At 39.3% G+C, this 225,124-nt stretch overlaps 15 protein-coding genes across 17 annotated transcripts; 6 read left to right on the top strand and 9 right to left on the bottom strand.

Annotated features, from left to right (window-relative positions):
• Positions 1–16,217: 16,217 nt before the first annotated feature.
• On the top strand, positions 16,218–17,465 carry slc35g2a (solute carrier family 35 member G2a). The gene has a single exon (XM_030775947.1). The coding sequence runs from the start codon at positions 16,218–16,220 to the stop codon at positions 17,463–17,465; it is 1,248 nt and encodes a 415-aa protein (XP_030631807.1).
• A 7,893-nt stretch (positions 17,466–25,358) lies between these two features.
• On the top strand, positions 25,359–34,706 carry nck1a (NCK adaptor protein 1a). Of its 2 annotated transcripts, none has more exons than XM_030775734.1 (3): positions 25,359–25,584; positions 32,867–33,576; positions 34,512–34,706. In XM_030775734.1, exons 1-3 carry the CDS (start codon positions 25,359–25,361, stop codon positions 34,704–34,706), a joined length of 1,131 nt encoding a protein of 376 aa, XP_030631594.1. The 2 variants fall into 2 exon arrangements, with proteins under 2 accessions (XP_030631594.1, XP_030631595.1); XM_030775735.1 differs by lacking the exon at positions 25,359–25,584 and adding an exon at positions 27,642–27,675.
• Positions 34,707–44,397: 9,691 nt separating this feature from the next.
• Positions 44,398–51,481, bottom strand: gyg1a (glycogenin 1a). The gene is made up of 7 exons (XM_030775215.1): positions 51,425–51,481; positions 50,188–50,323; positions 49,615–49,789; positions 49,300–49,462; positions 47,478–47,604; positions 45,971–46,190; positions 44,398–45,183 (listed from the first exon to the last, which is right to left on the bottom strand). The coding sequence occupies exons 1-7, from the start codon at positions 51,429–51,431 to the stop codon at positions 45,016–45,018; spliced, it is 996 nt and encodes a 331-aa protein (XP_030631075.1). The 5' UTR covers positions 51,432–51,481; the 3' UTR covers positions 44,398–45,015.
• Positions 51,482–52,966: 1,485 nt separating this feature from the next.
• On the bottom strand, positions 52,967–54,055 carry agtr1 (angiotensin II receptor type 1). The gene has a single exon (XM_030775673.1). The coding sequence runs from the start codon at positions 54,053–54,055 to the stop codon at positions 52,967–52,969; it is 1,089 nt and encodes a 362-aa protein (XP_030631533.1).
• A 13,356-nt stretch (positions 54,056–67,411) lies between these two features.
• rab3aa (RAB3A, member RAS oncogene family, a) lies at positions 67,412–69,312 on the bottom strand. Its single transcript, XM_030775852.1, has 4 exons — positions 69,082–69,312; positions 68,738–68,856; positions 67,981–68,105; positions 67,412–67,599 (listed from the first exon to the last, which is right to left on the bottom strand). The coding sequence occupies exons 1-4, from the start codon at positions 69,307–69,309 to the stop codon at positions 67,412–67,414; spliced, it is 660 nt and encodes a 219-aa protein (XP_030631712.1). The 5' UTR covers positions 69,310–69,312.
• A 4,828-nt stretch (positions 69,313–74,140) lies between these two features.
• On the bottom strand, positions 74,141–96,869 carry pde4ca (phosphodiesterase 4C, cAMP-specific a). Of its 2 annotated transcripts, none has more exons than XM_030775851.1 (16): positions 96,796–96,869; positions 82,356–82,547; positions 81,525–81,566; positions 80,750–80,786; positions 80,131–80,204; positions 79,975–80,024; positions 79,626–79,738; positions 76,769–76,862; positions 76,391–76,563; positions 76,128–76,226; positions 75,834–75,998; positions 75,632–75,731; positions 75,360–75,514; positions 75,147–75,269; positions 74,797–74,979; positions 74,141–74,641 (listed from the first exon to the last, which is right to left on the bottom strand). In XM_030775851.1, the coding sequence occupies exons 1-16, from the start codon at positions 96,867–96,869 to the stop codon at positions 74,141–74,143; spliced, it is 2,175 nt and encodes a 724-aa protein (XP_030631711.1). The 2 variants fall into 2 exon arrangements, with proteins under 2 accessions (XP_030631711.1, XP_030631710.1); XM_030775850.1 differs by lacking the exon at positions 96,796–96,869 and adding an exon at positions 90,635–90,762.
• Positions 96,870–107,338: 10,469 nt separating this feature from the next.
• mpv17l2 (MPV17 mitochondrial inner membrane protein like 2) lies at positions 107,339–109,452 on the bottom strand. Its single transcript, XM_030774702.1, has 5 exons — positions 109,263–109,452; positions 108,950–109,111; positions 108,680–108,756; positions 108,393–108,534; positions 107,339–107,376 (listed from the first exon to the last, which is right to left on the bottom strand). Exons 1-5 carry the CDS (start codon positions 109,450–109,452, stop codon positions 107,339–107,341), a joined length of 609 nt encoding a protein of 202 aa, XP_030630562.1.
• Positions 109,453–110,323: 871 nt separating this feature from the next.
• Positions 110,324–112,486, bottom strand: ifi30a (IFI30 lysosomal thiol reductase a). The gene is made up of 7 exons (XM_030774701.1): positions 112,349–112,486; positions 111,713–111,898; positions 111,550–111,621; positions 111,284–111,373; positions 110,916–111,068; positions 110,752–110,820; positions 110,324–110,616 (listed from the first exon to the last, which is right to left on the bottom strand). Exons 1-7 carry the CDS (start codon positions 112,484–112,486, stop codon positions 110,560–110,562), a joined length of 765 nt encoding a protein of 254 aa, XP_030630561.1. The 3' UTR covers positions 110,324–110,559.
• A 5,646-nt stretch (positions 112,487–118,132) lies between these two features.
• On the bottom strand, positions 118,133–136,640 carry pik3r2 (phosphoinositide-3-kinase, regulatory subunit 2 (beta)). The gene is made up of 16 exons (XM_030773115.1): positions 136,459–136,640; positions 132,175–132,977; positions 126,233–126,325; positions 125,633–125,704; positions 124,790–124,927; positions 124,405–124,603; positions 122,249–122,334; positions 121,904–122,006; positions 121,107–121,205; positions 120,793–120,973; positions 120,400–120,525; positions 120,169–120,311; positions 119,862–120,038; positions 119,684–119,755; positions 119,290–119,463; positions 118,133–119,152 (listed from the first exon to the last, which is right to left on the bottom strand). Exons 2-16 carry the CDS (start codon positions 132,497–132,499, stop codon positions 118,963–118,965), a joined length of 2,178 nt encoding a protein of 725 aa, XP_030628975.1. The 5' UTR covers positions 132,500–132,977; positions 136,459–136,640; the 3' UTR covers positions 118,133–118,962.
• A 3,211-nt stretch (positions 136,641–139,851) lies between these two features.
• Positions 139,852–157,295, bottom strand: mast3a (microtubule associated serine/threonine kinase 3a). Its single transcript, XM_030774700.1, has 27 exons — positions 157,257–157,295; positions 154,341–154,372; positions 152,460–152,536; positions 152,222–152,294; positions 150,857–150,932; positions 149,094–149,242; positions 148,571–148,646; positions 148,211–148,420; positions 146,743–146,844; positions 146,290–146,422; positions 146,086–146,153; positions 145,836–145,921; positions 144,576–144,784; positions 144,231–144,369; positions 143,961–144,093; positions 143,691–143,856; positions 143,475–143,576; positions 143,232–143,354; positions 143,046–143,149; positions 142,684–142,853; positions 142,349–142,470; positions 141,974–142,171; positions 141,518–141,744; positions 141,283–141,405; positions 141,057–141,196; positions 140,794–140,972; positions 139,852–140,672 (listed from the first exon to the last, which is right to left on the bottom strand). The coding sequence occupies exons 1-27, from the start codon at positions 157,293–157,295 to the stop codon at positions 139,852–139,854; spliced, it is 4,077 nt and encodes a 1,358-aa protein (XP_030630560.1).
• Positions 157,296–165,667: 8,372 nt separating this feature from the next.
• Positions 165,668–167,238, top strand: gdf15 (Growth differentiation factor-15). Its single transcript, XM_030774699.1, has 2 exons — positions 165,668–165,968; positions 166,463–167,238. Exons 1-2 carry the CDS (start codon positions 165,668–165,670, stop codon positions 167,236–167,238), a joined length of 1,077 nt encoding a protein of 358 aa, XP_030630559.1.
• A 6,630-nt stretch (positions 167,239–173,868) lies between these two features.
• Positions 173,869–183,689, top strand: crtc1a (CREB regulated transcription coactivator 1a). Its single transcript, XM_030774173.1, has 14 exons — positions 173,869–173,994; positions 175,455–175,571; positions 175,706–175,843; positions 175,997–176,058; positions 176,331–176,425; positions 177,042–177,127; positions 177,445–177,488; positions 178,003–178,220; positions 178,621–178,769; positions 178,931–179,206; positions 180,090–180,179; positions 182,021–182,107; positions 182,644–182,827; positions 182,990–183,689. The coding sequence occupies exons 1-14, from the start codon at positions 173,869–173,871 to the stop codon at positions 183,193–183,195; spliced, it is 1,878 nt and encodes a 625-aa protein (XP_030630033.1). The 3' UTR covers positions 183,196–183,689.
• A 6,741-nt stretch (positions 183,690–190,430) lies between these two features.
• On the top strand, positions 190,431–196,245 carry crsp7 (cofactor required for Sp1 transcriptional activation, subunit 7). Its single transcript, XM_030774185.1, has 3 exons — positions 190,431–190,691; positions 193,049–193,123; positions 194,156–196,245. The coding sequence occupies exons 1-3, from the start codon at positions 190,620–190,622 to the stop codon at positions 195,851–195,853; spliced, it is 1,845 nt and encodes a 614-aa protein (XP_030630045.1). The 5' UTR covers positions 190,431–190,619; the 3' UTR covers positions 195,854–196,245.
• A 3,380-nt stretch (positions 196,246–199,625) lies between these two features.
• cnn2 (calponin 2) lies at positions 199,626–203,230 on the top strand. Its single transcript, XM_030773883.1, has 7 exons — positions 199,626–199,800; positions 201,067–201,188; positions 201,359–201,425; positions 201,786–201,923; positions 202,038–202,154; positions 202,291–202,437; positions 202,841–203,230. The coding sequence occupies exons 1-7, from the start codon at positions 199,738–199,740 to the stop codon at positions 203,117–203,119; spliced, it is 933 nt and encodes a 310-aa protein (XP_030629743.1). The 5' UTR covers positions 199,626–199,737; the 3' UTR covers positions 203,120–203,230.
• An 11,801-nt stretch (positions 203,231–215,031) lies between these two features.
• Positions 215,032–221,451, bottom strand: angptl4 (angiopoietin-like 4). The gene is made up of 7 exons (XM_030773114.1): positions 220,860–221,451; positions 219,968–220,078; positions 219,766–219,856; positions 217,489–217,602; positions 217,159–217,254; positions 216,478–216,756; positions 215,032–216,337 (listed from the first exon to the last, which is right to left on the bottom strand). Exons 1-7 carry the CDS (start codon positions 221,361–221,363, stop codon positions 216,153–216,155), a joined length of 1,380 nt encoding a protein of 459 aa, XP_030628974.1. The 5' UTR covers positions 221,364–221,451; the 3' UTR covers positions 215,032–216,152.
• Between the last annotated feature and the right edge of the window lie 3,673 nt (positions 221,452–225,124).

Here is a 225,124-nt window from a genome sequence, read left to right as displayed (position 1 = left end):
TAAACGTGTGTTGCTTAAGTTACAGATAATTCACTATAAAATTCTCTGTCTTTGGGCAGCAGTGTCACACTACTGAGCAGATGGGTTTATACAAAGACCTGAATCAGTGACTACACAGGATGTTGTCTGGTCTTTCTTCACAAAACATCTGAACATTTGACCTTCTGATGCAGACAGGCAAAGTATAAATGTGTGATACTCATAAAGGTATCCAGCGCTAATTCTTCATGTTTGTGAAGTCACAGCAAACATAACCAAAACAGGTGATATTTTTTTTAATTCCAGTCAACCTGCATCCATCACAGAACTCAAAGAGTTAGAGATTTTGCTCAAAAAGACAAACTCAGCTTTAATCAATAAAGAAATAAATATACCAGGCACTCAGGACCACATGGATTTGTGTACATCGACATGTTGGGTGTCGTTGTAAAGTGTGTAGGTATGTCAGGAAATGTCATTATCGGTAGTTTGTTCTGGCCTTGTGCATCTATACTAACTCATTAAATTAGTAATTCTAGTTGACTCAAAAAAAGCGAAATTTCATTTGACATTTGTGTTATATTGCATAAATAATTAAGTTCCTGTCAATATAAACTTTTTTGGTGGTAACAAGAATTTTTTTTCATTTACATATAAAGTAAACATGATCAGATTTTTATTCAAGCATGCTGGAGGATATACAGGGCACACTGACAAGACTCTACAAGATTAGTTTGGAAAGTAGTCCAAGAAATGATGTTATGACACCTTACGAAACAAAAAAAAACCTCACTATTTTGTTTGTCACATTGCAATTCAAAAGCAATGTGTATGATCACGTTATGACATAGTGCTGAGCGATGATAATATCTGTGGTAGTTCAGCAACCCCTCCCCCAACACAGATTTACCCGCTAAATTTACCAAGTCGGATCTGAGGGCTGACAAAATTTCCAGCATTATGTGTTTTTATCTCTCTGACCTTTCAAACTGAACAATGCACATCAGTGCCTGCGCCATTCTAAATGGCCAGAACAGCCACACAGGAGAAAAATAATAATGTTGCAAGCGACTCTTAGAAACATTCCAAAGATGATATTACAACAAATCAAAATTACAAGGTTTTCAATTGCTGTCGGCGCACATGTGCCCTGTCAGTGCTTAAAAACAAAAGGATTTTGGTAAACATGCTTTAAAAAAAAAAGGTTTTGCTACAGGTCAACCTGCAACTCAGTGTTTTAAAATTAGCTCACTGCCTGCGACAGAGTACAATGCGGCTCTACCAGAAAGACATGGCATTGCATTTCTATATTTGCGTTTCTATCCACACATCAAACCTCTCCTTAAGTGATGAAGTCTTTAAATAAAATAATCGTGAAAGTGGGCTAATTAGTGTTTATCCTTAAGACAGATTCATATAACGTCAGTCATACTCTGACAACTGGCCTGACGAGAACATCTTGCAAATAGTTCGCAATATTGTAACTAGGGAAAAGAAAGCACATTCACCCCTTGAAGCCTTGATGGAGCTACCCATCCCCCACCGACTCTGCCTTTCCTCCCTATCCTCCATCTTTAATCTGAACCCCGTGTACCTTTCTCAGCCCTAAAAAGAGACTCAAACCGAAAAATACTCACCTTTGGTGGTCATTGAGGTATCGATTATTAATCCAGGGATAAAATATCTGATATAAGTTTTGATATGTGTGGATTTTTTAATTGAAATTTGGACCGAGAATGGAACCGCGCCTTTCAGTAGAGGAGCAATCCTAAACCGCCATCTGGTGGCATTTTCTTCAATCGAATGGCGCATTTAGACGCCAGAACCAGAGTGCCCTCTGGCGGACACAAACTGTAATAGCAGAGAAGCGCCCAAGGCACAGAGGAGGAGGGGTGCAGAGAAGAGGGGTGGATCATGTATGCATGAGGCGAAAAAAAAATCTTTCGGTCTATTCATTACAGTCACATATTGATAATTTTCTGATCACGTATAACTGAGAAACAAATAAATGAAAATTAAAATAACGAGATAAATGGCATCTGAATGACCAAGAAGATCATGTTTTCTGCTTTAAGTTACTTGATGGTAATTGCGAAAGCAAAAATTTCCTAGTTCAAAATCTACGTTCACATTAGATTATTGACCATGTACAAAACAAGGATTATATGTATCAGTTAGGCCAAATCTAAAGAATTTCTTTTACTGATATATATGTATTTGTTTGTTTCTAACAGACTGTTAACCTCGTAATTATTTGATTGCCCAAATTTAGGTAACAATGTAATTGCTTGCTCATTGAATCAGCTCTTCTTCTGGTGCTTGCTGATTTCTTTATAGAATACAGTTAAGCCAATCTGTTAGTAAAAGTTGTATGCAGACTCCTTCATGCAGAGTGAAAAAACATTTTTTTGTGTGTTTGTGTGTGTAGGTGTTTGTACTCTTCCCTTAATCTTTTCTGACACTGACACAGTTGACAAGCATCATAAAGATATACAGGTTGTTGTACAATGAGACCACAGGTATATGAAATTGTGTTAGTGTCTCCAGTACTCAGTAACATTCAATGTCTGTAACAACATCTCCAGAGCGCCAATGTGTCTCCAGAGACCAGGAGGAACTTTTACTTTAAGTTTAGATGACATTGACAGTTTTGTAAAAAAAAACAATTACAGATGAATATTTCTAATTGACCCATTTTGACATTTTTATCTTTAAATCTTTTACATTTTAACATATTTCCTTTTCCTTCAGACTTCCAGTTTATGCCTCTATCACCCTTTCTTTGTGTGTGTGTGTGTGTGTGTGTGTGTGTGTGTGTGTGTGTGTGCGCGCGTGCATGCGTGTGTGTGTGTGTGTGTGTGTGTGTGTGTGTGTGTGTGTGTGTGTGTGTGTGTGTTTGCGGAGGGCTGTTCTCTAAATACTGGGTAAAAAATAATTTTATGGCATGCATGCTGCCAAATCACACACACAGCATCTATAGAAACACCTATGGAAAAGAGATACATCTTCATGCACCTCAACACTGTTGCTAGGTAGGTCACATCTAGAAAAATATATGGCACAATAACACATCTGTCTTATGTGCTCTCCTACTCTAGTGTGGTGTCCTCTGGTCCTTTTGGTCTGGTTTGGCCTGGTCTGGCCATTCTCTGTGTGCAAGTTTGATGACTCATTCAAGAGTGGCAATCGAGAGTCTAAGAGGTGACGTGATCTGAGCTGCTTGTCTTCTGTATGGTACTTCTTTGTCCCTGCTGCACTGGAGGATCACGGATACACTGCCTTTGGAACGAGGAGGATAATCACTAGATGATTTTATGACTGTATTGATGTGATTTTTTGATGGTTAAATTATTGTGAACCTTTATCCAGCCATATGTGGGAGCAATTACTTACGGGGAGAGGGAAGACAGAAGTGGAGCTTTTATGCAGGATTATGTTACTATTTCATATGAAACTACCGATTAGAAAAACTCAAAAGAAAATCAAAGCCAGCAAAAGCATAATATTTACAGATACATAGTGTAGTTTTTAAACAACAATATATTCCTTATATTCCTTACTGACATCTGTTTTTAAATGTAGAGACATCATACTATTCTTCCTGTAAATTATGATGACAGGAAAATTTGGAATTGGAAAAATAGCATCTTTTATAATAAGGACATGCGATGACTGTGATATTTGTTTGCATTATAGACTCTGTTGCAAGAATAATATATTATTTTTGAAATGGTTTTTGTGAGCCTCGTACCATTCTAATCTAGTTTATCTGACTTTTCTCTTAATCCTGCACAACGTACATAAAACAAGTGAAAGCACAGAATGATGGGCTGTGTCAACTGATGAAAAATGTCATATGATGGGGATATTTTCATGGCCTGCAGAATATACAGCATGTGCCTTTCTGTCCCAATCTCCATCACACGGCACCACATCTCTCTCTAGCACTGCGCCGTATTACAGGTAACATTAAACATTAAAAGGATAATGTCTTTCCCTGGCTTCACCAGTATGCAGTGGTGGCTAGAGCAATCTCGTTCTGAATTCTCATCAGACTCTTTTTAAGATCTAGTAAAGAGCTCTGTCTCCACAGTAACGATTCTAATTTACAGCAACATTCTAATTTGTTAAAGCTCTGTATCGCAGACCCCAGCCACTGCAGTGACACCCATGTATTTGTGCAAAGACAATGCAACGTTTGGAGAACTCTTCCTTATAAATGAGAAGCTAACTCATTCACTGGTGTGCGCAGATTAATCGAAAAAGGGCTTCCTCATTTTTCTCTCCTGACTGTGCTCTATGTTATCTCTGTACTGCTGTCGCTACCAAAGCATCAGCACCACATTAGACCAATCAGAGTTCAGCTATTCATCACACATACACGTATGGGCACATACGGTCACACAGATACTCCCCCACCCCCCAATCTCCTCTTTCCTTTTAAAGTTCCTCCCCCCATTCCACAATCTCTCTCTCTCTCTCTCTCTCTCTCTCTCTCTCTCTCCGATCAGATGAGAAAAAGACATGTCCATCGCCTCTGTCTCTGCTAGCTTCACTCTCTGGCTTCCTTTGCTGTCAGCACACTGATGGATTGGAGTCACTCTAACCCAATTACAGCCTCCCTAGATTAATGAACAGAACAAAGGAAGAAGTCAGCTCTGGTCCCTTCCTTGGGGAGGCTCAAAATGGAAACGAATCCATGAGTGGAGAGAGTGAACCATTGCCAAATCGCCCATGCACAACATTAATTAGAACACAGTAACAATGATATGAGGCAGAGACGATGGCTGATCCAGCGTGTGAAGGTGGTCTCTTGCTGCTATAAGAGGGCTTGTTAAACTGCCTGCTGAGCAGGGTATCAAGGTGACTTTAGCTGTGCCTCACCACTGTATTGAGTGGTGACTCACTGTGCACAGTTCACTTCCCCCTGTTATAAATCTCAGCTGCTCCTCCTGAACCAGAGACATGGTGGCATGGTAGTGTAAAAATTTACATTTCATCTACACACTTTAAAAATGTACTCTTTAGTACACTATTACACACACACACACACACACACACACACACACACACTCACACAGACTGGGCCAAGTTCCCCAAACTGTATCCTACATATCTTGACAATATACCACATGCCTACATGAACTTGTGAATTTATGTCTGTGTGTAGAGAAACGCACGCACACACACACACACACACACACACACACACACACACACACACACACACACACAAAGAGATAAAGAAGCAGGCAATGAGTGGGTGAACACATTTCACACAGGACAAAAGCAGCAGCTCAGAATGATGATTCATCCATTCACTGTTCAGATCAACAAAACCTTGAGAATTAGTGAGAATCACTCTGAGAATACTGACACAACATTCAGCTCACGTCTTGCATATTCACAATTGTTTTTCTTGTGTGTATACAATATTCTGCTATAGTTTCTGGCCTTGTCTGATAGTCTGAGGACAATTTCAAACTCAGGTCCTTCCAGACTATCTCACTGGATATGTGTAGTGATTGCTGTTTTCCCTGCAGTCTCCATAGCAACTTGACATAAGGGATATAATTACCCCGACCGAGTGCCCTTGCAGGTTGTTTTTGCCTCCCTCCTCTTCGTCTCCCAGGACACAAAGTGTGGGAGGAAATCATAGCCTCAGGTTCCATCATTAAACCAAATACAGTCTGACTGCTTAAGCGGTCTGGTTGTGTTATTTACTTTGAATATGCAAACAGTCTTTTAAATGCTTTTGGCCATCGTAAAGCCTCCGCGGAGTGTGTGATGCAGCACTGTTGACTCCAGTATTGGCATAAAGTTTAATGCCAGAGTGAAGCTGCTCTGAGCTGAGCTGCTGAGATCATTTTCACATGTACTGTTTGGAATTCATTAGAGTTCAATCTGTGCCTTTCTCATATTAGCGGGATCATTAAACGCTTAATTTATGAGTGTCACTTTTTTTTTTTGCCAGAGGGGCTTGAGAACCACACTTGTGTTGTCACGGTAATAACTGGCTTTCGCTGTTTGTGTTTTCTCACGTTTCTCTATGGGTTTGTATTAGGATAAGTGTGAGTTTCACGATAAGATTCACTGCTTTGGAATCCATCCAGTCCCACTCTTTTGTTCTGATACTTTTACTGGCTGTGCTCACTGATGAACCTCACTATCTTCATGTGTTTATAATTTTACTTTTTTAACGGATCTTCAAATTAAGCCATTCATAAACTATTGGACAGTTGTCTCTCATTCTGGTGAGCTTGGTTATACAAATTAGAGAACATTCATGAGCCATGAGTCATGACTGTGTCTCTGCCAATAGAGTGATTCCTTCTGTAATGAATCACTCAGAGCAATTCCTCCTGTAATTAAGCTTTCATGGCGCCGATCCTGAGGGTACAGTACATCTACCTGGAGGTGCTAATGTGGTTTTTTTCACTACAGTGAAAAAAATTGTTGAAAACAACACCATGCCATCTTCTATATTTCTTAAGTTGGACGTCTTGGAGAGGGTGTTTTGGGCACAGGTCTCTAAATCAGATTATAGATTCCCTTTCATAACTGTCAAGATCGTTCTCGATTTGCGGTGTAGTCCTCAGAAAATGATTAAAACTTACTTCCCTCTGAGATGCAGGTCTTCAATGAGAATTCTCACACCTTTCCATATAGGACATTTATTACACTGTACTTTCAAATATTAGCGCACAGTTCTTTTTCTTTCTTTTTTTTTCAATTGTATAATGAGTTTTATAACCCTGAACACCCTTAGTAACCAAGGACAGAGCTGACAGTAAAGTGTCTGGAAGCTGAACTATTTTTAATGGTAAAGCACTTTGCTCTCAGCGTGTGCTGCATCAAGGCATTTTCCCCTCCTCTCGCTCGTCTCTATGAAGGCACTGAAAAATGAATGAGAGGGAAAGTGCTTTTTGCCAGGCAAGGTCATGATGGACAATCATAGGGTTATTGAACTAAATCTTAAGATCCCATCCTTCACACTGCCCCGCTGTCAACCAACGATTCTCACTCTGCCTGCAGGATGGTTGCTGTAAGCGGTATTTTCATGCATCACATCAGCTTAACCGTAGGACGGGTTTAAAAATGACGCATGTATGTTGCACCACCGCAGTTGTCTAGCACAGAGGCAGGCATGTGATCGTAGCACTATCTGAGAGTGAGAGCTGAAGAGTGAGATTATAAGGGGTGACATGAAAGGGTCAGAGAAAGAGCCGTCAGGAAATATATTCCTCCTATGTTCGGTTCACCTATACGCTTCAGTTAGATAAATGTGTTTAAATAAGTCAGCAGCGCCTGCCATGATCCATTTTATTTATTAACAGGTTTTCTGCTTTTTTTCTTCTTCTATGAATTCCATATTGGTTCGTTGCAGGGCATTATTGACAAAGGAAAATACACAGTCAAGGTAAACAGATGTATTTGTTGTCGATGAAAAGATGAATAGATGTCTGTAGGAGACATTTGTAGTGACTGCATCTAAGTTGAATTCTCCTATATGTGAAATTATATAACCTCCGTAAATGACTCACAGTGGTTCAAATAAAGATATCCATCCTGCGCTGTGTAAATATGCTGCTGAACTGTGACAGGCTGTGGTAAGTATCTGTAGCTTTGCGACACTGAGAGCCAGACTCAGTGAAAAGCTGCCAGGTCAGCTGCTCTCTCAGTCCCAGACTTATCCACCCTCACTGTGTCTGGCTGTGTGGGGGCTCGGGGACAGAGCCACCAAACTGACGAACGACTCATAAAATCAGGCTTCATCCATCATGGTTAACATCCTCAATCACGGGTGCTCGGTGGCTGTTTCACCCGCCCAAGGGCACAGGGTACGGGACTTGTACTGCAAAACAACCGCATAATTTCTTTCTTTATATTTCCTTTTTCACTGCCTTGATTTCCTCTGCAGCAGAACTGCCTGCTTTCAAATAATGGAGATCAGCGTCCGAAAAAATCGAAATCGAAAAACCGAAATCATAATTTAATTTAATCCCGGACTGCTCATAAAAAGCATGACCTTTTCTTCTAGCCACAAAATTCAATTTGGGATAAACACCCCCAAGCGATTTTGTCTATTTTAACTTTGTCTATTTTAATTTAGTGACAATGTTAACTGCATTATTCGAGACTTCTAATAGCATTCTGCAGTGAAATAGGCCTATACTGTTATTTGGGTTGTCGACTGCTGGTAGTAAATGTTCTGCAAATTAGGCACTCTCTGCATGAACTCACATTTCTGACAGGTCCATACAAGGAAAGGTTCAAAACACACCTATGAAACACCACAACACTGACACTACCTCTGCCTCAAGTGGACTTAAACAATTCTCTCTTTATGGAGAGAGCCGCTGTCAGTAAAATGCCTCATTAATCCTCGTGTTTCCAGGTCTATCACCCACAACTGCTTCTTCTAACTCTGGTAACCTCCTTTCCTACACACTTCACTGTAACTACCAGCAACAAATGTTTTCTAAAGGAAATATTTGACCCAGTAACAGAAACTATCTGTTTGTTTTTCTACATAAGTAATACAAAGACGCAACAGTGCACCGTGTTATATTAATTATTCACTGTATTATTGTTCACTCTGTCCTATTCTCTGTCCTTCTCCAGTGTATGGCTTATGTTGTTGCCATAAGCAACATCAAGGGCTATTGTATTTGTCAGTACTACATTGAAAAAAAAAGCTGATTTGTATGTTGAGTGTTTTAGATGAGTATGCTAAGTGTTTTGGATGTCCTATTTGTTCGCTTTTTCTGCATTTCAATTATTCCTGGTCTATTTATCTACGCTGAAAGAGTTATTATTATTCCTTTTTAGCTTACATACAACATCTTTTATCTAAGGGAGGCTGTCTGAATGCCCAGCACATGCTAAGAGATCTGAAGGTACCAGAAGCCAGAGGATGGAAAAAACAAACCATTAGAGGAGCAATGTATTGAGCTCTATCAAGCTGTGCCACAGTTATATGGATGTTTTGGTTTTGTTGACGTTTAGGGAAAGGGCTTTGTGACTATGTGATTAGAAAAAAAAACACTGCGGTCGGACCTTCTCCGTTATAAACAAATTTAATCTCATTTGTCACACAATTGCTGATACGGTAGGCACAGAGTTGGTTATTTAATTTTGTCTCACACACTCCCTCTCTCACTCTGCCACCCCCCCCCCCCCCCCCCCGACACACGCACATTTACACTCACACACACGCACACATGTGCACACGCAAACAAGCAGATCTCAGACATTCTCTTTTTTTGTGTGTGTCCTTCTGAATCTGACTGATGAGTCAGATACTATCTCTGTCTAAATGTTAATGAATTCAGCCAAACATACAACAGAGTCAACGGTGCAAAACAAAATCACATTTCTCATTGGTGCCCGGGCTGGTTTTACGTAATATTGTCAATGAAAAATAGAAAACAATGTTTGTTCAGAGCTTGTTGCTCATCACCATTGCAGAAATGATCTGTCATCTCTGCTCAGCAAAGGGCGCAGAACCCATCCCATTGGCATTGTCATGTCTGAGAGCTCCAGCTGCAGCCCTGGATCTCCTCTATTATTAGCTGCCAAGGAGAAACAATAATTAAACGCTATTTAGATCTCTCTCTCTCTCTCTCTCTCTCTCTTTCTCACAGAACAGGGCTAGCGTGGCAACCGACTGACTGATGTCGTCTAACCATCCAACTTCTTCCATCTTCCAGACTCTTCCATCTGCTATTGATTTCTACGTCAGACGTGTTGCTGAGTTTGGTATTACTGACATCTGTGTTAATGGTGTGATATGGTGTGTTTAAAAACTGGGAGGATTAAGGGACACAGAGGTTTAGAAAATGTGGGGTGCCTGATCACAATGGCCTCTTGTTTATTCAGTGTAAACATACTCTGAAAAGATGGATCGCTTGTTTTTGTACCATCCTTCTGCATCCACTGAGCGCAGCTCAGAAACACCTGCTCACAGCACTGTGTGTTTGATCTCTGCTGTGGTCTCTCCTCTCCACTGGAACATGCCCTTTATGTCAGAAAGCCCTGTGAGGAAACAGACCAGTGGGTCAATTAAATCCTTAAATGCATTGAGACGTCATGCTGTTTGTTGTAGGCAGCTGTTTGAAATTTGAACTCCCTTTTAGAGTCATAGCGGGGAGCAGAGGAGATCTGTCCTGCCCTGAAAAATAAATATATTCGCATTTCCCAGCATCTAATTTTATCTGCTAATGGAGCTGACTGCATGTACGAAGCAGTGATATGGTAAGTGAATACTGATAAGACGCGGACGAACGTTCAACATCTTCATTGGTGACGTTTCCTCTCGGGATTCGTAAAATGGCTTACATAATGCAGCTGTCCTTTGGAGAGAACAGACTGAGTGGGGCCTGATCATGGACTCATTCTGAATATAGGTCTATTTACTTATATTGTAAATGTGACAGTAAAAATATTTACTGCTGAGAGTGAATTCCCAACCCATTAAATACCTTTATTGATTTTTGTCCATGAAAACCTATTTTACAGCTCCATTCTATTAATCTGAATCATTTTAAAGGATTCATTTTCTCTCCCCTTTGTTTCCATGCTCTTCAAACAATCTCTCTGCCTTTCTCTGTCTGTGTGTCTCTTTACCCCACCCCCAACCCCTCATGATTACTACCCCTTTGGCAGCCGTTGTGTCCTTTGGCAGTGGCGTCTTGAAATTTTCTCGCTATGTTTCAGCCTGTCTCCCAGTTTAGAAGCGTCATTTCCTCTTTGAGGCAAAATCAATGCAACACCAGAGTTAAAAGAACACAGAGAGTTTGAAATTAACACTGAGAGCGTGTATATGACCCCAGATGGACCCAAATACACATTCACAGTGTGCTTTTAACACTGTTGTATTTGCTTTGTTGTTGTCTAAGCCTCAGAGACATCTTCTCCAAGAAAATATATTCTTCAGTATCAAGATTCTCCACAGGGTGTGAATGAAATTAAAAACTTGTGTTTGAGTAGAGCAAATTTAATTAACAGAGCCAGGGGGCATAAAAAAGATTGATGTGCTTGTAACCCCAAATCCCACACAAGATTTCAATAAACCCATACATAACAGACTAATTGTTATCATACATTTGGATGAGATTGAAAATGAAATAGTTCTCTCCTATGTTACAGGCATGTGAGTAAAAAGTAATTAGGAGTGAAGCAAGGCAAACAATTTGGTCACACAATATTTAATGGATACAAGTTTGGCTGTAAGAGGAATCTTTATTCCACTTAATTTATCACAGATTTTCTGTTTGATGAACGACGGGCAGGTAATGATGCAGAGAGAAATATGAACATTATGAGCATTTGGTGATAACAGTATGACAGAACACACACTATTTGTCACAGCTGCAACACATTGAGACATAAATGTTTAGTAACACTGGAGTTCTGAGCTGGTGTTTTCTGATTAACTGAACATTGAATATTATGGCCACTGCTTCTGTTTACCCTGCCTGCCTCAGTTCACTGCTTTAAATCTCTGAACTAACAATCTGTTCCTTTCAAATACATCTGACAATCTGGTGAATGTGTACTTAAAGCCTGAACTGTCAGTGAGCTGAAAGCATTTTTGATACAGTTGCCAGTGTTAATGACAGGATGATCCTGAGAGACACACCATAGATTCTTTTCATAGATCCAAATGTCCATTACTCCTCATCACCCCGTACACCCACAACCACACACACACACACACACACAAAAAACCCCAAAATAAAATCAAGAGATATTTGGACTTCTTAAATAACTATTCACAGGACCAGCTAAGATATTCTCTTGTCTTTATGATTTTATAGGACCTCACTTGTTTGTATTTCGAAACCTAAAATCAGTGAAGTTCCATAAAGTTTGCATAATACTTGCCAAAAGGTAAATGGCCAATATTTTAGTGAAAGTATTATGGTACACAAAAGTGCATCGCAAAGAATTATGACACACTGTAAGAGCTACAAAGGTGAGGTTGTTCCATGCTGTGAACAGTGTATTACAGTTGTAAATTTCACTTTTCGAGCAATGGTAGTGAAGAAAAAAGTGAAAGTGAAGTGAAATTCAGTATTCAGAACAATGTGGAAGATATGGTTGAATTCAGCACTTTGTGAATGGGGGATGTCAGATGGGAGCTCAGTGTAGCAAAAGAGAGAAGACTTTCACTCTTCCTTTTTTCACACTATTGATTCTGCCGCTGACCTTCCAGGAAACATGATAAAAATGTTACCTTGCTGACAGCTCCACTCCCTGTTTGTCACAGGTACATTTCAGCATCAGGCACTGTTTGTTACTTGTACCACACACACATTAGGAGACTGAGAGACTGGTAGGGCTCCAGGAACCAATCGGAGATTTTTGCACATTTCACATGTATTTCACATTTTATGTTGTTATAAAAGAAACCAAACAAGCTGGTTTTGGACCTTCATCCTTTTGGACCTTCATCAGACTCACTGGCTGACAACTACATTAAATTAATGAGCTGACATATAATCTAATGCGAAAGAGACTTTAATGCTAAAAAATCAATTCATTGCATTAATTAAACGAACGTTTTTGGTTTTATAATTATATTACACTATGTTCCCTTTCAGTTTTAATGGGAAAGGAATTTGTTTAGTTTGTTTTCTAGACCGAAAACATTCATAAGGCATTTTTTAAAGAAATTTTTATCTCTGCCTGAAATCCATTAAGAGCAACAACAGATGTGCAGCTGTGGGCTCTGCCCTCTCCTCCTGATGCGTGTGTGTTTAACCTGAGGGAACAATGTGTTGATGCATCAGGAGCGCAGTGACGTAAATGGACATCCTGCCAGAGGAAAACCTAATGAACCTGTCCAGTGATGTCATCCAGAGTCGTGCGAACGCATCCACGAAACCAAGACATGCACTCAAACCTGCTAAGAGGGTCAGGCGGGGACACGGTGAACGGTGGTAACGCTCAGCAGGGCTGCGGAAGAAAAATGATTGTCATTACCTATAAAATGAATTTAAAAATCACTCCTATTAACTGAAATGGGGAGAACAGGTATTACATCTGTTGTAAAAACTCCCGCTTAAAATCTCTGTATATCCCATATTGAAGAGACTGTGTTTTTATGGATGTCATCTGTAGTAATGGTGGTGCATGAACTGAGCAATACTGGGAAAGATGGAGTGTTAGCCTGAACCACATAGTGGACAGCAGTTCACCAGATGATGCATTAGGGTTATTAAAGCTGTAATAATATATATCAGAGCCAGAGAAACCGTTGGTCTTATCTGCTGTGAGGGTTGTAACTGCATTAGCTAAACTCACCATCGCTGTTACCATGGAAACAGGACCCTGCGTTTTTCACAGCATCCTCACGTCATAAGAAACCTGCATAAGTCATCAGTTTGAGTCTGCTTGTCTGAAATTACTTTTATCTGTGGGATTCATCTCGTTCTAACTGTTACAAAAGGGATAAGCAGAAACCCTAGCTGGTGACTGCTCAAATTAAGAAAGTTAAATATACTGTTAGGATATGTATTCTGAGACTAAAGTCCCTGTTTTAAGCTATAGGTGAAACACATCATATCAATCAAAGGCACATGACCTGGTCATGACTGACATGCACATAGACAGGTCAAGCAAGCTGCAGTGGCATACGGTTCAGCTTTTCCCCATTACAAGTATCCCCATCTTCTGACTTCTTTCCTAGTCACTAAAATATTGTGTGTAAAATGTTGTTTCAAGACTCAACACACACACACACACACACACACACACACACTCAAGTATATTTGCAAAAACATAGCGAACAAGTCTGTGTTAGCCATATATGTCAGATCCACTACTGTGCTGGAGCTAAACTGCTTGGGGCTCCCCCCAAGAATATATTAATACATACAGTTCCCAGGATACAGGGGTGCAGAAACTCCTGAATAATACATGACATGGAGCATGCCTCTGAAAATTTGCTCAATACCAGTAGACTCAGAACCAAACCTGCTGACCTACTGAGCGCTAGAATGAGGTGTCAGTAATCATGTCATTAAAACATTAAAACAACATATTTAAAGTGGTAATAATTTTATTGAACAAACTGGACTGCCTGACAAAGCAGAACCATTAGATTGTATTGAGACTGCCACATGCTACCTCGGTCAGCTCTTAATCGTCTTAATAATTAAATGCCGTTATTGTACTACGATATGGAAAGGGAAGCAGTACACATGTTGATTTCTTTTTATAACACATTGATGTGGAGCCTCAAGTGGTGTTACGTTAAACAACAGCTTCTAGGCACGTTTCACACGCTCACTGCCTGTAACATGTCTTGATACCTTTTTTGAGAGTAGCCGATTAAATACCAGCAATTAAAAAAACGGCATCCCTCTCTTTAATAGTCAAACACACACTTTATCCTCCGTGATCACGGCCGTTTTGAAGGTTTTGAATATACACATCAAAATCTTGATGGAAGACCCATCAAAAGTCTGTAATGTTGAGAGAACAATACAAAATTTATATTACGTTGGAAGAAATATACTACCAGTAATATGAATTTATGTGTCCCTCTGTTCTGAATATCTACCCTACAGTCGATCGATCTCAGGTGACCTTAGTTTTTTTTAGTTATGCCACACGCGCCCATGTGAAATACTGACTCGTACGCATGCTCAGAGCATCATCCCTTCGTCTCTCCACGCTTACCAGTCTCCAGACTTGACTACTGCCAAAGGCTCACTTGAACTAGTGACTGGAGAGCTACACATATTCGGACGTCAGTTGTCTCGTTCTGACAACCTCCTTAGTTACACTGCGGTCGTCAGTATAACTAGAGCCTAGAGAAAAAAGAGCAGTTGACTCGATCTGAAATACGTTTTGTCTCTCCTTGGCGATACTCTCTCGGTTGTAAGGACAGAAAAGCAAAAAGATATGGAATGATGGGCAATATCGAAACATTTGCAACACGAAAATTAAATATGTCATCAAGGAATTTATGAAAGTACTTCGGAATTGTCCAGAGGGATATTTAAGGAAGCAGGTGAGAACGAAGTAAAATTACCTTGTCTTCTCAGTTATTCGTTTCTGTTTAACTAGTATCTCACGCGGTTCACTGTTTTTGGCTTGCATGTCCTTGTGCAATGTCTGGAGCATGTCGAACAATAATGGGGCCAATCATAGAGGAGGTGATGTGAATCAGCGGCACTGAAGTGAGCGCACCAGTGATCGCGTGTACACTGTCTTTCATTCAGAAATTCTCAAGTATTAAATTTATGAATGCTTCATAGATCCCTTTACTAAGCACTCAGCTGACACTGTTAAACTGAGTGTCATGAATTACACAGTGTTGGGTGTATACTCAGGGTGAATTAAACATTATATCTTTGTGCGTAAATTACGTTGTGTTAAACTGAATACATAACATTATTGCATCCTAAGTAGATAATAATGATTAGCTTATAATAATAGCTTAGTCAGTGAAACGCTAAACTGTGTTATTTTTCGACAAGAAACGTCCTTCTCCTTAGCACGTTTTTTTAGGAATATATGGGTATGACGCTCTCTTAAGTTCTCTTACTGTGTGCTCCTAAGCTTTAAGACTGGGATTTTTAATATTTATGACATCTTACGTATCTCCTCCCATCTTTTCTAATATTTAATATTTAACTAACCGTTAATGTTGTTCCAAAGTATTAATTTGCATAATGATTGTTTCAATACTGAGGCAATATGTTAAGAAACGCATTGTAAATGTGTGATATTAGGAGTTAAAAATACAATAATGTGTGTACAGAAATATGATATGATGTATCTCTCAGATTGAGTTACATTTACAAATGTGTGTTGGCATATACAGTGAACAGCATTGAAACAGAATCAGAGAGCACCTGCATTGCCAGAGTGGCAAAAATTTAAATATAGGAACTGCGTCACACAATGAGCTGTGACTAGAGAGAGTGGTGATGATGGCCTGAGTGAGGATGGGAGTGGAGAGAAAGCGGAGGAGGAGGACAGAGAAAAAGAGGAGGGGGGGGGGTTCTTTGAGTGATGTTCCTTAAGATGAGGGGTGTTCTTTTAATTATATATTTATAGTACTCTTTTAATTAACACTTACAGTATAAGCAACATGCTAAAAACTTTTTTTAAAAACAGTTATATTTTATCTAGTGTTAGACAGAAATGTTGCACAAATAGAACTGGCAAATTTCAGTTTTCCATCCCTTTCAGAACTGTCAACCAAAGAGATAAAAAAAATGGATGAATCCCCAACAAAACATCTGCTTGGCTCAAAGAAAAGAGTCAAGATCCATCCCAACACAGTTACAGTCAAATATGCCACCCACTTTCCCCAGCCTGGGGACGAGGGTTATGATGACGCTCCGTCTTTTGAAGACTTTGGCTCATTTCTTGAGGAGACCTCAGACAAGAAGAGACTCACTGATGGTAAGTCGGGAAGAACTTTTTTTGGCTCGTTAGACAGCCATTCCAAACCTGCTGGAGAACAAAAGGACAAGGGGGTTGGAGAGCAGCTGCAGAGCTTTGGGGAGGCTTCAGTCTTTGCGTCACGTGTAACATGGAGCGCTCTGTTTGGAGCTGCGTTGGCCCATGGCTGCGTGGCTCTCATCACCAGACTGGCAGCAGACCGCTCTAAAGTGCCCTCTCTGGAGCTCCTCTTCATCCGCTCAGTGATCCAAGTGTTGTCCATCTCCGTGGTGTACTACTATCAGGAGCCTCCCTTTGGACCAAAGGGCTATCGACTACGCCTCTTTTTTTATGGGGTGTGCAATGTCATCTCCATTACATGTGCGTATACCTCCTTTGCGATTGTTCCGCCCAGTAATGGCACCATTATGTGGCGTGCCACCACCACTGTCTTCAGTGCTGTGCTGGCTTTCTTACTAATCGATGAACGCCTGGGTTTGACAGACATAGTCACAGTGGTGAGTAGTGTGTGTGGGCTGTGCCTGGTCATGATTCCTAACATAGTGAGTGAACACATGTCAGTGGGTTTCTGGAAGGAGGCCTTTGGATACACCATGACAGTGATGGCGGGCTTAACTGCCGCCCTGTCCATGATCATCTATAGGGCCATCAAAGAGAAGGTTAGCATGTGGACAGCGCTCTTTACCTTCGGGTGGACAGGAACCGTGTGGGGGGCCTCTACCATGTTTATCCTTCAAGAACCCATCATTCCGCTGGATGGGGAGACATGGGGGTACCTCATTGGTATCTGCATCTGTTCCACTGTTGCATTCCTGGGGGTATACTACGCCCTAAATAAGTTCCACCCGGCTCTGGTCAGCACCGTGCAGCATCTGGAGATAGTGGTGGCCATGCTCCTCCAACTCATCGTACTGCACATGATCCCGTCTGTCTATGATGTCATCGGAGGCCTCATCATCATCATCAGCGTGGTGGTGCTCACGGCCGTCAAGCTCTATTGGGTGGGGAAAAGCAAAAGACAAGAGTATGAAGAGATCCTCGATTCACCAATTAAATGAACATGTTCTGTCTCCGGCTCCTTGACCCCAAGCCACAAATCTGTAATGAAAGACTAACCTGAGTGTCAGATACAAGATCCATCTGATTTGTATTGTGTTGTTGATAAAGTGCCAGTTGTGTTGTGTGTCTGTGATGTTATGGGCTATTAAAAGAGGACGTTGATTCTCACCGGTCTCTCCACAGTGCCATTTTCATGAGCTTTTCAGGTTAAGCAGCATCCAGTTTTTCCAAAATATATGTCAACTCATGATTTTGTCCCCATTACATTTTTATTTGTTACTTGATCTGAAATGGTGTTACACAGCTTTGCTAAAATTTACCAAAACTTTGGTATATAGGATATCAAAGTGTTAATACAAATCAGAGCCATGTTACATATGCACATCGATACACTGCACTATGTAAAAACCTCACTGTAATAGGAGCTGCTTGTCTTCATATTGTCTAAGTCAAGAAATGATCCTTATATGACCCTGATTAAAAAAAAGTACTGGCACAGTTTCATACAATGAATATATTATTGGTTTCCTTACTAAGCAGATGTTAGGTTGGCAGACCCAATCAATAAAATCTAAGTAAGTATCAATATGGAAGAGTGAGAGTTTGCATGAATAGAAAGGCTTAATAGGGAACCATGAAAAGACTATACTCAATATCAGGTCTGGACAACTACCCAAGCCATGAAGAGAGAATTTTCCTCTTGTGCTCCTCTGGAGCAGTACTGTATACTGTATACTGCTTAAGAGAAAAAAGTTTCTGTAAGAAACATTATGAAAATAAAAATGTCAGAAAAAGTGCTGTTTCACTAAGCAAATGCTGGTGATTTGTCTCTGATGCTAATATGATCAGTGCCACCAAAACTTTTCAAGATAGTGATACTAAATTTACAAAGTAGGCAACATTAAATTATATACTCTAATGCTGTATCATTTACTGTATATGTTACATACCGTAATAAACCAAAGTTTATACAAACAGATGATATCAAAATGTTTAAGAGAGATGACAATGACAGTACACTCACTGGAGTCCAAATATAGCCAACACATATCAGTAATTAGGTTTATTAATGTTTTCAAAATTAAAAGAAAGAAAAATTAGAAATTGCGACAGATAGGCCACTATCATTAAACATTTAAAACTCAAATCAGCCGACTAATACTGTAATTCCGTGCATTGATAGACTACGGGTGCTGTCGATTAGAAAGTGCATCAGAGACATGATTGAGTGAAGTGTAATTATAAAGCACAGTACTCTGTATTTGATTGTGTTAAGTTGTATCACTGATGGTCCGTATCATCTATTCAGTTGTGAAAAAGAAAAAAAATATTTAAATCATATGAATCTGTCAATAATGTGAGTTAAGCATCCTCTCTCTTGTCATTCTTGTAACAAGCTTTCTGATTGTGATTTAGATAATAGCTCTCCAAAATGTGTCCACAAGGTGGCAGAAGTGAGGCAGATATTTATTTCTCTTGACAGGAGGCGAAGAAGGTATGCTAATTTACCTGATGTTTTTCTATTGTTTAAGGCACTTTGGGTGATATAAGCGTAAGCAAAATCTAACATATTAAATATTAGGCTGGACACTTTACTATGCACACTTGCTCTTTGTCTGTGCCACTGTGTTGATGGAAAGAAGTTCACACTGTTGCAGCCTCTCTCAAGGGCAAAACACCAGCAGCCAGAAGAAGGGAACACACAATAGAACCCAGAACCCTTCAGTGCTTAGTCAACAAGTGCACCGCCCAGGATTCAAACCCAAAATCCTTCACTTCTTGGTGTGGAGCCCTAACTCACAGCCACTATTGCACAACTTAAAGAAATTATGGTATGTTTGTGACTCAACTTGGCAGACATCCCTGTCGTATTTATAGTATTATAACATGACTGGCACATATGTATGTGTCACTCAGATCTATTGTGTGGCCATCAGAACACTGAGGGAGGTGTGTAATAATCAGAACACTGAGGGAGGTGTGTAATAATCAGAAGTTTTGATGCTGGTAAAGACACGCGGTAGCATGTTTCATATGTACGTGTCCAAAAAAAAAAGAAAAACACAGGATGAGTTTTGAGTTCCTACAGAACAGAGAAAATTTAAAGGAGAGGACATAGTCTCACTCATAAAAATAAAGGTAAAATGTTAAATGAGTGCCTTAAAATATGGTGCATGTTTTATTATTCAGTATGATTCATGGCTAAGATCACACCGGCACATGCAAAGAGATTAACAAGTCATAAATATATCAATAAGTTTTATCACAAACTGTATGAAATATGTATCTAGAACAAGGCAAATTAGAACTGTCTTCTTCTGAAGAAACAGTTGGATTGAACCAACCCACAGTCTGCTGAGCATATCTCTAATTTCTGTTTGACACGTGTTCCTCAAAATAAGAGGCGAGAGAGAATTACAACATGTCTACATCAATTCAGCAGTTAATATTTCACAAGGTGATTGAATCAAGGGTACTGTAACTATGAGAGAGTTATAATATCTGTGAGGTCAATGACTCTTTCTGATCACAGTCTTTTGGAGTGAGAAGACACTAATTTTAGAAGACGACTGTATTTGGTTGTGACAATGATTATTTTCTCGTAGTTTCTCCTAACTCATGTTTATTTTCCCTACATGGGGACCCTTAGTTTCCATAGCGTGAGAACTTGTAAATAAAAGTCTGCAGTCCTAGTTCACTAAAGCCCTTAGAGTTTTGTGAGATTTTTTTTTTCAGTTCAGCCAAAACCAGTGGGAAAAAAAAAACGGAAAAAGGCAATGATGGCTTAAAGTACTTGTGAGCTAATCACTGTTCGTGTTTATAATTCTGAGCATGTAAATAAAGGCAACATGCAAATAATGTTTGCAAATTTGACTTCATATTCACGAACTTTTATCTTTTTGTGTTGTAAGAACCCTGGCAAACCTTGCAATAAAATCACAGTAAATATACTTTTATTAAATAATGCCACTGCAAAACTATTTCCCTGAATAAACATCTAGATGCCTAATGTGTCATCTCCCTGCCATAAGTACCTGTCAAGGACAAGGATGTGGACAAATTATTAAAAAAAAAAAAAAAAAAAAAAAGGTGAGGGGGCCCTGTAGTAACCGGTTGGGTGAAACAGGGGAGGAGCCATGAAACAGGATAGATTTAGTTGTTTCCGAATTGTGAGGGGAGTGCAGTAGCCTAGTGTACGATGCTACGCTTGACGCTGGCTGTTAGTCATGAAAGGTTTGTGTAAACGTAGCGAAATTGTACTATTCAGCCACATCAGATAACGAAGAAACTGACGCCGAATAGAGAACTGCCCCAGGTAAGTGTATCCTCTTGACCTTTCAACCACTGAAACCCAAGCTGAGAGTTAAGGCTGTGAAAAATAAAAACTTCTTTGTGGAGTAGGCTTGTGCAAATGGTCGGTGTGTGCGATATATGCGCCGTGTGACAACATTGTTGAAGTGTGTCAGCATTTTAATTACTTTCTATTGTCTGATTTAAATATTTCACACTATTTATTTTGCGGTTTGTTTCTCGTCAACCAAATACAGTGCTAATTTCTAAGGGTATTGCTGGTGTAGATTTCGCGGACAGTACAATCATAGCAGCTCTAGCTAAAGTGTTTTTACTTATGTGATGGCAGTAAATCTGTGTTTGCTTAGTACACTCCTGTTGTATGGATTCAAAGCAGTAAGCCATGAACTGCACATCTCAACTGGACCAATAAAGTGTGATGCGAGACAGAATGGGAAGGCTGAGCGATTTTTTGCACTTTAGCGAATGACATGTCATTTTTTTGTCTGTTTTAACTCTGTATGGATAAATGTCGGTACAGCGGGACTTAACTCAAGCACCGAGATATTTAATGTTGCTTAAGTGTTGGTCATTTTAATGTCTGCGGAACCGAAACCCCCGCGCTTTGCTCCGCCTATGGTTGTGCTAACTCCAGATGTTTACGGTGCAGTGGTTAGTGTTTGCCATCTACCCTTTTTTGCCCATCTAATCGTAGCCATTGAGTCAAATTATGATTAAATCTTTTCCTCAGAAATATGTGACCATATTTTGACAAAAATGAGCTATTTCTGCACACGCGTTGTACAAAAGATTGAATCACAAACACGCAAGTGTTATTTTGCCTCTTTTCAGTCGCCGAGAATATTTCAGTTCATCTGTAAATGCAATGGGAAGGTTTTGTTGCTTACCAGGAGAGATTAGGTGCCAGGTCTGGATGAAGAACTCCACCCTATCAATCCGTTTCGTTTTTCAGCACACTCAGTGGAAACTTTGGATGTTTGATGTTTGGTTAAAATGCCACCATGTGTTAGAAATCAACACAATTTACACTGTATTGCTTTAGTGAAAAATCAGAGTATGATTTCATGGGTAACAGGTGTGTTTTTTGGCTCTCTAGACCCGCCTTTGTAGTTTCAATATCAGTCACAGTCTAACTGAATCGTGACATTAGGTTGGTTAAATTCAGTCATTGGTTGGTCAGCATCATACTGAAGCTTTATCATCCAGCTTTTTGAAATCCTCCTTGACCTTTTTGAGAAAACTGTTTGGTCCTCCAAATGATTTGGTTCATTATGTGGGGATTAGAGGTGTTGTATATGCTTGTATACACTTGAGTGCATTTAAGTGTGATCCGAAAGTGGTAACAAGGGCAATGATCTGGTCATGCCTGTAAATGAGGCCCAATTAATACATATGAATATGTATGTTTATCTATCTGTTCTTCTCTGTGAACTGATCTGGTCCTGATTATTCTTTCTACTCTCCAACTTTCACACATAATAGAGACTACTTTTTCCTTAAATGTTTATATTGTATGTATACTACTAGTTAAAGATGTGGTCAGTGTAGTCTGTGGTCTGGTAAAATTACAGAGGTATGGACATTACCGTTACTACTTGTGTGCTCCCACTGGTGCTTTGAACATTCATAAGACAGTTTTCAAAGCGATGAATATTCATTCAAGTCATGTTTAGTTAAGTGATCGTCGGTAATGATTCGACCATACATGAGACCACTGCGGCAATGAGTCTTGATCAACGTTTCTCTTTGAACAGAGAAGAGAAGGAGAGAGACTTTGCTCTGAGGATTTCAGCTGCCTGTGAGGGAACTCACTCACTCACTCACTCACTCACTCATTATCTAGCCGCTTATCCTAATTAGCCTATCCCAGCACTCATAGGGCAAAAGGCAGGGAAATACCCTGGACAGGTCACCAGTCCATTACAGGGCACACACACAGACAAACACACGCATTCATACCTAGGGGCAATTTAGTGTCTCCAATTTGCCTAACCTGCACGTCTTTGGACTGTGGGAGGAAACCGGAGCTCCCAGGCAGACACGGGGAGAACATGCAAACTCCACACGGAAAGGCTGGCCGCCCGAAAGGGGGGTCGAACCTGAGGCCGTCTTGCTGTGAGATGACAACGCTACCCACTGCGCCACTGCGCCCCCCGTGAGGGAACTACTGAACTCATTTCTGTAATGTGTGGCATAACAATGGTTGGTCCAGAGCAATGTTAGGCTTGTAGGGCTTTGGCATCTTCAGAACAGTTAGAATGGGCTGCGATGTTGGTTGAAAACAAATGGAAAAGACTGGAAACAATTTTTTATCTCACTGTTATCATTTAAATTAGTACAGTTTATTTTCTTCACCATACTGTGTGAAGGTGTATTTGATGACCTGTGCATATTTTCACTCATATCGGTCATTGCAGTCAGCTTTAAGCTTCTGCTGATGTGATCAGTGACTTTGCAGCTGTTAGCTGAGGGCCGTGGAGATTTGGTTTTTGCACTAGTTTGCTGTGAAAGTGACTGTCTGGTGTTTCTCAGATCAGGCAATACAGATGGATCCCTATTCTGGGCTTCCTCTCTCCCGAGAGATGATATAAAATGTTTTCACATAATCGACTTCAATGCAACAAAACATAAAATTCAAGGCTCAATCTGAACACTGGTCTTCTACCATCCAGTGTCATAGGATGGCATGGATGAGTCTTAAACAGGGATGGTGTGTCAGGACTTCACTGGTCCTCTTCACTGGTGTCATGGGTGTTTTTTTGTTTGTTTGTTTTTTTGTTTTTGTTTTTTTTTTCCAGTTTTCCATTTTTTTTAAAAGTCATTCCATCCTTTTATGATGCTCTGCAGCAAAAGAGGAAAGGATGAATGTGTGAAGTGAGAAAGAGGGTCATTTTGATAAGTGTCACATGTCACTCCATCTCACTCTCACACTTTTGTCCCCTCTGCTTTTTTTTTTTCACTTCTGGGACCCATTCTGCTTCAGCATCACGATTGTAAACTGGACATGGTTTTGTCCCATGACCCTTGGTTGTGTGGCCCTTGCCCCTCCCCACCCCTCGTGTGAGAAAGTCTGACTTGGAGAAGGTTCCTTTCAGAGGAAATTCCATGGCAGGAAAAAAGGGGGCCTCAGTATTCACTGAAATTGAGTCAGGGCACACATGGTTCAATAATTGGAAAATGGAAATTTCTGCTGTCATGAGATTTCGGAAGATACATGACCTGTCACATTTGGATGATTCTCTTGCCTCTCTGCACTTTATGTTTTGGAAACTTTGCTCTAATGTCTTAACCTCCTTCCTCCCATGGGTGATGTGATGATGCGACCGATCGACTGTTGAATGAAAACATTTGTCTCTCCTCACACAAAGAAATGGCCAAGTGTAGAATGCACTTGAATGCAGCAGCATTGCTGCTTTGGATGTTGTTACTAGGCTAGCGATGGTTCTGTAACCAGGCTCTAAAGTTTGCAGGTCACAAGACGACTGTTGCTCAAAACGTATTTCTTTGAATGAGGGTTTCAGCGAGGAATGTGTTAAACTTCGCTGTTTCCCTTTGAAACCCGTCCAATTAAATACCTGTCTGATTAAAAGTCACCAAGCTTTGCTTCCAGGGAATGCAAATACATTTTTTTCCTCAGAGAGAATGAAGAGGGACCACAGTCAGTTAAAGGGCTGTGTCAGGCTATCATACCTTACCCTTTAAGTTATGTTGGAAAAGGAGGGTGAAAGTGGATGTTTATCTCAAAGCTGGCATTATTATCCTGCTGTTGTTAAGTCTCTCTTAGCAGGCAAAGAAGAGATGAGTACAAATTAAAAGGATGGAAAAAGGGACTTTTTTTTTTTTTTTTCCACATTTCTCATGTTCTTCATGGCCTAGTTTTCCGCTTGACCCAGGCTATTGTGGCCCATTTAGAAAAAAGAATGTTTAAAGACTCATATTACACCCTCCCATGATTTATGCTCTGGGCCTCTTGTCTTCTGGGGCTAAAGTTAATGGGAACTGACTGAGTAGAAGTCTTGGTCAAGCTGTAGCCCATTACCGCACCCTCATTAACTCATCCTCCAAATGATACCCTGTCCTCAGTGCTTTAACATTAAAAACAACAGTACATTTCTCATCACGCAAACAGGGAAATGGGCAAAATACTGGTTTCTAATAAGCATGATGGATCTCCTACTCATCATCCAGATCAATATATAGACACAGGAAATAATGCATACACCCTGGACACAAAGCCACATGCATTTAATTATGTCAAGTTTGAATTGTTGTTATTTATGTAGCATCTCCACATTAATGCAACTGACTTCTGAGCGTGAGTGTTTATCGTGAAGCGGCTTGAATTGCATCTCTTAGGTTTGTGCACTGGTGCGGTAAGTTACTTCAGCAGTCTACTTTACAGCCGCCTTTAGTATTGCATAATTTCGGGTATCCCAAGGGTCTCCTTGAAACATTTTGTATCTTATCTCCATCTCTTGGGCTCGGTGTTGTTCGCTGTGCTGTCTCCAGTTCTGCCATGCTCAAATGCTCTCATTTAACATCTTATCTTTTTCTTTTCCTCTCTCCCATTGTTGTCAGAAATGACAGAGGAGGTGATTGTCATCGCCAAGTTTGATTACATGGCTCAGCAAGACCAGGAGCTGGACATTAAGAAGAATGAACGACTATGGCTCTTGGATGACTCCAAGTCATGGTGGCGAGTACGCAACGCTACCAATAAGACTGGTCTAGTGCCCTCCAACTATGTGGAAAGGAAGAACAGTTTCAGAAAAAGCTCTATTGTAAAGAGCCTTAAAGATACTCTGGGTAAGGACCACTGGATAAATTATGGATAAATGTTCTCTTGCTGACTTTTGTTGTGCGGTTAATTTATTGTGTATTTTAAAAAGAGCATGCTATGCTAATAATGGTCGGATCTGCAGTGACAGTAAAATACATTAGATCACTTTATGCTTTAAACATTTGGGGATGAATGATCAAAAGTACTCTGCGTTACAGCTTTAATAGGCTACGCTGCTGGCTGCAGGTTTTCACTGGCCTCCACATCAGTGGCACTTACCAACTGTATATGTTTTTGTTCAAGCCAAAATTCAAAGAAGAGCAGTGTTTATGTTCCCATGGGAAGTTTGCAAAGCCTTTTGCAAGTTAAATTGTCTATCTTTGCATAAACACAGTCGTGGATCTCTCCCTATCAATATAGTAGAGTGTTACTGCATGTTGGAGTGTCCACTTAAGACATCAACTGCGCAATTCATCTCATTTTAGCCTAGACTACATATTATTCTTGCTTCATCTGCAACAGATCATGGATGAGGAAACTGACCCCTCCCCTCCCTTTTTAGGCAGAGTGAACAACATACTTAAGTAAACTGAGGTCTGGAATAATCATGGCCTCAGGGCACAGGCAGCACAGTCAACACCGTGTTGCTGTGAAATGTTTTTTTTCTCAGGCAAACAGTCTTTGGAGTATTTGAATATGTTTGTTTTTTCATTTCACACTCTGTATAACAATGATATTTGTATTCCTTAAAGCTGTTTTTCTGGGTGTAGTTTTCTTTAAGGAATGGTTGTCCATTTTAAGATATGTCTTTTTTAGTGTCTTTCTGTAACTCTAATGACACTATAAATACATCACTATGTAAAGTGAACCAAACAGTGTATGTAGTTCAGAGAAACGGGTCAGTCAGTGTCATTGCTTTCCTCTGTGGTAACCCTGTTATTTTAGTTTGTGTTTAACATTCTGTTGATTTTCTTAGTGTTCCTTTACTTCCTTTACGGTCTCTTAAAAACCAAGTGAGTATCTCCTGAAAGCATGACGAGCAAATTCTCCATCATCTCAGAATATCCACCAGTTTCTGTGATTTGATTATAAGAATTTCAGAGTTCTGATTCTGAGCACGGAAACTTAAGAACACTGGATTAGAACCAGGTCTCTGGGAACTCATGGCTCTCTCTACAAACCAGAGGATCTGCACAGCTCAAAATGTTGTTGAAATAAATATTTTGGAGAATTTAAAATGGTGTACAGATCCTGTGTTTTTTTTTTTCTCTCTGGTTAATTCTGTTGACTACCTCTGTTTACCCACTTACAACCCCACAGGATATGCCTTCTGTTATTCAGGCAGTCTGGCATAGGAAACCTCCTAAATTACACACCTGTATACAGACCAGGTGGTTCCAGAGTTAAGACCAGTCAAATACTTCTCTGTGAGTGAGAGATCAGAATGCATCTCTTTCAAGCCTCTGTCGTTCCATTCACACATTGATGTACACTGTTTTTGTTTTCTATTTGGTGGATGCTGACTTAGATAGATTTTTATAATGTGAATTGCAGATTTATATTCTGCTTTGCGGAAATCATCACTCAAAGCACAAGTACTGATTTGTCTTTTTTTCTTTTTCTAAAATTGCGATCCATGAACCTTTAAAATAGCCCCTAGAAAATATCTTGAAAGAGAAAGATAAAGTCAGGTGATTCGTGACAGTATGGTCAAGCATGCCGGGAACTCTGTTTAAAAACGGAATCTGCACTGGCAGCTTTTGAGTCACTCTTCTTTCAACAAGGGTAACAAGTGGGCTGATACACAGTGTCTGTAATGTTGTCAGAGCAGTGACGGACATGCGGTTGCCGTGGCACTACCCAGTGTTTGACAAGTGTCCCCAGGAGGCCCACTGAGCATATGGGGCCCAACCAGCAGCTTGAGAGCTTCAAAGGAAACCCTTGGCCTCCCATTGGTTGGATTTAGTCATGTGGGTGGGGTGTGGAGCTGCTCCACTAATAACTATGGACTTTCAGGAAGTTCTCATTGAATAGCTACTCAGTTACAGAGAGAGAGGGACAGGGGCTGCTCTCACAACCCATAATGGACATGGCAAACCTTTTTAAACATTTCTTTCGTGAGTAGCTATGTTTTTTCTCTTGGAGGAAAAGTATTCTTATAACTTAACAAATATAAAGTAGGATGTTTGGGGGGGGGGGGGGGGGGGGGTGTTACCAAATGAATAGCTTAGTCAGTTTTCCTTAACATAAGGTACGGTTTGTTTTCCCAGTTATTTTGTCTATATGGACAATGAGGAAGTTTATATCTGTGTCAACAGTGTTGAGTGAAAAGTAATTTGAAGTTCTGTTTATATTCCTCCTTGTAACTGTGCTCAGATGAAAGTGGGTGGGTTAGGATTTCTGGATTCCCGGTTGAAGCATGTACTTTCTCTGTAAAGAGCAGCTAATTAGGTTTTCAAAAGGCAAGCATACTAGTAATCCACAAACAAATTCCATGTCCTTCTACCTAGTTTCAAAATTCAAGCTTGTCGGAGGTTAGTTCTCTAAATTACTGATTCATAATGGTCTCATGATAAATCCAGCAGACAGAACTGTTGTAAGCAGTGCTCGTACTGCAACTCTGCCTTATCTCTGTTTGGTTTATGGCTGACAGGGAGGTGTGACAGGCTCAGAATCAGGTGGAAAGACAAACTAATCTAGAGTTGCTGGACAAATGCATAGTTCAGAGGTCAGTTTTACCAGTGTATCTTACGTGGGGTAGAGGGAAAGTGCAGAATTGGAGCACGTTTCCTCAGGGTGATTTGGATGCTCTTTCACCAAAAAAGAAAAAAAAAATTAGGTAGGATCTTATGCTAGAGTCAAAACCTCAGAATTGTTAAGCTAGTTAGAGTTTACGCCTCCCTACACAAATGCACTGTCAACTTCTACTCCCCTAGCAAGACAAGCAGAAGAGAGTACTAATTCAATGCAGATTTCTTTCAGAGGGAAATGAAAGGATGAATCATTTGGCTCTCCACTTTCATCCCTCTTTCTCTCTCTCTTTTTTCTCTCTCTCTCTCTCCCTCTGCTTGTCTCTACATGTTTTTGTGATTTAGTTCCAGTTTGTGTAATTTCCCACTTAAACTGGAAATTGGCCACTTGGATGTTGTGATTTAGCAGAGAGAAGCGGGGGGAACTTTCAGAAGAAAAGCAGGGCTCCAGTGGACATTTTCTACAGAAAGCTTACTGTCTACTTAGGCAAATGTGCCTCTTGTGTTTGCCCTTAATGCACTTGTTTTGTTCGCTTGCTCTCATTTTGAGTACTGGAAAATCCAGATTACTGGAGTAGAGGGAAAAATGGCTCCCTTTCTTGAGGGGCTGCCAACCCCCCCACCGCCCCCCACCCTCTCTCTCGCTCTCTCTCTCTCTCTCTCTCTCTCTCTCTCCCCCTCTGCATTAGCATAGTGTAGAACTCCAAAGGAGGTTTTGTGTTCTGGAAATGAAGGGCGGCCACTCAGTCCAACACAAAAGAAAGATGTCATCTCCCTGACTGCAGTCTTTTTCATTTTGGTCCTATATCTGTTTCATATATAGACATATTTAGTGACATCTTGCCAGTAATTTTTATTAAAAGCAATTGCAATTTTGGTATAGAGTGCAGGCACACAAACACACACACACACACACACACACACACACACACTTGTAGAAAAAAAAGTCTTTGGCTTTGCATGAACTTCAGTAAATTCATATGCTGTCTTGGCACACATGCAGGGCACATTGTTGTTCTCGTCAGTTGGTGTGTAGAGTCTGGGAAGCAGGGACTGTTTGTTGAGACTATTTGCCTTATGATGTCATCACTGGAGTGACTTGAGCCCTAACAGGAACAAAGGCGGGGTGATTTGGCCATATTTGCCCGAGCCCTTTCATAGATGTGGAAATGAAAAAGCAGCTTGACAAGGGTCACAGCACATCGCTAATCTCTCCCTGCTTTCACTGAAGTCCAGATGAGAGGGGACACACACACACACACACACACACAATAGTGAAGAGTAGCTGACTGCTGTCCTGATTCTTACTTACCAAACTAGTTTTCCATCCAAGAGGAAGTAAATATTTAAAGAAGTGAACTCTTATCTGTAGGCTCAGTATGTTTCCAATATGGTTTTACCAACCCGAGATGCACCATTTCTCTTAATTCAGATGGGATATTTTTCCATTTGAGAGGCAGTGTCTAAGCGCTCTTTTTTTTTTTTCTTTTTATTTCGACACAAGCGGGAAGCAGGGAAGTGAGCTTGGGGAAGCTGAGTAACTGTTAGTCTGGTCGTCAAAGGAAATGAAACAAAAGCAGGCAGGACAGTGTGTCTCTAGTTTTGTCCTTCAGTCATGGTATGGAAAGAGAAGGGTTATTTGTGTGGACCACGCTGTTTGCCATCACTGTCATACACACACAGGGGATCCCCATCTCATTAGTCCATTGTTTTAACACTTGTTTAACTTCTGATACACTGCCTGAGAAATTTGATAACTGGGTTGGGGAGAGATATGTAGAGGAGGCTGATAATAAAATGAGTCTCTTGGATGATTCTTTAGGGCCGTAAATAACGTACTGTGCGTTTTCTAAATTGGCTTTCTCTCTTTGGATTGAGCAGGACTTTTCAATTCAGACAATATGTAGTGCCTCTCAGAAATGAGACCTTGGGCTGCTCTGTTTCCATAGTCAGTAACAATATTTCAGTCCTTTCTTATTAAAATGGTCTCAGTTTTTTGGTTAGCATAATAGTGTAAACAGCAAGTACTACTATAATTACACACATGTGATGATTTAACAAAAAAGGAGAGACTCGCCCTCTATTATTATTATCATCATTATCATTCTTGCAACAGGAAAGACCAGTACAAAGATATAATTTAAATTCTGGCATCTGACATATGCAAAACGTTCACTGTTAAGCGACTCAGGAAGTCATCTGTCAATCATGCATTATTATTTTTTTTTTTTAGCTGTAGATGACCTACTTTTAATTTGTATTCATTTATGTTGAGTGAATAGTGTGTGCATAACTGTGAACTGATGCAGTCCACTGTTGAAAGAATGATGGTTCATTCCTGAATTATTGCATTGAATAGTGCATTATTCTGTTTGTTTGTTTGTTTGTTTGTTTGTTTTCTGTGGGAAGAGAAGGACTCATGCTGTTTTGTAGATCTTTTTGTTAGTGATTACTGTCATGCATATCTGAATAAAAGGTCTGAAACTTTAACATGCCATTCGAGCTATAAATCCTGTGGTTTTCCCAGCTTAATGAGTAAAATCTATGCTGCATATAATATATGTAACAAGAACCATATGATAAACAGTTCTAACTTGAAAAGGCGTATAATGATCCATGGAGATGTGAATCACTTGAAAGAGCTTTGTTTTTTCCGACATTTTGGATGGTCTCCAAGTTTTCTCTATCATCTTTTATGTTGTCTTTCTGAGTCCTTACTGTTGTGTGTTCCATCTGGGTAGAACACGAGTCTCTCCCTATACAATAGTTTCCTTTGAACAGACCCATGCTCCATCTGTGCAGTACACAGGACTTGCATTGTGCTCTTATTTATTCTTATGGGATACACTAAGTATATTGTTGAGTCCACATCAGTGTACACATTTGACCTTTCATTTGTAAGTTTGCATCAGGGATGCAGATATCTTTATGATCAAAGGTAACGTAAAGTCAATTCCTGACGTGGTGCTTTGGTTAAATTTGCAAGTCAGATCTTCACAACTCTTGGTAGATGTGTGAGCAGGAGGACCTACCCTTCTGTATCTTTTGCTAGAGCAGATCAACACAATTAAACACACAAACGCTCTCAATCACCAAACATATTATACTTGGAACACTGGATTGCATCATCTGAGCTCTGAGTTCTAACTCCTTATGACATACTTTGCAATGTATCTCATATTGCATTCCAAGAATAGTGTCATGTATAGTTTGGGCTAATACCCTAACCTTTTTTTTTTTGGGTCATGGTTTAGGTTAAGTGTACTTAAGGGAAGCAGATTTCTGTGTGATGTTGACTATGTTCACTGTGTTGTGCATGGTTTGTCCTTGAATGGCCTGGAGAAAAGACCCACACCCAAAAGAGAGAGGACTACAAATGACTTTTTTTTTTTTTTTTTTTTTACTTTGGTCTGAATTTATGATCCCTCATCCATGCACATCTCATTAAATTCATTCTCTTTCTTCATATTGTGGTTACACTATGTTTTTCCTTCTTGATTTCATTTGGATGTAGAAATATATTTGCGGGACTCACATTACATAGAATGTCAAACTCCCTCTCATAACCGCCTCTAATGTGGATGTCATCCCTGTTAAGAACGTCAGACATAATTAGCAGTGCAATGCTTTAACATGCTCTGCTAGGCTGAAAAAAATGATAGTTGGTTTCCAATGTGATTTTCAGTTTGTGCTTCAGAGGTCATCAGTAAAATTTGTCTGTCAGCAAGATTTGTCTGGGTTTTTTTTCATTGAATCAAAGCCAGACATTCCCAAAGGATGGAGTGTGTGGCATTGGTTCTTGCGGACGGCAGTTTTTGTATACCTACGGTCATTAATACCCATCGTCACTATAACCACATGCCATATCAACTGTGATCAAATAGTGTTCCAACTGTCTGCTTCAGCAAGCACACCTGCATGTGATTTTGAGATATAACTAAATGTTTTGAATATTTGTAAACAATAATCATTAATCCGGCGTCGCTGACTTGTCTGAATTTGTAGCATTGAAAGATCACATATGGATTTCTGTTGAATTTGTGACAATAGAATGTGCACCAGATCACATTTACTTTCTAGCTCCAGAGACAATAACATTTAATAGCCCCTCAGATGTTCCAGGGGTTTATAGGCAACATTAATCACTGACTTCAGGGAGTGTGAATGAGCATGATGGAATTCTTTTACCATTTCAACAAATTCTGCATTATGGGTAGTGTATATGAGTGAATCAATCCTGCAAACATTAATCAGGCATTGTAATTTTATATGTCATTGTCTCTACAGCTAGAATGATCTTTCTGTGGTTTGTATAAGCAGTGCAACAAAAGGAATTGAATAAGCTTTAAAGCGTCATTGAAATTGCAAATTGAAATACCCACAAACTCATGTAAGTCATAGAAAGCTTCCTTTAATAAACACCCATTACTAAAACTGGTTAAGTAGAATATCATTTGGATTGGTCAAAAGGAAAATCATTTGGTTTTGGATTAGAAGTGATTTTGATGAAACGTTATCTAATTGATATCACCTACAATCACTGTTTCTTTTGCTGTAGGGTTGGGGAAGGTGAAAAGGAAAACCAGTGTGAGGGACATGGCCTCCAACATGGACACTGACAACGGGGAGCGTCTGTATGACCTCAACCTCCCTGCGCTGGTCAAGTTCAACTACGCTGCCGAACGTGAAGACGAGCTCTCCTTGGTCAAAGGCACGAGGGTCATCGTCATGGAGAAGTGCAGCGACGGCTGGTGGCGCGGCAGCTACAATGGACACTCTGGCTGGTTCCCCTCCAATTACGTTGTGGAGGATGTGGACGGGACAGTACGGGGGGACTCTGTGAACTCCCTGAAAGACAAACTGGCTTCTGTGGTGCACAGTACTAACGGTAACCGAGTTCTGCACACTGTGCAAGCGCTGTACTCTTTTAGTTCCGGCAACGATGAGGAGCTTCACTTTGAGAAGGGTGAGGTCATGGATGTGGTGGAGAAGCCCGAGAATGACCCAGAATGGTGGAAATGCCGAAAAGCAGATGGACAAGTAGGTCTAGTGCCCAAGAACTATGTTACAGAGGTACAGAACTCCCGTAATGACTGGAGAAACGCAGGCCCGCCAGCTCCAGACTGTGACTGTGTCGAGCCATCTTTCAACGGGAAGTTTGCGGGCAAACAGTGGTACTACGGCAAAGTGACACGCCATCAGGCAGAGGTCGCCTTAAACCAGAGAGGAGAGGATGGTGACTTCCTCATCAGGGACAGTGAGTCATCTGTAAGTCCTGGAAACACTACTCTTTCCTCAGCGGTGCAATGAATATATGTTTAAGAATACATTCTTTACCTTTAGATAACAGATGACATCTGAAATTCACTTAGTCATGGCATAATGCATAAGAGCATACACTGTAGCTGAACTAACCCCTTGTAAGTGGAAGGTTAAAGTGACAATATTATACAGCCGATTTGTATTGACCTTTGCCTCGCTAGTTCCCACTTGAGCATAAATCCACCTCTTACATGAATGGGTGATCTGTTTGAATGTCAACTGAATGACATCATCACTTTGTAAGCAACCTTTCATTTATGGACTGTACTACCATGAAATTTCTGGAATAACTTGATGGTGGAAGATTGGCCTCACACAGTCCATTTGTGTCAGATGCCCTTTAAGATGAGCAATGGAAACCTCACTTTTAATTGGCCAGAACTGTTTCATTCCAGCCAAAAGACATAAGGCACCTTGTGTCATGATGAGAAAAAAAGTAGTATAAATACAGAGCTATGAATGTCCTGAACATTATTTTTAAGTTCCTATTGTGTGGACCAGGGCTTGAAAACAAATGTTTTTTCCCCTCTGATTCATTATGAGCAGAATTTAAATAAGGCACATTTAGCGTATTCCAAACTGATCACTTCTCTATTTAAACAAACTGCACTCAGTTACGTAGGTGTGCTGGAACTCGATATTTTGAACTATAAGCCTTTTCTTTTTAAATTTTAGGGGGTGATTAAATTGGTATTAACTGCTCAGCCCAATTTTAACTTAACATTTTGTTTTCATTTTAGTAAAAATTACATATATTTCTGGTTTTCATTTGTTCTTCCATTTCAGTTTTTGTTTTCAAGCCCTTGTGTACACTTTTGTACTTTTTTTTTTCTTTTTTGAGATGATTCATTTACAAAACTTCTCTTCCTCTTTATCTCCAGCCAAGTGACTTCTCCATCTCCCTGAAAGCACAGTGTAGGAACAAGCACTTCAAGGTGCAGCTCAAGGATGGACTTTATTGTATTGGACAACGCAAGTTCCGCTCCATGGAAGAACTAGTGGAACACTACAAAAAGGCCCCCATTTTCACCAGTGAACAAGGTGAAAAACTGTACCTTATTAAGGCGTTGACTTGATTCTTCTGAACAGCTCCAGACTTTGAAATTCAGTCTGGATACAACCAATCATAATTGTCAAATTATACCTTGAGGGAAGACCAGAAACATTCCCTTGCATTGAACTCCCTTGTATCAAAAACACAATAGCTCAAAGTCATACATACTGTTTTGATGAAAACAGATGTGTGCTACCTTTATATTCAAAGTCATATGCATTACTTCTTTGGGTGTGTGTTATTGTATGTTCGTTTCAATATTGTTCCATTTGTCCGTATTTCAAGTGTCATTAGTGTAGAAGTAGAATTAGAGGTTAATGACAAATGTCTACACCTCACTAGTGCCAAGGCAATTCAGACTTCAATCATCAATCAATCATATTATTAAGGAAAACAGTGATATTTGGCATGTTGAGACAAGAATATGAGTAGGAGCATCATGCAAAGGCATAACATTTTTATAACACATACAAGTGAGATCTTAGTGACATATGGCATACATCTACTGATTTCACTCAGTCACTGACTTACTGTGTAAGCATCCCCATCACCATATTTGCTCCCTCATGCTCATTCAGCTTGGCATTTTGGACAAATATGTTTCAGAATCCAGAGTGGGAGTGAACATCAAAATCCTGAAATTGAAATGAAATCAATCCATATGTCGATATGCGAGATAATATTGTTGTATTTCAGCCTCTGTCTAAGTATGTTTTTGGGTGAACCTTGTGAGATAGAATGGGCAGGACCATAGATGAGCCTCTGTTAACCATGTGATTCCATTGTTTGAGAATCAACTGCTGGGGCTGGAAGACGTGTTCTGCAGAGCAGTCTTGTAACCTTGTCCATTGTGACTGAAGGAAGTATCAATGATTCATTTAGGGTTTAGTCAGTCCAACTAAGCTGTTGGCTCCAGGAATGACCTAATGGGTGGAGTAATGGGGATTTTTCCCTCATCCCGAATGTGATTGTCGAAGGGTTAGATCACTTGCTATATCTGGAATATCAGTCTAAGAAATCTTTATCAGCAAAGCGGCGCCTGATTTTGATTCTCCGTGAAAGAGAGAGACATAGGAAAGTCTTTACAGACAGTGCTGTTCAAGTGCCTGAAATAAACACAGAACCAAAGCTTTGCAGCCAGTCTGTGCACAACTGACATCCTCAGTACATGCCAACTGCATTTGCTTTTTCTGGCAAATGTCACTGCCTGTTAGTTCTGTTCTTGAAGCAAACATGCCTTTTTAACTTCTTTTAGACTGCATTGTAGTTTTAAACACAAGATTTGTGTTTAACATAAAGTTAGTGAAGTAAGAATAGATTTATATTTTATAAAACTTTTGAGAAGTGATGTTAACTTATTTTAGTTATTTTTATATTCATAAATGTATACATTCTTGTAAAATTATGTACAGTTCAAGTTTAATTGTTCCCAAACTGAGCTTTTTTCTGCGTTATTTCAGATCCAAAGCTCTTGTTTAAATGTGACACGTTCCAACTTTGTTTTGCATGTGATGTTTTGAAACTAGTTCTGTTTTGCCAATCAGTGTCTCCAACGCCAAGCCCAGCAATAAAAAGGATGGGATTCATATACTGTGAATAATGCATTACCCCATGGTTCTTTCACTTGTTTATGAGGGTGAAGTCATCTTTGCCTACATTGCTTCTGACAGTGTTTATGTAATAAAAATATAGGCCTGCTTATGAAGTTGTTCTTTCTTTTAGTGTGTGTGTGTGTGTGTGTATTTAAAAACAAAAAAACAAAAAAAAAACATATCGTGTCGCGTGAGTTCATGCAGCGTTTTCTAAAAACTGATCATGTTTTGAAGTTGTTGGGAAAACGATGATCTTAGAACTGCTACTAAAGGTAGGCGTTTTCCTCCCGCAAAACATCTATGAAACCGGCAGACGTCCTCATATTACCCACATAACTTTCAAACTAACACTCTGATCTTTCCAAATCACTTCTAAATTCTATCTCTACAAACCATTTCGATTCCTGGCTTCAACCCTTCAAAATCACTTCCACTTTTCCCGTTGACTGCTCCGTATCATTTCGACTCATTTTTGGCCTCTGTCTGTATCCGTATGCCAGGACGTCAGCCAGGTCATAAGCCTCCAGTTTGCGACTTACTGTGGGTGGAGTTCGACAGTCTTTCAAAATAAACCCGCAGCCTCTTTCCAAGAGCAAATTGTGAAAGAAAATACATTTTTGACAGTTGTGTTGTCAGAAAGAAAAAGAAACTTTTTTTAGATAATTGCTTCTAACGTCTATAAAGTCGACGTACCAACTACATTTATGGGATTTTTTTTCACAGACGTACATGTGAATTACCTAACCACTATACTTATAAAATGCCTCTACCAATAATAGAGGCAATAATGCAACAGTGTCGCAAATGTTATAAAAACAAACGAAAAGCTCAGATCCAGTGCTGATGTGGCTGAAAAGCTATTGCTTCCTTGGCTAATATTTGTATACAGATTTAGAGGCTTTGGCCGCATTATGCTGCCAAAGCTTCTAAATATGTATGGAGATGGTTTGGAAGATTGGAAGCCTATAATAAATTTTCTTGATGTTGGGCATACTGAGGACATACGGAGGTCGGCAGAAGATTCCTTGGTGGGAACGATGTTTACATACCTAGGCAACCGTACAAATTGCAACTCTGCAAAGCACTGTTGTTAGACGGCAGTACTAGGGTGGTATAAAAATTTTTAACAAGAACGTGAAACAGGTTTGTGGATTGCTGTCCCTTTTAATTCATTCTTTGTTTTCGGAAATAATTTGTTACATCAGCTGCCTCCACTTCATAGCCTATGTCTGATGTGTTTAATTCCGTACAGATATGACCTGTGATATCTCTGGTACGACAACCGCAGAATCCTTACGACAGAAAAGCAGTGATTGTTGCCAGTGTAAATGTGTGCCAGGTGGACCACATAATCAGACCGCTGGCTACCCTAACGGCTGTCATCATGAACAAAAACCCTGGCAAGGGTTTAGGGGTAGGGTCCACTTGGCAAGAGAAGTCAGTGTGCATTTCTGAGGTAAATACTGGATAAACAGGCTTAGAATTTTAAATAGCTATTCATGATATTGACACATAGGAACTCTTATCTGATTTTAAAGATGTTCGTTTAGGTTGTCCCTTTAGGACTAATAAATTCTCAATGCCTATGGACGCCAGTTTCTGGTTAGGTAAGAGAATAGAGAGGCTATATTAGCAGAATTTAAATACCATGGTTTCAAATTTGGCTTTTCAATAACAATTATGTCCTTTTATTTGAACTGTTAACTTACTCCCAAATATGGTTTCCTATTCCTTTGATACCTGAACATACATAACGCATGGCTTTGCTGTCTTAGGACAATTGCTGCTCACAAGGAAATTCCTCTGTTTAGAACAAATGAGTGTTCATCATAACTGGTTCTCAATCTGTCCCTCAGTGCCTTCCTGCCTTGCATATCACAGGTGAGCTAATCAAGGGCTTTTGACTCAGGTGTATTAGTGCAGGATGGAGGGGCCCTGGGGGACAGATTGAGAACCAGTGATGAACACTCATTTGTTCGAAGCAGAGGAATTTCCTTGTGAGCAGCAATTGTCCTAAGACAGGAAAGCCACGCGTTACGTATATACGACGGAGAGAACCACTGCTCAGCATTAGTACTTGGTTACAATCAGTGCAAGTTTATTGTATGTTTGATTTCCTCTCTAATTTGACAAGCTGACTCAGTGGAGAACAAAATTAGAGAGATTGAGCCAGCTGCAAAGAGTTGCTTGATTAATTGTGAAAGAAGACTGAGAAAGAAGCTGAAATGCTTAAATGGAAACTCAGTCATATTAGACACCTTTACTGGTTTCGAGTTGTTGGAAGGAAGGAAGCCTTATAATAGAGTAAATCTAGGGATCAAAAGCAGGCTGTCTTGTAAAGAATGGCCTGTATTTCAACATGTTAACTAACTCCAGATAGAGTCCTTGATGAGATCTTGGCTGTTTACACTAGTGGTTCTCAATGCCAGTCCTGAGGGCCCCCTGTTCTGCACGTCTTTGTTTTAACCCATCGTCACAGTTAATTGAGCTAATCAAGGGCTTGATGAGTAACTGATCATTGGAATCAGGTGTGTCCTGAGTTAAAACAAAGATGTGCAGGACAGGGGACCCTCAAAACTGGAGTTGAGAACCACTGGTTTACATGATACTGGCAAGGTAAACCATACCAATACAAAATTTAACTTTACAGCTAGCTAAATATTTAAAAGTATAACAAGTTTCTGTGCAGGACATAGCTGTGATTGGTAATATATCTTGTTTTGTTTCAGGGCAAAATCCTAACCACCATTGCTTTTATTTTATCCAGCTTTCATAATGAGAACCCTCTGCCCCTGGTAAATATGTTTCAGATAAAGGAGACTAAATACTCCACAGTCACAAGCCTTTCTTATTGTGCTAAAGTGGATAAAGAGTACATGGTCAGTGAGAATACTGGCTGATGAACTGCTTAAATCTGAAATTTTACAAGTTCATACATTTAATAGGAATCTCCAGATGTGTTAAATGTCAAGGGGTTATATTTTGTCCAGCTTGTCATTTCAAGAAGGGCCAGCTCCTAATATTAAAGTCATTTGCGATCAAAAAGAGGTCACCGGCATAAGCTCTCAAATGTCATCCTCTCATAATTTTGTCTCTTACATGTTTGAAAGTAGAGAGAATGGAAAAGATTTTTTGCATGGCAACTGGAGATGTTGGGGAGGGGAGGGGAGGGGGGATTTCATTTTAGAGAAAAGCAGATGTAGTCTTGGACCGAGAGAGTAAAATTTTACAGCACTGACTTGCTCCTGGTTTCTGTCCACGGAGAAAACTAAAAAAAATAAAAAATTCAAGCTACGAGAAGTCAGTGACAAGCTCATCTCTTATGAAAAGGTAAAAACAGACCACCATGTTTCTTTAGTATCTCATTCACATTTACATCCTGACCTGCTGTACTTTTTACTGTTGGCATTAAATAAAGAGTATCTTAAAAAAGACAGGTGTATTTCTTGTCAAAGATCACATGATGACAACGATTCAGTTTTCACCATTTAGTCTAAGGATACTGAACTGAGCACTCCACCAAAGAAAAAATGCATGCCTCCAATTCAAGGCAATTCATTCTATTTCTTTTTTTGGTATCGGCTTAAAAAACCTTGAGCTGTCTTTATCTTGGATTTTAGTTTCTGCTGAGAGAGGACAGTAGAGAAAGCAAGAAAAACTCAGCCAGCACAAAGACAGGCATGGTAACTCTGAATTTAATTTACTGATATTTGCTATGCATCCATTTTCAGTACTGTGCCTGTGGTAAACCGTGATGAGTTCTTTGAGGTTTTTTTTTTTCTGTAATATCACAAAGTATTTTTTTTTTCTGGACGATTTGAAGGAAGGAGAGAGGAGATCTAAAAGATGTGTTCCAGTGCGTTTCATACGTAGGGCAATCTGATTTTTCATGTTTATACCTTTCAAATTGCATTTATCTATTTAATGGAAGACCATAAGGAAGGACTGTTACAAATTCAGGTACTGAGAAGTTGACCTCAGGAAGTAGTGAAAATTCAGGGGTCAGAAAAACTGATCATTTGTCCTTTCTGTATCCTCAGCAGCTGACTGGTGAATGCGTCTTTAAACCAACACAAAATCCTTTTCCATTATATATTAAATCCAGTTTTAGCCAGTGCAATGATTATCAACAGTTGTATGGTTATATTTTCTATTACTGTACTTTAGAGCTTGTTTGATTTGATTGCACACCCATGCAAACATGTACCTGCATTACAGAACAGTGCAAATGCAGGCAAAACAGGATCTGGTCTTCTCCTCAGATTATGGGCTGAGCACACTTTAAATGTCAGTCTGTTCTCATTACTATCACAGTTGTTGACTCTCTGACAGTGACTTTTGCTGTGTGTGTCTTTTGTTGTTGTTGCTGCTGTAGTTCTGTTTGAATTACCTCAACTCATTATTTCTATGGAATTTTTTTTTTTTTTTTTGAATATTTCTGATATAGCATTATAAGTGAATTTTCTGCAGTGTATCAGCTACAATATCAACCAACATATTTTTGGTCTTATGCCAACAAAATGTGACATTTTCAGATGGAAAATTCTGTTTTAACAACTGCTTTGCTTCTACTGAATTCCACTGTGATGGCATCAAAAACATCACACTTCTATCCACACCAAGAATAAAGACTTTACTAGACCTGACCTCAGAGAGGAGACAGATCCTATCTAAGGCGTTGTTATTCTTTTTGCAGTTGGGGGTAAGGTGTGGGAACTGAACATACTTTAGAGAATTTTTCATCCCTTATCTGCAGGAACAGCTATTTAAGACACAACTATATTTGAATGATTTGCGGATGCTCATGTCTCTCCTCAAATTCAAGCCATTTGATATGAAGGGGTCATGAAAGCAACTCACCCACAGACCTGTCAGTCAGGGAGACACTGTTAGACTGAGATACAGGACTTGTCAGTTAGGTATCAAAAAAATAAAAAAATCAAATACAGTTTAACAATGCATACGATTACATACTGTGGCGAAGTGTTGGTGACTCTTATCTGTCGGTATCAGTACTGCAGGAGTTGAGACAAGTGAGAAAGGAAAGCATGAGTTGAAGGGAATCAAACTGGATTTGGATAGTTTCATCAAATTTAAAGTTTTTACTGCTCTTTTGTTCTCCTATGGGTTGACCACCTTGAGCTCATCCATACAGCCGATATGGGTGATCCTCTCAGTACTGTAAATGCAAAATCAGGTCTTCTCCAACCCAGCAGGAGATGGCAGCACAGCCAGTCAACTGAGAGAACATCTGATCAATAAGATAATTCTGGTGCTGAGCTCCGGTTCAGACAAGGGATGTTTTATTGACTTGGACACTGTGTCAGCTGTATGTTACACACTGTGTCTGTGTGTTCTGTAGACCCTCTATCTGTGAGGTCATTCGCTCTGACAAGGTCTGTCCTCACGCTATCGCTCATCATGGAACTATCACAGCCAGACCCAGCTAACACACACAAACCTTTGGTTTTCATTGCATGTGTACAGATTTCTCTCCTAGGAGCATACTGAGTGCCACACTGCTGTGCTCGGGATCAAAATGAAAGAGCTGAAAGAGTATCCTGGGGAATGGGAGGATGCTAGATCTGTCGAAAGAAAAGAGAAGTGGAGATCGGGTTCCAAAGTAATACTACAATCTTCACCCTATGTTCTTTCCTGTATAGCACTGGACTGCTGCCAGGCAAAGTGAATTCACATGTATCAATTTGCTGTAGCTGTTCTTTGCTATTTAAAGCTTGTGTACCGGCCGTCATGCACCTGCTGTCTCGGAAGCTTTAATCACCTCGATAATGAAATGAGTTCAACTGGTAAATTGAATGTCAGTGCATGTAATACCAGAATAAACTACTGAAGAGAGTTCTTATTGATTCTTAGTCATTTTCCATGCTCTGCATCAGCTCCTTAATGTCTGCATGCTTGGCTTGTATTCTGCCTCTTTCGGAAGTTGCTCTGGATAAAAGCATCCATTAAATGAATGAATGTAATGCAAATGTAAGCATTTATTCACTGCTTTCATTTTCCCTGATGAGCAACCTACTGCAGTAACCTAAGACACTGCAGCATCAGGTTGTCTCACAGTTCACTAAGTTTCTGACTCTTATTGAAGTCTGAGGTAGACTTTAAACAGAGACAAAGCCATTCACCGCTGCTAACATTAAATATGGTGGGGATACTGAATCTCTCATCATGTCTGTTCCTTTAACTTTAATCTCATTCTCTTTGGGTCCAGGCTGTGAGTTTGTATCTGTGTTTGGTTGCAGTAACAGCGTATGACAATGGTCCTGTCTTTGATGGGACTGTATTGAGTCATGCGGTCTTCTCTCTGCAGATTACACTGATTCAGCTTCACAGAGATGGACTGTATCATGAGTCAGTAATCAGGATAAGGGCTTTTCAGGACTTCTAGAACTGTCCTCCAGAAAGCTCCACCATCATGTTTTAGTCACTCATTTGGCCGAGTGGGACTCTCACCACTACCTCTCATGTCCTTCTCATGAATCCAGTGACCTAATGTGAAATGTTTTTCAATACTAACCCTCTGAACAGTCCATACAGAACATTTCTTACCTAATCCCATGCTAGAACAACTGATTCATCGAGCCTTTATTTAGCTTGTTCAGTCATGTAACTAAAGGGATGGGACTAAAAAAAAGCCTGTTTGGCCTGAGATTAAGAGACTCTGCAATGGTGGACAGCACGGCAGTTTAAAAGACATGTCATTTTCTCTTGTACCACCAGGTGGCAGCAGTCATGTTTTAAGGCATGCAGAGATAACTGAGTTTTTGATGTCCACTCTCCACAGGCATGGAATAGTGGTCCAGTGTGTTGACAAACATGACCGACTTGGCCAAACCAAAGATGTTGTCATAAGTAAGGTGAGTGGCCTTAATTTATTGTGTGGCAGATCCTCAGTCAGCAGCTGTGACAGGATAAAATGCAATCTTGAAATGACTGCCAATTCTGTTTTGTACCATGGTGACAAAAGTTTTTTGTCACTGGGAAAAGTAAACAGGGGAATGTTATGGTAATGAATCAAAGTTAACCATTCCAAATTGATCATTCTGTTAAGTATAAATCATCAAGCATTATTTAAATTTTCAAATGTTCATGCGTTGGAAAGTTCTGTGAAATGGAAATGATTCTCGAGATGATGTTGAGTGTACTTCATAGTTGAAAACTTGCTTGAAGAGAATGTGGTTAAGATCCCAAACAAGAAACAGGAGCTGGTACAGAGAGCTTTTGGAGCCAAAAATGCTTTGGACTGAATGCAGTTGTGCACAGAAGACATCCAAGCCTTAATAGACCTTCAGTTGGATATGGTTTGAATAAAACATTCAAACTATTCAGATATTTTTTTCCTCACTGAATTGTTGGTCTCAAGAGAATAACCCATATAGACTTATGGGTCAGAAAATATTCTTTTTTTTTTAAGTATGAAGAGCACTTTCTGTTCTTTTCCCTAATTTTTACAATTTGAAACATTAAGTGTGTTCTCATGTTCAGTTCTCAATTCTGATGTACCCCATGCGGTGGCAAAATGCATGAGGACATTTTACACAAACATTTCAGGCTGTCCCTTAAGCTTAAAACTGAAGCTCATGATATTTATGCTTTTTAAATATTTGCTTGTTTGTAGACAACTAAACCCTCACTGGAACATGTACATTAACGAACATAAAATAATGGATTTCACATCAAGATGTCTTTATTTCAGATTTTGCAGGTGTGGGCCCAAGTTCCAGGGAGATTAGATACTTCAGCAATTGTTATCACCACTAGTAACTACAGAAAAGAACAGGTCAGCAGTGCTGAGAGCCATTGGCAAGTAAAAGGAAATCTAACAGCCTTAATTTTGGTACAGGGAGTCAACTGCCCTGTAAAAAACAATGCAGAAAATGGAGTGTACCTGCTTTACACACTGTGGGTTAAGAGAGGATGAGACAGAATGAGAGAAGGAGCACACAGGGATGACTTAACACATAGGGTTGTGTTAGCAGCATACAGGGTGTATTGTAAACAAAATACCAAAGATAAGGCAGCTGGTAAAGGAAAGATACTAACTGTAGTGTGTGAATTTTGACTAGCAACTATCTTAAAGTATCACACGAGGGCCTCCAAGGCTTGGGACTTGCAATGCCTATTTAATTTTTCCTCTGAAAACAGCTGACACATACATGCTTAAAATGTACAAATAGCTATTGTAACATAGTTAAGGTAACCCAAGTATGCGCCACACAGCACAAGGTATTGTACACAATGAAATACTTGAGCTGAGTCAGCATGAATCACATGAAATGTTTAAAATGAGGTTTAAAATAAGACTAGGACTTCTGTACATTTTTTTTAAAAAAAATGTCATATTGCCTTATGTGTCCTCACTTCTGAGAAACTGGGTGTGTTTTAAGCACTGCAAGGTTACATACTATGTAATTCTAATGACCCATCTTAGTCAACTCTTGCATCACAGTGGGTGGTGAAATCAGAAAGCAGAAGGTGAAATAGCAGAGCTGCATAGTCATTCTGAACTGGTATAAAAACAGTTATGGCATCGGGTGACCAACAATACTGGTGAGCTCATAGGATTAAAACGGAAACAAGACAAAATGCATGAAAATCGTCTGAAACATGAACACTCTAAATCAAATACAGCAGTTTTTTGGATCTTGTTGCTTATTTCACCATAGACCTGGAACGCAGCTGTAAAGAACCAAACCTGATCAAACGTCCACACAGTACCCTTTACTTCAGGAAAGAATCAAGTTTTCTCTCAATGTTTTCAAAAGAGTCCATGCCCATATAGTCTGCTTGGCCCTGTTCCCACTTGCTCTTGCGCTCTTGAGAGGAGATCTGGGGGGGTGGGGGTGGGTTGGACACGTGCATCTGGGCGACACTCTCATGAATTTCAGTCTGAGAAGAAATAATGAGAATGCACACGGTTACGAATATTCAAAATTCAGAGCTAAAACACACTGACTCATCTCCAAGCCATGCAGCTTGAGCCAGTCCCTGCCACAACCACGATGGGGAACAGCAGGAACAAATGCGAGCTGCCAATACTCAGGTTATCAGTTGCGCATGAGAAAAATCGACCCCCCCCCCCCCCATTTAAAAAGCGCAGACCTGTCACAGCATGTTACTGTTGACTGTCTCAGCACTAATGTTCAGATTTGATCAGCAGTAAACGATCAGATCTGCCTCATCACATGTACAGAAAAGCTTTTTTAAAACTCATCAGATGTACAGAAAAGCAGCCTAAAACTCATCAGCTGATGGGAACAAGAGCTATGACAGAAGCTGCTCTGGATGATCACAAAGTCGCGGACTGTAGAGACGTCCGTGGGAAGATCAACTCCAGTATCCACGCTGGATGAGCGTAAATATTAGCATTAAAAAGACAGTATGCGACAGCTAAAATAATATTTGCATCTAAACCACATCATCTGTAAGAATGACACAGGAGGATGTAATATTCTTGAGAGTGGTTAGTCATTCTGGAGCTGCAATTAAGCAAACGAAGAAAGGCAGCACCAAAGCTATGGAATCCTGCATACCTTCACTTCTTTGACCTCGACCTTGACCTTGGATAGATAGCAAAGTTAGACTGAGCACTGTATGTACATGGCTAAGACGTGTAGAAATATTGATCATAGTTTCATAATTCTCTTAAATGTAGTTCATCGGTGTTACATCTTACCTCCACACAACCTGAATGGAAGGGCTGGCTACCATACTCTGTCTTCATCAGGGGCACGATTTTTGAGGAGAACAGATCCCACCACTGAAGCAGGTAGTGTGGGTGTAAGTTGGTGTCATCCTGGGAGTGTCCCTTTACCGATTTGGTCTTTGCATCATAAGTGTAGTTCCATGGCTTGACTTTACCCAGAAAGTGGACTACTTTTGCGTCTCCACCATATCTACAGAGACAAGGAATCGTTACACAGGGAATCATTGAAACAACTACAGCACTGAGAAAATACAGTATTCACTGTGATGATGATTCACTGTCATCTGCTTCTTTCTGTATACAATATACATGTACTTGCTGCAGCAAACATACTTAATATTACCTTGTTTATTACACTAAAAACACCAGCAAACAAAATTAGAAAATAGGCAGCAGTAAAACGTATTCCATGCCCTGCATCTGGATGTTAGATAAACACACAAACATTTATTACAGTCAGGTGTCTGAAGCCACAGTGTGCTATTAGCCATTAGCTGCTATTTGCCATCAAAAATGGCTGACAGTTTAAGCTGATAAAGGAACTATACTGACAGCAGTGTGTGAATATGGCTAGCAAGTATCACACGCAGGCCTCTGAGGACTAGCAATGCCCATTTAATTTTACCTCTGGAAATAGTTGTGTCACACACATGCTTATAATGCACAAATAGCAATGCTAACTTAGTTAAGGAAACCAAGTATGCTTTACACAGCACAAGGTATTATACACATTTAGAGTGAAATGCTCAAGCTGAATCAGCATTAATCACATGACCCGTTCAAAATAAGAGTAGGACATTTTAAAAAACGTCTTACTGCCTCACGTGTGTCATAACTTCTGAGAAATGGACTGTGTTTTAAGCACTACTAGGTTACATACTGTGTTTTTTTACTGACCCATCTTCAACCCTTGCACATTGTATGGTGAAATTCATGGTGAAATTCTGTTTTACATATCAATAAAATCTTAATAAGAGTGTTTCACTTGACCGAAGCCCACCAGTTCTCTTGATGGAAACTGGATTTGGGAGCCAACCCAATTTGAAAAGACCAGTTGTGTACCACGTAAAGCGCTTAAAATATGGCCTTCTATTTTAGGAGGGTGGTATCTGGATGTTGAGATGCAGGGCCAAGGACAGCTAGGAATTCTGCCACTCCTGTCGTCTCTAATTACCAAATGTCGCAGTATGACCACTCTTTCATGTGACCTCGGCTTGGCTTACTCTCAGTCTGATCCCTGATGTTGTTATTGCTAGAGCTAAAGCAGCCAGAAGCTTCAGAACCTTAGAGATATCAAATACATAACATTGAGGTGAAACATCACATCTAATGAGTAAAGAAAGACTTTGGGAAAACTTTATAAATGATCTAACAAGCACCTTTCTCACCTTGGCTGGATGTACCTAGTCCAACATGTAAGATGTGACAATTTACCACATGTCTTTGAAGGCTGCCGAAATGACAGGCAAACACTTACTGCTTGAACGCGGGCAGATAGGAATAAATGGCGATGCTGCTGAGGTTGTAGATGAAAGGAAGGTGTTTAGAAATATCTGCTGTTGCCCAGTCACTGAAAAAACTATTGAGGACTCCTTGATCCCCACCTGGGAATGGAAAAAACAGACTTGGTTAAAATTTAACAATGATATACTGACTACAGGCATTACTGGGAATGAAGGTGGGGTGGGGGGGGTGGTCACTGCTAAAAAAATTAAATATATTGCAGATTTTTTTCTTTTGCTTCTGTTTCTTTTGTCTGCTTGTTATGACAAACTAGCTTTATGGTTACATAGCTAATTCCACATACCAGTTCTGGCATACACCTTTGATCCTAAAAGTAGTTAAGTCCAGGTTTTCCGAGCAAAATTCAATTACCATTACAATTCTTTCAACTGGACTAATCTTCTTAAGCCCTGGGCCTTTTATCTCATTAAGATTTAAATGGGTTGTTGATACACCCAAAAATAAAATTCCCTTTTAATTTCTAAAGTGATTACTATAAGATGAAAAACAACAAGTTAAATCCTTCTGCCATAAGTCTAACCAAACTTCTACATCCTAGCTGCTTAAATCTGAGCATTTTGACACTTTGTAAAGGTTATAACCTAGACCTAAAAATATATAAGGAGAAAAGTTTATCAACATCAAGAGGAGCCTCAGATAAATTAAAAGTGCACCACAGTAGTAGTTTACAGGAAGTCTGTAATCACTTTGCAGGCCTGCCCATATCCTAAAAGCAGTTAAAACACACACACGCACTCACACAAATTCATAAAGGAACAGCTCTGCAGCGACGTGAACATGAGAGAGAGTGTATGGCTGCATGTACCCCGTACACAAGGTCATGTACACGGTTACACAGTTTACAGACACGTCTGTGGCAGCTCCCGTTAACCATTCATGTACATGTGTAACATATCACAACACAGCTGACAACACATTTGATACCTCTTAAACATTCTGACTTGTATGAATGGGAAGATAAGACGTATGAAGCAACAGTGGCCTTCTGAACTTTCCATAAGACACACAGGCAGGGAATTGCAAAAGTGTTATGCATCCACTGGTTACTATTTAAATCAGGAAGACTGAGGGTGCTCCTAAAGTGCAATCCATTCTCTTATATATTGCACAAGAGTTAAACACATTTCAAAGATAGCACACATACACATGGTTGAAACCTGCCTTCAGTCAACCTACAAGGCAGGGGAAAGTGTAAGTCAATGGGATAACAGAAGCAATTCACTGAAATTCACATGGGACAGGCAGTACAGGCCAGCTAACCAGAGGCTCCAGCCAAGGAGGTCTTAAGTTTACCCCATCCCACACAGGCCCCAGAAATAACCCCCAAAGGCTATGGGGTGCGTCCACAAGCACAGAGCAGCATTGTACACAGGCAGAACACCTGATAAAGACGGTACTTATGTCTGTGGTAAACATGTTAACTTTGTAAAGGCACTCCCTACCCTAACAGTATCAGTCTCACACAGCTTAAAAATCCAGACCTCAACTGAAATGGAAAGATATCATAGTTTATTACAGAAACGGCATGCATGCAAATAACCACCAACATTTTGGCAATTTAAACTTTATCTTTAAAACTGAGATGCAACATACATAAAATGGGGTATTTAAAATACCAAGCATATCCAGTCTCTTTGTGGAATGGTAAGTAATGTATTTTAAAATGCTCAGAAGCAAACTAGAATTACAAGGACTTACAATGAGAACTTGTCTCAGGGAATATGGACCTAAAATAAATATCTACACATTTTTCTCCAACCCCCTGAGAAACTCACCATCAAAGCTGCCATACTCTAAGGAGGCCGTGAGAAGTTTCCCATATGTCTCGTTAGATGGATGGAAAACAAAAACACCAGAATTGAAGCAGTCTGGCCAACCAGGATCAGGCGCAGCTGACAACTCTTCTCGGTCAAACAATTCGTCAATATTGGACAGTACCTGTGGAGCCAAGACAGAGATGCCTCTGTATCTCGTACCTTCAAATGTATCCAGAAGCTATGAGTTGTTGATTTTTTGGGCTAGAGCTTCCTTGGAAAAACAGAATAAAATGATTTGGAGATGTCTTTGTGAAGTTGCGAGCAGTTGCTTACCAGTGTGTCAGCGTCCATGAACACGCATTTGGAGTAGTGTGTGAGGGTCCAGCAGTGAAACTTTGTGAATGTAACGCCTAGGTCTGGCCTCTTCATGAGGGCAAGATGTGCTGTGTCCTGGCTGTCCAACACGTCCACCAGCCTCACTTCATCATAGATCTTACGAAGCACTTCTCTGGAGCAGGGGAAATGGAAAAATACCATGGCAAACTCAGTGATCTTACCATCCACATATCAAACTATTCTGAAAGGACACGGAGGTACATTCTGGATGGAACTGAATGTCACTAAGGCCCAAACTGAAACTTCACATATACTCAGTTTAAATAACAGATTTCATAATACATGATAGAACCCTGCTTTTAAGCACAACAGAAATCTGAAAGAGTCACAGAATTTGAGGATAAGTAAATTCCAGTTTGATTTTGAGTTGACACTGCAGTGCCATACGGGCAAGAAATTGACTGACAAACTACTCGACCATTTGTGCATACATAAAAACAGAATTAAGCCAAGACAAATACATGAATAACAGATACCACACAGGACACCCAAATGGCTGGATGAATGTACCTTGATGGTTCTGCTACGTTGGGGCCAACGAGGGCTACTAGCTTCCTTGATGTATTGTGGTTCTTCAAGGACTGCCCAAGCACCATGGCTCCTTTGGCATAATTATCATTTGTGGCAAGGGTAACATATGCCTGGTCTGCATAAAGAAAAAGCAAAACAATCTAACAACAAATAGCTAAAGAGTTAAAACAATGTTTAATGTTAATAAAATAATAGTCATAACCATTGACTCTTATTTAATTTCAGTAGAAGCTAATGCATCCTTAAAAATGTGGCAGCAGTTTATGTTCAATAGGCCATCATATTATTTTACTTTACAGCACTTTATTGAATTTTAATTTCTGGGCTGAAGCTCCTGTTTAAAGGTGCAAGTAAACCTTTTGAAGAACATGTTCCAAATATAAGAGGATACAGTAGGTTAGTGAGAGAGAGCAGAATCAACTAATAATTGACAAATAGAACAGATTTGTCGTAATTAGCTTGCGATGCTTTCAAAGCACACAGACTACTTGTAGAGAGCTAGCAACATAACAGCAAGCAAAGCCAGGACAAAATATTACATACATAGACACATGGAGAGATAGATACATATGTACATAAGTAGATACAAACATTCATATATAAAGAGATACATAGATATGACCACTGATATTAAGATATTAAGCTATAAAATAATATTTGTTTGCATACTGCATACATAAGTTAATATTTCATAGCACTATTTTAATGGTTTCATATATAGTTAGTGGGGTATACAGGTGCAGAGTTAACGACAAAGAGGCTCTTCTGTTGAACGGTCTACGGCTGGCACATACAGTGAATAAGCATAATGTTAATGCTTAAAGAACATGGCCTGAGTGCCATTAAAAGAATACGGTTCTCTTTAAATACACCCCAGTGCGCTAAAAAATATTTATATAAATTGTACATCGTGTTCTAACATGACTCTGACTAACTGCGTAGCCTACTAGGAGTTGGGCACAGTACACTGACGCTACGCTTCTCTATCCCACACCAGGTGATGCAGTTCGCGAAATGTTTTTTAAATGTTGCAAGAGATATTACAGTCCCTATTTAGTAATCGGCCTGTGCGCCAGGTGACGAGAACTGCAGCTGTATGCTACGTGCGTTGCAAATATTCTCCCAGAGAACCGTCGTTAAGTCAATAAACTACGCAGTAAATTGTCATAAAATTACTTCTAACAAAACATGACCAAGTGCCAGTCACGTAGCCTACCTGCCATGGTTCTTCTTAAGCCAGACCGTAGGCCTTTCCGTGTGACAGCTTTGGAGGAGGAAGGACTAAAATGTCCATAGAAAATGGTTTTATAGTTATAGCCGGAATAACGGGTCATGTGACCTCTGACTGTACGCACGCCCACAAACCCACAGTTTTCACTCACTTCCCTGACGGCTGCCTTTCACTTCCCTTAAATTTATCCGTGGTTTAAGTCTTTCAAATATATTGTTCGTTCCCAATACCGTAACAAAAAGCTACAATATTTTATATCCTCGGTTACATAATCTTTTATTAGGAAAAACTTCAAACTGTATGAAATATGTTATCATTTAACATCTGTGCATTCTTAGAAAGAACTGTAACATCTAAGCGTACATACTGAAGTATATAAAATGTTTCTGTCCCGAATCACCGATTGTCAAGTGAGACATTATATTGTTTTAGATTCTAGTCCTCTGGCTGAGTATTTGTCTTTAAGGCCATCTGGCGTTAAAAGGTTGAATAGCGAGAAATCCCCTGAATGGAATGAATGCGAGAAATCCCCTGAATGGTATAAATTCACTATATTGTGTATCTCCACTTTTGAGCCTTCATAGGACGCTGTTCCGTGGTTTATCCGATAAAACAAACAGCTAAATTTCATCGACTTCCCATGGCCTGGTTCTGCATAACACATCCTATGAGGTATTAATATTTAACTTTATTTACTTATGTAGATGTAGGATGGCATCACATCAGTAACTTAGAAATTGATTGAAAAGCAAAGTCTTTTCTAATGGCTAAAAAGACATTAAAACAGGACTAATCATTTCCAGGGTAAGACAGAAGGATGATCCTTATGATTTTAATCCAACATATTCAATTCACAATTATATGTGATGTGATGTGATGTGTGTGTGTGTGTGTGTGTGTGTGTACATATATATGTATATGTATATGTATATGTATATGTATATGTATATGTGGTATGTATATATATATAGAGAGAGAGAGAGAGAGAGAGAGTGAGAGAGAGAGATGTAGTGATTGATAGCTGCATAACCGCACAGCTGCAAAGTGTAAAAGATTGGACAATTATCAAAACAGGCAAATACACCGTTCTTCTAATTTAAAACTAACAAAACATTTACAAGTAATTTAATCACTTGTTATTTACAGCAGGGTAAGGAGGTCAAAAAAGAATCTTTTCCCACTGAAAAACTCATCCATTCATCCATCCAACAGCTCTGACGCATGTTAGTAAATTGAAAACCTCTCCCCACAAAGAGGTTTTGATCCCTTCGGGTAATACAGCATCCCAATTGTGACACAACTTTTCTTGGACGCTTAATGTTACAGAAATGATCATCACACTAATAATACATGATACAACAATAAATAAAACAATTGAAATCAGAGAAGTATACTTTATACAGACAGTTGAAAATGCATGATGGTAAGGGTACAGACAGAGCCATCAAGACCCTTATATTTGATCCCAGTCTCAATTTCAGTCGAAAATAATCAAGACATTACAATAAGTAACTGCATGCATGGCACTCATGTGGTTCGGGGCAAAGAGGCTGTTTTGCCCACAGTAAGGTGCACAGTCTCTGATGCGCGGTAGGAGAGGGAACTCATTTTTGTGCTGAGACTGGGGTGGGAAGCTGCAGGGGTGGGTCCCAAACATCTGAGAAGTCTCAGTAACCCCCTACGGAAGTTCTTCCCCACAAAGCTGTAGAGTATCGGGTTCATGCAGCTATTAAAGAAGGCTATGCAAATAGTAAAAGGCATGGCCGTGTCAATAACATCCATTATGTGGCAGTCATTAATCACCTTTAGCATTAGAAGCATGTCCATGAAGCTGAAGATCTGATGCGGTGCCCAGCAGAAGAAAAAACACAACACAGCTGATGCCAACATGTTAAGCACCTCATCTCCATGGGACCTGGTGCTTCTCTGGATGCCACGGGCACTGAGCAAGGCTCTGCCAATCAGACAGTAGCAAGTGAGGATGATGATCAGAGGTACCAGGAAGCCAACGATGCTCTTCATCAAGCTTAGAGCCACCAGCATATGCTGAACCCTGTTTGTCTGACTGTCGTTAGTCAGGAGGCCACAGACGGTAGTGTTGGTGTTCTTGATGTGGATGGTGTCACGGATTAGGGTTGTGGGTATGCTGAGAAGAAATGCAATGGTCCAGATTAAGACGCAGATCATGCGGGCGTAAGCCACTGTACGACATTGTCGTGATTGCACCGGATACACGATAGCCAAGTAGCGATCAATACTGAGGGCAGTGAGGAAAAATATGCTGGTGTAAAGGTTGAAGAGGGACAGGCCAGCTGTGGCTTTGCATAGAAAGCTACCAAAGGGCCAGCTGTAGCGTGTAGCGGTGCTGGTGGCCCATATGGGCAAGGTGACGAGGAAGGTGAGGTCAGATACTGCCAGGTTCAAAACAAAAATGTTGGCCACCGTCTTCAGTTTCAGGTAGTAGTGGATAACAGCTACCACCATGCTGTTTCCAACAATGCCAATGACAAAGTTGAAGCTATAGACCACAGGAATGTAGGTGAAGATGAAGTCATGATGCCCTGTCATACTGCACCTCAGTAGAATGCTTCCAGAAACATCTGATAGGTTGTTCATTTTATAGACAATTTTTAATGTTGCCTCTTGATGGGTTTAGTTCGCTATTATCCAAGGCTGTAGTTTCACAGCTTCCTATATGAAATAAACAAATGCAAAAAAAAAAAAAAGAATCGACATAAGCACAAAAGTATTTCCATCATTTTATTCTGAAAAGTAAATGTTTGAATTCTCTATTTCACCTTCAGGATTCAGGATTCAGGATTTGACATTAAATGGTCAAAAAAAGTAATGTGCGTAATTTAGTGGCTTAAACGCAGTTATCATAGATAGTTCCACCCCATTATCCAATTATGGAAACATTAATACAATCAGAATCAGATTCCAAACACAATGTCAAGCCCTTGACTCTTAGCCCTCCATACTTCACCACAATAGAGACAAATTTAGAGCGGAAAACCCCTGTCAGCCTTGCCCTTGACAAGTCAATTGTTCTTAGAGTCTTCCGTTTTCATCAAGTCACAATATTTTGTACAAATCGCAGTGTGCCTTTACTGTGCATTTTATATTGTGACATGTATATACACACTGTTATTCTTCTTGATGTTATGTTTAGAAGATGGCAGTGGCAGATAATGCGATAAACATAGACTTAGCTGTTCCTGTAAGTGCAGGGGGGGAAGAACTCTCAGGTGTAAAAGGTAGACAAAATAGCACGGACATTTGAAACGAGCTCAGCAACAGAGTTATCAGGAAAACAAATGAGTGTTGTATCTCTCTTAATGCCGTATCCGGTCATAAATTGCTCTGGAGATGAGAATTCTGTTTATCACGATCATAAAAAAATCCTGATGAATGTCCCACAGCAATACACACATTCACCGTCCAAATAACACCTGAATATGGCCAACAGATAATTTCATACACAAACAAAACTTCAAAGCACATACTCAATAACCAACAGCAGTTATATACAATGTAATTTAAAGTTTATGTACTGTAAATTTCATCTTTATAAAAGTATTTATAAAAGTACTTTATCATTCATTTTTTAAGACATTGATATCAACTTGGAGCATACTTATTTTGCAATACTCTTTACCCTTATTTCTGATAAAAACTACTAAAGAAAGCATCAACCATATACATTATAAAATATGTTTATGTGAGCATAACGTAATGTTTTCAGTGTTCTCATGTAGTTTTCACATGATATTTCAAATTTTCCAGGGTCGAAGAAGCTTACAAGTATATAAGAAGTATATAGGAGTATACAAAACTCAGTTCTTTGAAGAAGGACACAAACAACATTACACATACAAACAAATGAATAATACGCCTACCTGGATAACAAATCAACGATGAGTGCACAAAACCAGATCACGTTTTAAACACGTTTCATAAGTTTGGTAAGCCAGGACAAGAACTGACACCCGCGAGCAGATGCAGACCAAATAGAGTTGTTTTTTTTTTTTGAGGTATTTTTAGGTATTTTTAGAATAGTTATGATATCTCACAGGCTCTTTATGAAAAATGAATTCTTCCCTTAAGTCCTCACAGAATAAAGGAAACCCTATACAGCAAATTGTGGTGAGGCTCAAGTGACTGTCAGATCCACGGTGGGTCAGTCCTTGCTCCGTGTCCTCGTGGCAGAATGCCCAGTCGATGTCCCCATCACCCCTCTTATAGCTCCCTTCTCCTATCATGCTCTCCACTCTGCCTCACACTGAGGGCCTAAGAGGGGCTCCACAGGGAGAGCTGGAAAAGTCTGTGGTTGGTGGACGGTGGGGAGAGAGAGAGAGAGAGAGAGAGAGGGAGAGAGAGAGACAGAGAGAGAGAGAGTTGACTTAAAAGAGAGTTGAGAAAATGACTCAAAATGAAGGTAATCTCTTATTGCTTGGGATTATTAAATATACTGATAAAATAAAAGTGACTGAGTAATTAATTGAAATGCTAACCTTAATAATTATTTCCTAACGCAAAAATAATATCAAAATGTGCAGATTTCATTTATTCAGTCGGTCAAGTATATATTCATGACATTGACATTGTTTGTTAGGATAAGTATTGACTCTGTTATTGGTTAAAACATTTGTTAGAGCCCTTCATCGGTTATGTTAATCAGACATAGAGGATGAAAGAGAACTCATCAGCAGTATCAGTGAGACATTCTTCATAAACTCTGAAGAGAGCTGGATCCCTGAGATACAACTAGTGAGATAGCATATAGTCACTGATTGACAGTGACCACAGGTTCAATGTACAATTCTGAATTTCATCAGAATTTCTCCCTTTCTCTTAATTTCGTGCTTTCTTTTTTAAAAAATTATTGAAATGAAGTTTTGTCCCACAACATAAGGTAAACTCTTTTTCTCTCCTGAGTATGTTCCTTCCCTGTGGAATTAGATATCAGAAACATCCGACTACATTGTTCAAATCTTATCTGCTCCTATTGCTCCTATGAGAATCAGCTTTCAGACCTGGGAGTATACAAGGAGAGCACCGTTGAAAGGTTTATTTTGTGTCACATAGTTTTGTTCTATCACACTGTAAAATGCTTACAACTGGGTTTCCATGGCTCATGCCAGCTATGTAAAGTGGAGAGTGTTGTCATGACAATCAAAATATCTGATGGGGAGGGCATAAACAAAAAAGATGTTTGCCATCTTGATCTGTCAAGCCCTGACTCATTCATAAAACAGTATTCTCATCCAACATGATATTTTTGGCCATGAGGATGTAGAAATGCTTTTTTTTTTTTAATTGAACTGTGTGGAGAGTCATCTTTGTGTCATTTTGTTTATAGTGGTGGGAAACTCCACATATAAATCTGAGAAATAAAGTGTACTTTCAAGGACAATTGCATATAGTCATGGGAGAGTCACTTGGGGGTGGGGGGGGGGGGGGGCGGGGGGGCAAGACTCAAAGACCCTCAGAGGGTGTGGTCATGCGCAGGGAACAGCGTCTCTCATTATTTGTAACTCTCGTTTGTTTCACAGCTTTTCTCGTTATACATTTTGGCTAAATACACAAAAAGGCTGACTTCATTTATTACATTCTGTGTAGGTTTAGTAGGTTTCATATGTAAAAGTCTTATAATGCCCAAGTTGTTCAAGTTTTAATGTGTAATTCATTTACACAGATGTGTCTGTCATTGACAGGCAGTGTTGGGCATATGTCACAAGGTAAACGGATTACTCCCTAGGCCATCAATAGGTGGCTAATTCAATGAAGCCATGGCAAAAAGCTAATGTTGCCTTCAGGGAGGCAACTTTGATTCCCTGCTGCCATTATTAGTTTAATTTGTTACACAGCAAAATACTCAAATGGTTCAAAAAATGGTTCAATAATGTCTGTGTTTCTACTCTTCAAATTTAACAGAATGAAAACATTTAATTGGAATTGGTTTTAAGTTTGTGTACTAAGGAATCGTGCTCAAAGAGTCAGAATTTCACTTTCAGCACATACTTGTAAGGATAGTGCAAGTGTGCTTCCAACAGAACACTTAGAAAGTTCTAGAACCTGCAAGGGTTTAATTTCAGATGGATGGAGACTCTCGAAGTGTGGAACTGTGAATTGGCTTGTCAGCCCAAGACGTTTCCTGCTTTTCACAGATTGTCGGAAACCAGTGTCTTTCCAGACATATAAGATGGAAACCACAATTTCCATTCCCATGCGTTTTTACCCCAGAGAGTCTTAAAGTAGCGATCCCCAGCTAAACCAACACCGTCATCTGCAAAGACCCCAAAACACTGCAAACTCCTGTAGGAATTCAATTTATATTTATAGGCATTATTTATTTTCTGTTCTTTCATTATATTTGTATTCACATTTGTAGGTTTTGAAAAAATGTTTCTTAAATTTGTGAAATTTGTGAGATGTTTGGGCAATTTTTGTAGCTCTTTTAGTTGATTTCCTTTCAGTTGATGACTAAACGTTCCCACAGGGTTATGTTAAATGAAGTTTAGCATGTGATATTTTGGCTCAGTTGACAGGAACAAGAAGTTTGTCTCAAAGACATGTTTTTACCTCATTTCCCTGATGTGAGCTGGACCTGTTTGTGTATATAGTCACAGACGTTTGGTACAAGAGTCAGACAAGGTCACCTCTAGCCTTTCCTTCAGATGATGTCAACTGATATGAATCAAATACGAGAAAAACATCCTGAATGCCATGAACTCTTCGGCAAGGTTTGTGAAGGGCCTGGCCTAAGGGGAAAACAGTTACCTCAGACACGATGGATATATCAACGACAGATCGCCTAAATTCAAGGAAACCCACCCTTTTTGATAAGTTATACATTTTCAAGTAGACATTTTCGAATGATCAACTTGTTACCAAAGGGCTTATTGATATATATGAGACAAATATAGTGTTATATATGTCATGTGATTTGTGCTAGGCCTACATATCTTGGTTGTTCCTCTGTTTGTCCATTAAATATACGTACATTTGTATTATGTGCCTCATAACTTTATCATCCCATTGTAATGTTTCTGTCTGTGTGGCTCTGCCCTAAAAGACACCATGACCATGTCACGTAATATTAAATCATATATGGTTCTACAAATTCCCTCTTGGATTCTTTGCTGTTCCCATCATGTGGGACTGCAGTTAAGAGGGCTGTGTGTTAACTATTACATGTGTTTTTATCTCGGCGGAAATTATAACCAGCACTCAAGCCACAGTTATGAGAAAAGACAGAAATACTCCAGTGCTATCATGTATCATCTGGATATGCCCAGAATAACAGTCCTGGCCAGTTAACCACATTTTCTCTTTCACATATGTATTTCAGACTGGACTCAGCTCAGTACAAATACATGCCCAAAGGCAGCTTAAGAGCTTCATTAATGCTTTAGAAACTGTTCACATACAACTGATTATTTGAATGTTGGACATATAATAATTTCAAAACGTTAAATTTCCGAGGAAGTTCAGCATATACCTTCTGACTATAATTTATATATGGGTATATAAATTAGTATAAACAAATAAAGCAGTAAAAACAGATAAATTTTACAAATAAACAAATTCATTTTACAAACGTCTTCTTCTCAGCTCTTCCTCTTATTGGTTATGAAAATGAGTAAAGGATGGAGCTCGTTGTCATAGGAGTACACAAAAACAGAACTCAAATGATCACATGCACACCTGTCTGGAGAACATGCTAAGCTGCACACATCCACAGAGACACATTGTCCCTTATTGAATTGCATCTAAATGACATGATGAGCGAAAGAAAGACGTCATCTTTGGGACCTCAAAGACCACGGTGAAAAACAGATGAAAGTGATTCAGATGATTTGATTTGCTGTTTGTAAAAAGAGATTTGCAGAGCATTCTCCTTTCAAGTAAAATCATACAGAACTTTCTGAAACATTCACGTTTGTCATTGCACGCAGACACTGGGCCAAACAGTGGGGGTGCAGGCCAGTCCGTATCAAACTGTACGTGTGTGACTGTGTTTCAGATATATGGGACTTTCCAAGTCTAACAATTTGAGTTTCAACATTTTAGTTGAACTCTGAAGACTTAAAATCATTACCATTTTTATTTTTAGTCTTTATCGGTTTTATTTTTAAAGTCTTTATTAACAAAATTACTTTATTAACAAAAAAATTCATAATAATTTGTTACATTGTCAAAACATGTGTGTAGTGTACTAGAGTTGTGTCAAAATGTGAAACGACTGAACAACCTCAGCTGTCTAGCAGCAGCATAACTGTTTTCAGGAAGACTTTTGTCAGATTGCCTGATATCATGGATCAGCATGGTGGAACAGGGACATCATTTGACCCAACCAGCAAGTGTTTTGATCACGTACACAGATCAGTTACTTTGAGGCAAAGTGCACCGGTTCTGGATCATACCCCCGCAGTAACTGAATCAGCCCCCTAATGGATGTCCAAATAATGTTTGCATATGGAGGCCACTGCCTGGGGGATCAGACAGCATTTCAATTATCCCTCTATGGATAACTTATGGCTTATGATCATCATCGAGGCAGCTATACCACAAAGCAGAATTATATAGTCACATACTGATGTAGCGACAAACTTTCAGTTTATATATGTGCCACTATAAATGTATGCCTCATATATAGCTCACCACAAGACGACCAGCAACCAGTCGAATCATCATATGTATTTGCTGCACTTGAGGTTCTATTGATCAACATATCAATGTGCTCCGAAGTTTCAAGTTGATTTTGAATGGAATATGGTTTTGTTTGTGTAATCAAATCCCTGAATGGAGTTTACTCATTTTTAACACAGAGTAGTAGAGAGTTATTCTGTTTTTTTTTGTCATGCATCCTCCCTGCCACCATGTGGACAAAGCACATGTCTTCATTGATTTATTGCTGGTCAAGCATCTTCTATCCAACAAAAAAGTTTAGATATTGACTTAGATGTACTGTAAAATTAGAGATATCGCTATGAACAAATAAATAAATTAACTGATAACATCTCATTCAAACTGATTACATGAACTTTGGGGTATGTACATTACTTATACAAACTATTCATACAAATTGATCCAATACATTGTATATACAAATCGATTACATTGTAAATACACTGTTTACACAGTGTAGTTAAATCCATAGTTTCTTATAAGTCTAAATATCACACTGGCACAACACCACTAAAATACTTTTATGAATAGTGTGTGTAAGACTTTTTACCTTAAGTTACTTGAGCAATCAACATGAACAAAATTTAGGAAATGTTTTGTTTTGGACTTGTTTCAAAATCTCAGCATATCACTGATCACATTCATGATTTGTGTGTGTGTGTGTGTGTGTGTGTGTGTGTGTATGTGTGTGTATATATATATATTTTTCATTGTTGCTGTTGTTGTTATTGTATTGTCACAGCCAAATACTCCCTTTCCCCAGAATTCTGATGGACTTTCTCTCTCTCTCTCTCTCTCTCTCTCTCTCTCTCTCTCTCTCTCTATGTATGTATAAATGTGTCAGGTTTTGTGAGACAGTGTGAAACTTATCTGTTTATCATTTGAGAATTAACATTAAATTTCTTTTCATTCATACAACATCATCATTTCGATTAATCATTTTCTCATTGTATTAATGCAAGTTGAAAATAATAATAAATATTAATAATGTCTCTTATTATTTCAAACAGAACACATGTTAATTTACTGATGTCATGAACTGGAACCGTGTAATGAGAGGCATATTGACTCAGCATTACTCTGATGGAGACATGCAGAAGAGGATTATCATTGATTAGGGTTTCTCTGGCCATACAAATGATGACAATGATTGTGTAAAGACGATTAAATTTGCATCTAGTCATTAGGATTTAAAGGTTAACTTCTTGTGATTAACATTTCTCATTTCGAAAAACAAAACACAAAACACAACAAACAAGTAGACATTCATTACAAACAGAACCTCTGTAAAACAGAATTAATATTCTTAATTCAATTAAATAAACAGATTAATCAAATCATTGTTTTTAATCTAATTGATGATGGTAACAATGATGATGATGATGATGATGATGATGACTGTTATTGTTATTGCTATTAGTATTAACAATAGTAATAGCAGTAGTGTTAATAAATTCATTGTGGTGCCCGGGGCATGATCCTGACAAGGCTTTTTACAGGTAGTGCTCAAGTTTGTCCACACAGTTCCCCAATCTATTTCCACACTCAGGATAAAGTTCCCTGTCCCGTGCCTTCTCCACTGCCAGCATCCTGTTTGACCACTCAGTTAAAGAGTTGTATATGTGTATTAGAGCCCCACAAGAGCATTGTTTAGGATTAATTCACTCTTCCATAGACTGTTTAGGCAAAGGTGTAGCACTGAGTATCCCATATACCTTAACTGCTGATCTTAGCTTCAAGGACAGAAAGCATGAGGTACATGGCAAATCACATTCCTCCTCAGTGTCTTGGATCAAACAGTCCTGTTTTGCCAAAGACATTGCTGAAAGTTAACAACCCTCTGGAGAATTACAGGGGAAAAGTAAGTGGTTTTCTACCTGACTGAAATAAGTAGTTATTCCATAGCAGAGATGTTTGATGCCATTTAGGTATTTTATTTATCCTTTTTTCTGCTTTTTTTTCCTTACATCCAGAGAGTTAGAAATAATTCTCCCATGTCATAAATCACAGTTTCTGTACCCAATGCCTGTATATAATAAATCCTTCAGTCTGTGTGCTTTTACAAGTGTTGTCTCTATAACCCGCCTGGGGACCTCAGATTCCTGGCCTTTCTGAACATGCAGTGGTCTAATTTGAAAAGCACAGCTTGTAAAAGTTTTAAATTTGGGACAGCTGGACCACAAATAAGTTTGCTTCTTTATAGTGTGGTTAGTTTGATTCTTGTATACCTCCCCTACCTCCCCCTAAATGAACTGTGATATGGAGAACACTATTCAAACTATTCATTTTGACAGTTGTAACCCTGCCTTCTAAGGAAACACAGAGAGAGCCTCATCTCTGGAGGTCAGTCATAATTTTCTTCTTCGTGCTCAAAACATTTTCCTGAATTAGCCTTTGGAGTCATGAGCAAACCCTTATACCAAGGTATGTAAGAGATGAGTAAATAAGGATATAAACAGGTAAATGTTTTGGCAGCTGCATCTAATGGAAGAACAACTGATTTGGTCCAATTTATTTTATATCGTCATGTCTCTCTGAAAATATCAGAAAGTTTCAGGATAGTTGATAACAATGTTTGAATACAGCCGCAAACGGCAATGGCAGGCCCTCACACCTCTGACGAGATATTACCGAACTGACATAACACTACAGTTAAAAAAGTTTGTTTTTTACTAACCCTCCTGTTGGGCATGGCTAATACAATGTAACTGCAAATTTGTTCATGTTGGGGAGACCCACATGCCTACAAAATTTGGTGCATGTAGATGCCAGGCCTGAGACTCAATGTCATGTGGGGGAACTATGGAGTCCCCCGACCACATCCAGGGCCAAACCTCTGTCCCTGAGTAATTGTCAAAAGCACTGATGTGTGTACCAAATTTCGTGAGTTTTCGCCCATGGGAACCACCTCAAAAAAGGCCCAAAAAGACCCAAACAGAGTAATCTTTACAAAAACAACAGGGCCTTGCATCTCCGGTGCATGTGCCCTCTAGTGGACACCAGAGGCGCAGCACCTCCGGAGCTTGGGCCCTAAATATAGGAGAGGAAAAGAAGGAAATCTTCAACATAAAATGACAGATAAAACGTTGACTTGATATGCATCAAAAGACAACTCGTAAAGTTCACTTCTAAGTTTACTACTGTGAGAAAGGTATAGGTGATTTTACTGCACATTTTAATTTGTTCTGGAAAGTTTAACCCTAAGAGCAATCCACTTTGCTATTTTCATTATTCACTCAACCACAGAAAGGTGAGGTAAATTTTAATAAACACAAAACCATACTCTGATGACATGTGGTACCATAAGACAATAAGTTAATTTGCCCCTCATTTCCTCAATTGTCAATTGTCCTTTGTTTTAGAGCTCACCTGTATGTGTGTAGGTGCATTCCCAGTCTTTCCACTCAGAAGTAAAAGCCAAAGCAATCAATTCTCATGCATTCCAGGGTTTCAGTGTGGGGCTGATGTATGAAAACCATGTATATTTTTTGTATTTTAATGTTAAGATGAAAAATTAAGCCAAAAGACATAGCTGAATGTAACAATTCAAATCAATCAACCTATTCCCACAACTCAATTGCAAAAAGGGAATACTTCGGATACACATACAGAGCGTGTTTTCAGGTCTAAAATGCAACTACAAAAGTTGCATGTCACTCTAAATCACCAAATTCACATGCTTCTAATTATTTCATCAAAAACATGAAAAAATAGCAAGCTGGGTGAATGATATCATTTAAAAAAAGTTTCAAGTTTCAAGTTTTATTGTCATTTACTAGATAACAACGTAGACATCATTATCAGCAATGAAATTCTTGAGCTCGGGGCCAGCTCAACTTGCGAAGTGTAAACAGTTAAATAACAATAAGAACAATAAGGTAGGTAGTATAGGGGTACTATAAGGGGGGTATATATATATATATATATATATACACACATGGGCATAAATACAGTGTACAGTACAGTGTTGAGAATATAAATATAAGACATGGAGTAGGTGATAAAGTGTGTAGTGGGATAAAGTGTATAGTGGGCGAACAGTCCTGAGTGGGACAGTCTTAAAGTGCATGTGTAACAGCAACAGTAGTGCAGCAGCATAGACAGTTGTGATGTACACAGTGATGGTAATGGCTTCGGGTAGAGAACAGTGCAATATGAGTCATTAGTGCAATGTGCGGTGGAAATATTTCAAATCTCATTTGTGCTATAACTATCATTCCTGTCATATGTGTAGATGTGTGGTAGACAGCATTAAATAAAACATTGCAGTCTTATCTAATAGAATTCCAGCCTTAAATGTCCTGTAGTCATGGAATGACTTCAGAGCCTGTAAAATTAGTCTAATCATGTTCTTTCGGAAGAGCTGTCAGTAGCCTCCTGATAATACTGTACACGACATCACCAACTGAAACTGAACAAAGACCCAGAACTAATGTAGTGCACCACTGAGCATGAAGGTGAATTATTGAATCTGAACCTTAACATACCCAGCTAAACAACAGTTGTAATGATGACTCCAGGTGAGATTCCATTGGAAGGCTGGTTATCGAAATTTGCTTTTCAAAAAAAAATGAGATTTGACTTTTTTAATGTTAGCTGGATTATAATCATATGTGTTCAGGAATAACTGCAATTTTGGGAGGTATAGCCAAAAAACAGCCGAATGGCTTTTCAGAACGAGAACTTACCAAACACGATGACATCTTCACATAAGCACTATACTGCCCTGATTTTAAAACATTAACAAAGAAACAAGTGGCAGAAAGGAGAACAATCTTCAAACTGGGCATTTATTAAAATCAGCACACAGAATGCACCTGACTAACACGTTCAGAACACAATCATTCTGATTCATATTGCTTAATTTGGTGGAAAACCCTTTTACATCAGTCTAGAACACAGGTTTTGTTTGTTTTCCCCCTTTTTGTAAACTTTTATTATAGTATTACAGCACTAGTCACATAGCAGAATTGTAGGAGCACAAAAAGGAAGACAGAAATAGGAAGAGAGGAAAAGGAGAGAATTCATACTGCAACAAGGAAATTTGGTCAAGTGACATCCTATAGCTGTCACACACTTTACAAACAACACATTACATTTAGAGATGCGTCATGGCAACTAAAGTATTTCACCATGTCAATGTCATTCTTCTGTAAATGCATATTGAAGCTCAAAAAAAAAACAAAAACAAATTAAAAACAAACAAACAAACAAAAACAGGAAAAGCACCTCAAATTAGGTACGTTGTTATGGTGCTATGCTACTCTTAAAAAAATCCTTTTGCTTTTTTGCATAATTGTGATAGTCTGAATAGATATCATCAATAAATTACAACAATGCTAATTAGTGGTGCATTGAAACAAGAGGAAACTGCCTTGGCCAACTTGCTGCTACTTATTACGAAACAACACATACCAACACCTACTGTTTTCCCCAGTTACAGTCTTTCTGTTATATTTGGGACATAGTATTGGTAGAACTGATGGAACCAGTATATTTCACCCCAAATGCAAGACTGAGCACAAAGGCCTAAATCCAAACTGCCAAATCAACAGGGAAATCTGCAATTTAAATGATTCAAACAAAATGAGCGCATCAGATGAGGGCTAGGTCTTCTCATCTACCTGCTAGTGAGGTTAGTTTGGTCAATAACATGATTACGGTAATAATACAAAGCTAGTGAAAAATATTTTGGTCTGTTCATTTCCCTCGGACTTTGAAAGTTTGCATTAAGGCCCAAGTCTAGATTCATATACAATGTCTCAATTCTATTAATATCTGCATTGTGCCATTTATACCAGCTGCAATTTCTAACAACAAAAAATTCATCCAACAAAAAGTGAAAATATAAAATACATAATAAATAAATACATAGTTCACTAATACTGTCGTTTTATAAATATATTTATCAGTTTCATTTGTGCCTGAGAGAATCAAAAGTGAGTTTTAGTGTTAACATCACAAACCATATTCATGCAAACTTCATTTCCAGACATAAGCAGCTCCTCAAGCATTTGAATAAGAGCAACAATAAACATATTTCTTTGATTCTTCTAGAAGACACCGCAAATGAAAAGTAAACACAGGATGGCATTTTTGAATGATGTTTGATGTTTGTAACAGTTTGCCCTGGCTGGACTTCACTGGTTGTTCCTTGTGTGCGTAAACTATTTGGAGAGAAAATGGTGACAGTGTACTTTAACCGCACAATTATTTGATTTATCTCTCCATCTAAACATTCATTCATCCATCCAGGCAGACATACACACAAATCAGGTGAAATAAACTTGAGGAAAAAGTATGACATGCATCCTTTATGTAGTATAGACACAATTTGTTTTTAAATATACTTTTTTTGGTTATTTTAAAATTAGAAGTTATTTTAGTATTCAATAAATTCTTCTAAATCACAGTTATCTTTTTAAGTTCTTTTTATAATTCTATCTAAATCCCATCTCATGTATCACAAAAAAGTTACGAAAAAAAATAGCCTTCCGCAATTTTAAAAATACCATACTGTTTTGTGTTGAGGGGGAAAAAAAAAGTGTTTCAATGCATGCTGATAAGCACTGCAAGAGCCAACGACTGTCAAACCGGCCATGTTAAAGTGACATGTTTCACCTGATGTTGATGGAATACACTGGCCACCTCACAAATGGATTTTTCTCCTTACCTTAAGACAGCTTCACAGACATGGATTTGACAAATTCCTCTAGGCGTGAAACCTAAACTACAAGATGCTTGAAAAGGCTTCCTCACATCTCCACCACACATGTTTGTTTCCAACTATACAGGCTGACAGTTGCATCTTATAGCTATCCACTATCACAGCCAGTGAAATGCATCAAACGCCCATCTATAAAATTGTAATAAGGTAAGATCACGATGCTGTCAAGATACAAAAATGATGGACCTTTTGTTCAACAGAATTAATATAGTTTACTGCCTGATTATAAAATATTTCCTAACTACCAGAGTCACTGCGAGCATAAAGCCTACTCCAACACTAAAAGGGATTTCTGTCTGAGAAAAATCGTTAAAAGTGAAATTTACTTTTAATTGGCTTAGCCTGTCCATTTGTATAGGTTACTGTGCCTCTGTTTTTTTTAAGACAGACAAAAAAAAAAAATCCATTCAGATGTGAGATCACACAAAAAGTCTTTCACAGACTGCACTCAAGTCTTGTACAAACCCCTCTATCTTATGTTTCCCATAATCAGTGGACCTCCTCTCCAAACTGCAAGGGCAGTAGGATCTGAGACTTTGATGAGGGAACCTTTAGCAAGCACAGTCCTGGTGGCTGCGTTGAGGCTGATCTGAGAGCTGTGGCCCTTGTTTGGCTCCTGTCACAGCAGGGTCAGCATCAAGACTTTCTGACATTTTCTCACAGATGATATCCACCAACCGCTCAAATGTCTGCCTCACGTTGATGTTGTCCTTAGCGCTAGTTTCAAAGAACTCAAAGCCTGAACAGAAGTGATTAAAGTCAGCAAAAACCTACATCAGATGTCAGTAAGCTTTACATATGCCATTTGTGTAAATACAGCGTTTACAAATTCAGTTATTTACATACAATATTGTTTTCTTTTGGAGGGATTTTGGAGAAACAAGATATGCATCTGTTCATATGTATTAGTATTACGTATTTACTAATAGTTATTAATACTATTCCAATACACTGAAAGTAATCCTGCATCAGAAATATTCTACTGTTAACAGAGAAAACAGAGATGTGTTAAAGAAAAAAGAAAACTGTTGCTTAGATCCTACGACAGACAAAAGAGAAATTTGAAATGATCCTCGACACGGTGTAAGAAACAAAAGGTGTAAGGAGAGACATAACTCACCCAACTGCTCGGACAGCTGTCTTCCCCTCTCTGCAGCTACGACCCTCTCATCTTCCATATCACATTTATTTCCCACCAACAGCACCTGGGCATTGTCCCAGGAATACGTCTTGATCTGCGTGGACCTGCATGTAGAAACGTAAAACATTTTACTATTAAACAAAAATGGGTTTTTTTTCATGTTTAGAAACACGCATTCAGTTACATTTGTTTAAGTCTGAATTTTATTTCACGGTTGAGTTTTATGGCATAACTGAACATTTGAATGTGTAGGTTAAAGAGGCTGCCCAATCCCCGGTCATAGTAGAAATGGAAAACAAATTACCTTTCTCTCTTTTTTTTTTTTTTTTCAACTCCAAATGTAGAGTTACCAATTCCCTGCACTATCACATATCTCTACTATGGCACAGCACCTTTGTCAGTCTGGGATGGGAAAGACTGGCATATGCTCCCTCTGGAACATGAGCAGTCAGCTGGCTGCTACTTTTCACCCATCCAGTTTTACAAACGTCTCCATGGAAACAGGACATCTGTGGACGCCCAAGTTATTTCCTGTACATTCACTTACAACTCCATAGGTTCCCCACGGACACTAAGAGTTGCTAAAGCATGGTGATGGGGAGACTGTGATCTGTTGCATTCTTTGAGATGCCTACACTAGTCATCTCCATTACTGGGATCACAGGTTCAAAACACAGTGTTCTCAGCAATAGTATACAACAAAGCTAATAAACTAAAACGTTAAATGTGAATTTACCAGTCCTGAACAGCATTGAAAGAGTCCTCGTTCGTGATGTCATACATGAGGATGAACCCCATGGCTCCTCTGTAGTAAGCAGTGGTGATAGTCCTGTATCGCTCCTGACCAGCTGTGTCCTGAAACACAGATATACACAAACAATCCTGACTCATATACTTCTCACTCGTAACTGCTGAGACTTTTTGCACCTGTGCAGATGTCATACAGGCTGCACTCCTAATAGTTTAACACCCTGCACATGTAGTTTCAGAGCAACCCTGCAACCCAAACATAAGACTAAGCACTGCACATATATGCTGAGAATGCTGGTCGCATAATAAGAGTTGTAACAGTTTTCTCACCCATATCTGGAGTTTTATCCTCTTGTCATTCCTGTAAATTGTCTTCACTTTGAAGTCAATGCCCACAGTACTGACGAAAGCTGGCGTGAAGGAATCGTCTGCATAGCGGAACAGGAAACTCGTTTTTCCCACACTGCTATTTCCAATGATCAAGATCTTGAACATGTAGTCAAAGTTCTGTTCTGCTGAGTCCTTCTGTCCATAACGTGAATCTGTAGCCGACGCCATCTTTAAAGGAAACAACACCTTTTAGACTTTCTAGTAATAAGTCTTGATTTATAGTTCACAAAGTACAACGTAGTCTGAAGAAAGTGCAAACACTGGGGAGTCTGCAGGTAAGAACCAAAGTGAATGAGAGTCTGAATGAAAGCAGTCATTTTCTATGCAATGCTGTTGAAGAAGGTTTGTTAAATGGGGGTCAGGAGAGCGCTTACTTCACTGTTGGTATCTGGGCAGAACCCAGAGTAATTCACTCGGTGGTTTCCATACAGTTTTTGTACCTTTTGGGCAAAGCAAGGTCAGTACAAAACATCCGAATGCCTATGCTTACACTGTCCCTTTGGCGCATTGTCTGTCTGAAACTCAAGAGCTTTTAGACACATTTTGTACACAATGAGATTTAGGCTAATAATATTAAAAATTTCAGTCATCAAAGACATCTCATGAACAGAAATGTCAAGCAGTGGATCAAACTAGTGAATTAAGAAAGTAAATATGAACTACTGAGGATAGAGCAGTCTGGGAAGAACTGTCCTGTCTCAAGAACTGTTTGACTTTGACCACTGATACACTGTTAGATCATATAAAGAGAAAATAGGTTCCACATTTTGAATGGCTTCCCTGTTTCCATACACTTAAATCGCCTCGTTTTCTTAGACTGTAGAGCGCTAATTACATTGTAACGAATTCGGAACCGAGAGCTGTAAACTTAAGACATGAAGCTTCTTGCAAGGTTTTATACCGATCAATTAAACTCGTCCAGCCCATCCATGTAGGACAGGCCAGGAACAGCTTTGGAATTAGCTTCTAAATTTAGACTATGACTTTTTACTCGGCCGTTAAATCTGATTTCCATACATTTTGATAATGGAAATTGCTCGAAGTAGGCTATCACCGTAGAAGGACTATATCCTACATCGTCAGGGATTTCGAAGGTCTTGTGCTGGCTGAACCATATGCTTTAGGGCGGATGAACAGCACACTCTAAGAGCATGGCGATGTCTATGCCACAGCTTGGTTACAGTCGGGCAAGAAAGCCTCTAGCTAATTCGTTGCAGGATGAAGAGGGGGCGGGTAGCTAATCTCCTTGACAGTAGAACAACCGTAAACTGCTTGTTCTCAAATTGTTTCTGAAATGTCACACGTCCCCAGTGTTCTCGCAAAAACAAAGAAACAAAAACATCCACAACAATTTGCACAATACTCAAGCCAGGGCAGAAATACTGTCACCAGGCAAGAGAAGCATACCGTGAGGTTAAGCTAACAATTAACGCAGAGCGAATAAACTGGTGTGCTCCCTGTTGCCCTGCGCGAGAATTATCTCTGTATTCAACTGAAATATACAGTAGTTAAATGCTCCAGTTGTCTGAGGTCTATAGCCCAGGGAGTTTCCATCGCTTCTTCTCATTGACGTAAAGGACCATTCTCTCTCTCGTCTGTATGTCCCTTGTTCGAAAATCAGTTTGACGTGTTCTAAACCAGCACGGTGGGATACCAAGAGCTCAAATTAGTGATCTAGCATCGATTTAAAGAGCTGAATGTTGTGCGTCTTTGGTATTTGCAAGGTAGCGACAAATATTTTCCTCAATGTTAATCACTGGGCTCATGACACTAGCTTCGCTCATTTTAATCAGAGCGATCTCAGGGTAAATCATGAATAAAAATTTACCAAGGGAAAGGACAGCTAGCATAACGACCGTATGTTTGTGAAACGCTAACATTAGGTCTGTGAAGCATCCTATGTCAGGTGAAGGTTATTCCTCTCCGTTTTATAACGAAAGGGTGCTCTCCACCTCTTGTCACACAAATGATCTTATATAAAGTAATTGTCTTTAAAATGGTTCTTACCGTTGAAAGGTTTATCTCTATAACAGTTCTGATGTGGCTGCAGTCTAAGCACCTGCAGGAGCTCTTTCGTCACTTGATTGACAGTCAGACGCAGGGCGGGTTCACTGTGGTCTCTCGCTGAGTGACATCTCCAAGAACGAATGGAAATCATCTGCCGGTTTTAAGGCATATTTGTTCAATATGCAGGTGTTAAGACACGTGCCATGCGTGCGTAAACACGGCGTCAGAGATACATTGTTCAACATTTTTTGCGTGCTGTTTAAATTGAATTTACATGTGCGTCAGAATATTTGTTCGCAAATCTCACACACCCTTCGGGTAACTGACATTTTCTCCGGTAAAATCTCAAAGCAGTATTGTTTAAATACAAATTCAGAACTTTAAAAATATATCAGCTCACATCAAGGTCCATCCTAAACATTCTTAAAGTTAAGACATTCATGCCGAACCAAAATCCTGCAGGTATCCAACAGGTAGTTGCATGTGAAACATGTTTGTACAGAGCCGTTGAATGGAAATAACTAATGGTAAAATTTTTCGTGACTTCCCTGTGCTATTTTGTACTACGACTGATGGTTATTTTCACTTTAACCATTACTGTATGCATATCCCTAAATCTTTACCAGTAGGTTACATCTGGTGATGCTGTAGTCAGAGAACGCTGATTTTTTTTCCAATTCCCAAATCAATATTCAGCACAAAAGAACTGAGATTCTTCTCTTTATTGGCATTAAGAACAGGACAACAAATGACAGTAAAAGAAGTTACAGAGCTGTAGTGGTAAACAGTTTGGTTGGGATTGTCAAAACTTCAGAGGAATCCAGAACATAACAGTGACAATGTTTTAAAGCAAATCTGAGCCTCAGATGAAATTTATATCTGCCCATTTTGTCTTACATTAAATTTGGCCTTAAAAGGCAAATGTCTACAGTCAGTGAAATCCATGGCTAATGGTTTAAATCAGTCCCTATTTGAAAGGAACACACAGATCTGTCACCATTAGAGGATGTTAGACTTTGCTTTTAAAAAAGAATAGACACAAATGGCAGATGATGAAGACATTTACAAAGCTTAAAAACAAGTTTACAAAACTTTTTTTTTTTTTTTACTGAGCTTGATGGTGACAAAAAATGTCAACTGTATTTGCTTTACAATCAGTTTTAGGTACAGACCTATTTGTACTAAAAGTTTGACAAAAGTGATTCATATAAGAAACTGTAGAGTAAATAAACCTTTTCATTCTCAAATGTTCCACAGCTTTGAAGCAGCTATGTCACTGAATTTGAATAAAACTAAAAATCAGACTGGTGCTCAGTGGTGTATTAGCAACATTGCAGTCACTGATGGAAATTAGCCAGGGGCAAAATGGAAATTACAGTATGCATCTGTCATGCTTGCTTGGCACTTGTTTTGTCATTGGCTATGTCCCTGTGAAGAGCAGAATATCGATCTATCACCAAAAGGAGAGGAGAAAAAAGGTCTGGTGTAGAAAACTGCCTTTGGTGTTCTGCTTTTGACCATTTAAGTTATGCATGAACTATGTGTCTCACAATTATGATACCTCTAAAAAAAAACAAAAAACCTTTTTCTCATAACCTTGCTCTTAACTTTTTACAACCAGTATAACTGGAAAGATGGTCAAATGTGTTTCAATATATGCAGTGTGACCAGCACAGGAACTAAAATCTGAAAACGCATACGAAAAAGCACACACATACGCACGCACACGCTGTTACAACAAAGATTTTTTTTTTTAAGGATGTTGAACAGTTCTCAGGTGTTTAACACAGTCTGTGTCAGTCCAGGTTTCCACACAGCAGATAGCATGGATTAAAGGGTATGTACAAATGCTGGTTATCCTGCTTTTAATGGCACCGCTTTAGTCATCCTTTAGTAACAATTGGCTCCAGCCCTTTCTGATTGAGTGGATTTTGGCAATGAATAAACATCTTAAGTGCTACATACGGAAACAGACCAGGACATGATGGCAAAGAGACAGCACATAGCAGTGCCAAGACAGAAGCTCTCCTATCTTTAACATTATAATAGAAAATTAAGCAATAAATATTAAAAATAATAAGAATACCATACATTATACTAGCAGTCTTAAAAACAAGGGTGTGTCTCAGTTAAGTAACTTTTAGTTACCCATCTCCAGACAGCAAAGCGCAGTCCATGCAATGTAATGTGTTGCGTTGTATGGTGCTCAGGCATCATGGCATGAATTCCACTATGTAGCACTAGGTGGCGCCAGATACATATTCAAAAAAATCACAATCATGGTATTCACCATAAACTCTTACAGCAATGTGAGGAAGACAGCTGCTACTAAACGTACTGGAGAGCTGTTTGCTACATGTAAGCAGTCTTTTGTTCACATCCTGAGGTGGTTGTGTTATGTCAGTATAGGTCAGTATAGTGTTACTTCTCATTCAGGTGCACAGCTATTTTAAATACCCTCAGCTGTGTTATTTTCTTGTAGTGCACGTAAATTTCAGATTAAAAAAAAAAAAACACATATAACTCCCACGTATCAGTCAGTATTCTGATGACTGGTATAAAATCCTTTAGATTAATGTGATTATTATTCTAATCGTACATCACAAGTGGTCTGGGGAAGACAGTGATCAGAAATATGTTTCCTTTCCATCTTGACAGATCTTGTTGAGGCTGGTTCACAGGCTGATTTTTTTTTATGCATGGACAGCGTAAGTATAAAGCCAAAAATACAAAGGGCACCTGCACAGACGGGGGGAAAAAAAAAAAAAATCAAATAGGATATCTTATGGAACTCCCTCCAGTGCAAGGTGACTGTGTAAGTGCAGGTTTCCTGGAAGCACCTCATCATTCTGCTCTGTCGTTCTCCTATGCCATGCAGTCAAAGGAAGCCAGATACAGGAAGGAGAAGGGATGTGTAGGTAAAGGAAAAGAGTCACAGAACTCGATAAAAACGAGAACAAAAAAAAAAAAAAAAAAAAGAAAGCCACTGGTGTTATGTACCCAGCCTCAGGCACGACACATTTTTCCCTTCTTGTTTGAGTTCTCTGTCCTCATCGTCGCTGTCTGAAGGACTGCCCAGTTCAAAGGACAACATCCTGCAGCCAGGTCTACTGGAGGCCAAGCCAGAGGGAGCATGCTGCAGGTGGTGAGATGGGGAGCGTTGTCCTTCCGTATCGGTCCTGGAGGATTCCTGCCCAGAGCCGATGTATTCTTCATCCACAGGACTTTCGGCGTCTGACTCACCTTCTTCCTCCAAGGTCAATTCGAACTGGAATTTTTCTCCCGACGCCAAAGTCGCACCTCCGCCGACGGCCCCCGAAACCTCGGCAGCGTTGTCCTTTTCCTCCGGGGTGGGGGACGGACTGTGTGGGATCATGCTCTGGTACCATTCGCGGTTGTCCTCCAGTGTGTCGAGAATCATCTGAGCGTCGGGGTGAACCAGGTCTGCCCAGGTCTCCCATAATGGATGCGCAATGTAGTCAATGAAACCCACCTTTAGAAAGGGAGAAAAAAAACTGTAGCAGTAAATACTAAATGCACAAACATATCTACACATGACCATTTATGATGAAGCATGGGCTAATATGATATGGTACATTAAATGAAGTTTGATTGCATAGCTGAAAATGACTGAAACTGAAAACTGACCTGTGATTTTTCAATAGAGGCATTGTGTTTGTCACACATGGGGCTGATCTCCATGCCCTTGTCCCTCTCCCGATCACCCTGTGTGAAAAACTCCTCCATAATGCGGTCGGTCCATTGACGGTACAACTCCAGAGGTTTAGTTGGGTTGCTTAAGTCAGCACAGTGCACCATGTTCTGAAGAACCTGACCCGTTCAATTTAACAAGAATTTAGCAATTTCATTAAAGTAGAGAGGTACATCTATTCTTAAGTAACATTTAAGGTGTTTATTTGAATTCCTTTGTTGCTAACAATTCAATGTCATATGAACATGTATATAGATTTGTATTGAAACAAAAGAGTCTCTCTGACCTGGATGCGATCTGAGTAGTTGTCCAGCAGCAGCACACCAAGACTCGTCACCTTCTTGGTTTCTACCATGGTTTTCAGATCCGCCAGCAGGTTCATGTGTTTAGACATATCGGTGGCCAGGACCTGTGATCAACCAACAATACATCATGTAAATGAATATCTCCGAAATTTCAGTGAAATGCAAATGATGAGTCATTTCCTCTATTCCCTTACCATGTCAATGACCATTTTTCGGAGAGACTGTCTCTGCTTCTTGCTCAGGTTCTGGAATATGTCACAGTTTTCCTCCTGTAACAGTTTGAAGCCCACAGCCAAATGGTGGTTTTCCAGCACAGAGGCATCATTGTACATGAGGGCCAGTTCAGAATCTGAGGAAACAAGGAGAGAAGTAGTCATGAATCTTCACTGACATAATACATTATCAACCCTGACTGTTATACATGCCAGCGTCGTGTTGAAATCTTCATCCAGATGTGTAAACTCACTTGTGTTAATGAGAAACTGGTTTGACACTCCAGGATGATCCACGTCATGTATGGCACTAGCAAACAGCGCGGCCAAGATTTCGAGGTCAGTGAATACAGCCTAGAGAAAGCACCACAAGCAACGTCTTAAACTCTAGTTACACCACATGACAACCAATGACAACATGACCGCATTGTGGTAAGGTAGCAGCGCCTAATGTACCTCTAATGCAGGCGTAGAGAGGAGGACGTGGGTGGACTGGACTACGTCAGCTGCGTGGATGTTGTTGTGGTACGCCACATCTGAGTGGTAGTTTTCCTCCAGAGTCATCATGAAAGTAATGAACGTGTCTGCAGGGATCTTAAAGGACTTCAGAAGGTCTCTTTCCTGCAGACAGAATCAGAGGTCTACCATTATTTCGGAGTATGCGGATTGACAGTGTGTGTGGCAAAATATGAGCAGAAATTTGCGCTATAGGATATACAGTGTAGTAATGTGCAAGGCAGTGATGCCTACCTGGAAGATGGTGTACATTGTTACCGTCAATGGTCTGTTCCCAGAGTATTCTGATATTTTGAAAATGTCCACGCCCCATTTGTCAATATCCTCTAAAGCCTGAAGAAAGAAACCAAAACATGTAAGAACCTACGAACGTGTATGTATACACTTACGCATGTAACACATGACTGCCCGGCGGAGGTGCATTGTCGGTATGTAAGGAGAGGTACAGAGAAGATCTGATGCGTAAACAGGGCCTCTGTAAAGGTTGGAAAACCCACCTTAGCCAGCAGATCCTCCTGATCGGTGCTGACCCCAAAACGCGGGATACTGGATGGCACTACACTGGTGTTGTGGGTGGGCTTCTTCACGCCACTTATCTGGGACATTGGCCGCTTCTTCTTATCCTTCTCTTTGGTTGGTGGCGACATGATCTCCATATCATGTTGCTTCTCTGTAACACAGACACAAAGGATGAGATTTTGTTAAGTTCAGTGAGTCAACATCTGTTTAACTCAGAAGCATATGTGCAACTGGTGAATAACTATGGGATACATTTTAAAAAGTTGAAGTACAGTGAATATTTGGTTACGTACAGATTCTATAATATGGTAAAAAAAAAAAAAATTAAAAAGAGTGTTTCAGTAACGGCTCTTTACCTAGGAAAGTGTTAGAGATAAACTCTGACACCTGGTTCCCTGATTTGCTTGCTTCTGACAGCTGGGTGAGCTCTCGATTCAGCATCCTTTTAAACTACGGAGGAAATGAACACATACGTTATTTTTCTGACTGATACCTTCATGCTTTTTCTTCAACTTGGAATGTCCAGTTCCCCATGGTGTCCCCCTCACAGAACAGTCACTTATATAGAGACAGTATACACACCACAGTGTTAAGTCATCTTAGCCTCTTCCAAGAGCACTCTTCCCAAAACTTCACCTACAACTACACAGGAACTTAACCATCAGCGACTACCACTAAGTGGCAAGAGCGGGAGTGACCCTAGCCAAAACACATGCCCAAGAGAACATGGCCAGTCGCATTGCCCTGGTCCTCCGGCACAAGTCTGCAAGTGTGGCACGGCTGCAGTACGATGCACTTCTGCACTCTATGACAGTGCCCTAAATGAGTGCACCACTCAGGTGCCCATAAACATACTTTAAGACTTCTTTGTAATGTACGTATTTTTAAAAAACACAATAGAATTAGAGAAGGGAAAATGTAAGTTTTGTAATGTACTCGCTGAACAGAATTTGTGCGTTTTGACATTTCATTTCCCATGTCAATGATTTTCAAACGTGAATTTAATGCTGTTGTACGAAAAACGCTATTACAGTGTGGTGGATATGACACAGAAAAGGACATGGTGTTAGCTATCATATGAACTGACGGAGAAAAAAGAGGAAACAGTAATGTGAGAGCACAGAGTAAATGTGTTCCCTATCCACTGTCAGCTCTTCACTCAGAGCGGCCACAGGCATCTGAGATTACAGGCTGTGCTCACCAGAGGAGTGTGTTTCATCTGAGTAGTGCTATTATGTAATCATACACAAGATTTCAGAATGAAACACTTTCTACTGAAACATCAAAATCTACAGTAGTACTGCAGGTGTCACACTCACCACCCCACCCCCCTCACCATCAAAACACACACACACGCACGCACGCGCACACACATGCACGCAATCACTCTCTCTTTCCCTCTCTCCCTCTTTCTCTCTCTCACACACACACACACATGCACACACACACGCACACATGCACACAATTGCTCTCCCTCTCTCTCACTCACACATACACACACACACACACACAAGACATGATCCACACATCACTCGTAAACAGCATGCTCCCTCATGCCCCGTACCCCTACGTTAGACGAAACCAACGCTACAGTATCCTTACCAAGAAACGTATGACCATAACAACAGTATATCCACAAACAAGCTATTCATAAAACTTGCACCGCCACAAAAACAGCATTTAAGTAGCACGACATACATGTCATGTACACCCTCTTACCTGAATATACGTCCACGATACAGAGAACAAATAATTGACCTCTGGCATTTCAGCACGAAATAAAGCTTGAGCAAAACAACAGAGAGTGAACAAGAGCTTTGCTCCAGTCGGCGCACATACTAAGGACACGCTCCGTGCTCCTGTCCGGACTGTCCAAGCTCCCCAGTTTGACTGCAGCCTGACAGTCCACGCAGCGTGTGCTGACCATTTGGGAACTGCACTGTTTAGTCCTGCACCAGTTTCCCCAGCTGCCATGGGGAGAGGAAGCACCTGTAGAGGGCTGTGTGTGTCTCAGTTTGGATGGAGTAAGGTTGCATCTCTGCCTCGCTGTCTCACACACACACTCTCTCTGCCTGCTTGCTTCTCCAGTACACTGCCTGATTCATGTGTAAACACAGGCAGGAGACTCCTCCTAGCCCAGCCCCTATCTTTCTCTCTCCCTCTCTCCCTCCCAGCAGGTAGCTCCCTACCAACTGCCCACATGTAGGATGCTTTCCAGCCAATCAGCGGCGCACTGCAACAGAGGCTGGGTCAAAGGGAGCCGGCTGATTGGTTCACAGCACTACAGCATATTCAGGGGCTGGCTAGGAAGGATGCAGGGGGTTGGGGCTGCAGCATGTGCACCAAGTTTAAAGATGAACAGAATCACACAAAGGTAAAAGCTTTGCATGGTCCAAATGAATCAAGTTCAAATGCCAGCATGTATATGAATGAAACAGTGAGGGACATAATGAACCTGTCCAGTCCACCATGCCAACACAACCAAAAATAAAGGAGTAGTCATTCAAAATTCTGACTTTCTTACAATACAAAAAAAAAAAAAAACAATGTAAAAATTTAGCTTTTCATAATTATTCATAATAATATCATATACTATGTATCATCATTATTGCTATAAAAACATGTCATTGATATAAAATGTATGAATGAGCTCAGTGACGGATCATTGACAAAGTATAGGGGATGGTGGGAGAAGTCACGAGTGTGTGTGTGGTGTACATCCACGGTGCACGTGGCTTCTGTGTGGGAGGGCTAATCACACTATCCAACTGGCTATGAATCCAGCTTGCCAACCTAGTAAGAGAGAGAGAGTGGGGGAGGGGACAGGGCCATGTAGCTTCATCTTCCACTCCACTCCCATTCACATTTTTCTGCACACGACATACTAGGGGGAAGGGGGACACTCTCTTCAATGCAACTCATCCATTCAAGAATGGAAGTCAGTCTTCCATTGAAAAAAAAAAAAAAGTCAGAACAGTATGTTCTTATTATAAATATCATCAGTTGCTGATGTTTCCCTGTTTAAGTGCTTACACGTACACAGACTGTTAGAAAATAGCATTTCGATTAAAAAAAAAAAAAAAGGGAACATTAAAATTGTATTCTTGTTTGAAACGGCAGTCGCTTTTTTTTTTGTGCTTCTGTGTTGACATAAAAATAATGCAAAGACGAGGTGTGTCACTTATGAAATCCCTGTAAAATAAAGCTGTTTACCTTGTTGGAGGCCATCTCACTGACAGAGTGCCGTGTCTTAAGAGTTTCCAGCTGCTCTAGACACCAGTCTAACTCTTCCAGTGTCTCCACAGCCAGCTTCTGGAAGGGTTCCTCTGCTGAGCACAACACACATCTCACAAGACAGCTCTTTTTTTTTTCCAGTTTAGATCTTAATTTAATTCACCCTTCGTTCAGTTAGATGATTACTGACATGAATCTCAATGAAATATGTTTTTAATTACGATTCCGAATGGCCATTTCCAAACGACGGAATGCAGAAGCCGAACGGAAGTGACAGAGCTGAGTTTATCGCCGATGAGAGGGGGGGGGGGGTTCTGTTTGGACTAACCTGGTAGGCTTGTCTTGACCATGGATGGCGTGTTGCTTCCAGTGGATCTCCTGTGGGAATTTAGTGTTTTGTCACCACATGACTCGTTCTCATGCATCCATCATTTAGAGAGTATTTACACGAAGCATTGTACATCATGGCTTAAAAATTATTTACTTGGTAGCCATGCGATCTTGCTGGTGGGTCAGAACAGCGAAGTTACTCCTCACTGTCCTCAGACTGGCAAGAACCTACAGGGATGGAGCGTGTCAATAATGAAAAGGATTAGTGCAGAATGTCAGGATATATAGCTTAAGCTTTCACTTGTGGCCTCTGTCTTAGCCCTGATAATGCCTCCTATTTAGTTACTCCATACAGATAGATTTGCTAAACCTATAATATGCCCCTTCCTCTCAAACGTCAAGCGTGTCAGAGATTCTGTGGCTTTATGAATCCTTGGTGAGGACATGAAGAGTATCCATTTTCCAAACCCATTTGGATTTCTCATCTGTCAGCATCCGTATCGACAAATGTGGTATTGAATTTCTGAGCCATTTTGTAAACTGAGTGTGGTGGTGACGTAAATCCCATGTAATGTTGGGCGTGCAGTGTGGAAGGGCTCTTCCTGCGAATGCCAAAGGCTATACAAGGCTGACAAAAATGACTGTGATAATATTAAGCCTTTCAGTTTTGAAGAATAAAGAGCCAAACTGGTCTAGCTGGATATTTTTGTGGAATTTAAGTGACAGGTATTTAGACTGTTGCAAGTGTTACGATGGGTTATGTACAAACTCACCTGTGCAAATGGTGTAACAATCATGTCTTCTCCATGTCTGAAACATACACAGAGTAAATTGCAAATTAAAAAAAAAAATTGTTTTGGCAGAAAAAAAAAAAAAAAGATTTTCTCATACAGGTCCAGAGTTAAAAAGGTTCAGAGTCAAGAAGCAAATAAGCATCTAATTAGAGTTAATTATGAGACAGGGAATGAGAGGGTGAATCTGTAAATATGAAGCATACTCCTCACTGCACCATACTGTCTATTAGTACTTATATAAATAAAAATTGACATAAAATAAAAACTTAGAGCATAGGAAAGGTCTGGTATGAGTAAACTGCCGTTTAGGTTCAAGTGAATACACAACTTAAAACATAAACTGATGGCTCAGAATGATTGGATAAGCTGAGTCGAGCATGTAGTTTTCATAAACAGAGGGGCCGGGAGCTGTTAAAGAAGCCCAATAAGGGGTTGTGTTTAAATACACTCATAGTCTAAAGCCTTTTCAACTGGGTTTCACTGATTCTGACATGCAAACTTCACATGCAAATAGCACACAGCAGTAGCAGACAAAGGGGACAGCTGCAGAGAAATGACACTGTGACACACAGTCCTAAAGAAACGCGGGAGAGGCCTTCAGTTAGATTGGGCACATTCTAGTCACTGGTAATTTGGGGGTGGAAGGGGTGTTGGGGTGGGGTGGGGTGGAGGGTGTCAGCCCAAAACCTCCAGTGGGGAATGTAGGGTAGGCTCTTTGAGGACAAAGCCAATATTTTTCAATATCTCTTCTCACCGCGTCAGCCAGTTGACTTCCCAATGCTTCAAACTCTCTTCCCTTTGAAAACACAAGTTATAGTTGGTGACCCATAACCGGTTAATCAAAAACTAAGCTGTTTATATGTGGGAAAAATAGCTTTGACGTAGACTGGAAAAATAAACTCCGAAAAAAAAAGAAACAAGTGTCCCATTTTTCCAACTTAAAGTGATCCTTACAAAGCAGACCTGACATGCAAGCATGCCTGGATTGAAAGAACAGCTGGACATGGTAATAAGAACTTTTTAAATGAAGCCTTGAATTTTCCAAAGCCACATAGCAATATGATTTGATGTAATACTCTAATAAAATTGCTCTAGGGAGCCATTTTTCAGATATAATCAACCATCTGGAAAGAGTCACATATATTGTGAAACACACATTTACACTCTTGATTAACAAGACACTTAAAGCAAAGAAACAGTTTGCTTCAGATCTCTATCCAAGAGTCTTTCACACATACAAAATTTCGGTGCATAAAGACTGATACACACGAAACGAGCATCTTAAAGGGAAAAAGGCCCACTGACTAAAATGGGCATGATACGCACAAAAAGAGATAAAGAAAGCAACAAAAAATATATCATCTGTCAAGAATAGAAATTGTATTCATATATCATTTATATCTGTTAAATAAAGGCGTTAAAATGTATCTATTGTAACAAATTTCTGCCCTGTATGCTGCACTTTGCTTTCCTGTGTTTTAACAGACCTTGACATATCAAGGCCTTTAGGGAAGATATCCCCACATTTCCTGAGATATTAAGAAGGCTAGATGTCACAGAGGGAGATATCAATGGCAGCACTCACAATTCACTGGCTGTGGAGGAGTTCCGGGACATGGCTTTGGGTGACAGGTCAAAGTCAGAGTCGGAGCGGTACAGGAAAGACTCCCGTCGCTGGCTGTGGGGGAAATTGGCCTGCAGCACGAGGCCTGAGCCCGGGCTGGCCTGGGAGTCCAGAGGACTGCGGCCCACCGAAAGTCCATTCTCCACATCAAAACTAAAGACAAACAGAAAAAAAAGTGCAAAAATTAGCAACGCAGTTCAATCAGTAGCCTCATTGTGATGGGTCCCTCGGGGTAAGGTTAATATATATATTTCTCTGTTAAAAAAAAAAAAAAAACTCGGAATGCTTTTATACAACGTTACAATGGCGATGACTGAAGCCCCCCTTCATCTGTAAGATAAAGCAGGCAGAGGTCACAAAGACCTCACGATAAACACAGATACATACTAATAGCACGACAACACTCTCTCCCCCTACGTCAGCCCAAACGTAAGCAATGGCCCTGTATCAACCTCCCTTACAGCCCTCAGAAACTCCTTTAGCACTGTGCTAGTGGTGGTGAGTCATTAATGCCATACAATCATTTCAGGAATGGAACAGCATAAAAGACATGAGCAGTGCTAAGAGACAAAATTCTTACGCTGGACAAAACATCTGTTCACAACTGAGGAAAGGACATAGCACCATACGTGTGACTTAGCAATGCCGGTCGGCCGTACTGCGAAATGTCTGTGTCAGTCCGTGTCTGCAGAACGAACAGTTTGATGTGGTTTCCTTATGCTGGATAAGAGCTCCTGTGAGACAGATGCAGGGCAGCTCTGCCTAACGGTGTGAGGACTACAAGGTCGTTGGAGATGTGGGAGACACAGGTTTAAAAATAGCCCTGCCTCATTGACGTGGAGGCATGTGAGAAAGCTATAAATAGCCTTCGCTCTTCAGGTACAGAGAGGTCCTAATCAAACATGCATAATTTGAGATCACGCCAAATCATTTTTCATCAGGACCAACTGCTCCTCTCATCATTTCTCCATGCTTCACCTTGCACTGGTTTAAAATGTCAGTCATTCAGGCTACTGAGAAAATGTCAACATAGCATGGGTCACTTCTGAACACACACTGATTCTCTCCTCAGATTTTTAACTCTAATTCTGAGACTGCAAGAAAATTGCACACGAACAAAATGTGACAAATGAGAAATCACCACAAGTATAGATGATAATGTGTTTTATATACAGATTTGTTTCACTTACATAAATACTGCAATGCACATAGGTTAATGTTCACTTCATAATGTTATTTAAACTGGCTGTATAGTTGTGCAACACATGTTAGGGAATTCCAAGAGAAGGTCAAGAGATTTAGTGCCAGGGAAACAAGACTCAGAGGGCTGACGTAATGGTTGAAAAGACAAATAAAATGAACCAACCAAAAAATACTACACCTAAACCATCAAGTGGAGGCAATTTATTCAGCTGCTCTCCGGTGCTGACAGTCAATATCGCACCTGCTGTGCAGACTTACAATGTAGTGCAGTGTGGCACAGGAAAGGGTTATTACACTGGGCAGTTACAAGCGGTGGAGTTCATGTGTGACAGCTAGATACTGTACATTCATTTCAACCTTTAAATCCACCGGTTACTCCATGGACTTCACCATAAACACATAATTACTGACAAAACGCACTAAACGGTTTCCAGTACCAGCAAACCCACGAGACGTCTGCGTTAGTTTCAGTCTTTTTTTTCTTCCATCACTTCCATCTTTATTAACTCTAATATCAAAAACAGAGAATCCACTAAGGTAGACGATTGCTGGCACCATCTCTAAATGTTCGTATATTCCAGAGATGCTGTGTGAGGACGAGACAGACAGGTTTTTTTCTTCTTACTCTCTATTATATAACCAATATAGAAAACCCTCTCCATTCATGTGACAGCACACAAGAGAGTGAGAGAGAGAGAGAGAGAGAGAGAGAGAGAGCGAAAAAAAAAAGGCACCATCTGTACATAACTGAGATGCACATATTAAGGTTCTTCATTCATAGTCACACTACTGTATATTCTGGTCAAGAAGGGACAGAACATACAAACGAATGTAGTGACTGGGTGCTTGAGTCTAAAAATACCTGTGCTGGGGGCTTGTGCTGTCGCTCCCAGTTCTATTCTGCCGCCGTCTCTCATCTTAATGCTGCATCTCCTCTGGTTGTTTCTACGGCGCTTTGAGAGGGAAGCTGCCTCTGCAGAATGGCAGTGGTGCCCTGCTCCTAAAAATAGCCGCTTCTCTCGCAGGTCTAAAAATAGCCAGTCAGGTAGTGTGCAGGCACTGTGAGGCAGTGCGCTGGGAATCTTCCCCTCATTCAGAAAACATTTATGCAGGATTCTATTTGAAGCTCACGCTCGGCTATTTTTAGCCCATAGAAACATCAACCCTCACATTTCCCAGTAGCCATTTTTAGAGATCTTCAGAAAAAAAAAAAAAGAAAAAAAAAAAAAGGCACAGAAGGGGGATGTTTTGATTGCTTCATTTCACGTGGACACAGCAGTATAGCACAGTGTTCTCTCTGAGTGCAAGAAAACATCTCGGTCTGTACAGAGCGCCGACCCTTCATACAGACAAAAATCTTTTTCAGTGTGCTTCAGTGCAGGTGACTGTTTATGAAGTGGTTAATTGAAGTTGAAAGAATCGTTAAACGTGTTGTGATTCAAGAGCTATCATGACAGATGACGATCAGGAGGAACAAAAGGACTTTAGAATGGGCAGTTTTTCTGTATGTATGAAGAACCTGGCCATAGACGTTACATTCGTAATTTTTGGTCAGTGTATGAAAACTGAACAAAGTGAGACCTCCGACACCATTATCTATGGACTATTGTGCACAACAACAACAGAAATAACTGTGTGTTCAGTTTGAAAGGCCTGGCCACATGTCCAAATCTTCAAACAACATCTGTTTTTTTATTCAGCGTTTCACACTTAAGCAAAAAATCTCCCAACGGCACAAAGGAGAGAATAAGTAGGAATAAGAATCACTCATAAAAATGAATCATTCATATTGCCAGGTTAACAGATCTGACCCCTCTGTTGTGCAGTTATTGTAAAATGACACAACACAACAGCCATTTATGAATCAAAGATTGGTTTCACATGTAAAGAAGAGTACAAGCTGAACTCAGTCACAGCAGAAGAGAACAGGAAGACCTCACTACACTGTTTTGATTACTCTACGCTTCCACACACTGTTTTCCATTCATCCAGCCTAAATAAATGAGGTGAAATGATAATAAAAGTACTATACAAGCCCAGTCATCTCTAGCGTACACTTAATCTCTCTTACTTTACAAAACATGGGTTTACTGAGGTTGTTTGCTTTGCATCCAGCACTGTTAGAGAGAAAACAATCCTTTACAGAGATGCCTCTTGTGGCCTTAGAGAGAACAGCACATCAGAGAAGAATATCACGATTCCATAGCAACATGGGGGTCACCAAACAATGTGAAAACTTATCATAAAAGGACCTTGATTGCTGTGGTTTAAAAGTAGCTCAATATGTGGTTTAACATAATCAAAGTCAGGTACAATTAACTACTCGCGAGCATACAAGCCTTCTTGAGTCCAAAATCAGTGAAGGAAATACATGCTGGAATCCCTCAACACAATGAACAAATTGAAACACTGCCATTTTGCGATTCAAGAACTTAATAGTAAACATGAACTGTCTATATCTGTATTATCATAAGAAATGATTTGAATCAAAAGAAAAAAAACTGTCCTTTCACACCTCTACATGATCTATTTAAAAGGAAAGATAACCTCTCCTGGTCTCAGCTAGACAGAGCTGTTACACAACCCTCCTCAGTAGCATGATTTGTAGCATGTCAGCCGTCTGTGTCTCAACACCTGACACCGTGCATGCGTCATGACACACCAGTGCAGCGTCAGTCCTAACCCAGGCATATTACAGGGAAATACAAGCCTGCCCTCCACACAGACAGGCCCACCTTCAAACCTCTAAGAGACAGTCCTCATATTTACAGAGCAAACAACCATTCAGACCTTTTCACTACTTCATTCAAAACATCTGAGCGAGGTGGGAGACAGGCTGGTAATGAGTGATATATACAATTTCAGCGATCCATGAAGTGCTGTTTAGTCTTTGTTATTGTGAGCGAAAACCCTGCAGTCTCTCTTCACCGACTGGCAAAGAAAATATATTTATGATTGTGTTAAAGAATACTTATCCAGCGCTGTTAAATGTGCAGCAGAAGTCGAAGAGGTGGAGTCTTCAGAGTTTGGCTCATTAAAGCTTGTCACTCGAACACTCCCATTCATACTTGAATAACCAGTCTACTGGGACAAAGTTCCTGCTTCAGCTGTTTGTCCCATAATTCTCTATTGTTTTTAATCAAAGTGGTCGCAACCCCCACCCACACCCCACCCTCCCCAAATGGTAGTCAAAAGGTAACTGTGGAAACTCACTTCATTATATGTTTCGAAAAGCAAATCTAAATTTAAAGATGTTATCACCTCTTTCGTACATACAGGAGTGTAAAAACAGATCTTCGTTTTTTTTTTTTTTACATACTGTGACTAAAAAGCAAAGTTCAATGAATCAGCTGAGAGTATGAGAAAGGGGGGGCTATTACCTAAATACTAGTGATACACCCCCATATTTTTTTTTCTTTTTTTCTTTTTCTTTTTCTTTTTTTTTTTTTACATACATGAAAACACATTTTATTTTTATGTCTCACATTAACATAAGAGCATTAACAAACCAGTTTAAAGAAGCTTCTAATCATTAAGTGAATTATGGAGCTAACATACACACTTGAGCAATAGCATAGGTTCCTGATTGTTTCTATAACTAAGGGTGCTGCTGTTTTTTTTTTTTTAATCCAACAAGTGAATGAGGAACACTTGGATTTAAGGCTGTAAGGAGATTTCAGAGGTAGTTGAAGCAGAGTTCATTAGGATCTAGACTTTCCAATGACCATTTAATAGAGGCTCAGGATCAACTTTAGTTTGTTTCAGGTACAGATTGACATTTTAAAGTATGTCTGATAGTCAGCCAGCACTACGTCACAGTTATTTCCACTTCAGTTTGCCTGGAATAAAAAGTATTGGACAAAAGGCCAAATCCGCCAATGAGTGCGATGAGCGCTAGTGTGCGCTTGGAATATTTAAAAAAACGAACATCAACAAACTTTACGGTGAACTTAACACATTCTTTAACTCAGACTTAACTCAGACACATGAATCGGTACAAACTGTGCCTGGCAGGGGGGAACCTTTGACCCAATTTGTGTCCCGCATTAAAGGCTCGTCCAAAGGTGTATGATGGTACAGCTAATGATTGGTTAATGGTTATCATTACTTTTGTAGGTTCAGCAACAGCAACAAAAAAAAAAACAAAAAACACCAGTTCCCTCTGTAATGAGAGGAAAGTGGTCTCCATGTTCCCTTTAGGGACAAGCCATTAGACTTACATTACGTTTTAATTTCGCCGTGTGAGATAGTTTTTAGTGTATCGGCTGAGGGAAAAATCATCAGCGGACAATGGAGCCATAAATCATGGGACGCCATCAGTACAAACAGAGTAAATGAGGCGCGGGAGACTTTCCATGCTGGAGTCATGGTGTTGGGCCTGAACCGTGCTGTGCAAACAGGGGAGGGTCTCGCAGAGGGCAGCCTCATTCGGAGAAGTTTGTCTGTTATCCTACAGGATCATTTTGCACTCATAAGAAAACAAGAGAGCAGCACAGAAGTGCCCCAAGCCAGTGACCCTCTGTTAGGCCATGTTACAGGAGTCAGCCAACATCAGCCGTGTAATATAGAGGAATATGAGACAAATAATGCCGACCAAGGAACGCTATGGAGAGTTTAAAATCTTATCCGGGGCTTGAGAGGCATCACATACAGGTTTTAAATGATTACATTGCCAAGAAACGTAGTTTTGTAGATTTTATGTACACGCTAAAGAATTCTACCATTGATCCTTTTATTGGAAAAGTCTCGAACTTAAATAAATTTGCACTGGGAATACAGTACTTTCTTTCTTTAGGCTGAGGATGATCTCTTAGGACACATCTCTATTAGGTAAATGAAAAACAAAATTTTACTGGTTTCCCTCTGTGTTTTTAATAAATTTCATTTACTTACTTTTTTCCTTTCTTTTTTCTTATACATATGTGGACTCTATGGTAAATATCTGACGTAAAGTTGTGTGTTGATAAAAAAGCTAACAGTACTTCAGGACTCTACGGATGCTTTAGTTGAACGAGCTTGTTGCTTGTTGACGAAAGACATATTACAAAATTACAATTTTATTCCAGCCTGTTCCTTTATAAGATTTTATGAATAAAATCTAACCCAAATAAATTTTGTCATTCGGGCCGCTCCTACGGTTATGAACTGTAAGACATGGCAATGCCTCAATTTAGACACATTTTCCCTTTATTTAACAAGAGAACTAAAAAAAAAATGTGTTTTAACAGTAGTTCACAAATCCACTAAGTGACACAAAAAAAGTAAAGAGTCAGATCAAAAAAATGTTCCTGTTGAGAGGGAACCACAGAGATTCCATTCATTTTGGAATAATCTGTTTCATTTTGGAGTAAATTAGTATCAATAAAAAAGCAATGTACAGGAATCAGAGGATGTGTATGATGATGTAGCTTGATATACAAAACATGACATAGGGATTGTTTTGAGTACAGTCGAGCTCTAACAAAATCGATCAGTCCTGCCAATATGAACAGTTTCTGTGATAGATCTGTTACAAAGATCTGTGCTTTGAAGTTTACAGAGAAGGACATGCTTCTTGAAGCCATTGTGGAATTGGTGAAATATTACAATTTGAAGTGGAAAAACCTATGTGCAAAATTTTAACAATGTGTTCTTTAAACTCATTTTATTTAAATACGATGCCGTGTAGTCAAAGTACACTGGATTTGTGAACTATTTAATTTTGTTTGTTTATATATTTATGAAGCGATTTTCTTTGGAATATAACATTCACACTACCATTCATCAGAGAAGTTATGCTTGGATATAACATTACATGAATTTTCCTTGTTATAATCTTGCCTTGCAGACAAGTTATATTTTTCTTCCAACTCCCTTACTCCCAAATGTTCAGTATTATTATCTGATAAATATGCCGATAGCCTGAGAAAACAGATCGCAGTAAGAAATATAAACAAAACATACATGTCTTTATCTTTGAACCTCCAGTCACCACTGACACTTCTGATTGTATATGTATGTGTGTGTGTGTGTGTGTGTGTGTGTGTGTCCATAAGGAGCACCCTGGATCTCTCTCAGCCCACGCAGGCCTGCTGATAGAGTGGGAGGACAGAGGCCTCATGCCTGGGTTTAAATCACAGAGTGATAGTGTCAGACCAAAAGCCCAGGTCCTCAGTGCCCTATAAATCACACCCTGCTCTTACAAAACCAGAAACCCACCAACATGCTACACAGCTTGCACTTTCCCCAAGAGGCTGCTGGGCTTACAGTCTCTTCAATACAAAAAAACAAAAAAAAAAAACAGTAAGGTTATACTGCTCCACATAAATCTATCTATGGAATATATTTAACTTTGAGTGCTACAAAGACAAACAAAAATATAGTGCAACATTGATCTGATGAACACAGCACACATCCAGAGCAAAAGTTCACACTGGAGCCCTGGACGTTACCTGAGTACTTGACGAGCATCAATATACAACGATGTCTTAATATTAAATCAGTAATTTTTCGATAAATGCATAGCGGGCCACATGTTCATGTCACGAGAGAACATTTTGTACAACACAATTACCAAGAGAACCTAACTGACATACCCTTTCTTTGGATTCCTTTATTGTCCCTACATTATATTCCTTTATAATTACACCACATTTAACCTAAAAAAAATGTATTTAGACATCAAACTGTTTCAAATGTGCAAGAGATTTAAATATTGAAATGACATTTAACAGTATGTCTATATAGAGGTAAGACCTTCACTCCTTCCAGGTAGCCGAGTCAGGGGAGACAGGGTGACAAGGAGACAGTATCTCGTCACCACCTTGTCTCCTCAGAGTCAACAGAGCATTGGCTTAAAAAAAAAACTACAAAAAAAAAAAAAAAGAATAGTGCCCCATAAATGACATTCTGATATTCTCCAGACAGGCATATTTCAGCAGTATGTCATCGTCTACTGCCGGTGGTTTGTCTGCCTTTAATGAAAAAAAACCCCAAAAACAACAAACACTTTAATGATATGCATGTAGAGAATGAAATAAAGGAGAAGAATTCATTACCGCCTGCGCTTCTGTACAATGTCTATGGGCCTGTTGACTGCACAGGGTGATCCGTACATATTCCAGCTTCGTAAAGTGAGCGCCCGATCAGCGGGAAAAGAGATTCCACAATTCGTTGGCACGCTCATTTTCACTATTGCCTTTTTTTATTCGTCTCTCGAATGCGTTTGTCTTCAGCGATATGGGTTTTTTTTTCTCAGATGATCAACCTCCACTAGCCTCATAGATGTCCCATCATTTTTCTTTCTTTGATGGTCAAAGTTGGTCCTCATTGCCGCTTAAGTCATGACTATGCAATGACCAAGAAAATTGCAAAAAGGTAAGCAAACAAATCCTATACACTGTGATGTTTAACCATAGTCTATCAGTTTTCTTCTCATCTTCTGAATGATATCTATGAGGCTGGACGTGGATACGCGAATCTGTGCATGAGTGACACATCTCTCAGGACGTCAACGGCACGTAAAAAGCTCTGAAAGTGATAGTACATGATCGTGTAACAGGTAAAACCCCGCCAACCAAAAGAAAAAATAAAAAAAATAAGTAAGAATAATAATAATAAATCACATCCTCCTTGCAAGTTTCACTTCATTTTGTGCTCACAGATATCCAATTACACACCTCACAAACGTGTTTAAGTCCATAAAGTTTTCTCCTCGGGCAAGAGCAATTCAGTGCCTTTCTCCAGTCTCGCTCCCACTGAGAGCTGAACCCATGTGAAAGAGAAAGGAGAGCTCCGTACTCCGGCTCAAACACTTTGGCCCACTGTTACAAGACGGGGTGAACCAGCCTAACTGTGAGGTCACAATTTAAAAAGAGGGTGGGACTAAAGACGGCACAGTTCCCGCCTCCTCTTTAAGCTTCTCCGATTAACCCTTTTGCTGTAGTGTCTTGAGTTGATTTGTTAAGACATTTGGTAAATTCGGTTGCTGAGGCGATACAGTTGCATTTAGACAAGTACAGAGAAAAATCCTGTGAAATCAAAACCAGCACACACACATGTGTGTGGGTGTGTTTGTGTGTGTTTATGTGTGAAGTCAAATGAGCTTGGAGTGTGCTCTTTCTGTTGAGTACCCAGCTGTCCTCAGAGGTTCCCTTAACCCACCTAAACTGAACTAGCATTCCCTTTTTTAAGACTTATTGAATCTTAAAAACGGACCATGTGTCTACCAACAGATCATTTCTGGCCTTACCTCATCACAGTTATAACTAATTTGGCTTATTTGGGAACCAGTACATCTCTTGGCACAACCGAATGACTGGAATAACACACAAACCACTGTCTTTCAATGGTATTAAGGCCTAAGACACAAGTAAAGGTCTCTCTCTTTATTTTGTTGCCGGGTTTTCTCACAACTGTTTTATGTTATGATCTGTAATAAATGCAAATATATATAGAGAGAGCATAAAAACCTTCTATAGTCTAAAATAAAGTATTGATGTAATGCATATTACCATTACATTCAAAGTAGAATACATTCCAAGTGCAGGAAATGCTAAGAGAATGATAAGATCTATAAAGCAAACAGTAAGAAATTCTGTGTTATTACTGACCACATTAAGACATTCAGAAATGTGACTCTCCAAGACACTTCTATGTTAACACCAAAACAAAGCTTGGCCCTGTCTATCTATTAGATTAAGGAAAGGCTCTGATAAGGAGAACTGATATATTACTACTACTCCTGCATCTGCCAAGACATTTTTGTTGTTCCATGCAGATGAGTTGGATAACATCATGATATGAATTGATGAGGATCTTAAACTGAAAAATCTCCTTTTATGGACCTCCCAGTGAGCACTGTTTCTATATGAGTCATAATCCAGTCTAATATAAATGATCCCGGGCATATTCATAAGCAGCCTGAATTATACTGTAAAACACTGAACGGTTTCATTTGAGTCAGATAATGGGGAGGCAATAGACATAATTCAGTCAAAAGTCCTTCACTGGAAGGAAACATGGGGATATGCATTTCTGCACGCCGCTCTGTTGTCTCACAGGAGAAAATATGGGAAGGTCATACATAAAACACTCCATGACAGTTTACTGTACACTCAATTGAAATACCTTGAAAGGGCCCTGGAAAAAACAGAAACAAAGACGTATTACATCTTGCACGTAACACAACTTGCATGCAAACTACGCACGACACCTGAATAAATAAGTTAATTGAAAACCAGATTTTTTGAAATTCGCTTATTCGGTTATCTTACCTTACCCTTCTTACCCTTCCCCCTTTATTCACTTCCCTGACCTTAAGCATTCTGCATACAGTAAGAGGGTTACAAATCAGTATGGGTCACAAACAGCCTTTACTTTGACTAAGGAAGATGTGGGGGTATGTAAGGATGTTCATGGAAATGGGAGCATTATAATCCTTTTCACAGAAAGATAGATTAGATACCAGTTCTTGGTTGAGTCTCCTGAGCCTGACTGTAGAACTAATTACAGTAAGGGAAAAAGTACCTTAAGGTCAAAATCATATGTCCACGCTGTTAGCAGTGCTCTTGTTTCACAGTGAAGAGTGTTCTCCTCTTTTCATACACTAAACCAGAGTGTACTCATACAGTTCAACCCTTACGTCACTCCGCTGGAGATTAGTCAGGTCCTGAGGACAAACAGGCTGAAGTTTTTTAGGTCTGGCAAATGTCTTTTAGACAATGGCTCAAGAGTATTTACACAGTAAATGTTCTAACACATATACACATACACAGACACAGAAACACACGCACGCACTCACTCACACACACACACATCCAGAGACACGCACGCGCGCACGCACACACACACACACACACACACACACACACACACACACACACACCTCACACCTTTTCACTTAGAACAGTTAAACAAAACATTGAATTAAAGCACTCTGTCCAGGTCCTTTGCAAATGTGAAATAAGAAAGTCCATGTTAGGTTCAGAAGGAGCTGGCGTAACTGTAGCCACCTGTCAGTATGGAATAGTCCACAGTGGTCTGGCACAGTGTGCCAACAGAATGACTCAGGACCACGTCAGACATGGCTAATGCCATGGCTATGTCATACATGGCCAACAGGGCTAACAGACAAAACCTTCACTTCACAGTCCAGTAAATGAGAAGCTCTGCCAGAGGACGGGTAACACCGATGAATTAAACGTGTTCTGTGAGGAACGGCAATCCAAAAAAGTCAGTGTACATCCCAAAATTCATGCTGGTGTTTGTTTCAGTCCAAGGCAGAATTCTTGAAGTCTATAAGTGAAGAATGTTTTGTGTCTATGTACTGGATAATGTTCTGAGGATGCATATCTGAGGAAGCAAATATATCTCAATGAGGCCCAGATTTCTGGTATTTTGTTGAATAAGCCTTTTCTATGATGAATTTTAGAGAGTGATACGTAATAATTTACTCTTATTCCAGTTCATGAGTGAATGAAAACTAGATTCTACATTAACTACATACACAACACTGCCCTATGGACAATACTCTTGCACCCCCTACTGGTTCAGAGGGGTTGTCTTTTCCATCCCGAGAGTAAAATTTACTCCTAATTTCCAACAACAGGCTTCTTGTTTCTAATTTATAGAACATTAAGCAAAATGTTGTCCTCATGATGCAAAACACACACTAACATTTACCTTTATAAGGTTCCAACAGCAAAAGAAAAAAGAAAGTGTTCAAGATTTACAGCACTGTTCTATGTGAAAGGCACCATCCAAACCGCCATCCAGCCACCAGAGGTCCCTCAACCCCAATGAAACAGCGAATATTTCCAAATGAAACACAAGAATTATGATGCGGCATCATTCAATCATTCATGTTTTGCATGCTTTCTGTTTTATATTGGACCCCAGAAACAAAGCAGACAGTTTGGCAGTGGAACAGTTAGCACTGAGAGAGTCCAGCAGATCAATGTGCTCTTGGGGTGATTGGGGAAAGCAGTCATGCTGAAAATATGGAGCACTGCGCTGACGCACAAAGCAACTCCAGCCGCAGCATCAGAGGGCTATCGACTATTCTGGGCTCAGGGGGGATATTTTTGGGACCACTGGACACTGACACTGTTGTCCTGTAGTTGGGTTACCTCATTTGACTCCTTTCTCCCCCTCTTTCTCAGTTTGCAGTTTTACAGCAAAGTCCTGTTTTCTCCCTAACTGATTATGGGCCTCAGCGGACCTATCCGTGCACATTTGGTGGAACCCTTTCAGTTCAGTAGGCTGAAATGCCTGAAAAAACTAAAACACAGAGGCAAAATCCTCTGTCTTCCACTCAGCAGACTAGCTCTTTTGTGTTTGCTGCATGACATTTTTTGCTAATCTTGTCTTCCTCTGTAATAACTGACTCTGTAAGAATTCAGATGAACCCGGAAAATCACAACAATTCCAATAGCAGGGATAACAGAATGACCCTTGCATTACTCTAGTTGATAACAACATTCAGCGACACATTACTTTAGATTAGAGATTAGATTAGAGATTGACACTGTTTTATGTTTTCTCCATAGGCCTCCACAAGTTACAGCATGTCACAGTGGGCCTATCCTCTCTGTTACCAGTCCTGGGCTGCTCCGACCAGAGGTGAATGAGGAGAGAGAGAGAGAGAGAGAGAGAGATGCGTCACATTGCACAGGCAGCTCTCTTCATACTGAGCGTTCTCTGCTCTGGGCTGCCATTGTGGTGATCAACATCTGGAGAACAAGTCACAGCTTTGTCTCAGCTTTGTGGACATGGTGGTGGGGTAACAGTGTTGCGTCTAGGAGTGAAAGGGTACCCTTGTCTGCCATGTTACGTAGTGATGTGTTGTGCGGAGTAGTGACAGGTCCCTTAGAGAAGTGTAGATTGAAGAGTGACTGTGTGTCAAGAAATGAATCTACTTCTTTTTTAAGGAGGTGTTTGACTTAGATTTGAGTAGTTGATAAGATCACTGCAGACAAAAACCCTGCTTAAACAGTGTATGTTATTTAAATTAAAGGTTGTATAGCAAAAAAAAAGGCCTTTCTGCAACATGGCCTAACGCTGCTTATGTTATTCTTAACTTATTTTACTTTTAAGCACCGAAAAATTTAGAAATCACTATCTTTGTATGAATAGTAATTGTCTAAGGAGAAACAGCGCATCACAAGGAATGAACGATATCATTTTAAAAGTTTTTCAATTTATACTTTTGAACATCGAACGAATGGTGTTTCTACAGTTTTTTCATTTCGTAATTGCTGAGATGTAAGCAAATTCCTAGACTATCATGTTTCTTTTTTTTTTTTTCTCAGTTCTACCACAGTCGAGCTCCACTTTCAAAACTGTAAATAGGTGTTTGTGTGATTTGGGCTTTGGGACTGTTGGGGTTTTTGTGTGACCACAGTGTGGCTCTATCTTCAAATGCAATCGTGGCGTGTCTGATCATCGTGACTCTGCCTGGCTGCTTCCCAACAGCCCCACGGGGGCACATCAACGGACACTGGCTGTGTCATCGATTCTCCATCTCTGCTGGCCTCAGGCAGTCCAGACTTCAGATACAGCAACACAACACACACACACACAAAAAAAAAACAAATAACACCCAATGCTACAGCCACTCTCTGTTCTCTACCACTCTTTTAGATTACTTGTTCAAGACATTATAACTTTGCTACTCGTTTATGCACAACAGAGAAGCAGGAAATATCACGACTAATTCCTCCGTCCAGTCAGTCCTGTAATGGCAGTGGAGCACCAGTGGATGTCCCTGATTGCACATAGATGCATTGTGCAGTAGTTAAAAGCACCTGGTAACTTCGTCAGAAGCCTTCATCTTACACACAAAATGAGAAATAAAATACAACTACAGTCCACTTGAAGTTAAGATTCTATGTCATAGCTTCCCCGCCAGTAATAATTCACAGTTGCTATCAGTCCTCATACCAGCACAATGGGTGCCGAAACAAAAAAACAAACAAATTCAAAATAACTTTTAGATAAGAGATTTTAACCAATGCTGAACGCAGTAAAGTAAATCACTAGCAATGAGCTCAGTCTGTAACATTCACCATTTCATTTTACAGGGGAGTCTAAGAGGGTAGATAAATGTAGAAACGTACTAAAAAATAGGTAATAATTAACAAAACAAAATCATTCAAAATAGAAATTTCACAGTTTGGCATTCACATGAAAACCTGTGAGCATGGTAAGTTATACCTACCCGATACATGAATGTCTCCTGGTTGAGTAGTTGACCTGCATAGTCTTCCTGGGGAAGCGAGGATCTTTGTTCATCGTGGAACTTGCTCGCTCTTCCTTATAAACGTACCGGTTAAAATCAGAGTGTTTCTTCCTTCAGAAAGAGAGGACCCAGCAAAATGGAGTGTGCCAACTCTATAGGTTTCTCTTGTTTGTCCCCGATCCTCATTATGTCCAAGCTGGGACCTCAAGTCCAGTTTTTGGCAGTGCCTCCATTTACTACGGAAACTATTGCAGTGTTTTTGCTTCTACAACACGTTTAATAATAAAATATTGTTATATGCTCAGTCGCTGAATTGGATCAAACTAATATATTGACATAAAGTGACTGGAGAGGTTGATGACGCAATAGTTTGGATTCAGAAATTCAAGCTTAGGTGCCCTTTCCAATCATGGACAGTTTTTGGACAAGTTGATCACGACAAACTGAACAGCATCAATAACCCCAAGAGCTGGGAAGAGTGACACTTGATAAAGAACTACATCATTTGGTTTCAATACTGACAACATACTTATCTTGACCTTAGCGAGCCAGCAAATCATTTTAGTGACTGAGATAAAGTGTCAAAACCATCTCAAAAGTGCAGCTAATATCAGGAGCAAGACAGCATCAGTAGGAAATTCTGAGCTCGTTTTTCTTGGCTCCTGACCACCAAGTTGGCAAGATACTCTTTTAACTTAATCACATTCCTAAATAGGAAATGTAAAACTCAAACTTCCCAGTAACGCGTGAAGGGGAAAAAAATCCTAATCCCACCAAATTGGGTGCCAAAAGCAAAAAGTTGAAAGACTATTTAAAATCCCTCACACCAGAACAGGAGTGCAACTATTTTTTCAAAGAAATACTTGACAAACTTATCCTGTGCAGGAAAAGTGGAGCTCCAGTAGTGGAGGAAAAACATTATAGAGGGAAGAGTCTCATAATCCCATCAGGTGCTCCTTGGAGAATGCTGTCCCATCAACCTCCATCATTTTTTCTCTGAATCCAGAAAAAGCACACTAAAATCTAGCCAAAAACAATAAATTGTGTCCTGACAGAGAGAGAGAGAGAGAGAGAGAGAGAGACAAACAGGCGGGCAGACAGAGATACAGGCAAACAGACAGAGTGGCAGAACTTTGAGCAGTTAGATGGTTCGAATGTGAGGGATTTGAAGAGGTCCAGTGCAGACACAGATGGGGTAACCATTCCTCAAGCTGTGCCCAAACCCCTGCTGCGTCCACATGCCTCTCTGCTTGATGTTCCTTTTGCCATAAAAACTCAGTACAACAATTGACCTGCTTCCAAATGAGGCAGCAACTGGTCTCCGCTGCCAGCTAAATAATGACGCTGTATGTTGTCACATCCAATAGATAGGGGGAGGGACTTGGTGGGAGGGAGCATATACCACCAAAGAATTTAACACATTCTCTACATCTAAATATCCCGCACAATCCAGTTACATACAGGAGACTACAGAAATCCCTTTATGGAGTGTAACACATTTCTTTTAAAATTGCAGGATGAATATCTGTGTAACTGTTTCTTTTCCAGCAATAAATGTCATTAGGTCAGAGAACAGTAACCAGAGATGTAAAAGTGTATAGAGCCAGATCCATAAAAAATCAATGAATTTACATGAGAACATCAAACAGAAGTTAGAACGAGAAATAAAAACAGGGGCTGCAGCAACCCTGACAACAGTGCCCAAAGCTTCAGAAGAGCACAGAATCACCAGATACTTTCCATGCAACAAGTAATCCAAAGTAAATTAAAAAATAAATAAATAAATAAATAAATAAATAACCAAACAAATTCATTTAAGTTCATTTTCTCCCTCTAGTGGAGAGAACTTCAACTGCACTGCAAGCAATACAAGACTCAAAAAGTCATTCTTCAGTCTACTGCACAGGCTGCAGAGTAAAATAAACCCATGGCATTTCATTTTACCAAACAGTAAAACTAATTACCACTGGACACATACCTAATGAGTAATAAAGATGATGTCAGACCTCTCTGAAAAGGAGTGCAGCAGAAGAGCCATGGTGTGTGTTGTTAATATGGGTCAAATGAGAAGCAATACAATAATGGAAACTGCTGCTGCTCTTTGATGTAAACATTCTCCAGAGGCACATTAGCACATGACTGTAAAAACAACCCTGAAAGACCCAAGCCAAGCTGACAGCCACACTAGTCAGCTCACTTAATAGTCGGCACACAAACTTTAGCAACTGAGACAGCAAAGTGCATTACGTCTGCACAACAAAAAAAGGGTGAGACTATCAAAATAGTTTTGTCAAAAAGCAGGGTAGATAAATATCACATGACATTACTGATATAAGCACTTTTGTCATGTAAGCAGAGCACCATACAGAGGCTCCCCTGATAAAATCATAAGAGATTCTTATTTAAAAATATTTGTCATAAAAATACAGACATCAAATTACTTTTGAACAGGCCAGTTACAAAACTTTATGTTCTGACTTTAAACAAAGGATCAAATACAGCTCTCCACCAAAACTATTCTCCTGTAACTTTTGATGAAGGGAAAAAAAAAAAGGATTAATCTATGATGACACTAAAGACAAAATAATTTCTCTTGCTCTGATTTACTTTCTCTCTGTGGACATTTTTCTGAAAGAGATATGATTTGTTTAATTCTTTCACTTCCCTGACCATCCTGCTATTATTCATTTTCAACAGTCTGTTTCATTTTATTTGCTCAAAATCTTCAACATTCTGTCCCGAAAGAAACCCTCTACTCTTCAAAAGTTCAGACCCTCTCAAGATGTCCTGTGTGGACTTCCAATATTTACAGTGTAAAATAGACAGCCCAAGCTTAAATTTCCATTAGATGTGCTAGCCTGAAAGAAACCAGATAGACTGTCAAATTTACCTCACGGCCCCGGTGACATGCTTTGTGTGAACTGTTTTTTAAAAGGCCCTCTAAGTCTTCACCCCAGCAATAGCTGTCTCGCAGATATATTAACTTATAAACAACTTTAGTTTTTTATTCATCTCAGTGGAAGAACCTGGCAATCTCTAAGTTATATCACAAGACATGTTTTAAATCAATAGAACTCCATAACATGGCAACACTTCTCTCTTAAAACAATGTTTCAGGCCAACCCAGCAACCCCCAGAATATTCACATTGCTCTCTATTTCATTTTTCATAGGCAGCCTGGGTGTATTTGTCGGTGGGTGATTTACCACTCCACAGATACGCATTGCATGCATACACATCAACAGACTCAACAGATTTCAACATGCTTTGTTTGGAGACAGGAACCATTGAACGCACTCAGGATCAGTTTTTGGTTTGTTCATAGATAGATATTTAGATATTTATAGATATTTTCTCATTTCAGCTGCTTTTGGGGGTCAGACCTTAACTTGCACATGTTTTAACATTGCAATGAATAGATCAGGACCTGTTGAGCAGACGTTCTCTTCATACATTATGCAAACACATCTGATATACAGCTGCATGACTCAAAGCTTAGGCAAGATCAAAGGACTATGTCCCTAAAGCTATGCTTCATAAAATTATGCCCTCTTCTGCCTAGGCCAGATACTGGGGGTGAATGCTGAGTCAGGATAAAGCTATTGTTTAAATTAACACACAAACTTGCACAGCTTAAAGGCTTGTTTCAAAGTCCTTATATAATTCTGAAACCTCACAGAGAAAACAGCAATCATAGTAGTATTCAACTTACAGTAGACTTAATAGACCTGTGACCAGATTATTGAACTCATATCTTTCCTTTAGGGTGCAAAGATTACGCATGATTTACTGTTTTATCTATTGCTTTTATTTACTCACTGATAAGATAAAACTGTACCTGAATTGAAACCTGTATATTTCACTGTAGTCTATTATAAGCACATTATCAAAAGAATTTGGCATGAACTTAACTGCTGGTCCACTGGACATTGGACATCTCTAAACATTTTACAACTGTGGCTTGATCTTTGAAAGAGTAGGCTGGTTCCCACAGCTTGAGACAGAGAGAAACTTCAGTATCAGAACAAGTTGGAAATGCTGAGATGCTCACTTTCTGAGCACTGCAGAATGAAGAAGGAGAGACCTGAAGTTCTCAAGAGGTTTAATAAACAGGAAGTGACTACTCCTAAAAAGGCTGCTTAAGACTTCCAAATGTTACACAGGGTTCTACTCACAGAATCAACATCTCTAAGAGGAAAAAGTAAGACCAGGGTACATTTCAATGTTGATGAGTTGAACAGGCAAAGAACACCTCAGGCTAGAAGATGTTAGAGATCACTCTCTCTTAAGACAAAGAGAGTCATTTATGCTTGCAACACAGCACACAAACCACCTCCTCAAATACAATTGTTAGCTTGATATGTAACCACTGATTCAAACTTTGAATCACCTTTAAAGCAGGGCAAACGTCTTATTAACTTCAAAATTTGCCTTGTGATACGTTATGACGTAGCTAGTAGTGTCGCAGGAATCCTTAGAAACTCTGCCTGTTTTCCTCGGATCTCTAACAATAGCTTCCAGTTTAAGCTAATTTTGGTTAAAAGTTAGAAGAATTTCAGATGTCTGGAAACATGCTGTAGTCAATGAGTCCTGTCAAAAGTGGACACTACCTGGGTGTGTGTGCCAAGGTAAAGCGCCTCTGTAGGGTGATGCTCCGGTTCATCATGAGTTTACGAAAGAGCAGGGGGGAGTTACGTGGAGAGCTGCGTGGAGAATCCCGCGGAGACATCTTAGGAGATCCACCAGGAGAACCTCCCTTGGTCTTAGTATTCAGTTTGATGTGGGAGAGTCTATAACTTGTGGGTTTCTCCTCCTCTGAACTCTCAGACAGTACCTCACTCATGATCATGGAGTTCTTGCGTCTTGACACGTGTCAACCTCTGACAGAAAGTTTCAGTGTCTTGTCTTCCCTCAAGGTGTGCTCGCAACTTGTATGTCGCAATGTTTATCCAGACAACATATGTTAAGTGGGAAGTTCAATCATTCTTCGAGAACAGAGCAATATCCCCAACACTTTGCTACGACTGAAAACTCTTATCTTGCTTCAAAGATCACAATCCCAGTTAATGGACCCAGCCATCACGGCAGTGGAATACATCCCTCGTGAACTGACTTTGTTTACATAACTTGGAGGCCTTCCCTCCCACAGACTAAATATGGTTGTCTGATTTACAATGAGCGCACACTATAACAGAACAGCCTCAGTGGCCCCACCTCCTCAATGAAGAGGATTTTTTCAGTGTGCTTGACCACTTAAAACTGCTACGATATGCTGCTCTGACCCAATGTCTCACCATGTAAAAATCACACATTTCCCCACCAGGAAAACAGTCCAACAACCAGAGCTGAACAATTGTGAAGTTAAAAATTTCCTCAGAGAAATCAGTTTGTTTTTCACATGCTCTAGGTTCACCAGTATAAGTCACATGAAGAGCCCTAACTATAAAAAGAAAAGACAGATAAAGTCCAAAAAGAGCAGGGGCAGTGTCACGATGGTTCTCTATCACTAACTTGAAATGCTGCCCTGTAGGCTTTATCAAGGGGCTAAAAGGTTGAGACCTCTAAACACACAAATACACACACAACAATACACACACACACAAAACCTCAAAAGTCCAGATTCATATTATTTGTGAAATAACATACTTCACCTTGACAACGAAGATTCTATATGTACTAAGCTGTGCTCCTACAAGTATATAGTGGATGTTCCCCTTCACATGGGAATTCTTATGATGACTATTCCAGTCATGAGAATGTTGTAGGTTGTTGGAAAAGCGCGCGCACACACACACAAGGCATCCCATCGCCAACAACTAATTTTTTTCCATCTACCCCAGGAAAAATACAATATTTGTGAGGCACAGAAGCAGGTGGAAACCCGGGCTTAATCTACGCTACGTGCATACAAAAATGTCTTGTATTTAATTCACTTGATTCATAATGTGTTCATATTTCAAAAGCAATGCCAGTTTTAACAAAGTCACTTGTATTAAATTAGATTCCATGAGGTGCTCAGGTGGTGCAGCTATAAATGAAAGTGCACAACGTTGTGAGTTCGAATCTCAGTGAGTCTCTAGCTGGGCTGGGTGCTAAGCATTGACAGTGTTCTGGGAGGGTAAGCAGACAATGTACACTTCCCATCATTGTACCTCAGTGACTAATAGCATCTATGCGGGACTTGTAAAGTTGCAGTTGAATCAAGGGGAGATAAACTGGGACTCCACACATGCTACATCTTCATGGAGATGTCTGTAAACTGGGCATGTGAAAAGAAATAGTGCCTGGTTTTGCATGTTTCACCTGCGTCTTCAGTCTTCTACACTGACACGAGGGTTGTACCATGTTAGGGGTTTACAATAGCACAGGACATTGGCAAGTCCAAATTGGGGGAACAGAATTTATGATATACAACATGAGCAATACATTGTTTACAAAACCCCAAATGATCAAATAGAATAACCATTGGTGAAATGCATGATTTTACCTTTTTATGGTTTGAGGAGTTTGTCTATTCTTAATTTACTCTCTTGTACAGACAGCAGTGGGTCATGCACTTAAAAGACAAAGTAACTTCTTATTTCTCAGATCTCACTTGAATGGGGAAACTTGAGATCACAGTTACTGGCAACAGTTACAACTACTGTATCATCTGGCTCCATCTGCTGTCCCAAACATGAACAAGAATTTTTCCTGAACACTTACATCTTCTGTCTTTTGGAATGATAAATTGTCTGAAATGCATGTTTTAAATCACCTCTCTTTAATCGCATACACACACACACACACTGTGAACAGTGAGTAGTGAATTTAAGCTCTGCAGCCTCTGGTCACAAGCCCACTTCTCTAGCCATTAGGCCACTGCTGCCCCCCGTTCCCCGTTCTTTTTCTTCCTCCTCTTCTTTTTCGTCTCGTTATTATTATTGTTGTTGTTGTTTTTATTGCTACCATCTTTGTCCAAACTGGAATGGGAAATGATCTTATTTCATCTGCCGTTGTACTGACAATTCAACAGTAATATAAATCAGAGCTTGTTTTTAAAGAACAGGATAAAAGTCAAAAAGTTTTAGATCTACCTAAAGATGAACTCAAGTGTTCATATAACCTTTAAACACATTCCAGGAACAGGTCTGAGAGATGAAATCAGGTCCTAAAAACTGGACTGTCTTCGTTCTTACCACCACAAGATGATAATCTCGTTAAACACACTACAATTGTAATGCTGACTTAACATGAACTAAGGCATTAAGGTCACAGCTAAAGAAACACAGTTGAACTAAGGAACATCATATATTCCATGTCCTTAAGTATTTTATGGGGGATGTAAGAAGAATGGAGAGGTAATGTTAAAAGGACAGACTTGAAGGAAATGTTCCCCAATATTTGAAGTATTACTGTAGCTCAATGTTTGCAACACTGAGGAAAAAAAATCAATCAAGAGAGCCACCCATGCATGATGATGTCACATACTCATGCAATCTGAATTAGTTTCCTTTACACACAGCATGGCCACTCACAATGGAAACAAATTTAAATTAACATAAGAGGTTACGTTGTTATTTTCAAGACAGAACTAAGAAACTGAAATATTTCTGTAGCAGTACTAGTTTTCAGGAAGTTTAAACATCATTTCTGATATTCAGGAAGTTCAACTGTAACTATTTCAGAATTTGCCTTTTTTTTTTTTGCAGTGAGTTTTCTGATGTATTTCCTTTTTTCTTTCATTCTTTTTTTTTACAAGAAGGCCTACCAGGTATTCGTCAGACAGTCTGCTATTTTTTCCAACCCTTTGACTTCTTCAGTGCAGAAGGTTGCTTTGACTGGTTGCCTGCATAGCCAGCCTTCTTGAGCGGAGTATCGACAGGGCAGACAGGGGAGCTGCAGGATCCCTGAGAAAGATCTTTTTACAGTGCACTTTTCGCTGGGTATGAGTGGTTGCTCCAGCAAGCACTGCTTCTCAGAATCCCACTTCCGCTGGACAGACAGAAAAGATACCACATCCAGTGAAGCGGTTGATTAGATTAACTACAGTAGCAATTTCAAGCAGCTGGTAAGAAAGATAACTGATTACTGAGAGAAGCCTACAGAGTTAAAGCATTAAATATCTGGAGTAAATGAATTTAACAACTGTGTCATTTAAAAAAAAAAACCTAAAGTAAGCTTAGACAAGACAAGCCTACAAAAGCTGTTGTGGCTTGTCTTATCTAACCTCTTTATCAACAGAACAGTAGCACTGAATATTTACAAACAGGATATTACATGTTTCAGTAGTAATATGCAATATATGGTGATTAGAAGGGAAGACAAACTCCAACAATGGCCACCTATAGGGTCAATGTCCAATACTGACACTGTCCAATAGGTTGTGCAAATTTTACCTTCAAACCAGGGGTAAGAGTAGGTGGTGAAGAGTCAATCTGCTTTGAATCAGAATGAAATAAAAATTTTTGGGAGAAGATAATACATATATCCAAAAGAACTTTGGGCCTGTGTCTGATTAATGCCTTAAATCATTGAAAGTTTTATTTGTACATTAAACAGGACAATGTTTCGATCCAACTGGCCTTAATAACAAAGACACGGCTGAGTCAAAGCGCTGTCTTGTTTAGGCTGTAAATAAAACATTTCATGGTGGGGAGAATTAACAAGTGTATATATTTCCCTTCTTTCACAATAAAAGAAAATCATGAACAAAATGAAAAGGTTAAACTCTTTGTTCAGCTTCTTCTCAGGTTCATTTCAATTCAGGCACCTGTCCCTCCTTTCCACATTTTCCTGTTGTATAAATACAGTGACTTTTTAACATTCTCTCTTTGTCAACAGTGGGGTGGAAAAAACAAGTGACCCCAACATACTGAGGCAAAATTTTCCACCATCTGTAGTCATACCATCCAGTTCGCTCTGTCATTGTGAACTATACTGATCTTGCCTGATAATGAATCGCTGATGAGAATCAAGGAGAGGAACAAACAACATACTCCTCTTTTTAAAAATGTGACCAACATGAAACTAGCTAAGCACACCTGAGTGCCAAGACTCACAATTTCATCTCATCACGCAAACTGTGACCATGACAAATTATAAATACATATTTTAAGAGTATATATATATACTCTTAAAATATGTATAAATTAAAAAAAACAAACAAACAAAAGATGTCCAATGCTTATACATACAAGGCTAGAATCTGTGACACCATAAACAATGTCTGTTGATCTTATTGTTGCAAAGGCCTTATTAGGAGAACAGACTTCACTTTTCTGCAGTTAAAGATTTGAATATGGTAACATGGTAACATGTCATTTGGTATAACGCACAAAAGGAAAACCACAGTGACTCACCTCCGACGACCAGAAACTTTTCAAGGAGGAGCATTTCCTCATTTTGTTGACTTGTTGGGTATGAAATTCTGCCAAGTTTACAAAACTTTCAAAGATGTTTGAATACGCGTCTTCTTCTCTCCTCGTAATTCAAGAAATAATCACCCGCAGTCTTCACGTAAACAGACAGGTGTTATGTAGCTTGCGATCAGCACGTTTTTCCCGCCCTCGCGGTGTGAAATTTCATCGCCGATTCAAACGCGCTTAAGACGTTAATAAAACGTTGAATTAACTTATTGGTCATAGCCATATGTCTCTGACAAAGAACCTCCCTCGTCACCAGTTGTTAAAATTTGTTTGAATAATACAAAACGCTGTTTAAATGTGTTGAAAACAAATCTGAAACGTCAGTTTGATCACTATCAGCTGAACGAGACAAATGACCAGTATTAACTGGTCTGTGGTTAATACCACCTAGAGTAATGTGCAAACACGTAAAAATGAGGGACTGACGTAGAACACGTTCGCTACTGTGGAGCATCAGTCAATCTCACTTTAAGATCTCACTCATCCAGTTTCACGAGGGTGAAAAGGCTATCCACGTGCGATATGCCGCGTCTGTTATCGAAGCATTAGAAAATGTACACCCCCTTTAAACATATTTGTCTTTATTGCTTTTACTTATCTGATCATCCTATATATGTGCCTATATGTAAATATACATATTTTATTTATTTTATATTGTCTGTTTAAAGGCCCATTAAAATCTGTTCTAATTCTTATTAAAAATCCAATCCCCATAATAGATCAATAAATAAAATAAAATTAAATTAAATTAAAAAGTTAAGTCAAAGTCAAACTTAAATGGAGGAACTGTGACAGAGATGGCAACACTAAGATGAAACCATAACAAACCATAACTTAAAATACCCAGTATGTTAATTAACAAAATAACATCAAATGCACAAAAGTCCTTGTCCAAATAATACAAGACAAAATATCTTCATAACATTTCTGTATGGCAAATGTCATTTTACATCACACATTTCCACAGATAGTCTCTTGTGCCAATGAGGATTTACTTAAGTATTTAACAAACCTCATAATCTAACACTGGCAATACTTTAGTATCAATGTATGGTACGGTTTCCCATGTTTCAATGGCCAATCAAGCATTCCTTTGTGTCTGGCTCTTCATGTCTTTATTCATCATTCCCCACATGTCCCTCAACAAGGTCCCCTGAAAGAGAACAATATGGAGTGAGAATCAAGAGTGAAACATAAATCATACTTTTCCTACGTGCAAAATTAAGAAGAAAAACTCACAGACCTCATGAAGGAAAACATAAGGAAAATAATATTAATATTTCATTGAACTAGATATGGAGCCTTTACAGTTGACTTCACTGAAATGTCATAGCATTGTTTATCTAGTAGCATCTTTATCAGAGTCAATGACAGCCCTTCAAAAATTCACGATTTCATTAAAAATGTATGCATTTCATCTCTTTACAACAACTATTTACGACTAAATCTTTCAAAATATAAGACATATTAACATTCATGACTGATTCAGCCAAGTCTTTCCTCAGCACGATGAGCCAAGTCAAAGGTTATGTGGAATGAATTTAGCTGTTGCTAACACAGTACAGAAGTAATTCAATTTGTGATGATCAAGAACTTTCAGAAGAGAATGCTCCCCAGTATGTGGTCTCCTCCCTTCAAAGTCCTCATTAGTACTACTATAATTTCACTGTCACTTTAATGACTGCTACATTTACGTAAAACAATGTTTACATTTAAATGTAAAAGAGAGACTGGCAGCTTTTAGGACTTTTATACTAAAAGCTTTATGGTGCAGTCTTTTTTTTCTTTTCTGAAGTTGTGTTAAACAAGATCACAGATATGCTTAAACACCTTTTGGACATGTAAAACAGCTCTGGTTCGACTAGACAATACACTTTAATCACATCAGAATTATGACAAAGGTCAGTATACTCTGGGTTGCATCCCTAATCAAAGTAACAGCATGAACAGCTCAGTAACTGAGGAAATCATAGGCCAGGTCCCTTTTAAAGTAAGCAAAAATAAAGATGACTCTATAAAGAACTTATCCTCCTCTAGCTCCAAAGAGGACTGGTACACAACATCAACAGGTAACATACAGAAAATGCAAGTTCACATTATGAGGCAATAATTGAGACCAAAGCAGGTCAACAGACTGTTACATTTCTTACATGCCACTTTACTAAAGACTTGAGTCATTCTTACTATGTTTTAAATAAGATAAGTAGGTGTCCCATCCCAAGGTGACGATGTTCACATAGAGGACACGGAACTTAGATGGCAGGAAATAGAAGTTGATCATTTGTGCTGCAGGCCAAACACACCAGTCTGCCTAATGGAAGAGAGAGCGTGATAGTAATTAAAGCAGTAATTACACTGTCTGACACATAAAAGAGATAAGGAGATGTAAGCCTTTATAAGTCTATCACGGCATGTTTAAAAGGCCAATTAGTATGTGTCGAAGCCAGAGCAAATACCTTATAGAATTCCCAGAATTTGCCTTTGAACTCTGTCCATCCCTCAGATAAAGAATGGCCCTCTGTTACTCCCATACCTAAAATTTAGACAGACATGCAGCAGGTCTAATTAAGCATACAGAGGACATCCCACAAAGAGACGTGTGAATGCGCTTAGATTTTACATGCTCAGGGCTGTTTTCCCCCAAATATTGTTCATGGTACAATGAGGAGGAACAGTGCATTAACAGAACAACAAAAAAGAGGAATCCGTTGAACTCATTGTCTTACCGAGAAAATACCATGCTCCCATTGATGGCGAGGCAACAAGTTGATCAATAAGAACTTTCTTGGTCACACTGGGCAAAGCGTTACCAACAAAGAACTTGTCAAGCCACAAGTACCAGTAGTGCATGACAGGTCCCATTGAACACCCCACTGCAAACATGCAACCTAGAGAAGTTGTAATTGTTTCAATATTACTCATATTATATTGTCATAATATTACACATAGTGTCCGACTGTTATATTTTATCTTCATTCATATACGTGGGGTACAGTGCTTGTACAGGCTATACCATGGCCAACTAGAGCGATTATTTACCAGTTCGATACCAGTCACGTGTCCTCCCCGGTGCCCTTCTTTGCTCTCTTGTTTGTTGAATGAAATCGCCCGCAGCGAGCATACCCCCACAGCTTACGGTATTTGTGAACAAGAGAAACCTGCCTTTGAAAAAAGGTTTCCAGGAGCCCGCAATACGAACAAGAAATTCTCGACTTAGTCGAGATATCATGGCTTCCGCTGATTAAGCCACTACATTTAGCCTATTAAATGAAATGCCTGAATTGCTTGTTAGTTATTTAGTCCTCTGCATTATCGGTTCATTCATTATATAGATTGCTGTTTGTAGATTAAAGAATCATCTGAATAAATCAGTGCACGAATCAGTTGTGAGATAAGTGAAAGGAATGTGTAGATGGAGCAAACAATCCTTTCTATTTCAAATATTTTTTGAAAGTAGTGAAATTTGTTTAACGTCCACCTTTCTTGAATGAACAGAAATAGTCACATCCGTTTCTTACATTCTATGTAAATACTGTGAAATGGGGAGTCTCTGCGCCTCCCCGACGAAGCGTATACGTAGTACGGCTGTTTAGACACATCAATGCTGCTTTATATTACGCAAAATGCTCTGGCGTCCTGTAGTGGTTGACGCGAGCAATGTCTACGCGACTGTGTGCATATCTAGTTATTTTCTGAAAGCTGTTTTGTTGACATACTTATGAGGGTCAGTTTTCATGATAACGTCATAAGGCAGAGATTGTACATAAAGAGATTCCTCCATTTGTCTTTGTTCAAAAAATAACCAGCCGTTTCTCAGTTCCTCTTTTATGTGGACACAACTGTGATTTTGAAGTCAAATACAGACGTACACAGATACCCACTGTGCATCTGATCTTTACATTATGATATTTTGAAAATATATCATGCTAGTGTCACCATGTCATGGATTTCTGATACAGTGGGCTTATGTTTTGTACGCATAGCCAGGGAAAGAAGTGTACACTGTGTGTGTGTATTGACTTGTTAACTCAGGAAGCACTAGCAAGAGATGAGACAAAGCAATCGAGACAAACCAAGCAAAACCATACATGCACACCTGCTGTAACAGTGCAATTTTATTGTTTTTTAAAAAATCTATTGTGACAATGTAATGTGTCAATTACATAGGCCCATTTAAGTGTTCTTGAAAAGAAACTTGTGGTGGTTTTGGAGTGTAATTGAAAGGGTCAAGATCACATAAAATTTAAAAATCAAGATAAAAAGTGAGCACAAGACTTGAAAGACATATCAAGAGATTGTGCAGTAGAGTGTTGCACAGTGTAGACGTTGTTCTCTATCAGTAACCTATGTCCGGTTTCTTCAGTGCAAGGGAGCAAGCTTCAGGCTTTTCCCCCTACATCAAAAGTAAAACCAGTGAAATCAGCAGACCAGACATATTATTAACAACCAATCCTTTTTGTTGTCCTTCTTTTTGACCTACTGAGCCTACAGGTGATATAGTATGAAATAGGTTAAATCATTCTCTTACCTTGTACAAGCTACATACTAGGTTGAAGAGGGAGGACATGGCTTTGTTCTGAAGGTCGTCTGTGTGGTTCTATAAATGTAATTTCAGTCAATTGTCAGCAACAATAAAACAAGGTAACCAACCTCTGTGTAAAGTGAAAAAGAGGACAATAATTTTGCTCTTACCCCATTGATGGTAATCCAAGGCACATACTTATGGGGAGGCTGCAGAGCATTCGTCCTCTGTGCATTCTCATGCATAAGTTTAATCCCTTGGTCTCCCTTCACACAGGACATGATTGTCTCCCACTTGGTATCCTGAATGAAAATCTCAAAACACTGGCAAGAGAACATATTGAAAAGATGACTGAGATGCTATCCAAGTTATTTAATGATACACTTAAAAAAAACAAAACAAAACTTGGTCTTTCACATCCATTTGTGATAACAACCACAATCATTTTTACAACTGTTCCACTGTTTTTTTTACCCCACAAATTTGAGAATGTGACAACCCAGAGCATCATTTTACACAGAGTCAGAATGAGACTTACAGGCTGGGCTGACTTCAGTACATCAGGGGCAGACTCCATGCAGTTAATAACCAGAAGAGAACGACCTCTCAGAATGTTGAGCATGCATGTCTGAGGAACAATAAATTGTGCAAGATCAGTGATTAATCCTCTACCAAGCTTCAGTACTTGGCAGACCAATTTTGCTATAAAAGTACACTGAGATCTACAACACAAGCTAGATTTTTTTTCTCATCAAATTGAAAATCAAACCAAACTGAAAATAAAAGAAGTCTTTATTGTCTCACCTCAATCATGTTACCTAGACATTCCTCCTCCCCATGTTGACATCTAAACTGGTAGGTTTTGTTAAATATCTCCTGCAGTGGTGGAAATATAACTGTTTGTCTGTGTTGCATGAATTGTAACTGGAAACTGAACTGAGTGCTGAAAGACAAATAGAGAACCTACCTCCGCATTTCCATACGGGACCAGGTCAACAGACATGATATCAGCGAGCATGATGAGAGTGGGGATGAGCTGTTGTGTTAGAAACATTCTACAACCAGGGCACAGAGACTCATAGTAGAGACCGACATTTACACGGTCAGCCACCTTTTGCCTGGTGCTATTCAGGCCAGTGCACGTATCCAAAACCTATTAGAAGATACAGGAGGAAATTTTTTTTTGTAAGTGATAAATTTAACGACGGGGGAAATATGATCCCTTGGGACTGTGCTTTTTTAAAAGAAGAACCGTTTTCCTCATCGCCCACTGAGACTGTATTAATCATCACAGTTACAAAGCCTATAAAATTTGTCTTTGCCCTTCCCCAATAAAACCGTTTGATCAACCACACAGATTTTTTGCAACTTCTTTTTTTCCTTAGGCGTATTAGGTATCATTTTCACTGCTGCATTCAAGCGATACGTTTGACGAAAATCTTAGACTGATCCAGCATAATGAAAAAGCGATTACACAAAGAGAATTTAGGTATTTAAACAACGCGTTTCGACAAGACTAAGATATGTATGCGCTGTTAAATCGGTCGAAAAGGATGAAATATTCAGTTTGTACTTCAAATCCGACTTAAAGCGAAAAACTTACCCCACACTCCACTGCAATTTCTTTAGTGGAACACCACTGCCAAGGAGCATACTTGCAAGGCACGGACCTTCCATTACACACCTGTACGGCTACACAAAGACCAAAACATAATTGTAAAACCGCTTTCAAGAGATTCATTGTTGCAGACTTTACACACTACTGCAACTTCCTTATAGAGGAGTCCTACTCATACCTTCCCTTCAAATTCTCTTCCTCTTGAACGGACTAGGTTTAAGAAATATGATTGGTCGAACAGTCACATGGCTACTCGTCATAAAAATCTGGCTAAACAGTAATTTCTAAAACTGCACCTCAGCAGCGATTCTAAATTGTAACTATTAACCTGTATCACGAGTTCGATATGCGATGACATCCCAGCGGAAAGCACCCTCCTCTCTTATCTCATAACATCGAACCGCTGGGTTCCACAGAGTCTGTGAGCATAACTTCAGGACTAGAGTAACTTTAAGGCCCCGGTTCGTGATCATGTCCGTAAATATCGTTATAATTAAGAGAGGTGATTTTGAAGCTGCTCCATTGTGGCGGTAACTACAATATACAGCAAAATTAATGATATTTTGAAAGTGATGTTCATTTTACAATCGATCTAACACTTAAGTCAAGAGGAAAGTTTTAATGTTAATTATAGATGGTGTAGGAGTTATTGCCAGTTAAGTCATAAAAGACTGGTTTTGCAACGTGCACCTGACATGGCATTGATAAGAAGGTTGTTTCCCTTAGTCACATGTTTAAAGCGAGCAGATCTTGGCCTGTCGGGGTTTTTTTTTTTTGCGTCCCAGGAAAAAGTGGAGGCACACTTGCCACATATAATGTGCCATTTTTTGTTGCACTTTGCAGTATCATTAGAAATTAGTCCTGTTCTCTATGCGTTTCTATGCGTGTGAGTGTGTGTGTCTGTAATTTGTGAGGGCGGTCCCCCTCCAAAATAAACTTGACACAAAGGTTTTACTGACAATATGATGTCGTGTTCAGTATCTTATACAGGCAATAAAGAGAATTCATTTTTTGTTTTTTTGTTATTGATTGCCAGAGGGTCACAACAGCTTAGCCTTAAGGGTCATGGTATAAGAGCAGTATTAGTGAACGCATGTGTCAAAGTTCAAGTTTGAATCACATGGGAGCATCCAGACTTTCACATGAATAGTGTATTCCAACTGCTACTGAGTTTAACCATACAGAGACTCTGAATTTCAAACTCTAAGAACAGGGTTTCAGACAAAATTCAAAACACAGAACACAAAGATTCATTAGATTCATTATCTTTTTATTATCTTAAAAATAATTTCATCTACCTAATAAAGAGCCATATCTTCGTACTGCTTGTGTACCTGTCAGAGACAAACAACACTGATGCAAACTGTACACTGAACAAATGGTGCATCTGAAGACAGACTGGAAGAAAAAGGAGAGTGATCTTAAGTATGTACATAAGGATTGTGCACACATATCCAGTATACTCATACTGGGTTACAAACAGTGCTCCCTCTGTGTTTAATGGCACTTTGGTGTGGAATAGCTTCAACAGACTATTCCATACACTCGAAGAAAAGAAAGAAAGAAAGAAACAAAAAAAAAACAGGTTAAATAAAAGAAAACAGGACGGGGGGAGGGGTGGGGGTGGGGGCTTACATTGGCAAAATACTGATTAGTAGACAGAAATTTGCCACTGTAGAGGAGAGGAGAGAATGGGAAATACAGTAAAAAGAGATGTGAGAGTGCAAGAGGAAATAAAAATGGTCATTTTACGTTAACTCAAAAACCTTTTCACGTGTGTAGCAAAGTTCCAAAACATCTTATGAAGATATCTTTTTTTTTTTTTTTTTTTACTACCCAAAAATTTAGATTTATTTTTGACACCTTCTCTATTTTGGTGAACGATTGTACTTCAACACCATCCCTCCAGCTTTCTAACCACTGCCTATCTACACTGGCAAACAAAGCCAAAGCAATACTTGTTCAGTAACATGACACATAAATGGCATGGTCTGGAGTCAGCCAATTGTACATGATTTCAGCCTGTACAATTAACATGCTGAAATCCAAGAGTCAGATTTGTTCAGCAACTAAAGAGAGTACTGAATGAACAAAATGTATAAAAAAAAAGAAAAAGAAAAAAAGAAAAATAACAAAGATGCCAGTATGAAACTGCAGTGACCAAAATGTACAAATACTCTAAGTTCACTTCTAGTTCATTAATGTTGATTCCAATGACTTTGTATTTGGGTGTGCGTTTTCCAAATGCATGCCTAAATTAAGCTACACTCATCTCAAATACAAATGAACGTAATCAATTTAGATCAAGGTACTTTGTCTTTCTGTATGATGATCACCCCTTATGAGACTCAGGGCCTTGGTAGGCAAATCATTCAACAGGAAGAAACTCATCGCCTTAAGTTCCTTTTTCTCAGGAATCCCTATCATACTTTTTTTTTTTTTTTCTTCTAAACTTTGTTCTCTGAAAGAGGCAGTACCATTATTTTATAGTTTGAGGAAGCACAGTTCCTCAAGAAAATAAAGCATGAGAAATTCTTCAAGTCTGACAGAAAAGAAAACAACAGCAACAACAACAACAACAACAATCTGTCAAGGTTTCTTGGAGGACCCAACAGAAAAAAAAATGTCTGCTATTTGGTTAATTCGATATTGTAAACATTTGTATCTTTACTGAATGGAAGAAACATATTCAAGCTAGCTTATCTTAGAATCTGTATGGTTATTATGACAAGAATGAACACTCAAACATACTGACATACAATTATACAGCCTTTCTTTAAAAGAAAAAAAAAAAAGACAAAAACAAAAGGAGAAAAAAAAAAAACTGTAGAGAATTTAAAGATCTTAAAACACACCCTCTCAGGCACTATATTAAAACATGGTGCTCATTGCTTAATTTCATATCTGTTACTCGTCGGACTGTCTACTGAGATTTGTACCATAACATTTTTTTTTTTTTAAATCTTTTTTTTTCTCTCTCTCTGTTTTGCTCATCGTGGTTATCACGCTTTATAAAGTCATCTACTCATCAACCTCACACCAAGATGTGCTTCTATAGACTTACCCTACACAACTAAACCGCCTCAACACCTGCTCACAGATAGAAACCTCGGCTTAAAAACCATACCAAAATCACACATACTAGGAATCAGAACCAGTGTCTTAAAATTCCTTTTTTTGTCTTTTTTTTTTTTTTAAATAGGTGAATTGTTCGAGCAAAGCAGCTTGAGCAATCAATCACATTGGCAGATCTTCTTTTAATCAAGTAACAGACAGCCCCATGGTTCAACAGTGGCAGCTCATTAAAAACATTTGTGACTGAAAAAGATTTGTCTCAATTTATTCACATATCCGTTAAGGTTAAGCTATAAAAACTGATGATGGAAACAATTCCTTCATCACGTCAAAATGATGTCATTGATAAAATGGTGGTGAGCGTGACCGCGAACATTTCTTTCACCTGATGTGGTCTATTTAACCATACACTCCAACAGCCACTGCAAACTACCCCTCCTGTCAGTCAAACTGATGCAATTCAGCACTGCTTCTTGTCACAGATCATTCAAGGGACAGACTATGGAAACGTGAACCCATGTCAAAGGACAAGTCACTGAATAAATCATTTTATATTTTCAAACCATCATAATTTCTCTACTATTCTGAATATTGAAAATACCCCCCCCCCCCCCAAAGGAAAAAAAGAATAAAGCAATAGATCATGCACACCATCCCTTCACTTATGTCTCATTCATATAATCTGCAATTAAAAATCTTACTTTTATGTTATTGTGCGCTTCATAATAAGTCATCATTTTGGGCTGCTCATTTTGCAAAATGAGCACTAACGTCATTAAATTCTAATGTCAGGATCAGGGAAACATTCAAGCTCTCTCAAAAATAACATCTCAAAGAAACTTTGTTATTTACCTACAACTTCAACAAAAAAAAAAAACCTCTGTTTCATGAGACATTCTGTGTATCTTGGTAAAATCTTTAACAAAGCCGTGCTTTCACAGCATTCTGAGATGCCTTCCCATCTCTTTAGTCAGAATGCCTGCACCTCAATTTTGCTGAAAATCTGAAGCCCAAAATCCACAGTTAAAGTACTCCACGTCTCCAAATCAAACCCGGGCCCTTAAATCATTTAGGCTAAAGGCACTTTTTTTTTTTTTTTAAACCAACTGAACAAAACTTGCAGAACTACCATACACAATCACACTTGTTGCAGTTCTCTGGCAACTCTTAAGGCCAAGAGCTGTGCAAAGTACATCAAGCCACCACAATTCAAAAATCTGTTTGCTGTAACAAATCATGTGATTTTTTTTTTTTTGTTGTTGTTTTTGTTTACATGATGGGCCAGAACAACATCTGCCTAAAGTGCTAAAATGTTTGGGGTTCTTTTTTGAAACCAAATTTCAAATTGCCACAAAACTAAACCATTTTAAATTTGTGTGTGCGCTAGTCTTGCACTTGCCCTCTATGGGTTGCTAACAATAATGCCAGATGATTTCCTATCATGACACTAGAGGGAGCATGGCATGAAATACTCTGGAAATGCCCAAGGAAATGGTCATCAGACGACTGTCAAAAGGGATGCATGCTTTTGAGTCACCTTCTCTCAGGTTTCTCTACCTCAAAATTTTTAAAAAAGAAAAGCACATAGCGTTCCAAGATTCCATGGTCATCTCTTTTTAAATGTAAGATGCTACTTTTAAAGAAATGCGCAATTCGATCTCGTGAATTTGTAATGCAGCTATGGTTATGCTTCTAAGTACTACTATTTATGAAATAAACAGATTCCCCTCGATTATCTATATATGTTTGCGTGTGTGTATCACACACACATACAGACAGAGAGATAAAGAGATAGACAGAAACAGAAAAAAAAAGAGGGAGTTGCTCTTGTTGCTGGGAGATACACTTTGTAAACAATGTCTATCTACCTGTATTTACTATTGCACTTTGAACACTAAGTGCATGGATTATATCCAAAATAAGGACTCTTCCATGCATTGGTTTGAAAATCTCAGAACACTATGGTCATGCTGATTTTCAACAGGTCAGATTCTCTTGCTACATTTCAAAATAAAAAATGATAAATCCTTCATATGCCTGGTATTGGCCGGATAACATGCATCCCCCAAACAGAGTTCCCAAAGGGAGTAGAATTTAAAGCATTATGTTCTTTGTGTAGTTAAGCAAACAGACACCTATAAGACTGTGACCATTGCTATGCCTGTTATATATACTGTAAGACAGCGTTTCTCAAACTATGGGCCGCGGGACGGCGCCGGTCCGAGCAAGGAAACTGCCAGTCTGCAGAGCCCTGCCGCTGCGCCACTCAAATTATGCTCGGTGCTTCTGTTACTCGCCAGATGAAAACAGTAACATTTTATCCAAGATTCTAGAATGTTAAGCAAGTTGTATTGGCCAGGAAGGCTTAACATTCTAGAATCTTAACTAAAATGTTACTATTTTCAAAGCAGGAAGTTCAGTCAAGGGGGCGGGGACCTGGCAGTGTCCTCAGCGCCGGTCTGCGGCCCGTAGTTTGAGAAATGCTGCTGTAAGACACATCTACCATAGGTAGACACCTGTTATAACTTCACTGTTCTCTATAGCTCTACATCAGTTTGTCAGTCAAACAGTCCAAATCAGGATGAAGCACCATGAAGCACCACAGACTGAAACAGTACTAATCACTGATAACACACATCAAAATTCATCCACTTAACGTGGGTGTGGAAACATTAAAAAAAAAAAAAAAAAAAGGACATTAGCTATTTCTTTGATAATGACTATTAGCATACTAGCATTAAAGGAAAAGCAAATTATTAGTTGAGATAGTTGCAGTCTCTCTCAACTACTAAGGATCAAAAACTGTTATCATTCTTTCACATCTTTAAGAAGAAAGCTCACAAAAAAAGGAATCTATTCCTACTGTCTGTAGAAACAAACAAAAAACATGTAGAACAACAACCCACAGTAGTGACATAACGATGCATATAGCTATAAAGATGTTCTTTTTTTTTTTTTTTCACCAGTTACTTCCATCAACTATAGCATGACACCCTAGCTTCCAGATCCCAATCTCCTCCCCATCCACACCCAAGTTTCCTAAACCAAAATAGGCATGAAGTAGCCTCAGTCATATTTAGCATTATGGCACTAGTACAAGCTTTTTTTTTTTTTTTTATGGAATCTGCCATATTTGAAAATACTCCTCTCTAAATACAGAGGGTCTGCGACCTGGAGCTGGCTTCTTTGGTGGACAGATGACACCACTTCAGTGACTGTGTGACCTACCAGCTTTTTTTGTTTTGTTGTTTTCTTTTTTTTTTTTTTATAATGACTAATACTTAGTACTTTAGCCACAACCTTACTAAGATTATTGCTGCTGCTTCTGCGTGATATGGAAAAAAAATATATAGGCTTACTTAAAAAGCCTTACATTTATTCTCACGTATGTTCATATACTTGTGTGCTTATCTGTTTTCTACGATTAAACATAAAAGATTTGCAGTTACTATACTTTGTTCTTTATATACTGTGCTTTGCCAGGCTTTTATATAGGTCTCGTCAAGGTTTTTGTAGCTTAGGCCTCATCTGGGTTGCTGGGCAAGGACTGGGTAGGCAAGGGTTACATTCAGTGAGTCGTTGTGTTGGACCAGGGAAGTGTGTTTGTAATGAAGGACCAAGTCTTTCAGAGATCCATATAGGTTGTAGGGCTCAGCAAATCCATAACCTGTGGCTGTCTTGTAAATTACACAATGCTTTGTCTCTCCGTCCACACTGTTAAAAACACAAACTCCAGTCAGACTTTTCCAGTCAGAGAATTGAAAAAATAAATAAATAAATAAAAACAGCTGAAAACATGAGACCAATTTTGGCATTTTTAAGAAAAAAAAAAGGGTTTGGGGGATACTTACACTACAGAGCAGGCGAAGGAGCCCTTCTGAGTCTGGCTCTCACGGATGAGGAAAGTGCCGTCGCGTTTGCCTCTCAGGAGCTCCTCTGCCTTGGTGCGCACGATGTCCCCGACATACCAAGTGCACTCGTCCTGGTGAGGCTGCTCATCGTCCTCGTCCAGCAAAGAGTAGAAGCTGAAGGAGAAACGGGAGGCAGAGGGATAAAAGAAGGAAAACCGTAACTTAAAAGTCCTCACAGGAACTCCAATATTCTTGGTTCAAACGCTTGCATGACATTTGGGGTGGCCTGGGACTCAGGTGATATTAAAAGTGTGTTAACTTTTGCCCTCCAATTTTTTGTGCTTACAACATGCAGTGAGAGAAAACGCGTTTGAAAGGGAAACACAAAACGTACTCTTCTGCCTCATTCTTTATGCCGAGCCACTCGTTGATCTTCCTCTGCCTGGTGCCCTTTTGTGTCAGCCATCTAAAAAGATCGACACAAATATCTTTTAACGTGAAGGGAGCCGTAGGCGTGAGTCATTCCGAAATCATTCTGCCTGCGTTGGTTCATAAGAGCATGTTCTGCTTACACGAGATATTGGTCCCTCAGTTTCCTCAGCTGCATGAGGTCTGGTTTCAGGCTGTTCATCTTTTTGTCTATCTCTCGATTGTCAGAGGCCTGTCTCTTCAGGTCCTGCTCCAACTTCCTCTTACTGTCGTGAATCTCAGTCACCCTGGACTTAAGCTTCTCTGAGTTGCTCTGGATTCTGAATGATACAGAATAAAGGTTATTTTGGATAAGTCAGTGAACTACATACGGCACAATTTCATATAACCTCGACGATTACAAGGTTCAGGCGAGCATTTGGCGACACGGGGTGTGAGACTTTCACTCACCTCTCGATTTCCTTTTCGTTTCCTTCACGGCGAAATTTCTCGATACTCTCTCTGCTGTAGCGCTCCTGCGTCTCACATTGCTCTTCGAAGATCTTAATGGTTTCGTTGAAGGCCTCTATGGCTGTTCGTTTCATCTGGAGCTCCTGAGTAACAAGGGGCAAAGACACTTTTTCACCGAGTCTGCTCAGTGAAACAGTACACATACGCGCTGCGTCAGCGGGGAATCCATACCTGTGAAGTGCGGGTGTACTCCTCATAGAGCATATCGTACTCGCGGCTCTTCTCCTGATACTGCTCATGATACACCTTCAGCTGTTCCCCCACTGCTTCGATACTGTCCTCCTTCACCAACTGATCCTGGACAATACAACCACCACAAAAAGAGTAGCATTAGTCCAAACTCTGCTGGGACAGCGACAAACTTTCACAACGGCAACACTGGCCTAATGCTGAGCCCAAGACAAAGAAAACAAAGAGGGAGGGACACATGAGCAGATCAGTATTGTGAGGGTCATATTATTAGCCTTCCATAATGCCCCGAATCTAGCCGCTAATTTTTTTGTCGAGGCCTTCTCAATGTCGGGGAGCAGTTGAGGTTTTGTGAGTAGTGGAGGGAAGCCGCACCTGTTGGTATTTGGACACGGGAAACAGCAGGCGAGAGTCCAGTTTGGCGTTGTACTGGGCCAGTGACTCATGCCGGTAGTGGTTGATGAGCTCCACCACAGAGTGAAATGTGAGAGGCTCAGAAAAGCCGTACTTTCCTCCTCGGTGGAAAATCTTAATCAGTTTGTTATTACCTCCTTTCCTGTAACGAAATAAATCAAGTTGTCCACAGCTGCAGTAAACAGGAAAAGTATAGAATCCTTCCAATAAATTCATCTGAGCAATCATTTCAACATGTATGAGATTTGGGAAGATTAGTGAGAACTGTTCCCCACCTGAGGGTCAGTGTGTATTCTCCTTGTACTTTGCTCGATGCATCACGGACCAAGAACGTACCATCTGGTGTGTCGCGCATTTTCTCATTCACTTCCTCTCTACAATGCAGTACAAAATCTTTCATGTAGAACAAACACAATCACCACCACAGCCTAAATCATAAATGAAGAAATTAAATGGTGCTGTCAACATTGCAAAGGTTAAAACCCAAGAAATAACAAGAGCAAAGAAATAGAATTTTGACACAAACCCCCTATTATATTAATGGGTGCTACAACATGAACAGGGAAAAATAACAGTAACTTTAATAGCTTAGTAAGCAGCAGGAGACTTTTCTGTTAACATATGTTTGTGCATGTGGAATCCTGTCCCTGTGACTTCAATGGGCCGCTCAGGTTCAGTATCAATATTCCTGTAACTTAACAAGCAGTGATAGTATTTATGTAAAATACACTCTGCTGTCTATCTATCAAAATGTAAAGTGATAGCTATGCCTTTTTCAAAGTCTCCTATATACATCCAACTGAATCTGTGTGTGACTATGTTTCAGCTTTGTCAGAGGGCAAAACTGAGAGAATCAAGTAAAACAAGGACTAAAGACTTCAATCAGATAGAAAGACAAAAAAAAAAACAAAAAAAAACCCAGCCAGTTTCTTCACAAGACAGAAAATCATTACACCATAAGAAGGAGGTTAAAAAACAGCTAAACCACAGTTGTAGGCATCTTAGGCACTGGTATGTGCATTCGTATTGAGGGAGTTCAGGAGTTGTCCCTGAACTAGTCTAGATCATTTACCTTGATATATCCCCCCAGTACCACTCGGCATCACTCAGTAAGCTGTTGCCATTGCTGAGAGCCGTAGTCATGGCTTTAGCTTTCGGCGGTTTAGGTGGAAGAGCTGCGCATAAACAGGTCATTAGAAAAGAAAAATGAAGAGCCAAAACCAGCAAAGGCACCTCACATTAAATCCAAATTATGGCAAGTCAGAGGATTAAACTGTGTAAATCCTGCAGCTTCTGGGGGAAAAGGTGACATTTCAGGAAAGTACATTAGTTTCAGGGGAAGTTTATCTATGGCCTTTAGTTCTCATAAACAAGTGGCATAGTAGCACATTGTTGCTAGCTGATTGGGATTTCCCACCTGGGGGTGTTGGCTCTTGTTCCCAGATTCTCTCCAACAGAAGTCTCTCAACTGCCACTGCTGGGAAATCTTCGTCTAACTCCAACCTATCAATCAATGACAAAAGACCACAGAATCGAGTTATTAAGGATTCCAGATAGGACTATCTTAATATACAGTGAGGTCCAAAAGTCTGAGAAGTATCTTGACCAGTGGTCTATTTTACAATTGTTTCGCATGTACTACTAACTTTTTCATTACAAATCATAAAATCATCTTAATAGTTTGAGTGAAACCCTAACCCTAACCCTAAATCTTTAAAAAATGTATATGAATTTCAGAATGTCTTAGTATTTGGTATGTCCCCCTTTTGCTTTAATGACAGCATGCACTCAAGCTGGCATGGACTCCACAAGTTTGTGCAAAACCTGATGACCCATATTATCCCAGCATGATTTGACAATGCTCCAAGGAGCCTCTTGTGATGTCACAGAATGCCTGCCTTTCTCAGTCTTCAAGCGCCCCCACAAATGTTCAGTGGCGTTGAGGTCAGGTGACTGTGGACAAGGGTCCAAGACTGTCAGGACTCCTTGGTCTTCTTTGGTCTTCGAGTACTTCTTGCAAAGCTTTGAGGTGTGTTTGGGGTCCTTATCCTGCTACAGTATGAACCCTTCTCCACAAAGATGTAAAGCAGAGGTTTATGGCATGTCTCTGAAGAATGGAGTGGTACTTCTCCTTGGTCAGAGTGTAGTCAGTTCGGTGCAGGTGTCCAACTCCAGAGTAGGCAAAACACTCCCAGACTTAAATACTCCCACCACGCTTCACTGTCGGTTTGACACACTGCGGTATCATTCTCTCTCCTGTTCGTCTCCTTACACACACCCTTCTGTTACTGCCATAAATCTCAAACTTGGTTTCATGAGTAAATAGGACTTCTTCTCAGTCATCCACTGTTAAATGCTGGTACTTCTTAGCCCACCCCAAGCATTTGGCCTCGTTTCCCCTCCTGAGAAGTGGTTTAGAAACTGCTACTCGTCCTCTGAGGCCACTACAAGACAGCCTTCTTTTGACAGTACTTGTGCTGATTGGAGTCTCGCGTTGTTTTTTTAGCAAATTCTGTATCTGTGATGAACCTGCTTTTCTATCTCTCACGGAACTAAGCTTGATGTAGGCGTGGTCACTTTTGGTCTGCCTGATCATGCTTTGGATACAACTGATCCAGTTTCTCCAAAGCATTTTAGAGTTCCATGCACTGCCCCCTTAGAAACCTTTAGTCTAGCCATGATGTGACGCTGAGAAAGCTCCTGTTTGCTTAGAACAACAATTTGACTTCTGACACTTTCACTTAGTTCTGATGCTATTTTTCCCACTATCACAATGCTACTTAATAAGCAAAGATCTGCTGGAAACTTGAAGCACAGCCATATTTCTAACAGGTGAACACTGGGTGCAAGTTGAGTAACTTGAGCGAGCCTCTGAAGATCAAGTCCACTGGAGGCATGCTTCAAGGGATACAACTCAAGGAAATCTAACCTTTCATACAAAGGGGTTAAGTTGGCCAATGCCCCAGCTTTGCTTATTTGATTGCTAATGTAGAAATATTTCTTCTTCATTTTACATGACATAACTTCTCATGTTTTTTAATGTTTCTGAATCCTCAGACTTTGATTATTTCCAGATTTATGTGAAAATAGAGATTTTCAATGTGGCCTCAGACTTCTAGACCCCACTGTATGTGTCAGAAATGTATAGAGTGATTGCTTTAACACAGAATGTAAGTAACAATAGTAACACTGTTTATTACACCACCATAACCGTTAGATACAAGAATCTGAATTATGAAAACGTTTCTGAAAGAGAAAATCATCGCTGAACATTTGGGAAGTGTCAAACAAAACAAACAAAAAAGAATAAAACAAAAAAATCCCATCTGGTTCCACCACAGAACCACACAGCAATGTGAAACTAAATTTACACCACACATTTGATTTACAGACAGCAGAGAAGAGCTGGTATAGCTGCCCGTGCCGAGGAAGTATGTTGAGGAGGCATGTTGACACAACTTCCCCCGTACTTGCCTAGTTTGAGAGAACTCAAGTACCAAAAAATCCCAACCTGCTCCCCCTTACAGATGGTTTTCTCAGAGACAGGATGGACGTGAAAGCACACACACTCACCCGGTCCGAGGTGCCCTAATAAGCAGGGGCCCAAAGATCTGGCCCAGAGTGTGATGGTCGAGGTCGTTGCGTTCCGAGCACTGGCAGACCTTTTCCAGGTGTCTTAGCAGGTACTGCAAAGTCAGAAGGTTTTGCAGAGGCATACCGGGGCCCTCCAGAACCTGTAACAGCCGCTCTCTCCTCTCTATCACGGGAATGTCTACATAGAGACATAAAACAAAACCAAAAGAACATTTCCCAACAGACACAAATCATTTTATTCAGATAACAACATTTGTCTCAGGGCTTATTTAGCTTGTTTAATTCTGTTAGACTTTATACGCTTTCCTCATTCATTACGGGTAACCTTGCACGTAAGCATGGGCAAGCGAAAAGTAGCACGTACCCGCTTCTTGTTGCACTGCAGCCCGTAGGTCTGGATAAACAGAGGGGGGAATGATGGGGGCAGGAAGTTCCTGCAGGTAGCAAATCAGAGCCTCTGAGAGCACATGAATGTCCCTCTGTCCCATGTCCAGCTCCAGCTCTGCACAGTGACAAATCACCAGTCACATTAGTCAGGCCATACCCCTCAGCTATGGCAAATGAGGTCTCTGCTTGGCTAACTACGTTTGTCTGCATGGTTCTGTAATGTACTGTGGCTTATGCATATGGGCGGCATTAGTGCTACTGTTATGCTGAACTGATTAAAGCACTGATTATCAGTGTGACTTTGAAATACATTCACATGGTTTCTGATACTTGTTAATAAATGACCACAGTCACTGATAAAAGTTTGCCAGTAAGTCAGCTATTCCTGGGCTCCATAGTATAGAGTTCTGCAGTGGTAGCTCTTAAAATAAAGTTCTCAAACATCAAACAATAAACATCTGAGCAGAAGCTAAAAAAAAGTCAGAAAGCTATAATGAATGGGTGTGATATTGTAGGAGCTATTTTCTCTTTAACAATCAGTCTTACATGTGGGTGGAAGGTGTCACGCTGCTGTGACCCATTAAGGCTTTCTTTCTTTTTATTTTTTTTTTTTCCAGTGAAGTTGTATTATAACCCAAATAGTTCGCCATGACAAACTGGATTCATCCACATCACTAGGGCATGCATATATATATTGTACTATGTAAACTGGTATAAGTAAACTTATACTGATTGAGCCCATATACTGTTTAAACAATATGAAACAACTATCTACTAGGTGTGTTGAAATGCATATGTTGGCAAAGACGACCTGACTTACCATTGAGACTATGCCTTTGACTGTCAGATGCTGAAGGAGGGCCTGTCCTGTACAGTGTCTTACAGTCTAGACCTGGAGAAAATCAAGGTATTAGCTTGTTTCTTCAAAATAGTCTCTCTCTCTCTCTCTCTCTCTCACACACACCTGGATTAGCGGGACAATTATATCTAAACATTAAATGTAAAGTGCCTGAGGATATAAATACATACAGACATGCTAACTGAAGAACTGGGAAAACAGATGTAGCCAGCAGTCTGCTTTAGAGCGGCTAGCGTTAGGAACATTTCATTCAGCTTTGACAGTCAAAACTGTCCGTACATTCTCACAGTTAGAGTTGGTGCGGGAAAATCTGAGCAGGGGAGGATTTGTAAACACAAATTACAACAACAGTATGTCATTCATTCACAGTTATACAAGCCGTCTCTCTAAGAACATCAAAATGAACGAATTCAACAAACAAATAAGTCTACGTTAGCTTTGGCAAACTGCTTACGACAGCGCACTCTACAGCTCACTAAATTCAGGTCGAAGACATTTGTCTTTCCAGCAAAGAGTGTGGTCTTCATTTTATAAGTGTCGTAAATAAATCTTTAATCATACCTGTCCTTTCAATTGTCTCGACCAACTTAATGAGAAGGGGCGGAGCAATATCTGGGTGTGTCGACTGCTCAGATAATTCCACAACAGAAAAGGCTGAAAAGAAAAACAAATATATGGCATCATTTTTTCAATACTTAAAAAAAAAAAAAAAAGTTTTTAAAAGGAGGGCTTATTTCCAAGAACTGTCGTGGAGACAGAAAGAGAGGCTTCTGTGTTTTGTTTAAAGAACTGAGGTCAGATGAGGTCACTTTGTGGTATTCCTACGGTCAGGTACAGCCTCAGAATTACTAACAACATTCACTGCCTGTTTATTCTATTGCCTACACTACTGAGGTTACATAATGCCATACACAAGCCCAGAATTTATTAGATTAAATGGTGAGCATTCCAGTAAAATCTGGAGAAATCTTAAAATAGTTTTACATTAGTCTTACTTCATTGTCCAGGAAGGAAAATAATGTACTCAGGTGACTCAAAATCGAATGGGTTTTGAGGACCAATGATCTACTTTGCCAGGTGCTGCCTTTACTGCAAATACTAAATGCACAGCCTATCATTTTTTTCAAATATATTTTTTTTTGGCACAACAATACTGACTCCCGTGACTCAACTGATCTCAATACCAAAACTTCAAATGTGAATCATATTGATATCTTCTTTCAATCCTCAGCCAAGTGTGCCCCCGCCTTTATGCACTTCTAAATTTGATGGAAGCCACACCTGTCTGATTGAAGAGGTTCTGTTTCTATGACGCCTGACATGGAGTTGCTCCACAGAACCTTTTGTTATTTTACGGGATAATGGTTACAGTGGTACTGTTACCTGAGCTCCTGCAAACTATACCACTCTCCTAGAAATATTCCCCCTGCTAAAATAGTTCCTCTGCCTGCTCCTCTCTGCTTTTGAGAATGTTTCTCATCTTCCATAAGATTCCTCGCTCTTGAGTGGGATTCCTAACATTAAATGTTGTTAAACTTTGTTGTTGTTAAATGTTGACAAAACTAACATTTGTTCTTTAAGAGCTATGAAACTGTGACGACAAACTGAAATGATTACAGGCGGAGGCAGTAAGCGTTCTACAGAAATAGAGCCTAATCTCTCAGTGCTCTCAGTGAGGGGAGAGAAAACCTCCATTTCCTCCTGTCTTCCTCTGCTCCTTCAGTCGTTCTGCTGCTAGCGCTGCCTCGTTCCTTTGCGTGAGCCGAGCACAATAAAGGATTTAATAAAAAAAATCCTGAACAAGCAAAAGCCTGCTGGCAGTGTGCCAGGGCCTCCTTTTCAGGCCCACCACAAAGGGGCCAGAGTTTGGCAGCCTTCTCCTCCTGGCAGTGCAAGGCTAAACCACGTCTGATTATTAATTTTGGAGTTCAGACAAAGTGCCATGTCAGCACATTCCGCTTTTCCACTGCACGTTAAACATGGAAACTTTGCTTGCTTTTCCTCTCACACTTACTCAATCCTGCCTCTTCCGCTCAGGTTTTTTTCTTTTTCTTTTTTTTTCTCTTTTCCTTCTATTCCTGCCATGTACCCTCTCTCTAACATCATAATCGCTCTCAAACTATAACATAATCTCGCTCCATTTTGAGGCAAAGCTCTTTAACAATTTTCGCTCCTTCGACCAAGCTCTGATACTTTCCAAAACACACACTTCTGTGAATGTCGTGGATCATATCAGTCCAAGTGAAACATTTAATGCTGTAATACCTTCTTGCTCTGAATGAAAGAGAACATGTTCTTAAAATACGTTTTACTGTCCCTTTCATGAACAAATTAACCATGGCAAGATCATTTCTTTTTTTTTTTTGCTCCAGACTGCACCCCTTGCAGTCTACCAGTGACAAAAAAAGTATTAAAAACATAAAACATAAAACAATAAAGCACCTACATTGAGAGATTAAAAAAAAAAAAAAAAAATCAAGCAACATACTAGCACACACACACCCCATGGGTTTTCGTGCAAAGGAATACTGCTTTTGGAAAAACAGCTGCGGCCCTGAAGTCATTGTTGGTTTTCTGGAGAGAGAACCAATGAATCATTACCCAATTATAGCTGCCTCGGTAGTCTGCATCTTGGCTGGCCTGCGACTGAACATGCCCAGGGAAGGAACAACTAAAACAACTCATCATGTGATCAGAGCAGAACACTTCATTCAGATGGAACTGGGCTGTCTGTACAAGTTTAAGGCATTTTTTCTCATGCCAGACTGAAATGGATACATCCAAATGTCTATAAATTTGTCTTACAAAATTATCCAACAATTAATCTTGATGCACGTTAAAACAGTTTGTTGCATATAGCATTCCTCCCTGCAAAACTATATTCAGGCAGCCTGTTCACAGTGTGCTATTAAAGGTTGAGTGCACTACTCAACAGTAGGACACAAATTCTGCTTTGAGACTGTGGAAACGTAAGTATAAAGGGTGTACAGGCCATAGGATAAAAAATTAACAACCCCCCATTCAAAATTAGTTTTAAATCAGTTTTAAGGAAACACAGGCCTCACAACTGATCCACTTATTACTGTACTAAACTATGGATGCAACAATCTTTTTTGTTGCATCCAACCTAGTTAAATGTTTGGCATATTCACAATCTCAGGAGCCAGTTCTACATGTGGTCTGTTTCCCCTGCCATTTCTTGCATGTGCCCAGAAAAAAAAAATCTGTTAAAATTACGGCTGGGTTACCGGACATCAATACTTTTATGGCACCGACCGAATTGCTTAGATACTACTGAGTACTGAAAAATGCCTTGTCATTCAGCACCAAATTTCAATACCTAAGGAGTAAATCTCATCAGCACCAGTGAGCCAATAAACATGCAGCATGCTTGTACCAAGATCTAAAAATGCTGGTGATTGGCTGTCTAACGTAACGTTACACGAACACGTCATAGAGGCATGCAGGAAAAAGACTATGTTACGCCCAGAAACGGGGCTCACGTGTGTGTGTGTGTGTGTTTTTATATTTTGTGTGGGATGACTACAGTGTGCGTCGCATAGTAGGTGGAAAAATGTCTAAGGGTGTGTTCACACATAGCATCTTTTTTTTAGCGAAAAGCACTGGCCAGAGCAGTAGAAAAAAACGCTGACAGCATCTGTTCCAAAAAGCAGTTGAGCGCATCCTCTGTTGCCATAACAACAGCAGCTAACAGGCTAGTTTTGCTAACGACAAGTAGCAAACACAAACACCAAAAACTCCGTGGATCCGTCCAATTTGACTCCAAACAGCCTCTTTATGATGCGTGTTATGATACAGTTTAACTGTCATGTCGTAGAAACTACTTCTGTACCGCTACCATCTCCAATTTTGGTGGTGGTTATGGGAAACGACGGGTCTCACTACTCTACTTGTGATTGATCAGCTGTCAAAAAAGCGCATGACGTAGAACACTTTGTACTCTTCTACTTTTTGTTGGGGCGGCAGTGGTTGAGGAGGTACAGCAGTCGTCTGGTAATATGAAGGTTCCCAGTTCGATTTTCATACATTTTTATTTACTGACATTATGTCAACAGGCAACTTCGAGTTGTGGTAAATAGGTTTATTTTTTATGTTGCAAAACTGCTCTGAGTGGAAAAATGCCAAGGTGCTGAAACAGACAACTTAAGTTAAACCACACTGTGGTAAACAGGTTTATATTTTTTAACGTTGTGAAACTGTTTTGAGTGTGTAAAAATGCCAAGGAGCTGAATAATAAAACTAAAGATTTGTACCGTAATGTGTAATGTAATTTTCTTTTTGTTAAAATGGAATTTACAGCTTGCCCTACAAAACATGCTAAATACTTGACGCTGTGCCAAAAAAATCACGGAGAACTAGCCAAGCGTCCTTATATCAGCTGGACGCGTGAGGTCACAGCCTACACTGGGCTTGTATGTATTCCAAGAAAATGAATTCCAAGTAGGGACAGGCGAGGAAATTCAACAGGCCCTCTCTTCTGAGAACTGCACTGAGCGGATAGTTTATAGCTGACTGGAGACAGTATAAGAAGTGGACGCGAAACAGAGGAGGAGGAGTGGGAGGAGCCTACAGAAAAGCCAAGCCATGGTTCATATCAACAGGCTGTAAAAGTGAGGCCAGGACAAGGCGGGGGGGGGGGGGAACAAAAAAAAAAACTAAACAAACCAAAAAAACTTTTGGGTCTTACTGCTAAATTCAGTGATACAAGTGTCCCTTTATTTTATTTTTTCCTACCTTTTTTTTTTTTATAAAAAAAAAAAGCATTACACCCATTATTAAAAGTCATACCTCAGCGTAACTGCATCGACTGAAAAAATATAATTCCATTTAAACAGAATTATATGTTGCATACTGTTGAAAGTTACATGCTGAAAGTGATATTTCATATCACGTAATCACATAAGAAAGTTTATCAAAATAGAAATATACACCATATGGACAGTTTTGCAGCGTACATTTAATAATAATAATGATGATGATAATAATAATAATAATGAGAATCTAATACAATTAGTCCTTGTATATGTGTTGCAGCGGTTGATTCTGTGTCCTGGTATTGCTAAACCCTGCCATAAATTCTTAACATTGCAAACATCAGCAGTGATGCAGAAGGCGCAGACCATGCAGACCACAGACTAATCAGGCCACTGCTCAGAGCAAATGCTGCAAGCGCGGAAAAAGCGACAGCGAGGTAATCGTGATTCGTGATTTGTATGAGGAGAGGACAGCAAGCAAGTTCCGATCTAAAGATTCATTTCCAACTATGCCTTCACATTTCTTTATGACTCATGCCTCTTAAATGACCGCTTTCAGTTTGAAATTGAAAACATCGAGGAACACAGCAAAGACGTTTGTCTTAGAAAGACTCGTATGTAGGTGACATTTTAAATAAGGGTGGAACGGTTCATTGCACTGCTACTGACTGAAGGCTTCTTGACTTTAAAAATATGAAAGGCTTCCCATCAATCGGTCTCCGTTTTTACAATGCCGCTCACGTCACCACCGTTTTGCCTGGGAAGAATGACATCACATACGGCGAAGATTTAATTTTACCGCACTGGCCTGCAGCAGTGCACGGTTTAACTGTCCTAAGAAAGGGCACAAGGGAATCATTGAAGCAAAAATCACCTGACAGACCTGGAATGTGCAGCTTTAGCTGAAAACTCTACCTGATATATAATTCCATCCTCCAGATTGGCCTGGGGAGCTGCCAGGCCTGCAAACATATTCTAATTTACTGCTTCCTGAGGGCGTAAAGTGGGGGAGGTGGGAGGGTGGGCAGAGTGTGTTAAGGAACGACAGAGAAGTATTGAAGAGAAAATGAGCAAAGGACGACTAGAACTGCAGAGCGTTTCATCCATCCAACGACAGATTACCACTGTTCACAGAGGGGGAAAAAAACTAGCATGAGAAAGGACATTCACCCTGCAATTTAAATTGTCTGTGAAAATGTATAACTTTACGATAAGTAGAAGTACTTCCTTTACATAGCCAAGCACTCCCAACGACTGTCGGCGACTGCTGGTGTACCTAGCTGCCTCATGGGACAGGATCTTGCTCACACTATTAAGTACATGGCTCTTTTTGGCTACTGCACAATGCAAATGACAAGTTAACTAACATATCACCTAAAAGACATCTAGGAGCTAGTCAGAGACCAGATTCAGCTCAGCTACTGGAATAGAAACTAAAATCCAAATTTGCTAATATTTTTCCCCCAACATAAAACATGCCCAAAAAAGCTCTTGAGAAGTGCAGGGTCATTTGGTGGTCAGAGGAAAACGTGAAAACCTCAAGCTGTGCTTTAGACATTGTTGAAAAGTGCAGGTGAAATATGAAAGATACCATTCTAGATAAGAGCACACGTACACTATTAAAAATTACAGAATTTAAAAAAGGGGGTTCAAATCACATTCGAGTGACTAACCCCGTTACTTAGCCCAGGCATGCTGTCCAGCGTTTTAGTGATGTCAGAAGGTTACCTTGCAGTGAGGCAGATGGCTCTGGTCTGGGAGCAGCTGGAAGAGGTCTCTGGGAACGTGGCTGGCTGGACGGCATGGACATCTTCACAGGCCCCACGTACTGCACGTACGTCCCTGGGAAATCGCCCTTCTGCTTGGTACGCTCGTTGAAACCCAACATCCAACCGATTCGCTCTGGATGCTCTTCATCTCCCTCTTTCACGCCCAAGGCCAGCAGAGACGCCTTGTTAACGATCAAAATGTCACCAGGTTGCAGGTCAATGTCATCTTCCCAGTCTTTGTGGTAGGCGTAGAGTGAACGGTACTGGAATCCATCGGCGGCCATTTCCAGAGGATGAACGGATGCTCAGAACCCTCCCCCAAAAAATATCACGATATGAGAAAACTCAAAACAACCAACAGAAGGTGGAGATGCGAAACAAAAGAGGGTTGCAGCGTTGTAAAGTGGAACTACTGTTAAGCTTAGCTCTATGTTATTAGCCAAAGCTCAGAAGCATCTCTTAGACGAGCGAGCCTGTGCAGTTGAAAGCTGGGGTCTGGTTTTAGCGCTGGCCTGTGTTGGCGACGTGGGACACTTTCCCCAGCTTGATCCCCCAGTTCAGCCAGATGATGGAGTAAAGGGACAGGGCTGGCAACATGCTCGATCAGGCAGAGAAAAAACACGGATAGGTGGGTCCTAGACTTAAGTCTGGCTCTGCTGGTCTCTTTTTTTTTTTTTTTTTTTTTTAAATTGGTTGGCGTCGTCTGGGTGGCAGGCTTTTCGGTATTCCCTCTTTGAATGTGCAACTTCAAAATGACGATATCTGTTTGGACAAAACAAACAACAAAGGGTTAAAGGTTAGATTTCCATGTTCCGTCCCCTCTGTCCACTGCACTTGAAGTATTCCTCGTCACTGCTGGCTACATTACATCACGAAGAGAATGAGGTAATGCCATATTACATGGGAAAGCCGCCTAAATTTCTAGCCAAGGTATCAATCGCTACAGGTCTATGAGCAAGGGCTGCACAATAATTAGTCAAACATATACTAAAAATTACAGCAAACATTAAACAATAATAAGGACACCATTTAAGAACACCATGACATTTAAAATACAGGTTTCACATTCTGTTTTTGTGCAGCAAAGCTTAACCATAAAATGGCAATCTGACCCCTCTTGAGAAGAAGGCAATCTTTTGTGTGCTAGACAGGTTGGGGGAAGATAAGGAGAAGACTAAGCAATCAGTGAATATTCTTCACCATAAACTGAAATTAATTTTACCTCCTATCCGTCCACTGCCCAAATTATACCTTTTCTTTCTGTATACTAATAAAATAAAGCGACACACATTTTATTTATAGAAGCAGCAATGTACATGTACAATCTTTTTTTTCATGCGATTGCGCACCTTCCAACAAGGCGCATGCTAAGAGCAAATCCCATTCGAAAAGTACACAACACTAATTTTCGTAATAATTGTTGTAGCATTCAGTCAAACAAACAATATGCATGTAAAGAGGTTAATAATGCTGGAGGACCACACCTCAGGGTAGCACTCACCCCACTTTTGGACAGAGAGCAAACTGAAAAGGCACACCAAGCCTTCAATTTGACATCCTCAGAGTGGAAGAGAAGAGGTGCCAGCACAGACACGTGGCACAGGCATAACCAACCACAGCCCGCAATCCTCACACCACCAAAAAAAACCCCCCTCCTTCCCGCGCCGTGGAAAAACTCATCCTCTTTTCCGCTTTTTAAGCATTATTACTTATATATATACACACACACACACACACACACACACACACACCTTACACTGCTTTCCCTAACAATCCGTTTCTGAAACAAAACTCAATGCCGATGAAAAAAAAAAGAAAAAAAAAGCTGAAGCCAAAAGTACCAGAGGGGAAAAAAAAGGCATCACTGCTAATGTCTGGGAAGTATAACATGTTTCAAGACTGCAGCTGGTAAGCTAATAGTCATAGTCTTCAGCCTTCTCCCTACTTTCCTCAGTTTGAGCAGAGCACTTTGCTATCTCCAGTGGCAAAGGGAGAACACAAAATAATTAATGAATAAGGGCAGGAAACTCACTGTTGCTAGAGAAGGGAAAAGGTAATCCTCAGTTCCTATTGGGCAGCACAAGGCCATGTGCTCAAGAATCACCAGAGAAGCTGGGGCAAATCAAGGAAATGTTCTAATATTAGAAAATGTATCCAGGCAGTGATCAAAATTCTAACCCGTCAAGTCTAGCTTTTTGAAAATGACTATTTATGAAGATTACACATTTTCAAATAATCAAATTCAAATAATGTGTGTGTGTATCATCAACATCATGAAATGATTTTTTAACAAAGTATACAAGTAATAAGCTTAAAATACTCAAATGTCTTGCATTAAATTTGATGCAACAAGCAATCAAAACCTGACGTCCTGAAGCATTCAAGCATACAAGGATAAACACAATAAATGAAAAAAAATAATCATTTTACTGGGATCATCTGAATTTGTGTTCTTATTAGCACAACAGTGCCGTGGTTCAGTACTGCTAAAAAGGTCAGACTGACAGCGAGGATAAGCATTCTCTATCTTGTGATCTAAGCCTTTATCCTAAAGCTCTGGAGAGAACCACTTTATTCATATGTCCGTATTCCTACAAAGACTGAAAAAGAAAACGGAAAATCACTAATCTGTCCAGAAAACATTGCTGAGAGAAAAATGACACTTAAAATGTAGTATTTGTTTAACAGAGACTAGACAGCTAATGCAAGGTCTTTTAACAAGCCAGATAAAGATCTTTGAAACTAGAACTACAGTTCTCAAAACCAATGACTTTATGTAGGCCTAGCCTCCCTACTGTGTGATTTCCATGTCAGACCATGCATAAAAGAATGCACACTGCATAACTGCAAGATACAGCACAGAATAATATTCTTTCATATTCTTTAAATTTGACGTGTTCACTAAAAAAAAAAACGCTTTAGGCAAGTTTGAGACACATACGCCATTCACATACATACATGATTGGGGACTGTGGCTTGGGTTTACGCACATTTTAAAAAACGGGGCTGATAATACATGTGTTTTAAACTATCAGTCTTAGTTTATTGGTTCTTGGCTCCTTTAAGAAAGACTGTGCATTTGGTCTTAAACGTTTGCTCAAACAATTAGTTGGTATGTTGGTTTCCCTAAATGTGTTGTGTCATGCACCAATTTTTGAACTATGCAAAGATTTTTGGATGCAGTCATATCGCTGGCCGTTTATCCGACTGAAGAGAACAAGTCCTGACTATGAGCGTCTCTTAACTTTGAAGGATTTTTATTCACAAATGTATGGCGTTTAATCGACTGTTTCCTGGACCCGTACATTTTCTCTGATCTACAATACGGTTATATTCACTTACGTGAACAGCAGGGCCATCTGTAATTCCATTAACATAGAAAAAAACTTCGTCAATCGGAAAAATGCAAAATCATGTTATGACAGAAACGATAGATTTATTAAACATATGATAAGATATACATACAAACTTAAAATTCATACATTCTCTCAGCAGCATGCAAATGTTTGCAGCTGACCTGATATAGAAGGAGCAAACTAGTTGTGGAATCTCATTACAGCCTTACCGAAAAAAATAAATAAACGAATATATGTATATATTTTCCTTTTTTTTTCAACGTCTACATTAATAAACAATACTGCGCCTGGGTTTGGAACGACTGGTCTAAGTTTTGCGTTTGCTCTCAGATGAAGTCTAGCATCATAATTGTCTTTTTAAAAAAATCTGTGGTTGTTTGCAAGTTTGCAGGAGTGTTAAAACTAATCTTCTATGCACATTATTTCCCAGCAACTTACTTTGTGAACCTCCTCTTAAGTGTAGCTGCACGACATACAGCTGCAATGCAATTCGTGAAAAAAGCGAGCCCGTGCTGCAATGGCAGATATCACGCGCAGAGTACGGAGTTCTGCAAACGGCAAATTGCACTGTTAAGTAGCCGCTGGCTACATAGCTACCTTGCTCAAATTAGCTTCGACTCCGCGAACGGGGCAGCTAACATTAGTTTAATAGTTTTCAGATTTCAGTTACACAGTATCTTGCATATCCGCGGAGACAGTAGCAATTGATTTTCCAGAAGAAAATGCAGGACTACGCAAAATGAGACCGTTCCATGCTGGTCCTGTTGTAAAATGTGCGAGCAGCACACTTGTAGCATTTCCACCATTTTCCAAGTTTAGGGGCTAGCTAGCCAACTAGCCTCTGAAAATGCAATCGCTAACGTCGTGCAAAACTTGGAAAAACTTACCCGTGGACAGTCGTAACAAATGTTTTTGACGAATTTTCCGACTCTTTCAAAAAATAGTACTCAGTCTTCTCATGTAATGTATTTCAGACACAAAATTCCTCGTTCTTCTCCTTGTCAGCAATTCAGCATTCCTCTCGTTTTCTTTCTTTCGCTACACATAATTCTCAGCTTGCTACACTGCCATTTTCCAGCACGGCACAGAGCAGGGAGAATGCGTGCGTGAGAACCAATATGAACAGTACGGAAATTACCGAAAGAGTCGGGAAAACACGAAGTGCCGGGACAGGGAACGCTCACGAGAATGTGTGATGACATGACTCCTCGCAGTAGAGCATAGCAGCCTTATGAATGTATTAGTTATGTTATTTCGTGTTTTTTTTTTCATCAGTTGTCCTGTGACCCATTGCATGTCCAGAAACGATACAACATACACTACAACTTTGAATCAAAGCTGTCTCCAACAGGTGTGAGCGCAGGTTATCGACTAAATCCAGATGTGATTAGATCTCTCGCAAAATTGTTAATCAGTAATACGGATTATTTGCCCTGTGATGTAAGGGCAGCTTGATATCAGACCTTGAGTGTCTGCTCTGGAAATTTTTGATGCTCATGAAGCTGTTCGTTGTTTAATGGTTTATTTACAACAATCTGCAATTTGTTAGAGCTCCCTCTATACAGATGTCCTAAGCACCATTCGTTGTTCGTCATGCAGCACTACATCTCAGTATATCTGCCTGCAGGAGTCTGTATTGGGGCAACTCTGGTGTCTATTTTTCTTCTCTTTTTCTGTGCTCTGCTCCCTTACAGTATGCTGGTTTTCTTCTCTGTCTAGCATTTTTCCACATGAAAGGTTTCTTACCTACACACGTTAATACTATTTTATGATAAGATTATTATAATGCCTCATGATAAGTGGGCACAATTTTTATTTTATTTATTTATTTTACACATGCTGACATCAATATTATGTTTGACACCATGGAAGTAATGTTGACAAATAGGGGAATGCTCCTTTCATCACTCTCAGTAATAATCTGCTTTGTGACAGTACTGCATACACATAGATATTCAGGACCACATATGACAATGCTGTCATGTAACTGCTGTCTGTTTGTAACTGCAAATGAACAATGCTGTACAGATTGTAAAAGGAAAAAATGAAGATAAAAATGAACTACAAGAATTATTGGAAAAATACTAAATAAGCACCGTTCAATGTCAACAAAGTTAGTCCCTGTCAACTTGGTTACTCTACTTAGTAACCATTATGACAAGCGATAATATCGTTTTCTGTCCCACGTAAGCCCCTATTTTCAAGCTGAGGCTGCACATATTTTGGCACAAATCAGACTTTAACAAATTTGGACAGCATTACTGTAGTCAAACACAAACTCAATGATGGGAAACTTCAGCAAGAATTCAAGGAAACCACTCTCTTAATCAGCAATTACTTTATTATAATCGCTGTTAAACAACAAGAAAAAAAAAAAATTCAACCAACCACACAGACCTGCACCATAGCAGTAGTAGTGAACTGTATAAAGGCCAGCTTAAGTCAGCTTCAGCATACAGCGTGACAATGAATAAAATAAACTTCATGAAACATCTAAAAAAAAAAAATGTAATAATTAACTGTGCAGGTACGTAAAATTAAATAATAGTATGAAGATCAATATATGAGGAAATAAATGTTATTTGTCTGAAAACAGGTTTAGTTATAACATATTTAAACCCTTGTGCACTTAAGATTGTGGGATAAAAAAGAACCCTACAATTAGTGGCTGGTAAATACTGACAAACGTTAAAAAAAGGACTTACAAAATGTAATACTGGTTTCTTTTTTTTTTTTTTTTGTATTTACACCTTACAGTTAGAATTGTCCAGCACGGTGAGTTGCAAATAACATTACGGTAAGTGCAAGACACATTATCTGGAAACGTCAAACAGCCAAACTGAGGTGCACAAACATCCTGCACAAGTACCACTGAGATTTTACTACACACAATGGATCTGGCAAAATCTATTAAAGGTAAGACCATGTCTTAGAAAAGCATTAACTTGCAATGGAACCACCTAAGTAAAAATGTTTGTTAGAATTTGGCACTTAAAAGAGTTTATCAGTTCATTTCACAAGTTTTCTAATTTACATGTTTACTCATTCATGGAAAGTTGATTAATAGATAATAGATTCCTTCTGTGCCCGCAAATGTTAGAATAACTTAATATTTGTTTATTGAGCAACTAATACATTGTTCAGTTCTGAAACATAATTCACTAGTCAATATTTGTTTGACTTCTGGCTATTATAATGCAGTATAGCCACATTATCCTGATTGCATTAAGGCTTAAAATAAATAAATCCAATTAGATTATGTCAGTTTTTCAAATTTGAGTTCTATACTATGACATAACATATGTGTACAAGTTTGTTATCAAATTACCTCCTTCGCATTCAGTTATTCCCTTCTAGAAAGACAAACAACTTAAGTAAAAGTAGGCTTATATCCAGAAGACACAATGACAGATAGAATATTTAAACTTTTGTGTGAACTCAGTCAAGCATGTAACATCACTAACTTGAATACAGTCAGATTATGGTTGCCATGCCCAACTATAGAACAACTATTCTCACCTCAGGTTGTAATCTAAAAGGATGTGTGTGTGCACATGTGTGAGAGAGAGACAAAAAGTAAGAGAGAGTGAGAGAGAGGGAGAGAGAGAGAAACACAAGTCTAACATTAATTCCCACAGAAAATTTGCATAAAAATTCTGTATGCATTAATATTACACATACTGTGGGGATGGCATAAACATACTAATGTTTCTGAAACAATCCCCTCAGGTCACAGGATTACATTTTTTTTTTGTCCAAGCAGCACCCATGAAATAACCTACATCAGACCACAAAAGTCAGAACAGGGAATTATGAGTCTAAAGTGTAAATGGTTAAAATACAGAAGATACCCACCCCAAGAACTAAAGTTATATCTACACTGGCAAACACAGAGGGAGATAATTTGTTAAGTCATATGGCACGAATAAATGTCAGCAGGACTATGGTCTTAATTGTGCAAATTCTCAAGGAGGGACCTTTAAGTATTATATGGTTTTTGTTTGCATGTTGACTACAAAAGTCGTCGCCTTAAAAAAAAAAAAAAAAAGTAATAAATAATTTGAATACAGAAGGTATCTCTTAACTTACAAAGTTCCTCATGCTATGTGAATCCAAAAGTGTACAATCTGACAAGTGAATTACTTGGTGAGTGATGCATCAATCCACAATATGACCTCCCTCTCCCAACTGCAGGCTGGTTAGGTGTATCGTCACTGAAAGCCATGAGGATGGCATTGAGACCCTGTTGACATGAGCTTTTCACAGTGTTGTCTTCCCTCCTAACTCTTGGAATTTCGCTTTACATCCTCCTGCTCTTTTAGCTCCTCAGTTTGGGGTTTTCTCTCTCTAGCTTCAGAGCTTCCACCTGACTGTGCTGTACTGATCCATGCAGCTTTGAAACGAGGTGGGGTGAATGGAACAGCTGTGGTAGGTTTGGCTTCCTTCTCATCGGAATCATCAAAGCTGACCTCCTGAACTGCCTCCTGCTTCTTGAACGAGTCACGTCGCTCTGAGAGGTGTAACTTCCTCATGACCACCACTTCGTTCGGCTTCTCAGAGGTCACATCTCGAATTCGTTGACCACTTAGATATGAACCCTGTCTAGCATGATCTCCCACACACACAAATCCTGAGGCCACATCGGAGCACAAGTCTCCCAAGCTATCAACTTCACTGTGCGGTGCTTCCATGGTATGCCTGCGTGTAGAGTAGGACTTCTTGTCCCCATGGTAAGCACCAGAAAGTTTCTCAGCAGACTGAACCCTGTTTAGGAGGGGTGAACGTGGTGGCTCTGCACTACGTGGACGCACAGTGTGTCTTGCAATGGTTGGCGGGGACAAGGTCTTGCCATGGAATGAGTGGAGGGTTTTGGGAATTCCAGATAAGGAGGAAGGAGAGCACTGTGGTGACAGAGGCTGTGCAGAAGGGTTACAGGCCAGTGGAGAAGGAGGGATGCTACTGGTCGATTTGCAGCGCCCTGCCTTACTATACCGGAGGCTAAGCTTGGACCCCAGGACATGAAGGGAACTAGGGCGGCTTTGGGGGATTGGTGAGTTTGGAGAGCTTGAGCATGGAGAGGAACTCTGAGGAGAGTTGGAATCTGAAAAAAAAAAAAAGCAAGGAAATGACACCAGTCACGAAGCCATAATAATTCTACCATGTTAGGACTTAAGTGTGCAAATCTCAAACCATTGATGGAAACTACACTTCCTGAGACTTACCCCCAGACAGGTCTGGGGCAGGACTTCTGCATGGAGTGTTGGGCCCCGGTGATAAGCTTGGTGTAGGAGAGTCAGATAAGCTGTCATTAGGTGAGTGCTGGAAACCAGAGGAGAAGCTCCGACTACTTTGAATTCCAGGGCTATGTTTGGGCAACTTCTTCAAGAGGCTGCGACGCTTGCTGGAAAAGATATACATTTTTGAAGTTACACCCTAGAGAACAGGAGTTCAAAAAAATAATAGAGGTTTAAAAAAAAAGACTGACTTGTTGTCTTGGCCATCCTTCCTTTTACTCTTTTTGCTGCGCCGTGCCATCTTCCCACGATAGCTGGTCTTTCTCGCCGGCCCAATCTTTATTGAGGTGTTCTCCAGGGCAGTTGTTTGCAATGTCACTCTGCTACCACTCTACACTCCGAGAGACAGGGAAGCTTTTAATGTTCCTTCCCTGTTATAAAACTCATTTCAATTGTTAGAATCCCTGATAATCATACCTTCAGTAGAAGCTCCACCACATCAGTGTGCACCAAGCCCTGGATTGATTCACCATTTACATGAGTGATGAGGTCACCAGCTTTGAGTCCAGCTTCATGAGCGGGGCTGCCCTCTTCCACAGACTATGAGAGAGAAAAATGATACATCAACTTAAAGACCAGTCAAAGATCACATGCGTTTGGTCTAAAAATATTATACAAGCAAAATACACAATATTGTTGCTGGATCACTCACCCAGACCACATGGTGTACAGCATACACATCAGTGTCTCCCATATACACTCGAATGGCACGCAGAGTGAAACCATACTTCCTGCCGGAGCTGTGGATCACTATGGGTGGTCGAAGGCTGCTGATGTTGAGGGAGAGGTCACGGTTGGGCGAAGAGTCACGTGATGATGGGTTGGAGGACAGAGAGTGTGAAGACATGGGACTTGTCTGGAGACCACCTGTTTTGTCATCTGAATAAGAATATAAAAGGTTTGGGTTAATGACGCAGCTCTCTGGAATAAATCTGCAAGCCATCTCTAAATAAGTTCCATTACATGATACCAGAACCTCTCACACATGTTAATTCAGCAAAACTATTCTCTCTCACACAATCTTTCTTCTTCCCCCCATCAGATTCTGTGTGATTTTGCTTGTTTGTTTTTTTTTTATCTTGTTGACATTTTAACTGTGGCAGTGTACCTGGCGTGACGATGAGAGATAGGCCAGATACTGAGGCAGATTTGGGGACCTTGCATCCGAAAGGAGGTCTTTGTTTCTCTGGGGTTTCCAGCTGCTGCCCCAGGCGACGGGGGGCCCTGTGATCTCTGCGGTTAGTGGGCCTTGTTCCAGTGGAGTTACTGCGCAGACGGATTCGCTGGAGGTTTGAGACAAGCCCCTCTGAAGACATACAAAAATAGAAGAACTTGAGCAGGGCTTACAACATGCTAGCTAACATGATCCTGTTAATGGTCATAGAAAGAGTAGGTAACATTTATGGATTTCAATCAACATGCATAAAAAACATTAAAAAGTTTTAAAATGTCCACATATATGTGCCAGTGAAACCTTTCTCACCCTCATCCTCAGGAGGGAATGTGAAGTGTGGCATGGCTTCCAGACTCTTGGTACTGTTCAGTGCTAGAGGACTAGCACATCTCTCATACTGAGAGGAACTGGATGATGCCCTGGGTCTTGGGCTGGAAAAGAGAAAGCTCAGTAAATAGATGCTTTTCCAAAATGACAGAAAAAAAAGGGGTAAAACTCCTCTAAATATTAACAAGCAGCAACACAGGACAGGGACATAAAAGTCGTGTGTGAAAAAGATGCATGCTAACAGAAGTTCAGGTTTGTGCAAAATCATGCATGCTTTATGAATCTTTCAGACAGAACAAGCTTATTCTGTTACTCACCTGCCTCTAGGAACACCCTGTTTTCTCTCACTACTTGGTCCCTGCTTATGAGCATCAGCTGGAGAAAGAATAGAGTGGGCTTCCCACTCTTTCTCTTCACTGTAGCTCCGGTCTGATGAAGACAGACTCAAGTTGGAAGGAGAGACCAGCTGTTCTGAGCTACTGTACACCTGCAGCATACCAAGTAGCAGACAAGTTACAGGTTGGAACTCAAACTGCTGAATAAAGCTGACACCACATCAAAAAAATTCAAACACAACAACAATAATAACTAAAAATAAACACAACAACTTAAGCATTTTGCTTCTGATCTCTGTGGAATTGACTTTCTGATCATAAAACACAAGGCAAACTCATTTCACCTTGCTAAAGCGGTGAGAGCAGGAAGAGAACTTGATTTCCTGGTAGGATTCATCGTCATTAGTTTCATCATCCTCCTCGGAATGATGGTATCGATCTGTGCGTGCTGAGGCAGACAAACAGGTTATATGATTATACTCACAAAAGACACAAGTTAGAGTGGGTAAAAGAAAGACGGAGCCACCTACTGTCAAAGTAACTTGTATCCTCCTCAGTTTCTAGTTGAGGAACAAACTCTGCTTTCTGACGCAACAGTCCACTCCAGTCCAGGCCAAAGAAAAAAATGTGATGTTTTACTTCAGCTGCTCCCCCTGCACGTGACACATTGATAAATTGGAAAAAAAATATTGACCAAATAACCTCTCAAGGTAAGTGAGTAATAAATTTCTTTTGTCACAGGTTAAAAAATTCCTTCAACAGCGGACACCCACCACTTCCAAGGCGTTCCAGAGGACTTTGCTTCAACAGCTTGGTTATCAGGTCCTGGGCATCAGCAGGTAGTGCATCATCTCCTTTTGGCCACTCAATATCATCTGTAACATATCCATATAATGGATGAACGAAATCAGCTGTTTAAACCCAATATCTGCAATCAGGACAGAGAAACAGCATTTTTTCTTCTCCAAGTAGCACAAAAGGGTTCTCACCACTGACCACCTGTCCAAAAAGTTCTTCTGGTGTATCACCAAAAAAAGGGACGCAGCCTACTAGAAACTCATACAGGATGACACCCATGGACCACCAGTCCACAGGTTTGCCATAGCCTTGTCTAAGAATCACCTCTGGGGCAATGTACTCTGGAGTTCCACAGACCTATCCATTGATGATAAATGGCATAAAAATACATTAATAAATAATCTCAGTCTAGAGATAACAAAAACTTCTTCTTTGGGAAGACAATCGGACGGTTGACCCACCTGTTTATCGATGAACTCTCTGGTGTCCTTCTCCATATGTCCCTCATAAAGGTTTGTGGTCATATTCATCAGACCAATCTTAGACAGTCCAAAGTCAGTCAACTTAATGTGTCCCATTGATGTGATGAGTAAACTGAGTAGAGGAAATTAAGCTGTGAAAATGAGGGAAAAACAGACAGAACAAAACAGCATCTAAAAGGTGGGAGGGATTATAACAACCCCACCAATTTGTATTGATAAACTTATTAGATCTGCTGATGAAGGACTTACTTGTCAGGCTTTAGATCTCTGTGCACTATGCCATAATTATGTAGGTATTCTAAGGCCAATACAGTCTCTGCAAAGTACATTCTGGCCATGTCCACAGGTAGAGGACCCATATTCTTCAGCAAATTAGCACAATCCCCACCTGCCAACACAATTCACAGTCAGTCTAATGGGCAGCTGAGAGCTCAAACACGCTCTTAAACAATTTAACATCTTTGAATTACCTCCAGCCACATGCAGCTTGCTTTTAGCTGGCTAAGACCCAAAAGCCTTAAATGATTCATTTAACTTTAATTTTTCATGCATTCAGATTTATTGGGCTGCAAAGTATAACGTAATTCACCTCACCTTCCACATACTCCATCACCATGCAGAGATGACGGCGTGTCTCAAAGGAGCAGAACATACTGACTACAAAGGGGTTTTCCGCAAATGTCAGGATGTCCCTCTCAACAAACACTTGCTGTATCTGATTCCTCAGGATCAAGTTCTGCCGGTTGATCTTCTTCATGGCAAACCGCTGTCTAGTCCCACGGTGACGCACTAAATACACAGCCCTGAAACACGACATGGTTCCATTTAGTCCTTCTAACTTTAGAACTCTAGAATTCTAATTTTTCTATTTCACTAGAATGGAACTAGAACTACATTCTGTAGAAAACTTGTTTAAGTTCCATAGGACTGAAGTATCCATTTCAGAACTGCTTGTCACAGATGAATGTATGTGTAAACAGATGACTGTAACACAATGCATATGACATAGGACAGATGGATCAATGATGCATTATGTGTACTTCTAAACTGATCTGCAGATTGCCATCTTTATTCATGTATTACCTTTATTTTTAATAAAGTTAATTAGTTTTGAATATATTCTCTTCAAAATGGCCTGAGAAGCAGGCTTGACAGGACATCTTGTGCCAGCATTAAAGACGACAGCGTGTAGACATAGACAAAAACACCACACCACACCACACTAACGACAATTGAGCAAATACAAATGGAAAAAAGTTATTTCCACATGCAGTTATAGAAATGGATTAAAAATAGGGCTCGACTGCTGTCAAGTCTGTGAATGTAAAGAAATGTTTTATGTATAAGTTAATTCCATGTAAGATTCCAGTCTAAGGGAATTACAGATTTAAAGGTTTTGAAGGCTAAGGGAGGCCTTTGTTCTTGAGTAGAAGGCACAAGATATGAATACTAAAATTGAGGAAGTCACTGAGCCAAATGTCTAGACATTTACAATGAGGAAAGTATTCCATCAGCGGGTGATGTGTTGTGGTAAGAGGAAAAAATAGGGCTAGAGGGAACATGTTTTTATGGTGAAGCAGTATGGTTCAGTAAGGCTGTGAAAAACCTGGCAAACAAGGCTTTTCAGATAGAACTGACGGGTAAATGAGGTATGCATTCAGCTAAGCATACAATCATCATTTAGGGTTCTCACGGTGAGAGGATTAATAGAGACTGGGTGATAGTCGTAGAGATATGACATATGCTGCTTTCACGTACGATAAACCTCATTTTTCAGGACTATTGCATATGTATCTGAGCTTCTTGTTTTCATCTTGTGCAGTGGGACTTTAGTGAATATACACATATACTCACCCATAAGCCCCATTGCTGATGAGCTTAATGGTCTCAAAATCTCTCTCAAGTGGTTTTCTTCGAGATGGTGTACAACCAGGACGATTCTGTAACATAACATGGAAAAAACAGAACTTATACACAAAGCAGATGCACAGTCCATCTTATATTCAGGAGATAGTTCTTTTAGCTACAAACAAAATAAGCCCTACTCTAACCCTCTGGGAGTGAATTCTACATGGATTTCATGACAATGCCGTCGTTCACTCACCTCCACCATGTCGTCAGACTCTCCAGCTGCAGAGTTCCCTGCATTGTTTTCTTCAAGTTGGACCATGTCTGCAAGAGTAGCAAGGGATCAGCCAAACCTAGAGCAACATTAGCTTAAACGCATTTACAATGTGTCTCATAGACAATAATGACAGGATGAATAGTAACAGTAGACAATAAGAAGATCATTAGAGGCTGGTCATACTCTCCAAGGGGTCTCGTGTGAGCCCCAGCTGGCTGATAATATATCGCGGGATGTCTGTCTTTATTCCCTGTCCCACTTTAGCCTGACCCTCTGCAGCCTCCAGCCGATGATAAAACTCCTCTGGATCAAACTCCTGTCAGAGCAAAACAGCGCAAAACAATCTGTAAAGGCACTTAAAAATCAGAACAGCAACTTCAAATGTCTTCAGATCTCAAATTATGCCTGGGAGCGATAGACACATTGTTAAAATACCACCAAAAATATTCTCATTCCTTTCTGACATGTAGTTAACCACTTAATTGGCAGTATGCCTTCAAATTCTGCATCCTTTATTAAAAAATGTTTCATTCTTTGAAAAGGTCACAGTTGAATCGTTTACAAATGCAGTGGAACATCTGAAAAACATAATTTTGTGATTTTAATTGTGTGTTTTTATCAATGATAAGACCTTACCAGACACTCCAGTAATCTTGCTGGTCTGGATATAATTATGAGGATTTTCCTGACAAGTTTGGCAATGACTGTCACCTCTTCACTTTCTGAACGCTCATATGCCTAGTAGGAAAAATCAAAATCTACTTGTCAACATAATCAAAACCATCTGACAACATCCTCAAAACTCAATCCATACTATTTTCAAGCATTTAATTGTTACTGAACGTTCACCTTAAATCATAAAAGCTTCTTTCATTCAGTGACCACTCTTTAGACCAATTAAAGAAAAAAAAAAGAAGACTTAACCCTGGTAAAAATGTGGTTTTAGCTAAGAAATCGCTGTGAGTTATTCTTAAAAAGTTTTTAACATATTAAAACCTGTTTTAAAGTAGGTCAGTTTCATGTACAATATTACAGTTGATGTCTGTTGCATCATGCACAGTTTCAACATTCCTTGTTAACACATATTTCACAAGCCACTTTCCCCTTCATTTGCTCTTCATTAGCTATTGCAGAGACATGAAGCAAAAGATCCTGAGGGAGAGGACACAGTCTTGCACTTGCCCTAATTAACCAACATTTTCTTACAACTTACTCAAGACTATTCATTGAAACACAATACTGCACAGACTAACTGGAAGCTCATCTGCTTTCGGGCTTCTGTTTAGCCCTTATGCATCAACCATTTGGTATGAGGAAGAGAGGTTGGGAATTTTCAGCAACCAGGAAAAGGAAATTTTACAGTTTTTACCGTAAAAAAACCCCCCCTAAAATATATTAGCGATTTAACAATGTTAAATTAACCTATCTAAGATGTATTAGGGAAAATGAATGACAACTCTTAAATCTTACAGGATACAAATAGCAAATTTTATTCCATGCATGGGAAAAACATCTGAATCAGTCACTTATCTTTAGGTCTTATGTTTCACATCATGAGGCTCTTATTCAGTAAATACTAATAATAATGCCCTACTGAGAAGCCTGCTTGTGATTTTACAGTGGTGACGAGGAGAATAGTTGGCAGCACTTGGTTTCAGGGCTTGAGCCATAGTACTGGATGTACAGAATATTTATGCGATCTAGCAGTCTAGGATGGTTCTCACTGTGGGACAAACATCATGTGAAATTTTTCATCTTAGAGAACTCACGCATCACTAATTACCTAAACTGCTAAATTTAAAAGATAATTTCTACCTGATATATGACAGTGTAATGGATATTTTTGTAGGTATCAGAACATTTCAACTGGAAAAGACATCACACATGCCAAACCGCAAGCCCTACCAAATGAAGGGATTTTCCCCTTACAAATGACGACATATTCGATAAATCAGACAACATAGTGTTGAGTCAGTGGTGCAGTGTGTTACTATGGAATGTACAAATAATGGCAAAATTGAGTTAAATATCAGCCATTTTAACAGAAGGCTTTCTTTTTATATGTTCTGCCAAACCTTAATCTGGGAGTTTTTTTATTACCCACCTCATGCAACAGTTTCTCTAGCTTTTCCTGTAGCTCAATGAAATAGCGAGATGTGATCAAGCCTTTCTTGGATTTTTCCAGGCAGTCTCTGGCCAGCTCGACCAGCTGGTGCTGAATGAAGCCCAGCACTCCATCAGCCAGTGGCAGGGCACTGTCTGGGGAGTAGTCTGCAATGACCGCCAACAAGCGGCCCTCCATCTGAGCTGTGGCCTACATCAAGAAAAAGACGGTCATGACATCCAAACCTACTCTGGCCCATAAACTATTCCCCAAGGACCAAGTTATTTCTGAGCTCCTTTTGCATCTTGTTCTATTCCAGTCTATAAAAGTATTTTGTTTAAAATGCCCGAGTGGACCTACCTTTGGAAATCGCTCTTTGTAAACATGGTTCATCATAACTATCTCATTATCAAATGAACCACAGGTTCGTCCAGGGCTAAAGAAAAAAAGACAAAAACAAATATTTTAGTCCCACATTTCAATATACATTTGAAAGTGAGCTGCTTTAATCTTTAATTGTATGCATGCTTTAATTGCCTGAGTAGTCCCACTGGTTTTGACACTAGGTTGCTAAAACAAAGTCAGTTTTGATTTCTGACAAGAACTGAAAGAACAGTATTATGTTTAAACTGACACACCTCTTGCCACTTGTCATTGTTTGAACTAACCCAACCCTACTTTATACTGGTTTCTTTCTTTCATCTCAAGGTGCATATCATTGCCAGGAGAACGCATGAATCTGCAGTTGAATGCCTCAGCTTTGTTCTTACTCAAAACAATCACTTAAGGACACCCTATCTGCCTGTAATGGTTATGCAGAAAACACTGAAAAGAAGACAGAAGTCTTAAAAGCAGAATGATTAGATTAGAATTGGTAGTCTACCTGAGACTGCGAGACCTGGGGCGAATAGGAGAAGGCTCCTCATCTGTCACACTCTCACTACTCCTGAAATGCTTGAAGAGGAAATGGAGCTCATCTTGAGTGGGATGAGACGGCAGCTGGTGCAAAAGCTCTTGTGAGGAGGAGGAAGACTACGAAAGGACACGAGACATAATCAGCATTAGGTCAAATCTCAATGAGCACAGCTCTCAAGTGACCGTATCTGAACTCCACCTTTGTCTCATAACGCTGTCATATTTTATTCAAATGTCAAATATCATTTGAATGTATTTTCCAAAATGACATTCACAGATAAAAACGGAGATATCTCAGATATGGCTCAGTAAACAAAAATATCAAAAGAATTTACCAAATGAGTTTTTGTTTTCAGGGACATTTATGAAGGAGAAAGACCTTTCATGACAGCAGCATTTTGAAAGCAGAGGGACATGTTGATTCAAACTTTTTTTTGCTTTGTTTTGGGGGTTTTTCTTATCATACAATAACAGCTATGTTTCTGTCATATCTTCAAGAGCATGTTCTGTGATGGGTTACTATGTCAGTATCATTCAAATTTATTGAACCCCTTTTGTTAACTAGTCCACATGACTATTTATTTCTGATTGTGACCATCAAATAGGACTTTTTTGTCAAAGTAACAGTCTAATATTTTAATGATTTATAGTAACTACTGTGACCGTGCCAACATATTTTGATGCTTTGGCCAGTGTTAATCTACTGTCTACAATGCCTCATCAAGCCCTATGAATTATCACAAGGCTTCCACATTCTAAAAGAGTACTTCTGCCTCAATCGAAGTCTTGTACGAAACGTTCATCCGCTCATTTGTCAATATCTTAAATGCAGTAGTATCTTTGTGCATCTCGTGAGAGAGAGGGCTTATTTAGCATCAGAAATGGATTTTTCTAATAGAGCCTGTAGCACTACAATTACGTTTTTAACCAAATGTCTGACGCATAGTCTGCTATGTCAGGTCAAAGCTATGCCTAAAGCTCAGATTCCTCTTAAGCAGAATGTGAAGATGCGCACATGACAGGAATACTGCTGGAAGGAGGAAAACAGAGAAGCTTCCATGCTTCCCCCTCCATAAAGTCCTCACTAACACCAGCTCAATGGGACATTGTCAACAGGCGCTGACCTCATTGCATGCCCAATGCATTATGGTATTAAATTGCAGAACAGAGAGAATGGGCTGATTTGTCTGTCAATTCCCAACAACATTTCAACAAGTTATACCATATTCACAGTTGCTATTTGTACGTTTAAACTCTAAATACAACATGAAAAGAACTGTGTTTTCCTTGATGCCAACGATTCCTAGAATTTTTTTAACACTACGTGATAATTTCCCCATGAAATATGGTAGATCACAACGATATGCATTAAGTCATATCTTAAATTTGAAATACAGAAATCATGCTTCTTTTCCTCATTGCTTACATAAACACATGATGATTCACGCAGTGTTTCTTTAATTCATTTCTATTTCTGGGGCTTTTTTTCTAAAATTTATGACTTAGTTATGATTCTTCACGCAGCTTTTGACACAGGTCACTTGAGGAGCCAAACGAGATGATTTATGGATGAGATGTTTGCAGTATGATGCACTTGAATACTTCAGGATTAGAATTTTGTTCTATTCCTTTATAAACTTTTAAAAAGGTTGTAAGCTTCTGAGGAGCACATCCTTGTAAAAAGCATGACAAGTCATGACTGCCTCTGTTTTGCTGAAGGTGGAGACTCACTGAGACTGCTGAGCTGGGAGGATTAGTCCCATAGCCAGAGGACAGAGAGGCCAAAGACCACCTTCTTGCATCCGCTCTGAAAGAGTGTTAAGAAAGACAGGTGTAAGCCCCCCCCCAAAAAAAAACAGCGTACTGAGATCTACTAAAATAAGGCATTAAAGTATTTGACCTCTTCAACATGAACAATAATTTAAATTGATGTCCAGTCAGTTTGAACATGACTTTAGTTTGACCATGTTAACATGTCCAGAGTATTCTGTTAATGTTGCTTATTATTTTTGTGCTGCACTGTTTACGCATACAAGAAAATGCATGCAAACAACACGGGTATTCCAGCTGTTTTCATAATCAGAATATTCTGAAGGAGTCCTAAGGATGTGCTTGACTTTGCAAAACAGAGCTTGGGAAACATTCTGAAAGCAGTGCATACATGATGTTTAATGGCAGAAAAATTCCACGTCTTAATTTGGTCTCTCATAAACAGAACATTCCTCTTCCTTGGGTTGTGGATACTGGAACGAGGTGTTTAATTCGAGCCAGGCCATATTCAACTGCTTGAATATCAACCGGCATGTAAACATGGCCACTGGGATCAGAATTCTATTCTTGTCATAGCATTCATCATAGTAGTGTAATCTCTTTCCCGAATATTCTTACCAAAAGCAAACTGCCGATATCAGTGAAAATATACAAAATCCAGTCATGTCTATTATATAATTGCAAATGACTTGTTTTATGCGACAGATGACATGACAGATTTACAGTCAATGGTGTTCAATTGACAGAAATAAGCAAAACATGAACAACTTCATCAGTCTCTTCACTGTCTACAGCTACCACAGAAATAGGAATCTCTTCTGTATACACCCCATAATGCTCGCTGATTTGAATTGAGTTTCATGTTCCCTGTCTGCCAATGACCTCCAAATGCATACGTTCTTAGTTTACTTATAAAATTAACGAGCATAGCCCCAGACCGTGCTGAGCTGAATGGCGATGTTCTTTTTGTTCAGTGGGTTTAAGTAGGAGATGTAAGATCTGATGAGAGAGGATAAGGTCTAATCACATCATCATAGCAGCCTAAAGTAATGAAACTGCACACTCATGAGCTCAGAACTGCTCTGACAAATGCCAAAGCTCAAATGCTCAAAAGAACCTTAGGGCAAGTTTCAGTGTAAGCTTTAATTGTATAGCTACCATGGGAAACTTCCAATACATTGTTGCCTTTATGGTAAGGTCAATGGAGCTATTTGGATCCATTTGAAATATAAGTAAAATGCACATACAGTATTGCAGCACATGTGAAATACACAATTTCTGTATTACACAGTAAAATTCATTAAGAAAAACCTTCTCAGGTCTTACCTTCTTACAAAGGGGAAGTTTACAGAGGAACTTGTGGAGACATTTCTCGGGCTGTCTGAGGGACTACTGCCTGCTGAGAGAGACGGAAAATAAGGCTTATCCTCTTTCACTGCTAGAATAATTTCAGGTTTGTTAACTGAGTAAATGGCATAAAGAATCCACCTCTGTTACAAAACAAAACAGAATGCCAGCTAAAATCTGTCACATTACAAGGAAAGTAAAACAAATTTTGCCTTACCTGTGGTAAAAGAAAGAGGGGAGAGAGGCCGTGATAAAGTTGGAGAAGGAGCAAGACTCTTCCTCTTGTTTCGGCTGCTGTACAAATCATAAAAAACATAATCAAAGTAGGCCTAGAATTCATCATTTATGTCTCTCAAAGAATGCTGAATTATTTCGACTCCTGACATTTCATTGGATGAATGGGGTACAGGGATGCACCTAAAACAGTCTGACTACTGAATAAGCATCACACAAGTTCCAAAGCTGTTTCTGACATGCAGCAACTGAAACAAGCTAATCTGATCAGATATTTTGAAGTTGGCGATGAGACAATTAACGACAATACAACTAGATCAAATCAAAAGTACTCATCTGGCAGTATAAAAATCAGAAAACTCCGAAAGTACCAAGAAGAACAACTTTTCAAGATGGTCTGTGTGAAAATATTTGACCATTGTGCTATTGTATTGAAGTTACATCAGAGAACAATCCGCAGCACCGTCGTATAATTACCATACAATCTGGGTTGTAAACAGGAAACTAATTATACTTAGAATGTTTCCAAAACACACAAGCTTCAAATGACTTAGACACACGTCAACGACTCATAGAATGTTCAAATGTTAAACAATAAACCACTGACAACTCGGACCGCCGTTGGCTGCGGACAATGAGTAATAGCTCGCAGCTCTAGCCACGTTTACTTACGGAAACAAGAGCAGGGCGGATGAAAAAGGCTCACAGCCTACATAGCAAGACTAAAACGTTAACAAGTTATTTGGAAAATTACGAAAATCGTTGTTTGAGTTTACATCGCATACATTATTAGACTATATATAATTCAGTGTTCCTAATGCAACTGTGGGGTGCCCTAATTTGTTGGACAAGAAGGACACCAGATTTAGCCTAAACTTAGATGTAGCCTCTTGCCCAAGAAATCGAAGAACCGATTTTTCAAACTGGCACAATTAACTTTAGAGCTTAAATAAAATAATCAACAAAGTAAGATTACCATTTTGGTCGTTTCAGCAAACCCCCCGAAACAAACTGATTTTTATAACTTGGCAACACAGTCCAGTAATTCCGGTCAGACATAATGTCGATGTAGTTGAGCACGATGAGAGAACACAATCGTTTATGTCAACAGCTGTACTCCTCATCAAAAATGAGAGCCGTAAAAGCGGGAAAGAACGGTGACATAAAGTTGGAGTTCTAAACAAACTCCATTTCTGGACGAACACCATTCCAACAGAGACGAATAACCAGACATGAGCCTCGCTACAGCAAGTAACACTGATGCCATCATCGCGTTTTTTTAACTAATGACACATTGCTAAGATTTGGAAAATGCCATTGGTTTAAATGAAGCATGCGCTGAGACGTATCCGGATAAACTGGTGATGCTCATGCGTTTCAAAAAGTGTTAGGATTGTAACCACGGAAGGTCGAAGAGAAAGAAAGAGAGGAAAATGCTGATGGAGGGGAGGAAGTTGTCATTGAGGGATGTGACTGCCGCTTATGAAAGAGGGTCATCGAGAGGTTTGGGTTGAAGACGTCACCCCCCTAATGCCACTCAAAAGTTGGACCACGCCTCCAATGCCCAAGGACGTTCCGTACCAACTTGTATGAGTGCTGTAGCCATATGTTACAATACAATAACGAGCATTTATTAATTTTCGGAACACTTATTCATTAATGTACGAGCAGCACAAGTTTAGACTGTATCGTGAAGCAGGACGAATGAAAGGTTCAATGCTTCAAACCCTCCCAAGAGTTTGAGGGGGGAAAAAAGCTATTTAGAAGACAAGATTGATTGCTATTCTGTGTGTTCTGATGAGAGTCCGTTTAATAGACGAATGAATAAGTAAGGTACTTTGACACTGTTTTCTTAAGTACTTACATATTTCCTCTTCGTGGAAGACTTAACTCCTTCTGAAAAATGAGCATACCAGTTTTTGTAAATCACATTTACAGGACATAAACAACACAAATGATGAGATTCAGAAAATGTATGATTCACTGTAAAACAACAACCATATCACTAGATATTTAACCGATCAGTTCAGTCCATGATAGTTATAAAAATGATCTGAAACTAATATTCAGACTGAAAATGTAAATAAGCAAACAAACAAATTCATTCATTCATTAATAAGAAATTAAACCTTGCATTTGAGATTGCATTGTCCAGAACAAGATGGCTGCATATGATTTGCATTAATGTTCATGGAAAAGCATACACATTTATAAATATATAAATATGTGGAACACAATCTAACTGCAACCAGTTTCATGTTAAATCCCTTGGACATAATTTGCAGAGAAATGCTACTAACACACCCTATTGAAAAGGTAAGAGGTAATATCATAATGATCACCCTGCATTCCAAAGTTTCAGAAAGGTGCAATTTTCACAACAGGAGAAAGAATATTTCATCAGGAATTTGAAGAATATGCAAAAATATAGAGTGTCAGTCCATGAGCCTTTCTTTGCTTTTTCTCCAGCAGCCACCTCTCACACTCTAAAAGGATCTTAAGGAAGCTTCAAAGTTAGTTTTAAAGCAAGTGTCTTGCATCAATAAGAGTGATTCTGCCAATGTAAAAATCAAGTTAGAATTATAGAGGCCCCTTTTCACTTTAGTGTTTTCCACTTTTCAAGACAGTTATCAGTTTGAAAAACAAACAAATGAAACTGTCTGTGAGAGTCGCACAGCAGTGACTGGAAATTCTCATCATCTCACTCATTTTCAAAGTCTCTTATCCTAATTAGGCTCAGGGTACTGAAGCCCATACTAGTGCTCACTGGGCAAGATGTCTTTGTAAACATGCAAACAAAGAGGACCCTGGCCTGGCTAGGAATCGAACCCAGGACCCTCTTGCTGTGAGGCAACAGTGCTACCCACTGCACCACCCCTTGGTTGAAAATTCACTTAGGGGTAGTAGGACACAGGTATTGTGGCCCAACAACATACAAAGGTTTGTACAAAATACTTCCTGTGCAAGTATCACAGTTATGTTTTCTTTTGGACCAGGGTCAGAATTCCTGAGGCTTTACTTAACCACAATTGCTGTTATCATCTTTCTCTTGGTTGTGGACCTGCCCACAGATAAAGAAAATCATTCACCCAAATCACAGCAAACGTCAGAGGATGGACAGAAACACTGAGATTTGCTGAATTTCCCTATGTGTCATTCCCTTCTACACATAGATATTGCTCAATCACCAGTCCTTGATTCATAGTGTACTTACACATACACATAGTATAACAAGTCTTATCGCACAAAATTTGAGTATGGAAGCTTCAAATATATGCTGAAATCAGTTAAGCTTTGATGTTGGTTAACTCAACTCAAGTTTGACAGTAAATTAAATGGAGTGCAGCTGTATCACTAGATGGGAGCAGTCTCCTCTACACTGATTATCTAAATATATCTTATCATGTTGATCCAGTGGACATCAGTGTCAGTACATCCTGGCACTAAATATACCCCACATAGGACAGGGAACTAATTTCTAGTGCCATTGGTTTGGCTCCTAGACACAGGTATACTAGTATAATCCTATTCTATCCATCCCACAGTTCTTTTGTGGTCCTGTGCTTTTGTTGGTACCAGTTGCGGTTTAGTTTGTGATATTTTCCCAAAACACAAGTTAGACCTGTCACACATGGTAGTGTGAATACTTTCATTTGCTTAAACAATTATGTTATGGAATCCTCCAAAGGCAATTTAAACTAACAAGAGGGTATCTGCAAGAGTTTGTGTCAGAATGAATTGTGACATTTCAATCCAGCTGTCTTCTGTAAATTCTTTTTAAATATAATCTCTAAAAAGGACTGTGGACGTCAACAGCAGCAAATAATCCAGAAGACAGGACATAGTTTGAAGGTGTAGGCAGCACTGTTGCTTCGCACAAATACTGGACATATTAGTGATTAACAACATATACGAACAACATATATTTGTCACGACCCTTTACTCAGTAACTAGGTTTGTTTGTTTATTTCTTTGTCTATTGGCTAAAGAATGGGAAACACTGACATACTTAGTATGATAAGAAACAGTTCAGTTTCCATAGTAATCTAGACCAACTCTGAACGTGCACTGTTAGTCTCACATCATAAAAAGGCGAGGAAAACAAAATATGGATCGCCTCATCGTCTGCAGAACCAGCCGGCACAAATACAAGAATCACCATGGCAACTCTGGAGGAAAAAATCTGCATGCACTATACTCTTGCGAGTGCAAACCGATGCATAAGCAGTGACCTTGCTATTTACCTTATTAATGTGCATTTACTACATTCTATCGTGTTTTGCAGACGCCGTAATTTAACGCATATGATTTCTTAATTAAATCAGCACAAGGGAGCGCAGAGGAGGAAAGAAGAACGACATATACACACGCCATACACGCGCACACACTTGCTCTGCTTTGAATAACCGCCCATCGTTCTGTATCAGTTTACTGTGGAAAGATATAACCAAAGCGGAGGTTAACTACGCGTATTTATTGGCCATTCAGTGACATCCGCCACTTCTTGTCGTAAATATTAATGAAGGTAGCTGCTGAGGAGCCGGAATCGTTGATTTATTTCGTCGTAATGCACTAGTAATTTTTTTTCTGATTTTTTACAACTACTGTCTTGATGCAACAATGACTCAGTGCTGCTGTACATGAACACTAGTTTACAGATAGACAATTTAGTTTTGACTAAATAAAACATACAATGACGTTTCTGACACAGTAAGTAACTAAATCTAAACGCTGTTTTGATATGACAGAATAATCGTATAGGCTATATCAAGTTTCTTACCTGTAGTCCACGACGCCTCAATATGTTCGGCTCATCCATTCTGTTATCTCAGTCTGTTCTTAATTCAGTCCATTTGATAATCGCATATCATTGCGTTTTGAATCGTGTTAGATTTCTGCCCTGGTTTCTATCACAACGGTCTCGTTCTCGGCATATGAAAGGCGTCTTGAGTCACCTGACCTGATTTTTTTCCGTGCATTACAGCCAATCGTAAAATAGTGGATAATTTGTCCAGTAGCCCACTGATGTACCGCGAAATACCTTTCATTGAAATGGTTTCACAGTTCATTTTGATAACACATTGATGCAGGACATTTTCCACGAATTCCACAATTACAACTGAATATAACTAATGTTTTCCAACTGAAATACAGCAAGCTGTCTCCTTAGGACCTTTGTATTTCCACTGATTAGCCTGACAGACACCCGCTATTTTGTTATATGGTAGAGAAACAACTGTTTTCGATAAAACAAGAAGGGCATGATTTACGTGAGTGAAGGATGTCGGAAAAAAAATATCTTAAAGCAATGTACCATTCTGTGTCTCATATTTGGAGAGAATAAAGCCCAATATGACAATATCTGACGTAAAGCATTTCCAAGTGAGATATTTGTACTATTTGTACTTGGTATGTACAGTTTAAGAGTCTAAGAAAGATGATCTGAAAAATAAGCTGACCTCTGGACTCTCTGAGATAACTCTAACAACCAGTTTTCTGAGCATTTTCTGATTATGTTGTGCCTGCCTGACAGCTTTCACAACAATGAAGAATCTCTCTCTCCTCTCTCTCTCTCTCTCTCTCTCACACACACACACACACACACACAAACACACACACACACAGACACACACAGACATACAAAATATGGCGTTATGGTCATTGAAAAGATCACATTGTGTAATTATTGTTGTTTTCACTATGCTGAATGATTTTCAGAAACACTTTGGGACAATAGCCTTTTCACTGGGTCATGTGGAGAAATGGTCTGATTGATTATTGCTTGTCGCCAAGTGGCACCACAATGCTTTGATATAACAATGGAACATTGATTAAAACCACAACGAAATAAACCAGCAGAATGACTCCCTTTTGTCCCATTCTCCACCTCATTTTAGGTTCTGACTTTCGTACCAAACTCAGGTGGATAAGGTGCATTAACTTTCATCTATGTTCAAGGACATTTACAAAGACAAAGAGAGGGTATGAAGAGTGAAGTCTTGAAGGACAATCTTTAAACTGCTTTTGGTGAAATGCTATGCTTGAAAATGATGCTGTCCTAGTTGCCCCATTCATGTACTGACCTCATTCGGGTGAATATCTTCGAAAAAAAGCAAAAAAACAAACAAACAAACAAACAAAAAAACCAAACAAACAAAACTTTTGAAGGGTTTAATGTATATTTTTTTCTTTTTTTATATAACTCAAGTTTTCTCTTTGTATTCTGAGACCTCATGTGATATCCATAGGGCACAATGATCATTTGTGAGGAAAGTTGTGTAATTTACAGTCCACTGCCTCTGCTTTTGTCCTGTCCCTGTGTGTTGTGATCCGAGGCTGACCAAATGAAAAAAGATCTATGCTCGTTAGAGGAGTTGTTTAAGCATGAACTGAATGTAAGTGAGTCTTCTTAGTTCGTTTCCCCCATCCTACTCAAGTTCCCCATCTCTGTGCAGTATGAAACAATAGATTACTACATGTATTGGGAGGGAGACAGTGAATAAGATTGTATTAAAATGCGTCCTTTTCAAATCCAGCTCTACATTAAAACATTTCAGCTCTTTGACAAGGTTTAATCTCTACACTTAGGCAAAATAAGCATTGAAGCCTCCTCAAGTTCAGAGATTTGTCCTGTTGTTGCTTTTTGAAGCTTCTAAATTATAAAGACAATTTGACTATAATTGGACAGTTTCAAGATTGAATAACTGAGAGGGTTATATTTAATGTGGATTTGAATATTCTGTCTAAGTATTTAAAATGATTTAGAGTTAGTGCTTGCAGCCCTGCAATGGACTGGCGACCTGTCCAGGGTGTTTCCCCGCCTTACACCCAATGAATGCTGGGATAGGCTCATGCACCCCCCACGATCCCAATTAGGCTAAGCGGCTTTGAAAATGAATGAGTGAGTGTCTAGTGATTGCATCCAAAGTGCTTAATGATTCTACTAACCCACTCTCTTCACTCTTCTTACCAGGAAAAAGGAGAACATTTACCTTGTTGAAATCAAATATGTATCTTTTAAAAGGACATTGCTCCTACTGTATTATCAAGACTTAATCAATTTTGACCGCATGGTCAGGATTTTTTATCTCTTGAAAGGCAACAAGAACCTTTAAGGGTATCATTCATGCCTGCATGTCTACAGGTTTAGAGGTATTTCCTCAAATTTTAACAAATTATTGTTTCCTTTTTCAATACTATGTATGTCAGTATATGTAAACTACCATCTTACTGTACAATAGGTGAAGTGAAGCAGCCGACCAGTGGATTTTCATTACTCTAACACTTACATTTTCTGTTTTTATTTTAAATCTCCACTAGGGGGCCTCCTTGATCTATTGCGCTTTGTTGAGCAGTCTTCACAGTGTAACTCTACCAAGGTTTGCATCACACAAAAGCGCCAGCGCCACGTGCTTTCCAATAATGCTAAGGCCACACGCTATTAATCCTTCCCAAACTCTTCATGCCAAAATGTTTCTGTATTCATTGGTTACAGATGGAGGGACATGTCCTGAACAGCTGTATTAATTTTTGACATGTGCATTATTCTCTTACTATTTGAAAATGTGCAAACTGTTTCAAAGGGGAAGTGGATCAATTATCATTAACAGCATCTACAAGAACACTAGCTTCCCTCTCCAACTCTCTGGAGAATGCATTTGTTGTAAGGGCATTTCTTGGTCCATGAACAAGTTGTCTAGTCAAACTCTAGTATCCCCAGGTGAAACTGCTGGACAGTAGCTTGTCTAATAATTTGCCTTCTGAGAGAGGCAGAAGATGCTTATGGTCTGTTTCTATCATGAAAGGGAAATCCAGCAAGTAGGAGTTCAAGGTCTTGCACCCAGTACTTCCCTTTCTATTTATGTGTATTTCTGCTTTGTCTGTAGCACACATTATGGCCCACCATCTTTTTTACAGACTTGTGACAACTGTTTTATTAGTACAGAACACCTTGTCTACATGTTCCTCTTAACCTGTTAGTTCCTTAAGAGTTCTGAAGTGTGTGGGCAGTGTTTCAGGAACTTGCTTGCATGTAGAAATAAACCAAGAAGGGATCTATCCACACAGTAAACCAGAAGGTACTTTACAGTTACAAGAGTGGTGAACTCTTTGCTTTCTGGTATGCAACGTATTTGCCGTCAGGTTGACCTGGCGTCTAGTTCAGCAGACATTTTAAAGGCCTTAGGCTGAGCTATGAACAGTGCAACATTTTCTGTGTGCCGCTTCATTTTACTTTGTTAGGCTTACACAAATCCTAATTGTACCATTCAAAAATCCCAATGATCTGTACAATTGAACAGAATGTAATGAAACCCTGTCCTCTGTACTTCACAAGGTATGATGATTTTATGGCCAGTAGGAAAAAGAGTTTTGGCCAAAGAACTAAAGCAAACACTTTATGTTTGATGATCTTGGGTTTCTGTGCCATCTTGTGTTCTCTTTGCATCTTGTGTGCTCTTTGCTTGAAATCCTAGAAAAGGCTGTAGCACAGCAGTTATGCTCATACCTACATAGGAATAACATTCATGAGAAGTATTAGTCAGGATTTAGGCCTCATCATAGCACAGAGACAGCGCTGGTTAAAGTAGTAAATGACTGGTTCAAATCTTTATTGACTGATCGTTATCAGTTTGTTGATGTGAATGGTGACTTCTCCACACATACTAAGGACACTGAGCTGACTTGTATTCTAGGATGTCATAGCAGACACTGTAGGAATCATTAAATTGCTTAAATTAGGTGTTACTACCAGTAAGAGAAGCAAAGCTTGAGAAATCAGTGTAGGATTAGAGTGGATTAGTGTTCTGCAACAGGCCTTTTACTGAGGAACAGGGTAAGGTTAGTAATTGTGGTTGTGAAATGTGTTGCCAGGGCATGGTGCTTGAGGGAAAAGAGATCTGGAGCAGCTATTCTGCTTCATTCACGCTAGGTTGGGGGTGGTTCTGGATGGTGGTCTCCTCATGTTCTGGTTTGATACAGTGAAAGGGAAAGACCAAGAGAGAGATAAGGCAAGGTCATTCCAAAATCTCAGCTCTGATAAACTGGCTTGGACTTATTTAGGGGGGTGGATGTTTCCGGTTGACTTGGTAGAAGAGCTGTCCATGGTTCCCGCTCTTTTCCCACTGACAGCTGTCAGCAGGAACTTGACAGCTCACAACTGTCCATGGTCCTGGCTAATATTTACCTTGTCAGTAAAACTGCACATTGATTATAAAATACTGCTGTTGACCTATAAAGTACTAAATGGCCTTGGGCCACAATACTTGAGTGAACTACTGGCCGTTTATGATCCACCAGGCCTACTTAGATCTAAGGGTGCAGGCGATTTGCTGGTATCTCAAATTGTGAAGGCTACAGTAGAAGGCAGAGCCTTCTCTTATGAAGCCCCACAGTTATGGAACCGCCTCCCATTTAGTGTTTGGGACTCAGACACAGTCTCAATCTTTAAGTCTAGGATTAAAACTTATTTGTTTAGTCAAGCCTTTTGTTAATAGCTCTTTATTAGATAAAGGAGCAGACCTGAAGGGTTCTAAGGCATAGTGTATTTTGGTGAACTGGGATGTTTGGATGCTGTCGCCCCCCCACTCCCATGCGTTCACTCAGGTGTGTTGATGGTGGAGTGGCTGGCCGCCTTATGCCCCAGGGTGCCCTCATGTCTTATTCACCTTTTGGCTTTCCCGTTTAGTTATGCTGCCAGAGTCCATGCCCGCACTCAGCACACGACGCACATTGTCCTTAACCATTACGTGACAATGAGTATACCTAACAATCTGTCTCTCTCTCTCTCCTTCTCTCTCTCTCTTTCTCGCTCTCCCTCTCTGTCGAGCTATACTCCTGAGGTACCAGTGATCCTGACCCCTTCTGCTCTCCAGACCTGATCCATCCTGATGCCCTGCTTCTGCTTGGAGTTCTCCACACTAGGGAACCACTCGCTGCTGCTGAGGATAGCCCCATATGGACAACCCAAGAATACAGGAGGATAGGCTCCCCCTGTTGAGTCTTGGTTCCTCGCAAGGTGTTGTCTTGGGCTTGCTCACTGGGGGTTTAGGCACTGATCACTGTAAAGCTGCTTTGAGACAATTTTGATTGTGAAAAGCGCTATACAAATAAAATTGAACTGAATTGAAATTGAAGACATGCTGTGTTCTGTTATTTGGCCCTAAGAACTTTGTCTTGATAAATTTTTCGTGGACCATCTTTAAGGTAACTGTAAATTCTAATAGGGATGGAAGCAACCACTGTCTTTGTGTTGAACTTAAACAACCCAAGCTCTCTACCTCGCCTCACTGTGCCAACTAGACTGCATCTGTCTTTGAAGTGAAAATATTGTCCTTTCCCCGAAAGTTCCTCCCCGCCCGCATTGCCGGTCTCGTGCACGTTACTGGAAAAAGTATTTGTTTCCTGAATCCTCAGCAAGTTACAGCAAGCCATGGTTTTCATCAGCCTGGGGAAAGTTTGCCAGCTATTGATGCCCTACATGAGTCGTTTCCCCCATCCATTACATGCATATTTGTTCCTGTCACCTTTGGTTTCTGTTTGTGAACAATGGGTTTGTATGTCTGTCACGTGTGTGTAAAACACACATTATTTGCATTAAGGAACCATGCCTCATTAAATCTAATTGCTTTTTGATCATTTTGAACTGCCTGCTCACACCCTGAAAGGGACGTTTGCAGTCAGGTGATTCAGAGTCTTTTGTCTGCGTCTTTGCATCTTAAGCTAAAGAATTGTCATTATGAAATGCACCCTTGACAGCTGACCCTAAACTGACCCTAAAATCTTTACCTCAGACTTTCATGTCAGTATCACTTTAGCCACCGTTCCTTGTGACACATCAGCAAGTTGAGCAGTATTCATTGCTGAATCTCCTGATTGTTGTATCCAGACCCTCTGTCAAAGACACTAAGATCTTTACCTCTAGCTGTATATATCTGTCTATATATATCTGCCTGTCTATCTATCTATCTATCTATCTATCTATCTATCTATCTATCTATCTATCTATCTATCTATCTATCTATCTATCTGTCTATCTATCTATCTATCTATCTATCTATCTATGTCTCGCTCTCTCTTTCTTTATATATATATATATATATATATATATATATATATATATATTTATATAAATTTCATGGTTAACAGCTGACTTGTATTCTAGGATGTCATAGTAGACACTGTAGGAATCATTAAATTGCTTAAATTAGGTGTTACTACCAGTAAGAGAAGCAAAGCTTGAGAAATCAGTGTAGGATTAGAGTGGATTAGTGTTCTGCAACAGGCCTTTTACTGAGGAACAGGGTAAGGTTAGTAATTGTGGTTGTGAAATGTGTTGCCAGGGCATGGTGCTTGAGGGAAAAGAGATCTGGAGCAGTTATTCTGCTTCATTCACGCTAGGTTGGGGGTGGTTCTGGATGGCGGTCTCCTCATGTTCTGGTTTGATACAGTGAAAGGGAAAGACCAAGAGAGAGATAAGGCAAGGTCATTCCAAAATCTCAGCTCTGATAAACTGGCTTGGACTTATTTAGGGGGGTGGATGTTTCCAGTTGACTTGGTAGAAGAGCTGTCCATGGTTCCCGCTCTTCTCCCACTGACAGCTGTCAGCAGGAACTTGACAGCTCACCACTGTCCATGGTCCTGGCTAATATTTACCTTGTCAGTAAAACTGTGGCATTGAAGAGGGAGCTGCTTAGCCTCCAAGTGATAAGTACCCCTAATGTGACATGAACTCTCAGATCTGCAGTCATTTCTCCAAGACCTTTAGGTATCCCTATTCTCAGAGTGCTTATAAATCAAACACCCAGTCATATTGTTTATTAGCAAAACACTGCCACTGATAAGTAACCAATTTGATAAGACATATCTGTACAGCAAATTATATGTACACCAGAGCATATAAACAATGATGTAACCGATTGGTATCCATCCAGAGCATGGACTCGCATGTGTGTAATATGTTGCCTGGTTAGTAAAGCAAGTAGAGAAATCAAATGTAACCTTAAAATTGTTGGCACAACGTAATTACTTATGTAACTGCCACAAAAACAAAATATTCATAAATCACTTCACAGATCTATCTGTAAACTGTTGTAAAGTGGTGCGTAACATAACTCAGTAGCATGCACTGCCTGACATGCTGACACGTATTTAGACATGATGACACATTTCTATTTCATCTGATTTTGCAAGATAGAGCTGTGAGGGCTTGTTTGTAAAATGTAATCACCCTTTTGTTGAACCAACAAAAGGACGTTTCTCAACATGACACTGAAAAACTACATTCAAATTGAACAGGTGAATCACATCAAGAGCAGCTGTCAGACAACGGCTCGTGGAGCATACTTAGCTTTGTTGACTTTTTTTTTCATTATTATTATTATTATTTCTGCCTTACTATAAACTATGCACATATTTATTAGCAATTATTTAACCAATAGAATTTATGCAAGGTTTTCCAAAAACATACAGCTTCTTTTAAAATTTCATCAGCAGTCTTTAAAAAATGTCCACATTTGTTGATATTGCAAGTCGTTCACTTCAAACGAATGAGAGTTAACAGTGGATATCAGTTATTTCTTTGTCTGTTTACGGAAGGATTAGGAAACCCCACACATGGTTAGAAAACAAGGTCAGTTACACAGGAATCTATGATAAGATCACATAACACTGGGTGGAGTTGCCACCAAGCACTCAGAGAACTGATTCTCTGTTGATATTCTTTGTGGATGTATGACTCATCCAGTTCAGTTTTAGGTTTAAGGTTGTTTCATTAGAAAGGTCATTTATTTTGTCATTACATTTTTGCAGGACACTTTCTGTTCCATAGAGGACCATGCAGCTCATTAGTTATTGTAAAGTATTGCAAATCTCAGTTATGTACAGCCATTTCTTTTCGATAGATTGGCAGTTATATTAGGTTATGCTTATTTTATTCATGTTATAGAACATAGATACTATATGATTGATCATCAGCTTGATATGTCCATGACATTTTGATTGAGGTCATGATGACATTTTGCATTTTAGAAACAGCACGTTTGGATGTACAGTACCTTTGAGCTCACTGGATGTTCACATGATGTCACTAAGAAATGGGGAGTGGCTTGTCACCATATAAATGCAAGCATGCCTGGTATTTCATTCATAACCTTCGGTAACACAAAGAGTGATCTCCTCTAAAACGAGTCCACAATGCTGAGGTCAGTCACCCACTGCTGTCTCCTGTCCCTTGGAGCTCTCTTGTTCAGTCTGAGCCTGGTAGATTCCAGGTTCCTCCACAGGGACCTGCAGTTGGAGGCACTGAAGACAGGTATCCTGGAAAATCTGGGCATGGACAAGCCACCACAGTTCAAAGGGCCGGTGTCTTATCAGGAGCTGAGAAGAGTGTTCCGGCAATACAGGGAGATGATGCAACTTCACAGAAGCAATTTCAGCCAGGAGGTGGAACCTTGGCTTGGACAGCAATATTCTACTGTGCTCCACCCCACTACAGGTATAATGAACAGCAACTCTAAAGCTGAAAAATTTAACTTTAAGAGGATCCAGCTAGAGTTTTGAGTTAATGTGTAAATGAAATGCTTAGTCATTCATTTTTATGTCATGTGTCATGATTGGGTCAGGAAACAAAAAAAAATGTTGGAAACTTTGGAATCACGATTTTAATTCATTGTTTAAGTCTTTTGATAAAGGGATGGTGTACTATCTGGCACGGTTAAATAAAAGGATTATAGATACAGTAGACACAGTAATCTCATCTATTGTTTTCTTTGGAAGTAGGAAAGTTTAATAGTGTGGTATAATGATTATTCCTATGAAAGTAGCACTAATTCAGTGGGCTAAAAAAAAATTATTAAAAAGAAACAAAACAATCATGTCCAAACAACTAACCTAAGCAGCATCAGAACTTCCATAGCTATTGCTGAAGGGCTTTGAACATAAAGTTAAATGAAATGAAGATTACAAAGATTATCTTTCTTTTTGTTCCAGTGGCACACCTGAGGAGACACGTAGGACGACATGCCAGAGTGGATTCTCAAGTTCAGTGGTACAGGGCAGTCTTCCGCACGAGCTCAGAAGACATAAATCTGTCAGCTTTGGCCCATGCAGAGTTGAAGCTTTACAGACAGCAACAGGACAATTCACCTCCTGGCCAATCACATAATAGACAGACAATTTTTGTAAAAATACATGAAAAGGGACACATCACCCCCTCTTTCTTTCGACACATGCACACATACAAAAGTTCAAATGTTCAGAATGTTACACTGGATGTGAAAGTGCAAGTTGAGAGATGGCTCATGAAATCTGGAGTTAATCCATTAATTGTTGATGTGGGCATTGCCACAGGAGAGAAAGGGAGTCTTGAGAGTGTACCTAAGATTATGTTAGAGCTGAGCCAAAAGGGAGGAAAATCAAGAAAACCCCGGTCTGCAACAGAGGATGGCAATGACATTGAGGGCAAGTGCAGAAGGAAATCATTAGATGTTTCTTTCAAGGAGATTGGGTGGTCAGACTGGGTCATTGCTCCCACTAGTTACACCATGTACTTCTGTGATGGTACCTGCCCACACAACTATAAACCAGCAAGCATGCACACACAGGTGAAGGCCCGCGTGCATCAGATGACCAAAGGGGCCACACCCCTCCCGTGCTGTGTGCCTGCTGCCTATGAGCCCATGATCCTCATGCACTATGACAGTCAGGGAAAATTAAAAGTCACACCTTTTAATGATCTGATTGTCAGCAAATGTCACTGCGCATGAGTCATTTATGGCTGAAATAGACAAGACCCAGCTCTTTCAGGGTTTTTTTTTCTAAAATACTCCACAAAAATTTGAGAGTTATAGGGGAGATTCTTAAAATCTCAAAACTGGTTACATTTGGTTACATTTCTTCCTCTGAAAAGTTACAGAAGCAACTTCGCAGAAAACTCTTACTGACTTTAAAACTGAAAGTATATCACTGTACAGCTTTATTTCAAAGGACTAGTTTCTGAGTCCAATTCTCTAAAATGGATTAAGGTCACTATTTATTGTAACTTATTATGATTTTCTTTTGGTTTATTTTACTTGTATAAGTGAATATGTGTTGTCATTGATATATTGCAAAGGTACTCATTTTACAAGCCCTGCATTCTGACTGAATTTTACATATGTAAAACAGAGTTTTGGTTTTTTGTATTTTGATAAAGTTTATTCAGTGTAAACTCTTTTGTGAGCAATAAACTATATTTAATAAATTACTTGCCTGCGAACCTCTAACTGTGAACACAGAAATCTTAGGTGTACTTGTAATTGCTTTGAGAAAGCCTGAAAAGTAAAGGCGTCAAAGGCAAGCACATCAGAGCAATTTGACACAGAGATTTATTTACATTTCAATAAAACACATATAAATATTGTTACATAATACTACCCACGTTTTCTTTCTTGTTGCAGTACGCTTGAAAACTCTGGCCTTGACACTCAGTGACTCAATGACTCAGCGACTCGATAACTCAGTAACTTAACATCGACATGCCCTAGAGCGGCATGTCTGACTCTACAGAGATCTATACGTAACTTAGTTGACTGCCTTGTTTTAGTTGTTTATTTGTAGATGCAATGTCTTACCAAATATCATGGGAGCAAAATGTCTTCATGTAAAAAAAAAAAAAAAAATACAAAGTGTTGGTCTGCATTACACTTATTTATAAATGAATTTTCAATTAGATGTGGTTGTATATCTCACCGTTCTGACAGGCCAAAGACCATGTTTGCTTAAGGTCTGATTACTCAATTTAATATTGCTGTCTACTTAGAAGTAAACTAGTAAAAAGAGGGCGGTGAACTTCCTGCTGTTATACAACACACACACACAACCATAAAACATACTTTGGATATTTCCTTAATATAGAACTCTCTTATTTATGTTCAAAAACCTCTTACCCAACTTTGAGCATGTCTTTTAACATAAAAATTAAAAAAATGAACTTAATCACAACTTAATGCTCCGTTCCAGTTTAAAACATTTTCCACTGAGAGGATGTCACGGTTCTGTTTTCTCTTCAAACCCCATCTTTTCAATGCTTTTTCGTCACCTAAAGGTAACAAGGTCAATGCTGTAAAATGTCCAGAGTGTTGGTCAATATACTTTGGTCTATCCATAGTGTAAGTATGCTATCCAACAAAGGGTTCTCACATGATCTACTCTGTGCGATATATCACACTATCTTTAAATATAAGACAATGTCCACCTATGCACACCTGTCCACCTGTCACACCTCTGTCTCTGCCTCAACCTACCAGTGATCATCTTCAGCAGCTTATTGATAATTGGTTAATTCGACTTATTATTAGATAATCATGCACAACTGTTCAATGTTCATTTGCTCTTTAAACTGTATGGAAATAGTACAGATTCCCTCATTGTCATTCGTGAGGACTTTTGCTTCAGTGAACATACCAACTCATGTAATTCCTGGTTCCTAGTTTTCATTGTTCGTACCCTTGTCTGTTCTCTTGGTTTTGATTCCTTGCCTTGCCAGCAGTAGACCAATCTTTATGTACATAACTTTGCCTGTCTTGTGGTTTGGATCTTGGATTGTGATTAAATAAACATATTCGGCAAATGCATCTAGCTTCCCTTTCCAGTCATAACAATATCCTAATTGGAACAACCATTTAGGAACAAATTAAATAAGTCCATTCACCTTCCATTGTACTTGTTCTGTATTACAGACAGTATTTGAAATAGTATTTGCAATACTGAGCAGTATGACCGCTAACATAGAACTGTTTATTATGTTGCTGACTGCTATAAATCAAAGAAAATCTGTTTCCTGGCATGCAGAAAAAGACCTGCATGTTATACTTCTATCAGCACAAGAGCTGTGTGGATGGGACACTGTTCAGGAAGTGGTTCAACATCAACAATTGTGGATCTTTTTGCTATCCAGCAAGGATGAACTATACCTCATTTTAACAAAATTTTAATGGAATCCATACAATAGATTCAAGTCAACTCTTCAGCAGCTAACAAACAAGCAGATGTCACATTACGATACTTATCTCTCTCTTAGAAGTCTTAATTACACACTTAATTATACATCTTAATATACATTACAAAAAAATGAATCTTATGCAATATTTTAAAAAAAGCAGTTAGATATCAGGATACAACTGCAGTGAATTTGGTTTGAATCTTTGTCTGTTTACTCTGTTACTAGGTCAAAGGCAACGTGTTCTCTTTTTCACATTTTTTTTTTATTCAGACATTAGTGAAAACAGTCATAATGACAGTGGCTTAAAACTAGTTCCCTCATCATAGGCCTCAAAACAAATTGACCAAGGAACATTTCTTTGAATTAAAGTTCTTTACTGACAGTGACACAAAAATAGCAGCCATTACTTTGTACTGGACAGTTGGGTGGCACTAGAAGTTGAATTTCTTTTCCCTTTCAGTCTATTATTAACATAAATGGCTTTCCATATCTCACTGTTAGTGTGGCATGCTAGACAAAAACTGTGTTCTCAAAAGGCTGTCAACACTATGGAAACCCTGTAAGAACAAAACGCAAGTCTTTCACTTTCTTTTAATCAATCGAGAAAAGGAACTAAAATGGCCTCTCAGCAATTTTATTACCCATTAATTTTTTTTTTTTTTTAAATGTATGACTCAGGTTATACAAGTTAGTCTCAAAACATTACATGTATAGTTGTTTTTACCAAGGAAGAATATATATGTTCTGAATTTTCCCCTTAAAACTGAGTAAGTAACAATGTCTTAAATAAATAAACTAATGGTTCTTCCTGTTGTTGTCTCTCACCAAAAGTATTACTAAAATCATCATCTGTACAGGCTTCTGAGAAAAATTACTATATACATATCAAACATTTCTTTTGCCAACCAACCAACCAACCAACCAATCAACCAACCAACTCACCGGTAAACCTACAAAAAGACAAAAAGACAAGGATGTTTTCTAACCATAGCTAATGAGTAATTCAAGCATCTGGCACAATGTAGATGTCCTCTTCTGAGTGACTTGGCTCTGTAAAGTGGTTGAACGTGTGATCATTGCTGTAAATTGCATCATCTTGTGAATCACATGGCATGTACAGCTCACCGGGTACGGTGTATGACCTGTCATGGAAAAACATGGGAAACACCATTGAGTGGTTGCTAAGATATGATAGCAGTAATGTACTTTCAGGGACTGGGACAGTAATTGCTTTTTTAAACTCTGAATTTTTTATAACTTTTAACAAATTTACCTTTACTATGAATTTTAATGCTTGCATAGTATATGCGAGCAAAATAACGTTCCTTCTTCTCACAGTGAATTACTTTACAGAATTTCACAGTAGAAAATTGCTACACTGTCGTTATGCCACAGTTAGATTACACAACAGTGCAAAATGGGAAACTCTGCAATTGCCTCACATTCTGCTCTCAAAAGTATAATTCATTATCACAATAGAACAATCGGGTGAAAGAACAAGAAAATGGCCTTTTTTTTTTACATTTACATTACATTAAATGTATTCATTTAGCTTTTACCTAAGGCAACTTCCAACACAGGCAGAGTACAAACCAAGTGCATTGCCCTTAGGGAACTATCTGTTGCATAAGTGCCACCACTAGGTTCAATACTTCAGGGTACTGTATATATTTATACTGTATTATACCTGTTTCCATGCTCCTCTGACATAGCAGACTGATGAGGTGATGACAGATTGAATGGTTTGTGGTGAATATTTTCATAGACTGGGCTCTGTGGAGTTAGCTGATGACTTCCAACAAATCCAGTGTATGGAGATTCCTTTGGATTATCTTGGTTGTTATCTGTGACCTTGAATTTATCCGACTGTGTAAGCTTTACCGATTTCTTCCGCCGAAAGTATACAGTCAATACCACCGCGATCACTACCAACGCCACAAAGAGAAGAGGCAAACCAACAACAAGTCCAACAAAAGAATGGCTCTCTGTTTCGTATGTTGTAGTTGAAGTGTTTTGCTGTGGTGTAGTTGAAGACATTGCCTGTAGGTACATGTGGTAGAGAAATTCTGTTTTAGAGATTAATATTAGTCAATATTAGTTACTGCAATACCACTCTAATACAAGTATCCACTGACAGTACTATGAAAATGAAATAAAACAAACTTTGACAGATTTTATTGATCACTCACCAGGCACTATGAGTCAAATGTGTCTTCAGATTCAGTTCTACAGCAGAAAGGATCAAGCAGCTGTCCAAATCCCCAGTATACTGCAAGCATTTCTGAAGTTCTGCTTTTAACTTTCAAACTGTGCAACCTGGGAAATAAGAGTCACGCTCTTCCTGTAAACATTCCACCACTGAGTATCACTGCAACTTGTGAATAAAGTTGCAATGCTTAGGTTACAGCAGTTAATGCGATCACACTTATGTAAAAAAGAAAAAAAAAAAGGGGGAAAAAATTAGAAGTTTGTTAGCCATAGTATGGACAGCTATACAGAGAATACAGAGTTTATCTTTGTAGAAATAAAATGCATTAATAATAATATGAGGAGGGACTCTGCTGATACAGACTGTAAGAGTGTACACTTAATGTGCTAAGATCTTGTTACCTTTCAAATATGTTGAATGCAAAGCAGATTAGATATCAGTATATGTTATATTTGATTTTCATGTATGTTCACTTCCACTTTATGACATGACATAAATAAAGAGATAATTTAACATATATGTATCTCTACGTATACAAAAGGCACTATTATCATAGCATAATGAGCATTTCCTTAACAGATCACAAAATACATACATTTCACCACCCCTTATGAAACGGTGGTTTCCAAACAGCTCATTAATTTGATCTCAATTAAATCATCCAATATTTAAATAAATCTTTTCCAAAGACTTCTCATATCATAAGACTCAAAACTGATCATTTGTAAAACTCCACTGAAATATCCCGATGGCGTACAGCCTTAATGAAGAGGACAAATGTGCAGTCATTCACAATATTAATTTTAAAACTTGCTGACCTTGTTTTAATGTCTACATGACATACAAAGTTAAAAAAGAGGAACCCAGATAGGATCTTTTTGAACTTTTATCTCACTATCACAGATAATCTGCTAATGCAACAGGACGCAAACGCAAGCGTCAGACAAGGTTACCAAGAAGTCCCTGAAGCAAACAGTCTTTCTCAAAGAACTACTTAAGTCATTTGGGGCATAGTACATCTTGGAATCCGTCTTTATGGTAAATTAACAAATCCCACACCACTGTGCATGGACAGAAAAACGTGCAGTCTTAAGCAGTGCAGTAACACCACTAAGCTTCATTTGTAAACCTGAACATATGTCCCCCCCTGGTGTTGGCCTTTGACAAAGTATGACACACACAAGAGCATGGTAAAACCATTAAGACCACAGCTACCGTTGTACAACCTTATCAAATCAGAGATAGAATCGTACAAAAATGTTGATATTCAGTATAGGTCCACTTTGTGTCATTTTTACAATATCTTATTTGCATATAAGTCACGTGAAGTAGAGGCCAAATGACTGTGTTAATATAATGTTTATATTTCATAAAAATCCATTAAATGCTCAATGGACTTTTCTTGATTTGAGGTTAACAAGATACCAGGAAAAAAAAGAAAGAAAAGAAACTTGTAGACCAACATGTTGATTGTTGTATTTTCTCTGTTTTAAATAGTCTTTTCACTGACAATGAACTTCAAGGTTTCTCAAGAGCAGTCTGAAATGACAGCAAATACCACATAAAGTCCTCCAGCAGCCCAGGTATAAGATGTTTTTTCAGTGGTTACCTTGGTTACTTTACAGATAATTTATTTGAACCAGTCTGAATTGTGGATGAAACTGACTATTGTTTCATTCTGCTGCTAGTGCCTGCAGCTCAATATGCATCTTTGGCCTCAATTGTTGAAAAGATAACCTTGAGATTTTTTGTATAAAAACCTACTCATATTTTACAAATGCGATTATTTACAGTTATTATGATTTTTCCGGCTCCCACTGCTATACTGGGACCATTCAAAAACGCGACTTGTTTCAGGTACCTGAGCATCTAGCAATAGGTTAGGAATTCAGTTTTTGCAGATTATTACATTATTGGTCACTGGTCCCTGAGAGTGTGCTGTCACATTGAAGGTCAAACACATAGACTATGGAGGAAGATGTACTGGTTCAAAGTAGACAGTTAGTAAATAATAGTCAATAAAAGTATTTAGACGGACGCCACAAGACAGTACCCTCACAATTTCGTCGCTCTCTCCAGTCAAACCTGAGAGTAAAAGGAGGCAGTATGCGGGCGTTCCAGATGTGCGTGTCAACTACGCCCACGCGCACAGACGTGGGCACGCTGCGTCTCGTTGTAGGAAAGGGTAACAGGGAAGAGTTAAATATGGCGACCTCAAACAATCCTCGAAAATTTAGCGAGAAAATCGCTCTTCACAACCAAAAACAAGCCGAAGAAACTGCAGCTTTCGAGGAGGTGATGAAAGATCTCAGTATTACCAGGGCAGCGCGGGTAAGCGAGTATGTTTTTGTTTCATGACAGCAGACCTAACTAGCTTTGGTTCATATAGCAGAATCTATGCGGTTAGCTAGCAACGACGTGCACAGAGACTGATGAGGTAAACAATAACAAACACTGCACAAATCTTGCTGTAATCGTTGAAGTAGATTTTAGCAAGTGCTGTTTTAGCAGATTTGCCAAACTGTTTCATTATTAAACCGATTCCAGGACTAATCCTTGCTAAACGTGTTTTCGTATGCAACTAGATGCGTGTAAACCCCTGTTCACCCTTTGCTAGCTAAAGGATGGAGTCTGCATGTATGTTTGACAGATCGCATCCCTGCAGTTATTGTATGGATCAGGGTGCTTCAGAATACGTGGTTGGGGTAACGAAACCACACAGAAATGTGAAATAAAGCCCACTTGCGAGGTGACGCTTGTGCAACAAACGGAAACCTGTGTTGTGCAACGGACCGAAAGGTGTAGTCGTGCAATGTAGTGGACGGTTCATTCAAGATACTGAACATTTCCCAGAGTAGATCATAATAAGATTTTAACTTATGAAGCTGTTCCAAATATGGAAGTTCACGTTTACCTGCAGCCACATGATACCTAATGATAAACTGTCATCAACGTAATGTGTCTTATTGTGCGTTAAGTGGACAAACACTGCAGTAACCTCATGTCCTAAAGTATCATTTCAGTGAGGCAGGGAATTAGATCATTATTATATTAAATTAGATATTGAGAATATTAGGGTACCTTTACCTATACCTGTAGTTTTATCAGCTATGGTAAAGTTTGCTCCAAATGAACCGTAATATTCAAGATAAATAATTTAGCGTTAAGAATGATAAGAAATGAAATTTATATAAAAGCTGATTGCTTCTCCTTTTTAAAATATCGGATATAAAGTCCAATCACACAAATGACTCAAATGTTGCCATAGCTCTTTATTAAATACGTTTCTCACAGTGTAATGTTTGTTGTTATATCTCTCTCAGAAAAATTAAGAAGCAATGTGTTGGCATGTCAACAACTGCTGGTGATAAATTCACACTTAAAGGGTCTGAGCATGTAAACTGTAACATGGGATGCATAAAGACAGAAAGCTGCTGTCTGATATTAGTAACACATTTTGTATAATATAGACATTGCATTAAATGATTTGTTATATATTTGCAACAATATTTGTTATCTTGACATGTTACTGATCTATCCCATATTACTGATTTCCTTGTTTGTTATACCAGTAGTATTGTAGTATCTTTTCTCTGTTGGTGGAATATGGTGCAGTCAGTTCATCTTCATATGTCAGACTTTCTGGAGAATCAAGCCTCAAATCTCATTCCACCAGATCATACATTTGGTGTTGTAATCTTGTGAATAGAGTCCCACTGATGACAGAAAGTGGGTGTCTTTATATCTTTACTAGTCCACTTTTGACTCATTTTCCCCCCTTCAAAACAAAGTTACAGTTACAGAAGACCCAGTATTTACAGCTTGGACAAAATCGGGGCCAGTACTATGGAGGCTCACTGCCCAACGTCAATCAGATTGGAAATAGCACGGTTGACCTACCTTTCCAGGTGAGGTTAAAATCAGTTGTAGACGCTTTAACTGGTATATGATTGTATATCTTCACGGATATTTAGGTTGTGTTTGCAGGTATGGGTCATCAGTATTGTGTATCTGTAATGTTCTGTTTGTTGGTATTCGCCAGACCCCTTTTCCAAATTCAGGGATGGACACAAGCAGAACAAACCGACACCACGGCTTAGTGGACAGAGTCTACAGGGACAGGAGCCGCATAACATCACCACACCGCAGACCACTCTCTGTGGACAAACATGGCCGCCAGATATCCTTTTTGGAATGTGCCTTATTAGATATAACGTGACATGTGCACTTTGATTAACTTTATTATCTGTAATCCTCTCCATCATTGAGCCACACTGACTGTATGCAGATACGACATTAAGTTGAATTTTCAGTCCTTAACTTTTAGTTTCACATTGACAGCTGTCCATATGGCTCTGTGTATCTGTCACCACCTCCCGACACCAGCTGGAGAAGGTAAGAATCACTGGTCATTTTTCAGTCGCACACCAAAGTGTTTGTACACGCCAGCAGTTGCAAAAGCACACGACGCACACAAAAAAGGGAGAATTGATTTCAGACTAAAACACTTTTGAATCTTTTCGCGCTTCACAGATGCATATCATTTCTTTGTTATTGCACAGTATATGTATGAGTGTACATTGTAACTTCACTTTGAAACATAATATGACGTACGTATTTTTTTTGAAAAGCTGATGTTCACTTGTTGTAATGTCTCTGTGCTTCAGAACTAACTCGGACTCCGCTTTGCATCAGAGCACTTTGAACCCTGCGCCACAAGACACGTTTGCAGGAGGATCACAAGACTTACAGCCAAAACGAGGTTGATGAATTATGGATGAAACTGTCATATCTTATCTGATGATTTCAAATATTTTCTTTTGAAATATGGACCGTTTCTCGTTGCTTTGCTGTTTGACTCTTTCGTATCCCAGGCTTTGATACCACATTCTGATGTAGTTCTTACTGAGATATTAATCCGCCCCTATGCGGATGATCCGTTGTTTCAATCTAGATCTGGTACTAGAGTTGGCGGAACTGCTTTTTAGCTTACATTATTTGTAATTCAAAATCACTTTGTACTACATATAAATAGCATGGAGCAATTATTTATTAATATGGTAACCAGCTGGTAGTTTTGTTACCAATGCTAATAGATCTTGAATTGAATTGCCAGTGATCCTTCGCAGCTTTGACACTAAATATACAGTTTTAAAAGAGCAGTTATGATTCACAGTTGCCATAGGTGGTGCTCCATTTATTGATTTGTCTGTATTGGGTTTAATTAGGATCCCTTAGCACTTCTAGCACTTTCCGTCGTACACGTCTCCTAATGGCTGATTCTACCACATTGACTCTGCTGTAGAAACAGAATGATACAGTAATTAATCTAAATGGCAATTTTTACTGTTTTGTTTTCCTCACACCTCCTCTTTCAGTTCTTCTACTGACAGTGCCAGGAGCAGAGGAGACAAAATCTGACATAGATAAGGATGCTCAGAAACATATCTGGGATAACAAGAAGGTAATTAATGATTAATTTGATGAATAATGAATTTGATTTTATTTTATAATCCCATCCCACGCAGACTGACACAGACTGATTTGGCAGCAACTATTTTGTGAAAATCCGTGGCTCACTTAGCTGTTCAATTCAGTTACGACTGTAAACGAATTAAAATCAACTAACTTATGGGTCAGGTAACGTTGTATCGGAAAGGATGAATGCTGGGTCTACTTTAGTAAACCACCGAAGTGTCTTTATTGAACTAGAGGTGTGTTGACTGTTTGAATGAGGAGCTAAAGAGGTCTTGACATAAATGTATTTTCTTTGTCTCCCAGAATGTGTCATCTAGGCCTAAGTCATGTAAGGTTCCGGGAATCAAGTAAGTTCTTTAGCTTCTAAATATATCAATGTTGTGATGTGTTCAGTCTCTGTAGTAATTTAGGAGAGATTCCAAAGAAGATAAAATCATTTATGTAAGGGGATGTGTTTTACTTTCGAATTTATTCTGGGTGACACCGTGGACTGGAGATGTAGACTGAAGTGGCATAGATGTATTTTCAGTGTTTGAGCTTCAGTGAATAGTACTTTAGTACTTAAGTTCATTTGTGTCTGTATCTTACAAGCATTGGTTAAAAAATGCTGTGATATTCATCACATCCACACATACTTGCTTTAATTATAGCTCTTATCGCTGAGAGGCTGAGGATGAGACCTCATCCTTGTTGGCTGTGGACAGTCAGATCTTATACTGTAGGCAGACAGACTAAGTCAAAGCATAATCTGCTATGAGACTGAATTCCCCAAAAACAGCTCAGACATGTCCAGAGACTTCGATGGGCTGTCAGATGTTTACACTATTAATTACGAGTGATGCTTTCTTTTTTTATTCTCAGCATATTTCCATCTCCTGATCAGGAGATGACTACATCACTGATCCCAGCTACACACAACACGGGTGGCTCGCTGCCCGACCTAACAAACATCCAGTTTCCTCCACCGCTGCCCACTCCTCTGGACCCTGAAGATGCTGCCGCCTCTCTCAGTGTATCCAACAGCACTGGCAACCTGACAAACATCCACAGTCACATGGGCCTGAGCTCTGCCAGCCAAGGTAATTCCACTCTGCTAACAGAAGAGCACATCCACTTGGGTAACCGCAGTCAAGGGAGTAGCTTGAAAAGGATGTTGCGGACACATCAGACATCATGTTTTGCAAACCTGTATAAGTTTAGTTTTCGCTTATTTCCAGTTGTGTATCTTGTTTTTTTTCTTATAAAGTCTAATGTAGATCTAGTTCCAATAGATATCTGAGGCTCTGCTGCCTTATCTCAATGTGTAAAATGAAGCATCCCAACCGACACCTCATACCATTTAGTATCCCAGTTTAAACAGTTTCATTGTATGTGGTTAAAAAGACATTATTTTTCGTTAAAAACAGTATTTTTCGAATGTAATTTCCTTTAATAAGAGTGCACGGCATGAGATAACGTGCCTCTTTTGTGTCTTAGCAGGCGTCACATCCTCACAGCCCCCAGTGACAGTGACAGTCCAGCGGCGGCAAGACGGCATCGTTCCTCTCATTCTGAATGCTGATGCCCAGCAGCACCAGGCTCTCCAGCAGCTTTCCCCAACCCTGTCCCCTCCGCTCTCTCTCGCACAGGTACTGCATCCCTGTCTTGTTCAACCTTCTCCTCCCTAACACAGCAGCAGGCTCTGTCCTTCCCCTGCACATCTCTAAAACAATTAACGGGAAAAAACCAAATAGGCGAAAGCTGTGGCTGCGCTTCGCCACACTTCTCACGTTGAATCGTTCTTTGTCAGGCCGTGACGATCGATGCCATGACGTTAGAACAGCAGCTAGCTCAGTATGCCTTCTTCAGCCAGCCGCCCGCTCAGACACAAACAGTCGGCGGTGTCCAGCTGCAGCAGACACCCCAGGAGCAGCAGCACCAGCAGCAGCAGCAGCAGCAACAGCAACAAGGTGCCGGATTGGCCAGACTGGTCCAGCTGCCTCCGCTATCCATCACCACAGCCTCCACACTGCCTCAGTCAACCCCAGCGAGCCAGACACAGACATCTGGCATTAACATTTACTCAGTAAGTAACTACCACAATCCAATTCAGAATTTTTTTTTTTAAACTTTGGGTACTTGTGCATTGTAGTTTCATGTGTTAGAGCTAAAATGAAGGCTCAATTTGATGACTTAGTTCTTACATTGAAAGCCTCATAATGGGTGTGGTATTGTTTACCAGGATGGTGAATTGTAGCTGATTATTGTGAGGTTGTGTTTAATTTGGAAAAGTGGCTTGATGTCAAATGTATCCCTTGTGGATAATTTGGATCAATAGGGCTCTAATTTCTAAAGTCCATGCAATTATGGTTAAACGTTGTAAAAACTTCATATTAGTTACTTTCACGTTTCTTCTTATTCAGACACAAATCAAATCAACCATGAATGAATGGTACTGTTTTTGATTTAGTGCACAAAGATCCAGAGCTGAGCTGTTGTAATAGGAGGCTCATCTCTGTGGATGGAGATAGAGTCCGGAAATTTGACACTTGGAAAACATTCTGATCTTAACATCACACATATTTCAAGGATAATGTGTTTTTTTGTTGAAAATTCTCTGAGAACCATCTTTATTGTATTTCATTGTTGGCTTTTATTGCAAGAACAGGTGCCTTGAAAGAGTGCTCTTTTTGTTTCACTTTTCCTCACTGTGATGTTGCTTGAGAATTTAGCTGAATGCTAGTAAACTCTGCTAATTTATGAATTATTTTCCTGTATTTTATTATTGTTTGAACTTGGGCTGTTGCTCAAGAACGACCATAGGATTAGCAAAAGATCATTTGTTCACATGAACATGGGACGTTTGCCATGAGTTTCCTGTAATGTCATAAACACATTCCTTTCTGAGGTGGCTTAATGAGGCTGTGTCAGTCTACTTATATTGACCTGTATTGGGTACCTCCCTCCAGCAGTACCGCTGTAGGGTGGGCTCTTCTGCCAATCAGTCTCCCACCTCTCCAGTCTCCAATCAAGGCTTCTCCCCCGGGGGCTCGCCTCAAGTAAGGGTGACACAACCCCGCTACCTCTCTGTAGTTTGTTTTGTATGTAGCAACCACCCAAATTCTCTGCCCGGTTTCCCTGTGTCACCAACCGCCATTGTGTCTGTGAGTCTCTCTGGTCCTCACAGCTTCTCTGTGTGTGCTTTCTTCGTGGCATTTTGATTGTCTCAGGCTGACATGTGATCTGTAGGCTTATTTGGTTTCACTGCCCTTTCACCTGTGTGACTGCTGTTACGTAATGTTAGCCTGTCGGTCACTGAACCTTATAAACTGTGATGTAGTCAATTACATGTGATTTATGTTTTGGTCAAACCTTTCTTTGCTGTCAATATGAAACTATTGAAATGAATCATGGTTTAGCTGTTACACCCCCCTATGAATCTTGATTGTGTGCCTAGACCTAAACAGTGAGTCACAGATTATTGTAGATAATGTTGATCGAACGGAAAGATTCAGGGGATGGATCAAAAATTCTGTACAGTACTATTTTTGTCTGTTTGTTTGTTTTTGCTTTTCGTCTTAGCTTTCCTTGTTAGTGCATTGTCACACACAGACTATTGCTTGCCAAGTCTTTTGTTGATATTGTGTTGTGACAGAAAACATTGGTCAAGTGCCTAATATCTGCTGCAGTGAATATGACAGCTTGCAATGTACAGCATGGTTTCTACAGGATCTGTTTACAGGTTCACATATAATGAGTAGGTACTGCTGCTGCTGATCTAACAGCCATTTCCATGTGAACAGCCACTTTAATATGAAGTAAATCAAAGTAACTATTAAGATCAACTATATCGAAATAGTTGCTGTGTTTGTGTTTCGACGCAGGATTTTTCTCTTTAGTCGTTAAACTAATGCCTGCATCCAGTTTCTTTGGATTGAAGTAGGTTTTATTGAAGTATATTAAAAATACCCTTGTTGTACTTAAAGCTCAGTACAGGCACCTTATTTTTTTTTTTTTTACTGATAAGCCATTTGGAGGTGGGGTTAAATTACACTGGAGGAGAAGAGCTGTTTTTGAGCTGTGGCATTTTTAAACTTGAAGGCTGGGCACTGTGAACACATTAGCGAGTTAACACAATAAATTACGGGAGAGTGAAACGTGCAGGTTATGAAACGTGCAGGTTATGCTGATGTCAGGCATAGTTCTACAGGTACATATGGAGTTTAAAATCGTTAAGGTACAGTTAGTGCAAACACATTTCTCCTGCACCATAAATGAATTTAAAGTGACAAGTCACGATGACTGTGTCAATGTCATAACTGAGCTAGTCATGTAATATGACATTTTTTAGGGATTTCTGATTGAGCACTGGCATGTTATATCCCCGTCAAGTTCTGTCGAAACCTCCAAAATGTAAATGTGTGTTACGTTTTTTAACTGAAAACGAGGAGTCTCACTTGGAGCATGAAAACATTTTGCACACAATTTGCAGACAGCTTTTTCTCCATTGTCTCCATAAAGACGGGCGCTAACAGGGCAGCTGAAGATAGCACATTTTTATTTGACTTCAGTTCTCATGTTGTGCAAAGAGGTAAACAAACTATTTTCATTTTGATTGTTTCAAACACTCTTTAATGCTGTCTTGTGACATGAATCCACCACTTTTCAAATCCCTAAGGAAGACACAAACTTGCACTTCACCAACTATAAAAAATGTTCCATCAGTGTCAGAAGCTGGCCTTGTGATTTATGGAGACATTCATGCTTTCTCTAATGAGCTGTTCTGTGGCAAATAAGCTCTGTTTCTTGGCTCATTCTGTAGTGTTTGATTAGTCATAAGTACTGTTTTGAGCTCATTAGTCAGTTTTCATAATAAGACTGAAATATGCCTGTGTTTCAGCACTCGTCCATTCTTGGAAGTGTTTTTGGCGACGCTTTCTATGACCAGCAGCTGTCCTCCAGACAGACTAGTGCACTCTCTCAGCAGGTGAGCGCCGTCGTCCTTCTGTGTTGTCTGTTTGCTTTCATTTTATTTTAGATTAAACTCATGACATGACCTCGTGGTGTCAGTCTGGAGTCCTCTGAATACTGCTTAAACACGGGATTTGTTTCAGCCTGAGAAGTTACCCCAAAAAAAAGATTTCTACATGTTACCGATGTAACCTACCTCTTAAACTTTTTGGTGCTTTATGTAATCGATGACTCTTGTATACTTTTGTATCAATGGCGGATCTCCTCAGGGTTTTGGTGCTGTCCCAACACAGTCAAACTCTGTGCCCAGTGGCAGTTTTAAACCTTTAGCCTTTAGCTGTTTATTGTACTCTTTGGACACAATGCCACTTGAAAGATATGAAACATACAGAAAGACATTTTTTAAAGTCGTTTTGAAATTCCCTGTTCTGTCTTCCTTTGCGTGCATTTTCCCTATAGCCATTTATCATTTTTGAGTTATGATTGTGCAGTGTGGAGTAGTTGGTTGCCTAACTGACCAAATCGATCAGCCAGTCTCCTCTGATCCCCCAGTTGGAGCAATTCAACATGCTTGAGAATCCCATCAGCTCCAACAGCCTGTACAGTGATGGCTCAACCCTCAACTACTCACAAGCTTCAATGCTCAACTTGACCGGGAGTCACGGTAACCTGCAGGATGCCCAGCAACACGGCTACAACAACAGCCACGGCAACATCCCCAACATAATACTCACAGGTATTATCACAGGAAGCGGTTCTGTCTGTGTGCATCACAATTTCACACATTGTTTCCTTTTTTACCTTTTTTTTTTTTTTTTTTAAATGAAAATGAACGAAAGAGTTATGTCATATGTATATTTATAGTCACCTGTGTGGAACTGTGTGTTTCTTATTTTAGTGTCAGGAGAGTCTCCACCGAGTCTGTCTAAAGAGCTGTCCAGCTCTCTGGCCGGTGATGTCAGCTTTGATGCAGATTCACAGTTTCCGTTAGACGAACTGAAAATAGACCCTCTGACACTCGATGGCCTACACATGCTCAATGACCCCGACATGGTACTCGCCGACCCGGCAACAGAGGACGCGTTCCGGATGGACAGGCTGTAGTCCTGAGGTACACAGCGTTGACAGGTCACGCTCGGGATTGGGGTGTTGTAGTGGTGTGGATGTAGAGTTTCTGACTCTACGTGTCCAGCATATTCAAGCGCAAAACCCTACCCTCACCCTTAAGAACCATCTAGGAATTAAAACTAAAAGTCCAGAGTTTCAGATCGTTGTCGTAGTTTTGCTGAAGGAAAAAAAATAATAGGGGAACTGATAGTGCTGCCAAAAAAAAGGGTGAAAGTAACGTCTTGGATCTGCTGCCAGTCCATGCTACATACGTTTATTCACTAGTCTCAACAAACGCACACTTCCTAAATTTCAAACAGAGAAGATACTTCAACACTAATTAGGACGTGAGATTTGTGACTTTGCCTCACCTCCTGTAGATCACAAAAACCTTTCTGTTTTCCTAAACATCCGTGACCCCCTCATTGCCAATGACATAGTGATAAATGCCTTTTTTGTTAAAATTGTCTGTAGTTGTGTGTCATATTTGTTTATGCACATTTTTATATTCACGTTCAAAGTCCTTTTGTATAATCCAAATAATGTTGTTTACTGTTTTTGTCATAATGTCGCTCTTATGACCAGTACGTTTTGAATAGGAGTGTTAACCCTCCCCACCGACAGGGCACTTCAGTTTTATGCAGGCCTCAGCTCTAACATATCCCTTCACGCTTATTTAAACCAACTCTAATGTTCTGGAAAATATCTACGGTTGTGCATTGTAGATTCTACATGCATATTATTTATGCATTTAATGGATTCGTTTTCGTCCATTTTATTGTCATTATTGGAAAATGGCACTTCAGTCTAATCGTGGTGGATGTACATGAGGAAAAGTAATTAAACACTTAATGCGTTGTGTTAAATGAAAGCTCACTACAGGACTCTACGTACCACATCAGCTGAAACCCTGAGCTGATTAGAACTTGTACAATCATGAAAAATGACCTCGCTATCTCACAGGAAAAGTTAAACTAGTAGGGCAAACATTTAAATATGCATACAAACGATACTTAAATACACACAGTGCTGAATGGGTATTTTGACAATAAGACATTCAAAAACAGCATGGTTACCTGTTCAACATAAGCACAATCTTACTATTTTCAAAGTGCAGGGCATTTGCACCAGCTGCCAGCTATAGCAGTCATGTAGATCTTGATATAATGAGTCACTGAGATACAGTACACTAGACATGACACTCAGTTTACTACTGATTCTAATGGAACGTGCTCATAGGAAGCGTATCAAAATGAGTCACTGTGATTACCAGATTCTGCCTTACATTAACGAGATGCAGTTTTCAAATGACCATTGTTTTATGTGTGGGGGGGGTGGGGAAGATTTATCGTACAAGATGTCTCTTACTTCTCTGTTTGTGGAGAAATATAAACTTTTTTGAAATGCTTCTCCAGTTTGGAGTAAACTTTTGGCCGTGGTGCATCACATTCTGTTCTGGTATCTATTTGAGACTTAATTTGTTCTGATCATTATATTATAAGTGAAGTAATGATAACCGTGCTCCAATGGGGAGGTTTATTACTCCTTTTATTGTTGCATTTCAGTTGGTCTGCTCTCTTAATGGTTGGATTATTTTGTGTGTGAATACTGCAGCCATTTTCTTAAGTGAGCCTGTTTATGAAAAAAAAAAACAATAGCAAAAAAAACAAAACCTGTAGGGACAAAAACACTGATATTTTGAGCCTTGAGTGTCAGATGTAATCTTAGATATTTGGACTGTTGCATTAGGACATTTTCACATGTATCAAAGGTAAATTTTCTCTCAAGATATGTAGTTAATTGGATTTGTCAGTAACATCTATGCAAAGCAGAATCAAATTAATTTGAACATTTTTAAATGAGATATATCTCAGACAGAGTATGATATTTTTCTTTTTTTGAGCTGGAGACGTAACTATCCTCAACAGCTTTTTAATGGTTCATATTGTCAGGTTTGCTTTGATTGGAAAAGCAGTAGTGAAAGCATGTTTTAAAATTCATTTTGTGAGTCATTTTTACTTTTTGTTTTTATGTTTGTCATGTTTTTTTCTTTCCCCTCCTTGCAGACATATGAATGCAGATATGCTTAGATATATACTGTAAGAAGGCATGGCCAAGATGCAGTTAGGACTGTAGATATCTTTCGTGAGGATCCTGCTTCATGTTAGAGTAAAGGGATGTGTCAGATAATCAATTATTCTTATTCTTTCATTATTCTTACAAAACTTGACTGCCTCCTCAAAAGAACAGCATTTCGCTGCAATCAGAATGTATTTTATTACTACACTGAAGATAATCTCTCAACTCAGTTTAAATGAAATGTAGGACCAAAACTTATTACCAATTCTCACACTATTGACCTTATTTTTATGAGGTTGTGCTCCGTTATCTTGTTTTGTCATTCATGTTTTTAGGTATTAGGTTTGGGGTAAGGTGAACAGTTGAATTTCAGACTTTCTTCACCTGTAGTTCCTCCATGACACTAACTTGTAATCGCTGCATTTGTGAAGGAATGATTTGTTGAGTTGTGAGCGTTTGTTCAGACGTCCTGACATCATCCTTAATCCCGCAGCCATTTGTACTGATTTGATTTTTGTTCTTAATCATTATTTATCTTATTTTCCCGTTTCTGTTTGATGGTGATTTTCTTTTTGGGGAGGGGGGGGGGTATATCCTCAATGTTACCAGAGATAGGTCCTGCATTTTACTTCGCACTTTACTTGGCACTAAAGTAGGACAAACCCCTTTGACTTTTAAAACCCCTCAGATTGACTGTTATGTGCACTGGACCTATCTCCCCTGCAGTTGGTACACCTTGCCTTCTATTTTAGGACAAAATGTATTTTTGAGAGATAAAAACATATATCTATCTATCTATATCTATATATGGGCTTTAAAAAATTTAAGAGGAAATTAAATATTTAGTTTTTGACTTGATGCAGTTATTTTGACATGTTGAAAGTTAACATTTTGAGAATTAATATAAAGTTTATAATTTTGGATATCCTTCCCCTGAACACAGTTCTGCTTCATAGAAGGCTGACCATACTCCCTTCTCTCACTGCGCTGTGCTGTTTTACAGTGTGTGTGGTACCACACAGTGGTTTGTAAATTGGAAATGCTGAAAGTTAAATTGTTTTATGGTCCAGTGAATTTCTGACTTTCGACAGCAATCAAGAGTTTGGAGAATGTGCGCATGTGTTTGCATGCGTGCAATGTATACATATCCCAGGAAGTGCAAACATTTATTATTAAGCCACAAAAGGCATGGACAGATTGAAAGTATGAAGTATGCTCAGCCTTCATGTGTGCAGGGAGTCAAACCACTCAGTAGAACAGAATGTAGACTGTTATCATTAATGTTGAACTTCTTGGACGCTAATTGTTAAATGTCCGCTGTTTGTATGAAGAAACAGAAATAATCTGTGACACCAGTTTTTCCACTCCGTTGAACTGTTGCGTGTGTTTTCTGGAGTAAATGGCGTTCATTTACTGACGTTACTGATTTCACTGGAGACCCACATTAACTTGAAATAACAGTTTTTGTGTGTGCTGTCAGAGCTATGATTGGATATTTTCCTCCTCTATGGCTGATATTTCAACAGTGTGATATTTCACCCTGGTTTAACATATAATGGGCAGACCGAATTTTATTATCTGGATTTAAAAAAAAAAAAAAATTACAGAATGCCTGGTTATCACCTCTTGTTAAACTCAGAGAACAATTTCACATAAAGCATCAACACTTGAGTGTTTGCTTGAGGTTAAAAAAAAGAAAGAAAAAAAAAGAATGTGAATTGCAGCATTGTGAACGAATTTAGCAATCATTCAAAAGATGCTAAATTCTATAATGTTAACTCTTTGATCATATTTACTGAAATGTTCACTGAAATGGGGAATATTCCTTGACTCTTGTCTGTTGGATTGTGTTGCTGTTCTGTAGTAAATATTTTCATGTTCTCTAATATCTAGTATGCTTCGGGCTAAGCAAGTTATTTTCCTAACTTTCCTATTCTGCCTTTTTCCCATTCTAAAGGTTTTCATAAAGTTGTAAACACAAATTCTTGTGTCCAGTTAGAGAGAACTTGATTTGAATGGCTTAAACCAACATGGCCTGTGATTGTATGCCATATTTTAGGGTGCATACCCCTACGTATGGCTTTATTTTAATTGTTTGTGCAAATCATGTAGTGGAAAACACTTCAGTAAATGCTAAACATTAAGAGTGAAAAGAATGACTTTCTACAATATTAGAGTCTTTTCCCCCTCATTATAAGAATATTAATCAGACTGTACGTGACAATATTATGACTAGGTCTCAGATGACCTACCATCCCTTTTTCTTTGTGCTTAAATGTTGAGTTCACCCTCCCATGTTTGTCTTTGTTCAATTCTGACCCTGGAATGAAAATGTGTACAGTGTAAACTTGTTTGTCTGGAAAACAAGAAAAGATTGTGTTAATGCAGTTTTGTCGTTTTTGCTCCTTATATACTAAAACTTACAAGCTTGTGCTGTATAAGTTTGTTCCTGATTTTTTGCAGTGTTTAGAAAAAATTTATGATGCTCACTGATGTGTAACTTTTGTGTTTGTTGTGATTATGGTGTCAATGTATGACTTGTCACATGCACTGAATACTCATGTGCTACAATGTATCATTGTAGCTCTTATAGTATGGTCTCCTCTGTCAAATTAATATACGCATATACAAATTGGTTTCAGCACCTAATTTGTAGGTAACTTCTTGAAGATGTCTTTATTATCAGCAAATGGATTCTAAAATGTTGCAGAATGCTGCAAAAGAGTCAAATATTTTTCCTGATTCAGTGTTCGAGTGTCATTTAAGCGGTTTACTGAAAGAACAGTTACTGTGTTGTTGTTTTTTTTCCCCATCCGTTTCGTATGTAACCCCCTTTTTTTAGTACAAATATTGGGCAAAAACTGAGATATTGAAACTAATACTTATGGCTGTTTTTCAAAAACATCCTGTTTCTCCCAATGTCAATGCCAGTTTTAAAGGTAAATTTCTAATATGTTTTTGTTTTAATTTCTTTCTACTTTCAGTAAGGTCACACAAATCTTTGTAATTTTTACATTCAAGATTCTAAAAGAAACAAAATTATATACTTGTATGAATGTGTCTTCAGGATACAGTTTTGACCATTTGCACTTTTCTCCTGACGGGAAAAAAAAGAAGTTTCCTTTGCCAAAAATGCTTTTACGTAATGTCACCCTTTGAGTACTGTGATGAGATGAACCTGTTTATAAGGTGCAAGGAATGTTGGTGCTGTTGTGTGGATACCTTTACTTTTTACCCATAACTTTCTGACAGTAGATGCTATTGAGAGAAGCCAAAGTTCATAATTTGTCCCTTTATTCTGACTTCTCAATCTGAATACCACTAGTAAGTGAACAGTTTGTTTTTGTTAAATTGTCCATGGTGTATGTGGTTTATAGTTGAAATACTTGCCATAATTTCCCATATTCTCTCATAATGGTAGTTCTTTTTTGTTTTACGTATTTATATGTATCATGTTTACATTTAGAAAAAGATAACATCAAGTAATTTATCTACACATTTAATATCCTGCTGCACAAGTATTCTGCGTTACCATTTATGATCGATGCTGCATCTATGCTTGATACGAAGGGAAATCCTTTTCTGCATGGTACTGAATTTCAAAATACCCTGAAAATTCCCAGTGTTGATGTGATATGTTCTGCTTTTAGCAAGTATTAAGCTCTGACTATATATCTGTGTATTTACCATATGCTAACACATTCTTGTCTTTCATGAACATGAATATGTTATTTTTCAGCAAGGCAATGTATAGACATTAAAAAAAAAGATCATAGGCAATGTGTTACTGTGACAACAAACAATGTGGTATGTGAAATGCAACCCAATTGAAATGTAATGTTGAAGTGCAACGAAACTTTGCCACTGTACAAAAGTCCTCTGATACTAAATGTGCATTTAATGAGATTGAACTGACTTTACAGTTCATTTCTCATTTATCTACAATGGCAGCTAATTTCTTATGGGTTTTTGTTTTTCTGTGTTTAATTACTTAAAGGTTGCACATGCATCTTGACTGCATGGTCCAGGTAGTACATCAACAATTTACAGCAACAGGATATTAATGCTCACCAAATATGCAAACTTAGCTTTCAGCAACACAGCTTTGCAATTTTATTTTATGCTATTTTTCGAGCTGACCCTTTAAAATGAATGGATCAAATCTTGCTCTTTTAATTGTGCTTTTATATAAAAGATGGAAAACATACGAAAAATCCCAGCGGGCTGTATATGTGTGCTAATGATTGAAAATGACTCTTAAGCTTATATTCAAACATCCTTAATGTATTTTTGTGTGGAGGCTTATGTCTTTGTAACTTTGCATTACTATTTGTTAAATGAACTGAATAAAAATGAAAATGAGCTTACTCTGTCTCAACTTGTACATTTTTAACTTTTTGTATAATGACTACTAACATTTCAACTTTGTCCACTGAAGAATGCACAAGGAAGATGCCTTGAAGCAGTCTGATACTGGAGAAAATTTCCAGTTTATACAGGGGCCAGATTATTAGTTATTTCTATCTAAGAATACACAATCATAGTCACGGTATTTGAAGTCACTGTGTAAATGTGTGCCTGTGTATGTAGATTGACGAGCTGGTCAAATGAATTACCACAGGAGTATAGAAGTACCTATTTCACCCTCAATGTCTCCATCTGCAGCTGACTTCATGTACTGTGTATTATGTAATAAGAGGATGGAATTACTAAAGGCCAGGTTGCTCCCTATGCTGAGATAAAAGTGGAAAATTATGTGGGGGTTTCTCTCTCTCTCTCGCTCTCTCATTTATCAAACTGATTTTGTGAGCAGATATTGGGTTCATGGTCCTAAGTATAATTTATTTTAAAAAAAAAGAAAAGAAAAGCTATGCTCTTCTTCCTCTTCCTCCTCTATAAATCTCAGTAAAAAAGTAAGTGCAGACCAACAATAGACATGATGAAATGCTGTACACATCGATGACATATTATTAATGTTTTTTAGTGTTACAGTGGTACATTTTGTCTAACTGTTTATTCCTGGACCTGGTACTACGTAATGACGTATGATAACTGCGCTCCCTGTTTTCCCATAATGCATTGAGGAGTCGTTTTGATCCAGTTGCTCACTTCATGAAATCGGTGAGGCATCCAAGCGATATGAGGCGGCGAGACACAACAACCATCGAATCTACATTTTTCAATTGACCCCAATTACAATTTCATACGCCAACAATCACATTAGAAACATGTGGTTCTGGTTCTTCTTATATCTCCCAAAAGGTCTTTGAGTATCTACGAATCTTTTTACCCTTGAATTCGGAGGATTCTTCCCCCGTCAGCCGATTCGTACCAACTAGGCAATGACAACGGCCTCAGCAACCCCGCAGCAGATGAGAGACCGGCTGCTGCAGGCCATCGATAGCCAGAGCAATGTGAGTAGCCAGCTAGGTTGATATTTCCTAGGGTGATCGCAAAGCTCTTTTACTAAAATACCATGGAATTAAAGAAGGATCGATGTCCTCATTTTGTCACATATAGTATGCTAGGATAGTTACTGACTTCACGTCGACCAATATGACTAGGTTAGCTGACGAGCTCGAAGCACCCACAGTAGTTAACTTAGCCTCAAAGAATTACGGTTGTTACCCGAGGAAGTAGTGTTGAAGCGCCGCCAACTTATACATTGGCTTGTGGATACGTTACACAATCAAAGATAAGCATTGCTTGAAATTCAGTGTAGGAGATCCAAGTGAAAGACAACCATCTTTCATAACTAGCTTGCTTTTCAGCAGCTAACATTATCCCGAATGAGCCTGGCTGTAACACGTTAGTATGTTGATTTATTCTCAGTTTAAATAAACATTCAATTTTCAGTTCTGCTTTGAGGTATATTATTAGTCGAGCTCTCTTCTGTCGTGTAGCTAGAGAATCGCCTCGTTAAAAAGTGAGACAAGCTGTTTGCTGACAAGCCAACTTGTCGCTACTCTAGAGAGCTACTGTCATGCCTCCCAACGACTAGGCTAACGCATGCACAAGTCTGCTAGCCATGTGTTATTGGCAAGTTCGCTGGGTAGTTCGGTGGAACTCTCTGGGTGATCGGAGCTATTGCGATTGCGGCGGTCAGATCTACAATCGCTTGTTTATAGTTGGCTAACTAGCCGCATATCTAGCAAGTTGGGTTTCCAGGCTAACCCAGCGCTTAACCTAGCCTACAGACTCAAAGCTACAGTGGCCTACGTCATAAGTACTTAATGGGAACCCGCTAACACTGGTCGACTAACTTTGCCAGCAGCAGAGGCGACCACATAAACTGAACTAATTTTATGGCATATTAACAAAGAAGACCAATTTCCTTTGTCCTGTCTAAGTATACAGTATGTTGCTAAGTACCGTTATCAGTCGCACAGCATGCCATTTCACAAACGATTTACCAATATTAAGTATATTGCTATCCAGAAGACTACGGGAAGTTTAGCTATCATTACCTTAGCATTGCTAGCCGTTAACTAACCAAAGCTAGCTGATAAGCTAACAACAACAGTGGTAGCTAACCTGTAGCACTAAAACTTAAGTAGACGGAAATAATACCGAACTGTCATTTCACTACGAAAACAGCAGAAGTGCTCGACAGTTATTCTGATTAAATACATTACGTACTGATAAGGTCTAAAGTGACGGGCCTCTTAGCAATAAGGACTTCAAGTAAAATTCGTAATGATCGTGTGGCTAACGTTAACCAATATCATAGCTTACCAAGTGTCAATGGGTAGGCCAGAGGCTCACCTCAGGGAAGGTGAAGAGCTCACGAGGCATATCTTTTCAAGTAGACCAGTCTTTAAAGCTTCATTAGATAGCTTGCAACATGTGTTTGTTTGCATTAATAACTGGACTTTCTCAGAGCTTTGGGAATGGTTGTCCTCTAACAGAGCCTGGTTGCCAACTTCAGATAACTTTAATGTGGTAAGTCAGTAGCTCTTGCAGTGAACGACCTGCACAAAATAGATGTATGGTTTCTTTTTTAACAGATAAATTTGAAGTTATGATTTTTAAAAAGAGAGGCTGCTATCTCTTTTAATAACTTTGTCATTTGTTTCAATATGTAGACGGTTAAAAATAACGAGGCTAACTCTGAAAAAAATATAGCGTACATCTCAAATGAATGATGGCACGTCATATTTGTAGCATAACATTAGCTTGTCATGGTTTATGAATGCTGCATTGGCAAAAATTCTATTTATGCCTCTCTAAAAAATTTTCAACACTCTTTGCATTTTTTTTGTTGTAGTTTCATTTATATGTTCCATTGTTCAGTAACTGTAGTTGAAAGTTAATTTTGGACAAAAACTGTGTTTCTGCAGTCTTTTTGACCAGGTAAGTTTAGCAATTAATCTCTCAAAACACTAAAGCAGAGTGATGGTGTTCATGGTTACCTGATTAAGGCCCCTAATGTAGAGCTGAAGGAACAGCTTCATGGTATGCTGCAGTAAGTGTTCTCTGATAGGGATTTGAACTCAGTCTTCAATGATTAGTTGAAGAGGTCTTTGGAAAACAGTGATATAAAACAGATGTGCACATCTAAGCAATGACTGGCACCAATGTACAGTTTAGACGTCGCTGGTCCAGCGGTTCATTTTTAGCAAACTTTTGAGACTTACTAGTGAAAGAAATTATTTTATGGGGTGTTGTTTATTAGCCATTTGTGTAAGAACTAAGCCCTGTCTCAGTATAGAGTTGATGGTTGATCCTGAACAGCTGGTTTGTCTCTCTCTCTCTTTCTCTCCCTCAACAGATCTGTAACATGGTTGCAGTACTTGATGTTATTGCCAATTTGGAGAAATACCCAATCACCAAAGAAGCACTTGAGGTAGATAATGGAGACATATGCTCATTTTTTTTCTTAGTGATCAGCAAGTTATCAGGGATGGAAGAGAGTGATTACCTGGAATTGCTACTTGTTCAGAAAAAAATCCTCTGTCCAGGAGTAGAAAGAACTTCCTGATATAGCCATTGATAAATGTCAAATTAAGAGAAAGTCTTTAGAGGTACTAAAAAAGGTAAGTACAGTACTCCACCACTCCTAAATAAAAAAGAATTCCCAAGGGCAGCTTGGAGCCGTTCCTAGAAAAGAAAACGTGGTAATGTCACATCAGTTGTTAGGAAGTTGGTTGGACTAGTGATGAGCTACGTAAGGCAGTATGTAAAATTTGTCTAAATATTATTGCTGTGAAATGTAGAGACAGTGCCTCAGATCAATGCACCCATTTCAATGTGAAGAATCAGTTAAAATATATTGGACTGACCCATGCAGTTGTCTTGCTGCCAGAAATCCTGTAAGGACAACACAGGGCATGATAGTTATGTCATTATTAATAAATATCTGGTAAGACAAGCAAAGGTTTAGGTGAAGAGCGGTCACTGACCTGGTGACACACTTCTTAGCGAAGAGATGATTATATTGTTTATAATAGTGTGTAATATCTGAAATGTATCTGCTGTGTTACTTTTTTCCCCCCAAACAGTCACAAACCCTTACGTGTTTGTCACAAAAAGTGTTTTTATCTTCAGTTGCTATTTATCTCAGTAGGAGAAACATAGAAGGGAATCTGATTTTTTTCAGGACTAAGAAGAATTTCATACTGCAAGGGTGTGTTTTGAATTATTGTTGCATTTCATTTGAATTACAAAACACATTTTTAAATTGTTAAATGACGTTCTTTACAGGTAACAATTAGCCTGGAATAAGATACCTGAAGAATTACCCATTTATGTATTTATTAAAAAGTTACCTCTGTTACAGAATATTGTAAAGTTCCTGAAATGTAAAATAGAACCATAGATCCATAAAAGACCTTTTTTTTTTTTTTAGTAATGTTTTCAAAACCTCTGTTTTATTCAGGAAACTCGTCTAGGAAAGCTGATCAACGATGTGAGGAAGAAGACAAAGGATGAGGACCTTGCCAAACGTGCCAAGAAACTCCTTCGCAATTGGCAGAAGCTGATCGAGCCCGGTCAGCCCGAGACTCCATCACGAGGAGCAGCAAATGTCCCTGGGTCTGCCAACGGCGGGGGTCACCCCTGTAGAACAGACACGCCTCCAGCTGTCCCTCCATCAGGCAAGACCACGCCAGAGCTCAAAACCAGAAATGACATCCATAACACTTACTCGCCCAAAGCAGAAAAATCAGCCAATCGAAAACGTAGAGGGGAACAAAGGGACAGTATGCATCTGCCGGCCAAAGTGTCCAAAGTGTCTACGTATGAGCAGATGCATACTTCTACCCCGCCATCAAATGGAATTAGGGGCAGTCCCGAACCCTTTCCAGAGAAAGAGGACGACGCACCTTCCGACAGGGGTCGTGTGGAGCACCTTGAGAACGACCGACACAGCAAAATCCCGGTCAATGCCGTTAAGCCTCACCCTAGTTCCCCTGGGCTTACTAAACTACCTAGCACTTCCTCCTTACTGAAAACAGCAGTGTTACAGCAGCATGCAAGAATGGATGGAGGTGGAGGTGGAGGAGGAGGAGGCGGAGGAGGAGGGCAGTATCAGCCCAAAAGCCCCCGATTCGCCTCCTTAAGTCCACGCAGTATAACGCAAGAGACAGTGGCTAAGAGGTCTTCGACATATGCACCAAAAGGGACTCTTTCGAGCCCATCTCGGAACTCTGCCCAAGTGCCCTCTCCTTTGTCACACCCTTTAACGTCCCCGGCCCAGGCGTCTCACGTCGATGGTCCCTCTCCTTTTGGACTGGAGACTTCACCGCACTTGCACAGATCAACAGAGAGAGCTTCACAACCTCCACACAGCACTGCAAAACATGAACCTCTGTCTGGTTCCCCGTTGCCTTCTCACCTTACCAGGCACAATTTAGAGGGCACGGAACTGCATGGGCACAATCTCCCCTCTGATATGCTCAAAGGTGAACGCGAAGGTGCGACCTCTGGTTCTGAGGGCAAAAAGAGAAAGAAATACAGGTCCAGAGACTACACAGTTAATCTTCAGGGGCAATCCTCAGAGGATAGGACAAAGCCTGTGCGCTTAAAAGAGCGTAGGTTAACGTTTGACCCCGTGACAGGACAGATCAAGCCTCTAACTCCTAAAGAGTCTCAACAAGAGGAAGAATGCCAAGGACCGTCGCCACCTTCCGAACCTGTAAGGACTGACTTGCCTCAGCAGAAACCAACTTCATCTGTTCCCAACCCCTTCCAACAGACAAACTGGAAAGAGTTATCCAGAAATGAAATTATTCAATCTTACCTTAATCTCCAGAGTAATGTTCTTACATCCTCTGGTGCTCAAACCCACGGGGCACACTTTTTTATGACTGAATATCTGAAACGTGAGGAAAATGTCGTCAGAGAATCCCGAAAGACACACGTTTTAGTACCGAGCCAATCTGACACAGATCTACCAGGGGTAACTCGAGAAATAACAGATGAGGACCTACAGAGAATACACAATGAGCACTGGCCAGGGGTAAATGGTTGTTATGACACCAAGGACAACTGGTATGATTGGACAGAATGCATATCCTTGGATCCTCATGGGGATGAAAGCAAATTGAACATCCTGCCATATGTCTGCCTAGACTGAGAAAAACAGGGCTCTTGAACATTTAAGGAGAATAACTTTTCATTGTAGCCACTGTGAGTTGGAAGAGATAGTACTGCTTGTCTCCCTCCTAGTCTCTATTTGCTAAGTTTATCTTAATGGTTGAATGAAAAACCCAGGGGCTGTTCAGTTTTCCATAGAAGTTGTTGAAATTATGCCCTATTTGCAATGTGCTGCTACCAACAAGGAATTGCAATTTGGGGTTTTAAGTAATGGTTCACTGGGATTTTCCAGGCCAGTTATTGCACAGTGTGTGTTTGCGAAGGGTCGGAAAACGCATTGACCAGTATAGTTAAGGCTGGAATGCAAGTCAAGAACTTGTTTGGCAGTTACACAAAGCTTTATGTGACTTAAAGAATAAATTATAGAAGTTTCTTATCATGTATGCATCTATTTATTTGACTTTTTTTTTTTCCATTTGTCCTCTTGGAAGGTTTATCCGCTAAAATGTGCAAATCTCTCCTTCAAAGCTTTTCTGTTCTCATCACATTTGTGTCCCATTGTCTGTTATGTAAGAGTCATATAACTTCTTTGCACGTTCACTCAAATAAGTTTGCCAATACGGTGGCTACCGACATTCCATACTCTATCCAACTTCATTTCTCTCACATTTGTCTCCCAACAACAATAATACATATTTTCTTAAAAGAAATCATAAAAAAGAGAGAGAGGCAGTCTATTTTTACATTTGGTCAACTGAAAAAGAAGTGCTTTAAAACTTCAAAATTTGTTTGCTCAGATAATTCTAGAATATTGGTACTTGCATTAAAATTAAACTGGCAAAATTCTAGTGTTTCACTTTGTTTCCAAGAAAAAAAAAATCTTTGAAAGAAAAAAAAATGGTAATAGAGGGTGCTACAATACAAATTTATGACTGTGAGGATGGGAAAGCAGGAAAAAATGTTAAAATGCTGGAATTATACTTGTTACCATTCCTTTAGATATTGTTTGCCTTACTGAGAACCATTAAAACGTAATTTTGTAATTTGAGCCTTAGTGAATGTATGGAAACTAGACTTGCGTTCAGTTGGTACAGAAGGATACAGCTATTTGGTATTTGCCATTTGGTCTTTTTTTTTTTCTTCCTCTTTTTTTTTTCTTTTTTTTTTTTTAAATGGACGCATTGTGTTATAAATGTGTCAATAAAATGCACATTATCTCCACATATGTACATACTTTTTGCAATCCATGTAAAACTTCTTACTAAGCCCTCAAGTGTTTTGTTTAGTGGGAATGTACATTCACCGGTAATTTGCATTTTTGAAAGAGTGAGCCAATCATTTTGTTCTTCTGATCATTTAAATCCATAGACCTTTAGATCCATAGATTGTGGTCCTAAATCTATTCACAGTGTTTCAGTTTGACAGACTATGGATATTAGGGGTGTTTTTGTTGTATTTATTTGTTTTAATTTTTCCTGTTTTTGCCTTTCCATTGTTTTTTTCTTTTTGTTTGTTTGTTTTGTTTTGTTTATTTCTTTGGAGACAAACATTTTGTGAAAAGGGGTGAGAATCTATTTGCTGCCGACTTGCAAACACTGTGTGCTCTGCTACCTTTCGTCCTACCAATGTGCCTTTTGATGTCAAATTTGGAATGGCTTCCGCTAGCTTCACTTTACTACATGGATTAAATTTAGAACATATGATATCTCAGACCCATGTCAGATATTTGCAGGGATATGCATTGTTTTTTAAGCAATGGCCATCTATCAGCTCCACATTTGGTTTAGATATTGCAAGTACATTTTGCAATAAAACAAGAGCCTGGTCTATTTTGATCTGATCATTTTTTGATCAGAAGAATTGTTCAGTGTTTAACATCACTCATTTTGTTCGGAAAATAAAATGATAAAAATTCTTTACTTTATCGTACCCTTTTTTCCACAAAGATAACCGTCTGAATTTTTGAACGGTTCTATGCTGTTTTAAAAGAAAGCTTCCAGGTTACTGTCTTTGTGGTAGTGAACATTAATGGGAGTTTGGATTTGTTACATTTTAATGAAAGAGTAAAGGATTACGCTTTGACTGTTACCTGGTGTTAAATAGGGTGACGTGTTAATGTCTAAATATTTAAATTGCAGAGAGTTAACTGTCATCAAAATCTAAAAATGTATAAAAATCAAAAGTGTATATACCAGTAACTCTCAAAACCGTAGTCAAAAGAAAGCGGTGACTGCCTTCTATACAATGTCGAGGCTGACAGTAACTTGAAGCAGTATTGAAAACACTGTCATGCCGTTTAGGAAGGCCGTATGGTAGTTTGTCTGAATTCAGACACACACAAAAAAGTTCATTGTCACATATGTCACACTGAAAAGAAAATGGAAGCATTGGAATGATGCATAGAAATGAAAACTCAAACCCAGTACCCATTAAAGAATTGTGTCCTGATACACTGAATGAATAGAAATGCAGCCGTGTGCTGTGTAAAAAAAATTTTGTACCACAAGATGGCGTCAGTTACTTCTAGAAGTTTTTGAAGGCCTTAAGCAGAGTCCTGCAAATCAGTGCTGGGTTCAAATCTGAGTTATGCTTCAGTGTAACCAGTAGGTGTTGCTGTTGTAATCACAACATTGGAGTGTGTTGTGTGAAAGCACTTTTTTCTTCTAATCTAAAAGGGTTAAAAAAAGGGCTAAAATCTAAAAGTCTGTAAAACTATCATGTACTATCGACCCTTCCAATAGCATCCACTGTTGCAGTGACTAAACATTTTGTCCTGATTCTGTCAAAGAAATGAGTGAAAGTGTTGGAATTAAATTTGTAGTCATTTTTAAAACATGTCTTCAGCTATTTGGATGAGTTTGAATTTACCAATGCTGTAAGGAATCATTTAACATCCCTCTTTTTATAACAATGTTGGAATAAGCCTATCATTTAAATCATTTTTTTTTAAAAAAAAGTCAGTCTGATGTTCAAATCCTTGTTGGCACTCACTAGAAAAAACGTAATACGTTTCATGGAATACATCGGAAAATTCAGGGATTAAACTGGCAGCAGAGATATTGATCATTTTGTGTGGAATACCTCGAGAGTTCGCAACAGGTATAACTTTGTTGGCTTAATCATCAGAGAGAAGATTTAAGAAATGATTTTTAAACGAGGCAAACTAGTCCTTAACTAAATTTTATTATATTTGAAAATGTCTTGATGCAGGCTCAATAATCCAGGTGAAGGATTCCCAGAAAGTTGAATCAGTTCATCTGGACACAGTTTTTCGGGAGAAATGTTTCATCACTCATTTAAATGACTTGGACTGACTCAACTTTCTTGGATATTTGAAAATAACTATGCGCTTTACTTCAAACCTATCTCCCATCACAGAGTTTAAATTGATCCGTAGTGAAATGTCCAAGAGTAGAGGAGTGTTGAATGTAATAACATCGCCGTTTTGTGTGTGAATATGACTGTGATCAACACATTCTGCACTTAAACTCAACTTTCGCGTGTGACATCTTGGATTACTTTTCTTCTGATTACTTTGCAATTTCGGTAAAACATTTTTCGGATACCAATGACATCATTCAGTAGGCCAAGTCAATTCTTCTCCCAGAGGTGACTCATTGCTTGCTTACCGTCTGGAACGCCGATATGGACAAAGGGGATACTCCCAACATTGTGGAATTTGGTACTTTCGTTCCTTATAAGGAGTTTTTGATATCAATCAGTTGCATGAGAAAGGAAAGGGAGGTGCTCAACTTTCGATGGGAGCTTTTCATTGGTGTTGCGAAAATTCAGAGGAAGTATCGCTGCTACCAGTCATAAACCTATTTATTCAGAAGTTTAGATAAGAATTGTTTGTCCTGTCCATTAAATACAGAATTATTTACTACCAAATTGTTTGAAACATCGTCTGCAGGAAGTAGAAGGATGTCTGGCGCGCAGTTCAACAGAGGGCCTGCATATGGATTTTCAGCGGAAGTAAAAAATAAGGTAAATGTACTTTAAAGTTGTTTAAAAAGTTACCAGAGTTTATTTATTTATTTATTTTCTTTCGCGCCGAGCTGCACATGCACTGCCACATGACTCGTGTTCCTTTCATAGAACTCATGTGATTGTAGTAATTGTCTTGTAATGACTACCGGTTTTATGGGGATTTGACGTGGCTCAAACCTAGAATTCATTTTGATAAAGAACTATAATTCATCCGTGGAGTAGCATAGTAGAGTGAATTCTGTTTTGTATATTGTGTTCTGACGTTGTTTGATGCCATTTTAGCCGAAAGTTAGTTTTTTAAGAAACTTCTGCGTTCGTTCGTTTTACCAACCGCACAGAAAAACAGGGGCGTTGCCTCTCTTAAAATACAATGGACTGTAAATTCATCAATTTTTAATCACTGACCCTGAAAGTGCAAACAAAAATATTTTAACCCGATAATAGCAGTGATACACTCTTTTCCATACTGTCGAAATTACTGATATGTGATTCCACATGGTTGCGTTTTTTTTTTCTGCTGTAATGACTAGCTAATAACGACAGGCGGTGTTTAACTTAAAAGAAATGTAAGTTCATTCGGATGCCGAGGTAACATGATTATCTGAATTGCTAGGGCAGATATGTTCAGTCTTTTTTATATTTCGTGATCTTGAGAACCTGGAATCGCAGGAATGTAGGCGTCAGTACAATTTAATACAAAGGCAAACAGCTCTGTTCTGGGGAGAGGTGTTTCTGCTGATGATGTAGTTACTTCACAGTGACTGATTCACCTTTTCAGTAGGAACAACAAAACAAGAGTCGAATAACACTTAAAAAAATTGTCCTGAATTACCAAGCCCTTTTAGAGTGCTACGTTCCACAAGTTATATGTCAAATCACTTGTTGGGAAGTTAAACTTATTTTTCATCACTTCTGTGACCTTGTGACACTTTCACCTTTCAGTTTACTTTTTAAAGAATGTAGGGAAAAACTCAGTTAAGCATTAACATTATAAATCTCAAACATCATGACAAACTATACTGTTCATTAGAAAGATGACAACGAAATTCTGTACATTTATTATGCGTAATAAAACCATTAATGGATTTATGTCCAATGAAAACAGAATTGTATAAATTTACCATGTGTAACAAAACCGTTGTTGGATGTACATACTGAGTCATGCTAAATTAATTATTTTGAAATTTAAAATATGTTTGTGAGGTCTTACAGGATTTAGTGACCTGCTGTGTTTAATAATGCATAATTTATCCCCTTCTCCAGATTGCTCAAAAGTATGATCCTCAGAAAGAGGAGGAACTGAGGGTTTGGATAGAGGGGCTGACAGGCCGCTCCATTGGAGATGATTTTCAGAAAGGCTTGAAAAACGGCGTCATACTATGCGAGTGAGTTTTGTGTTCGATGTGTTTTTACTTCTATTTGTTAAACTGATCAGATGCTTTGTACATGTGCTGTCCATTTTTCTTATTTATAAGTTTAGTTATGTGCGAATTTGTGTGTGTCTAACAATGAAGAGACCTACCCTTGCTCAGTAAAATATTCTCTTCACTTTAAGGCTGATAAACAAACTGAGACCTGGCTCAGTGAAAAAGATAAACAACTCAGCCCAAAACTGGCATCAGGTGAGTTTATGGGACCGCATTTTGCAGATCTGCCCTATACTATACTTTTATTTCCTTTTTTCATTTTACTGAAGAAGACAATTCAGATTCCATCAAGATTATTTCTACCAGGAACTCGTTTGTACTCTAAAATTTTATGGTAAAAGATGATTTTCAGAGTATATAAATGTATGAAAATGAAATTTCATCTGTTCCGTCTGTATACTGTCAACTGTGTAGATAACTCATATATACAATATTTTAAACTTAAGGTTCGGGAATGTTAGGACACAAAAGACCTGTTTGAATGGTAAAAGGTAGGGTATGGCTTGAAACCACTTCAGTACAAGCTGTGCACATTCACTTTTTACTTTTGTTTAGCTTGAGAACCTGACCAACTTCATTAAAGCAATTACTGCCTACGGACTGAAGCCTCATGACATTTTTGAGGCCAATGACCTGTTTGAGAATGGAAACATGACCCAGGTTCAGACCACTCTCCTCGCTCTCGCTGGCATGGTAAACACCTTCCTCTTATCTCTAAAACACAATAATTCAGCTTATGTAGTATTCCTTATATAGTGTATAGGTCATATTAATGACAGTCTCTTAACATTTCTGTGGTTAACTAAGGCCAAAACCAAGGGCGTGCAGTCAAGTGTGGACATTGGAGTCAAGTACGCTGACAAACAGGAGAGGGCATTTGATGAGGAAAAGATGAAGGCAGGACACTGTGTCATTGGACTTCAGGTATGTTGGGATTTATCCGAATTGCTGTGGTAAGGCCACTTGCAATTGTGTCTTTACCTTTTTTGGTACATTACCTTTTTACCTTTACCATTTTTGAGTTTATCTAACAGTCACTCATAAACACATCTGTTTACAGATGGGAACAAACAAGTGTGCAAGTCAAGCTGGAATGAATGCTTATGGTACTAGAAGACATCTGTATGACCCCAAAGCCCACATCCTTCCTCCTATGGACAACTCTACCATCAGTCTGCAAATGGGCACCAATAAAGGTGCAAGCCAAGTAAGTGTTCTTATTATTTTAAACTGTGTCCCTGAAATGAAAGTGATCTTTGGCCTCTAATAAAAAATCAAAATGTTTTAAAAAAGAGGAACGTGAAGTGTCAGAAAGATGTGTATCACTTCAGGTTTTCATATGACAACTCTTACATCTTTAAATCATCAAGGCATTTGTCATTTGAATATTTACCCTTAGGTGGAGATTCACTTTTCTACTCTCCATGATATAGAAATAGGCTTTCAGACATCCTAGTCCAATGACAGGTTTCTGAAAAGTGTATCTTCCTATATAGCATATGCCTAATCATAAATCATGTTTGAATAGACCTCACACTTTGCTTATCGTGTTTTACACATTCATATGTTAATCTCTCTCTCTCTTTCTTCCTCGCTGTTTCATATTGTAGTCGGGCATGACTGCTCCCGGGACCAGGCGCGCCATCTATGACCAAAAGCTTGGTACAGACAAATGCGACAACTCCACCATGTCTCTACAGATGGGATACAACCAAGGAGCTAATCAGAGCGGACAAAACTTTGGGCTGGGCCGTCAGATCTACGATGCCAAGTACTGCCCAAAAGGTGTTCCTGGTGAGGATCAGGCTGAGGCTGAAGCTGGTGGCTACATGCAAGATTACCAAGATGAAGGGTATCAGGGATACCAGGATGAGGGACAGGATTACTGAATAGAGTTTGCAAGCTGCAAGCTGCAAGGCAATCTATAAGTATAATATCCTGAGTGATCAGTGCTATGCTAAATTGTCTCTGAAAGTGACCAGTGACCAGCTGTACATACATATACATATATACATATATATGTGTGTATATATGTGTATATATATATATATGTGTGTGTGTGTGTGTGTGTGTATATATATATATATATATATTTCGCACAACCACTGCAGATGAAATTCAGTGTTAGTACTTGGTTTTTTTGCCAAACTGATCTATTTTTCAGAGACTTCAATAGAGGTCAACTTTCAACTTTATCCTTAAACAGGAGTCAGTTAGCCAGCAATTTACTGTTACCACCGATTCAATGTTACCTCTATATGATGCCAGACTCATGAGCCAAGTCTCTCTGCAATTTAAACTCTATGCATTCCATTTATATGTTTTCATTGCGTTTAAACATGTACTCAGCATGATCTTATGAATCTAGTTTTTGCTCAGGGGTACTGATCAGTAGATTTGTAGACTGTGTGAAGGTGAGTATTTGCTGTTACATTATGGAATTTAGAGTATTCCAGCATGTGGTGAGTATTTCAGATGGTGAATATTAGAGTATTCTAGTTCATGGTGAATTGCTCAGTTGAAGAATATAGTATTTTTCTACTTTAATATTTAGGAAATAAACTGAGGCCTTGAATCTTATCAAGAAATTAAAAGAGATTTCTTTTTTTATTTAACCAAGAAACTAGGCTATTTCATTTCAGTTTAATACTTTTGTCACCTTTTATTTCAACTTGTTATTGGTTACTTCAGCGATAGATGTGAACATATAAGAATGTGATTTTTCACAATACCGTTTTTATATTATTTTATGTACTGGTTTGATATAAGATCTGCTAAAGGGGACAAATAATTCATTCAACATTCCACTGATATATGTTATGTTTCCTTTTTCTCCTGATTGTTTTCTCTTCTTCATAATCCCGACTCTGAAATATGTGCACTGTTTATACAAGAAATGCAAGTTAAGCCAGGCTTATTTTCTTTGGATTGGAGTCTGTTAAGAGGAAATGAGTTGGAGTGAAGACTTATAACATTCCAAATTTGCAACTGGATTTTTTTTTTTCATTTCAGGGGGTTGGTGTCTTAATTTTTTATTTGACCGTATTTTAAAGGAACGATGTTCACATCTGTGTACCATTTGTCAGTCTTATTGTTTTTTTATGGTATTTTATTGTCATAAACATTGAAGGAGCCTGGCTGTCATGCTTAAAGAATGAATGGATATAAAAGAGTTTTCATTGATCTAGAGGGGGATGCTCAAGTTGCAGATCAAGAGCTGGGTGGATTTACCTGTACACTCTTCATGCTCAAAGGTGTTCTTGGCATGAAAGTATAGTTGTGAGTGAATTATAAATGCTGGTGTAAAAAAGGACAAATAAAGACAATAAAATTGTTTATCATAAAATCTTTTTGTCATGTCATTCTGCAACACAAAATGGACCATACAAATCATCCTGGATTCTATCTATCTATCTATCTATCTATCTATCTATCTATCTATCTATCTATGGGTACTTGATGACACCTCATATTCAGTAAACAAATGACAAAACATTGAAATGTATTTCACTTCCAGGAGGAAAAGGATAGTGTTCTTTTTATGGTTGCTTCACTTTCAAGAAAAATGTGTCTTTGTTTCTTAGACTGTTTTCAACTTAAACATGCAGAATGTTCTTGAGGTATGATTATAATAAGAGTGGTGCAGGAAATGTAAACATCAGTAAAATAAAGGGTTATGCATGAAAATGGATTAAAAGCTCCTTGGCCTTCACATGGGTGTACTTCCTTTGATATCACTTTAATCGTGGGAAATTTATTATAGTTCATTATAAAATGTAGTCCTGCAGCATAATGCAGAATGTCTATATCATAAATAAGCAGCTTCATGGACACTTTTGGGGTCTTTTGAAATGTGGATGTGAGGTCAAAAGGTTAATCCACATCTATTCATTTAAAATTTTCATATTTTCAGGTGAGCCACTGGTATGTCCATTTTCTACATCCTTTGGATATAAATGTGAAGAGATTTTAATGGAAAAAATGACAAATTATATAGATGATATCATATGTATCTAATTACCTACAGATGAGAAGCCAAGGCCTCAAAATGGTCACAGATCCCTTTGAAAGATCATATTTGGTCATTTATGTGGTTATAACTTTATGGTTTTGATTACTTTCTTTCATTTTTGAGGCTGCATATTTCGCTTTTTATTTTATTGATGGATTGTGACTTAAACATATACAGTTAATTTTTGTAAATGTGTTATTTTTTAACAGGGAGGATGGCCCAATTGTCACTGACACTACTCTGTAGAGTATACAGGGGGATGACAGGTTAACAAGGGGGATGCATTTTGGTCATTTTGCTAACAAGGGGGATGGCATCCCCCGTCATCCCCCTACAAATTGCCTACTGATAAATAGGCTACTTGCCTACTTATACTATTATAAATGATAAATTATACTTATATACTATACTGGAAGTGAAATTTTATTCAGCTTTTTCTGATATAAGCAAAGAGAGGATGAAGAGTACCACAACAGGGAGAACCAAGATGAAACCGAGATGAAATACTTAGAGAAAGAAAGAGAAAGTAAATTAACAGTTAATGTTATAGGGAGAGAGAAGTGCTTTTTGACTTGCACACTTCTTAAGTACTGACATTGTTTTGAATACATTTAATAACAGCTGTGTCTTTGATGTCATGTCACAGATATCATGAAAAGAAGGCCAAAAGTGGGGAGAAAGAAAAAAAATAAGAAATAAGTGGAGAAGTGGGGTGGGGGAGAAAGCAGTGAAAACGAGTGTATATACTGGCAGTTCTGAAATTAATGTTCTAACATATAAGTCATTATGTCAAAAAGAACAAACTTCTTGTTGTAATAGGTGAGGGATGAGCAATGACTACATCTGTACACTGTACTATCCCTTTAAGTGGAGCACAGCTTCTCATAATGCCTGCCTCATGACTTTACTTAAAACAGACACATTTTATGAACACCACTCTTTTCCAGAAACCCTAAAAACCCCCTGCAACTTTCAATTCATGTCACAGAGTTTCAGTTTCCATTTCACTGCAAGGCCAAGCATGTAAGTATTTACTCCACATGTCCTTGATTAAAAGGAAAGTATTTCCAGTGTTATCTGACATTCTGCACAGATCGCTCAAACATTTTCAGTGTATGTTCCATTATTTGTATTCATCAATTTCAGTGGTGTAATCTACTTTTGGAAGAACTGCCCATGGAAAAATAAACAGTTCTTTTAAAATAAAGCTTGTCTTTAATGTTATGCTATCCTGTGAAAAACAACAGATTCAGAAACAGCTCGTGGATTAATTATGCATTTCAGATAAGATACAGATTTTATGTGTTATATGTTGTGCAACTGAATTGTTTTTTCCATTACTTTCCCAGACAGATTAAGAAACTTAATTTACATCCGTGTATCTCGGTCCATGATATCTCATTCATGAAAAGTTCAAAGTTATATACCGAATTAAAATTCGTAACCTTCATAACTGCTCGAGGGGTTTGGGGTGGTGGTGGGGGGAGTTGGGGGCATTCTTCATTACTGCCACTCACTCTTTTAACTTTGAACTTTCAACTCCCTCAAACCTGAACATTCTTCATTTTGTGCGTTTTGTGCATTATATGCGTGATTTAAAAGAGCATGCCCTTGAGTAAGCAGAGAAAAATTGCATGTTGCAGTTGACACAAAATACACCTGTGATGCATTCCATGTTGACTGCTGTATGTTTGAACAATCATATTCTATATGACCATATTCATTTTGGGTATTAGTCAGCTGGTGGAAACATAGACATGACATTAGGCCTTGTCGTATTACTTTCACTGCGTTTGGAACTGAAAAAGATAACTGAAACAGAAACGTTGAGCACTCTTAAAGTGTTGCGATCAAGTTGGACAAAAAATAAAAGACCTTCAAGTCTCACTGTCTGTACATGTATGTGTACACGCATATATATGCTGTTGGTGAGTGAGCAATCATCACATGTGTACAGTGTACTTTTTAAAGTGGAACACAACTTCACATAATTCCTGCCTCGTGACTTGACCTGTAGGAAACATGTGAATGTTTTTTGAAAGTTGAACTGACCTTTAACGTTCTACAAGGAGATTTGAGCCAAGCTATAGTGTCTATATGGAAAGCAAAAGTATGTTCAGATATATTTTCAGTATTGATTTCTGTACAAAAGATGGACCTTGTCATAGTGCAGAGCTGAGTAGGCAAAATGTGCAAGCTGCTGGTATGGGACACTTGCCAAAGTTGCGTCCTGACTGATAAACAGACTGTGTGTGTGTTGCCTTGAGTTTCTTTGAAACTAAATATAACTGCATGGTATTTTGCAAAAAGTAGTTTTGCAGGTGACTCCTAGTCTTACCTTTCCCAGAAAATCCACCATGGACTTATGACATGCCAGGTAGCTGAGTAGCTGAACAACACAGTTCTGAACAGCGTGACTTAACAATATATGAAATTGCATCCCAGGTCTATTTCTTTCATGGAATTTCCCCATTTAATCCTCACAATAGATTGCATGCAGTTTACTATTAAGGCAGGCTTTGGATAGCATGAGGCTTGTTACATTATTAAGAGGGTATTTCACAGTATATGAGCACAGGATCAATGACTGCACTTGTGTGTGAATTGATATGGCATGTCTGCACGCTGCGTGAAGGAGCACATGGGCTCTAATAATGGACTTTGAGGCCTATCCTGATCTGCACTTATGAGTCTCCTATATCAGGAAAAACTCCTCATGAGGAAAAACACCCTTGTCAATTGCATATTGCACATTATGTATATTTTTTTTCATTGATTCACAGGTCTTTATTTAGGATGAACCAGTGGCCTACCGATTTTGGACGGAGGATATGGCTGCCTTTGTATTTGGGTGACCCTTTATCCCAATCCAAATCTTTGGCCAGAGATTTTGCAATGTGACCCTGACAAAAACCAGGCAAGAATCAACAGGATGTTGAAGCTTCTGAAGTCTGCAGCTGCCATAATGGAAACAGGGTGGTCCTAGGCAGGCCATGTGATGTAACAGTGCCTTGTCTAGTGCTGCACATTATAACTACAGTAAGTAAGGAAATAGCCCCTCCTTCTGGACAGTTGCCACATATTGTTACTATATAACTCATGGCTGAACACCAGCTCAGTGACAGAGTTATCAGAAAACTAATAATGGAAGAGTTCTTTAATTAAAGTACTAAGAGTGAGTCATCAGCTCCCTATCAATATGTCTGAAAAAAGAAATTATGTAAGGAAGCCATAATATTTCTCGTCATATATTTCATGCAAGATTACCTCAGATCTGATCTGTAAGGAGGAAATTTGCAAAGATATGTCGAAAAGAATGTGAAGCAGGTTTTTCAACATACAGTGAGAGAGCTATGATAAAGTTATGATACCATCTTTTCATAGTCCAGTTGTTCAAGTTATAATTATATTGTTTAAAAATTTGCAGTCTTTTTTTTTCTTCTTTTTTTTTTTGTATTTTATATCGAGTTCCTGTATTCTTTATCAGGTGCCTCCGCCTAACTGGATAAAAAGTGTACAGATTAATAAAGAAAAGTGTTGCAAGACTTATATGACATGCTAAAAATCATATTTATATTTATATCACGTTCTTATATCATGTATTCCATGAATCGCTGATTATCAGAAAATATAAGTGGTAACCCGGAAATTCCCAGTATTTCACCATTTTAATCAGCTTTGTCTGTCAATACATTGCTAAGAATGCACTGTGGGGTGACAAATTAACGCTTAAATGTTTTTCAAGAAATGTGTTAAGGACAGATCATATCTAAAAATCATATTTAAAAAACATTCTTTTCAGCATATCATCACACATGTTTCACATATATGTAGAATTTTTAAGTTATTTTTCAACTAGTTTCTTGACATGCCAGCATTTTTGCTTCACAAACCAGAGGAAAGTTTTTTGTAATATCTCCCAAACCTAATGAAAATGCATTATTGTTAGATTAGGATGATGAATGATCAGGCTCAGTTGTCTTCAGCTGAGAGGAACAAGTATGTGTATAAATAAAAGTTCTGTACACAAGGTCCAAGGTGCTACGATGCCTCTGTATTCCCACTCTCTCTCTCTCTCTCTCTCTCTCTCTCCCTTTCTTACACATTTTATATCTTGACTCACATACCAGTTGGAATTAGTTCATGAAGTTCCCCTTAATCATTCTGACAGTGAGGGCTGTTTTCACCTTAACCTTGAGCAGAGGAACAGAAAGAGCAGACTGCAGCCAAAAGAATGTGCAGATTAGACTAATGATGAAAAATAAATCAAGACAAAAATACCTAAAATATCAGACCAATGTGGGGAAAGGTACAGATGAGAATGTATGGGGAGAGATAATTAGTGTCTAACTCTATGAACTCTCCTATGTCATATACATATAAGGAAGTGATGCTGTATTTTGTTAAATAACTAGAGAGTAAACCAAATGAAGCTTTATAACGCACTTACTCTACTGGTGTCACACGGCAGGACATAATTTCACATGACAGGACAGGACCGGATCGGAGGTAGAGCACAGTTATAATAGAATAGAATTTATTCAGTGTATTCAGTACAGTAATGATGTAATTCAGCTTGGCATCCTAATCTTTTTGATGATTAAAAGGTATTATAAAAATATGAAGGTTCTGTGTAAAAAGAATGAACTTTGAATATAAACATAGAAAGCAATGAACTCAATAAACATAAACAATATTCTTAGGCAAAACAGTCTTCATTTGTTATCCCTCATCTCTCCTATTCCTCTTCTATTTGTTCTCCCATTCCTTTCATTATCTTGTTCTTTTACTCCACGTCTCTAAAACTTTCACCTCCAACTCCAACACTCCCTCTGCCTCCTACCCCATTTCTCCTCCCATTTCTCCTCCTACCACCTTCTTTCTTACCATGTCTTTCTCCTCCTTTTCCACGTCTCCACTGCTTTCTCGTCCAACCCCGATTCTCTACTTCTTTCTTGTTTTTTCCCCTTTGGCCTTTTCATGATGTTGATTAATAAAGTAAAGAGACAGCTGGTATTAAAAGTATTCAAAACAACATGTGTACAAAATTCATTCAACTTATGAAGTGTGGAGTCAAAAGGGCAATGAATATTGCAAGGCATGGATATTGCAGTCACGCTGTAGAATATATTTGCATATATTTAAAAAATTAAGGGTTGAGTGAAAAAAAAATCATATTTTTCTTGAAAAATAAAGTAGCCATAAGAACAAATCATCCTTCATTTTTAATTGAGCTTTGTGGAAGTGAAAATTTGAACATGTGTTCTGAGATGATTAAAGCAGTTGAGGTATCATGTTAGGCACCATTATATAAATGCTTTAGACGGTGAAAATGTAGTAAATTTAACATCTTAAAAGAAACATTCAGGTATAAGCGTATATTCACAATCTCTGCATAGAGAACACTTGATACCATCTTATTATGGTGCTACAATTAAACTTGAAAGCAAAGACTGCACTTAATCCCCAATGACCTCTTAGAGCAATGAGAGATTGCTTCTTGATCCACGGCCTTCTCCTAAGAAGACATTTTGTGTTGTAATAGAATAACATAATCAAGCAATTCAGTGCAAACACAGGTGGCACACACACACACACACACACACACTAATGTTCACTAGGGCTGGCATGAATGGTTTGTGTTGGATAGCATGTGTACTGGCAACCAGAGGGTCCTGTACCCTTAAGGTTTGGTTGTCAGCTGAGAAAAAATGGGGCACCATTTATAAACTGAGGCATTTATAATACCTGGTATCACATCAATGATATTCCTTTATTTAAGCTCTACAAATGTATTTCATCTACTGGTGTTGCATGGTTCTATGGAGGTGCCACCTGGGATGCCCTTACATGGGCTGGTCCTGATTTGTGCTCCAGCCTTGCTCCGTTGCAGGAGTGAAATCAGTGGGTGAAGGGCACACATCTGTCTTCCACATATTGCTATGTCCCCTGTTTGCTTCTGGGGTGATATCCACGGCTGTGTAACGCATTTTGTAATGATGTTATGTTGTATATTTATCGGGTGCCAGGGCAGCTTAACACGACATATATTAAAAGTCTTAACATTTTATAAAAATGAAACTTTAACCAAAGTCCACTGAAGCCTCTAATTGATTGTGCTGGTCAACTGAAATTACAAACAATTTTACCGAACTTTTATTCCTCTTAGTATGCTCATGTATGCTCTTTTACAAGGTTATGTGTTGTTTACGGTCAGGATCCGCCACCACAACATTCTTGCAGAATGCCACATTGTTGTAGAATGCCAAAGCATTGATCATCACCCAGCGGGAATGGTTGCGAACTGTAGCTTTATTAATTCTGTTTACCCGCTTTTGATTCTGGTGTAGTAAATTAAACCCATGATGTCTGGGCTTAAAGCATGTTATTTTTATTTTAATTTGTTGTTGGTACGCGGGCTACTAACTCATAACGGGAGACGACGTACAACTGTGGTCTCTTTAAGAGTGACGTAGGTGCTGCTGCAGGGTTGCAAATATGAAAGTCACAGCACAGAACAACCAAACACACGGCTTGGAATGCCACGTCAGGGTACCCTGCCCAAAAGTGGAATTTGAATCCAGTTACAGAAATGGTTAGGACATAAAGATCTTGAGTACGCCGCTAAAATAGCAAAAACGAAGAATATGCTTTTCTGAACTTCATCTTCTGTTTGCTGAAAGACTGGAAACGATGATGAGAACTTGCCTCATGATATTGCACTCTATCTATCACACGTACTCAAACATTTCAGGGATTTCTCATGACCTCAACAAAGTCAGATGTGTTTATGCAGATTTAGGTCTTTGTCTGTCCCTGTGGGTCCTTTCAGTTTAAGGGACTGGATCCTAGCTCTTCGTCCAAGCTGACTCTCCGATGCCACCAGAATAGTTTGCCTCCCTTTTAATTTCGTTACTCTCTTAGAGTCATCTTCCTCGCATAAGAGATTTGTCTTTGCTGTTGTTACTATTGTTACTGCTCCCTCATTTTTTGTTTGTTGACATCACAGTCCGCAGTTTCTATTTATTTAGAATGGATTAAACTGGAACCATGCATACTTCTGACAGATATTGGAGGTAATCTTACCCAGGGCTGTGAGATGATAGTGGATAGTGGCTTTCTTTCTTTGAAACGGCAAAATACTATTTAAATGTGATAATATTTTGTGAGAAGTATTAGAATAAAACAGAACCCAGAACATAGGGGCTCTAATGTCGAAAGATTTTAAGTGCGTTAACGTGCGGTTAATAAGCACTGTAGTTACTCCGTGTAGACACGGAGTGTCACTGTTCATCAAAGTAAAACCCCCCAAACCACAAGCTGAATGGCATCGTTGGCTGTTTTGTCTGACATCCTTAGTTGCTGTGGCATGACTGTTCCAAATTTGTACCGTTATTTCCCTGGGAGCACTTTAGTATTAACTTAGTGTTTATGTGTTATATTTGTGTACTGTGTGAAACTTGGAAAAAAGGAAAAATTATTTATCAAAGTTGGTGATTGCTTAGGCTTAAAAACAAGTATTGCTTTCAAAGCATAAGTCAGACCCTCTTCAGCCTTGTATTGGAACTTTTGAATAACAAAAATAATAAAAACCTATCTCAGACTGCCTTCCCCAACTTTCCTTGAACAGTCTAACTTCACAAAAAAAAAAAAGACTATGTCCACAGATACAGTAAACGAAGGTGGCTGTCATGAAACTTCTTGATTTATTTTCCCATTTCTCCTGTTGAAGCAGGTGGGCTTCGTGGAGCATTTTTTCATTTTTGGTTTAATGTGTTTTCGTGTTTCACCTTGCATGACAGAGTGATGTAAAACGTAATAATAATTCCTTTTGCCTAACGTATTCCATATAAGCCTCACTTAATGAAAAGCGTCGTATGACAATAAGAAATAAGCATATTTTTGAGTCTCACTGAATGAACAGTCATTGTTAATATTACATAATAAAATTAAATGGAATCTTTATCTCTTTCTTGGGATATAACTGAATGCATTACTTTCCATCTCTTGAATTGCATTCTTAAAGTGAATACTTTTCTGCAAGTGTGCACTGTAATTACATTTGCACTAAGCTGAATAAAGCTCTCTTCTATTTAAAAGTCCATTTAGTGGAGTGAATTATGTGAATGACATGGAGCAATTCATCACGACAAAGTTCAGGACTTGAATATGTCTCCGGGCTCTTTTGTCTGTTTGTCATGGCAATGCAAGTCAAGCAAATCAGTCAATAGCGTTCGGGGGATGTCTGGTATTATGTTAACAGTATTATGAAACATGTGGGCCTTTATATTTGTGCAATGGCCTGATTAGCTATTTGCCTAAGTTCAAGGCAGGGATTTGACAAGGACAGCTTTTAAACCCTGAATGGAAAGATAAAGTCTATGGGCATAAAATACTGTAGATTACCATTATGAAACCTAAAGAATTCCTCTATAATTACTTGATCTGTTGATCTCTGAATATGTACTGTACCACAATGCTTTTCATCACTGTGGTTTAAAAATGGTGTTTTGCCATTTCTATTTTAGACTCCTCTTGGAACCAAGTTGGCAATATTGCTTTGCTTGTCACGGATGGTAGCTACAAATGTCATGGTTATGAACATTTCAGGTGTAAAATTATTATTTGTGAGCACAGTTTCTTTCATTTCCACAGCACAAACCATTGCATTAGCTCAGTCAAAACATGATTAGAAAGAATTACATAAAGCTCCACACTCCATTTGATGTGGCGAGTTGAAACTACGTCAATGGTAGGCTTGGTGTGTAAAGAGATTTTCCTAGGTGTGAAACATTGAGTCTGACGGAAGAAAGCTGATGCACCTTTATTTACTTCAAATCCAGTAAATCGAATAAGCTGATTTTCGTAAGGCAGGGGAGCAGGCACGATAAAGACCCACGTGTGGCTAAGACCATATGGCCCTATACAACCATGTTAAGTGAGAACAGTCGAAGTTCTAGCGACATTTGATTTCGGGACAGTGTAAAGTCGGTTAAAGGTACTGACATAAAGTTAATAAACAGTAACATGTGAGCAATGGAACATTCTTTAAGTTAGAGTTTTATGGATAGTACTCTATTAATCAACTCTAAATTCCCCACTGTGAGGCTCGTAGCGATGCTGTTGTTTCTCCAGCTGTGAAAGTGCCTAGAAATTAAATATATGGGTGTGAGGAAATGATAGAGCAATGCATATGCACACATACATACATACAAAAATGTGTGCTGAACTGTATTCATTTTGGAACAGTCATATACATAAAGAAAGACAAGGTCTCTGCCCTAGTCACAGCAGATGTGTAGAACATTGCTTTGATAGCATCTGTAGACGCACCCACCCACCCACCCACACACACACACACACACACACACACACACACATATATATATAATTTTATATATATATGTGTGTGTGTGTGTGTGTATGGAGCCATCTGCTTACTTGCATGTCAAGCTGTGTTTCTTGGCTTGAGTGTTCTAGGCAAGCTTGAACATGGCCAAAACATTCCACTGTCATCTGCTACCTTTTCAGTGCCCATCAAGATTGTACTTAACTCTAAAGATTCCATGATCGTCAGATGATGCTCTCTCTTAAGCATATTTTTCATTCAGTGTTTGGAGAAATTATAGAATTATGCGTTATCATCTGTTTTATGTGAATTATGTATTTTGACATTGCCCACAATCCCATTAACTTGAACCCATCTACCTAAAGTGAAATTTAAAGTATAAGTGAGTTTTGCAGAATTCAAAGGATGTTTTTGTGAGGTGATGACAGCACACACGATTCTTTCCATCTCATAGCTATTTATTGGCCTATTAAAGACCAAACACATTTTTTACTCTTACAAAACAATAGCAAAATGTTTTACTTTTTGGAACATATATAAATTATCAAAAGAAGGTAAAAGAAATACACTTTGATTTCAACAACGCTTAAATAAAAAAACCTCAGAGCATGACACTTCATGGTCAACAACAGAACTGTAATAAAACTAAAGAATGTTTACATTTAAGTTCTTTGAGAGAGTCAACACAGTAACCATTATTTACAGAAATGTGAAGACAACACCAAGACCTCTAGGGCAGTCAATATGACTGAAAAAAAATCAGTCTCCACTGATACACCTCTCTAAACATCGATTCACAACAATAAAACAGATAACCAGTCTTAGATTCTTAAAGAGTTGGAAAGATTATGTGCATTCAAGTGAAGAATTTGTAATGTTTCTTGATAATAATCCATCAGCAATAGTCGGCAAAAATAAAATCTGTCCATATATTGGTGCAACATCTATTTTCATGCCGTTATTCTATCTTCTTGGATAATGCCTTCGGATAAATAATGCCATTCTATTGCTGTTCCACATTGGCTCAATCTGAGTCAGTCATTATTTGGTCCATAAAAAAAGTTCAGGCATTGTCATCTCTTTCTTTACACTGTGAGCAGTGCATTATACAGAATTGTGCTCTTTTCATTTTTAAGGAGCTCTTGCAAGGAGAGCACCTCATACCAGATAGGTTTTAACATGTGGCAAGAGAATCACCTACGCTACACAAATCATGTTATTACATGCTGAACAAGGGGCATGCTAAGTTCTCCTCAACCTCAACGTTTCAGTATCAACGCAGCCTGTTTCTGCACACACACTGATCTGATGGTGTGGGGCGGGCCAACATCTGTCCATTTCTTTTCTTGATTCGTATTCACAAATCAGATACAGTTTCTGTTCAGCTGAATGTCGTAACAAAACACTGAAATATTGGAGGACACTAAAGCAGAACTTCACATGTCTTGAGCACCACTTCAGTCCATTTGGCAAGTTATAAGTAGCATGGCTGTGTGCATTACTATTTCATTGGTTTAAAGTCTCTATTTTCTCATAAGTGATTCAGACAATGACTCCTCCCCTATGACTTGTTCTCGATCTCGGCAGGAGCGATCATCATGACAGTGGTTTTCAGCGGGTAATAACGGCCACGCCAGGTCTTCCAAAACACTCCCTGTTTCCGCTGGTGCCTCTGCTTAGGAGGAGGGCTCATGAAATACTTGCCGTTCAGGTTGGAACGACCACAGTTGCTGAACCACCAACCACCTGTTAAAGAAACATGAAATGCCTTCTTTTAGACTTGGAATTTCCCAAATATTTATCTCCCATTTGTGTAATGAGCATGAAAGACCTGTGGACATTGTATTAACAGAAGCCTAAGGGATCTTGTATTAACGGAAGCCTACCTGAGAGGTGCTTGGCACAGTTCAGGTCGTTCTTCTGATCGTTGTCCTTGTCACGGGTAGAGAAGGGCAAACCAACAGCATCAGTGTCCAGGGCACTCTCCAGGTTATCAGCGGGACTCTTCAGAATGTGCAGAGAATAGTTGTTTTCCTCTCCGTCCAGACGGAAGGGGTACTTGATTGCCTGGGTCTCGTCCCTCCAGTCAGAGAACTGTACCTTCAGAATGTGCTCCCCTCCTTTGGACACGGAGTAGATCTTCTCCAGACCAAGCCAAAACTCACCTACACATGAAAGAGAACAAAAATGCTACAGGTTAAATCAAGATAAAGGAATTTTTCATAAATGCTTATAGATCAAGTACTTGGTGACCTGTGAACTGTATCCCAAGTAAAGGATAGGTAATTAAGTTACTTCTGGGAATTAAATACAGCAACTAGTGTTAGCGATTGGGATTTGACAGTTTTCTACCAAAGCTGTTCAGTCAGGATTGATCTGATCCTTCTCTCCTAATCTGACATCTGAGATCCCTTGTTAGGGGCTAAATCACTTTATCTTAACCAAACTTAACTAATAGGAGCTCTAAACTCTGATGTTGTGTGTGAGAATGTGAGGCGTGGTCACATGGCTGAGTTTTCCCTGCCCATCATGTTGTGAGAGCAATAGGACCAACACTAGACACTTACCGGTCAGGCTTCCAAAGCCGGTTTGGTACATTTGCCAGAGCTGATCAAAGTCTACAGAGCCATCCTGGCGCCTCTGGATGACTGTCCAACCTCCCTCTGTGTTGTGATAGAGAAAGACAGAGGATTAGTTGTGTGTAACTTTCTCATGTCACTCTGAAACATACATGGCGATTTCAGACAAGCACAAATGTCCTAGAACATCATTAGAAATGTTTATGGGATAACTGCACAAATTATAGAGCTATTCCAGAGCAGATTTTATGATTCTGTAATGGTGTTTTTGTGTGGAACATTGTTAAAAGTTGACATTAACTGCCCTGTCCTACTTACCGGGAGTCATTTCACAGTAGACTTCAAAGGGCTGAGAGTCAGATGGCTGGATGGTATAAAGGCCGCTAACTGTTTCTCCTCGCAGGAACCACTCATGACAATCTGAGGCCAATGCTGAAAGACACAAGATAAAAAAAACTTATAATTACAAAAAATTCTCATAGGACTTCTTTGAAAACAAGAAAACAAGGATTCAGACCATGACCTCGCTATAGGCATAAATCATGAATGAGTCACTTGCAGCTTATCTCACTGTAAAATGCAGAACTTATCTCAGCTACCTTGAACTTTCAAACCGCCCAGCATACAGCATGGAGTTTGTTGTTGGCACTAGGGCTATAGTCCATCTCTTTTAGTTTCCCTGTCAACAAACTGGACGTGGGCTCAGTCTAATTTTTAAACTAACTGCCTATGACGTGAGGATATGAACGTTAAGATAATAGATTTTTTTTGCCTACCCTAACACAGCACTGAAAGTTACACTTTAACAGGGAACTGTATGTGGGCCATTTCTCTCATTCATTTAAGCATCAACAGCTGGTAACTATTAGCTCAGCTGAGATAAGTTAACAGGAGAGGACTGACCTCCCTTGGAACAATAGAGGGCGTAAACATAACCTTTTACCCAGTTCCCAAGAAGCCTTCCTCAGCTGCGCAGGCTATTGATTACACAGAACTGTTCTAACATTCTTCTCCCCCTGCCCCCTAGCGTCAGTCACGCCTCCTTCACGTGCACAGCTGCCGAGTTCTGACTTGAGAGCGCGTGGACACTGCATGCTCTCACAGGGACTGTAGTGGCTATTTGAGGCAGAGCTGCAGACCCCTCAAGGGTAAATAACTGCTGTTGGCTTGTATGGTCACCAGAGGGACTCCATGGTGATTTAATTGGACATTCTAAATAAGGTGTCCCTAGAACACTATAGTTATTTCCCTCTATTTTGAGAATATAATAATTGTTTGCTGCATTTAACACAATATTCAAGGGTTATACTGATTCCATAATATGACATTGCTATAAAGTGCTGAGTCAAAAATCATAGTTGTCTTCGAAATACTATTCAGCATTCTCAGACTCATGAGGTCTTAATCATATTGAAAGGATGCTTGAGGTATTGTGTCTACAGCTCAATGATCTACATTTTGGCTCACTTGTAGTTGATTACAATGAAAGGGGAGGGCCTTTGTATGGGTGAAAAGAAGTGGGGTATAGGTGGGGGATGTCTGCCTCTGACAGATCTAGGGGAAAGGTTACACATTCTTGTAGAATGTGGCTGTTTTTCTTTCTGGATGAGTAAGGATAGGTGTCTCACAAACAACAGAGTGTCTGTACAAAGTTCACAATTCCAAAACATGCCGTGTATTTCTCAATGTAATCTTTTTTTTTCCTGGCTCAGAGCCAGAAAAACTAATCTGAAAAACATTTCATGTTAGATTTCGGGAAAAAAAAAAAATCTCCCCCCACCTCCTAGTCAGATTTACCCCCAAAATCCCTCTGTACTCAAGCTCTGTTGTGACACTGACTTAATACTGTCCGAGTCTGATGAACTCTCACCCAGTTGGAGCCCTTCCAGCGAAACAATTTTATAGCATTCCTACTGATGTCAGAGCTAACCATGAGGGGCATTATTGTGCTCTGTTGGGTGACTGCTCTGTTCCTGATTACATGTCTCTTGGTTGGGTTCACCTTTCACCTACTTAGAGGCAAGACAGGCTATGAGTCTGGGAATTCCTTCTGAAAACACTACTTCATGTTTGAAGGAAGGCATGATAAGGACTTTCCCGGTATAGGAAACGTCAGAGTTAGGTAAAGCGTATATATTTTAATGATTATTGTATTACTAGTGCCTTTGCTGAGTGCCTGGAGGCTTAGAAACAAATGATTTGTTTTAGTTTTCTGTTTCATGCACGCAAAAAAGGGATATCTAAAAATTTCCCTAGCTGGATACAGTCCATTTTTGTGGCTGGGTTGAGAACATCCGACATACGTCATTCAGTACGCCAGCAACTAAAACAACAGGATAGTAGTAGGCTACTTTTAGAGCGTCATTCGACCACTTAATCACAGCCGAATTTAACACAGCTGAAAAATCTCTGAACGGGTGAGCTATTTGCATTTTAACTTGACGCCCTTAGCAAATCCCTTTTATGATAAGATTCCGAGACAGATGTGCAGGATGTTTGTGACTGCTGTTATCTAGCTATTTCATCTGCTGCATCGGCATGTGTTAAAGCCTTCTACTTTAGCGGTGCTGATCACAAAATGGTAAATTAACATACCGTTTGGTGAATCGCGTTGCTCACTGCTGCCGTTCTGATGGATGTCGTCTTCCTTACGTTTGAGAAGCAATCGTTCATTTTTCACCTGGATCTGTAAACATCATCGACATTAATCAACACAAATGACATACTCATAAACATGATTACAGCACATTGTCTATTAACAAAATAAACAACCACTGACTGATACTGGTCCACTTACCAGGCTCTGAAGAGTTCGAATGCGGACGTTTTGCTTGTCTAGTTTTTCTTGCTGTTGTTTAATTCTCTCTACGAGGTCGTCTATACGCCGATTTTGTGCCTCCAGCAACCACTAAATGAACATATTGTATAATTAGAGCTCAAATGGTCATGAACAGTCTGTTTACCTGGAAAAATACAGACATTACTTCCCCTATTCAGCGCTCAAGAACAAGACATACACTCTCTCTTTTTTTTCCACCAACAGTGTTTTTTTCACCCCTGTGTAAAGTTTCATAACAAAAGCGTGCTCAGTGCCGACAATTCCAAGTTCATGGATTATGGTTCTGTATGGGGAAGCATTCGGTATTTACTTAAGATATAGCACGCTATAGCTAGTGTGTTTAGTAGGTTTACTGTATGGCGATATCAAAAGGGGAACATTCAAATTTCCACCCCAAGTTCTTTGACCATTTCCTTTGTTTGGCATGGGTGAGTGTACTGCTGTCGGCACGTACAACACGCCTCCCGCACAATGCACGCTAACACACCCACTAACACTTCAGATCTGCTTGCAGTTAGTAGCTGAGAATACGAATACGCAAGTTATAAGTATCTATCTGCACATCGGTCTTCTCTCACAGAAATAAATAAATAATGTGCTGAAATGTCTGTTCCACACGTTAATCCTTAACGTTGAAAATGAACCATTTGTATTGAGACTAGGGGAAAAAAAACCTTATCTTGTGAAATGCATTTCACATCACTCCATTGAAAACTGAGAATGCAACACAGCCTTAGACCAACTGTTAGTCTGAAGTAGATGAAGCAGTGCTCCTTCTATCCTAAATTCATTTTTAAACTATACTTATATAATGCCAAACACATTTCTCTATAGAAAGTTTTTGACATACCTGAATGGCACGGGCATCACTGAAATTACTGCTGCCAGTCTCCAGACTTTCTCCCTGGAGCATGCTGTCCACCTTCTCCTCCAATTTGTTCATCCTTTCGTTGACTCTTTGTCTCTCTCTCAGCAGCTCCTCAGCCTTCTCACGCAGTTCAGAGGACATGTTTAGCATTTTGCTCTCCCGATCCTCCAGCCCCTGGGCTTTGGCCTTCAGAGCTTCACTGTCTTCCTGCAGTCGCTGTGTCTGTTTGCCCAGCTCAGCCACAGTACCGTTGAAGACCTTTAGCTTAGCTGAGATGTCTCTCATCTGGCCCTTGGTCTTGTCCACGTGCTCTTTCAGTCCCTGACCTAGCTGTAGCAGCCCATGGGCGAGTACATTCACATCATCCCATGCGGCATACTGCACCCTCTTCTCCTTTCCGACTCCCGTCTTCCTCTCAAACGGGAAGCTCGTCCCGGAGCTTGCCAGGACTGTGAAACAGAGCAGATTTGCTAGAGTGACCTTCATCTTAAGTCTGTTTCTTTTTGTCTGTGATTCTTCAGTTAAGTCTGTAAGTTGCGGTGTAAGGTGATTTGAAGTTCTCTGTAGTTCAAAGAGCTCACGCTCATTCTGTGGAGGGCTGACCTCCTTTTATTTATTCACTGAGGTCCTGTTGGAAACTCTGATTGGCTGCCCTGCTGAAGGGGGTGTGTGAGTACTCTCAGGTTTCTCCTTAACTCTTTCTGCCTTGAGTGAAGACCATGATGTAACAATGATGCTGATTACAGTGATCAAACCTGTAGATTTTTACAGACTGTAAATGACATTTGAGTGTGAACAAGTTTCTTTTTTTTCCCAACTGGCCTTTCAACTAAAGGAATGCTTCCTTATTGTGTGTTAATTTTTACTTATCATGCTTTGACTTGATTCCGTGATCTTGTATTCACCCTCCCTTGAAATGATCTTGGAAAAAAAAACCACACTTGGGCCTACAGCAAATCGGTAACACAGGACTTGTTGAAAATGATTAGTCATGGTGTAATTAGTCAGATGTTATTTCACAATGAAACCACCCCACTGTGTTATAAATGTCAGCGGTTCTACTCGCTTTTTTTTTTTCAATGAAAGAATTTGTAGCCCTTTTTTTTGTTTGTTTTCCTTTTTTAAGGAATATAACGTTAAGCACGTATTAATTTAGCGACTGACACCAAATGGAGCAGCCTAGGTTTTGTGAAGTCATTGTGGAGTGGAGTCATTGTTCAGACGGACGAGGGGAACGTGCTGTGGCTAAACGCTCTGGCCTGAGGTGATCTGTTCCACCGTGCGTTAGGAACAGTGTGAGAATTAGGGGAAAGTTCATGCACAGAGAGAGCCAGTGTTCAGTGGAAGTTCCCCTTGGCTGGACTGAACAACCTCTCAAAAGCACGTAGGTGGTGACTGAGCACAGGCATCCACTCGTAGACACCATTAATCCTTTCCCCACATGCCCCAGAAAATATTTTTTGAAAACTGTCTTTTCAGTGTTTCAGATTCCTTCTGTTGTTCTCACATAGTTAGAGTTATTATTTTTTTTTTTTGTCCAAGTCAAAGTGGCCGTTTCCTGAAATGTTAATTAATATCTGTCATGAAGATCTCTTAACACGGTGGAGACAAGCTTTCCATTACTTAATCAAATTAAGATTTGCCAGATTTTTATGTTTTCATAAAAGCAAAGTACAAACAGTGTAAAGATTAAGGAAGACTAACATATTCGCATATCTGATGTCTCTTGTGTATTAGTCATGCTAAAACAAGAAGTTGCCTCAAGCATACAGGCTATAATTATTAATATTTCCTAACGATGCACAGGGAAGTTTGTGAGAGAATACGCAGTACTGGCTTCCTTGGAACAGAACACTGTAAATATCCCTTATTTGGTCAACTTAGGCTTTTGGTTGTGGACTTGACCAGAGATCAGCTAAAGATTTAAGAAAAAGAATTAAGAAAAAGATAAAGAAGAAGTTTCTGCCCTTTCTTTAAGTTGCAGTAAAGGTAAAGAATGAATCTCTAGTGGCACAGTGCTGGATTCATGGGAACAGATGCATTTTCCAGAGGGGTGACCCTTCACCCACATTCCAAATGTCCAACATCTGCATCACTCTACAAAACTCTGTTTTATGTAAAGATAACATTTTCATACTAAACTTACATGAGTAATCTTCCTCATGACATCAAACTTTTTTTTTTTTTTTTTTAAGAATTCTCTGATATAAAATGTTATACTTTATACACTTTAATGTAACATTTCCCTTCTACATTTCATTATTTACGTAAAGCTACTGAAGCTATACTACAAATTGGCATGCCCTCTAGATTGTTTGTCTTTTGCAGACCGTTTATATTGTTTGCTTTGGATGTTGACTTGATTCTGTCAAAAGGTGATGTCCCAGTATGTGATCTTGGTGCTCCCTAGCACGTGAAAGGCTGTCTAGGTTCCGGGAGCACAATGGATTGCCTCAGACAGATTCTTTTAAAGCTGTCTGGATATGATTCCCTCTAGGTTATCAGTTGGATTGACTCCCTGCTGATAATATTATAGGAATAGCTTTTATATGTTGGCACGTGAGTCAATCAATGCTACTGTATTTTTATTTACTGTCTGATAAATGCTGCAATTCATGAAGGTAAGGGCAAACACTTGGTTCTTGATAGTGAAATCAGATGGATCAGTAGATGTTTATATAACAATGGCCTTCCTATACTGGAGTACAATTTTCATACTTGGATGTATGTTACTTCATGGTATATATTCTTTTACCATCCAGATGCTAAAAGAACAATTTGTTCTAACCTTACATCATAGCCACAGCCATTTCAGTCGGCATGTTCTTAGCCAAGCTGTTGAACAGGCAAAGAATAAATGTTCTCCTGCCTCCTTGTGGTTGGATGTAAAGGGAGTGTTCACAAATTTCAACTCCTAAGGGCCTCATCAGATCATATCCTTTTTCTATAACCTCAAGGTCTACATTCCGAGACGAGATGTATCTCTGTTCACTCGTGCTCTGCGCTGGAAAGACAGGGTGATGCAGAGAGGATGTTGTCTTGAGTGGAAACGGCTCTTTTTGAATCCTATTCCTCAGCTTTCCTGCGCACACCTTCTTTTACAAGACAATTGTATCATGGTTCCTCTCGGTTCTGCTCGAGTAATAATGCTTCCTAAACATCCTTCCTTTCTTTGTCTCCTTGCTATACCTAAATAGTGTGATAACTCGCAAACTGAAGAGTAACGTGCGTTCATCTGTTGTTTCTCAACTTACTGATCGACTGGATTCTGTGTGTATATTCACTGGCATCAACCGTCTCTCTATGAACATTATAATTTCCACTCAGTCTGCCTGTCTCAGTGGAGAGCTATTATTTCTCTACTGATGATTACTCTTCCGACCCTGCTCCCTGGAAGTCCTCTTCCTGGACTCCTTCCATGCCTGTGAACGTGCTGCACTGCATCTCAGGTCACGGTCAGTGTCACTCCCTGATTAATTTATCAGGGACACCACATGACTTCTGCTCAGCGCTATAACATATAGCACTAACGTATAGTGTCCACTTCATTTATAGTCACATGAGGGACTGAGTTTACAGCTGCTTTTCAGCTCATAGGCCCTGTGTACATCTCTTAGAGGCTGACATATGTCACTAAACATCCCAGTGTGACTGTCTGTATGTAGTTGTGTTGTTTTGTTCAGTGCGGATTTATTCAGGCCAAAGGGGAAAGTGGATGTAGATATATTCCCAGAACACACAACAACAGATATTTAAGGTATTTAAAGGGTATCCACCAGAGCCATACAATGTGTAAAGGACATAAACAGAACTATCAGTTTCCACAGTTCTTGAATGAACTTTTGAGTGCACCCTGCCCTCAGCCAGCTGACAGAAAGAGTGCACAGCAGCAGAAACTCAAGGGAACATAAAAGTACAGGATGTACATTCCTCAGGGATCTAAATATTCCGATGTGTAACCCATGCCTGCAGCTGCCTGTGGGATGAGAATCATAAATGAATCTTGAATTGGTAATCTATAATTTTGCCGTTTCTCCAGACAGCAAATTACTTTCAGCTGCTGTGATGTTATGACAGCAAAACTGAATATGACTGGATTTTTTTCGATCGTAAACTACAGTACAGAGACCTTCGGGTGTCTTCAAGCTGGTAAATTTATGATGAAATATTCATACAGACTTTATGGTATGTTACACATACAATCTAAGTACCAAAGAACTCCGCTAGTACCAAGAGTCTGATTCTTA

This window comes from Chanos chanos, chromosome 5 (genome assembly GCF_902362185.1).
Source record: "Chanos chanos chromosome 5, fChaCha1.1, whole genome shotgun sequence".
NCBI lineage: Eukaryota > Metazoa > Chordata > Actinopteri > Gonorynchiformes > Chanidae > Chanos > Chanos chanos.
This window is presented reverse-complemented; position numbering and strand designations above follow the sequence as displayed.

What these genes read in the sequence shown, in the direction of transcription:
- mast3a (XM_030774700.1), bottom strand. Translation starts at nt 157,295, where the DNA reads ATGGATGAGCCGAACATATTGAGGCGTCGTGGACTACAG. An exon ending in CCCTCTTTCTTTTACCACAG is followed by an intron (nt 152,295 to 152,459) that starts GTAAGGCAAAAT and finishes CGTCTCTCTCAG; the next exon opens with CAGGCAGTAGTCCCTCAGAC. An exon ending in CACACGAGACCCCTTGGAGA is followed by an intron (nt 146,154 to 146,289) that starts GTATGACCAGCC and finishes CTACTCTTGCAG; the next exon opens with ACATGGTCCAACTTGAAGAA.
- ifi30a (XM_030774701.1), bottom strand. Translation starts at nt 112,486, where the DNA reads ATGAATCTCTTGAAAGCGGTTTTACAATTATGTTTTGGTCTTTGTGTA. An exon ending in TCCCGTATGGAAATGCGGAG is followed by an intron (nt 111,622 to 111,712) that starts GTAGGTTCTCTA and finishes CCACCACTGCAG; the next exon opens with GAGATATTTAACAAAACCTA. An exon ending in TAGTATGTAGCTTGTACAAG is followed by an intron (nt 110,617 to 110,751) that starts GTAAGAGAATGA and finishes CTTTTGATGTAG; the next exon opens with GGGGAAAAGCCTGAAGCTTG.
- pde4ca (XM_030775850.1), bottom strand. Translation starts at nt 90,762, where the DNA reads ATGAGCGTGCCAACGAATTGTGGAATCTCTTTTCCCGCTGATCGGGCG. An exon ending in CAATGTACACCATCTTCCAG is followed by an intron (nt 75,999 to 76,127) that starts GTAGGCATCACT and finishes TTCTGTCTGCAG; the next exon opens with GAAAGAGACCTTCTGAAGTC. An exon ending in TCTCTACGCCTGCATTAGAG is followed by an intron (nt 75,732 to 75,833) that starts GTACATTAGGCG and finishes TGCTTTCTCTAG; the next exon opens with GCTGTATTCACTGACCTCGA.
- pik3r2 (XM_030773115.1), bottom strand. Translation starts at nt 132,499, where the DNA reads ATGGCCGCCGATGGATTCCAGTACCGTTCACTCTACGCCTACCACAAA. An exon ending in TCAAAGGCATAGTCTCAATG is followed by an intron (nt 124,928 to 125,632) that starts GTAAGTCAGGTC and finishes GTCACTGTGCAG; the next exon opens with AGCTGGAGCTGGACATGGGA. An exon ending in TGCAGTGCAACAAGAAGCGG is followed by an intron (nt 124,604 to 124,789) that starts GTACGTGCTACT and finishes GTCTCTATGTAG; the next exon opens with ACATTCCCGTGATAGAGAGG.
- slc35g2a (XM_030775947.1), top strand. Translation starts at nt 16,218, where the DNA reads ATGGATGAATCCCCAACAAAACATCTGCTTGGCTCAAAGAAAAGAGTC.
- gyg1a (XM_030775215.1), bottom strand. An exon ending in AACGTAGCAGAACCATCAAG is followed by an intron (nt 49,790 to 50,187) that starts GTACATTCATCC and finishes CCCCTGCTCCAG; the next exon opens with AGAAGTGCTTCGTAAGATCT. An exon ending in AGAGTATGGCAGCTTTGATG is followed by an intron (nt 47,605 to 49,299) that starts GTGAGTTTCTCA and finishes TTCCATTCCCAG; the next exon opens with GTGGGGATCAAGGAGTCCTC.
- nck1a (XM_030775734.1), top strand. Translation starts at nt 25,359, where the DNA reads ATGACAGAGGAGGTGATTGTCATCGCCAAGTTTGATTACATGGCTCAG. An exon ending in GAGCCTTAAAGATACTCTGG is followed by an intron (nt 25,585 to 32,866) that starts GTAAGGACCACT and finishes CTTTTGCTGTAG; the next exon opens with GGTTGGGGAAGGTGAAAAGG. An exon ending in TCAGGGACAGTGAGTCATCT is followed by an intron (nt 33,577 to 34,511) that starts GTAAGTCCTGGA and finishes CTTTATCTCCAG; the next exon opens with CCAAGTGACTTCTCCATCTC.
- rab3aa (XM_030775852.1), bottom strand. Translation starts at nt 69,309, where the DNA reads ATGGCGTCGGCTACAGATTCACGTTATGGACAGAAGGACTCAGCAGAA. An exon ending in TTCAATGCTGTTCAGGACTG is followed by an intron (nt 68,106 to 68,737) that starts GTAAATTCACAT and finishes TTCTACATGCAG; the next exon opens with GTCCACGCAGATCAAGACGT. An exon ending in ACAGCTGTCCGAGCAGTTGG is followed by an intron (nt 67,600 to 67,980) that starts GTGAGTTATGTC and finishes ACTTCTGTTCAG; the next exon opens with GCTTTGAGTTCTTTGAAACT.
- crsp7 (XM_030774185.1), top strand. Translation starts at nt 190,620, where the DNA reads ATGACAACGGCCTCAGCAACCCCGCAGCAGATGAGAGACCGGCTGCTG. An exon ending in CCATCGATAGCCAGAGCAAT is followed by an intron (nt 190,692 to 193,048) that starts GTGAGTAGCCAG and finishes CTCCCTCAACAG; the next exon opens with ATCTGTAACATGGTTGCAGT. An exon ending in TCACCAAAGAAGCACTTGAG is followed by an intron (nt 193,124 to 194,155) that starts GTAGATAATGGA and finishes TGTTTTATTCAG; the next exon opens with GAAACTCGTCTAGGAAAGCT.
- cnn2 (XM_030773883.1), top strand. Translation starts at nt 199,738, where the DNA reads ATGTCTGGCGCGCAGTTCAACAGAGGGCCTGCATATGGATTTTCAGCG. An exon ending in CAGCGGAAGTAAAAAATAAG is followed by an intron (nt 199,801 to 201,066) that starts GTAAATGTACTT and finishes CCCCTTCTCCAG; the next exon opens with ATTGCTCAAAAGTATGATCC. An exon ending in AACGGCGTCATACTATGCGA is followed by an intron (nt 201,189 to 201,358) that starts GTGAGTTTTGTG and finishes CTTCACTTTAAG; the next exon opens with GCTGATAAACAAACTGAGAC.
- mpv17l2 (XM_030774702.1), bottom strand. Translation starts at nt 109,452, where the DNA reads ATGATATCTCGACTAAGTCGAGAATTTCTTGTTCGTATTGCGGGCTCC. An exon ending in GGGAGCATGGTATTTTCTCG is followed by an intron (nt 108,757 to 108,949) that starts GTAAGACAATGA and finishes TCTAAATTTTAG; the next exon opens with GTATGGGAGTAACAGAGGGC. An exon ending in ACATAGTAAGAATGACTCAA is followed by an intron (nt 107,377 to 108,392) that starts GTCTTTAGTAAA and finishes GTTCTCTTTCAG; the next exon opens with GGGACCTTGTTGAGGGACAT.
- crtc1a (XM_030774173.1), top strand. Translation starts at nt 173,869, where the DNA reads ATGGCGACCTCAAACAATCCTCGAAAATTTAGCGAGAAAATCGCTCTT. An exon ending in CCCGACACCAGCTGGAGAAG is followed by an intron (nt 176,059 to 176,330) that starts GTAAGAATCACT and finishes TCTGTGCTTCAG; the next exon opens with AACTAACTCGGACTCCGCTT. An exon ending in CTAGTGCACTCTCTCAGCAG is followed by an intron (nt 182,108 to 182,643) that starts GTGAGCGCCGTC and finishes CTGATCCCCCAG; the next exon opens with TTGGAGCAATTCAACATGCT.
- gdf15 (XM_030774699.1), top strand. Translation starts at nt 165,668, where the DNA reads ATGCTGAGGTCAGTCACCCACTGCTGTCTCCTGTCCCTTGGAGCTCTC. An exon ending in TGTGCTCCACCCCACTACAG is followed by an intron (nt 165,969 to 166,462) that starts GTATAATGAACA and finishes TTTTTGTTCCAG; the next exon opens with TGGCACACCTGAGGAGACAC.
- angptl4 (XM_030773114.1), bottom strand. Translation starts at nt 221,363, where the DNA reads ATGAAGGTCACTCTAGCAAATCTGCTCTGTTTCACAGTCCTGGCAAGC. An exon ending in GCAACGCGATTCACCAAACG is followed by an intron (nt 217,603 to 219,765) that starts GTATGTTAATTT and finishes TGTGTCTTTCAG; the next exon opens with CATTGGCCTCAGATTGTCAT. An exon ending in CTACTGTGAAATGACTCCCG is followed by an intron (nt 217,255 to 217,488) that starts GTAAGTAGGACA and finishes ATCACAACACAG; the next exon opens with AGGGAGGTTGGACAGTCATC.
- agtr1 (XM_030775673.1), bottom strand. Translation starts at nt 54,055, where the DNA reads ATGAACAACCTATCAGATGTTTCTGGAAGCATTCTACTGAGGTGCAGT.